This window comes from Sturnus vulgaris, unplaced genomic scaffold (genome assembly GCF_052056855.1).
Source record: "Sturnus vulgaris isolate bStuVul1 unplaced genomic scaffold, bStuVul1.hap1 Scaffold_198, whole genome shotgun sequence".
Taxonomy (NCBI): domain Eukaryota; kingdom Metazoa; phylum Chordata; class Aves; order Passeriformes; family Sturnidae; genus Sturnus; species Sturnus vulgaris.
Window position 1 is genome coordinate 262,705 of NW_028276185.1, and position 285,835 is coordinate 548,539.

Genomic DNA, 285,835 nt, shown 5'->3' on the forward strand with positions numbered 1-285,835 from the left:
CTAATGCTTTTACTTAGGCGTGAACAAAAATTGCAGGAGGTTATTATCCTGAAGTTTTCCACCCTTTGGAATCACTACAAGTGGCAAAGGGATTGTGGGATTAGGCCACCATCTGACCCTTTAGTGTTGCCTCTGGAAAAAGATAATAAAGCTAACGGGGGAAAATCCAAGCGACGTTGCAGTAAGTGTTCAATAAACCAAAGATGCACACATCCTGACAAGATATATAGTATGGAAGCTCAGGAAAAAGAAAAAGAAGAATTGCTTAAAACACCCTCTAAAAGGCAGGAAAGGGGAGGGAGCCTCTATCCCCACTTCGTCCCTTGCATCATCTTCCCTCGGGAGAACAGGAATTAAAGCAGGATTTCCCCCAACTCCCAAAGCATGAGAGCCAACCTGACTGTACCCACCGTCACCCCAGTGACAGTGAGGAGGAAGGGCCCTCCCCACAGGGTCCTGCAGCATCAAGGACCTGAAAACAAATTAGAGAGGCTCCTCTGAAGGAGACAGTAACCTCTGAGGGAACAACAGTGCCAGTTAAAGTTCCCTTTTCTGCATTGGATCTGGATTCCTGGGAAAAGATTGCTAAGAGTTATCAGAGCGATCCAATAGGTGTTGCTAAGAGAATGAAGTTTATGGTTAGACAGCACAGGCCTGGTTGGACTGACCTCCAGCTACTGCTTGATTCTTTAACAGACTCAGAGAAGCAGTTGGCTTTGAAGGTGGCTAAAGATCTGGCCGAGGATGATTGCAGAACAACACAGGAGGATGTTAAGGATTTATTTCCCCTTCAGGATCCAGGCTGGAACCCTAATAGGCCAGAGGAATCAGCACAGCTAACAAAATACCAGGAATTGATAGTGAAGGGGCTGGAAAGAGCAATTCCTAGAACCATGAACTGGTCAGCCCTGTATGCTATTAAACAGGGTCCCTTCTGAATTTCTAGACCCGTTGTGAGAGGCAATGCACCGACACACCACCCTGGATCCTGAATCCACTGACAGAACACAACAGTTGGTAAACTTGTTTTTAGGGCAATCTACAAGTGACATCAGGCTCCAGAAGATCTGGGGCCCAACGAGCTGGGGCTTAGAGACTTTGCTGGACAAGGCGTGGAGAGTTTTCAGCAATCAGGAACAGGGGTGTAAACCAGGCACGAAGAAATAAATATCAATAATACAGGAAGATGTAAAAGGGAAACATGAGCAAGGTGCCCCAAAACAAGGACCACCTCGACCAGGAAAAAAACATTTTGCTAGAAATTTGGACACTGGAAAAACCAGTGTCCAGAACTAAGAAGGGGTGACAAACAGAAAAGAGGTGACCGAAAAAGGGGTGGTGGCTCAGGTAAAGGAGGATTGAAGGGGACCGGAGGGCTCTACCCTAGAGGGGGAATTCATTGATTTTTGTACTTGCCTAAAGCTCCATCTGCACTTTAGGGCAGGGATCTGCTAGAGCAGCTGGAAGCAAAAATAATATTTAAAGATGGGAAAATTAGTTTGGAGGTAGAAGATCAACAATACGTGGAATTGTTAAGCTTAATGCTAGTAACCAGAGAAATTGAAGCTGAAAATGAAGAAGGAATTTATTAAGAAAATAACGGATCAGGTGTTCCCTGGAGTATGGCCCTCTAAAATACCAGGGAGGGCAAAGAATGCTTTACCAGTGCAAATCAGGCTCAAAGAGGGAAAACCATCAGTAAGGGTCAAACAATGTCCTTTGAAAAAGGAAGACAGAGAAGAGATCAGCCTAATCATTGAGAACTTTTTGCAAATAAGAGTATTAAAAAATGTCAATCTGATTTTAATACTCCTATTTTACCCGTGAAAAAGCCTGTATGGATCATACAGGTTTGTACAAGATTTAAGAGCTTTTAATAAGATAACTGAAGATTTGTACCCAGTGGTTGCCAACCCTTACACCTTGTTAACTCGTTTAACACCTGAATTAACCTGGGTTATCCTTTTAGATTTGAAGGATGCTTTCTTTTGCCTCCCTTTCCACAAAGCCTGCCAGAAAATTTTTGCATTTGAATTGGAGAATTCCAAAACTGGACATAAAACTCAGCTCACATGGTGTGTACCACCCCAGGGGTTCAAGAACTCCCCCACCATATTTGGAGAGCAGCTGGCAATGGATTTGGAGTCTTGGGAATCCCCACCAGGAGAAGGACAGCTGCTTCAGTATGTGAAGCATATTGAATGTATGTGTCATCCAGTACGTGGATGAGCTCTCAATAGGCACCCAGACCCAGGAGGCACGTGTGGATTGCACAGTAAGCCTCCTAAACTTTTTGGGCCTGCAGGGGTATCAGGTATCCCAAAAGAAAGCCCAGATGGTGACGCAGACACTTATTTACCTGGGCTATGAAGTGAGTGCAGGAAAAAGGGCCTTGGGGCAAGACCATAAGGAAGCAATATGCCAAACCCTGAAACCCCAGACAGTGAAAGAACTGAGAACCTTTATAGGCATGACAGGGTGGTGCAGACTGTGGATTTATAACTATGGACTGTTAGTTAAAATCCCTGTATGCCTTAATCAGGGAAGGGAGCAGGGATCTTCAGTGGACAACAGAAGCATCACGAGCCTTCAACCAGCTAAAGGGACTCATGTCAGCTCCAGCCCTGGGACTTCAAGATTTTTGGTTTTACTGTATATATTGTTATGTTTTGATGTTTGCTTCATATGCATGGCAAGAGCCACGCATGTTGTTTTTAAAACAAAGAAGGGGAAATTAATATATATTTATATTTATACAAAACATATTTATATTTATACAAAAAAAGTAAATATTTTTAGATAAGGCTCATCAATTGAATTTACAAAGACTAATAAATTCATTAACTTAAGGAGAAGGTATGCATGTGTTTTTATCATCAACAACTTCAAAGTAGTCACCTGTTCATTCAGCCAAACATCAATTGCCTCCAAGAAAATGAAGCCCATTGAGAAGAAGAAGAACCTAATCACCATGCAGCCTTCGTGGCCAGAACAAAACCAGAAGCAGGACTGCCAAGACATGGCTGTGTCTGGAAATTTACAGGCAAATTGCCAACAAAAGCCTTAGGTCATCATCATGGAATAGTGTTCCTACTAACCTTCTTCAGTTATTCCCTGTTCCAGGATCCAAGAGCACATTCAGTGATGTCAAAGATCAACATTTCCAGCTAATGGACTATTTGGACTTTAAAACAATGGTCATTTATTCCCATTTCCCTAGGACACACTGGACATTATTCTTTTGTTTTCTCATGCTGTGAAACCCTGTGTCAATGACATGATAGAATTTGCTAAGTTTTGTTGATTGTAATCTGTCTTTTGTGTATCTTATCCCATATCTAAGAGATAACCAGTGATAACCTTAATGAGATAACACCCTCACAAGAGAGAGCTATTTTATCATCAGAACATATGAGCCTTCTTTGAATTAACAAAAAAGGGTGAGATGTTGCAGTCAGGTAGACAAATTATAAAAGAAAGGTCTCATAAAATCAGGTCTTGCTCTCTGCTAAATTAATAGCTAGCCTGTCACTTCTTCTATGTGCAGCTAAGTTACTTGCTTGTTCCCAGGTGAAAACAATCTTAAGCATGAAAACAATGAACACAACAAGCTATTCTGGTAAGAGAACCATTTGCACCTGCAAGAAATAAGAAATCTGTCGTGCTGGGGCCAAGGACGTTCATTCCCTTCCAGGAGCCCAATGCCCGGCTGGGGCTCCAGGGCAGGGGGTCCTTGAGCAGCTGCCCCAGAACCTCCGCCAGGGTCTCCCAGCGCAGCCGGAGCCGCTCGGCCTGGGGTCCCCAAAGGCCTCAGCGAGCCCCAAGTCCCTGCCAGGAACCCTCAACTCCCTCCAAGCCAGCATCCCCCACAGCCCCTGCAAGTTCGCCCCATGGCACCGGCCGTGGCCGTGTCCCCACATGTCACTGGCCATGTCCCACCATGTCCTCACCCATGGCTGTGTCCCCACCATGTTTCCATCCCTGTCACTGTCCCCCACATCTCCATCCATGCCCGTGTCCCCCCATGTCCCCAGGAATGGCCACATCCCCCTCCATGTCCATGTGTCCCCATGTCACTCTCCATGTCTGTGTCCCCACCATGTCATTGTCCCCCCATGTCCCCACCCATGTCTCAGTTCAGTGTCTTTATTTTTAGACAGTGTTGGATGTTTTAAAGGGATGAAGACAAAGGAAAAGCAAATCAAGGCCAAAAGAAAAGGATTTCTGTGTCTGTGCAAGTAGAGGATCCACGTGCTTGGGAGGGAGGGAAGAACATTTTTGGAGGAGTTTCCACCCCACTGTCTCCAAAATCTTGGTCTTTGCCCCAGTCAATCACCATTTGGCTCCAGAAGATACCCTAGAGTAATAGGAAATCAAAATCCTGGAATCACTGAGGTTAAATGTAGTAGTTTTGGTTTATTAATTTGAATTTTTTTGTTGTGAGAGAGGATTAAGAAGTAGACAAAAAACAGGTTTTACTTTAAATGGTATAAAGAGAAATTTTATTACTAGAAACTATAAGAAAAAACCCTTAGAAGAAAACTTTAGGCTACAGCTTTTTCTTCAATACATTTTTTTTAATACTAAACACGTACAAAAACAACTCAGTCTACCATCTCTAAAATAGTTTTTCACTCATTTACTTGAAAGAGGAGACTTTTTTTCAGTCTATGGAGATTTCTTCATAAGAAAACGGATTCTTCTTGTTTTGATATTACAGTGATTAGCTTCCCAGGAGAATGGAAATCTGATTACTATCTAAAAATCCTTTATACAGACTAACAATTTTTCTCATAACTTTTATTGAGGACTATATTAACTTCTGATGCACAGTTTAAGGATTATAACAGTTTAAACAAAACCTTACTTCATTTTTGAGAATAGAGTTTTTTCCTTTTTGTTTTATTGGGGGGGTCAGCAGGGGTTTTCTTATTATTTAAACCTAGGAGATTACTGCAATTTTAACATTTGTTTACTTTAATATTAATGCTTTTCTTTATATGTACAGTTGGAACAGTCATATTCACTTCAAAATATTTTTACATGTTTTAGAGGAAACAAGAGTTTTTTCTCCATAGTTTAAAAACAAAGAGAAATGTTAGTTCATGACTTTTCTCCATTCTTTATTTCGAAGCTGACTATTCCTTTTGCTTGATTTCGGTGTTTTTATATTGCTTCTGTGCGTATCACTATTTTGGTGGGTTTTTGGTTTTGGTTTTTTGGGGTTTTTTTTGTTGTTTTGTTTGTTTGTTTGGGGGGGGGGTTTGTTTGTTTGTTGTGTTTTTGTGTTTTTTTCTACCATCCAACACTGATCCTCCCATTGGGGATGGAGCTGGAGCAGAGCACGAAGCTCTTCCCACACTCGGGGCACTCACAGGGCTTCCCTTAGTGGAGCCTCTGTTGGTGTCGGGTCAAGTGAGAGCTCTGTGAGAAGCTCTTCCCACACTCAGGACACTCGTAGGGCCTCTCCCCAGTGTGGATGCGCCGGTGGACAGTGAGGATGTCGTTGCGGTTGAATCCCTTCCCGCAGTCGGGGCAGCGGAAGGGCCTCTCCTCTGTGTGAATCCGCTCATGTTTGAGGCAATCGGAGCTGGTGTGAAACCTCTTCCCACACTTGGGACACTCGTAGGGCCTCTCCCCGGTATGGATGTGCTGGTGGTATCTCAGGGCAGAGATCCACCCAAAGCTCTTCCCACATTCCAAGCAGGTGTAGGGCCGTTCCCCTGTGTGGATCACCTGGTGCTCCATCAGATGAGAAATAGTCCTGAAGTTCTTCCCACATTTCCCACACTCATAGGGCCGTTCTCCAGTGTGCATCATCTGGTGCCGGAGCAGCTTGCAGCTCCACCTGAAACCCTTCCCACATTCCAAGCACTCGTGGGGCTTCTCCCCTCCAGGAGGTTTCTCCACCAGCTCTGAGCTCTGCCTGGATCTCCGGCCGCCTTCCCGGCTCAGGGAGGGTCTTTCCTCCTCGCAGCTCCCTGGGCTGGGTTTGCAGCCCCTCCTCCTGAGGGATCTCTGGGGCTTTTCCTCCTCCTCCTCCATCTACCCACGGCATGGGAATGACAAATCCTAGTTTGAGGGGAAAAAAAAAAAAAGAGCACCTTGGGCTGGGGGTTCCTCCTTCCAAAGTTCATCTCAGGAAGTCATTTGGCATCTTGTGTCTATAAGAACCTCCAAAACACCACGATTCAGCACAAAAATTATCCAAACATCAAGACATAGATCAAACACTCCCCAAAAAGGTAGTTTCAGCCCAAATCCCCTCCAAAATATAAAGATTCAGCCCCTGCAAAAAACCAAAGCACCAACATTTAGCCCTATAAAGCTCACAAACACCAAGATTCACCCCTGTGAAAATCATGGATCATCCTCTTCGGTCACTTGCTGCATATGGGGGGAGCAAGGCTCCTGGGGCTGGGGGAGAGGCTACAGATACAGGGAGGAGTGGAACATTGTGCTGCTTCTCATTTCTGACCCTCCTGCGGTGTACCTACTCTTCCTCACACTCCCGCCCATTATTCTTCTTTCTCCTGCACAATCCCACCTGCTCCTCCCATATGCATCATTTGACCATTTGGTTCTTCAACCCTGCTTCTCCTTCCCTTCTCCTGCTGCCCCCAGGCCCAGCACCCACTGCCGGCTCCCTCTTCCCCCCAAACCCACAGCATCCCAGCGCAGGGGCAGCCATGGAGCTGGGGCAGCTCGGGCTGGGGCAGCGCTGGGCTCTCGGCCGCTCCCGCCCGCACTCGCTCCCCACTGCAGCCGCTGCCGCCACCACAGCGCGGGGGGGCCCGGCCTTGGCGCTCCCCCCCTCCCACCTCCCCAAATTCCCCTGCCGGGGGGCGCTGGGGCCCGGGCCGGGCGCAGGTGGCTCCAGGTGGGCAACGCTGGGAGCTGCGGCTCTGCCTGGACACTGCTGCGTCATCACCGCCGCGCGCTCTCATTGGCTCAGCGCTGCCCGAGGGGCGGGGCTGCACCAAGCCGGGACACCCTGCTCCAGGGGGGATGGCCCCAAAACGGGGGACCCCCATGCAAGGAACAACAGCAAAGGGCCTCTACAAACACAGGCTGCGAATCCGCTTGGACACAGGGCCGGGGACGGGGACATAAGGAAGTGACAGCAGAAGCCATCAGGGTCAGAAAATGTTATTAATTGACCACACAGACTGCTGCTCAGCCAAGGTCCTGCTCAATTCATGAACTCCCAGAAGAACAAAGACTTAACAGAGCCATGAATATCACTAGCTATACAAAAGTGGAGTGCATATTAAGACCCAAGCACCCAGGGGCTCTCACATCCTTACACCATCTTCAACCAGGTGCCCTCCTCACACTGACACCATTCAGTCCTTGATGGCAAAGATGCTTTCTGGGGATGCCCACTCACACAGGATGGTAAACTGGATTTTGCCTTTGAGTGGGAACAAGAGATAGAAGGGAAAATGAGAAAGACATGGACGGTCCTTCTGCAGGGATGCACGGGAGCACCAGCCTTATTCGGGCAAAACTTGCAAAAAATATCACAAGAATTTACCCCACCCCCAGGGACTGGGTTAATGCAGGATGAGGATGACTTGCTGCAATCAGGAGGACAAGAAGTGGTAGAAGAAGCCTCTGTGAAATGGCTGAATGTTCAGGCTGAACAGCATTTTTAAATATTTGATTAAAAAAAAAGGGCAAATGGTGGAGAAAAAGGTAAAATATTTGGGACATATTTTGACTGCAGGCTTCTGGTGTATTGACCCAGAGAGAGACCAGGGAAGCTCAGAAATAACCCAGGATTAAAAAGGAGTTGCAAGAAGTATGACGACTAATAGGAAATTGCAGGATCTGGATTGAGGATTCTCTGTTCTAGCCAGAACACTTTGTGACTTTTCAACACCAGATATTCTCAATTCTGTGGTATGGATACAAGAAATGGAACAAAACTTAAGATAATGAAATAAACAAATGATTGATGCTGCAGCCACGGCTCTACCAGACTCAGAAAAAAAATTTGAATTGGATGTGGATGTTAAACAGGGCCATGCCAAAGGAATTCTTCTGCTAAAATGTTTAGCCCAGTGGCCAGAGTGGCCTCATTGTCTGCAGAATTGTGCAGCCACAGCTTTAATGGGACCTGAGGCCCAAAAACTGATGGCAGCAGATCTCCTGTTCTTCAAGTCTGGCACCAAGTGAAAGCTTTGATAACCAAAGGAGCCTCTACATGGATGAGCAGTGCTCGGTGATTACAGAATGAAACTTGTTCAGTGGCACAGGAGGATTTAGAATTGAGGACAGGGCAAGGGTTTAACCCAGGCTCCTGATTGAACAGCCTGCACAGGGGACTGGGAACAAACCCATGACTGCATTCAAGTGACAGAGCTCCAGAGCCAGGCTGGGAGAGATTTAGGAGACATTTCCTGGCCTGAGGGACAAAATGTGTTTATGGATGGGTCTGCAAGGGCAGGAGAAGGGAAAAGAGCTCCAAGACACGCTCTGATGAAGGAAAGGGAATTAGACCAAGCTCAGGTTATCGCCTGCATGGTCAGCTCAACCGGCAGAGCTGGGTGTGCTTGGAAGAGCCTGGCACTGAAATGCCCTGAGCAGGAAGGCTCAAATATCTTCTGGTGACAGCATGGCAGCTAACAGGGTGGCAAACGCAATTCTGACTTCTTCTGTTGAGTCGACTGCTGCTGTACTTGAGACAGAAAACACAGCACTCTCTGATCCTTATGAAAAAGTCCTCTTTATTTTTCTGACTTCTTCTTAAATATCTTTCTTAATGTTCCCAGGTAAGCGCCTGTGATTGGTTCCAAGTTTAGGCTGCTCAGCCCTCTGAGCAATAGCCCCTGCAGCTTAGGACAGAATTGAAGACAGACAAGGATGTAACCCAATGAGTTCCAGCCTATCTCTGCTCTCTGGGGGCCTGTCTATTAGGCCAGGCCACTTCTCTTAGCAGTGGCCAAATTCACTGCCCAGTGTAAGCCAGCTAACACTGTGACACTCTTCAGCAATCACTGGATCGTTTATTAAGGTATTTCTAAAACAACTCCAAGATAAAGGATTGTGGAAAAAACAGACTCTCAGATGGGGAACTCTTTTTACAGCAAAGATCCTTCAGGGGGTTATGGCTGCTTTAGGAATACAATGGGACCTCCACAAGCCCTGGCACCCCCAGAGCTCAGGGCAGGTAGAAAGAAGGAATGGGGAAATAAAGAAACTCCTTTGGAAGCTGGTGATAGAAACCAAGATGCAATGGATACAGCTTTTGCCATTGGCTTGGGCAAGAATAAGAGCAAGACCCAGGGCAGATATTCAATTATCTCCCTTGGAATTGATCTTTGCAATTCATTGCCCTGGTAATTCTCCACCTAGTGCAGGGTGGACATAAGGGATGTATATTTCATGCAGTCTGTGGCCAGAATCCTGTCTCTTGTGAAATCTCTGCCACAGGAAGCTGGGCTGGCACAGAGCCTGCCTTGGCACTTTGCTGTTCACAGCATCCACCCAGGACATCGGGTCCTGCCTAAGGAGTGCAAAGAAGCACCACTGGTGGCCAAGTGCCGTGGCCCATTCCAAGAGTCCCTGAGCACAGAAACAGCCGCCAGCACAGCTCAACACGGGGGGACCCCTCACCCTGGGCTCAGGGGCTCTCAAGCCCCGGAGATTTGGAATTCCCGGCTGCAGGAGCAGCATGGGAGGGCACCACTGACCCTGCACTGAAGGCAACGCAGCAGCAGCCAGGGCTCCACATCGGGCCAAGCCCCTGGGCCTGCCCACAGATCCTCTGCTGAAATCCTCTGCCTGGGCACCCTCCTTTGGCATCTCCACACACTGGGGCCAATCCTTGCTGCCACTGCTGGAGCTTCGCTGCTTTCTGTGCCTGCACTGCCACAGCTGCTGGGGAAGACAACGGCACAATTCCACTCTGCCCCTCAGTTACACTCACACACTGCGCTGCTGGGGATTCCATGGTCGGAAAATATACCAAGTTGAAAAATGTTTTCAAAATTATTTCTCTAGGCAGGTCTGATTTGCATTTGTCTTGGAGAAAGGAATTATTAAGTGTGTTTTTAAAGGGATGTTACACTCAATGAACATGAGTTTATCATCCCAAGAGACTGGGAATAGCCCAAAAGATACCCACAAAGCTAACAAACAACAGTGAACATCAGCAAACATCAAGGAACACCCACCCCAGACACTGCCCCCGGCATACATGGAGGCACCTGGTCTGGAATAGGCTGAGAAGGAAATCCAGGAATGTGGACCTAATTAACATCAGATGAAAAGTAATACGGGGCCAATAGGATACCAGATATTAAGAACTACCCAACTTAGAAGCAATGAACACTAAACCAACGGATTCCAGAGGGTTTAAGACTGTATAAAGTTCAGGAAAAATCTAGTAAAACTCACATGTCATGGAATGATTTTCTCTGCACACTCAGGCACTTATGTGTGGATAAAATGATTTCTGTTGCACATCCTGCCCAGAATCAAGTAATGCCTTGACTCTCTAACACTAAAGATATCAAGTAAAAAGCAGATTGTGGGGGGCCACATGTGAGTCACGCAATGCCTGCTCTGGAAGAGAACCTTTGGTTCCAGGCAGTCAGAAGAGCTTTAGAAACGCAGATTAACACTGCTGGGGACAAGGACCCATTTCTCATTTGTACTACAGCATTAGATAACAAGATCTCCTCGAAATAATAATGAAGCAAACAGATCCAGCTCCTGACCTTCATGACAACCAAACCACGCCAAAGATGAAGGCGACATTTGTGGAAAATTAATTATTCAAACTGCTATTTGCAAACAGATAAAAACCAAAAAGTGGTGAAACAGATAACAAAGGAAAGTAGAAAGTAGCACATATTCCGGTAAAAATGTAGAAAAGTAGGGAATGAGACAAGTTTTTGGGGTTCCATGGGTTAAACGAATGCTGTTCCTCCTCTGATGTGCTGCAGCAACTCTCATCTTTTTACCATGCACGACACCTTGCTGAGTGCAGCTCATTCAGCAGGTGAGCAAGGGGATGCAGGTGGCAGCCAGGCCTCCTGATCCAGAAACGGCTACAAAAGGACAGGGAATGAGGACACTGAGAATAATCCCAAACCAAAGAGGACCCAGGAAAATAAACTAAGCCAATGGTAATTAAAGTTAGTGAAGATAATTACAGAGAAAATGAGAAGAGGGTTTCAACAGAGTAAGATGATTGTGCCTGCAGATAGGGCCAGAGATTTGTATAAAAGGAAGTAATGGGAGAAACCATCGTTTTCAGAAACTGTTACTGATTTCCAGAGACAGCTGCACAGCCAAGATCCCGCACATTGCCTGACCTTCGAGAAGGAGACACACTTAACAAAGCCATGAATATCGGATGTTATACAAAAGGAGAGGTGCACATTAACGAGGACATACAGTAGGCAGATTGGGAAGTCTGAACCTTCAAACTACCTCAGTCGGTGGCGAAAGTGAGACGGGGAATGCAGCCGGGAAAATGAGGATAGAAAGGAGGCTGCGTACTACAACAACTGGAGAGACCGCATGGCAAATGCCGCATGGCCTCTCTCTTTGTTCATCAATAAAGTCACTTTTACAGGACTCCTCTGTCTCCTGCGGGCACACAAACCTCTGGCCACGGGAATTTTCCCGCACAGCCCCGGGCACAGGGCAGACACCTCTGTGCCACCCACAGCAACCGGGACGAGCCAGCGCTGCTCCGGCACCGGCTCCTGCCGAGGCCCCAGCGGGAAGGAGACCGCGGGCAGCCGCTCCCGCAGCGCCCTCAGCCCAGCGCCAACACGGGCCGGCACCGGCACAACCAACCCGCCAGAGCCCCCTGCCGCCCCCGAGGCCCGCAGCGAGCCCCGAGCCCCCGCACAACCGAGCGCGGCTCCCACCTGCGCTGGGGCCGCCTCCGAGCTCCGCCGCCGCCTCCCCGGGCTCCGGCCGCTGCCGCCGCTGCCGGGCCCGCACAGACGCTGCCACAATGGCGCCTTTGCTGCTCTGCCCAATCAGCGCGCGACAACCAGGAGTGACATTGGCACAATCAGCCAATGGCAGCGAGGGCCGGGCTCTGCACACGGCCCAGCCTCGGCCCGCGCTCTCAGGGCCCCCCGGGCTGTGGGAGGGCAAAGGCGGAGATGAGGAACAGCCCTGGAACGGGCCCGGGCCCGAGCCGCCATTGGCCTGGAAACACAAACAAAGTTCTCCGCAGCTCCCGGCACGCCTTTCCCAGCCCTGCGTGTTCGCTGCCTCCGGCTCTGCGGGAAGCCCTGGAGCCTCACTTCTGCTACCCCCTAATTAGGAGCGTCAGTGCATGGCTTTGATTTCCCCCAAAATGGGAAAACTGCCCCAAACCCCAGGGGATGAGTGGACGGGTGAGATTTCTGCAGAAAACTCCAAAAACTCCGAGCAGGATAATGAGAAGTAAAGGGAGACCCTTCAAACCAGCTTTCCACACGCCTCCCTCCTTCCATCTGCGCCTCCTTCCCCGGCAGCGCAGGGTGTGAGAAACGGCTCTTGCTCTTTTAAAACTTTCAGCAATTTCTTAAACCTTAGAAAAATACAGCAAAAGACTGAATTAGGAGAAAGATCAGCACTGGGAGCACAGGACTAAACCCCCACGTGCTCCCCTACGGAATGGATGTTCTGCCTTTTATTCCCCTGGGCCCTCCCAAAGTCTTGTCGCTGAACTCCTTCTCTGCCGTCCATTGCTGGAGACTCCTTTCTTACATCTGCACTGGAGGTCAGGTGTAGGAACAAGCCGGCCCTCCCCAAATGCCCCGACTGCCTGAGTCATGTTGTGACAACAATGCAAGGGGGAGGGGAAAGAGGACTATGGGAGGATATATTACAATAACATCATTATACATCCACAAAACTTATCTTAACATACACACACTGTTCATCCTTTAATTGTGAGAGCCAACCACCGCATTGCTCATCTGTAACAACAGCGACTGCACTGGCCCCCCTAGATCAGAGGGGGATGGAGCCAGAGCCAGTCCACCCGAATCAGTGAGGGCAGAGACTACCCCCTGCCCACCTGGGTACTGCATCAGCCCAATACATATTTACAAAAGGCTATACATATTCAAACACTTAAACAGAGTTTCTCCCCTGTCCTACCTTTTTCAAGCATGTGCAGTTTTCCCAGTCCTCATCATTTGTTACTTTTCAATACATTCAACAGGTGTGAATTCCTTCACTGGTTAAATGTTAACATTACAACAACTCTTCACCAACATTCACAACACAACATTCTCATTAAAAGATCTCTAAACTTTAGGAAAACTTCTTTTACAAAAGTCAACCTTAGAAAACACATAGTATTCACTCTAACAATTGCTAAAACAGTGTAATATATTTATCACAGTGCCTTGAGTTCAGAGCCAGGCTTGGGCTAGGGAGTGTGACTGGGGCTGCCATTGGGCTTAGGACTAAGAACGGTGTTGGCCTTAGGGCAGGAACTGGGGCTGAGTTTGGGAGTTCAAGCTAAAGCTGGCATTGGAGTGTGGGCTGGCACTCAAAGCTGCACTTAGGGCTTGAGACTGCCATTGGGGTTGGGCTTAGAGTTGCAATTGGGGCTGGCTTTGGGCTTAGGGCTAAACGTGGCATTTGGTTTAGGGCTGAGCATTTAGTAGGGGCTGGAATTGGGGCTGGGCTTCGTGGTTAGGGCTTGTGTTTATATTAGAGCTGGAATTGGGGTTAAGGCTAAATGTACCATTTGCCTTAGGCCTGGCCTTGAGATTGAGATGGCAGGAGCTGGGCCTGGGAACTGCTGCCTTTGGAGTTGCATCTCCTCCCCCCCGTGGCCGCTGCTCAGAGCCCAGAAGTGCTCTGAGAACTTGAAGTTCTGGCAGCTGGGTTAGAGCCTACATGGGAGGAGGAGAAGGTTCACCAGAGCCCTTCTCCTGCCGTGCCAGCTCCAGGGCAAGGAGTGCAATGGAAGCCAGCCAATGTCCAAACCCCATCTGCTCTGCCAGTTCCTGTGGGAATGAGCTGCTGCAGAGGGGAAGATTTGGGTGGGAAGGTGGTTCTCTAAGAAGGCCATAACTAAATGCTTGCATGGGGATTTTGGCTTCTGGAGCAGTGGGGTAGGGCTGTTGTTGGTTCCTACCCCTCCATGCCATGATGATGCAAGGGGTGAGGGATGCCATGTGTGCTGTGCACTGGCAGTGATCCTCAAGAAATCCTTCTAATCCTCTCCTTCGAGCTCGTCAAGTTCCTGGAAATGACAGGACAGAAAAAAAAAATTTAAAAATGCTCAGTTTTGTGCCCTCCTGCCCTTGTGGGGTGAGGGGCAGGAGGCAGAGGTCCAGCTTGGTCTCTCTTTGACCTTTCCTTTGAGACAACACTGTCTGCTCCCACCACAAAGGCACAGAGGGTGCTCTTTGTCCCCACCAGTGGGAAGTGGCTCTGCTGAGCCCACTAAGAGTGCTAGAAGATGAGTCTGTGAACGAAACAGTTGAATATTGCCTAGAGGGGGGTAGCAGGCAGTAGATGTGCCACCATTCTCTTTCCAGGACCCCACTGGGAGTATTTGAACTATCGACGATGAGAGAGAGACGGGGACGCTGAATGGAATCCAATTTTTACTGAGCACTACATGTGCTTATATACCATTTACAGGAAGGCTGATAATATTTTCCTGCAATCACATAGACAAATCTTACATAGACAAACTCTCACATAGACAAACTTTACATTTGGACTCAGTAAAATCTTATTTCCCATAACCCAGACTTGATCCAGTCCTCTTGCAGTCAGGTCTCTGTTCGCTCTTGCCAGGCATCCTCGTTGTCAGGCTGCATTTGCTGATTCAATCTGCAGTACTATCAGTCTCATTTGCATTACCCATATCCACATCTCCCCCGTTTCTTTTAACTAAAAATACACTCTTAAGCGATTTGTCGATTTAATTCTTAACACACTGTAAAATACAAGGAATAACTACTACAATGCATAATATGATGCCTAATACATACAAACCTATTTTAACTAAATTCCTAACCCAGCCAGTGAGTCCCCAGTGCCCTAAGAGCCAGTTCAGCCAGTCGTACCCATGATCTACCCGAAGTTTATTGACACCTTCTTTGAGGGCTTGAATGCTGGCATAGATGGGCTGGGAGTGGTCAGAAAGGTTAAGGCAACACATCCCATCGAATTCCTCAGCCACAGGCGGCGGCGGAGCTCGGAGGCGGCCCCAGCGCAGGTGGGAGCCGCGCTCGGTTGTGCGGGGGCTCGGGGCTCGCTGCGGGCCGAGGGGGCGGCAGGGGGCTCTGGCGGGTTGGTTGTGCCGGTGCCGGCCCGTGTTGCCGCTGGGCTGAGGGCGCTGCGGGAGCGGCTGCCCGCGGTCTCCTTCCCGCTGGGGCCTCGGCAGGAGCCGGTGCCGGAGCAGCGCTGGCTCGTCCCGGTTGCTGTGGGTGGCACAGAGGTGTCTGCCCTGTGCCCGGGGCTGTGCGGGAAAATTCCCGTGGCCAGAGGTTTGTGTGCCCGCAGGAGACAGAGGAGTCCTGTAAAAGTGACTTTATTGATGAACAAAGAGAGAGGTCATGCGGCATTTCCCATGCGGTCTCTAAAACGCCGCCTCCTTTTTATCCTCATTTTCCCGGCTGCGTCTCCCTCTCCCTTTCCCCTCTGGCTGAGATACTTGGAAGGTTCAGACTTCCCGATCCTCCTACTGCATGTCCTCGTTAATATGCACCCCTACTACGATATTAATCTTACTGCTTTCAATCCTTCCTTTTCTCATATTCTCAAGAATTGCCTTTACGAACTTTTAATTTCCATTGACTCAATTTATTTTCCTGCGCCCTCTTTGGAGCAAGGTGTCGTGCATGGTAAAAAGCTGAGAGTTACTGCAGCACGTCAGAGGAGGAGCAGCATTCGTTTAAGCCGTGGTCTGCCAGGGAACCACGAAAACGTGTCCCATTCCCATCGTTTCTCCGGAATACGAGCTATTTTCTTATTTCCTTTGCTATCTGTTTAACCACTTTTTGGTTATCATCTGTTTGCAAACAGCCGTTTGCGTCATTTAATTTTCCACAAACTCCTCCTTCTTCTGTAAGTAGACAATCTGATTCCATCCCATGGTGAAATGTCTCGTTCCTCATTTCAGCGGCTTGGTCAGCAGGAAGGTCAGGAGCTGGAGCTGTCTCCTTGGTTATTATTTCAAGGATACTTTTAAACCTAATTATGCCACTCAAATTATGGATGGATTTTCTGTGTCCTGATATGAATTCGTTCGGGATCCCAGGGGCTGGTCCATGGTGTTGTAGCATTTGTTCTGGTGGCCGTTCATCTTTTTCCCTCTTTTGGGTGCTCCCTCCTGCCACGGCTGCATCAATTGACCACTTTTATCTTATGAAATGATAAAATGTTTGGATTCCCAACTCATTTCTCTGGACTAGCAAAAACACCTCATTGCTTTGGGGAGAGGGATGATCCCCCCACACTTTTTTTCATGAAATTTGCTCAATATTCTCCGTTTGCTGTTTCCCTTTGCAGCTTAACCAGTTTCTGTTGCAGTCAGATATCCTCACTATGGGCTCTGCCTTTAGTTGTGCAAATTCCATCTGTGCAAGCAGGCAGAGCTGGGGGTGAGGGGCAGATGGACTCAGGGAAATTCCTCCCCCTGGCAAGAAGGCCCTGGGGCATTGTCCACACTTTTCCAGAGCAATGTTCATTTCCATTTCTAAAACTCCTCTCCTGGCTGCCAGGAACTAGGATTTTCTTCCAGAGCAGCCTTTAGGTGATTCACACGTCCACCCTCACAATCTGCTTTATTTTTCTTTTTTATTTTTTTAACGATTTTTTATTAACAGTTTATGCGTTAAATCCTCACCATTAATACTTTTCTAGGTTTGCAAAATCCGACTTAAAGGTGAGCTTCTAAAGATCCATTCCGAAATTCTCCCGTCATTAAGAGACACCACAAATATATAGAAAAATATTCCAATGCAATCAAGTCTTTTCTGCCTCTTCTCCTAGGAGTAGAAATTGCTTGTCACACCCCTGGCCCAAACCTAACTGACAATCTAAAAGTAGGATTATTATGAAAAATTTTTCTCATGGTGTAATCTTGTCACTGAAACTGCAGGGACAATAAAAAACTCTCCAGCAATATCTTTAGTGTTAGAGAGTTAAGGCATTACTTGATTCTGGTCAGGGTGTGCAACAGAAATAATTTCATGCACACATAGCCCGGGTGTGCAGAGAAAATCATTCCATGAGATGTGAATTTTACGGGATTTTTCCTAAACTTTTTACTGTCCGAACCCATTGAAATCCATTGGTTTAGTGTTTATTGCTTCCAGATTGTGTAGTTGTTAGTGTTTGGTTTCCTATTGCACACGGATTTCTCCTCTTCTGATGTTAATGAGGTCCCACTCCTGGATTTCCTTCTCAGTCTTTTCCAGACCAGGTGTCTCCATCTATGCCGGGGCAGTGTCTGGGGTGGGTGTTCCTTGATGTTTGCTGATGTTTCCTTGATGTTTTGTTGAATGTTGTTATCTTTGTGGGAATCTTTTGGGCTATTCCCAGTCTGTTGAGATGTTAAACTCATCTCTGTTGAGTGGTGCCACATCCCTTAAAAAAAAACTTTTAAAATTTCTTTCCTGAGAGAAAGGCAAACCGAGCCTGACTAGTAAAATGAAATGTAAAAAAAATTTAAATTTGGTATCTTTTCCAGCAATGGAATCGCAGGCAGCCCAGTGTGTGAGTGTAATTGAGAGGCAGAGTCCTGGGTGGATGCTGTGAACAGCAAAGTGCCAAGGCAGGCTCTGTGCCAGCCCAGCTTCCTGTGGCAGAGATTTCACAAGAGACAGGATTCTGGCCACAGACTGCTTGAAATATACATCCCTTATCTCCAGCCCGCACTGGGTGGAGAATTCCCAGGGTAAGGAATTGCAAAGATCGATTCCAAGGGAGATAATTGAATATCTGCCCTGGCTCTGGCCAAAGGTTATAATGGCCGGATGCTTGGCCTTCAGCCAAGGGCACACACTGACTCAGAAAACACTTCCTAAATGCAGCAACATGTTGCATATTCATAGACCTTCATGCATTATTCAGAATTATACTTGTCTGACCTGTAAATCATTCTTTTTCCTTCCCTGGGGTTTTGATGTCCCATAATCCAAGAATGTGAAAAATTTCCTGATTACCTTTTTTAGGATTCTCTGAGTTATTTACATGAACAAAAGCTTTTTACATCAAAATGGTATAGTCCAAAAAATTATATTTATCACTACTGCATATAAGTTCTGTTAATCGCAGAACTAAAACTATATTCATGCAGCAAAGTTTTTCAACATAGAACATTCATTTTAATATTTACAAAAAGCCAGTGATGTAATATAATACGTACTTAAAACACACATACAATTCAAATTCCTTTTCTGAGCCTTGAAGAGCCATAGCTAGGTTGCCAGTTGTTTTGTTATTTTTCATTTTCTCAGCTTTTCTTTCTTTTGTCTTGTCCATACCACAACATTGAAGCTATTGGGGTTTAAAAAGTCATATAATATTCTGGCTAGAACAGGGAATCCTCAATCCAGGTCCTGCAATTCCCTATTAATCCTCAAAATTCTTGCACCTCCTTTTCAGTCCTGGATTACTTCTGAGATTCCCCAGATCCTATCTAGGTCAATACACCACAAACCTTCAGTCAAAATACCTCCCGAATATTTAACATTTTTCTCCACCATTTCCTCTTATATTTCAAATACTGAAAGATTATTTTTAACCTGAACATTTACCAATTCACAGAGGCTTCTTCTACCGCTTCTTGTCCTCCTGATTGCAGCAAGTCATCCACATCCTGCATTAACCCAATCCCTGGGGATGGGGTAAATTCTTGTATTTTCTGCAAGGCTTGCCCCAATAAGGCTGGTGCTTCCGTGCATCCCTGCAGAAGGACCGTCCATGTCTTTTCCCATTTTCCCTTCTACCTCTTGTTCCCACTCAAAGGCAAAATCCAGTTTACCATCCTGTGTCAGTGGGCATCCCCAGAAAGCATCTTTGCCATCAAGGACTGAATGGTGGCAGTGTGAGGAGGGCACCTGGTTGAAGATGGTGTAAGGATGTGAGAGCCCCTGGGTGCTGGGGCCCCATTGGGCCCTGGGGTTCATCCCTCAGGGGCTGTAGAAACTCTGCCATGGCCTTTGCCTTCCCCTTGGCCTTTTCCTCATCCCTTCTTGCATTCCCCTGCTGTGCCTTTGTGACCAAGTGCTCCAGGGGCTTCTTCTGCCCCTCCTGCAGCCCCCTCAGTGCCTGGGGGTGCTCATCCTCTGACAGCTGCTGAGCTTTCTGCTAAATCATTCCTTTCTGCAGTGACCCAAGGAAAATGCTTAAAAGCTCATCTGGATGCTTGCACGTCCAATGCCCATTTCCCAGCTGTTCCTTTGTGCTGCTGCTCCTTGTGCTGTGGCTGCCGTGGCCAGCCCGTATCCCAGAGCCGGTGCCTGTCCTGCCGCAGTGTCCAAACGCGGCCCCCCCGGCGGGCAGGGCCGGCAGCTCCACGGGGCCGGGCAGCGGCCGGGGCGTCCCGCAGCCTCCTGGGGGCCGGGGGCCACTGCCGGGCCTGCAATTGCCGGGGGGTGCTGGGCTCAGGCAGCGCCCGGCGCTGAGCCCCGGCTGCCCCACAGCCCCGGCCCGGCCCCGCAGCTCCCCACAGGCCCCCAGCCCGTGCTCCCGGTGCCGCCCCTCTGCGCCCGCTCCTGCCGCTGCCCAGCACAGAGAAACCCCCTGCAATCCTGACCTCCTTGTGTGCCTGTCCTGGCAACCGGGGATACAAAGGATCTGCAGCAGCTGGCAACTTTGGAGGATAAGAGCCTGCTGAAAAACATCCCCATCCTCAGTATTTTTCTCTTTCTCCTCTTTTCCATCATTCTTTGTCTTCCCACATAGATTCTTTCTGCTGCTTCTTGCCTGAACCATATTCCCTGCACTTCTCATCACACCAACAGCATCCATCCCCTGTTGTCTAAATCCCTTCTGGACTTCCCTTATTGGCCCCCTGGGTGTCCATATCCTTGATTACCTCTGGGAGAATGTGCAAACTCCCTCAACATGCTCCCAAGGGACCCTTCAGAGATATTTTGGAATCATCATCCCTTTGGCCCGGAGCCCTTCCTGGCTTTCCCTTTCTACTCTGCATGGATGCCCTGCCATGTTTAGTCCCCGAAGATCCCACTGTAGTCCCTGCTGAGATTTTCAGTGCTCTCTGGCTGCCGACTCTTCCCAGCCCCCCTGATCTGTCATTCGTCTGTCTCCTGGCCCCAGCGCCCCCCTGGAGGGGAATTTGGGGAGGTGGGAGCGCCAAGGCCGGGCCCCCCCGCGCTGTGGTGGCGGCAGCGGCTGCAGTGGGGAGCGAGTGCGGGCGGGAGCGGCCGAGAGCCCAGCGCTGCCCCAGCCCGAGCTGCCCCAGCTCCATCGCTGCCCCTGCGCTGGGATGCTGTGGGTTTGGGGGGAAGAGGGAGCCGGAAGTGGGTGCTGGGCCTGGGGGCAGCAGGAGAAGGGAAGGAGAAGCAGGGTTGAAGAACAAAATGGTCAAATAATGCATATGGGAGGAGAAGGTGGGATTGTGCAGGAAGTAGAGGAATAATAGAAGGAAAAGGAATGTGAGGGAGAGCAGGAACACAGGAGGAGGAGGAGGAGTAGAAACGGGAAGTAGCACAAGATTCCAAACCTCCCTATATCTACAGAGTCCCTCCAGTCCCAGGGTGTTGGTCCCCCCCTCCCAACATTCAGCAGGTGACTGGAGAGGAGGATCCACGATTTTCAGAGGGGTGAATCTTGGTGTTTCTGAGCTTTTTTGGGCTAAAAGTTGGTTCTTTTTTTTTTTTGCTGGGCCTGAATCCTTACATTTTTCAGGGGGTTTTGGCTGAATCTTGATGTTTGGAGGATTTTGTGCTGAATCTTGATGTTTTGGAGGTTCTTACAGACACAAGATGCACAGTGACTTTGTGAGTTGCACTTGGGCAAGGAGGAACTCCCAGTCCAAGGTGCTATCTTGTCTTGTTCTTTCCCCAAACTAGGATTTTTCATTCCCATTGCGTGGGTAGATGGAGGAGGAAAAGCCCCGGAGATCCCTCACAAGGAGGGGCTGCAAACCCAGCCCAGGGAGCTGCGAGGAGGAAAGACCCTCCCTGAGCCAGGAAGGCGGCCGGAGATCCAGGTAGAGCTCAGAGCTGGTGGAGAAGCCTCCTGGAGGGGAGAAGCCCCACAAGTGCTTGGAATGTGGGAAGGGTTTCAGGCGGAGCTCCAACCTGATCCAGCACCAGAGGACCCATACTGGGGAGAAGCCCTACGAGTGTGGGCAATGTGGGAAGAGCTTCAGCATGATCTCTGGTCTGATGCAGCACCAGAAGATCCACACAGGGGAGAAGCCCTATGAGTGTGGGAAATGTGGGAAAAGTTTCAGGGACAGCAACTACCTAATGCAGCACCAAGTGATCCACACAGGGGAATGGCCCTACACCTGCTTGGAATGTGGGAAGAGCTTTCAGTGGAGCACCAACCTGAGAAGCCACCAGCGCATCCACACTGGAGAGAGGCCCTATGAGTGTCCCAAGTGTGGGAAGAGGTTTCAGAGCAGCTCCAATCTCCTCCTACATGAGCGGATTCACACAGAGGAGAGGCCCTTCCGCTGCCCCGACTGCGGGAAGGGATTCAAACAAAACTCCAATCTCATCAGGCACCGGCGCATCCACACTGGGGAGAGGCCCTACGAGTGTCCTGAGTGTGGGAAGAGCTTCTCCAGGAGCTCTCACTTGACCAAACACCAACGGAGTCACCACTAAGGGAAGCCCTGTGAGTGCCCCGAGTGTGGGAAGAGCTTCGTGTTCTGCCTCAGCTCCATCTCCCATGGGAGCATCGGTGTTGGATGATCCTCAGTGACCCCCGTTGGGCAGAGCCCTGGTGATCCGTGGTCCTGGTGATCTCCGTGGGGTGGGGGAAAGGTGTTGGAGAGATTTCTCTCCCTTTTCCTTGTCCCGCTGTGATGTGGTTGGTAATAAATTCCCTCGCTGTGCCCAGGCTGGCTCTGTTGTTCCCGTGCCGGTGCTCGGGGCGGGATCTCTCCTGTTCCTTCTCTCAACTCCCGGGCCTCTCCTCAGCCAATCAGAGAATGCGATGAAGAAGATTCAGCCAATGAGAGAGAGCAGCTGTGATGACTCACCGGTTGCCGGGCAGACCCGCAGCACCCAGTGTTCCCCACCTGGACCCGCCCTCCCCGCCCAGTCACGATCCCCCCGCGGGGTCCCCTCAAGTCCCTCCCCAGTCCCGCTCCCAAGTAAATGGAACTGGGTAAAACTTGGAAGCTTTATTGGGAGCGCTGGGAGCAGCTTGGCTTGGACAGAGTAACACAGGGTTGGAGGGGACGCACTGCACTCCCAAAATCAGCGTGGGGACGGAGCGTGGGATCCTGGCTGGGTTCGAGGCCACGGGGAGGGGCTGTAGACACTGCTGGCTCAGGAGTTCTGTGGGCAGAGAAAAGGTGGTGACCCCCGGCTGGCGGTCCCTAGGAGGAGCACACACACTGGGGGAGGGGGTACACGACCCCCGGGACCCCCCCTCTCCTTGCACAGTTAGTAGCTGAGCCCCAGTGCCAGGAAGACGAAGCCCAACACAGAGCCCCCATCCCCATCAGCAGTTTACTGTGGGCAGCGTCGGGCGACATCTCTAGGGGACCACAGGGGTCAGGACCAACCAAAACCTCTCATGGACATTCCAAGCCACTCGAAGAATCCTCCCAATCTCCCCCAGCCCACCTAGAGCTCCCTAAAACATTCTCCTAATGTCTTCCCAGCTTCCTTGGGATGCACCAAAGCCCTTCCTGTCCTTCTCAAAATGCCATAACTCCCTCCCATTTGCTCCCCGCTGCCCCAGGACCCCCAAACCTTCTACCAGTCCCTTCACAACCCCAGCAGGACTCACCAAGACCCCTCCAGGTCTATTCCCAGCACAACCAACCTAATTCCAACCCCTGCTTTCCAATTCCTGATCTTTTTCCAGCTCCTCCAGGTTCACTCAAATCCCTCCCAGTTACACCCAGCACCCCCAGACTCCCTTCCAGTGCCCTCCAGGATCCCCGGAACCCCATCCCACCCTCCTAACATCCTTCAAACTCCTCAGCCATTCTAGACCCCCAATCCATTATCCCAGTTTAAACTAGGCTATCTCAAACTCTCTCCCAGTTACCCCAGCACAGCCCAATCCCTCTCCCAGCTCCCCCAGCGCCTCCCCAACTCCCCCCACACTGTGGGGTCCGGGCCGTGCCCCAGTGCCGGCTCAGGGGGTGCTCCAGGCTGACGTGCTCCACCTGGAGCTGGAGCTGACCCCGTGCCGGGCAGGGTTTCCAGCAGCACCAGGAGCTGGTAGAAATCCAGTCCCCATTGGGGACCAGGTCAGTGGCCACCACGTGTCCCGAGAGCTCCTGCTGGCCCTGGAACCAGCTCAGCTGGATGTCGGCAGGGTAGAAATCCATCAGGGAGCAGAGCAGGCAGCCGGAGCTGGGAGCTCGAGGGAACCAGCGAGATGGACACACTGGGAGAGAGTGGGGACACACTGGGATCAGCTGGGGGGGACTGGGAGAGATGGGAGAGGGCTGGTGTGGCACTGAGAGTGACTGGGAATGAAATTGGAGAGAGTAGGGAAACACTGGGAGAGAGTGGAGTGGATTGGGGCAATGGGAGAAAGACTGGAGGTTTGGGATTTGACTGAAAAGGATTTGAGAGGGCACTTGGATAGAGGGGAGAGATTTGGGGAGGCACTGGGATGGCAGTGGGAGAGAGGCTGGAGGTCTGGGAGTGGACTGGGAAAGGAATGTCTGTGGACTAAAAGGAATTGGGAAGGACTCTGGTGACACTGGGAGGGACTGTGAGGACACTGGGAGAGACTGGGATAGACTGGGAGAGCCACCGGAGTCCCTTGGGGTGAGTGGACAGGAGGCCACAGGGATGGGTATCTTAGTTTGAGAGACGATTTTAAAAAGCACACTGGAGTGAGTGCTCTCTTCTCTGCAGGGTTCCAATAATCCCTTTCCACCAATGGGAAATAAATATTAATAGATGAAAGAGGAAAAAACTCCAACAGTTTATTAACAAACAATAAGCCTACAAAGCAAAAAAACCTCCCAGACTCTGGATATTAAATTATCAGACCTTTCCCCACACTCACCAGGGAAAATGACCCAAAATGCCAGAGAAATCCCTGCTCACAACACATTGTACAGGTGGCGCCGCTTCTCCCCCAGGGGAAAAACCAACCAGGGGCTGTCCCGAAGGAGATGAAAGCCCGGGGCTCGCCTGCCCTTGAACTCCTCCCCAGCCGGGCTCCGCGGGCACGGTCCCGGCAGGCGAAGCAGCGGGGCTGAAGCCTCGGGCTGTTTTCTCTCCCGGCTCGGCCCGGCTCGCAGCGGCTTTGGGTTGCAGCGGCGCCGCTCCGCTCCTGCCGGCGCGGAGCCCCCGGGCTGCGACACAGCAGCTGCTCAGTTCGCCTCCAGGCACGGCAAGGCTGCCCCTGCAGCCTCTCCGAGCCAAGAAAAGGGGAAAAAAATCCTTTGTTTGCTTTGGGCAAAACCGCTTCTCAGGCAAACAGAAACCCACGGTGCACAGAGAGAGCCGCGGAAAACCCGAGCAGCGAGGCTTCAAAACGCCCGCGGAATGAACAAGGAGCCTCTCCCCGCCCCGGCCCCGCACACATCCCCTCCCGGGCTGCCGGGGTTTAGATACAATAACCATTCTTTGGGCACAAAGCAGAGGATCATGGAATTACCATGGAATTACCATCACAGTAACCTCTCACTGCAAGAGAATCGTGTACACAATAATCACATGTATCTATCTGTAAAAGCACGTACTGCACTCTGGATACAGCAATGTGCTCTAGGACAGGAGTGGAGAGGCTGAACGGACACCAGGGGAGATGGGGAATGTACGGACACAGCAAACCCTCCAAGGTCTTTAACCTCATTCCCAGCTTTTCCGTGTTTCAAGGGCATTGACTGCTGGATTTCAATGAACTGAGATGTCACCGTGAAAAGCAGAACAGTCTGGAACCAGACACTGCTGCTGGAGTCAAAGTCTGGACTTGTCACATCTCAGATTTCAAAATATATTGAAGAAAAAGCTCCATTACCCACAACCTTCCCCAGCCCATCCCTCCTCACACATAACGAAATACAATGGAATTCTTTCTAAAGGGTAAAAAATAAAGTAAAATGAACATTGAAATAGATAGAAAGTTACATTGAGAAAATGCAAAATAACGAAGTGTGTCTAGAAAAGTCGGCTGTGATTTCTCAGATATTGGGCTCAGTGTCAGCCCAGAGCCGGGCTCTGTCTCCCAGGTGCCCAAGTGCCCGGGCCAGCTCTGAGCAGCCTCTCCCGGCTCTCCAGCCCGGCTTTGCCCCGGCTCTGCCCCGGGCAGGCACTCGGTGTTTCCGTGGTGCCCCTGCCCCGCTCAGCTCCCCGTGCCCTGCAAAGGCGCCGAGGCTGCGCTCGGTGCCCCTGGGTGTCACTGAGCGAGGCACTGACGAGCCCCGGTGCCCGGGCACAGCCCTGAGGGACACCCCTCGTCCCCGGCCTCCCGCGGGACACGGAGCCACTGCCCACAAGGCCCTGGCACGTCCGGCCCGGCCAATTCCTCCTGCCCCGGCCAGCCCGGGCTGCAGCCCCAGGGCTCTGCAGGCCGGGGCTGGGGCTGCCGGCTCCCACCGTGGCCAAAGCCTCCCAGGGCTCTGGCCACGCCAGGGGCTACAAGGCCACGAGGCCGGGGCTGCTCCGGGCCGCTTCCAGGCTGTCCCTCTGCTCTTGGGTGCCGGGGGTGGCCCTTTGTGACACGGGCGTGTGTCAGGGCCCTCGGTGATGCGGGACATTGTGGTGCTGTCATGAATGAGAGCGTTTGAGATCGCTTAAAAATCGGTGACAAGGGCATGAACAAAAGTCAGATTTAATATTAAGCGACAAAATACAACAAGTTTAATGGCAAGATTTACTCTACTGCCTACAGAACAAGTGAGGCACAACAAGGGAAAACAAGCAACAACAAAACCAAACAAAATCCAGGCAACCAAAACAGAAATGAACTGAGAACTCTCTAGGGGAGTGTGGGTGGGTGTGTGCTGTGTTCAGGTGCATGGAACAAAAGAGAGTGCAGGCAAGGATTAAAAGGAACAGCCTAAAAACTAATCTACACTAAGCAGCACTTTAACTTCTCTCTTAATTTGTCACTTAACTTATACCTTAGCCCCAGCAATCCAACAGAGGTACAACAATGAACTAATACCTGACTTATAACTTAACATTAACAATTCAACAAAGCACTAACACTTAACAGCATTTAACCTAACTTATAGCTATAACTTCCATGTTGTACTTAGTAATTTAATGGAAGAACAACACTTAGCTTATGACTTACATTTAAAAACTTAGCAAAACATTTAACACTTACAGCATTAAAGTAAGTTCATAACTATAACTAAACCTTGCTTAGAGGCCTAACTTAGATATCCACAGTACTTCCACATCTAGGAAAGCTGTATTTCTCCCAGATTTGTTATGGCATATGTGCAGGGGCACACACACAGACAGAACAGTCAGTGCAGGCAATTCCCCCGAGAGCTCAGTGAAATCCTCCCTTCAGATGTTTTTGCATCTCCCACTGGCCAAAGGATGGGCCTTGAGCAGTGAGGGTATGGGCCCAGGACACGTCGTGTTTCAGTGATCCTCCAGGCACAGCAAAGCCGAGGGTTTGCTGGCTCTGAGAGGCCCCTCAGAGGGAGACTGCTGGTCACAGCCCACGGTGGCCAAGGAGAGCTCAAAGGTCTCCTTTTGGATTTCTGCTGGCAGGGTCACAAGAGAGTGGGCTCCAGTCATAACCATGTTTCATCCCAGCCTCAGTCTGGGTGGGCACTTTCTCTAGGAGTGGGGGAATGCATCACCACACTGGGATCTCAGGGGTGCCCATGGCCTGAGTGATGCTGGCCCGATGCCAGGCACCCACCAAAGCCATTGACCCTGCCTCTACAGCTGCAAAGGAAGAGAAAGTTAAACCAGGAGCTCCAGGATCAGATTAAGACAGGATAAGCAAAGACACCAAAGAGCAAAATGGGCAACACAGACACAGCGTGGGCACAGCGAGGGAATTTATTCCCAATCAAATCATAGCAACAGAAGGAAAAGAGAGAGAAATCTCTCCAACAACTTCCCCCCACACAATGGGGATCATCAGGACCACGGACCACCAGGGCTCTGCCCAACGGGGGATGGAGCTGGAGCAGACCACGAAGCTCTTCCCACACTCGGGGCACTCACAGGGCTTCCCTTAGTGGTGACTCCATTGGTGTCGGGTCAAGGTTGAGCTCTGTGAGAAGCTCTTCCCACACTCAGGACACTCGTAGGGCCTCTCCCCAGTGTGGATGCGCTGGTGTTGTCTCAGGGCAGAGCTCCACCCAAAGCTCTTCCCACATTCCAAGCAGGTGTAGGGCCGTTCCCTTGTGTGGATCACCTGGTGCTCCATCAGGTGAGAAATCGTTGTGAAGCTCTTCCCACATTTCCCACACTCATAGGGCTTTTCCCCAGTGTGGATCCTTTGGTGCCGGATCAGATGGGACCTGTCTCTGAAGCTCTTCCCACATTCCTCACACTCATAGGGCTTCTCCCCAGTGTGGACCACCTGGTGTCGGATCAGATGGGAGCTCCACCTGAAACCCTTCCCACATTCCAAGCACCTGTGGGGCTTCTCCCCTCCAGGAGGCTTCTCCACCAGCTCTGAGCTCTGCCTGGATCTCCGGCCGCCTTCCCGGCTCAGGGAGGGTCTTTCCTCCTCGCAGCTCCCTGGGCTGGGTTTGCAGCCCCTCCTCCTGAGAGATCTCTGGGGCTTTTCTGCCTCCTCCATCCCTGCACACCTGGGGAATGAAAATTCCTGGTTTGGGGGGAAATAACAAGAAGAGAGCTCCATAAACTGGGTGTTCCTCCTTGCCCAAGTTCATCACTGGAAGTCATTGAGCATCTTGTGTCTGTAATAACCTCACAAACGCCAAGATTCCCATCCAAAATCCTCCAAACTTTAACACACGGATCAAAAACTCCCCAAATATCAAGATTCAGCCAAAATACCCTCCAAAATTGTGCTGGTTTGAAAGCAAAACCAGTGAGAGACTCCAAGTAAGAAATGCAATTTTATAGGAAAAAAGAGAAGAGAATTAAAATACATGCAACAGTAGAAAAGAAAACAATTGACAGAATCAGAATACAACCTGACTCCCCACTAGTTAGGGCGGTGGTAGCAGTCCCGATGAAGTGGTCTTGTTGTAGTAGTGATGCTGTAGAAAGGTCTGGTAGCTCTTGTCCTCTCGAAACAAGTGGGGAAGGGCTGCCTTGGTGTTCCAAATCTCAGATTTTATCTAGGTAGGAAAGGCTTGGCTCCTCCCCCTGGCTGGAGCATCTCCCAATGGGATGATGGAATTTTATCAGTCATGCAGTGGCACTCAATGGCCCATTAACAGAAGATATCTTCCTGGAGGAAGGATGGGTTGTGGAAATGATAAAGAACACTGCCCCACCTGGTTTTAACAGATGGCCCATTAGCAGAGGATATCTCCCACAGAGATAAGGATCCCTGCTCCACCTGTTTTTTTCCATCACTCTTTGTTCTTTTGTTTCTGCCCAGGAGCTCTGACTGGTTACTTCATGTTTGCTGCTGATTTCTTCTCCCTTTTGAAGATGAAAATGGTAAAAGTGTCTTTGACCTGCCTTGCTGGATATTGTGAAGAGGAACAGTCATCTACTGCAAGTGGAAGTGTCACAGGTGGAGCAGAGTTCTGTGAGTGCTGTATCAAACCAGACCTCGTCAGAGCTGCCAGAACAACTGGTCCATGCTGCCCTTCACTGCTCTGCCTGTTCCCCACTGTTTCATGCCAGAGTAATTTAACTGCTGTTAATTGGGTGTGTGTTTCACTCGAGCCAGTCCAGCAGGACCAGCAGAAAGCAGCCCCAGAATGAATGGGGCTCTGCAGAGGAGCCCCAGACTATTCATCAGCCTGCCCGCAGAACTGGCTCCAACTCTGAACCCTTATGACCACACTCTGAAGAAGTGTGCTATTTCTGAGGCACTTATGACTGAGGCACTGCACGTGCTTGTGCAGGGAAGAATCCCAAAGTTCTTTCTTACTTCAGGAAAAACCCTGCAGCAGTGCATACCCAGCATCTGCTATCAGCACATCCTGGCTACACGTACAGGAGAAGCAGCAGCAGCATTGTACACGTGGGTTTGTTAAGCTGAACTCCCCTACACTTTGAACAGTGCTCATCACAAACATATTTAATGGCACACCGATGCCATACATTTCTCCTAAAAGCCTCCCTTGTAACTAAACTTTACTGGAAAGTTAATGCCGAGGATGAACGAGCAACTTCGGTCTCAGTCCGGAGGTGGAGGGGTTCTAAACACTGACTTTCCGAGAGCAGCATCTCTCCTGAAGCGCTTGGGGCCACCCGAGCCGCCGCCGGGAGCGCGGTGCAGAAGCCGGCCCGGACTCAGCCGCAGCGCCGGGCACCGCGCATCGCTGCTCTGCAGGGCGGCCCGCACGTCCTCCAGCAGCTGCCGCAGGCTGCCCTTCTCCTGCTGCAGCTCGGCCATGCGCTCCTCGGCCCGCTCCAGCGCCACCATCTCCTCGCAGCGCTCTCGGGAGCAGGGCCCCGGCGGCCGCCGCTCGGGCTCGGCGGGGGCTGCGCGGGCGGATTTGGCTCTTCTGTGTTCAATCCTCTCTTCTGGTGGTGCCCTGCTGGGCAGGGTGGAGGAAGAACCCCCGGCCCGTGGCTGGAATTGAGTGCAGCGGGCGCCGGAGAACAGCCATGAAACCAGAAACTCATCACGACTCCTCTGACTAAACCCTACAGTCCTCACCCAGCCCCCAGCGTGGCCTTGAAAGACTCTTTATTGTAAATAACTCCGACTGCCCCACCTGGAAAAAATCACAAAACCCTCTGCTGCCCGGGCAAGGTATTAACTCTTTCAATGCCCAGAATAAATCTTTACAGGTAGTTTATTCTCTCTCTCCTAAATATAAAAAAAAAAGTAATACAAGTAATACACACAGAAACAATATACAAACATCAAAATCAAACAAAAAGAAATGTCAAATCCAAAAGAACTGCCTTTTTAAAAATATGGCGAAAAACCTCTTGTTTCCTTTATAACATATAAAAATATTACGAAGTGAATATTACTGTTCTAACTGTAAATATAAAGAAATGCAGTAATATTAAACAAACGTTAAAATTGCTGTAATCTCGTAAGTTTAAATAATCAAGATCCCTCTGATGTTCCCCAGAAAAAAAAGAAAAGCAAAAAACCACTGTACTCAAAAATAAGGTAAGCTTTTCGTAAAACTATTATAATCCTTAAAGTGTGCCTTATAAATTAATAGTCCTTAATGAAAGTTGTGAGAAAAACTGTTAGTGTGAATAAAGGGTTTTAGATAGTAATCAGATTTCCATTCTCTTAATCACTGTAACATCCAAACCACAAGAAAACTGTTTGTTGTGAAGAAATCTCCATAGACTAAAAAAAAGTCTCCTCTTTCAAGTAAATTAGTAAAAAACTATTTTAAAGATGGAAAACTACCTGAGTTGTTTTTCTATGTTTTCAGTATTAAAAAAAAAATGTGTGGAAGAAAAAAACTAGTCTAAAGTTTTATTCTAAGTTTATATTTCTTATAGTTTCTAGCAATAAAATTTCTCTTTTACCATTTAAAGTTAAACCTGGTTTTTGTGTACTTCTTAATCATCTCCCACCACAAAAAAGTTTCAAATGAATAAACCAAAACCACTACATCAAACATCAGTGATTCCAGGATTTTGATTTCCTATTGCCCAGGGGTGTCTTCCGCAGCCAAATGGTGATGGACTGGGACAAAGACCAAGATTTTGGAGACAGTGGGGTGGAAACTCCTCCAAAAATGTTCTTCCCTCCCTCCCAAGCACGTGGATCCTCAGCTCACACAGACATGGAAATAGTTTTCTTTTGGCCTTGATTTGCTTTTCATTACTCTTCATCCCTTTAAAACATCCAACCCTGGGGTAAAAATAAAGACACTGAACTGAGACATGGGTGGGGACATGGGGGGACATTGACAGGGTGGGGACACAGACATGGAGAGTGACATGGGGACACATGGACATGGAGGGGGATGTGGCCATTTGTGGGGACATGGGGGGACACGGGCATGGATGGAGATGTGGGGGACAGTGACAGGGATGGAAACATGGTGGGGACACAGCCATGGGTGAGGACATGGTGGGACATGGCCAGTGACATGTGGGGACACGGCCACGGCCGGTGCCATGGGGGGAACTTGCAGGGGCTGTGGGAGATGCTGGCTTGGAGGGAGTTGAGGGTTCCTGGCAGGGACTTGGGGCTCGCTGAGGCCTTTGGGGACCCCAGGCCGAGCGGCTCCGGCTGCGCTGGGAGACCCTGGCGGAGGTTCTGGGGCAGCTGCTCAAGGACCCCCTGCCCTGGAGCCCCAGCCGGGCATTGGGCTCCTGGAAGGGAATGAACGTCCTTGTCCCCAGCAGGACAGATTTCTTATTTCTTGCAGGTGCAAATGGTTCTCTTACCAGAATAGCTTGTTGTGTTCATTGTTTTCATGCTGAAGATTGTTTTCACATGGGAACAAGCAAGTTACTTAGCTGCACATAGAAGAAGTGACAGGCTAGCTATTAATTTAGCAGAGAGTAAGACCTGATTTTATGAGGCCTTTCTTTTATAATTTATAATACATGACTGCAACATCTCATCCTTTTTTTAATTCAAAGAAGGTTCATATGTTCTGATGTTAAAATAGCTCTCTCTTGTGAGGGTGTTATCTCATTAAGGTTATCACTGGTTATCTGTTAGATATGGGATAAGATACATAAAAGACAGATTACAATCAACAAAACTTAGCAAATTCTATCATGTAATTGACACAGGGTTTCACAACATGAGAAAAAAAAAAGAATAATGTCCAATGTCTCCTAGGGAAATGGGAATAAATGACCATTGTTTTAAAGTCCAAATAGTCCATTAGCTGGAAATGTTGATCTTTGACATCACTGAATGTGCTCTTGGATCCTGGAACAGGGAATAACTGAAGAAGGTTAGTAGGAATGATGATGACACAGGGCTTTTGTTGGCAATTTGCCTGTAAATTTCCAGACACAGCCATGTCTTGGCAGTCCTACTTCTGGTTTTGTTCTGGCCACGAAGGCTGCATGGTGATTAGGTTCTTTTTCTTCTCACTGGGCTGCATTTTCTTGGAGGCAATTGATATTTGGCTGAGTAAACAGGTGACTACTTTGAACTTGTTGATGATAAAAACACATGCATACCTTCTCCTTAAGTTAATGAATTAATTAGACTTTGTCATTGTACCTTCAATTGAAGAGCCTTACATAAAAATATTTTACCTTTTTTTGGTATAAATATTGCAAAAAAAAATTATAAATATATAAATATTTAGGAGCTATTTCTCCCTTCCTTGTTTTAAAAACAGCATGCATGACTCTTGCCATGATCATGAAGGGAAGTTCAAAACAAAACAATACATGTGGTAAAAGCAAAACTTACAGTAATTGGGAATAATTCTGATACAACAATCCCAAACATTTCCGATAACAGATATAATTAATTACACTTGTGAAATTAGATGATTACCGAACATTAAAACATTGTACCATCATCCCAGTGCCTGCAACAGCTGATAAACCTCAAATCAGTGAAGAACTGGATGAGCGTCTGTTGGGGGTTGGTTTTTCCTTTCCTCTCTGCCTGTGGAATTTTTTTCCCATTGACATGCTAAGAAGCACTGATGGTTAGGTCCCAGCACCAGGGAGAGCCTCCCTGGTTTTTTGGGAGTTTCTCTCGGAGGGCGGGGGGAGGGAAAGGGGGAACACGGTGAGATTGGAAGCAGGTAAAGGAGGGTGGGGGCAGTTGCTGGCTCTCGCTCGCTTTTGGCTCTCGGAGCAGAAAGGTCATTGCTACCCCCCCACCATCCCAACGCCGGGAGCTGCCTCTCTGTTTTGGACCCCGCAGCCCTGCTTGGACGCCCTCCTGCTTCAGCTTGCTGTTTTCCCAGCATCCTGCCTCTCCTCCGTCCCTTCCCATCTGGGACACAGCTGCCATCACCCCCAGCCCCTGCAGGTGCCGGGATCGTCACATCTGCCCCGTCCACCGGGAATCTGCCAGCGCTCACTGCCAGCGGTGACGGTGACTGCAGCACAGGGGAAAAGTGCCTGAGGCCCAGAAGGTCTGGAACTGGGTTCCTGTTCTGCTTCTTGTTAATTCCAGAGTTGTTGTTCTGTTTGCCTTCTTAGATATACTAGTAAAGAACTGTCATTCCTGTCCCCATATCTTGGCCTGAGAGCCCCTTAATTTCAAAATTGTACTCATTCAGAGGGAGGGATTTGCTTTCTCCATTTCAAGGGAAGGCCCTGCTTTCCCTAGCACACACCTGTCTTTTATTCAAACCAGGACAGATTTTGGCACCCATGGTGCCACCTCTGGGCATTGAGTGGAAAGGCTGGAAAAGCAATAACAGTTCTTGAGTGACCTGATTTTGTGTTTTAGGTGGCACCATGTTGTCCAGCTTACCCTGGCTCAGGCTGCACGTGGTCACTGCTACATCTGTCCCACTTGCACCCCCTTATCTCAAGACGGGTGCTATCACCAAGGGTACTGTGACTATTACAGAGTTCATTTTGTGGGTTGATAAGGTGAGGAATTCATGGATTTTTAACTCTCTCTGGAAGCTAAGTACATGGATTCAGAGCTATTGCACTCTAACTGTGTGTTTTGGGGGTTACTACAATAATGGTACTTACTGTGAGGAAGTGACAGCAGGGGAAATTTTCTCCCAACCCATCACCCAGTTGTTTAGGTCCACCCCACCTGTTTTCAAGGAGCTCAAATCCACTCTAAATGCTAATGATATCATAGAGTGGCTGGTGTTGCTAATCTGCCTGTTCTGTTTAACATTCAGAGACAAGGGGACATTGACTTGGATAACAACCCCAGGAAATTGGGATGCTGCTGCAGAGCCTGACCCTGTTCCAGAGACTAGGGATGTTACCCAAAGCCTAACCCTGCCTCAGAGCCTGACCTTGCCCCATAGCCCACTTGAGAAAGAAACCACCCAGAGTGGGTAGGGGTTACAGTGAATGAGATGTATGAGATGAGCCAGATGCTGAAGGAGTACCTTTCCCCAGCTGGTGAGAAACCCTCCCCCTGCCTTCAAGAGGGAGAGTCTGATGGTGCAGCAGTGGGACTCACAGACATCTGTCCAGGTTCCAAATGTACTGCAAGAGCACTTGAGCCAGCAATAGTCACCCCTGTGGAAACAAAGAAATCTAAGATGAGAACAAAGCACATAGATGATAAAGATAAGAAAGGAGGACCCTCACAACCAGAGGGGAGACAGAGGTTGAGATCACTGAGTCCCAGTCATATGAGAGTCTCTGTAATCTGTAAAAATACATTGTATGATGGGGCCGTGAGGCTTTTAAAACTTGGTTACTTTGGGTCTGGGACCTTATGGGTACAGGCGTCCAACTGGATGGTATTGAGGCAAGGAATTTGGGATCCTTGACCCAGGACTCAGGTGTGGACCAGGTATTTGTAAGAGAGCCAGGCCTCCTTTCCCTCTGGGAGTGACTTTTAATGAGTGTGAGAGAGAGGTTTGTCCACAGAGAGAGAATGCAGGAGAACCACCATAGAATGCCTTGGAAGACTCTTGAGGAAGGGATCCAAGAGCTGAGAGAAGTGGCAGTGCTGGAGGTGCTCTTTGGGAGGGATGGACAGCATGGCAATGACACTGACAAGGCCAGGTGCACAGGGCAGATGTTGTGGAATCTGACAGACCCGGGGCCATCTCACTACACCACCTTTATTGCAACAATTAATGCTGATAACAACTGAGAGACAGTGGGTTCTGTTGCCAACAAGCTTAGAAATTATGAGAATATGATCAATGGCCCAATGCAGGCTCTTGTCTCTGCTGTGATTAAGGAACTCAAAGAGGATTTTAAAGAGGAGATAAGGGAGGAGATGAGGAAGATCATTGCAGCACCAGTGCGAGTCACAGGCCCCAAAGTCAGAGCCCAATATGCCCCAGCTAGAGAGAGGGTACCCCATGAGCTGACCTGTGGTTCTTTCTGCGTGGCCATGGGGAAGACATGAGAAGGTGAGATGGGAAACCCACTTCTGTCCTGGCAGCACGGGTTTGTCAGCTCAGGGAGGGAAACACAAAGCGAGGGAGCTCTGATAAAGTGAAGGTAGCCTCAGCCTCCCATGACTGAGGTGCCAGGTACTACAGAAGGGAGGATGATCTGTCAGATCCCCCTGAAGGAACCTCCAGCATGTATCATAAAGAAAGAAATAATAACCAGGGCTAGAGGGGCCCTGCCCACCATCTTTTGGATGGTGTGGATCTGATGTCCTGGCACGTCAGAGCCACAGAAATATAGAGTGTTAGTTGATCCTGGTTCACAGTGTACCCTAATGCCATTGGGACATGTGGGGACAGATCCTGTGTCCATTGCCAGGGTGATGGGAGGATTGCAGGAATTGACTCTGCTGGAGGCTGAGGAGAGCCTGACTGGGAAGGAGTGGCAGAAACATCCAATTTTGACCGGCCACTTCCCTGGTGGGCATTGCCCATGGTGTCTCTGCTGCAGCTCTGGCAGCTGTGTCCAGTCCATGGCTCTGAGCCCCTTCTATTTCTTCTCTGGAAAATCACATTCCTGTATCTCCATCTGCTTCTTCTTTTTGTAAGAATCTTCTATTTACAAGGGTCCCCAGCACGTTCTTCTATTTACAAGGACCTCCACAGCTCTCGACTGCTGGCAGCTCTTCCCAGTCACCTTCCCCCACTGGGGTTCCAACTCCACCACTATCCCCACAGCTGGGCTATTGCCTATCACATCGGGGTCACCACTCATTGCAGTTGAGACAGAGCAAAGACAAAAAACTCCGTGTTCGTGCAACAAAAACCAACTTTTATTGAGGGCTGTTCTCCCTATATAGCCTTTGAAGTCTGCACGGTTAGCTCTGCTTGGCTAAATTAGTTGCCACCTGGCTAACTGGCCAGTGGCTGCCCATGTCCCAGATGGCCTAGACCTGCTCCCCAACAGCCCAGACTGCTCAAGTTATATCATTACGGTAGTTATATTATTATTTACATTATAAAATTACAGTCGGGATTAGTTATAACTGTAAGGCCTCCAGGCCAGCTGTTAGCTACTACAGGTTTAGTGCTGGCCAAATCTTCCACTAGAATTATTTACTCATTTCCTGCTGTGAGATAGGATTAGGAGGAAGACAAAGCAGGCTCAAACCTTAAAGAGTATAAAGAAAGGACTGTACTAACAGAACTAAAAGAATTATAAGAATTAGAATAAAACCTTGAGAACACTTCTCCTCCCTCCACACCCTCTTTTCTTTACATTGACAACATACAGGAACAATTCAGCCAGTTTACCATCTCTAAAATAGTCTTTTTCCAGTTCACTTAGGGAGAGGAGTCTCTTTTCGCGTGTTATGGAGACTTCTCCACAAGAGACAATTCTCTCGTGGCTTCAAAGTCACAGTGAATCAGCTGCCCAGGAGAATGGAAATCTCATCACTTTGTAAAAGTCCCTCCCCTCGACCTACAGCTTTCCCCACAATTGTTTTTGAGGGTTCAATCTTTGGCTAATGGGGTACACTTTTAAGGATGAGCTGCTCAGAAGCAAAGGTTCTCTTCATCTGTCTCTGAGATCATCTTCATCTCTGGGAACAGAGTTTCTCTTCTCCTTCCCTGGGGTAAAGGGTCTTCATCACTCTCATCTCTCTCTGTTCAAGCTACATCAATATCTGCTTGTTCAGCATGGATGCTTTTGCTCATGCCTACAATTTGAACACTTCATCCTCCACGTGCTTTTTAAAAAGTTACAGGGAAATAGAGTCTGATGTATCTTTCCCATAGACTTACAAGAGGATTTCAACCCAAGAGTGAGGCATCTCCTCAATCCCTCCCATCTGGGACCTGAATTCTACTTCTCTAACCTTGGGGTCCACATGTTGTTCCTCTACGTGTCTTCACTCTGTCCTGTTCTCTCACTCGAGAGAGAATTGAAGGTCTGCAAGTCTCATCTGTACAGTGAAAGAGATAATATCTTGTTCCAAGGCCTGCAGATAATCATATGATCCCTGCTAGGTGGTGGCCAGAGCTGTTTACAGTGGAGAATTCTGAGGGGCTGTGCCAGGATTTTCAAGGGCCCCAGCCAGAACAGTGTGGCCGCTGTGGCTGCACAGCTTTTTCAGTGGTTTGACAGGTTGTCAGTTCTCAAAACTAATCACTGATTAGATTTTGTCAGACATGGAGGAAGCTCTCAGCAGCTCCTGTGAAAAAAAATCATTTCCGGGGGTGGCTTCTTCACTCCTCACAAAATGTCAAATGTGCAAAACCAGCACAGAGGGACCCCCTTTCTGTTGTGAGGTCTCATGTTGTCACCCTTGGCTCCATGAGGCCCTGTAAAGTCAAAATGGATCCTTCATTCCAGGAGACCCCAAAATGTCATGATGATCTCTGGACACCATAAGGCCCTGAGGCATCACAATGGCCCCTTGGTTCCATAAATCCCCACAGAACCATAGGGGCCTCTGGATTGCATGAGACCCCACAGTGTCACAGAATCCCTTTCTTTCCCTGAAGCCCCAAAATATCACAAAGGATTCTTGGTCCCATGAGGCCCCACAGAACTATAAGGGCCTCTGGATTCCACAAGACTTCAAAGTGTCAGAGTCACTTTCTTTCCCCAAATCCTGAAAGTGTCACAATGGCTTCTTGGATTCAAGAGACTCCACAGTGTCACAGTGTCCCCTCAGTTCCATGAAGTCGCAGAGAATGACAAGGCCTTGTGGGATCACAATGGATCCTTGGTTCCATGAGGACCCGCAGAATCACAGGGGCCTCTGGATTCCACAAGACACTGGAGTGTCACAGCGTCCACACAGTTCCATATGTCTCCTGAGTGTCACAATGGCCCCAGGGTTCCATGTGTCCCCTCAATGTCATAATGGCCCCAGGGTTCCATGTGTCCCCTCAATGTCACAATGGCCCCAGGGTTCCATGTGTCCCCTCAGTGGCACAATGGTCCCACAGTTCCAAGAGGCCCTGAGGTGTCACAATGTCTCACAGTTCCGTGTGTACCCTGAATGTCACAATGTCCCCACAGTTCCATGTGTCCCCTCAGTATCATAAGGGCCCCAGAGTTCCATGTGTCCCCTCAAAGTTACAATATCCCCAAAGTTCCACGTGTCCCTTTAGTGTCACAATGGCCCAGGGTTCCATGTGTCCCTTCGGTATCACCATGGTCCCAAAGTTCCAAGAGACCCTGCCATGTCACAATGGCCCAATGGTTCCATGTGACCCCTCATGTCACAATGGCCTCAGGGTTCCATTCGTCTCCTCAGTATGACACTGGCCTCAGGATTCCATGTTTCCCCTCAGTGACACAATGGCCGCAGGCGTTCATGTGTCCACCAATGTCACAATGGCTCCGCAGTTCCATGTGTCCCCTCAGTGTCACCATGGTCCCACAGTTCCAAGAGCCCCTCCTGTATCACAATGGCCAAATGGTTCCGTGTGTCCCCTCCTGTCACAATGACCTCAGGGTTCCACGCTTCTCCTCAGTGACACAATGTCCCCAGGCTTTCATGTGTCCCCTCAGTGTCACAATATCCGCATGGTTTCATGTGTCCCCTCAGTGTCACTTTGGGCCAGGGTTCCATGTGTGCCCTCAATATCACAATGGTCCCACGGTTCCATGTGTCTCCTGAGTGTCACAATGACCCCGCAGTTCCAGGAGGTGCTGCAGTGTCACAGTGACCCCACGGTTCCATTTGTCCCCTCTGTGTCACAATGGCCCCAGAGTTCTCTGTGTCCTCCCAATGTCACAATGTCCCCACAGTTCCATGTATCTCCTCAACATCACAATGGCCCCAGGGTACCCCGAGTCCCCTCAGAATCACAGTGTCCCCACGGTTCCATGTGACCCCTCAGTGTCACAATGGCATTCATGGTTCCATGTTTTCCCTCAGTGTCACAATGGCCCCAGTGTTCCATGTGTCCCCACAGTGACACAATATCCGCACAGTTCCACGTGTCCCCTCAGTGTTGCAATGGCCCCACACTTCCAGGAGGCTCTGCAGTGGCACAATGGCCTCAGTGTTCCATGTGTCCCCTAGTGAAACAATGGTCTCAGGGTTCCATGTGTCCCCTCAATGTCACAATGGCTCCAAAGTGTCATGTGTGCCCTCAGTGACACAATGGCCCCACAGTTCCACCTGTCCCCTCATTGTCACAGACAAGCAGCACTGGAGTGGGAGCAGCACCACTGGAGGGGTTGCAGCTGCACTGGAACAGGAGCAGTGGCTGTGGAACAACAGGGGAGAAGCTGTGGAACACAAGTCCTGTGAGGAGCAGCTGAGGGAGCTGGGAATGTTTATCCTGGGGAAGAGGAGGCTCAGGGGAGACCTCATCACTCTCTACAACTCCCTGACAGGAGGGTGCAGCCTGGTGGGGGTCGAGCTCTTCTCTTAGGGAACAGGGACAGGACAAGAGGACACAGCCTTAACTGCACCAAAGGAAGGTTTAGCCTGAACATTAGAAAGAATTTATTCACAGAAAAGGTGATTGGGCATTGGAATGGGCTGCCCAGGGAAGTGTTGGATTCACTTGTAAATGGGGTAACTGCACCACCTAATTAGTGCCTTGTCTTCATTTTCTTTTGCTTTTAGTCAGAGACAGGATTAAAAACACAAAGGAGGTGAATTTTCTTGAATTTGGGCTTGGTTGTTTAATGAATCTTAATGTACAGAGAGTTCTGCAACATGTCTAGCCACCAGCTAAAGGCCAGCAAAATGGAGGCGTATCGAGCTAGATACAAGGATTTTAAAGTTAAAAAGTTCAATTAAGAACTAACACCTATATTATTTATACTTTTCACTGAATAACCAAACTCCTGTGACCCACTGTGCAGCATTAACTGTCCAACCAGAATCTACTACCTGAAACCATGAAGAAAGAAGAAGAAGACAGAAAGAGACAACAATTAAAGCCTTCCGTCTTGTTCCATACTGTCCTAGGGTGATGTTATGGTGCTTGTATCTCCAGTCATGTGTTCTATTTATGCTCGGTATTATGTCCTGTGCTTTCAGGACTGAATCTGAAAGTGAAGGTTTATTTTGTCTTGTTATCAGCCGGCTCATCTCCCCCATGGTCTGTGTTTAGGAGAGGCTTGCTCGCTTGCTCACTTTTGCTCCTACTTTTTTTGCTTTTGCCCTTGCTTTTGCTTATTAGTTAGCTCAGCTAGGCAGTCCAATTTTTTCTCTGGACTGTTTTTTTTCTCTCCCTTTCCTGAATACCATCTGAACCTGTTCTGGACGGGGACCTGGGAAACACCAAGGAACACCAGCAGTCTGCATTCTGTCACCTGCAGCAGTCATTCCCCAGCGCCAGAGACTGATAACTGGGCGACCACTCGCAGGAGAGACTCTCTGAGTTTGTCATCCATTCAGAGGGGTGAAAGAGTTTTTTATCATCATGTCTTTTTTTGTGCTGGGGAGTGTTTTGCTTGTTAAATAAACAGGTTTTTTCCCACACCTCTCTGAGAAAATTTTTCCGGTGGTGGGGGGAGGAGTCGTGGGTGTTTGCTTTCTGGGGGCTCCTTCCAAAGGTTTTCCCCCCAAATTTGCCCTAAACCAGGACATATAAATTTTACTATATTCTAAAAACCCCAAATTCCAAACCCTTCACCATGTGAAATCACATATTTTATTCCAATAATACACCTGTGACTCCAACTCTATTATTCAAATTTGGAAGCCTTCTCCAAGGCCTCAAATCAAAAGCAGTGTTCTCCTGGGGGTCAGTATCAGAAAGCACAGAAAGTTCAAAAGTACCAGGTTTCTGGGATCCAACAGTCACCATCCCTGGAAGTGTTTAAGGAAAGACTGGATGTGGCACTCAGTGCCATGGGCTGGTGACAAGGTGCTGTTGGGTCATTGGTTGGACTGGATGATCTCAAAGGTCTTTTCCAACCTCAATTCTGTGATTCCGTGATTCAGTGGAGCATCAATGGAAAATGGGTGGATAAAGAGTGGAACAGGCCTGGCAGCTGTTCTGGGAGCAGTGCTGGAGATGCCGAAGGGAACGGCGGCGGAGCGGGAATGGAGCGGCGCCGGAGATGCCGAAGCTGCGGGACACAGAGCGGCTCCGAGCGCTGTGTCCTGCAGGAGCCAGCCCTGCACACCAGAGCCGAGCCCGTCAGGCTGACCCAGAGCAGGGGGCAGAGGCAGGAATTGCTGCTGGGCCATGGGAGCTGTGGATCGAGTGCATTTAATGGTGACTTGGGGCTTTGATTCTTGTCACTGCAGCCACATTCTGTGGTGCCAGGACCCTTCCAGTTCATCTGAAGTCATGAAATCAGGACAAAAGCAGAACAAAAGGAATCCAACGGCCTTCTCAGCTGCAGGGGAACACATCTTGGTTTAATGATTTCTGATACAGGAGCCAAACTGGGTCAGTTATTGGCCTGTGGTTTTTTTTAATCCAGGAACAATTTGCAAAGTACTGACATTTGGCATTAAAAACGAGCAATATGCCTCATCATCTGAATATTGCATATGGAGTACAGAGCTATTTCTGGTTGTTAATATTGCATTTTGTCTTCTTTTTCTTCCTCTGCCAGAGTTAGAATTAAAAGCTCAAGAGACGGTATGTTGCGTTCGGACTCAGATGTTTATTAATTCTTATCTATATTACAGTGAGTTCTACAGTACTTCTAGCTAACAGGCTAAAAATGGTGATGTATCTCTGTCTTTACAAGGCCTTTTAAGGCCTAACTGTCCAATTAAGAATGAACACCAAAATTATTTTTACTTTTAAACCAATAACCAATCACCTGTGACCTGCAACGAGGAATTGCCTATCCAATTAAACAAGATCCCACCTCGACCCATAAAGAAGAAGGTGAAAAAGAAAGAAACCTCCCTCTTGCCTTCTACATATTACTATATTCTAAAACCCTAAATTCCAAAATTTCCACCATGTGATATTACACACTTTTATTTAAACTTCACACCAGTGATCCCAGTTTTATCATTCAATTTTGGAAGCCTTCTCCACAGCCTCAGGTCAAAAACTGTATTTTCTTGTGGGTCAGTGTCTGTCAGCACAGAAAGTCTAAAACTCTCAGTGTCCAGGGTTCCAACAGTTATGATCAAGAAAACAACTGGAATTATTTTCTTTCCTGCTTTCACTTTTTCTTCCTCTCTCTGGGTTTAAGCCTCCACCACTCCCTGCAGGTCTGCTTTCCATAATCTGCTCCTCGGGAGTTGGGATGTGACAAATGAGCAGTGGGAAGAGGGAGGATAATGGATAATGGACCATTCCTACTGCAAACTCTGCTTTAGTAGCCACTGGATTTCCAGTGTTTAGAAATTCTCATGTTCTAAACTACCTGACCAAATCCCACGTTTCTCACTTTTGCCCTGGCTGAAATCCTTCCTTTGGCCTGATTTAGGAACTCACCCTCAGAAACACCTCATTGCAGACGCTTTTCTGTTGGGTTTGATAAGAGATGACAAGAAAATCAGCAGGAGGGGGAGGGATGAGGGAGAGGGAAGAAACAATTCCTTCCTTCTGTCTTCCTTGTGGAAAGTCTCCTCTAGAGGTTGTGCTGCAGCTGGAGACTTGGCCAGAGGGAAGTGATTGAGCTGAGGCAGCAGAGGCATCTCCTCCCTGGTTTGTAGCCCTGGGGCTGGGAGGGGACACAGGTGCCCCCCTTGCACCCCACAACCCCCTGGAATGGGGGATTCTCCCTGCCTCTGCCAGGTGCTCCTTATCCATGCCTGGCCTGGGTGCTCCTGGTCTGAGCTCCCTCCCATGGTCATTCCTGATGGTGGGGAGTGGGAGGGAGGAGTTCAGTGCCAATCTGGGAGGTGCCAGCAGGGTCAGAGATGTGGGGAGGTGACAGTGACAGAGTGACAGGATGTGCAGATGGACACAGGGACAAGACAACACCTCTGGGGGAAAACTCTTGGAGATTTGGGTGGTTTTTGTTTGTAAAATACACACGGACACAGAGCAAAGCTTTGCTCAAAGGGTTTATTGATTATTCAGGGGAAATGGCCCTGGGCTCAAAGGGTTCAGGGGGTTCCTCCAGGGATGATCATCTCCTCATGCCACCAGAGGGGATCAGGACACCGGTGTCCCCACAGCTTGCAATCCTAAAAATCAAAACCCAGAAGGTGACCTCTGGTGCCCACTGGGAAATGAGAGGGGCCCTGTCCCCACCCCTCTCCCTGCAGGCACGGCTCACCTAGACACCCAGAGAGGCAGCCAGGCGCTTCTGCCGCAGAACAGCCTCCAGCTTCTCAACAAGAGGGGGCTGGGGACAAACACAGCATTAGAGACACACTGGGGGCACTGGGCTGCACTGGGAGGTGGGGAAAAGCACAGGGGTCATTGGGGAAGGGGCCTGTGGGGCGAAATGGGGGGCAGGAGTTGCTGTGCTCCTGCCCAGAAGCCCTGGGGTCCTGCCAAGAGGCACAGCTGGGGCAGGGGCTGCGTCCTGGGTCACCCAGGGGGGTGCTGGGGGAACAGGGATGGGAATGCAATGGGGGCCTGGGAAAGGGGCGCTCTGGGGAGGATCTGTGGGGCAGGGGAGTTGTCTGGGGTGTCAGTTGGGGTTCACTGGGCTGTGCTGGGACAAACTGAGATGGTCTGGGGTGTGGTGGCCATGCAAGGGGAGGGTCTGACACTGCCAGAACTCGTGGTACCCACCAGAGGCGTCTCCAGGATCACGACATCGTCTACATCAATCTGCAGAGAGACCAGGAGACCTCGCTGGGCACTGGGATGGCCCCGGTGCCAGCAAAGGATGGGGGGACACAACTGTCCCCAAATTCCCAGAGGGAATGCCCTCCAATCCCAGCACCCCACTCACCTCCCGCAGATCATCTTGGGTTCCTTCCAGGAGCGCCTGGGAAACAAGAACAAAACTTTAACCTGGATTAGATCCAGTGGGGCTGTGGGGGGACAGGGAGCAGGGTGGAGGTGATGGGGTGGGAATTCAGGGCCTCCAAGGAGATCTGTTTGAGGTGGAGGGAGAGCCAAAGACACTGAACTGGGGTCAATGGAGGGCCCAAGGGACTGGGCTGGGTCTGGGGAAGGGGCTCGGTGTGAGGTACAGGGGAGGAGAAAGGAATTGCAGGGTAGGGACACGGGAATGCAAGGGAGGGGCTGGGTGGGGACAGAAGAACGAGGATGGGTGGGGACAAAAGCGACAGGACCGAGAGAGGATTTGGGAAGGGGGCATGAGTCAGGGCATTGTTGAAGGGGACCCTGCTGCAGTAGCCAGGGAGAAAAGGAAATTATTGCGGGGGGGGGGACATGGAATAAAAGGCTTCGGGAATGGTCAGTGGGAGGCGTTTGAGGACCCAGGAGAAGACACAGAGGAGGGAGCAGGGACTGGAATTCCTCAAGGAACCCAAAGGGTGGGACGGGAGGGGACAAAGGGCAGGGTGTGGGGAGAGCGTTTGGCTGGTGCCTCACCTTGGCCTGTGCCGGGGGGCACAGCAGGATGGAGAAGAGCAGGGCCACGCTGAGCACAGCCACCTTCATCTTCCTCTCGCACTGGGCAGCGCTGGCTGAGGCTGCAGCAGGACAGGAGCACCTTTATCCCTGCCGGGACTCCTCCCTGCGCCCTCCCTGACAGCCCCCAGGCCAAAGCCCGGCTTGGCACAGCCCCCAGCCCTGGCCACAAGCCCAGCCCTGGCACAGAGTCCATCCCGCCTGTGGCACGGATCCAGCCCCGCTCCCCGCATCCCTGCAGCTTCCTGCACGGGGCAGCTGCCCCTGGAGGGGACCGGGCACCCGGGGGGCCGAGGGGGGCAGGCAGGGATCCAAAGGCAGCTGGGGACCCTGTGGGGACACCCCCACTCCAACACAATCCATCCTCCAACAGCCCCCAGCCCCACACCCCCCATCTCCTGGTACCCCTCCTCTCCAAGGGTTTTTCCTTCCAGACACCCCAGAGCTGACCCCAGCCACTCACCCTGTGGGTCTGAGCAGAATTGCCACTGTTCATCCTCCTGCCCCACGGGGAAACAGGAGATGGACTGACCCCTCTTCTTGGGACAATGAGACTCCAGAACCTCAGAAAATTGGGATATGATAGGACAGAGGTGCCATGAACCTGGGAAATAGCCAGGTGATTTGGATCTCCAGGCACTGGAGACACTGGAGAGAACTGGGAAATGATGATCACCTCAAGACAAGGCTGAAGCTTGAGGAATTGCTCAGGTGTGGCACTTCCCACATCCACACCACCCCATTATTTCCCTTTCCCTGCATGACCCAAACTGGTCCCATCTTCAGCCCCAGGGTGGAGTCCAGGTGGGAATATCCCCTGCCCTGGGGCTGATCCTCATCCTGTCACACCTGCAGCCAATAAACCCTCCCAGAGCTCCTTGGTCCTGCTCTGCACAGCTGCCACTCATGGGGGGTGCCAGCGACCCCATCCCCAACAAGGCTCCCACTCCAGCTCTGTCCCTGCCTGGGACTTGCCCACAGCTCCCCAAGGCCCTTGTCCCCACACAGGGTCTCTGCAATGCCCTGGCCTTGTGCCCAGACCAGCACTGGCCCTGAGCAGGATGTGCCCATCCCAAGGAACATGGGGAAGTTGGCACTTCTCCTAGAGCAGCCATTGGGAGCTAATTGGACAAACAGAGGTGCCCAGTCAGGGGAGGGATCTTGGTCCTGTCAGAATCTCTGATAAGCCCTGTTTACCCAGGGCCTGAAGCACCAGGAAGACATTCAGACATCTTGGGCATCCAAGAAGTGAAAATCCCCTGAGAAGTGGTTCCTGAGCCTGTCCATGGCTGTGATTCCCCCGCTGCCTGTTTTATCCCAGAGCTTTCCCCGTGGGACAGCCCAGAGCTGACCCCATCCCAAAACCTGCTGGATCCGAGCAGAATTGCCCCTATTCCTGCTGTGGCACTTTGAGGAAACAGCACTGGGCACTGAGTCCTCTTCCTGGGACATCAGGAATTGGGGAAAACAGGAATGTGGGAAAACTTGAAGCCAAGGGTTGGCGGGTGATTGGGATCTGCAGTCACTGGAGACCCTGGGAACACTGGGCAATGCTGATCACCTGAAGACAAGGCTGAGGCTTGGGCAATGCCTCAGGTGTGCTTGTTCCCACAGCCAGACCACTCCATTTCCCTTTTCCTGCATGCCCCAAACCAGTCCCATTTCCAGCCCCAGAGCAGAGTCCAGACAGGAATGTCCCCTGCCCTGGGGCTGAGCCTGTCCCACCCAGAGCACCTGGGTCCTGCTCTGCACAGCTGCCACACACGGGGAGTGCCAGGGACCCCATCCCAACCAGGCTCCCATTCCAGCTCTGTCCCTCACTGGGACTTGGCTGCAGCTCCCCAAGGCCCTTGTCCCCACACAGGGTCTCTGCAATGCCCTGATCCAAGGCCAGCAGTGGCCCAGAGCAGGATGTGCCCATCCCCAGGGATATGGGGAGTGGGTGTTTGTCCCCAGGCACCACTGGGATCTAATTGGGCAAACAGAGGGGCCCAGTCAGGGGAGGGATGTTGGTCCTGTCAGAATCTCTGATAAGCCCTGTTTACCCAGGGCCTGAGGCACCAGGAAGCCATTCAGACATCTTGGACATCCAAGAAGTGAAAAATCCGCTGAGAAGTGATTCCTGAGAGCTGTCCCTGGCTGTGATTCCTGTTTGACATTCCAGGACATTAGTGAAGGTTTGTTGGTTCCTAGGAGGTGCCTTGGAGTCCTGAAAGGTCACAATGGGGTCTCCCCACAGCCTTTTCTTCTCCAGGCTGAACAGCCCCAGCTCTCTCTGCCTCTCTCTGTCACAGAGGTGCTCCAGCCCTCAGAGTGTCTTGGTGTCCTCCTCTGGAACAGCTCCATGAGTTCTGAGTCTTTCCTGTGCTGAGAATCCTCTTGCAAATTGTTTATACAGAAGACACCATTGATAGGAGAGGGGAAACTCATTTGTCCTGAAAGGCTGCCACAAGTGTAGGGACAAACTGTAGGGACAGTTTCTGGAGGGCTGAGACACAGCCCCCAGAGAGGAAGGGACATTCCCACGGGGTTCCCTGGAAATGGGGGATCACTCCACCCGCACTGGGAACCTCCGTGTGTGTCCAGCTCATTGTCCCCAGGCTGTTGGCACATGGTCAGTGGCCGTCCAATGCCATCCCTCTGACTGGCACTGATCTCCAATGCAGCATGGAACTCTCCTTGCCAAAGTTCCCAAATTAGGACCCTGCAGACACTTCCTGAATTCCTCTCCAAGGTGATTAGTAACTTTGGTGATTAGGAATAGTGGTCAGCACACCAATGATGTCACAGCACTTGTCCATCTGGTCAAGAATCCCCCACAGGGACACACTGCTCCCTCATCCATGGGGCATAAAGCAACAAAACTCCAGAGGAAAATCTTCCCCCATGGGCATTGTGGCTCCTTGGGCAAGTTCCAGGTCAAACAGTCAAGGCAGTGGCCTGAAATGTTTTCCCAGCTGGCCCACAACACATCTCTGATGGAGCCACAGGACAGAGAAAGCAGAAGCCTTCACTAATGCCCTGGAATGTCAAACTGGACTCATATCCATGGATAGCCCTCAAGAAACACTTCTCAGGGGATTTTTCATTTCTTGGATGTCCAAGATGTCTCAATGTCTTCCTGGTGCCTCAGGCCCTGGGTAAACAGGGCTTATCAGAGATGCTGGCTGGGGACCAAGATCCCTCCCCTGACTGGGCTCCTCTGTTTGCCCAATTAGATCCCAGTGGTGCCTGGGGACAAACACCCACTCCCCATATCCCTGGGGATGGGCACATCCTGCTCTGGGCCACTGCTGGCCTTGGATCAGGGCATTGCAGAGACCCTGTGTGGGGACAAGGGCCTTGGGGAGCTGCAGCCAAGTCCCAGTGAGGGACAGAGCTGAAATGGGAGCCTGGTTGGGATGGGGTCCCTGGCACTCCCCGTGTGTGGCAGCTGTGCAGAGCAGGACCCAGGTGCTCTGGGTGGGACAGGCTCAGCCCCAGGGCAGGGGACATTCCTGTCTGGACTCTGCTCTGGGGCTGGAAATGGGACTGGTTTGGGGCATGCAGGAAAAGGGAAATGGAGTGGTCTGGCTGTGGGAACAAGGACACCTGAGGCATTGCCCAAGCCTCAGCCTTGTCTTCAGGTGATCAGCATTGCCCAGTGTTCCCAGGGTCTCCAGTGACTGCAGATCCCAATCACCCGCCAACCCTTGGCTTCAAGTTTTCCCACATTCCTGTTTTCCCCAATTCCTGATGTCCCAGGAAGAGGAGTCAGTGCCCACTGCTGTTTCTTCAAAGTGCCACAGCAGGAATAGGGGCAATTCTGCTCGGATCCAAGAGGTTTTGGGATGGGGTCAGCTCTGGGCTGTCCCAAAGGGAAAGCTCAGAGAGAAAACAGGCAGCGGGGGAATCACAGCCATGGACAGGCTCAGGAACCACTTCTCAGGGGATTTTCACTTCTTGGATGCCCAAGATGTCTGAATGTCTTCCTGGTGCTTCAGGCCCTGGGTAAACAGGGCTTATCAGAGATTCTGACAGGACCAACATCCCTCCCCTGACTGGGCACCTCTGTTTGTCCAATTAGCTCCCAATGGCTGCTCTAGGAGAAGTGCCAACTTCCCCATATTCCTTGGGATGGGCACATCCTGCTCAGGGCCAGTGCTGGCCTGGGCACAAGGCCAGGGCATTGCAGAGACCCTGTGTGGGGACAAGGGCCTTGGGGAGCTGTGGGCAAGTCCCAGGCAGGGACAGAGCTGGAGTGGGAGCTTTGTTGGGGATGGGGTCGCTGGCACCCCCCATGAGTGGCAGCTGTGCAGAGCAGGACCAAGGAGCTCTGGGAGGGTTTATTGGCTGCAGGTGTGACAGGATGAGGATCAGACCCAGGGCAGGGGATATTCCCACCTGGACTCCACCCTGGGGCTGAAGATGGGACCAGTTTGGGTCATGCAGGGAATGGGAAATAATGGGTGGTGTGGATATGGGAAGTGCCACACCTGAGCAATTCCTCAAGCTTCAGCCTTGTCTTGAGGTGATCATCATTTCCCAGTTCTCTCCAGTGTCTCCAGTGCCTGGAGATCCAAATCACCTGGCTATTTCCCAGGTACATGAGACCTCTGTCCTATCATATCCCAATTTTCTGAGGTTCTGGTGTCTCGTTGTCCCAAGAAGAGGGGGTCAGTCCATCTCCTGTTTCCCCGTGGGGCAGGAGGGGGAACAGTGACGATTCTGCTCAGACCCACAGGGTGAGTGGCTGGGGTCAGCTCTGGGGTGTCTGGAAGGAAAAACCCTTGGAGAGGAGGGGTCCCGGGAGATGGGGGGTGTGGGGCTGGGGGCTGTTGGAGGATGGATTGTGTTGGAGTGGGGGTGTCCCCACAGGGTCCCCAGCTGCCTTTGGATCCCTGCCTGCCCCCCTCGGCCCCCCGGGTGCCCGGTCCCCTCCAGGGGCAGCTGCCCCGTGCAGGAAGCTGCAGGGATGCGGGGAGCGGGGCTGGATCCGTGCCACAGCCGGGATGGACTCTGTGCCAGGGCTGGGCTTGTGGCCAGGGCTGGGGGCTGTGCCAAGCCGGGCTTTGGCCTGGGGGCTGTCAGGGAGGGCGCAGGGAGGAGTCCCGGCAGAGATAAAGGTGCTCGTGCCCTGCTGCAGCCTCAGCCAGCGCTGCCCAGTGCGAGAGGAAGATGAAGGTGGCTGTGCTCAGCGTGGCCCTGCTCTTCTCCATCCTGCTGTGCCCCCCGGCACAGGCCAAGGTGAGGCACCAGACAAACGCTGTCCCCACACCCTGCCCTTTGTCCCCTCCCGTCCCACCCTTTGGATTCCTTGAGGAATTCCGTCCCTGCTCCCTCCTCTGTGTCTTCTCCAGGGTCCTCAAACGCCTCCCATTGACCATTCCCGAAGCCTTTTCTTCCATGTCCCCCCCCCCGCAATAATTTCCTTTTCTCCCTGGCTACTGCAGCAGGGTCCCCTTCAACAATGCCCTGACTCATGCCCCCTTCCCAAATCCTCACTCGGTCCTGTCGCTTTTGTCCCCACCCATCCTCGTTCTTCTGTCCCCACCCAGCCCCTCCCTTGCATTCCCATGTCCCTACCCTGCAATTCCTTTCTCCTCCCCTGTACCTCACACCGAGCCCCTTCCCCAGACCCAGCCCAGTCCCTTGATCCCTCCATTGACCCCAGTTCAGTGTCTTTGGCTCTCCCCCCACCTCAAACAGATCTCCTTGGAGGCCCTGAATTCCCACCCCATCACCTCCACCCTGCTCCCTGTCCCCCCACAGCCCCACTGGATCTAATCCAGGTTAAACTTTTGTTCTTGTTTCCCAGGCGCTCCTGGAAGGAACCCAAGATGATCTGCGGGAGGTGAGTGGGGTGCTGGGATTGGAGGGCATTCCCTCTGGGAATTTGGGGACAGTTGTGTCCCCCCATCCTTTGCTGGCACCGGGGCCATCCCAGTTCCCAGCGAGGTCTCCTGGTCTCTCTGCAGATTGATGTAGACGATGTCGCGATCCTGGAGACGCCCCTGGTGGGTACCACGAGTTCTGGCAGTGTCAGACCCTCCCCTTGCATGGCCACCACACCCCAGACCATCCCAGTTTGTCCCAGCACAGCCCAGTGCACCCCTACTGACATCCCAGACAACTCCCCTGCTCCACAGATCCCCCCCAGAGCGCCCCTTTCCCAGGCCCCCATTGCATTCCCATCCCTGTTCCCCCAGCACCCCCCTGGGTGACCCAGGACGCAGCCCCTGCCCCAGCTGTGCCTCTTGGCAGGACCCCAGGGCTTCTGGCCAGGAGCACAGCAGCTCCTACCCCCCATTTCCCCCCACAGGCCCCTTCCCCAATGACCCCTGTTCTTTTCCCCACCTCCCAGTGCAGCCCAGTGCCCCCAGTGTGTCTCTAATGCTGTGTTTGTCCCCAGCCCCCTCTTGTTGAGAAGCTGGAGGCTGTTCTGAGGCTGAAGCGCCTGGCTGCCTCTCTGGGTGTCTAGGTGAGCCGTGCCTGCAGGGAGAGGGGTGGGGACAGGGCCCCTCTCATTTCCCAGTGGGCACCAGAGGTCACCTTCTGGGTTTTGATTTTTAGGATTGCAAGCTGTGGGGACACCGGTGTCCTGATCCCCTCTGGTGGCATGAGGAGATGATCATCCCTGGAGGAACCTCCTGAACCCTTTGAGCCCAGGGCCATTTCCCCTGAATAATCAATAAACCCTTTGAGCAAAGCTTTGCTCTGTGTCCGTGTGTATTTTACAAACAAAAACCGCCCAAATCTCCAAGAGGTTTCCCCCAGAGGTGTTGTCTTGTCCCTGTGTCCATCTGCACATCCTGTCACTCTGTCACTGTCACCTCCCCACATCTCTGACCCTGCTGGCACCTCCCAGATTGGCACTGAACTCCTCCCTCCCACTCCCCACCATCAGGAATGACCATGGGAGGGAGCTCAGTCCAGGAGCACCCAGGCCAGGCATGGATAAGGAGCACCTGGCAGAGGCAGGGAGAATCCCCCATTCCAGGGGGTTGTGGGGTGCAAGGGGGGCACCTGTGTCCCCTCCCAGCCCCAGGGCTACAAACCAGGGAGGAGATGCCTCTGCTGCCTCAGCTCAATCACTTCCCTCTGGCCAAGTCTCCAGCTGCAGCACAACCTCTAGAGGAGACTTTCCACAAGGAAGACACAAGGAAGGAATTGTTTCTTCCCTCTCCCTCATCCCTCCCCCTCGTGCTGATTTTCTTGTCATCTCTTATCAAACCCAACAGAAAAGCGTCTGCAATGAGGTGTTTCTGAAGGTTGGTTCATAAACAAGGCCAAAGGAAGGATTTCAGCCAGGGCAAAAGAGAGAAACATGGGATTTGGTCAGGTAGTTTAAAACATGAGAATTTCTAAACACTGGAAATCCAGAGGCTGCTAATGCAGATTTTGCAGTTGGAATGGTCCATTATCCATTATCCTCCCTCTTTCCACTGCTCATTTGTCACATCCCAACTCCAGAGGAGCAGATTATGGAAAGCAGACCTGCAGGGAGTGGTGGAGGCTTAAACCCAGAGAGAGGAAGAAAGTGTGAAACCAGGAGAGAAAATAATTCCAGTTGTTTTCTTGATCATAACTGTTGGAACCCTGGACAATGAGAGTTTTAGACTTTCTGTGCTGACAGATACTGACCCACAAGAAAATACAGTTTTTGACCTGAGACTGTGGCGAAGGCTTCCAAAATTGAATGACAGAACTGGGATCACTGGTGTGAAGTTTAAATAAAAGTGTGTAATATCACATGGTGGAAATTTTGGAATTTAGGGTTTTAGAATATAGTCATATGTAGAAGGCAAATTGGAGGTTTCTTTCTTCTTCACCTTCTTCTTCATGGGTCTAGGTAGGGTCTTGTTTATTTGGATAGGAAATTCCACATTGCAGGTCACGGGTGATTGGTTAATGGGTTAAACGTAAAAATAATATAGGTGTTCATTCTTAATTGGACAGTTAGGCCTTAAAAGGCCTTGTAAAGACAGAGATACATCACCATTTTTAGCTTGTTAGCTAGACGTGCTGTAGAATTCACTGTAATTTAGATAAAAATGAATAAACATCTGAGTCCGAACACAACATACCGTCTCTTGAGCTTTTAATTCTAACTCTGGCAGAAGAGAAAAAAGAAGATAAAATGCAATATAAACAACCAGAAATAACTCTCTACTCTGTGTGCATTATCCAGATGATGAGGCATGTTTCTCGTTTTTAACGCCAAATGCCATTACTTTGGAAATTGTTCCTGGATTACAACAAACCACAGACCAATAGCTGACCCAGTTTGGCTCCTATATCAGAAATCATTAAACCAAGATGTGTTTCCCTGCAGCTGAGAAGGTCGTTTGATTCCTTTTGTTCTGCTTTTGTCCTGAGTTCGTGACTTCAGATGAACTGGAAGGGTCCTGGCACCACAAAATGTGGCTGCAGTGACAAGAATCAAAGCCCCAAGTCACCATTAAATGCACTCGATCCGCACCTCCCATGGCCCAGCAGCAATTCCTGCCCCTGCCCCCTGCTCTGGGTCAGCCTGACGGGCTCGGCTCTGGTGTGCAGGGCTGGCTCCTGCAGGACACAGCGCTCGGAGCCGCTCTGTGTCCCGCAGCTTCGGCATCTCCGGCGCCGCTCCATTCCCGCTCCGCCGCCGTTCCCTTCGGCATCTCCAGCACTGCTCCCAGAACAGCTGCCAGGCCTGTTCCACTCTTTATCCACCCATTTGCCATTGATGCTCCATTGAATCACGGAATCACAGAACTGAGGTTGGAAAAGACCTTTGAGATCATCCAGTCCAACCAATGACCCAACACCACCTTGTCATCAGCCCATGGCACTGAGTGCCACATCCAGTCTTTCCTTAAACACTTCCAGGGATGGTGACTGTTGGATCCCAGAGACCTGGAAGTTTTGAAGTTATGGTACTTTCTGACACTGACCCTCAGGAAAACACTGCTTTTGACTTGAGGCCTTGGAAAAGGCTTCCAAATTTGAATAATAGAGTTGCAGTCATGGGTTTGCTATTGGAATTAAAATGTGTGATTTCACATGGGGGAGGTTTGGAATTTTGGGTTTTTAGAATATAGTAAGAAGTATGGAACAAGATGGAAAGTTTTAAGCGTTGTCTCTTTCTGTCTTCTTCTTCCTCCTTCATGGTTTCAGGTAGTAGTTTCTGGTTGGACAGTTAATGCTGCACAGTGGGTCACAGGAGTTTGGTTATTTAGTGAAAAGTATAAATAATATAGGTGTTAGTTCTTTATTGAACTTTTTAACTTTAAAAAACCTTGTAACTAGCTATGTACGCCTCCATTTTGCTGGCTTTTAGCTGGTGGCTAGTCTTGTTGCAGAATTCTCTGTACTTTAAATAAGATTTATTAAACAACCAAGCCCAAACTTGAGAAAATTCACCTCCTTCGTATTATTAATCCCGACTCTGAGTAAAAACAAAAGAAAATGAAGACATGGTACTAATTAGGTGGTGCAGTTACCCCATTTACAAGTGACTCCATCACTTCCCTGGGCAGCCCATTCCAATGCCCAATCACCTTTTCTGTGAATACATTTTTTCTAATGTTCAGGATAAACCTTCCTTTGGTGCAGTTAAGGCTGTGTCCTCTTGTCCTGTCCCTGTTCCCTAAGAGAAGAGCTCGACCCCCACCAGGCTGCACCCTCCTGTCAGGGAGTTGTAGAGAGTGATGAGGTCTCCCCTGAGCCTCCTCTTCCCCAGGATAAACATTCCCAGCTCCCTCAGCTGCTCCTCACAGGACTTGTGTTCCACAGCTTCTCCCCTGTTGTTCCACAGCCACTGCTCCTGTTCCAGTGCAGCTGCAACCCCTCCAGTGGTGCTGCTCCCACTGCAGTGCTGCTCGTCTGTGACAATGAGGGGACAGGTGGGACTGTGGGGCCATTGTGTCACTGAGGGCACACATGACACTTTGGGGCCATTGTGACATTGAGGGGACATATGGAACCCTGAGGCCATTGTCTCACTGAGGGGACACATGGAACACTGCGGGCACTGTGCCACTGCAGAGCCTCCTGGAAGCGTGGGGCCATTGCAACACTGAGGGGACACGTGGAACTGTGCGGATATTGTGTCACTGTGGGGACACATGAAAGCCTGGGGCCATTGTGACACTGAGGGGTCACATGGAACCGTGGGGACACTGTGATTCTGAGGGGATTCATGGAACCCTGGGGCCACTGTGACATTGAGGAGACACATGGAACTGTAGGGACATTGTGACATTGGGGGGACGCAGGGAACTCTGGGGCCATTGTGACACAGAGGGGACATATGGAACAATGAGACAATTGTGACATTGAGGGGACTCATGGATCCCTGGGGCCACTGTGACACTTAAGGGATGCATGGAACCATGGGGCCATTGTGACACTCAGGGGTCCCATGGAACCGTGGGGCCACGGTGACACTCCAGTGTCTTGTGGAATCCAGAGGCCCCTGTGATTCTGTGGGGCCTCATGGAACCAAGGATCCATTGTGATCCCACAAGGCCTTGTCGTTCTCCACGACTTCATGGAACTGAGGGGACACTGTGACACTGTGGAGTCTCGTGAATCCAAGAATCCATTGTGACACTTTCGGGATTTGGGGAAAGAAAGTGACTCTGTGACACTTGGGCGTCTTGTGGAATCCAGAGGCCCCTATGGTTCTGTGGGGATTTTTGGAACCAAGGGGCCATTGTGATGCCTCAGGGCCTTATGGTGTCCAGAGATCATTGTGACATTGTGGGGTCTCCTGGAATGAAGGATCCATTTTTAACTTTTCAGGGTCCCATGGAGCCAAGAGTGACAACATGAGACCTCACAACAGAAAGGGGGGACCCTCTGTGCTGGTTTTGCACATTTGACATTTTGTGAGAAGGGAAGAAGTCACCCCCGGAAATGATTTTTTTTTACAGGAGATGCTAAGAGCTTCCTCCATGTCTGACAAAATCTAATCAGTGATTAGTTTTGAGAACTGACAACCTGTTAAACCACTGAAAAAGCTGTGCAGCCAGAGCAGACACACTGTCCTGGCTGGGCCCCTTAAAAATCCTGGCACAGCCCCCCAGAATTCTCCACTGTAAACAGCTCTGGCCACCACCAGCAGGGATCATATGATTATCTGCAGGCCTTGGAACAAGATATTATCTCTTTCACTGTACAGATGAGACTTGCAGACCTTCAATTCTCTCTCGAGTGAGAGAACAGGACAGAGTGAAGACACGTAGAGGAACAACATGTGGACCCCAAGATTAGAGAAGTAGAATTTAGGTCCCAGATGGGAGGGATTGAGGAGATGCCTGACTCTTGGGCTGAAATCCTCTTGTAAGTCTATGGGAAAGATAAAGTTGATATGTCAGACTCTATTTCCCTGTAACTTTTTGAAAAACACAAGGAGGATGAAGTGTTCAAATTATAGACATGAGCAAAAGCATCCATGCTGAACCAGCAGATATTGAAGTAGCTTGAACAGAGAGAGATGAGAGTGATGAAGACCCTTTACCCCAGGGAAGAAGAAGAGAACCTCTGTTCCCAGGGATGAAGATGATCTCAGAGACAGATGAAGAGAACCTTTGCTTCTGAGCAGCTCAACCTTAAAAGTGTACCCCACTAGCCAAAGATTGAGCCCTCAAAAACAATTGTGGGGAAAGCTGTAGGTCGAGGGGAGGGACTTTTACACAGTGATGAGATTTCCATTCTCCTGGGCAGCTGATGCACTGTGACTTTGAAGCCACGAGAGAATTGTCTCTTGTGGAGAAGTCTCCATAACATGACAAGAGAGACTCCTCTCCCTAAGTGAACTGGAAAAAGACCATTTTAGAGATGGTAAACTGGCTGAATTGTTCCTGCATGTTGTCAGTGTAAAGAAAAGAGGGTGTGGAGGGAGAAGTGTTCTGAAGGTTTTATTCTGATTCTTATAATTCTTTTAGTTCTGTTAGTACAGTCCTTTCTTTATACCCTTTAAGGTTTGAGCCGGCTTTGCCTTCCTCCTAATCCTATCTCACAGCAGGAAATGAGTAAATAATTCTAGTGGAAGATTTGGCCAGCACTAAACCTGTAGTAGCTAACAGCTGGCCTGGAGGCCTTCCAGTTATAACTAATCCCAATTGTAATTTTATAATGTAAATAATTCTATAACTACCATAAGGATATAACTTGAGCAGTCTGGGCTGTTGGGGAGCAGGTCTAGGCCATCTGGGACATGGGCAGCCATTGGCCAGTTAGCCAGGTGACAACTAATTTAGCCAAGCAGAGCTAACCATGCAGACTTCAAAGGCCATATAGGGAGAACAGCCCTCAATAAAAGTTGTTTTTTGTTGCATGAACACGGAGTTTTTTGTCATCGCTTCTGTCTCAACTGCAATGAGTGGTGACCCCGATGTGATAGGCAATAGCCCAGGTGTGGGGATGGTGGTGGAGTTGGAACCCCAGTGGGGGAAGGTGACTGGGAAGAGCTGCCAGCAGTCGAGAGCTGTGGAGGTCCAGACCTTGTTAATAGAAGAACCTGCTGGGGACCCTTGTAAATAGAAGATTCTTTAAAAAAGAAGAAGCAGACGGAGATACAGGAATGTGATTTTCCAGAGAAGAAAGAGAAGGGGCTCAGAGCCATGGACAGGACACAGCTGCAAGAGCTGCAGCAGAGACACCATGGGCAACGCCCACCAGGGAAGTGGCCGGTCAAAATTGGATGTTTCTGCCACTCCTTCCCAGTCAGGCTCACCTCAGCCTCCAGCAGAGTCAATTCCTGCAATCCTCCCGTCACCCCAGGAATTGACACAGGATCTGTCCCCACATGTCCCAATGGCATTAGGGTACACTGTGCACCAGGATCAACTAACACTCTATATTTCTGTGGCTCTGATGTGCCAGGCCATCAGATCCACACCATCCAAAAGACCCGGTTTTCCTGTGCCTCTCCCTGGCTAGAGGCAGGGCCCCTATAGCCCTGGTTATTATTTCTTTCCTGAGGATACATGCTGGAGATTCCTTCAAGGGGATCTGACAGATCATCCTCCCTTCTGTAATACCCTGCACCTCAGTCATGGGAGGCTGAGGCTACCTTCACTTTATCAGAGCTCCTTCAGTTTGTGTTTCCCTTACTGAGCTGATGCACCCGTGCTGCCAGGACAGAAGTGAGTTTCCCATCCCACCTGCTCATGTCTTCCCCATGGTCACGCAGAAAGAACCACAGGCAGCTCATGAGGTGTACCCTCTCTCTAGCTGGGGGACATTGGGCTCTGACTTTGAGGCCTATGACTCGCACTGGTGCTGCACTGATCTTCCTCATCTCCTCTTTAAACTCTTCTTTGTGTTCCTTAATCACAGCAGAGACACGAGCCTGCATCGGCCATTGATCATATTCTCCTAATTTCTAAGTTTGTTGGTGACAGCACCCACTGTTTCTCGGCTGCTGTCAGCACTAACCATTGCAATAAAGGTGGTGTATTGAGATGGCCCCAGGTTTGCCAGATTCCACAACATCTGCCCTGTGCACCTGACCTTGTCAGGGTCATTGTCATGCTGTCCATCCCTCCCAAAGAGCACCTCCAGCACTGTCACTTCTCTCAGCTGTTGGATCCCTTCCTCAAGGGTCTTCCAACGCATTCTATGATGGTGCTCCTGCATTCTGTCTCTTGACAAACCTCTCTTACACTCATTAAAAGCCACTCCCAGAGGGAAAGGGGCCATTTTGGGCACCAAAAATCTGTCCTGGTTTGAAAAAGGACAGGTGTGTGCTGGAGAAGAGCAGGGCCTTCCTTCGAAATGGAGCTAATAAATCCCTCCCTCTGAATTAGTATAATTTTGGAATTATGGAGATTTCAGGCAAAAATACGGGGATAGGAATAACAGTTCTTTATTAGTATGTATATATATATATATTTAAAAGGTAAACAAAACAACAACAACTAAGTAATTAACAACAAATAGAAGACGGGAACCCAGTAATAGTTTTTCTGGTTGTGGACACCTTTCCCCTCTGCTGCAGTTTCTGTCCCAGTTTGGCAGTCAGTGCCAGCCGGCTCCCGGTGGGCAGGGGCAGATGCGGTGATCCCGTGTGGCTGCAGGAGTGCTGGGGGTGATGGCGGATGTGACCTGGGTGGGAAGGGCGGAGGAGAGACTCTGCTCATGGATCCTTGGAGGCAGTGTCAGTCCCAGTGCTCCAATAGGTTGTGTGGAGGTGGCAGAGCGTCCAAGCAGGAGGGTGCAGGGTCCCACAGCCGAGGAAAGGCAGCTCCCGGCGTTGGGATGGCAGGGCGAGGTTTTCCAGTGGCCATCCATCTCCGAGCCAAACGAGCGAGAGAGCGAGCAGCTGCACACACCTCTCCTTTACCTGCCCCTGATCTCGCAGTGTTCTCCCTCTTCCCTCCCCATCCCCCCTGCCCTACGAGAGAAACTCCAAAAAGGGTCAGGGAGTCTCCCCTATCACTAGCCATCTTAGCATGTCAATGGGAAAAAATTCCAGACAGCGAGGCGAGGGAAAAAAAAGTAAATAAAAACAACCCCCAAGAGAAACTTAAACCAAACTTTACTGAAACAAGCCCGCATTGGCTGCCTGTCACTGCGGTTTCACTGTTCCCGTGTCCCTTTACCCAGTCAGCTCTCTGATCATGTGGTGTCCACGCATCTCCCCAGCCCATCAGTGCCTCACACACGAGGTGACCACCAAGCCACTCTCCGGCCATCTGACCCGCAGCTGAGCCCTTCCCAGAGTGCCCGCACCCGCAGGGAGCGCAGGGCTGGATTTGGCCGCCACAGAGTTGGTGACCCTCGTGAGATCCTCGGTGCATTTAGTTCCTACAGGAGTGTGGGCACCGCTGGGAAATGATCTGCATGCCTTGTTAATTGGATGTTCTTCCACCGCTAGCCTGGGGCAGGATCTCTCCCGGTCCTCCTCTCAACTCCCGGGCCTCTCCTCAGCCAATCAGAGAAGGCACCAAAATAATTGAGCCAATCAGAGCGCGCGGCGCTGATGACTCCTCAGGCAGTCCCAGAGCGCCCAGAGCTCCTCACCTGGACTCCACCCGCGCCCCGCCCCCAGTGCCTCTTGCTAGGAGAATTTGGGGAGGGGGAGTATCGTGTATTATCTTCTTTTTTATTCTTCCAGAGTCAGGATTAAATGCTCGAGAGACGGAATTTCGTGTTCGGACTCAGATATTTATTAATTCTTATCAATATTACAGTGAGTTCTACAGCACTTCTAGCTAACAGGCTAAAAATGGACACGTATCTCTCTCTACAAGGCCTTTTAAGGGCCAATCTGTCCAATTAAGAACAGACAGCTAAATTCTTTTTACTCTTAACCCAACAACCAATCAGCTGTGACCTGAAATGGGGAATTATCTATCCAATTACAAAAGTACCACCTAGACCCGTGAAGAAGGTGAAGAAGAAAGAATCCGCCACCCTGAAATCTCTATCTTGCTTTATATACATATATATTAATATATTCTAAAACCCCAAGCCCTAAATTTGCCACCATGGGCCATTACACACTTCTATTCAAACTACACACCAGTGATCCCAGTTCTATCACTCAATTTTGGAATCCTTTTTCACGGCCTCAGGTCAAAAGCAGTGTTTTCCTGGGGTTCAATGCCTGTCAGCAGAGAAAGCCCAAACCCCTCAGTTTCCAGGGTTCCAACAGGGGGAGGTGTCAGACCCTGCCCGGCGCTGGCCATGGGGCGTGTGGGGCAGCTGGGGCCCTACTGGTGCCACTGGGAGCCCCCCGGGCTGGGGGCGCGGAGCTCTCGGGTGAGCGAGAGGGGCGGGAAGGGAAGTGGTGGGAACGGTGGGGAGAGAAAGGGAAATGGGGAGATGGGACCCCCAAACAGATGTTGGGGAGGGCTGGTGACTGGGGAATGTTGGGAAAGGGGGAGGAAAATACAGAGAAGAGCAGAAAAGAGGAACTGGGACAGCAGGAAGAAGGGTCCCATGGCGGCCGTGGGGCACTGGGGGTGCGGAGTCGGGGTTGCCCCGGAGCTCTTGGCTACTGTGGGCTGCTGGGGGGCTGATGGGGGGACACCCCCGGACCTGTGTCCTGCACACACAGCGCTGTTCCAGGAGATGGTTCAGTCCGAGTGTCACTTCATTCACGGCACCGACCGGCTGAGGTTCGTGGAGAGGAACATCTCCAACCGGGAGCAGTTCCTGCACTTGGGCAGCGATGTGGGGCTGCACGTGGGGACACTTCCTTTGGGGACAAGGCTGCCAGGCACTGGAACAGCGACCCGCAATGGATGGAGTCCAGACGGGCTGCGGTGGACAGGCACTGCCGGCACAACTACGAGTTGTCCAGCCCGTTCCTCGTGGAGCGCAGAGGTGAGCGTGGGGCAGAGCGTGTCCCCTCGGGCCCTGCCCTGGGAATGACCCTGGAGCCCTTCAAAACCTCCCTGGGAATCACCCGAGACACGTCAGCCCTTCTTGTGCCCATCCCCGGGGCCTCCTGCCCCTCACCCCAAGCGACTCCGGTGGCTCTCCCAGTCCATCCCAGTCTCTCCTGCTGTCCTCACAGTTCCTCCCCGTGTCACCAGAGTATCTCCCATTTCCCCTCAGTCCCCAGCCATTCCATTCCCTGTCCACTCCCAGAGCAGAAAAATCTCTCCAACCCCTTCCCCCCACCCAACACGGATCACCAGGGCTCTGCCCAACGGGGGTCACTGGGGATCAGCCAACACCGATCCTCCCATGGGGGATGGAGCTGGAGCAGAGCACGAAGCTCTTCCCACACTCGGGGCACTCACAGGGCTTCCCTTAGTGGTGCCTCCGTTGGTGTTGGGTCAAGTGAAAGCTCTGTGAGAAGCTCTTCCCACACTTGGGACACTCGTAGGGCCTCTCCCCAGTGTGGATGCGCCGGTGGACAGCGAGGTTGTCGTTGCGGTTGAATCCCTTCCCGCAGTCGGGGCAGCGGAAGGGCCTCTCCTCTGTGTGAATCCGCTCATGGATGAGGCAATCGGAGCTGGTGTGAAACCTCTTCCCACACTTGGGACACTCGTAGGGCCTCTCCCCTGTGTGGATGCGTCGGTGTTTCTTCAGGTAGGACATCCACCCAAAGCTCATGCCACATTCCAAGCATGTGTAGGGCCGTTCCCCTGTGTGGACCACCTGGTGCCGCATCAGATCAAAAATCGTCCTGAAGCCCTTCCCACATTTCCCACACTCGTAGGGCTTTTCCCCAGTGTGGATCATCTGGTGCCGGATCAGGTGGGAGCTGCAGCTGAAACCCTTCCCACATTCCAAGCACTTGTGGGGCTTCTCCCCTCCAGGAGGCTTCTCCACCAGCTCTGAGCTCCGCTTGGATCTCCGGCCGCCTTCCCGGCTCAGGGAGGGTCTTTCCTCCTCGCAGCTCCCTGGGCTGGGTTTGCAGCCCCTCCTTGAGAGAGATCTCTGGGGTTTTTCTGCCTCCATCTACTGACGCCTTAGGAATGAAAAATCCTGGTTTGCGGAAAAAACAAGAGGATAGAGTCTTGGGCTGGGCGCTCCTCCATCCCCAAGTGCAACTCAGGAAGACATTGGGCATCTTGTGTCTGTAAGAATCTCCAAAATACCAAGATACAGCCTAAAAATGTTACAAACATCATGACACAGATCAAAAACCCCCCAAATAGCAAGATGCAGACAAAACTCTGTCCAAAATACTAAGGTTCAGCCCCTGAAAAAAACTAAAGCACCAAAATTTACCCAGCTAAAGCTCAGAAACACCAATATTCACCCCTCTAAAAAGTGTGGAACCCCAATGCTGCATGGGGGGGGGCAACGCTCATGGGACTGGGGGAGAGGCTGCAGATACAGGGAGGGGTGGAACCTTGTGGTGTTTACTGTTCCTACGAATCCTCCTCTGGTGTCCCTGCTCTTCCTCACACTCCTCTTCCTCCCATTATTCCTCTTTCTCCTGCACAATCCCACCTGCTCCTCCCACATACATCGTTTGATCCTTTTCTTCTTCAACCCTGCTTCTCCTTCCATTCTCCTGCTGCCCCCAGGCCCAGCACCCACTGCCGGCTCCCTCTTCCCCCCAAACCCACAGCATCCCAGCGCAGGGGCAGCCATGGAGCTGGGGCAGCTCGGCCTGGGGCAGCGCTGGGCTCTCGGCCGCTCCCGCCCGCACTCGCTCCCCACTGCAGCCGCTGCCGCCACCACAGCGCGGGGGGGCCCGGCCTTGGCGCTCCCCCCCTCCCACCTCCCCAAATTCCCCTGCCGGGGGGCGCTGGGGCCCGGGCCGGGCGCAGGTGGCTCCAGGTGGGCAACGCTGGGAGCTGCGGCTCTGCCTGGACACTGCTGCGTCATCACCGCCGCGCGCTCTCATTGGCTCAGCGCTGCCCGAGGGGCGGGGCTGCACCAAGCCGGGACACCCTGCTCCAGGGGGGATGGCCCCAAAACGGGGGACCCCCATGCAAGGAACAACAGCAAAGGGCCTCTACAAACACATGCTGCGATTCCGCTTGGACACAGGGCCAGAGACGTGGACATAAGGAAGTGACAGCAGAAGCCACCAGGGTCAGAAAATGTTATTAATTGACCACACAGACTGCTGCTCAGCCAAGGTCCTGCTCAATTCATGAACTCCCAGAGGAAGAACAAACACTTAATAGAGTCCTGGCCATCGTTAGATATGTGTGGTGCATATAAAGAGGTGGATGCAGTGAGTGCCTTGGGAAGTCTCTACCCCTTAAGTACTTCAGCCAATATGGAAAGGGAGAGGGAGATGAGGCTGGTAAAATTAGGATGAAAAGGAGGCTGTGTCCTCCAACAATTTCAGAAGCCCCATGGGAAATGGCCAGTGCTCTCTTCCATTTTTTATGAATTAAATTACTTTTACAAGACTCCTCTGTCTTCCTAGCAGACAGAAACCTCTGGTGATGTGAATTTTTCCACACACCTTGGGGCTCGGCACGAATTCCTTCCCCCGTCCGGGGCGGGAGCAGTGAGTGGAGCTGAAGGTGCCTCACCCAGTTTGGGTGATCGGCTCCCTTGAGTGGCAGTGGCACCGGGCATGGATTGGGTACCCGAGAGTGACCAGGAGACAGACGAGTGACAGATCAGGGGGGCTGGGAAGAGTCGGCAGCCAGAGAGCACTGAAAATCTCAGCGGGGACTACAGTGGGATCTTCGGGGACTAAACATGGCAGGGCACCCATGGAGGGTAGAAAGGGAAAGCCACGAAGGAATCCCGGAACAAGGGATGATGATGTCAAAATATCTCTGAAGGGCTCCTTGGGAGCATGTGGAGGGAGTTTGCACATTCTCCCAGAGGTAATCAAGGACATGGACACCTAGGGAGTCAATAAGGGAAGTCCAGAAGGGATTTAGACAACAGGGGATGGATGGTGTTGGTGTGCTAGGAAGGGATTGGGTGAAGGGGAGTGTGCAGGAATATGGTTCAGGCAAGAAGAAGCAGGAGCAATCTATGTGGGAAGAAAAAGGATGATGACAAAGACGAAGAAGAGAAGAATACTGAGGATGGGGATGTTTTTCAACAGGCTCTCATCCTCCAAAGTTGCCAGCTGCTGCAGATCCTTTGTATCCCCGGTTGCCAGGACAGGCACACAAGGAGGTCAGGATTGCAGGGGGTTTCTCTGTGCTGGGCAGCGGCAGGAGCGGGCGCAGAGGGGCGGCACCGGGAGCACGGGCTGGGGGCCTGTGGGGAGCTGCGGGGCCGGGCCGGGGCTGTGGGGCAGCCGGGGCTCAGCGCCGGGCGCTGCCTGAGCCCAGCACCCCCCGGCAATTGCAGGCCCGGCAGTGGCCCCCGGCCCCCAGGAGGCTGCGGGACGCCCCGGCCGCTGCCCGGCCCCGTGGAGCTGCCGGCCCTGCCCGCCGGGGGGGCCGCGTTTGGACACTGCGGCAGGACAGGCACCGGCTCTGGGATACGGGCTGGCCACGGCAGCCACAGCACAAGGAGCAGCAGGACAAAGGAACAGCTGGGAAATGGGCATTGGACGTGCAAGCACCGAGAGGAGCTTTTAAGCATTTTCCTTGGGTCACTGCAGAAAGGAATGATTTAGCAGAAAGCTCAGCAGCTGTCAGAGGATGAGCACCCCCAGGCACTGAGGGGGCTGCAGGAGGGGCAGAAGAAGCCCCTGGAGCACTTGGTCACAAAGGCACAGCAGGGGAATGCAAGAAGGGAGGAGGAAAAGGCCAAGGCGAAGGCAAAGGCCATGCCAGAGTTTCTACAGCCCCTGAGGGATGAACCCCAGGGCCAAAGGGGCTGTGTTTTTCCAGGGAAAATGGAAAAGACATGGACGGTCCTTCTGCAGGGATGCACGGAAGCACCAGCCTTATTGGGGCAAGCCTTGCAGAAAATATCACAAGAATTTACCCCACCCCCAGGGATTGGGTTAATGCAGAATGTGGATTACTTGCTCCAATCAGGAAGAAAAGAAGCCTCTAGAAATAATATTTGAGTATTTGAAAAAAAAAGAGCAAATGCCAGAGAAAATTTGGGACATATTTTGACTGAAGTTTGCTGGTGTCTTGACCTAGAGAGGGTCTGGGGAATGCCAGAAGTAATCCAGGACTGAAAAGGAGGTACAAGAATTCTGAGCATTAAGAGGAAATTGCAGGACCTGGATTGAGGATTGTCTGTTCTACCCATAACATTGTATCACTTTTTAAACCCCAATCACCTCAATGTTGTGGTATGGACATAAGAAAAGGAATAAAATCTGAGAAAATGAAAAATAACAAAATGATTGGTGCCCCACCTATGGCTCTTCAAGACTCAGGAAAGAAATCTGAATCCTACGTGTGTTATAAGTACATATTATATTATTGGCGTTTAGCAAGTATTAAAATGAGTGTTATATGTTGGAAAACATTGCTGCATGAACATAGTTTCTTTTAGTACTGCGATTAAAAGAACTTAGAAATAGTAGTGATAAATATATTTTTTTGGACTACAACATTTTGATGTAAAAAGCTTTTTTTCATGTAACTAACTCAGAGAATGGTAAAAATGATAATCAGGAAATTCTTCACATTCATGGATTATGGGACACTAAAACCCCAGGGAAGGCAAAAATAATGATTTACAGGTTGGAGGGGAATGATTCTGAATAATGCATGAAGGTCTATGAATATGCAACATGTTGCTGCATTTAGGAAGTGTTTTCTGAGTCAGTGTGTGCCCTTGGCTGAAGGCCAAGCATCCGGCCATTATAACCTTTGGCCACAGCCAGGGCAGATATTCAATTATCTCCCTTGGAATTGATCTTTGCAATTCCTTACCCTGGGAATTCTCCACCTAGGGCGGGCTGGAGATAAGGGATGTATATTTCAAGCAGTCTGTGGCCAGAATCCTGTCTCTTGTGAAATCTCTGCCACAGGAAGCTGGGCTGGCACAGAGCCTGCCTTGGCACTTTGCTGTTCACAGCATCCACCCAGGACTCTGCCTCTCAATTACACTCACACACTGGGCTGCCTGCGATTCCATTGCTGGAAAATGTACCAAATTTAAATTTATTTAATATTCCATTTTACTAGTCAGGCTCGGTTTGCCTTTCTCTCAGGAAAGAAATTTTAAAAGGTTTTTTTAAGGGATGTTGCACCACTTAAAAGAGATGAGTTTAACATCTCAACAGACTGGGAATAGCCCAAAAGATTCCCACAAAGATAACAACATTCAACAAAACATCAATGAAACACCAGCAAACATCAAGGAACACCCACCCCTGACACTGCCCCTGGCATAGATGGAGATACCTGGTCTGGAAAAGACTGAGAAGGAAATCCAGGATTGGGACCTCATTAACATCACAGGAGGAGAAATCCAGGTCCAATAGGAAACCAAACACTAAGAACTACACAACTTAGAAGCAATGAACATTAAACCAATGGATTTCAATGGGTTCAGACTGTAAAATTTCAGGAAAAATCTAGTAAAATTCACATCTCATGGAATGAATTTCTCTGCACACCCGGGCTATGTGTGGATGAAATTTTTTCTGTTGCACATCCTGACCAGGATCAAGTAATGCCTTAACTCTCCAACACTAAAGATATTGTTGGAGAGTTTTTTATTGTCCCTGCAGTTTCAGTGACAAGATTACACCATGAGAAAAAATTTTCACATTAATCCTACTTTTAGATTGTCAGTTAGGTTTGGGCCAGGCGTGTGACAAGCAATTTTTACTCCTAGGAGAAGAGGTAGAAAAGACTTGATTGCATTGGAATATTTTTCTATATATTTGTGGTGGCTCTTAATGACAGCAGAATTTCAGAATGGATCTTTAGAAGCTCACCTTTAAGTTGCATTTTGCAAACCTAGAAGAGCACAAATGGTGAGGCTTTAACGCATAAACTGTTAATAAAAAATCGTTAAAAAAAATAAAAAAAGAAAAATAAAGCAGGTTGTGAGGGTGGACGTGAGAATCACCTAAAGGCTGCTCTGGAAGAAAATCCTAGTTCCAGGCAGCCAGGAGAGGAGTTTTAGAAATGCAAATTAACATTGCTCTGGAGAAGTGTGGACAATGCCCAAGGGCCTTCTTGCCAGGGGGAGGAATTTCCCTGAGTCCATCTGCCCCTCACCCCCAGCTCTGCCTGCTTGCACAGATGGAATTTGCACAACTAAAGGCAGAGCCCATAGTGAGGATATCGGACTGCAACAGAAACTGGTTAAGCTGCAAAGGGAAACAGCAAACGGAGAATATTGAGCAAATTTCATGAAAAAAATTGGGGGGGGGATCATGCCTCTCCCCAAAGCAATGAGGTGTTTTTGCAGAGAAATGAGTTGGGAATCCAAACATTTTATCATTTCATAAGATAAAAGTGGTCAATTGATGCAGCCGTGGGAGGAGGGAGCACCCAAAAAAGGGAAAAAGATGAACGGCCACCAGAACAAATCCTACAACACCATGGACCAGCCCCTGGGAGCCCTAACGAGTTCATATCAGGACACAGAAAACCCATCCATAATTTGAGTGGCATAATTAGGTTAAAAAGTATCCTTGAAATAATAACCAAGCAGACAGCTCCAGCTCCTGACCTTCCTGCTGACCAAGCCGCTGAAATGAGGAACGAGACATTTCACCATGGGATGGAATCAGATTATCTACTTAGAGAAGAAGGAGGAGTTTGTGGAAAATTAAATGATGCAAACGGCTGTTTGCAAACAGATGATAACCGAAAAGTGGTGAAACAGATAACAAAGGAAATAGGAAAGTAGCTCATGTACCAGTGCAAACAGGGAAAGGATGGGAATGGGACACCTTTTCGTGGTTCCCTGGCAGACCATGGCTTAAACGAATGCTGCTGCTCCTCTGACGTGCTGCAGCAACTCTCAGCTTTTTACCATGCAAGACACCTTGCGCCAAACAGGATGCAGGAAAAGAGATTGAATCAATGGAAATTAAAAGTTTGAAAAGGGAATTCTTGAGAAAATAAGAAAATGAGGAATTGAAAGCAGTAAGATTAATACCGTGGTAGGAGTGCATATTAAGAGGGACATGCAGTAGGTGGATCGGGAAGTCTGAACCTTTCAAGTACCTCAGCAAGAGGGGAATGGGAGAGGGAGACGCAGACGGGAAAACGAGGATAAAAAGGAGGCGGCGTTTTAGAGACCGCATGGCAAATGTCGCATGGCCTCTCTCTTTGTTCATCAATAAATTCACTTTTACAGGACTCCTCTGTCTCCTTTGGGCACACAAACCTCTGGCCACGGGAATTTTCCCGCACAGCCCCGGGCACAGGGCAGACACCTCTGTCCCACCCACAGCAACCGGGACGAGCCAGCGCTGCTCCGGCACCGGCTCCTGCCGAGGCCCCAGCGGGAAGGAGACCGCGGGCAGCCGCTCCCGCAGCGCCCTCAGCCCAGCGCCAACACGGGCCGGCACCGGCACAACCAACCCGCCAGAGCCCCCTGCCGCCCCCTCGGCCCGCAGCGAGCCCCGAGCCCCCGCACAACCGAGCGCGGCTCCCACCTGCGCTGGGGCTGCCTCCGAGCTCCGCCGCCGCCTGTGGCTGAGGAATTCGATGGGATGTGTTGCCTTAACCTTTCTGACCACTCCCAGCCCATCTATGCCAGCATTCAAGCCCTCAAAGAAGGTGTGAATAAACTTCGGGTAGATCATGGGTACGACTGGCTGAACTGGCTCTTAGGGCACTGGGGACTCACTGGCTGGGTTAGGAATTTAGTTAAAATAGGTTTGTATGTATTAGGCATCATATTATGCATTGTAGTAGTTATTCCTTGTATTTTACAGTGTGTTAAGAATTTAATTGACAAATCGGTGAAGAGTGTATTTTTAGTTAAAAGAAACGGGGGAGATGTGGATATGGGTAATGCAAATGAGACTGATAATACTGCAGATTTAATCAGCAAATGCAGCCTGACAACGAGGATGCCTGGCAAGAGCAAACAGAGATCTGACTGCAAGAGGACTGGATCAAGTCTGGGTTATGGGAAATAAGATTTTACTAAGTCCAAATGTAAAGTTTGTCTATGTGAGAGTTTCTCTATGTAAGGTTTCTCTATGTGATTGCAGTAAAATATTACCAGCCTTCCTGTAAATGGTATATAAGCACATGTAGTGCTCAGTAAAAATTGGATTTTGATCACCATTCAGTGTCCCCGTCTCTCTCTCATCGTCGATAGTTCAAGTACTCCCAGTGGGATCCTGGAAAGAGAATGGTGACACATCTACTGCCTGCTACCCCCCTCTAGGCAATATTCAACTGTTTAGTTCACAGACTCATCTTCCAGCACTCTTAGTGGGGTCAGCAGAGCCACTTCCCACTGGTGGGGGCAAAGAGCACCCTCTGTGCCTTTGTGGTGGGAGCAGACAGTGTTGTCTCAAAGGAAAGGTCAGAGAGAGACCAAGCTGGACCTCTGCCTCCTGCCCCTCACCCTACAGGGGAAGAAGGGCACAAAACTGAGCAACTTTTTATTTTTTTTTCTGTCCTGTCATTTCCAGGAGCTTGACTAGCTCGAAGGAGAGGATTAGAAGGATTTCTTGAGGATCACTGCCAGGGCACAGCACACATGGCATCCCTCACCCCTTACATCATCATGGGATGGAGGGGTAGGAACCAACAACAGCCCTACCCCACTGCTCCAGAAGCCAAAATCCCCATGCAAGCATTTAGTTATGGCCTTCTTAGAGAACCACATTCCCACCCAAATCTTCCCCTCTGCAGCAGCTCATTCCCACAGGAACTGGCAGAGCAGATGGGCTTTGGACATTGGCTGGCTTCCATTGCACTCCTTGCCCTGGAGCTGGCACGGCAGGAGAAGGGCTCTGGTGAACCTTCTCCTCCTCCCATGTAGGCTCTAACCCAGCTGCCACAACTTCAAGTTCTCAGAGCACTTCTGGGCTCTGAGCAGCGGCCACGGGAGGAGGAGATGCAACTCCAAAGGCAGCAGTTCCCAGGCCCAGCTCCTGCCATCCCAGTGGGGCTGTTCGGTGGTTCAGGAGAGGAAGGGAAGGGCAAGTGCAGGTGGCAGTAGCTCATTTCCGACTGAAAGAGAGAAAGGTAATTTATTCACTTGGAAATCTCTGCATTCAAGCTCTGATCTTTACCTGAAAGAGAAGTAGCGTCTGCTCGTGTTAAATTTAGGTGAAGAACAACTGTTACACTTGATATGGTAAGCAATTAAATTATCTGGGGGAAAGTGTACAGCAAAAATTAGCATTCACAGTGAGACAGAAAACAGCAGGAGTTGGCAAAAAGGAAGAGGAAAAGAAAGCACACCCCAAGCCAGTGTTTCACCCAAATCCAGGATTTTCTGTTTGTAAGGAGTGGGGTCCCCCCAGGTCCCTCCCCAATCCCGCCCCCCAATAAACGGGAGTGGTGTGAACTGGGAAGCTTTATTGGGAACACTGGAGCAGCTGTGCTTGGGCAGAATGACAGCGGGGCTGGGTGTGGGACACACGACTCCTCTAAAATCAGTGTGGGGATGTGTTGGAGTCACTAAGTCAAGAGTTTCTCTGAATCCTTCAGAGAGAGATCAGAGTGCAGGGATTGAATTAAAGTCTTGAGATGGATTGAAATATGTTAAGACTCTCACACATAAAGCAGAGGTGAAGGTTTAGGTTGTAGCACGAGGGAGCAATAAGTAAGTAAATGGAAAAAGTTTTAAGTGCTTTTAGTGAGTAAAAGGTCTTAGATGCCAGAGAAGTAGTACATGTTCTAATGAAGGTTGAAAGACATGCTAGTGTTTCCTCCGAGGCTCCAAGAACCTGGCTTCAGACATAATAGAGTTAGAGTTAAGAATATTGCTTGCATTTTTCAGTTAGAACAAGATAGGCCATGTACATAGTTTATATGTAGCCTGGCGTGCAAAGAAACTAGAATTCTAATAGGTTAAGAAGCAGTGGTCTGAGTTTGTGTCTTAGCTAGCTGGAAAGTCTCTATAAAAGAACATGCTTTAGGGAGAGCTGGTGCTCTATGCCATGGCTTTATGCCATTGCATTTTGCCACTTGCATTTTGCCATTGCCACTTGCTTTATGCCATTGCTTTTGCCATTGCATTTAATGCCATCTGCTTTTTGCCATTGCTTTGCTTTGTTTTTGCCTTTGAGACTGATGTGCTTCTGCAATAAACAGCTTTATAGTAACGATTAGCTGCTTGGCACATGAAAGAAAATAACCCGACAGTTGGGTGCCTGAGAGCACCTGGAGGTTCAAAACCTCACAGTCCTCGAGTTCTGTGAGGACTAAGAAGAGAGAGAGCGCAGATGGGCAGGTCTGTCAGCAGGCGGGTTCCCCTGGGCTGCCCCTCGCCAGGCCTGGGTTGAGCCGGGACCAGCTGAGCCGAGCTCCCCAGGCCCGTGCTGTGCCTGCCCTGCCCGTGTGGAAGCGCCTGCAGCCATCAATAACCATCGATCCCGGCTGCGGCGGGCACTGCGGGCGCTGCGCCGCCTCTGCCGCTGCCCCTGCCTGGCTCCACTGCCCCAGCAGGAGGGCTGGAAAAGGAGTGACAACAAGAAAAAAATAAAATGAAAGAAAAATAATAATAAGAAGAATTAGAATAAGAATAGGAAAAATAATAGGAATTAAGAATAAGGAGAAAAACCCAAAAGTAATAAAAATAAGACTATAAAAGTAAGAACAAGACTATAAGAATATAAGAATAAGAAATAGATGTAGAAATAGGAGAACAAGTAGAAGAAGCCCATAAGAAGAAATAGTTATAGTAAAAATTATAATAGGAAGAAGAATAATAAAAATCCTAAGTTGAAGAAGAAATAGTGGTAGCAGTAAATGTAATAATCATTATAAGTATAGACAGAAGAAAAAGAAGAAAAAGAGGAGGAATGGGAAGAAGAAGAAAGAGAGGAGGAGGAGGAGGAGGAAGAAGAAGTAATAGATGTAGTATTAAATAATAGAAGTTGTAGTAAATAGTTATAATAAAAATAAAGTTATGATGATAATAATGATTTGTATTAATGTTATCAAGTTAAAATACACATCTACACATCTTCTAGAGTCAAAGCATAGTTTGTGTTGGGAAGGACCTCAAAAATCCTCTACTGAATAAAGAGGCTGAGACCACCCCAGCCCAGCCCTCCTTCACCTGACTGCAGCTTTGGCCTGGGACTTGAGCGGCCTAACAGCACCTGAGGTACCATCAAGGTGACACCATTGGTCAATTACCTCTGGTCTAGGGACAAGGACACGAGACTGAGGCAGGAGAATGTATCCAAAGCAAGGCAAAGCCAGCAGCTGTCCTGAAAATCAGCTTGGGCCAGGCTGGGGCTGGGGGAGGCCGTAGCCCACAGGCTCATCTGCTGAGGCCACGTTTGCACACACTGCCCACAGCCAGCCAGGGAGGAGGAGAGTTCTGGGGCTGTGGGGGAACCTCTGCCCACAGGCACTGAACACCCATCCTCCCTCACACAAACTGGCTCTGCTGGAAAATCCCCAGCCCGGGAAGGCCACATCCACGGCACATTGCCGTGAGGGGCAGCTGAGGAGGGGCCAGAATCCATCCAAGAGCCCCAAAGCGCTGCCCAGACTCACTGCTGAGGCCTTGCAGCAGAGCACTGCTCCTGATGCAAAGGGATGCAGCAGAGCCAGAGGCTGCTGCCAGAGCCTGTGTCAGACTTGTCCCTGCCAGGGGAGGAACCTGGGCCTTCCCACCTGCCCCCAGTGTGTATGGACCCCCTGAACTCCGTGTTTGTGGGGGACCCTGAGCACCAAGAAGACAGAGATGTAGAGCATCCACAGGACGCTACTGGGATCCATCTCCAAGGGGTCTGTAGATGCTCTCCATCAGAGAGCAGAATTCCATTGGGATCCACAGAGTGGTGCGGTGCTACATATAAACTATGTACATGGCCTGTCTTGTTCTAACTGAAAAATGTAAGCAATATTCTTAACTCTAACTCTATTATGTCTGAAGCGAGGTTCTTGGAGCCTCGAAGGAAACACTAGCATGTCTTTCAACCTTCACTAGAACATGTACTACTTCTCTGGCGTCTAAGACCTTTTACTCACTAAAAGCACTTAAAACTTATTCCATTTACTTACTTATTGCTCCCTCGTGCTACAACCTAAACCTTCACCTCTGCTTTATGTGTGAGAGGCTTAACACATTTCAATCCATCTCAAGACTTCAATTCAATCCCTGCACTCTGATTTCTCTCTGAAGGATTCAGAGAAACTCTTGACTTAATGACTCTAACACATCCCCACATTGATTTTAGAGGAGTCGTGTGTCCCACACCCAGCCCCGCTGTCATTCAGGCCAAGCACAGCTGCTCCAGTGTTCCCAGTAAAACTTCCCAGTTCACCCCAGTCCCGTTTATTGGGGGGCGGGACGGGGGGGGGACCTGGGGGGACCCCACTCCTTACAAACAGAAAATCCTGGATTTGGGTGAAACACTGTCTTGGGGTGTGCTTTCTTGTCCTCCTCCCTTTTGCCAACTCCTGCTGTTTTCTGTCTCTCTGTGAATGCTAATTTTTGCTGTACATTTTCCCTCAGATAATTGAACTGCTTACCATATCAAGTGTAACAGTTGTTCTTCACCCAAATTTAACACGAGCAGGCGCTACTTCTCTTTCAGTTTAGGATCAGAGCTTGAATGCAGTGATTTCAAAGTGAATAAATTACCTTTCTCTCTTTCAGTCGGAAATGAGCTACTGCCACCTGCACTTGCCCTTCCCTTCCTCTCCTGAACCTCTGAACAGCCCCACTGGGATGGCAGGAGCTGGGCCTGGGAACTGCTGCCTTTGGAGTTGCATCTCCTCCTCCCGTGGCCGCTGCTCAGAGCCCAGAAGTGCTCTGAGAACTTGAAGTTGTGGCAGCTGGGTTAGAGCCTACATGGGAGGAGGAGAAGGTTCACCAGAGCCCTTCTCCTGCCGTGCCAGCTCCAGGGCAAGGAGTGCAATGGAAGCCAGCCAATGTCCAAAGCCCATCTGCTCTGCCAGTTCCTGTGGGAATGAGCTGCTGCAGAGGGGAAGATTTGGGTGGGAATGTGGTTCTCTAAGAAGGCCATAAATAAATGATTGCATGGGGGTTTTGGCTTCTGGAGCAGTGGGGTAGGGCTGTTGTTGGTTCCTACCCCTCCATCCCATGATGATGTAAGGGGTGAGGGATGCCATGTGTGCTGTGCCCTGGCAGTGATCCTCAAGAAATCCTTCTAATTCTCTCCTTCGAGCTAGTCAAGCTCCTGGAAATGACAAGACAGATAAAAAAGGTTCTCAGTTTTGTGCCCTTCTTCCCCTGTAGGGTGAGGGGCAGGAGGCAGAGGTCCAGCTTGGTCTCTCTCTGACCTTTCCTTTGAGACAACACTGTCTGCTCCCACCACAAAGGCACAGAGGGTGCTCTTTGCCCCCACCAGTGGGAAGTGGCTCTGCTGAGCCCACTGAGAGTGCTGGAAGATGAGTCTGTGAACGAAATAGTTGAATATTGCCTAGAGGGGGTAGCAGGCAGTAGATGTGCCACCATTCTCTTTCCAGGACCCCACTGGGAGTACTTGAACTATCGACGATGAGAGAGAGATGGGGACACTGAATGGTGATCAAAATCCAGTTTTTACTGAGCACTACATGTGCTTATATACCATTTAAAGGAAGGCTGGTAATATTTTCCTGCAATCACATAGACAAACCTTACATAGACAAACTTTACATTTGGACTCAGTAAAATCTTATTTCCCATAACCCAGACTTGATCCAGTCCTCTTGCAGTCAGATCTCTGTTTGCTCTTGCCAGGCATCCTCGTTGTCAGGCTGCATTTGCTGATTCAATCTGCAGTACTATCAGTCTCATTTGCATTACCCATATCCACACCTCCCCCGTTTCTTTTAACTAAAAATACACTCTTCACCGATTTGTCAATTAAATTCTTAACACACTGTAAAATACAAGGAATAACTACTACAATGCATAATATGATGCCTAATACATACAAACCTATTTTAACTAAATTCCTGACCCATCCAGTGAGTCCGCAGTGCCCTAAGAGCCAGTTCAGCCAGTCGTACCCATGATCTACCCGAAGTTTATTCCCACCTTCTTTCAGGGCTTGAATGCTGGCATAGATGGGCTGGGAGTGGTCAGAAAGGTTAAGGCAACACATCCCATCGAATTCCTCAGCCACAGGCGGCGGCGGAGCTCGGAGGCGGCCCCAGCGCAGGTGGGAGCCGCGCTCGGTTGTGCGGGGGCTCGGGGCTCGCTGCGGGCCGAGGGGGCGGCAGGGGGCTCTGGCGGGTTGGTTGTGCCGGTGCCGGCCCGTGTTGGCGCTGGGCTGAGGGCGCTGCGGGAGCGGCTGCCCGCGGTCTCCTTCCCGCTGGGGCCTCGGCAGGAGCCGGTGCCGGAGCAGCGCTGGCTCGTCCCGGTTGCTGTGGGTGGCACAGAGGTGTCTGCCCTGTGCCCGGGGCTGTGCGGGAAAATTCCGGTGGCCGGAGGTTTGTGTGCCCGCAGGAGACAGAGGAGTCCTGTAAGAGTGACTTTATTGATGAACAAAGAGAGAGGCCATGCGGCATTTGCCATGCGGTCTCTAAAGCGCAGCCTCGTTTTTATCCTCATTTTCCCGTCTGCATCTCCCTGTCCCTTTCCCCACTGGCTGAGGTACTTGGAAGGTTCAGACTTCCCGATCCACCTACTGCATGTCCCTCTTAATATTCACTCCTACTACGATATTAATCTTACTGCTTTCAATCCCTCCTTTTCTCATTTTCTCAAGAATTGCCTTTACAAACTTTTAATTTCCATTGACTCAATTTCTTTTCCCGCATCCTCTTTGGCGCAAGGTGTCGTGCATGGTAAAAAGCTGAGAGTTGCTGCAGCACGTCAGAGGAGGAGCAGCATTCGTTTAAGCCATGGTCTGCCAGGGAACCACGAAAACGTGTCCCATTCCCATCCTTTCTCCGGAATACGAGATATTTTCATATTTCCTTTGCTATCTGTTTCACCACTTTTCGGTTATCATCTGTTTGCAAACAGCCGTTTGCGTCATTTAATTTTCCACAAACTCCTCCTTCTTCTGTAAGTAGATAATCTGATTCCATCCCATGGTGAAATGTCTCGTTCCTCATTTCAGCGGCTTGGTCAGCAGGAAGGTCAGGAGCTGGAGCTGTCTGCTTGGTTATTATTTCAAGGATACTTTTTAACCTAATTATGCCACTCAAATTATGGATGGGTTTTCTGTGTCCTGATATGAATTCGTTAGGGATCCCAGGGGTTGGTCCATGGTGTTGTAGGATTTGTTCTGGTGGCCGTTCATCTTTTTCCCTTTTTGGGGTGCTCCCTCCTGCCACGGCTGCATCAATTGACCACTATTATCTTATGAAATTACAAAATGTTTGGATTCCCAACTCATTTCTCTGGACTAGCAAAAACACCTCATTGCTTTGGGGAGAGGGATGATCCCCCCCCACACACTTTTTTCATGAAATTTGCTCAATATTCTCCGTTTGCTGTTTCCCTTTGCAGCTTCACCAATTTCTGTTGCAGTCAGATATCCTCACTCTGGGCTCTGCCTTTAGTTGTGCAAATTCCATCTGTGCAAGCAGGCAGAGCTGGGGGTGAGGGGCAGATGGACTCAGGGAAATTCCTCCCCCTGGCAAGAAGGCCCTTGGGCATTGTCCACACTTTTCCAGAGCAATGTTAATTTTCATTTCTAAAACTCCTCTCCTGGCTGCCTGGAACTAAGATTTTCTTCCAGAGCAGCCCTTAGGTGATTCACACGTCCACCCTCACAATCTGCTTTATTTTTCTTTTTTTTTTTAAACTATTTTTTATTAACTATTTATGTGTTAAAGCCTTACGATTAATACTCTTCTAAGTTTGCAAAATGCAACTTAAAGGTGAGCATTGAAAAACCCATTCCGAAATTCTGCCATCATTAAGAGTCAGCCACAAATATAGAGAAAAATATTCCAGTGCAAGCAAGTCTTTTCTACATCTTCTCCTAGGAGTAAAAATTGCTTGTCACACCCCTGGTCCAAACCTAACTGATAAAATAAAAGTAGGATTACTATGACAAATTTTTCTAATGGTGTAATCTTGTCACTGAAACTGCAGGAAAAACAAAAACTCTCCAACAATATCTTAATGTTAGAGAGTCAAGCCATTACTTGATCCTGGTCAGGATGTGCAACAGAAATAATTTCATCCACACATAGCCCGGGTGTGCAGAGAAAATCATTCCATGAGATGTAAATTTTACGGGATTTTTCCTAACCTTTTTACTGTCCGAACCCGGAGAAATCCATTGGTTTAGTGTTCATTGCTTCAAAGTTGTGTAGTTCTTAGTGTTTGGTTTCCTATTGCACACGGATTTCTCCTCTTCTGATGTTAATTAGATCCGCATTCCTGGATTTCCTTCTCAGTCTTTTCCAGACCAGGTGTCTCCATCTCGGCCAGGGGCAGTGTCTGGGTGTTCCTTGATGGTTGCTGATGTTTCATTGATGTTCCTTGATGTTTATTATCTTTGTGGATGTCTTTTGGGCTATTCCCAGTCTGTTGAGATGTTAAACTCATCTCTGTTGAGTGGTCTGACAGTCCATAAAAAATACCTTTTAAAATTTCTTTCCTAAGACAAAGGCAAACCGAACCTGACTAGTAAAATGGAATATTAAATAAATTTAGAGTTGGTGTATTTTGCAACAATGGAATCGCAGGCAGCCCAGTGTGTGAGTGTAATTGAGAGGCAGAGTCCTGGGTGGATGCTGTGAACAGCAAAGTGCCAAGGCAGGCTCTGTGCCAGCCCAGCTTCCTGTGGCAGAGATTTCACAAGAGACAGGATTCTGGCCACAGACTGCTTGAAATATACATCCCTTATCTCCAGCCCGCACTAGGTGGAGAATTCCCAGGGTAAGGAATTGCAAAGATCAATTCCAAGGGAGAGAATTGAATATCTGCCCTGGCTCTGGCCAAAGGTTATAATGGCCGGATGCTTGGCCTTCAGCCAAGGGCACACACTGACTCAGAAAACACTTCCTAAATGCAGCAACATGTTGCATATTCATAGACCTTCATGCATTATTCAGAATCATTCTCCCCCAACCTGTAAATCATTATTTTTCCTTCCCTGGAGTTCTGGTGTCCCATAATCCAAGAATCTGAATAATTTTCTGATTATCTTTTTTACGATTCTCTGAGTTAATTACATGAACAAAAGCTTTTTACATCAAAATATTATAGTCCAAAACATATATTTATCACTACTGCTTATAAGTTCTGTTAATCGCAGAACTAAAACTATATTCATACAGCAAAGTTTTCCAACATACAGCATTCATTTAATTATTTGAAAAAGCCAATAATGTAATATAATACGTACTTGAAACACACATACAATTCAAATTTCTTTTCTGAGACTTCAAGAGCCATAGTTAGGCCACCCGTGGTTTTTTTATTTTTCATTTTCTCAGCTTTTGTTTCTTTTCTCTTGTCCATAGCAAAACATTGAAGCTATTGGGCTTTAAAAAGTCATACAATATTCTGGCTAGAACAGGGAATCCCCAATCCAGATCCTGCAATATCCTATTAATCCTCAGAATTCTAGCACGTCCTTTTCAATCCTGGATTACTTCTGAGATTCCCCAGATACTCTCTGGGTCAATACACCACAAACCTTCATTCAAAGTATGTCCCGAATATTTAACTCTTTTCTCCACCATTTCCTCTTTTTGTTTTTCAAATACTCAAAGATGCTTTTTAGCCTGAACATTCAGCCATTTCACAGAGGCTTCTTCTACCACTTCTTGTCCTCCTGATTGCAGCAAGTCATCCACATCCTGCATTAACCCAGTCCCTGGGGGTGGGGTAAATTCTTGTGATATTTTCTGCAAGGCTTGCCCCAATAAGGCTGGTGCTTCCGTGCATCCCTGCAGAAGGACCGTCCATGTCTTTTCCATTTTCCCTTCTACCTCTTGTTCCCACTCAAGGGCAAAATCCAGTTTACCATCCTGTGTGAGTGGGCATCCCCAGAAAGCATCTTTGCCATCAAGGACTGAGTGGTGTCAGTGTGAGAAGGGCACCTGGTTGAAGATGGTGTAAGGATGTGAGAGCCCCTGGGTGCTGGGGCCCCCTTGGGCCCTGGGGTTCATCCCTCAGGGGCTGTAGAAACTCTGGCATGGCCTTTGCCTTCGCCTTGGCCTTTTCCTCCTCCCTTCTTGCATTCCCCTGCTGTGCCTTTGTGACCAAGTGCTCCAGGGGCTTCTTCTGCCCCTCCTGCAGCCCCCTCAGTGCCTGGGGGTGCTCATCCTCTGACAGCTGCTGAGCTTTCTGCTAAATCATTCCTTTCTGCAGTGACCCAAGGAAAATGCTTAAAAGCTGATCTGGATGCTTGCACGTCCAATGCCCATTTCCCAGCTGTTCCTTTGTCCTGCTGCTCCTTGTGCTGTGGCTGCCGTGGCCAGCCCGTATCCCAGAGCCGGTGCCTGTCCTGCCGCAGTGTCCAAACGCGGCCCCCCCGGCGGGCAGGGCCGGCAGCTCCACGGGGCCGGGCAGCGGCCGGGGCGTCCCGCAGCCTCCTGGGGGCCGGGGGCCACTGCCGGGCCTGCAATTGCCGGGGGGTGCTGGGCTCAGGCAGCGCCCGGCGCTGAGCCCCGGCTGCCCCACAGCCCCGGCCCGGCCCCGCAGCTCCCCACAGGCCCCCAGCCCGTGCTCCCGGTGCCGCCCCTCTGCGCCCGCTCCTGCCGCTGCCCAGCACAGAGAAACCCCCTGCAATCCTGACCTCCGTGTGTGCCTGTCCTGGCAACCGGGGATACAAAGGATCTGCATCAGCTGGCAACTTCTGAGGATAAGAGCCTGCTGAAAAACATCCCCATCCTCAGAATTTTTCTCTTCCTCGTCTTTGTCATCATCCATTTTCTTGTCTTCCCCCACCGATTCCTCCTGCTGCTTCTTGCCTGAACCATATTCCTGCACACTCCCCTTCACCCAGTCCCTTCCCAGCACACCAACACCATCCATCCCCCTGTTGTCTAAATCTCTTCTGGACTTCTCTTAATGCCTCCCTGAGTGTCCATGTCCTTGATTACCTCTGGGAGAACGGGCAAACTCCATCAACATGTTCCCGAGGGACCCTTCAGAGATATTTTGGGATCATCATCACTTTTTCCGGGATCCCTTCGTGGCTTTCCCTTTCTACCCTGCATGGGTGCCCTGCCATGTTTAGTCCCCGAAGATGCCACTGTAGTCACTGCTGAGATTTTCAGTGCTCTCTGGCTGCCGACTCTTCCCAGCCCCCCTGATCTGTCACTCGTCTGTCTCCTGGCCCCAGCGCCCCCCTGGATGGGAATTTGGGGAGGTGGGAGGGGGGGAGCGCCAAGGCCGGGCCCCCCCGCGCTGTGGTGGCGGCAGCGGCTGCAGTGGGGAGCGAGTGCGGGCGGGAGCGGCCGAGAGCCCAGCGCTGCCCCAGCCCGAGCTGCCCCAGCTCCATCGCTGCCCCTGCGCTGGGATGCTGTGGGTTTGGGGGGAAGAGGGAGCCGGCAGTGGGTGCTGGGCCTGGGGGCAGCAGGAGGAGGGAGGGACAAGCAGAGTTGAAGAACAAAATGGTCAAATAGTCCACATGGGAGGATAAGTTGGTATTGTGCGGGAGAAGGTAGAAAAGTAAGCGGAAGAGGAATGGGAGGAAAAGCAGAGACACAGGAGGAGCAGAAATGGGAAGCAGCACAAGATTCCAAACCTACAGCGTCCCTCCAGTCCCAGCGCGTTGCCCCCCCCCTCCACATTCAGCAGGTGACTGGAGAGGGGGATCCACCATTTTCAGAGGGGTGAACCTTGTTGTTTCTGAGCTTTATTGGGCTAAGACGTGGTGTTTGTTTTTTTGCTGAATCTTTATATTTTGCAGGGGGTTTTGGCTGAATCTTGCTTTTTGGGGAGTTTTTGATCTGTGTCTTGATATTTGGAGGATTTTTGTGATCAGTCTGGGTGTTTGGGAGGTCCTTACAAACACAGGATGCCCAGTGTCTTCCTCAGCTGCACATCGGTTGGAAGAACCTCTAGCTCAAGGCAGTCCCCTCTTGTTTTTTCCCCAAACCAGGATTCTTCATTCCCATGGGGTGGGCAGATGGTGGAGGAGGAAAATTCCCGGCGATCCCTCTGGAGGAGGGGCTGCAAACCCAGCCCAGTGAGCTGTGAGGAGGAAAGACCCTCCCTGAGCCAGGAAGGCGGCCGGAGATCCAGGCAGAGCTCAGAGCTGGTGGAGAAGTCTCCTGGAAGGCAGAAGCCCCACAAGTGCTTGGAATGTGGGAAGGGTTTCAGCTACAGCTCTCATCTGATCCGGCACCAGATGATCCACACTGGGGAAAAGCCCTACGAGTGTGGGGAATGTGGGAAGAGCTTCAGAGACATCTCTGGTCTAATGCAGCACCAGGTGATCCACACAGGAGAACGGCCCTACACCTGCTTGGAATGTAGGAAGAGCTTTGGACACATCTCCAACCTGAGATACCACCAGCGCATCCACACTGGAGAGAGGCCCTATGAGTGTCCCAAGTGTGGGAAGAGGTTTCAGAGAAGCTCCAATCTCCTCCTACATGAGCGGATTCACACAGAGGAGAGGCCCTTCCGCTGCCCCGACTGCAGGAAGGGCTTCAGGCACAACTCCCATCTCATGAGGCACCGGCGCATCCACACTGGGGAGAGGCCCTACGAGTGTCCTGAGTGTGGGAAGAGCTTCTCCAGGAGCTCCGACTTGACCCAACACCAACGGAGGCTCCACTAAGGGAAGCCCTGTGAGTGTCCCGAGTGTGGGAAGAGCTTCGTGCTCTGCTCCAGCTCCATCCCCCATGGGAGGATCGGTGTTGGATGATCCCCAGTGACCCCCGTTGGGCAGAGCCCTGGTGATCTGTGTTCCTGGTGATCCCACTGGGTGGGGGCAAGTGTTTGGAGAGATTTCTCTTTTTTTTCCTTCTCTTACTATGATTTGATTGGGAATAAATTCCCTCGCTGTGCCCAGGCTGGGTCTGTTACACCCGTTTTGCTGTTTTGTGTGTTTGCTCTCCCTGTCTTAATCTGATCCTGGTGCTCCTGGTTCAACTTTCTCTTCCCTTGCAGCTGGAGGGGAAGGGTCAGAGTGGCTTTGGTGTGTGCCTGGCATCGGGCCAGCATCACCCAGGCCATGGGCACCCCTGGGATCCCAGTGTGGGGATGCATTCCCCCACTCCTAGAGAAAGTGCCAACCCAATCTGTGGCTGGGATGAAACATGGTTATGACTGGAGCCCACTCTCTTGCGACCGTCTCAACAGAAATCCAAAAGGAGACCTTTGATCTCTCCTGGGCCACCGTGGGCTGTGACCAGCAGTCTCCCTCTGAGTGGCCTCAGAGCCAGCAAACCCTCGGCTTTGCTGTGCCTGGAGGATCGCTGAAACACGACGTGTCCTGGGCCCATACCCTCACTGCTCAAGGCCCCATCCTTTGGCCAGTGGGAGATGCAAAAACATCTGAAAGGAGGATTTCACTGAGCTCCGAGGAGAATTTTTCACAGGTACCTTGTTTGCACTGACTGTTCTGTCTGTGTGTGTGCCCCTGCACATATGCTATAGCAAATCTGGGAGAAATACAGCTTTCCTAGATGTGGAAGTACTGTGGATATCTAAGTTAGGCCTCTAAGCAAGGTTTAGTTATAGTTATGAACTTAAATGCTGTAAGTGTTAAATGTTTTGCTAAGTTTTTAAATGTAAGTCCTAAGCTAAGTGTTGTTTTTCCATTAAATTACGAAGTACAACATGGAAGTTATAGCTATAAGTTAGGTTAAATGCTGTTAAGTGTTACTGCTCTGTTGAATTGTTAATGTTAAGTTATAAGCTAAGTCAGGTATTAGTTCATTGTTGTACCTCTGTTGGATTGCTGGGGCTAAGGTATAAGTTAAGTGACAAATTAAGAGAGAAGTTAAAGTGCTGCTTAGTGTAGATTAGTTTTTAGGCTGTTCCTTTTAATCCTTGCCTGCACTCTCTTTTGTTCCATGCACCTAAGTACAGCACACACCCACCCACACTCCCCTAGAGAGTTCTCAGTTCATTTCTGTTTTGGTTGCCTGGTTTTTGTTTGGTTTTGTTGTTGCTTGTTTTACCTTGTTGTGCCTCAGCTGTTCTGTAGGCAGTACAGTGAATCTTGCCATCAAACTTGTTGTATTTTGTCGCTCAATATTAAATCTGACTTTTGTTCATGCCCTTGTCACCAATTTTTAAGCGATCTTAAATACTCTCATTGATGATGAGTGGATAAATGGATTTCAATGGATTTCAATCTCATTCATGACAGCACCACAATGTCCCGCATCATCGAGGGCCCTGACACACGCCCGTGTCACAAAGGGCCACCCCCGGCACCCAAGAGCAGAGGGACAGCCTGGAAGCGGCCCGGAGCAGCCCCGGCCTCGTGGCCTTGTAGCCCCTGGCGTGGCCAGAGCCCTGGGAGGCTTTGGCCACGGTGGGAGCCGGCAGCCCCAGCCCCGGCCTGCAGAGCCCTGGGGCTGCAGCCCGGGCTGGCCGGGGCAGGAGGAATTGGCCGGGCCGGACGTGCCAGGGCCTTGTGGGCAGTGGCTCCGTGTCCCGCGGGAGGCCGGGGACGAGGGGTGTCCCTCAGGGCTGTGCCCGGGCACCGGGGCTCGTCAGTGCCTCGCTCAGTGACACCCAGGGGCACCGAGCGCAGCCTCGGCGCCTTTGCAGGGCACGGGGAGCTGAGCGGGGCAGGGGCACCACGGAAACACCGAGTGCCTGCCCGGGGCAGAGCCGGGGCAAAGCCGGGCTGGAGAGCCGGGAGAGGCTGCTCAGAGCTGGCCCGGGCACTTGGGCACCTGGGAGACAGAGCCCGGCTCTGGGCTGACACTGAGTCCAATATCTGAGAAATCACAGCCGGCTTTTTTAAACACAATTCGTTATTTTCTGTTTTCTCAACATGACTTTTTATCAGGAACATTTCCAATATTCATTTTACTTTACTTTTTACTCTTTAGAAAGAATTCCATTGTTTTTTGTTATGTGTGAGGAGGGATGTGCTGGGAAAGGTTGCAGGTAATGGCGTTTCTTATTCAATATATTTTCACATCTGAGATGTGACAAGTCCAGACTTTGACTCCAGCAGCAGTGCCTGGTTCCAGACTGCTCTGCTTTTCACAGTGACATTTCAGTTCATTCAAATCCAGCAGTCAAAGCCCTTGAAACATGAAAAAGCTGGGAATCAGGTTAAAGACCTTGGAGGGTTTGCTGTGTCCGTACATTCCCCATCTCCCCTGGTGTCCGTTCAGCCTCTCCACTCCTGTCCTAGAGCGCATTGCTGGATCCAGAGTTCAGTACGTGCTTTTATAGATAGATAGATACATGTGATTATTGTGTACACGATTCTCTTGGTGTGAGTTATTGTGATGGTAATTCCATGATCCTCTGCTTTGTGCCCAAAGAATGGTTATTGTATCTAAACCCCGGCAGCCCGGGAGGGGATGTGTGCGGGGCCGGGGCGGGGAGAGGCTCCTTGTTCATTCCGCGGGCGTTTTGAAGCCTCGCTGCTCGGGTTTTCCGCGGCTCTCTCTGTGCACCGTGGGTTTTTGCTCGGCTCGAAACCCCCCGGTCCAAGCCTGGATAGTCTGACCAGTGGTTTCCCTGGGAAACGGATCTAACGACTTTTATGGAGAGAGACAGCTTTGATCCGATTGTTTGGAAAAAGAACTTTAATGAGGTGAATACAACAAACAGGAAGGCGTGCACTGTACTGGGAATGAACTCGAAAAAAGCAGGGTCCAGGGTAGGGTCGGATATTTATACACTTTGGTGCAGGGAGGGATAAAGGCAGGGTCTGAGGGAGCGATCCAATGGGAAAGAGCAGTTAACAATACTATAATTCCTGCAGCGAAAAGTAAGCAATAGGAACAACGAGATCTGAGAACTTTCTAGTAACAGTCTACACAACTGAACAGGGGAAGGTTGGGAGGCTTATACAACCTGGTTACTTTGGGTCTGAGGCCCTATGGGTGCAGGTGTGGAACTGGATGGTACTGAGGCAAGGAATTTGGGACCTTTGACCCAGGACTCAGATCCCTTTCCCTCTGGGAGCGACTTTTAATGAGTGTAAGAGAGATGTTTGTCCACAGAGAGAGAATGCACTGGAGCACCCTTGAGGAAGGGATCCAACAGCTGAGAGAAGTGGCAGTGCTGGAGGTGCTCTTTGGAAGGGATGGACAGCATGACAATGACCCTGACAAGGCCAGGTGCACAGGGCAGATGCTGTGGGATCTGGCAAACCTAGAGCCATTTCACTATAGCACCTTCATTGCAACAATTAATGCCGGTAACAGCCGAGAAACAGTGGATTCTGTCACCAACAAGATTAGGAGCTACAAGAGTATGATCAATGGCCTGATGCAGGCTCATGTCTGTGCTGTGATTAAGAGCCTCCAAGAGGAGATGAGGGAGGAGGTGAGGAGGAACAGTTTCCCATATGGCACTTGTGCAAGTCACAGGCCCCAAAGTCAGAACCCAACATCCCCCAGCTAGAGAGAGTATACACCCCACAAGCTGCCTGTGGTTCTTTCTGCGTGGCCATGGGGAAGACATGAGAAGGTGGGATGGGAAACCCACTTCTGTCCTGGCAGCACAGGTGTGTCAACTCAAGGAGGAAAACACTAACTGAGGGAGCTCCACTAAAGTGAAGGTAGTCTCAACCTCCCGTGACCGAGGTGTTGGGTAATACAGAAGGGAGGATGATCTGTCGGATCCGCTTGATGGAACCTCTGGTATGTATGCCCAGGAAGGAAATAATAACCAGGGCTAGAGGGGCCTTGCCTCTAGCCAGGGAGAGGCACAGGAAAACTGGGTCTTTTGAGTGGTGTGGATCTGATGTCCTGGCACATCAGAGCCACAGAAATATAGAGTGTTAGTTGATCCTGGTGCACAGTGTACCCTAATGCCATTGGGACATGTGGGGACAGATGCTGAGTCCATTGCCAGGGTGATGGGAGGATTGCAGGAATTGACTCTGCTGGAGGCTGAGATGAGGCTGACTGGGAAGGAGTGGCAGAAACATCCAATTTTGACTGGCCACTTCACCGGTGGACGTTGCCCAAGGTGTCTCTGCTGCGGCTCTTGCAGCTGTGTCCAGTCCATGGCTCTGATCCCCTTCTATTTCTTCTCTGGAAAATCACATTCCTGTATCTCCATCTGCTTCTTCTTTTTGTAAGAATCTTCTATTTACAAGGGTCCCCAGCACGTTCTTCTATTTACAAGGTCTGGACCTCCACAGCTCTCGACTGCTGGCAGCTCTTCCCAGTCACCTTCCCCCACTGGGGTTCCAACTCCACCACTATCCCCACAGCCAGGCTATTGCCTATCCCATCGGGGTCACCACTCATTGCAGTTGAGACAGAAGCAATGACAAAAACCTCTGTGCTTGTGCAACAAAAACCAACTTTTATTGAGGGCTGTTCTCCCTATATAGCCTTTGAAGTCTGCATGGTTAGCTCTGCTTGGCTAAATTAGTTGCCACCTGGCTAAATGGCCAATGGCTGCCCGTGTCCCAGATGGCCTAGACCTGCTCCCCAACAGCCCAGACTGCTCAAGTTATATCATTACAGTAGTTATAGAATTATTTACATTATAAAATTATAATTCGGATTAGTTATAACTGGAAGGCCTCCAGGCCAGCTGTTAGCTACTACAGGTTTAGTGCTGGCCAAATCTTCCACTAGAATTATTTACTCATTTCCTGCTGTGAGATAAGATTAGGAGGAAGGCAAAGCAGGCTCAAACTTTAAAGGGTATAAAAGAAAGAACTTTATTAACAGAACTAAAAGAATTATAAGAATCAGAATAAAACCTTCAGAACACTCCTCCCTCCACACCCTCTTTTCTTTACACTGACAACCTGCAGGAACAATTCAGCCAGTTTACCATCTCTAAAATACTCTTTTTCCAGTTCACTTAGGGAGAGGAGTCTCTCTTTTGTCATGCTATGGAGACTTCTCCACAAGAGACAATTCTCTCGTGGCTTCAAAGTCACAGTGCATCAGCTGCCCAGGAGAATGGAAATCTCATCCCTGTGTAAGAGTCCCTCCCCTCGACCTACAGCTTTCCCCACAATTGTTTTTGAGGGCTCAATCTTTGGCTAATGGGGCACACTTTTAAGGATGAGCTGTTCAGAAGCAAAGGTTCTCTTCATCTGTCTCTGAGATCATCTTCATCTCTGGGAACAGAGGTTCTCTTCTTCTTCCCTGGGGTAAAGGGTCTTCATCACTCTCATCTCTCTCTGTTCGAGCTACTTCAATATCTGCTTGTTCAGCATGGATGCTTTTGCTCATGCCTACAATTTGAACACTTCATCCTCCACGTGCTTTTCAAAAAGTTACAGGGAAATAGAGTCTGATGTATCTTCCCCATAGACTTACAAGAGGATTTCAGCCCAAGAGTGAGGCATCTCCTCAATCCCTCCCATCTGGGACCTGAATTCTACTTCTCTAACCTTGGGGTCCACATGTTGTTCCTCTACGTGTCTTCACTCTGGCCTGTTGTCTCACTCGAGAGAGAATTGAAGGTCTGCAAGACTCACCTGTACAGTGAAAGAGATAATATCTTGTTCCAAGGCCTGCAGATAATCATATGATCCCTGCTAGGTGGTGGCCAGAGCTGTTTACAGTGGAGAATTCTGAGGGGCTGTGCCAGGATTTTTAAGGGGCCCAGCCAGGACAGTGTGGCTGCTCTGGCAGCACAGCTTTTTCAGTGGTTTAACAGGTTGTCAGTTCTCAAAACTAATCACTGATTAGATTTTGTCAGACATGGAGGAAGCTCTTAGCAGCTTCTGTCAAAAAAAATCATTTCTGCGGTGACTTCTTCCCTCCTCACAAAATGTCAAATGTGCAAAACCAGCACAGAGGGACCCCCTTTCTGTTGTGAGGTCTCGTGTTGTCACCCTTGGCTCCATGAGGCCCTGTAAAGTCAAAATGGATCCTTCATTCCAGGAGACCCCAAAATGTCATGATAATCTCTGGACGCCATAAGGCCCTGAGGCATCACAATGGCCCCTTGGTTCCAAAAATCCCCGCAGAACCACAGGGGCCTCTGGATTCCATGAGACCCCACAATGTCACAGGATCCCTTTCTTTCCCTGAAGCCACAAAATATCACAAAGGATTCTTGGTCCCATGAGGCCCCGCAGAATTAGAAGGGCCTCTGGATTCCAAAAGACTCCAAAGTGTCAGAATCACTTTATTTCCCCAAATCCTGAAAGTGTCACAGTGGATTCTTGGATTCAAGAGACTCCACAGTGTCACAGCGTCCCCTCAGTTCCATGAAGTCACAGAGAATGACAAGGCCTTGTGGGATCACAATGGATCCTTGGTTCCATGAGGACCCGCAGAATCACAGGGGCCTCTGGATTCCACAAGACACTGGAGTGTCACAGTGTCCACACAGTTCCATATGTCTCCTGAGTGTCACAATGGCCCCAGGGTTCCATGTGTCCCCTCAATGTCATAATGGCTCCAGGGTTCCATGTGTCCCCTCAATGTCACAAAGTCCACACGGTTCCATGTGTCCCTTAAGTGTCACAGTGGCCTCAGGGATCCATAAGTCCCCTCAATGTCACAATTGCCTCATTGTCCCATGTGTCTCCTCAGTGGCACAATGGTCCCACACTTCCAAAAGGCCCTGAGGTATCACAATATCTCACAGTTCCATGTGTACCCTGTATATCATAATGGCCCCATGGTTCCATGTCTCCCCTCAGCGTCACAAGGGCCCCACAGTTCCACGTGTCCCATTAGTGTCACAATGGCCCAGGGTTCCATGTATCCGCTCAGTATCACCATGGTCCCACGGTTCAAAGAGACCCTGCCATGTCACAATGGCCCAATGGTTCCATGTGTCCCTTCCTGTCACAATGGCCTCAGGGTTCCATTTGTTTTCTCAGTATGACACTGGCCTCAGGATTCCATGTTCCCCCTCAGTGACACAATGGTCCCAGGCTTTCATGTGTCCACCAGTGTCACAATGGCCCCACGGATCTGGGAGGTCCTGCAGTTTCACAATGGCCCCACGGTTCCATGTGTCCCCTCAGTGTCATCATGGTCCAACAGTTCCAAGAGCCCCTCCTGTATCACAATGGTCAAATGGTTGTATGTGTCCCCTCATGTCACAATGGCCTCAGGGTTCCATGTTTCCCCTCAGTGACACAATGGCCCCAGGCTTTCATGTGTCCCCTCAGTGTCACAATATCCGCACGGTTTCATGTGTCCCTGAGTGTCAAATTTGCCCCAGGGTTCCATGTGTGCCCTCAATGTCACAATAGCCCCACGGTTCCATGTGTCTCCTGAGTGTCCCAATGGCCCCACAGTTCCAAGAGTCCCTGCAGTGTCACAATGGCCCCACGGTTCCAGGAGGCCCTGAGGTGTCGCAGTGACCCCACGGTTCCATATGTCCCCTCTGTGTCACAATGGCCCCAGAGTTCCCGGTGTCCCCCTAATGTCACAATGTCCCCACAGTTCCATGTATCTCCTCAATGTCACAATGGCTCAAGGGTTCCATGAATCCCCTCAGAATTACAGTGTCCCCACAGTTCCATGTGTCCTCTCAGTGTCACCATGGTCCCATGCTCCAAGAGACCCTGCCATGTCACAATGGCCCAACAGTTCCATGTTTCCCCTCATGTCACAATGGCCTCAGGTTTTCATGTGTCACAATGGCATCATGGTTCCATGTTTCCCCTCAGTGACACAACGGCCCCAGGCTTTCATGTGTCCTCACAGTGACACAATATCCACACAGTACCACGTGTCCCCTCAGTGTTGCAATGGCCCCACTCTTCCAGGAGGCTCTGCCGTGGCACAGTGGCCCCAGAGTTCCATGTCCCCTCATGTCACAATGGCATCAGGGTTCCATATGTCCCCTCAATGTCACAATGGCCCCAAAGTGTCATGTGTGTCCTCAATGTCACAATGGCCCCAGGATTCCGTTTGTCTCATCAGTGACACAATGGTCCCACAGTTCCACCTGTCCCCTCATTGTCACAGACAAGCAGCACTGGAGTGGGAGCAGCACCACTGGAGGGGTTGCAGCTGCACTGGAACAGGAGCAGTGGCTGTGGAACAACAGGGGAGAAGCTGTGGAACACAAGTCCTGTGAGGAGCAGCTGAGGGAGCTGGGAATGTTTATCCTGGGGAAGAGGAGGCTCAGGGGAGACCTCATCACTCTCTACAACTCCCTGACAGGAGGGTGCAGCCTGGTGGGGGTCGGGGTCTTCTCGTAGGGAACAGGGACAGGACAAGAGGACACAGCCTTAACTGCACCAAAGGAAGGTTTATCCTGAACATTAGAAAGAATTTATTCACAGAAAAGATGATGGGCATTGGAATGGGCTGCCCAGGGAAGTGATGGAGTCACTTGTAAATGGGGTAACTGCACCACCTAATTAGTGCCTTGTCTTCATTTTCTTTTGTTTTTACTCAGAGTCAGGATTAAAAACACGAAGGAGGTGAATTTTCTCGAGTTTGGGCTTGGTTGTTTAATAAATTTATTTAAAGTACAGAGAGTTCTGCAACATGTCTAGCCACCAGCTAAAAGCCAGCAAAATGGAGGCGTATCAAGCTAGTTACAAGGTTTTTCAAATTTAAAAAGTTCAATAAAGAACTAACACCTATGTTATTTATACTTTTCACTCAATAACCAAACTCCTGTGACCCACTGTGCAGCATTAACTGTCCAAACAGAAAGTACAACCTGAAACCATGAAGAAGAAGGAAGAAGAAGACAGAAAGAGACAACACTTAAAACCTTCCATCTTTGTTCCATACTCCTTACTATATTCTAAAAACCCCAAATTCCAAACCCTTCACCATGTGAAATCACACACTTTCATTCCAATAGCAAACCCATGACTCCAACTCTATCATTCAAATTTGGAAGCCTTCTCCAAGGCCTCAAGTCAAAAGCAGTGTTTTCCTGAGGGTCAGTATCAGAAAGTACAAAAAGTTCAAAAGTCCCAGGTTTCTGGGATCCAACAGTCACCATCCCTGGAAGTGTTTAAGGAAAGACTGGATGTGGCACTCAGTGCCATGGGCTGGTGACAAGGTGGTGTTGGGTCATTGGTTGGACTGGATGATCTCAAAGGTCTTTTCCAACCTCAATTCTGTGATTCCGTGATTCAATGGAGCATCAATGGAAAATGGGTGGATAAAGAGTGGAACAGGCCTGGCAGCTGTTCTGGGAGCAGTGCTGGAGATGCCGAAGGGAACGGCGGCGGAGCGGGAATGGAGCGGCGCCGGAGATGCCGAAGCTGCGGGACACAGAGCGGCTCCGAGCGCTGTGTCCTGCAGGAGCCAGCCCTGCACACCAGAGCCGAGCCCGTCAGGCTGACCCAGAGCAGGGGGCAGAGGCAGGAATTGCTGCTGGGCCATGGGAGCTGTGGATCGAGTGCATTTAATGGTGACTTGGGGGTTTGAGTCTTGTCACTGCAGCCACATTCTGTGGTGCCAGGACCCTTCCAGTTCATCTGAAGTCATGAAATCAGGACAAAAGCAGAACAAAAGGAATCAAACGGCCTTCTCTACTGCAGGGAAACACATCTTGGTTTAATGATTTCTGATACAGGAGCCAAACTGGGTTAGCTATTGGCCTGTGGTTTGTTCTAATCCAGGAAAAAATTCCTAAGTACTGACATTTGGCATTAAAAATTAACAACGTGCCTCATCATCTGAATATTGCACACAGAGTGCAGAGCTATTTGTGGTTGTTATTATCGTGTTTTCTCTTCTTTTTTCTCCTCTGCCAGAGTCAGGATTAAAAGCTTGAGAGACAGTATTTCGTGTTTTGACTCCGATGTTTGTTCTTATCTATATTACAGTGAGTTCTACAGCACTCCTAGCTAACAAGCTAAAAATGGTGATGTATCTCTATCTTTATAAGGCCTTTTAATGCCTAACTGTCCAGTTAGAACACACATCTAAATTATTTTTACTTTTAACCCAATAACCAATCACCTGTGACCTGCAATGCGGAATTTCCAATCCAATTAAACAAGATCCCACCTAGACCCATGAGAAGAAGGTGAAGAAGAAAGAAACCTCCTCCCTAAAATCTCCATCTTGCCTTCTACATATTACTATATTCTAAAACCCAAAATTCAAAAATTTCCACCATGTGATATTAGACACTTTTATTTAAACTTCATACCAGTGATGCCAGTTCTATCATTCAATTTCGGAAGCCTTCTCCAAAGCCTCAGATCAAAACCTGTATTTTCTTGTGGGTCAGTATCTGTCAGCAAAGAAAGTCTAAAACTCTCGGTGTCCAGGATTCCAACAGTTATGATCAAGGAAACAACTGGAATTATTTTCTCTCCTGGTTTCACCCTTTCTTCCTCTCTCTGGGTTTAAGCCTCCTCCACTCCCTGCAGGTCTGCTTTCCGTAATCTGCTCCTCGGGAGTTGGGATGTGACAAATGAGCAGTGGGAAGAGGGAGGATAATGGATAATGGACCATTCCAACTGCAAACTCTGCTTTAGTAGCCTCTGGATTTCCAGTGTTTAGAAATTGTCATGTTTTAAACTACCTGACCAAATCCCACTTTTCTCACTTTTGCCCTGGCTGAAATCCTTCCTTTGGCCTTGTTTAGGAACTCACCCTCAGAAACACCTCATTGCAGACGCTTTTCTGTTGGTTTTGATAAGAGATGACAAGAAAATCAGCACGAGGGGGAGGGATGAGGGAGAGGGAAAAAACAATTCCTTCCGTCTTCCTTGTGGAAAGTCTCCTCTAGAGGTTGTGCTGCAGCTGGAGACTTGGCCAGAGGGAAGTGATTGAGCTGAGGCAGCAGAGGCATCTCCTCCCTGGTTTGTAGCCCTGGGGCTGGGAGGGGACACAGGTGCCCCCCTTGCACTCCACAACCCCCTGGAATGGGGGATTCTCCCTGCCTCTGCCAGGTGCTCCTTATCCATGCCTGGCCTGGGTGCTCCTGGTCTGAGCTCCCTCCCATGGTCATTCCTGATGGTGGGGAGTGGGAGGGAGGAGTTCAGTGCCAATCTGGGAGGTGCCAGCAGGGTCAGAGATGTGGGGAGGTGACAGTGACAGAGTGACAGGATGTGCAGATGGACACATGGACAAGACAACACCTCTGGGGGAAACCTCTTGGAGATTTGGGCGGTTTTTGTTTGTAAAATACACACGGACACAGAGCAAAGCTTTGCTCAAAGTGTTTATTGATTATTCAGGGGGAATGGCCCAGGGCTCAAAGGGTTCAGCGGGTTCCTCCAGGGATGATCATCTCCTCATGCCACCAGAGGGGATCAGGACACCGGTGTCCCCACAGCTTGCAATCCTAAAAATCAAAACCCAGAAGGTGACCTCTGGTGCCCACTGGGAAATGAGAGGGGCCCTGTCCCCACCCCTCTCCCTGCAGGCACGGCTCACCTAGACACCCAGAGAGGCAGCCAGGCGCTTCTGCCGCAGAACAGCCTCCAGCTTCTCAACAAGAGGGGGCTGGGGACAAACACAGCATTAGAGACACACTGGGGGCACTGGGCTGCACTGGGAGGTGGGGAAAGAACAGGGGTCATTGGGGAAGGGGCCTGTGCGGGGAAATGGGGGGCAGGAGCTGCTGTGCTCCTGGCCAGAAGCCCTGGGGTCCTGCCAAGAGGCACAGCTGGGGCAGGGGCTGCATCCTGGGTCACCCAGGGGGGTGCTGGGGGAACAGGGATGGGAATGCAATGGGGGCCTGGGAAAGGGGCGCTCTGGGGAGGATCTGTGGGGCAGGGGAGTTGTCTGGGGTGTCAGTAGGGGTTCACTGGGCTGTGCTGGGACAAACTGAGATGGTCTGGGGTGTGGTGGCCATGCAAGGGGAGGGTCTGACACTGCCAGAACTCGTGGTACCCACCAGAGGCGTCTCCAGGATCACGACATCGTCTACATCAATCTGCAGAGAGACCAGGAGACCTCGCTGGGAACTGGGATGGACCCGGTGCCAGCAAAGGATGGGAGGACACAACTGCCCCCAAATTCCCAGAGGGAATGCCCTCCAATCCCAGCACCCCACTCACCTCCCGCAGATCATCTTGGGTTCCTTCCAGGAGCGCCTGGGAATCAAGAACAAAAGTTTGGCCTGGATTAGATCCAGTGGGGCTGTGGGGGGACAGGGAGCAGGGTGGAGGTGATGGGGTGGGAATTCAGGGCCTCCAAGGAGATCTGTTTGAGGTGGGGGGAGACCCAAAGACACTGAACTGGGGTCAATGGAGGGATCAAGGGACTGGGCTGGGTCTGGGGAAGGGGCTCGGTGTGAGGTACAGGGGAGGAGAAAGGAATTGCAGGGTAGGGACATGGGAATGCAAGGGAGGGGCTGGGTGGGGACAGAAGAACGAGGATGGGTGGGGACAAAAGCGACAGGACCGAGTGAGGATTTGGGAAGGGTGGGGGGTGACTCGGGGAACTGTTGAAGGGGAACCCGCTGCAGTGACCAGGAAGAAAGGCAAAGGATTCACGGGAGGAGACATGGAAGGAAAGGCCTCGGGAATGGTCAGTGGGAGGCGTTTGGGGACCCTGGAGAGGACACAGAGGAGGAAGCAGGGACGGAATTCCTGAAGAAACCGAAAGGGTGGGATGGGAGGGGACAAAGGGCAGGGTGTGGGGACAGCGTTTGTCTGGTGCCTCACCTTGGCCTGTGCCGGGGGGCACAGCAGGATGGAGAAGAGCAGGGCCACGCTGAGCACAGCCACCTTCATCTTCCTCTCGCACTGGGCAGTGCTGGCTGAGGCTGCAGCAGGGCAGGAGCACCTTTATCCCTGCCGGGACTCCTCCCTGCGCCCTCCCTGACAGCCCCCAGGCCAAAGCCCGGCTTGGCACAGCCCCCAGCCCTGGCACAGAGTCCATCCCGGCTGGGGCACGGATCCAGCTCCACTCCCCGCATCCCTGCAGCTTCCTGCACGGGGCAGCTGCCCCTGGAGGGGACCGGGCACCCGGGGGGCCGAGGGGGGCAGGCAGGGATCCAAAGGCAGCTGGGGACCCTGTGGGGACACCCCCACTGCAACACAATCCATCCTCCAACAGCCCCCAGCCCCACACCCCCCATCTCCCGGGACCCCTCCTCTCCAAGGGTTTTTCCTTCCAGACACCCCAGAGCTGACCCCAGCCACTCACCCAGTGGGTCTGAGCAGAATTGCCACTGTTCATCCTCCTGCCCCACGGAGAAACAGGAGATGGACTGACCCCCTCTTCTTGGGACAACGAGACTCCGGAATATTGGAAAATTGGGATATGATAGGACAGAGGTGTCATGAACCTGGGAAATAGCCAGGTGATTTGAATCTCCAGGCACTGGAGACACTGGAGAGAACTGGGAAATGATCACCTCAAGACAAGGCTGAAGCTTGAGGAATTGCTCAGGTGTGGCACTTCCCACATCCACACCACCCATTATTTCCACAGCTCTGGGCTGTCCCACGGGGAAAGCTCTGGGAGAAAACAGGCAGCGGGGGAATCACAGCCATGGACAGCTCTCAGGAACCACTTCTCAGGGGATTTTCACTTCTTGGATGCCCAAGATGTCTGAATGTCTTCCTGGTGCTTCAGGCCCTGGGTAAACAGGGCTTATCAGAGATTCTGACAGGACCAACATCCCTCCCCTGACTGGGCACCTCTGTTTGTCCAATTAGATCCCAATGGCTGCTCTAGGAGAAGTGCCAACTTCCCCATATTCCTTGGGATGGGCACATCCTGCTCAGGGCCAGTGCTGGCCTGGGCACAAGGCCAGGGCATTGCAGAGAACCTGTATGGGGACAAGGGCCTTGGGGAGCTGTGGGCAAGTCCCAGGCAGGGACAGAGCTGGAGTGGGAGCTTTGTTGGGGATGGGGTCGCTGGCCCCGGCTGCCTGCTCTGCTCCCTGATGGGTTTCTACCCTGCCGACATCCAGCTGAGCTGGTTCCAGGGCCAGCAGGAGCTCTCGGGACACGTGGTGGCCACCGACCTGGTCCCCAACAGAGACTGGATTTCTACCAGCTCCTGGTGCTGCTGGAAAACCCCCCCGGCACGGGGTCAGCTCCAGCTCCAGGTGGAGCACGTCAGCCTGGAGCACCCCCTGAGCCGGCACTGGGGCACGGCCCGGACCCCACAGCGGGGGGGAGTGAGGGAGGTATTGGGGGGACTGGTAGGGGAATTGAGGTGTGCTGGGAGTAACTGGGAGAGAGTTTAAGATAGCCTGGTTTAAACTGGGAGTAAGGCTGGGGGTTCTAGAATGGCTGAGGAGTCTGAAGGATGTTGGGGAGGGTGGGATGGGGTTCCGGGGGTCCTGGTGGGCACTGGGAGGGAGTCTGGGGATGCTGGGTGTAACTGGGAGGGATTTGAGTGAGCCTGGAGGGGATGGAAGATCAGGAATGGAAAAGCAGGGGTTGGAATGAGGTTGGTCGTGCTGGAAAGAGACTGGGAGGAGATTTTAAGGGGTCCTACGTGGGCTGGAGGCAATTGGGAGGGTGCTTAGAGGGGTTTCGGGTATCTGTGACAGGTCTGGGGGGGTTCTGACCCTTGTGAACCCAAAGAGATGTTGCCAGACACCGTCGACACCAAGGTGCTGATTGGGATTGGGGACTCCGTGCTGGGCTTCATCTTCCTGGCACTGGAGTTCGGCTTCTACCTGTGCCAGAAGGTGAGAGGGGGTCCTAACGAGTCGTGGGCCCCCTCCTCCAGAGCCTGTGTGCTCCCCCTGGGGAACCCTGGCTCAGTGTTACCCCCTTTTCTCTGCCCACAAAGCTCCTGTCCCAGCAGCCGCTGCAGACCCTGCTGTCACCATCCGCTATTAATGCGGAGTGGGGGTCGTGATGGTTCTTTTGATCTCAAAGGTGCAAACAGGCAAAATGCAGGGGACAAAATCAGTTTATTCAACAGCAGAAAATCAGTTTATTCAACAACAGCAATGCATTTCATCAAATGCCAACAATTGAGTTACGGTAAAGGGGAGAGGTATAGGAAACAAAGTATAGGGAAAGGGGAAGGAAAGGAAGGGATGGGAGAATAGCTACCAACAGATGAGACGGGCGTCCTCGTGGGTCATCCGATAGACGAGTCTTCGTCCGTGGGGAGATCTCAGGGGTCTTCTCCAGGGGGTCTTCATCAGTGGAGAGATCTCAAAGGGTCTTTCCCAGAGGGTCGCTCTTTTATAGCCCTTCTCCAAAGCGAGTGGCCTCTGGCCAAGAGGTGGGAAGTTTTATGGACCATTGTGTGGTGCTGCAGGAGACAAGTACGGACAAGCAGTCCTCAGTTGGTACAACACAGTCTCTGGTTGGTGCCACGACAGCACCAGTGTCCAGTGAACACAATACACCAGCACACAGTCATGAGCATCCACCTTGGCCCGGCCAGTAAACCATTGTCCAGAGTCAGCCTGGGTGGGGTCCTCGAGGTCTCCTTGCGACGGTCGGGAGGCAAAATCGAGGGGAATTTCGGACCGACCCTTACACCTGCCCAGGTGGGGAACACTGGGTGCTGTGAGTCTGCCCGGCAACCGGTGAGTCATCACAGCTGCTCTCTCTCATTGGCTGAATCTTCTTCATCGCATTCTCTGATTGGCTGAGGACAGCCCCGGGAGTTGAGAGAAGGAACAGGAGAGATCCCGCCCCGAGCACCGGCACGGGAACAACAGAGCCAGCCTGGGCACAGCGAGGGAATTTATTATAACCAAATCACAGCAGCACAAGGAGAAGGGAAAGAAATCTCTCCAACCCCTTTCCCCTATCCAACAGGGATCACCAGAGCTCTGCCCAACGGGGGTCACTGGGGATCATCCAACACCGATCCTCCCATGGGGGATGGACCTGGAGCAGAGCACGAAGCTCTTCCCACACTCGGGTCACTCACAGGGCTTCCCTTAGTGGTGACTCCGTTGGTGTTGGGTCAAGGTTGAGCTCCTGGAGAAGCTCTTCCCACACTCAGGACACTCCTAGGGCCTCTCCCCAGTGTGGATGCGCCGGTGGACAGTGAGGGTGGAGTTCTGCTTGAATCCCTTCCCGCAGTCAGGGCAGGAGAATGGCCTCTCCTCTGTGTGAATCCGCTCATGTACGAGGAGATTAAAGGTGGTCTGAAACCTCTTCCCACACTTGGGACACTTGTAGGGCCTCTCCCCAGTGTGGATGCGCCGGTGGAGAGTGAGGGTGGAGTTGCGGTTGAATCTCTTTCCGCAGTCGGGGCAGCGGAAGGGCCTCTCATCTGTGTGAATCCGCTCATGTCTGACGAGAGTGGAGCTTCTCTGAAACCTCTTCCCACACTTGAGACACTCGTAGGGCCTCTCCCCAGTGTGGGTGCGCCGGTGGTTTATCAGGCTGGAGCTCCACCCAAAGCTCTTCCCACATTCCAAGCAGCTGTAGGGCCCTTCCCCTGTGTGGATCACCTGGTGCCGGATCAGGCTGGAGCTGTAGTTGAAACTCTTCCCACATTGCCCACACTGGTAGGGCTTTTCCCCAGTGTGGATCACCTGGTGCCGGATCAGGCTGGAGCTGTCGGTGAAGCTCTTCCCACATTCCCCACACTCGTAGGGCCCTTCCTCTGTGTGGATCATCTGGTGCCGGATCAGGCAGAAGCTGTCTCTGAATCCCTTCCCACATTCCCCACACTCGTAAGGCTTTTCCCCAGTGTGGATCATCTGGTGCTGGCGCAGGTTGGAGCTGTTCCTGAAGCTCTTCCCACAATCCCCACACTCATAGGGCTTTTCCCCAGTGTGGACTCTCTGGTGCCGGATCAGGCTGGAGCTGTTGATGAATCCCTTCCCACATTTCCCACACTCATAGGGCTTTTCGCCAGTGTGGATCCTCTGGTGCTGGATCAGCTGGGAGCTGTACCTGAAACCCTTCCCACATTCCGAGCACTCGTGGGGCTTCTCCCCTCCAGGAGGCTTCTCCACCAGCTCTGAGCTCTGCCTGGATCTCCGGCCGCCTTCCCGGCTCAGGGAGGGTCTTTCCTCCTCACAGCTCCCTGGGCTGGGTTTGCAGCCCCTCCTCAAGAGGGATCTCCGGGGCTTTTCCTCCTCCATCTGCCAATGCCTTGGGAATGACAAATCCTGGTTTGGGGAAAAAACAAGAGAAGAGTGTGTTGGGCTGGGTGTTCCTCCTTGTCCAAGTGCAACTCAGGAACTCATTGGGCATCTTGTGTCTGTAAGAACCTCCAAAACACCAAGATTCAAACCAAAAATCCTCCAAACATCATGACGCAGATCAAAACCCCCACAAACACCAAGATTTAGCCAAAACCCTCTCCAAAATAGAAAGATTCAACTGCTGCAAAAAACCAAAGCACCAACATTTAGCCAAATAAAGCTCAGAAATACCAAGATTAACCCATGTGAAAATCATGGATCCCCCTCTCCGGTCACCTGCTGCATGCGATGGGGACAATGCTCCTGAGGCCTGGGGAGAGGCTGCAGATACAGGGAGGGGGGAACCTTGTGCTCCTTCCTGTTTCTTCTCTTCCTACTCCTGTGTCCCTACTCTTCCTCCTATTATTCCTCTTTCTCCTGCACAATCCCACCTGCTCCTCCCACGTGCATCCATGGCTGCTTTAGGAATACAATGGGACCTTCACAAGCCCTTGCACCCCCAGAGCTCAGGTCAGGTTGAAAGAACAAACAGGAAATAAAGAAACACCTTTGGAAGCTGGTGATAGAAGCCAAGATGCCATGGCTACGGCTTTTGCCATTGGCTTTGGCCAGAAAAAGTGCCAGATCCAGGGCAGATATTCCATTATCTCCCTTGGAATTGGTGTGTGAAATTTTTTACCCTGGTAATTCTCCATCTAGTGGAGAATAATCCTACTTTTGTGTTGTCAGTTAGGTTTGGGCCAAGGATGTGACAAGCAATTTTTACTCCTTGGAGAAGAAGTAGGAAAATCTTGATTGCATTGGAAATTTTTGTGTATATTTTTGAATGGCTCTTAATGATGGCAACATTTCCATATGGGTTTTTCCATGTTCACGTTTAGGGTGGATTTTGCAATACCAGAAAAGCTTTAAAGGTGATGCTTCAATGCATAAACATTTAAGAAATATTGTTAAAAAGGAAAAAAAAATGGCAAAAAATAATGCAGATTGTGGGGGGTGCACTTGTGGATCACCCAATGACTGCTCTGGAATAGAAGCATTGGATCCAGGCACAGCCAGGAGAGGAGCTTTAGAAATGCAAATTAACACAGCTAGGGCAAATTGTGCACCATGTACCAGGGTCTTGTTGCCTGGGAGAGGAATTTCGCTGATTTCCTCTGCCCCTCACCCCAAGCTCTGCCTGCTTGCACAGATGGAATTTGCACAACTAAAGGCATAGCCCATAGTGAGGATATCTGACTGCAACAGAAATTGGTTAAGCCGCAAAGAGAAACAGCAAAGGAAAACGTTGTGAAAACTTCATGAAAAATGTGGGACGGGGGAATAATCCCTCTCCCCAGTCCAACATGTGCTGTCACTGTTCAGAGAAATCAGTTGGGAATCCAAGTATTTGATGATTATTTAGAGAAAAGTGGTCAATTGATGCAGCCCTGGCTGGAGGGAGCACCCAAAAATGGGAAAAAGATGAACGGCCACCAGAACAAATCCTACAACACCACGGACCAGCCCCTGGAAGCCCTAATGATTTCGTACCAGGAGACAAAAAAAATCCATCCATAATTTGAGTGGCATAATTAGGTTAAAAACTGTCCTCGAAATAATAACTAAACAGACAGCTCTAGCTCCTGACTTTACTGCCCACCAATCCAAGGAAATGAAGAATGAGACATGTCACCATGGGATAGAATCAGATTATCTATTAAAAGAAGGAGAGGAGTTTGTGGAAAATTAAATGATTGAAACTGCTATTTGCAAACAGATGATAACCAAAAAGTGGTGAAACAGATAACAAAGGAAAGAAGAAAACAGCTCATATTCCAATCCAAATGTAGAAAGGCTAAGAATGGGACACGTTTCTGTGGTTCCCTGGCAGACCATGGGTTAAACGAATGCTGTTCCTCCTCTGATGTGCTGCAGCAACTCTCAGCTTTTTACCATGCACTGAGTGCAGCTCATTCAGCAGGTGAGCAAGGGGACGCAGGTGGCAGCCAGGCCTCCTGATCCAGAAACGGCTACAAAAGGACAGGGAATGAGGTCACTGAGAATAATCCCAAAATCAAAGAGGATCCAGGAAAAGAGACTAAGTCAATGGTAATAAAGTTAGTAAAGATAATTACTGAGAAAATGAGAAGAGGGTTTGAACAGAGTAAGATGAATGTGCCTGGAGACAGGGCCAGGAATTTGTACAAAAGGAAGTAACAAGACAAACCATCATTTTCAGAAAATTAATTGGTACGGACAACTGCTCAGCCAAGATCCTTCTCAATTCCTGAACTTCGAGAAGGAGAAACACTTAACAGAGCCGGGAATATCGGATGTTATACAAAAGGAGGGGTGCATATTAACGAGGGCATGAAGTAGGCGGATCGCGAAGTCTGAACCTTCCAAGTACCTCAGGCAGTGGGGAAAGGGAGAGGGAGATCCGGCCGGGAAAATGAGGATAAAAAGGCGGCTGCGTTTTAGAGACCGCATGGCAAATGCCGCATGGCCTCTCCCCTTGTTCATGAATAAAGTGACTTTTACAGGACTCCTCTGTCTCTTTTGTGCACACAAACCTCTCGCCACGTGAATTATCCCGTAGAGCCCCAGAGACAAGGGCAGCTACCTCTGTGCTACCCACAGCAACCGGGACGAGCCAGCGCTGCTCCGGCATCGGCTCCTGCCGAGGCTGCAGGTGGGTCTGGGCTCCATCCCGGACTCACCCCCAGCTCCCAGCGCCCTCAGCTCCCGCTCACCCCGAGCTCCCGGCGGTTCAGGGCAGCAGCGGTTCCTTGGCCTCCTGCCCGCTCCTCAGGCGAGGTTTCCGAGAAATGGCGGAGCTCGGGCAAAGGGAGCAGAGTCCGTGCCGCGTGCAGAGCCCGCCCCTCGCGGCGATTGGCTGATTCCGCTGTCACTCCTCGAATTCGCGCGCTGATTGGGCAGAGCCGGGGAGAGCCCGGCCCCGGGGCCGCCGCCACCAGGAGACAAAGAGCGAGCGAGGGGGACGGGGCTTGTGTGACTTAGAGCAAAGGATAAATCCATCTCAAACAAAAGATGTTCTTAACAAGCAAAAAGATTTTCACAGACAAACAAGAAAGCTGGTGTGGCAAGTAGAGAAAAGATCTCAGAATTTTCCAATGCAAGAAAACTGAAAAAGTACTTCGAGCTTAAAGTGTGTCATACTAACCTTTGGTGATTGGACAATAGTAACATGAATATGGTAATGTTAGTAGTAAGGATAGGCTATAGGTAACAGTAAAGGATGCTCTGTAATGGAAAGTATAGAATGCACTGTAACCAGAACTAGAGAAGCTTCAGACGAACCTACAGCTGTGGCTGAAAAGGCTCCACGACCTGTGAATTGCGGTATCATCTGGATACAAAAAACAGCATTTTAAAGAGCCGTCTGGAGCCCCACATAGCTCGTTTTGGCTCTTACAGACGGGCACACACAGACACACAGACACACAGACACACAGACACACACACACACACCCCCACCCCAGCACATCCGTGCTACACACACACCCACCTAGGCACAGTCTCCACTAATGCTCACCTGCCCACAGGCACAAGACCTGTTGTCCTTAGAGAGCTCGTGCACACGAATACGTGCAGTGTCATTGACACACGGATGTCCCACACAGAGCCGTGCTCACCCTTGCGGAGCTGTGCACACCTACAAGCACAGAGCTGTGCACAGACTCCACACACGTGTACACAGCAGTGCACAGATGTGAACAGTGCTGTGCACACCCGCACACATGGACACTGTGCAAAGCAGGACGGGCACTCTTACATCTGGACACGCTAGAAAATATCCGTGTGTGCAGCTGTGCACACTGACACACGTGCGCACTTCGGTGTCTGTGTGTGCACACAGAGCTCTGCACACTGGCACACGTGTGCACTGAACTTTTCTAGAGCCCTCCTGGCCCCGACCCCCCTGTGGGTCTCTCTGTGGGATCATAACACGGTGGGGATGGGGACAGGAGAGGGGAGTATGGGTGGGACATTGTGGCAGAGTTCATGCCTACAATTAGTTAAAATATGTCCCTAGAAGTTCCTCTTACTTCCCCAACCCTCCCCCACACTCGAATATAGGACCTGCATTCCTGCAGACAGCACAAGGCGACACAGAACCCTGTCTTTGGGAACAATTTCTTGGTTATTTCCCTCTGGCGAGGCTCCGGGTCGGGACAATGGGATGGTTCCTCTCCTCTGATGGCCTTAGGGGCAACCAGCCCTGTTCCTTTCTTCATCTCACTCTCTGCAGAGCTCTGCCCACCATCATTCGCCTTTAATGAAGAAACAAAAGACAACCTAGAAATCTCCCTCCCAGTGCAAACAACACGCAGAGAATGTGTGCTGGAAAGAGAACACCCGTGGTGAACAGTGAGCTTGTTCTGCACAAACAGGAAAGGCCAGGCCAGTGCCCACATGAGTCGAGTCACATCCAGTGCTTGCCACCCTCCCATGCAATATTCAACCTCTCAGCCTCACAGACCTCTGTTCTAGTACTCCCAGTGGGGTCCTGGAAAGAGAATGGTGGCACATCTACTGCCTGCTACGCCCCTCTAGGCAATATTCAACTGTTTAGTTCACAGACTCATCTTCTAGCACTCTTAGTGGGGTCAGCAGAGCCACTTCCCACTGGTGGGGGCAAAGAGCACCCTCTGTGCCTTTGTGGTGGGAGCAGACAGTGTTGCCTCAAAGAAAAGGTCAAAGAGAGACCAAGCTGGACCTCTGCCTCCTGCCCCTCACCCCACAAGGGCAGGAGGACACAAAACTGAACACTTTTTTTTTGGACCCATCTTTTCCAGAAGCTTGACTAGTTTGAAAGAGAGGATTCATAAGATTTCTTGAGGATCACTGCCAGTGCACAGCACACATGGCATCCCTCACCCCTTACATCATCATGGGATGGAGGGGTAGGAACCAACAACAGCCCTACCCCACTGCTCCAGAAGCCAAAACCCCCATGCAAGCATTTAGTTATGGCCTTCTTAGAGAACCACATTCCCACGTAAGAGCCCTCCCGCACAGCCGGGCTGGTTCTCCACCCTCGGCCGCGCTGTCCGCGCCACCTCTGGGCTGGCGAACGCCGGGAGTTGCTGGGCTGGGTTTGATGGCCCCGCTCAGCGCTTTCGGCCGCTGCTCACGCCGCACCCTCGCGATTTTCTCTGGCAATCAATGCATATTGGCCAGGAAAATCCAGAAAGCAAAAAATGGAGACCAAGGGCATTCTAGAAGGGGTTTCCTGCAGCCAGACACACAGCAGCAATTTCCAGGAGCTGTCACTTGCTAGTCCACGGCTTTAAGGATGCTGTGGTGGTGCTACAGGAGAAGACCCTTGGTGTTGTGCTGGAACAGGTTCCTGCAGAAGAAAAGGTGATGTTCCTATGTGCAGGGAACTCTGTGGTATCAGCAGTGGAGGAGCAGGGTGAGGAAGATCTCCAGCCTTGGGATATTTCTGCAAGAGCCTTCACCCCTGCCAGAGCCTGGGTGAGAGCAGCCAGAGTGCAGAGGGAGGCAGCCCTTTGGACAGGCGTCCCTGCTTCCTCAGAGCCACGGCTATGAGACAAACAGCCTCATCCCTGACCATGCAGATGGGCAGGAAATGCCTGGAAGTAAAAAGGGGGGCCCAGACTTCTCCAAGAAGCTGTTCCCAGAGGCAAGTGTCCCAGCAGGAAGTGTCCTGGAGCCACTTGTGTTCAGCCTACAGTCAGTTCCCAGAACGCTGTCCCTGTTCCAGTGGGGAACCCCCCACGCTTTGCAGTGGGAAAGATTCACATGAAACCAAGGAGGCTCTTGCATCTGCAGGAAGCTTCTCCCCTCTACTAGTGAGATGGCCTCTGACTACCAGGAATGTGTTTACAGATTAAGATCTGATCTTCTTCAGAGCATTAGTGTTAAATATATTAGGATTTTCTCGGAGGAGACTTGTCAGAATGTTCCCACTGTTTTGGATTTGACTGGTGTGATAATTGACAAAAGATTCGTGTTAATCACAAAAGCATTGGGGTTTGTATAAACCAGAATACCAAGCTCTGAAGTGAAGCATGGACACTAGATAATGGAAATTATATGATAAAATAATTCTGTTTAAAATCACCTTGTTATGTTATATTATGTTGTATTATGTTACAGTATATAATATGTTATGTTATGTTTTCCAAATAACTTGTATCAGCTACCACCTTGCAAAATCAGACTTCCCAAAAAGCCCTTCCTGCCTTTGTCTAATCAATGCTGCTTATCTCAAGGACCAGACACCCAGAACTTCTCTGGTGGTTATCTACAAGGACCAGATGGCTATCTGTGACTGATTATCACCCAAAGGCTTTGTGAATTTGTGTAAGGATGTTTATTCGACCACCACTGCTTATGACAACAAAAAAACCAAAAATTATTGATTACAACGAGAACCCACAGTATAAGAAGAGGCTGCAAACTAAGGTTGGGTGGAGCGTGGAGTGGGCGGTGATCCCTCACGTTCCCCAGCGCGATGCTCGCTCTTTCTATATCAAATAAAGCAATCTAAATTTTGCTGAATATCGAGACGTTTGTCTGTCATTTGTAACAGCTTTAATAAATCTCTGAAATTTTTAAAAAAGTGGGCATTGTTTCTCACACCCTGCACTGCTGGGGTAGGAGGGAGGGGTGAGGGAAAGCTGGTTTGAAGGGTCTTCATTTATTCTCATTATCCTGCTCTGAGTTTTTGGAGGTTTCTGCCAGACATCTCTCCCCTCCCCCACTCATCCCCTGGGGTTTGGGGCAGTTTTCCCATTTTGGAGGAAATCAAAGCCATGCACTGACCCTCCTAATTAGGGGGTAGGAGAAGTGAAGCTCCACGGCTTCCCGCTGAGCCGGAGCCAGCGAACACGCAGGGCTGGGAAAGGCGTGCCGAGAGCTGCGGAGAACTTTGTTTGTGTTTCCAGGCCAATGGCGGCTCGGGCCCGGGCCCGTTCCAGGGCTGTTCCTCATCTCCGCCTTTGCCCTCCCACAGCCCGGGGGGCCCTGAGAGCGCGGGCCGAGGCTGGGCCGTGTGCAGAGCCCGGCCCTCGCTGCCATTGGCTGATTGTGCCAATGTCACTCCTGGTTGTCGCGCGCTGATTGGGCAGAGCAGCAAAGGCGCCATTGTGGCAGCGGCCGGAGCCCGGGGAGGCGGCGGCGAAGCTCGGAGGCGGCCCCAGCGCAGGTGGGAGCCGCGCTCGGTTGTGCGGGGGCTCGGGGCTCGCTGCGGGCCTCGGGGGCGGCAGGGGGCTCTGGCGGGTTGGTTGTGCCGGTGCCGGCCCGTGTTGGCGCTGGGCTGAGGGCGCTGCGGGAGCGGCTGCCCGCGGTCTCCTTCCCGCTGGGGCCTCGGCAGGAGCCGGTGCCGGAGCAGCGCTGGCTCGTCCCGGTTGCTGTGGGTGGCACAGAGGTGTCTGCCCTGTGCCCGGGGCTGTGCGGGAAAATTCCCGTGGCCAGAGGTTTGTGTGCCCAAAGGAGACAGAGGAGTCCTGTAAAAGTGACTTTATTCCTGAATAAAGAGAGAGGCCATGCGGCATTTGCCATGCGGTCTCTAAAACGCCGCCTCCTTTTTAACCTCATTTTCCCTTCTGCATCTCCCTCTCCCCTTCCCCACTGGCTGAGTTACTTGGAAGGTTCAGACTTCCCGATCCACCTACTGCATGTCCCTCTTAATATGCACTCCTACTACGATATTAATCTTACTGCTTGCAATCCCTCATTTTCTTGTTTTCTCAAGAATTGCCTTTACAAACTTTTAATTTCCATTGACTCAATTTCTTTTCCTGCGTCCTCTTTGGATGAGCAGCATTCGTTTAAGCCGTGGTCTGCCAGGGAACCACGGAAACGTGTCCCATTCCCATCCTTTCTCCGGAATACGAGCTATTTTCTTATTTCCTTCGTTATCTGTTTCACCACTTTTCAGTTCTCATCTATTTTCGAACAGCAGTTTGAGTCATGTAATTTTGTGTAAACTCCTCCTCCTTCTGTTAATAGATAATCTGATCCTATCCCATGGTGAAATGTCTCCTTCCTTATTTCAGTGGATTGGTCGTCAGGAAGGTCAGGAGCTGGAGCTGTGTGGTTGGTTATTATTTCCAGGATTCTTTTTATCCTAATTATGACACTCAAATTATGGATGGATTTTCCGTGTCCTGATATGAATTCGTTAGGGTTCCCAGGGGCTGGTCCATGGTGTTGTAGGATTGGCTCTGGTGTCTGTTCATCTTTTTTGCGTTTTTGGGTGCTCCCTCCATGCAGGGCTGCATCAATTGACCACTTTTCTCTAATTAAATCACCACATACTTGGATTTCCGACTCATTTCCCTGAACTTGTGGCACCAAAAACACCCCAGTGCCCCAATACACCCTATATAACCTGGACAGTGACAGCACAGGTTGGAGCAGGGAGAGGGATGATTCCCCCCCACTGTTTTTAGTAAAGCTTTCCCAACATTCTCCGTTTACTGTTTCCCTTTGCAGCTTAACCAATTTCTGTTGCAGTCAGATATCCTCACTGTGGGCTCTGCCTTTAGTTGTGCAAATTCCATCTGTGCAAGCAGGCAGAGCTTGGGGTGAGAGACAGAGACAATCACCGAAATTCCTCCCCCAGGCATGAAGATCATCCTGGTTCATTGTGCACACATTGCCCTAGCAGTGTTAATTTGCATTTCTAAAGATCCTCTCCTGGCTCTGCCTGGATCCAATGCTTTTATTCCAGAGCAGCCATTAGGTTATCCACAAGTGCACCCCCACAATCTGGTTTTTTTTTCTTTTCTCTTTTTTTTTTAACAATTTTGTACTAACTGTTTATGTGTTGAAGCCTCACCATTAATACTCTTCTAGTTTTGCAAAATGCAACATAAAGGTGAGCATCGAAAAACCCATTCTGAATTTTTGCCCTCATTAAGAGCCACCCACAAATATACACAAAGAAATTCCAATGCAATCTAGATTTTTCTACTTCTTCTCCTAGGAGTAAAAATTGATTCTCACACGACTGGTCCAAACCCAACTCAGAATATAAAAGTAGGATTACTATGAAAAATTTTTCTAATGGTGTAATCTTGTCACTGAAACTGCAGAAAAACAAAAAATCTCCAACAATACCTTTAATGTTAGAGAGTCAAGGCATTACTTGATCCTGGTCAGGATGTGCAACAGAAAAAATTTCATCCACATATAGCCCGGGTATGCAGAGAAAATAATTCCATGAGACGTGCATTTTACGGGATTTTTCCTAAACTTTTTACAGTCTGAACCCATTGAAATCCATTGGTTTAGTGTTCATTGCTTCTAAGTTGTGTAGTTCTTAGTATTTGGTTTCTATTGCAAATGGATTTCTCCTCTTCTGATGTTAATTAGATCCACATTCCTGGATTTCCTTCTCTTTTCCAGACCAGGTGTCTCCATCTACGCCAGGGGCAGTGTCTGGGGTGGGTGTTCCTTGATGTTTGCTGATGTTTCGTTGATGTTTTGTTGAATGTTGTTATCTTTGTGGGAATCTTTTGGGCTATTCCCAGTCTGTTGAGATGTTAAACTCATCTCTGTTGAGTGGTGCAACATCCCTTAAAAAAAAAACTTTTAAAATTTCTTTCCTGAGAGAAAGGCAAACCGAGCCTGACTATTAAAATGGCATATTAAATAAATTTAAATTTGGTATACTTTCCAACAATGGAATCCGGACAGCCCAGTGTGTGAGTGTAATTGAGAGGCAGAGTCCTGGGTGGATGCTGTGAACAGCAAAGTGCCAAGGCAGGCTCTGTGCCAGCCCAGCTTCCTGTGGCAGAGATTTCACAAGAGACAGGATTCTGGCCACAGACTGCTTGAAATATACATCCCTTATCTCCAGCCCGCACTAGGTGGAGAATTCCCAGGGTAAGGAATTGCAAAGATCAATTCCAAGGGAGATAATTGAATATCTGCCCTGGCTCTGGCCAAAGGTTATAATGGCCGGATGCTTGGCCTTCAGCCAAGGGCACACACCGACTCAGAAAACACTTCCTAAATGCAGCAACATGTTGCATATTCCTAGACCTTCATGCATTATTCAGAATCATTCTCCTCTGACCTGTAAATCATTATTTTTTCCTTTCCTGGGGTTTTGGTGTCCCATAATTCCAAGAATGTGAAGAATTTCCTGATTATCTTTATTGCCATTCTCCAAGTTTGTTACATGAACATAAGATTATGACATTATACTGGAACAAAAATATATTTATCACACAACTAAATATAACTTTTGTTTATTTATGTATATTTATTTGTATTTATAAGTTTTGTTAATTGCAGAACTAAGAGAAACTATGTTCATACAACAGTATTTTCCAGCATATGGCATTCATTTTAATATTTGCAAAAACTCAATAATATAATGTACACTTATAACACACATAGAATTCAAATTTCTTTTTCTCAGTCTAGAGGAGACATAGCTGGTGGTCCAATCATTTTGTTATTTTTCATTTTCTCAGGTTTTTTTCCTTTTCTCCTGTCCATACCACAATACTGAGGATATTTGAGTTTAAAATTCATACAATGTTGTGGCTAGAGCAGAGAATCTTCAATCGAGGTTCTCCAATTTCCTATTAATCCTCAGAATTCTTGCACCTGCTTTTTAGTCCTGGATTACTTCCGAGATTCCCTGGTCCCTCTCTTGGCCAATACACCACAAACCCTCAGTCAAAATATGTCCCAAATATTTAACCCTTTTCTCCAGCATTTCCTCTTTTATTTCAAATAGACAAAAATGCTTTTTAGCCTGAACATTCAGCCATTTCACAGAGGCTTCTTCTACCACTTCTTGTCCTCCTGATTGCAGCAAGTCATCCCCATCCTGCATTAACCCAATCCCTGGGGATGGGGTAAATTCTTGTGATATTTTCTGCAAGGCTTGCCCCAAAAAGGCTGGTGCTTCCGTGCATCCCTGCAGAAGGACCGTCCATGTCTTTTCCATTTTCCCTTCTACCTCTTGTTCCCACTCAAAGGCAAAATCCAGTTTACCATCCTGTGTGAGTGGGCATCCCCAGAAAGCATCTTTGCCATCAAGTCCTGAATGGTGTCAGTGTGAGGAGGGCACCTGGTTGAAGATGGTGTAAGGATGTGAGAGCCCCTGGGTGCTGGGGCCCCCTTGGGCCCTGGGGTTCATCCCTCAGGGGCTGTAGAAACTCTGCCATGGCCTTTGCCTTCCCCTTGGCCTTTTCCTCATCCCTTCTTGCATTCCCCTGCTGTGTCTTTGTGACCAAGTGCTCCAGGGGCTTCTTCTGCCCCTCCTGCAGCCCCCTCAGTGCCTGGGGGTGCTCATCCTCTGACAGCTGCTGAGCTTTCTGCTAAATCCTTCGTTTCTCCAGTGACCCAAACAGAATGCTTAAAAGCTAATCTGGATCCTTGCACGTCCAATCGCCATTTCCCAGCTGTTCCTTTGTGCTGCTGCTCCTTGTGCTGTGGCTGCCGTGGCCAGCCCGTATCCCAGAGCCGGTGCCTGTCCTGCCGCAGTGTCCAAACGCGGCCCCCCCGGCGGGCAGGGCCGGCAGCTCCACGGGGCCGGGCAGCGGCCGGGGCGTCCCGCAGCCTCCTGGGGGCCGGGGGCCACTGCCGGGCCTGCAATTGCCGGGGGGTGCTGGGCTCAGGCAGCGCCCGGCGCTGAGCCCCGGCTGCCCCACAGCCCCGGCCCGGCCCCGCAGCTCCCCACAGGCCCCCAGCCCGTGCTCCCGGTGCCGCCCCTCTGCGCCCGCTCCTGCCGCTGCCCAGCACAGAGAAACCCCCTGCAATCCTGACCTCCTTGTGTGCCTGTCCTGGCAACCGGGGATACAAAGGATCTGCATCAGCTGGCAACTTCTGAGGATAAGAGCCTGCTGAAAAACATCCCCATCCTCAGTATTTTTCTCTTCCTCCTCTTTTCCATCACCCTTTTTCTTCCCACATATATTTCTCCTGCTGCTTCTTGCCTGAACCATATTCCTGTACACTCCCCTTCACCCAGTCCCTTCCCAGCACACCAACACCATCCATCCCCTGTTGTCTAAATCCCTTCTGGACTTCCCTTATTGCCCCTCTGTGTGTCCATGTCCTTGATTACCTCTGGGAGAATGTGCAAACTCCCTCAAAATGCTCCCCAGGGACCCTTCAGAGATATTTTGGGATCATCATCCCTTTTGCCGGGATCCCTTCCTGGCCTTCCCTTTCTTCCCTCCATGGGTGCCCTGCCATGTTTAGTCCCCCAAGCTGCCACTGTAGTCACTGCTGAGATTTTCAGTGCTCTCTGGCTGCCGACTCTTCCCAGCCCCCCTGATCTGTCACTCGTCTGTCTCCTGGCCCCAGCGCCCCCCTAGAGGGGAATTTGGGGAGGTGGGAGGGGGGGAGCGCCAAGGCCGGGCCCCCCCGCGCTGTGGTGGCGGCAGCGGCTGCAGTGGGGAGCGAGTGCGGGCGGGAGCGGCCGAGAGCCCAGCGCTGCCCCAGGCCGAGCTGCCCCAGCTCCATCGCTGCCCCTGCGCTGGGATGCTGTGGGTTTGGGGGGAAGAGGGAGCCGGCAGTGGGTGCTGGGCCTGGGGGCAGCAGGAGGAGGGAGGGACAAGCAGAGTTGAAGAACAAAATGATCAAACGATGCATATAGGAGGAGAAGGTGGGATTGTGCAGGAGAAGGAGGAATAGTAGGAGGAAGAGGAATGTGAGGAAAAGCAGAGACACAGGAAGAGCAGAAATGGGAAGCAGCACAAGATTCCAAACCTACAGCGTCCCTCCAGTCCCAGCGTGTTGGCCCCCCCCTCCACATTCAGCAGGTGACTGGAGAGGGGGATCCACCATTTTCAGAGGGGTGAACCTTGTTGTTTCTGAGCTTTATTGGGCTAAGACGTCGTGCTTTGTTTTTTTGCTGGGCCTGAATCTTTGTATTTTGCAGGGGGTTTGGCTGAGTCTTGCTTTTTTGGGAGTTTTTGATCTATGTCTTGATATTTGGAGGATTTTTGTGATCAGTCTGGGTGTTTGGGAAGTCCTTACAAACACAGGATGCCCAGTGTCTTCCTCAGCTGCACATCGGTTGGAAGAACCGCTAGCTCAAGGCAGTCCCCTCTTGTTTTTTCCCCAAACCAGGATTCTTCATTCCCATGGGGTGGGCAGATGGCGGAGGAGGAAAATTTCCTGGGATCCCTCAGGAGGAGGGGCTGCAAACCCAGCCTAGTGAGCTGTGAGGAGGAAAGACCCTCCCTGAGCCGGGAAGGCGGCCGGAGATCCAGGCAGAGCTCAGAGCTGGTGGAGAAGCCTCCTGGAGGGGAGAAGCCCCACAAGTGCTTGGAATGTGGGAAGGGTTTCAGCTACAGCTCCCATCTGATCCAGCACCAGATGATCCACACTGGGGAAAAGCCCTATGAGTGTGAGGAATGTGGGAAGGGATTCAGAGACAGCTTCCATCTGATCCGGCACCAGATGATCCACACTGGGGAAAAGCCCTACGAGTGTGGGAAATGTGGGAAGAGCTTCAGAGACATCTCTGGTCTAATGCAGCACCAGGTGATCCACACAGGAGAACGGCCCTACACCTGCTTGGAATGTGGGAAGAGCTTTGGACACATCTCCAACCTGAGATACCACCAGCGCATCCACACTGGGGAGAGGCTCTACAAGTGTCCCAAGTGTGGGAAGAGGTTTCAGAGAAGCTCCAATCTCCTCGTACATGAGCGGATTCACACAGAGGAGAGGCCCTTCCGCTGCCCCGACTGCGGGAAGGGATTCAGGCACAACTCCCATCTCATGAGGCACCGGCGCATCCACACTGGGGAGAGGCCCTACGAGTGTCCTGAGTGTGGGAAGAGCTTCTCCAGGAGCTCTCACTTGACCAAACACCAACGGAGTCACCACTAAGGGAAGCCCTGTGAGTGCCCTGAGTGTGGGAAGAGCTTCGTGCTCTGCTCCAGCTCCATCCCCCATGGGAGGATCGGTGTTGGATGATCCCCAGTGACCCCCGTTGGGCAGAGCCCTGGTGATCCATGGTCCTGGTGATCCGTGTTGGGAAGACACCTGGCTGGGGGGGCTGTGCATCATCCTGTCTCCCTGTGGGCACCTGGATGAATGCAGGGACAGGAACGTCCATCGGGATGGAAACCAACATTGGGAATTCCTTGGGGAGAGTGAATTTGTTGATGTTCAACCCGAGAAAATCTTCTGTTTTCAGTCCTGTCTTGGTGGTCTTTTCCATCCCCAGAGATTCCAGGATTTTGATTTTGATTTTTGATTTTTTGATTGTCCAAGGGTGTTTTCCACAGAAAAATGGTGATGAACTGGGGCAAAGACCAAGATTTTGGAGACAGTGGGGTGGAAACACCTCCAAAAGCATTCTTCCCTCACTCCTTCCCTGTTGGATTCTCAGCCAGCATGGACACAGAAATCCTTTTATTTTGGGCTGGATTTGCTTTTCATTTCTCTTCATCTCTTTAAAACATCCAATCTTGGGATAAAAATAAAGACACAGAACTGAGACTTGGGTAGGGAGAAAGACACGGTAGTACACAGACATGGAGAGTGACATGGGGACACATGGACATGGACGGTGATGTGGCCATTCCTGGGGACATGGGGGGACACAGGCATGGATGGAGATGTGGGGGACAGTGACAGGGATGGAAACATGGTGGGGACACAGCCATGGGTGAGGACATGGTGGGACATGGCCAGTGACATGTGGGGACACGGCCACGGCCGGTGCCATGGGGGGAACTTGCAGGGGCTGTGGGGGATGCTGGCTTGGAGGGAGTTGAGGGTTCCTGGCAGGGACTTGGGGCTCGCTGAGGCCTTTGGGGACCCCAGGCCGAGCGGCTCCGGCTGCGCTGGGAGACCCTGGCGGAGGTTCTGGGGCAGCTGCTCAAGGACCCCCTGCCCTGGAGCCCCAGCCGGGCATTGGGCTCCTGGAAGGGAATGAACGTCCTTGTCCCCAGCAGGGAAATCCCAGCACCCCCAGGGTGTCAGGGGCAGCTGAGAGGCCACAACAGGGAGAGGAAAGCCAGACAGAGCTGTTCTCCAAAACTACACCCCAAAAATCCCAAAATTCAGGGATTCCTTCCAGAAAGAAGCTTTCAAGAGGTGCCTGAATTGAGGGAAAGGGGAATGGGACCCCAAATGTAGCAGGAGGGGCCTGAAGGCATTAAAAACAAGCATGGAGGATGGGAGTGTTTGACTGGGGGGCAGTGGGGAAGGGGTGGGTGAGCAGGGGAAAAGAAGGGGAACCTTTGTATAGTTGGGCAGGGGGATGGGACCCACAAATTGCATTGGGAGGGGTCCCAGTCCTTGTCCTTTCTAGTCCTGCTTCCTCTCCATCCCTTCTCCCAGTCCTTCCTGAACCCTCCTCCTCCGCCTCCATCTGTTTCATGCTCGCCCGGGGCCTAGTGCTCATCCTTGCCCCCCCGTTTTCCCAACATCATCCTATCCCATGGTAGGAGCTGGGATGGAGCCAGGGCAGGTCGGGCTGGGGCAGCGCTGGGCTCTTGGCTCAGCCTGGGCGCCCCCCATGTGCCCCCTCCCCAAATTCCCCTGTTTGTTTATTGGGGTCCTGGCACCTTTGGGGTTGGGGTGGTGCCGTGTTGTGTTTCAGGGTCCTCCCAAGGTCCCCCAGAGCGGGGTGACAAGGGGGGGACACGACCATTCCTGGAAGTCCCCATTCCCAATCCATGCCAGGGCCTGTTCTGCCCCCTCCCCAACCATGACTCCCCCTGTGAGGTCCCTCCAAGTCCTTCCCCAATAAACAGGACCAGGCAAACTGGGAAGCTTTATTGGGAATACTGGGAGCAGCTGTTCGGGGGTAGAGTGACACCGGGCTGGGGGTCCCCGGGGGGAGCACACACGTTCACCCGAGTCCCGCTGGCCCCAGACAGGTGAGCTCCCAGCAGCACCAGTAGCACCAGTAGGGCCCCAGCTCCCCCGACACGCCCCATGCCCAGCGCCGGGCGGTGCCGCCAGCCCCAAAGCAGCCGCGCTGTGCCCTGGGGGGTCCCCGCGGCCCCGCCCCACGCGGCACTGGGAGCACCAGTCCGGACCAGTTGGAAGCGTGGGCGGGCGGCACCAGAACCCACGGAAGTGAGTCCACCACAAGGCGTTTAGAACCCCCGAAATTGGTCGAAATCATCAGGATTCTCCCAAAAAGGAGGTCACATCTGCCCATAAACTAACCGGGAAATCCCCCAAAGCTGTTCATAACCCTCTAAAACTGGTGGAAAGCAGCAGGATCTTCCCTAATATCAACTTCTGTGCTCGTTACACCTGGGGAGAAGAAACTCGAGAGAAATTCTCTCTGTGAGAACTCCCTCTGGGAGTTGATGGGACCAATTGGAGGCTGGTTTGGTTATTGACAGCCTGAACAACCAATTGGAGAAAGTTAGTTCGCTCGGTGAGCACACATTTTGAAGGCGGTAACCCGGGAAAAAACTCTCATTTATTTCCGGTGGCTGAGCAGGTAACAACGGCCCAGCCCGGGCTCCCTCCCATGTGGGGGGAGCTCGGGAGGCCGCTGGGCCCCGTTTGCAAACCAGGGAACCCGATGGCCGGGGGAGGAAAGGCTCATTGATGAGACCTTAGCCCGGCTTCCTCCCCTACGAGCCCGCGGCTCTGGGGGGGCCCGGCTCCTGCTGCTGGCTCGGAGCAGCTTTGGAGGGGCCGAGCCCGCCCAGCCCCCGCACGGCCTGGGGGAGGCAGCCGGGCCCTGTCTGGAAGCAGGGGTGGCCATGGGCAGTGCGGGGCTGCAGCAAGCTCCAGAAAAGCTGATTAACATCTCAGCCGCCCCCCACACCCAGCGCCGTGACTTCTGTGTGAAACTTTAACTCTTTAGTGCTCAGGTAAGATTTTGCAGACCTCCGGCTTTCCTTTGAATATGAGAGGGGAAAAAGGAGATGCTCCAAAGTCAGTGAAGCAAGAGCTAAGTTTCTTTAGATGGAAGGAGAATGAGGAGATGCTGTGAAGATGGCTGAAAAATCCTTTTGTAAGATTGTAGGAATGAACTGATGTACTGAATATTCCTATAAACCATGGAGAAAGACATGGGGAGGTTGGAGATGTTCCATTTGATCGATTGTTAATCAAAATGCATCTGTGTTGAGAATCCTTCACCCCGAGGAGAAAAGGGGATCTCTTTTTCTGGAGATAGAGCATGAACAGAGAGAAAGAGAGATAAAGAAAATGTTTGGTTTGGAACAGTTAATTCTTAAAACTAAATACCCCATGAGTTTAATGGCCCATAAGCACAGCTTTGGGAAACGACTTTGCAAGTTTTTTCCAGGGCAGATGCAAATCATGAAAGTGAAGCCACGAGAGGACTTTTTTTTCCCTTCTTTTGGTGAAGTCCCTATGGCCTGACAAGAGGAAACTTCTCTCTCCAAAGTGAACTGAAAAGGACTATTTAAGCTGGGAACTGACTGAAGTAGTTTTTTGTATGTTTGTTTTGTTGTTATGAAGGTTGGGAGAGGGAAGGAAGGAGTGCTCTAGAGATCTTATTATGAATTTGCTTTTCATTCTCTTTCTTTGTGTAGTTAATAAAGGTTTTTATACCCTTTTTAAGTTTCAGTCCTGCCTTGCTCTTTTGCTCCTGGTTGTGTCTCACAACCGAAAAATGAGTATATTTAAATTGGCAAGTCAAAACTATAACAATGGAGGAGAGTGTCAGCAGCTGCAGCTAAGGGCTCGTGTCCTATCAGAGTCTCTAACGATGGCACCAACGCTGCTGCCTTGGGACAGCCGACTCTGGAAGGCGAGTGTGCCCTCGAGCAGAGCCGCTGAGGTCAGTCAGGGGGACAGGCTGCAGCTGAAGCTGCCAAGCGTTGCTGTGATTCTGGCAAGTCAAGAGAAAACCATGGTGACCACTTTGCCTTACACCCTTTGCCAAGCCACGAAAAATTGTGCACATAGCATCCCCTCTTTTGGCATCTTGTCTGGTGTGGATGTCTTCCTGAGGAGGTACAAGCCTTCTGGATGCTGCTGTTCCTGTGCACACTCTGGTCATTTTTCTCTGGTGTCCAGAACCACGTTGACCCGGGCTGATCGCCAGCGCTGCCACTTCCCACTGCTCCTCGCCTGCAGCAGCCAGTGGCCGTGCTCCAGCAGAGCCTCCTTGTCCCTCCTTGTCCCTCCTTCTCCCTGGCAAAAGCAGACTGGGCACCTCGGGGCTGTCCCCACCGTCCTGCTGAGGCCAGGCCTCGAGGGCTTCTGCCACGGGCACCAGAGACGCGTCGGGAAAGCGCCAGAGCAGCCGGCTGGCAGGAAGAAGGTGGCTGTCTGGGGGCTGCTTATGGCCTCTGCCACCCAGTTCCTCAGGGCTTCCCACCAACCCATCCACACAAGTCCTCCTGGCCCATCACAGCCTCCCGCCACCCAGCGCCACACACATCCCCCTCACGCCTTCCCACTGCCTTCTCCGGGCAGGCCTTGGCAGCACCGCAGCCCTTCATGGCCTCCCACTGTCCCGTGCCCTCCACGCCTCCCCCAGGCCTGCCTGGCTGCTGAAGGAGCTCCAGAGGAGCTGCATCAAGAGGCCTCAGCAATCCAGCCAGCAACACACGGGCAGGACACAGATGGTGCTTCCAGGCTGGGAGAGGGGTGCTGGCCATCTCCAGGGACCGGTCTCTCAGGGATCCCCGCCGCAGCTCCAGCCTCTGCCCGCCCGCTCTGTCAGAAGCCTTAAGGCTTCCACAGAACCACCAAAGGCCAAGGGCCTTTTGGCCACTTTCCCTTCCACTCCGCACACTTGGCCAACTTGGCGAGCACAAGCACCCTTTTTGCCCTCTTCCCCATTGGCCTGAAGACTCGGGGCACCAAAAGAAAGCTCCTGGACCTCTGTGTATGAAAACAGCAATTTACTAATCCTACAATGGGGTGAAAGAACGTCCTTGAAGTGCAGAGGTGTTCCCTGCAGGCTCAGGTGGCCCCAGCAGACGCAGCCTCCCGGATCAGTTCTCCATGGTGCTCACACAGGACAACCAGCCCCTGCGACACAGGGAAGGCCGTGACTTCCAGAGCCGGCGGAATCCATCTCGCATCTGCTGGAGTCGGGAGGAGGGAATGCTCTGTACAGCTCTGTTGATGTACAGAGTCTGAAGAGCCAGGCATGAGATGGCAGGGCTGGTGTCATCTGTCATGTCCTGAAGAGCTGGAAGAGAGAGGAACAGAGCCACAGTCAGAGCCTGCATCTGCAGGGACCTGGGGAGACCCTCCTGCCCCATCCCTCCCACACGGCAGCTCTTGCAATAGCCAGAAGGAAGCAGGAGACAGCAAGGATCAGCTGGAAGGCGCTGGCCACGAATGTCCCTCCCGCAGGCCCCTGGAAGGTCTCTGTGCTCTGCCCACGCCGCCCCTCGTGCGCGCAGGGAGCAGAGCCCTCCCAGCCGGGGCAGGGAACGCAGCTGCCAGCGCCAGCCCCCGCTGACAGCCCGCTGGCCTCACTCACCCCTGCACATGAGCTGCAACTCTCGCAGCTGCTCTCTCAGGAACCGCCCGGCCATCCCTGCCAACACAGAGCCTGTCACGGCCCCAGCCGCACAGCTGCCCCGCAGCGGCGCTGCCAGCCCTGCGGCCACAGCAGCGCCTTCCCCTGCAGGGCTCAGGCCCGGCCCTCGCCGCATCCTGACGCCCAAGGACACGGCTGCGAGAGGGCGGCAGCGGCGCCGAGGGCAGGCGGGGCTCCAGAGCCCCGGCCCGGATGGCGCTGCCGGGGCAGCAGGCGGGGCTGGGGCCGAGCTGCGGCGGGGCGGGGAGGGAGCCGGGCTTGTGGCTCACCAAGAAACCTGAGGGCCGCCTCTCGCAGGGGCTCCTGTGGGCTCCGCAGGTACGGCAGCGCCTGGCGCAGCAGCTCGGCCGCTCGGCTCCTGTCCTGTGCCAGCTGGAGAGAGCGGCAGGGCACGGAGGGAAGGGTTGGCGCGGGCTCTGTCCCTTGGCCCCGGCCTGGCCTGCCCGCACAGCCCTGAGCGGGGCAGAGGGCCCGGCAAGGCGCGGGCTTGATGGAGCTCGGGGCTCCATCAGCTCCGGCCCTGGGGCCAGAGGAGCCTGGAGAAGAGCCCGCGTGGGCAGCCCAGGGAAGGGAGCAGCGTTCTTACCAAGCACTCGCCAAACCTCCACATCTGATCCGCCATCAGCAGGTGCTCAAGATCGCTCCTCTTCAGGAAGCTTAGTGCAGAAAGCAGCGTTTCACAAGAGGCCTGCAGAGCAGCAGAGACCCAGAGATGGCACCGCAGCCCAGGGCACAGGAGCTGCCTCCCTGTGCCAAGGCCAGGAGGAGGCTGGAGCCCATGAGGTGCCCGGGTGCAGGGAGACAGCTGAGCCCCCTGCCAGGAGGACAGCAGCGCCCAGGAGTCCTCACCTCTGCCACACGCATGTTCTCATCGTGGCAGTTGAAGAAGAGTGGCAGCAGGCTCTTGCTCACAAGCATCTTGAGGGGCTTTTTACCCTTGGCCGCTACCAACCTCATCACCTCTTGGAAGAGGCGAATGGAGAGCAGCTGCACATGGCGGTTGTCCTGTTGGAAAGGAAGCAAAAGCCCTCCACATCAGCTGCTCCAGACCCCTCTGTGCACAGGCCCAAAAATCCATGGGGCCCCACACTTGGGGACAGCACCCAGTGGCCGTGGCTGGGGGCACAGAGCCTTACGTTGTCCAGCAGTGGCCAGAGCGCGCCAGCCAGCCGCAGGGCGATGGGGCTGGGTATTGCAAGGTGTCTGTGCGAGAGCAGAAAGCTGAGCACCGCGACGGTCATCTCAACGATGTCTTCATCTGCATCCCGCAACAGGTCCGCAAGGCTTTCTGTCAGGCTGTACATTCTAATGCTCTGCATGGAAGACAAGGCAGGGCAAGCCCACGCTGCTGCTGCTGCTGCTGTGGAGCCCAGAGGCCGAAGGGCTGTCCTGAAGCACTCGGGCAGCTGAACAGCAACGCAGGAGAGCTGGGAGCAGCTGCCACAGCTCCCAAAGCCCAGCCAAGCCCAAGGGGCTGCTTTCCCCAGCCCCACGCTGCCAGCACAGCTTCAGCCGCTGCTGTCTTCTCACCATCGAGGGGTCCTTGCTGAGCTGCACGAGGCCTCTGAGCACCAGGCGACGCATCTCCCTGGACGTGCTCTGCAGGCGCCTTGCCATGATCTCCAGGAGGCTGTCACCCCATTCCCTGATGTCCAGGAGGTCCAGGACCTGAAAGGCACAAAGCAGTGACCGGGGTGCCCAGCTGGCAGGAGCTCAGAACTGCACAGGCCTGAGCCAAGGCAGCAGCACAGGGCACGGGCACCGTCCCAGGCAGCTGCGGCTGTGAGAGGGCAGAGAGGTGGGAGGCAGCTCAGCTGTGCTGCCCATGGGGCTCACCTCCACAAGGAATGCCATGGCGGGCAGCTGCCAGTCTGAAATGTCTTGGCTGAGGAGCTCCAAGAGGCAGGAGATGAAGCTGCAACACCAGATCATGGAGACACAGCGCATCTCCCTGGTGGGGGGGAAAAGGCATCATTGCCCCTGAGCCGGGAGGGCAAAGCTCTCCCAGGAGTGACCCACGGAGCTCTGGTCTTTTCCCAAGCACCCCGTGGGAGCTTTGGGAGGCGGCTGTTCCCGGGCACCCTCCTGTGCCAGCCTTTTCCAGTCTGCTCGTCCGTCTCTTTGTGACAAAACCCTCTCACCCCTGCCCATGGGAACTGTGTGGGGCACCCTGGGCACAAGTGCCTGGGGCAGCAGGGAGAAGGGGGTCTCACCTGGCCAGGAGTCCCACTGCATAGTGGTGGGTGTCAGTACAGAGCAGCGTGTCCCAGCCAGCCTTGCCTTCCATGGCTACCACAACACACTCACACTGCACTCGGCAGAGCAGGACCTTCAGGGTCTGCACTGCAAACCTGTGTGCAGAGCAAAGCCCAGGTGATGCTGGCAGCCCTGGCTCCTGCCTTGGAAGGGATGGGGAGACTGGGAGGACTGGGATGGAGCACCTTTGGGGGTTGGTGGCAAGGCCCAGTTGCTCCTGGCACCCCTTCCAGAAGGTATCAACCTCCTCTGGTGTATCCAGTGCGCTGATGTAAACTTGGAAGAGCAGACACAGAAAGAGACGGGGAAAATACTCCAACACTATAGGTGGGCACCAGGTCAGGTTGAAGACCCTCCACAGTGTCACGGTTGCCTGCAAAAAATGAACCACCCAGAGACAACACTCAGTGCCAAGGCATCCGTGTGGCAGGGCCCGAGCATGCCAGGGAGAGGCTGGGGGAGACACCGCAGGGTCACCCAGCCTGGTGCCCCTGAACCTTGCCTCTAAGGCAGGTTTCAGCGCAGTGCCTGAGGCAGAGAGGTGCAGCTGGGGGGAGGACAGAGAGCTAGCTGCTGGAGAGGTGGCCTAGGGGCAAGCCAAGGTCAGTTGCAGGAACTCACAGCCAGGGCAAAGACTCCTGTGCTGTCCCCATCGGAGGTGTACACACTGTCCACTGGCCAGGCGTTCAGCACATTGAGGAGTATCTGCAGCGCCGGCTCCGCAGTCCCAGTGGAGGACATGATCACTCCCCACATGGCCGTAGCAGCTCTGTGGGGTCAGAGCTCTGTGTCAGGGGGGTCTGGGCCACAGCACTGTGGCCTGGGCTGCTGCAGGGGCCCGCGCTGGCCGTCAGCCCTGCCTCTGCCCACCGGCCCTCGCTGGCAGCACCCAGCCAGCCCACGGGGGTGCAGGCATCTTGAGGGGCAGGGAGGGAGCGTGGCAGCACGCTCAGGGGCTGACATGGCAGCACTGGCAAACGGAGGAGCCAGAGGCTCCTGGAACTGTCCCCCTGTCTGGCAGTCACCAGGGACAGGCTCTACAGGGTAACGGGCCGGGGAACCCTAAACCCTCAAGGCAGGTGGGGCTGCCGTACCTGTCACCCGATGGGGCCCAGCGCAAGAGAGTCATCAGCACATCGCAGGGGTATTCCCTGGTCAGCTCCAGAAGGGCCTTGTCCAGCCTGTGCCCAGCAGACTCATTGGCCGTGAGCCACTTGTGGATGTACCTCACCATGGCTGGCACCTGCAGAAGGCCCGGGGAGACTTGGACACTGCCCGAGCAGCAGGTTCCCCAGCTTCCCTTGAGAAGTGCTGCCCTTCCCACCCTATTGGGCTGGGCCTCAAAGACTGAAGGAACCCAGCAGAGCTGGCTTGAGGCACCACACAATTCCTGGGGTGATCAAGCCCTGGCCACAGGCTGCTTACTTGCTTTGGATTGGAGACACCCTTCTCCACAAGCAAATCCAGCATGGCAGCCCCGGTCTCAGCAGTGAAGAGGGGAAAGTTTGCCAAGAGCCCAGTGCCCACACCGGTGGTCTCTTCCCACCAAATGCACATGATGAATTCATAGATCATCTGCAGGAGAAGGGCAGGAAGAGAGGGAGAATCCATGGAGTGCTCCAAGCACGGTGCTGGGCTGAGCAGTGACAGCAGGCCCAGCCCAGGTGGGGATGGCTGCAGTACCTGCGCTGTTCTGCGGAAGCGGCCACGGGCAGGGTCCTGCTCTTGTGTCGGGTCCATGGCGGCACCTGGCAAAAAGCGAGCGCAGCCAGGGCTGAGGGGCTGTGGGAGAGGCCGGAGAACACAGGCCAGCCCTGCATTCCCAGGCAGGGACAGCCCTGGGATGCTCCAGGGATGGGGTGTGGCTGCCAGGGGGTTCAGCCCCAGCCCCTCTTCTGTCCTATCCATGGGCATGTTGGATGGGATGGGATGGGATGGGATGGGATGGGATGGGATGGGATGGGATGGGATGGGATGGGATGGGATGGGATGGGATGGGGCCAAGCTGGCTGCAGGCACCAGCCCTGTGGCCCAGCTCTGCTACTCACCCTCCTGCAGCAGCTGGATCTGCTCCAGCTCTTCAGGCTGCTGTGCTGAGGGAGCTGCAGCCTCCTCCTCCTCCTTCACCCAGGCCAGCTTGGGCACTCTGGGTGGTGTCTGCTCCATGTCACTGTTTGGAGTTAGGACTGCTTGCAGGAGAGATGTCTCAGAAAAACTCCAGATGAGCAAGTGCTGCAGTTGTGCCTTGTAGGCAGCTGCAACAGAGAAGCCTTGGGAAGGCTACAGGACACCGTGTCCTGCAGTCTGTCCTCGAGGCCACCTGCAGAGGAAACGCTTTGGAAAAGCTCCGGGTCAGTAGGGAACAAGCTGGCTGTGTGGGGGCTCCTCACAGCACCGCTCTCTCCGTCCTGTCCCGACGAGTGCACCGAGCACTGTGGTGTGGCCGTGTCACCGCCAGCACTTATGTCACGATGTGTCACAAAGGGTCACCCTTGTACGCTCTGTCCCTTTCCTATTGCACGGTGACCACGGTGCACTGTGTCACAAAGAGCCCTAGGACACACCTCCACGTGCCCTGGGGACACCCCCACCCTCCCCCCAAAGTGGCCCAGCTTGCAAGGAAGACGTTCCCCCAAGGTTCGAGGACAGCCCAACAGGAATTTTAGGAATGGCTCAAACAACAAGCAGATGCTCCTCTGCTCTGCCTGCTCAGGGCAGCAGAAGGAGCCCCCACGGTTGCCAACGCAGCTGCAGCAGGAAGGGCATCGGGGCCTTCCACAGCAGCTGCCGGGGCCTCTCTGGGACAAGACCCGGTGCTGGGTGGCCGTCACACACACAGGAGTGTGACACGGACACAGACACGGGACGTAAGGCCCAGGGCACGAATGCTGCTCTGAGTCCTGGGAGCAGTGAAATCAGCAGGTGTGGCAGAGTCCCTGCCAAAGGAGACCTGCCGCCCCCAAGGCCTGCCAATGCTGGTGCCTGCTCCTGCCACAGAGACCTGTGTCCCCTGGGGACTTCTCTGCCAGAGGACAGCCAAAGCCCACGTGCATTGGTGTGTGTGCTCCTTCCTGCAGGCGGCTGTTGGCAGGAGCACCTGGTGGCAACACTTGGTCTCTGTCAGAAGCTGTTACTCCTTCCTGGAATGATTTTTGCTTGGAAGTGATTATGTGCAGTGTCCACGCATCTCCCCAGCCCATCACTGCCTCACACACGAGGTGACCACCAAGCCACTCTCCGGCCATCTGACCCGCAGCTGAGCCCTTCCCAGAGTGCCCGCACCCGCAGGGAGCGCAGGGCTGGATTTGGCCGCCAGAGAGTTGGTGACCCTCGTGAGATGCTCGGTGCATTTAGTTCCTACAGGAGTGTGGGGACCGCTGGGAAATGATCTGCATGCCTTGTTAATTGGATGTTCTTCCACCGCTAGCCTGGGGCAGGATCTCTCCCGGTCCTCCTCTCAACTCCCGGGCCTCTCCTCAGCCAATCAGAGAAGGCACCAAAATAATTGAGCCAATCAGAGCGCGCGGCGCTGATGACTCCTCAGGCAGTCCCAGAGCGCCCAGAGCTCCTCACCTGGACTCCACCCGCGCCCCGCCCCCAGCGCCCCCCGACAGGAGAATTTGGGGAGGGTGGTATCGCGTTTAATCTTATTTTTTATTCTTCCAGAATCAGGATTAAATGCTGGAGAGACGGAATTTCATGTTCCGACTCAGATATTTATTAATTCTTATCAATATTACAGTGAGTTCTACAGCACTTCTAGCTAACAGGCTAAAAATGGACACGTATCTCTCTCTACAAGGCCTTTTAAGGGCCAATCTGTCCAATTAAGAACAGACAGCTAAATTCTTTTTACTCTTAACCCAACAACCAATCACCTGTGATCTGCAATGTGGAATTTTTTATCCAATTACAATTATCACCTAGACCCGTGAAGAAGGTGAAAAAGAAAGAAAACTCCACCCTAAATCATCCATCTTGTTTTATAAGTATTGATATATTCTAAAACCACAAATATTAAATTTTCCACCATGGGACATTACACACTTCTATTCAAACTACACACCAGTGATTTCAGTTCTATCACACAGTTCTGGAAAGCTTCTTCATGGCCTCTAGTAAAAAGCAGTGTTTTCCTGGAAGTCAGTGCCTGTCAGCACAGAAAGCCCAAACCCCTCAGTTTCCATCCAGGGTTTCAACAGGGGGGAGGTGTCAGACCCTGCCCGGCGCTGGCCATGGGGCGTGTGGGGCAGCTGGGGCCCTACTGGTGCCACTGGGAGCCCCCCGGGCTGGGGGCGCAGAGCTCTCGGGTGAGCGGGAGGGGCGGGAAGGGAAGTGGTGGGAACAGTGGGGAGAGAAAGGGAAATGGGGAGATGGGACCCCCAAACAGATGTTGGGGAGGGCTGGTGATTGGGGAATGTTGGGAAATGGGGAGGAAAATACAGAGAAGCCTGGAAAAGAGGAACTGGAACTGCGGGAAGAAGGGTCCCATGACGGCTGTGGGGCACTGGGGGTGCAAGGTCGGGGTTGCCCCGGAGCTCTTGACGACTGTGGGCTGCTGGGGGACTGCTGGGGGGACACCCCCGGACCTGTGTCCTGCACACACAGCGCTGTTCCAGGAGATGGTTCAGTCCGAGTGTCACTTCATTCACGGCACCGACCGGCTGAGGTTCGTGGAGAGGAACATCTCCAAGCGGGAGCAGTTCCTGCACTTGGGCAGCGATGTGGGGCTGCACGTGGGGACACCTTTGGGGACAAGGCTGCCAGGCACTGGAACAGCGACCCGCAATGGATGGAGTACAGACGGGCTGCGGTGGACAGGCACTGCCGGCACAACTACGAGTTGTCCAGCCCGTTCCTCGTGGAGCGCAGAGGTGAGCGTGGGGCAGAGCGTGTCCCCTCGGGCCCTGCCCTGGGAATGACCTTGGAGCCCCTCAAAACCTCCCTGGGAATCACCCGAGACACGTCAGCCCTTCTTGTGCCCATCCCCGGGGCCTCCTGCCCCCTCAGCCCAAGTGACTCCAGTGGCTCTTCCAGTCCATCCCAGTCTCTCCCAGTGTCCTCACAGTCCCTCCCAGTGTCACCAGAGTCCCTCCCAATTCCTCTCAGTCCACAGCCATTCCATTCCCTGTCCACTCCCAGTATTTCTAATTCCAATCCGGGACCTCCACCCTCTCTCCCAGTGCCTTCCCAGTCCCTTCCAGTCTGTTCCAAGACCTTTTCAGTCCAATTCCAGACCGCTACCCTCTCTCCCATTATCCCAATCCACTCCACTCTCTCCCAGTGTTCCCCCACTCTCTCCAATTTCATTCCCAGTCCTTCAAAGTGCCACACCAGCCCTCCTTCACCTCTCCCAGTTCCCACCAGCTTATCCCAGTGTTCCCACTCTCTCCCAGCGCCACCCAGTGTGTCCATCTCACTGCGGCGCTCGAGCTCCCAGCCCGGCCCCGGCTGCCTGCTCTGCTCCCTGATGGATTTCTACCCTGCCCACATCCAGCTGAGCTGGTTCCAGGGCCCGCAGGAGCTCTCGGGACACGTGGTGGCCACCGACCTGGTCCCCAATGGGGACTGGATTTCTACCAGCTCCTGGTGCTGCTGGAAACCCCCCCCGGCACGGGGTCAGCTCCAGCTCCAGGTGGAGCACGTCAGCCTGGAGCACCCCCTGAGCCGGCACTGGGGCACGGCCCGGACTCCACAGTGTGGGGGGAGTGGGGAGGCATTGGGGGGTCTGGGAGGGGATTGAGGTGTGCTGGGAGTAACAGGGAGAGAGTTTGAGATAGCCTGGTTTAAACTGGGAGTAAGGCTGGGGGTTCTAGAATGGCCGAGGAGTCTGAAGGATGTTGAGGAGGGTGGGATGGGGTTCCGGGGATCCTGGTGGGCACTGGGAGGGAGTCTGGGGATGCTGGGTGTAACTGGGAGGGATTTGAGTTTGTCTGGAGGGGATGGAGGATCAGGGATGGAAAAGCAGGGGTTGGAATGAGGTTGGTCGAGCTGGAAAGAGACTGGGAGGAGATTTTAAGGGATCCTGCGTGGGCTGGAGGCAATTGGGAGGGTGCTTAGAGGGGTTTCGGGTATCTGTGACAGGTCTGGGGGGGTTCTGACACTTGTGAACCCCCAGAGATGTTGCCAGACACCATTGACACCAAGGTGCTGATGGGAATTGGGGGCTCCGTGCTGGGCTTCATCTTCCTGGCACTGGAGTTCGGCTTCTACCTGTGCAAGAAGGTGAGAGGGGGTCCTAACGAGTCGTGTGCCCCCTCCTCCAGAGCCTGTGTGCTCCCCCTGGGGAACCCTGGCTCAGTGTTACCCCCTTTTCTCTGCCCACAAAGCTCCTGTCCCAGCAGCCGCTGCAGACCCTGCCCAGGTGGGGAACACTGGGTGCTGCGGGTCTGCCCGGCAACCGGTGAGTCATCACAGCTGCTCCCTCTGATTGGCTGAATCGTCTTCATCGCATTCTCTGATTGGTTGAGGACAGGCCCGGGAGTTGAGAGAAGGAACAGGAGAGATCCCGCCCCGAGCACCGGCACGGGAACAACAGAGCCAGCCTGGGCACAGCGAGGGAATTTATTACCAACCAAATCACAGCGGGACAAGGAAAAGAGAGAGAAATCTCTTCAACTCCTTCCCCCCACCCAACAGGGATCACCGGGACCAAGGATCACCAGGGCTCTGCCCAGTGGGAGTCACTGGGGATCATCCAACACCGATCCTCCCATGGGGGATGGAGCTGGAGCAGAGCCCAGACCCACACTCGGGGCACTCACAGGGCTTCCCTTAGTGGTGACTCCGTTGGTGTTGGGTCAAGGCTGAACTCCTGGAGAAGCTCTTCCCACACTCAGGACACTCGTAGGGCCTCTCCCCAGTGTGGATGCGCCGGTGGGCAGTGAGATGGGAGATTTGCTTGAATCCCTTCCCGCAGTCGGGGCAGCAGAAGGGCCTCTCCTCTGTGTGAATCCGCTTATGTCTGAGGAGATGGGAGCTGGTCTGAAACCTCTTCCCACACTTTGGACACTCGTAGGGCCTCTCCCCAGTGTGGATGCGCTGGTGTCTTCTCAGGTCAGAGCTCCATCCAAAGCTCTCCCGACATTCCAAGCAGGTGTAGGGCCGTTCCCCTGTGTGGATAACCTGGTGCTGCATCAGATAAGAAAAAGTGCTGAAGCTCTTCCTGCATTCCCCACACTCATAGGGCTTTTCCCTAGTGTGGATCCTCTGGTGTAGGATCAGCTGGGACCTGTAGCTGAAACTCTTCCCACATTGTAAGCATTTGTGGGGCTTCTCCTCTCCAGGAGGCTTCTCCACCAGCTCTGAGCTCCATCTGGATCTCCAGCAGCCTTCCCGTCTCAGGGAGGGTCTTTTTCCCTCGCAGCTCCCTGGGCTGGATTTGCCACCCAGCTTCCTGTGGGATCCCTGGGACTTTTCCTCCTCCTCCATCCATCCACACCTTGGGAATGACAAATCCTGGTTTGGAGGGAAACACAAGAGAGCACGTTGGGTTGAGGGTTCCTCCTTCCAAAGTGCAACTCAGGAAGTCATTGGGCATATTGTGTCTATAAGAACCCCCAAAACACAATGATTCAGCACAAAAATTATTGAAACATCAAGACACAGATCAAAAACTCCCCAAAAAGCAAGTTTCAGCCCAAATCCCCTGCAAAATATAAAGATTCAGCCCCTGCAGAAAATCAAAGCACCAACATTTAATCCAATAAAGCTCACAAACACCAAGATTCACCCCTGTGAAAATCATGCATGGTCCTCTTCAGTCACCTGCTGCATGTGGGGAGACAACGCTCCTGGGGCTGGGGCAGAGGCTGCAGATAAAGGAAGAGGTGGAATCTTGTGGTGTTTACTGATTCTGCTTCTCCTCCTCCTGTGTCCCTACTCCTTCTCACGCTCCTGTTCGTCCTACTATTCGTCCTCCTCCCGCACAATGCCACCTTCTCCTCCCATGTGCAGTATTTGACCACTTGGTTCTTCAACTCTGCTTCTCCTTCCCTTCTCCTGCTGCCCCCAGGCCCAGCACCCACTGCCGGCTCCCTCTTCCCCCCAAACCCACAGCATCCCAGCGCAGGGGCAGCGATGGAGCTGGGGCAGCTCGGGCTGGGGCAGCGCTGGGCTCTCGGCCGCTCCCGCCCGCACTCGCTCCCCACTGCAGCCGCTGCCGCCACCACAGCGCGGGGGGGGCCCGGCCTTGGCGCTCCCCCCCTCCCCCCTCCCCCCTCCCCAAATTCCCCTGCCGGGGGGCGCTGGGGCCAGGAGACAGACGAGTGACAGATCAGGGGGGCTGGGAAGAGTCGGCAGCCAGAGAGCACTGAAAATCTCAGCAGTGACTACAGTGGCATCTTCGGGGACTAAACATGGCAGGGCACCCGTGGAGGGTAGAAAGGGAAAGCCAGGAAGGGCTCCTGGCCAAAGGGCTGATGATCCCAAAATATCTCTGAAGGCTCCCTTGGGAGCATGTTGAGGAAGTTTGCACATTCTCCCAGAGGTAATCAAGGACATGGACACCCACGGGGGGCAATAAGGGAAGTCTAGAAGGGATTTAGACAACAGGGGATGGATTGTGTTGGTGTGCTGGGAAGGGATTGGGTGAAGGGGAGGAATATGGTTCAGGAAAGAAGAAACAGGAGGAATCTATGTGGGAAGAAAAAGAATGATGGAAAAGAGGAGGAAGAGAAATATAGTGAGGATGGGGATGTTTTCCAGCAGGCTCTTTTCCTCCAAAGTTGCCAGCTGATGCAGATCCTTTGTATCCCCGGTTGCCAGGACAGGCACACAAGGAGGTCAGGATTGCAGGGGGTTTCTCTGTGCTGGGCAGCGGCAGGAGCGGGCGCAGAGGGGCGGCACCGGGAGCACGGGCTGGGGGCCTGTGGGGAGCTGCGGGGCCGGGCCGGGGCTGTGGGGCAGCCGGGGCTGAGCGCCGGGCGCTGCCTGAGCCCAGCACCCCCCGGCAATTGCAGGCCCGGCAGTGGCCCCCGGCCCCCAGGAGGCTGCGGGACGCCCCGGCCGCTGCCCGGCCCCGTGGAGCTGCCGGCCCTGCCCGCCGGGGGGGCCGCGTTTGGACACTGCGGCAGGACAGGCACCGGCTCTGGGATACGGGCTGGCCACGGCAGCCACAGCACAAGGAGCAGCAGGACAAAGGAACAGCTGGGAAATGGGCATTGGACGGGCAAGCATCCAGATTAGCTTTTAAGCATTTTCCTTGGGTCACTGCAGAAAGGAATGATTTAGCAGAAAGCTCAGCAGCTGTCAGAGGATGAGCACCCCCAGGCACTGAGGGGGCTGCAGGAGGGGCAGAAGAAGCCCCTGGAGCACTTGGTCACAAAGGCACAGCAGGGGAATGCAAGAACTGATGAGGAAAAGGCCAAGGGGAAGGCAAAGGCCATGGCAGAGTTTCTACAGCCCCTGAGGGATGAACCCCAGGGCCCAGGGGGGCCCCAGCACCCAGGGGCTTTCACATCCTTACACCATCTTCAACCAGGTGCCCTCCTCACACTGACACCATTCAGGAATTGATGGCAAAGATGCTTTCCAGGGAAGCCCACTCACTGAAGATAGTAAACTGTATTTTGCCTTTGAGTGGGAACAAGAGGTAGAAGGGAAAATGGAAAAGACATGGACGGTCCTTCTGCAGGGATGCAGGGAAGCACCAGCCTTATTGGGGCAAGCCTTGCAGAAAATATCACAAGAATTTACCCCACCCACCCCCAGGGATTGGGTTAATGCAGGATGTGGATGACTTGCTGCAATCAGGAGGACAAGAAGTTGTAGAAGAAGCCTCTGTGAAATGGCTGAATGTTCAGCCTAAAAATAATCTTTCAGTATTTGAAAAAAAAAAAGAGCAAATGCTAGAGAAAAGAGTTAAATATTTGTGAGATATTTTGTCTGAAGGTTTGTGGTATCTTGAACTAGAGGGGGTCAGGGGAGTCTCAGAAGTAATCCAGGACTGTAAAGGACGTGCAAGAATACTGAGCATTAATAGGAAACTGCAGGACCTGAATTGAGAGTTCTCTGTTCTACCCATAACATTGTATCACTTTCTAAACCCCAATAGCCTCAAGGTTGGGGTATGGACAGAAGAAATGGAACAAAAGCTGAGAAAATGAAAACTAACAAAATGATTGGTGCCACAGCTATGACTATTCCAGACTCAGGAAAGAAATTGGGATTCTACGTGTGTTATAAGTACATATTATATTATTGTCTTTTTGCAAATATTAAAATGAATGCTATCTCTTGGAAAACTTTGCTGTATGAACATAGTTTATTTTAGCTCTGCGATTAACAGAACTTAGAAATAGTTGTGGTAAATATATTTTTTGTAATTACAACATTTTGATGTAAAAAGCTTTTGTTCATGTAACTAACTCAGAGAATGGTAAAAAAGATAATCAGGAAGTTCTTTACATTCCTGGATTATGGGACACCAGAATCCCAGGAAGGAAAAAATAATGATTTACAGGTTGGAGGGGAATGATTCTGAATAATGCATGAAGGTCTAGGAATATGCAACATGTTGCTGCATTTAGGAAGTGTTTTCTGAGTCAGTGTGTGCCCTTGGTTGAAGGCCAAGCATCCGGCCATTATAACCTTTGGCCAGAGCCAGGGCAGATATTCAATTATCTCCCTTGGAATGGATCTTTGCAATTCCTTACCCTGGGAATTCTCCACCTAGTGCGGGCTGGAGATAAGGGATGTATATTTCAAGCAGTCTGTGGCCAGAATCCTGTCTCTTGTGAAATCTCTGCCACAGGAAGCTGGGCTGGCACAGAGCCTGCCTTGGCACTTTGCTGTTCACAGCATCCACCCAGGACTCTGCCTCTCAATTACACTCACACACTGGGCTGCCTGCGATTCCATTGTTGGAAAGTATACCAAATTTAAAATTTTTTACATTCCATTTTACTAGTCAGGCTCGGTTTGCCTTTCTCTCAGGAAAGAAATTTTAAAAGGTTTTTTTAAGGGATGTGGCACCACTCAAGAGAGATGAGTTTAACATCTCAACAGACTGGGAATAGCCCAAAAGATTCCCACAAAGATAACAACATTCAACAAAACATCAACGAAACATCAGCAAACATCAAGGAACACCCACCCCAGACACTGCCCCAGGCCCAGATGGAGACACCTGGTCTGGAAAAGACTGAGAAGGAAATCCAGGAATGCGGATCTAATTAACATCAGAAGAGGAGAAATCCGTGTGCAATAGGAAACCAAACACTAAGAACTACACAACCTGCAAGCAATGAACACTAAACCAATGGATTTCAATGGGTTCGGACAGTAAAAAGTTAAGGGAAAATCTAGTAAAATTCACATCTCATGGAATGATTTTCTCTGCACACCCGGGCTATGTGTGGATGAAATTACTTCTGTTGCACATCCTGACCAGAATTAACTACTGCCTTAACTCTCTAACACTAAAGATATTGTTGGAGAGATTTTTATTGTCCCTGCAGTTTCAGTGACAAGATTACACCATGAGAAAAATTTTTCATAATAATCCTACTTTTATATTGTTAGTTAGGTTTGGGCCAGGAGTGTGACAAGCAATTTTTACTCCTAGGAGAAGAGGCAGAAAAGACTTGATTGCATTGGAATATTTTTCTATATATTTGTGGAGGCTCTTAATGACGGCAGAATATCAGAATGGATCTTTAGAAGCTCACTTTTAAGTTGCATTTTGCAAACCTAGAAGAGTATTAATGCTGAGGCTTTAACGCATAAACTGTTAATAAAAATCGTTAAAAAAAAATAAAAAGAAAAATAAATCAGATTGTGAGGGTGGACGTGTGAATCACCTAAAGGCTGCTCTGGAAGAAAATCCTAGTTCCAGGCAGCCAGGAGAGGAGTTTTAGAAATGCAAATTAACATTGCTCTGGAGAAGTGTGGACAATGCCCAAGGGCCTTCTTGCCAGGGGGAGGAATTTCCCTGAGTCCATCTGCCCCTCACCCCCAGCTCTGCCTGCTTGCACAGATGGAATTTGCACAACTAAAGGCAGAGCCCATAGTGAGGATATCTGACTGCAACAGAAATTGGTTAAGCTGCAAAGGGAAACAGCAAACGGAGAATATTGAGCAAATTTCATGAAAAAAAGTGTGTGTGGGGGGATCATCCCTCTCCCCAAAGCAATGAGGTGTTTTTGCTAGTCCAGAGAAATCAGTTGGGAATCCAAACATTTTATCATTTCATAAGCTAAAAGTGGTCAATTGATGCAGCCGTGGCAGGAGGGAGCACCCAAAAAAGGGAAAAAGATGAACGGCCACCAGAACAAATGCTACAACACCATGGACCAGCCCCTGGGATCCCTAACGAATTCATACCAGGACACAGAAAATCCATCCATAATTTGAGTGGCATAATTAGGTTAAAAAGTATCCTTGAAATAATAACCAAGCAGACAGCTCCAGCTCCTGACCTTCCTGCTGACCAAGCCGCTGAAATGAGGAACGAGACATTTCACCATGGGATGGAATCAGATTATCTACTTACAGAAGAAGGAGGAGTTTGTGGAAAATTAAATGACTCAAACTGCTGTTTGCAAATAGATGATAACCGAAAAGTGGTGAAACAGATAGCAAAGGAAATAAGAAAATATCTCGTATTCTGGAGAAAGGATGGGAATGGGACACGTTTCCGTGGTTCCCTGGCAGATCGTGGCTTAAACGAATGCTGCTCCTCCTCTGACGTGCTGCAGCAACTCTCATCTTTTTACCATGCACGACACCTTGCGCCAAAGAGGATGCAGGAAAAGAGATTGAGTCAATGGAAATTAAAAGTTTGAAAAGGCAATTCTTGAGAAAATGAGAAAAGGAGGGATTGAAAGCAGTAAGATTAATATCGTAGTAGGAGTGCATATTAACGAGGACATGCAGTAGGCGGATCGGGAAGTCTGGACCTTCCAAGTATCTCAGCCAGAGGGGAAAGGGACAGGGAGACGCAGACGGGAAAATGAGGATAAAAAGGAGGCTGCGTTTTAGAGACCGCATGGCAAATGCCGCATGGCCTCTCTCTTTGTTCATCAATAAAGTCACTTTTACAGGACTCCTCTGTCTCCTTTGGGCACACAAACCTCTGGCCACGGGAATTTTCCCGCACAGCCCCGGGCACAGGGCAGACACCTCTGTGCCACCCACAGCAACCGGGACGAGCCAGCGCTGCTCCGGCACCGGCTGCTGCCGAGGCCCCAGCGGGAAGGAAACCGCGGGCAGCCGCTCCCGCAGCGCCCTCAGCCCAGCGCCAACACGGGCCGGCACCGGCACAACCAACCCGCCAGAGCCCCCTGCCGCCCCCTCGGCCCGCAGCGAGCCCCGAGCCCCCGCACAACCGAGCGCGGCTCCCACCTGCGCTGGGGCCGCCTCCGAGCTCCGCCGCCGCCTGTGGCTGAGGAATTCGATGGGATGTGTTGCCTTAACCTTTCTGACCACTCCCAGCCCATCTATGCCAGCATTCAAGCCCTCAAAGAAGGTGTGAATAAACTTCGGGTAGATCATGGGTACGACTGGCTGAACTGGCTCTTAGGGCACTGGGGACTCACTGGCTGGGTCAGGAATTTAGTTCAAATAGGTTTGTATGTATTAGGCATCATATTATGCCTTGTAGTAGTTATTCCTTGTATTTTACAGTGTGTTAAGAATTTAATAGACAAATCGCTTAAGAGTGTATTTTTAGTTAAAAGAAACGGGGGAGGTGTGGATATGGGTAATGCAAATGAGACTGAGAGTACTGCAGATTTAATCAGCAAATGCAGCCTGACAACGAGGATGCCTGGCAAGAGCAAACAGAGATCTGACTGCAAGAGGACTGGATCAAGTCTGGGTTATGGGAAATAAGATTTTACTAAGTCCAAATGTAAAGTTTGTCTATGTGAGAGTTTGTCTATGTAAGGTTTGTCTATGTGATTGCAGTAAAATATTACCAGCCTTCCTGTAAATGGTATATAAGCACATGTAGTGCTCAGTAAAAATTGGATTTTGATCACCATTCAGTGTCCCCGTCTCTCTCTCATCGTCGATAGTTCAAGTACTCCCAGTGGGCTCCTGGAAAGAGAATGGTGGCACATCTACTGCCTGCTACCCCCCTCTAGGCAATATTCAACTGTTTCGTTCACAGACTCATCTTCCAGCACTCTTAGTGGGCTCAGCAGAGCCACTTCCCACTGGTGGGGGCAAAGAGCACCCTCTGTGCCTTTGTGGTGGGAGCAGACAGTGTTGTCTCAAAGGAAAGGTCAGAGAGAGACCAAGCTGGACCTCTGCCTCCTGTCCCTCACCCCACAAGGGCAGGAGGGCACAAAACTGAGCACTTTTAAAATTTTTTTTCTGTCCTGTCATTTCCAGGAGCTTGACTAGGTCGAAGGAGAGGATTCGAAGGATTTCATGAGGATCACTGCCAGTGCACAGCACACATGGCATCCCTCACCCATTACATCATCATGGGATGGAGGGGTAGGAACCAACAACAGCCCTACCCCACTGCTCCAGAAGCCAAAATCCCCATGCAAGCATTTAGTTATGGCCTTCTTAGAGAACCACATTGAGAGGAATGTTGAATTTTTTCTTTACAAATGAGCTGTGGATCTGCTTGTAGATAAGGCTAGCACTGAGAGATAAAAGAAACAATGGGATGGATTCCACTGATTGATGAATGGAAAAAGATATTTGCCTTTACAAACAAACTGTAGGGCTGCTGATAAATGAAATTGGATATTGAAAGATGAAAGAAGCAACGGGGGAGAAAACTATGAATTCTGTAAGAATTAAAAATTAAAAGGGAGGGTTATACATTAGAGGGGAATTTCAGGTATCAGGCGTTCCGGGAAGTCTGTGCCTCTCAAGTACCTCAGCCAATGGGGAAAGAGAGAGGGAAATGCGGCCGGGAAAATAGGATAAAAAGGAGGCTGCGTCCTCCAAAAATTTGAGAGATCCCAGGGGAATGTCCCATGGCCTCTCCCTTTATTCCAATAAAGTCTCCTTTTTGGACATAAACCTCTGGTGTTTGTGGATTAATTTTCCTGACAGAAAGCACTTTGGGATTCTTACCTGCACAAGCACGTGCAGTGCCTCAGTCATAAGTGCCTCAGAAATATCAGAAGTGTGTCTTCTTCAGAGTGTGGTCACAAGGGTTCAGAGTTGGAGCCAGTTCTGCGGGCAGGCTGATGAATAGTCTGGGGCTCCTCTGCAGAGCCCCATTCATTCTGGGGCTGCTTTCTGCTGGTTCTGCTGGACTGGCTCGAGTGAAACACACACCCAATTAACAGCAGTTAAATTACTCTGGCATGAAACAGTGGGGAACAGGCAGAGCAGTGAAGGGCAGCATGGACCAGTTGTTCTGGCAGGTCTGACGAGGTCTGGTTTGATACAGCACTCACAGAACTCTGCTCCACCTGTGACACTTCCACTTGCAGTAGATGACTGTTCCTCTTCACAATATCCAGCAAGGCAGGTCAAAGACACTTTTACCATTTTCATCTTCAAAAGGAAGAAATCAGCAGCAAACATTAAGTAACTAGGCGGAGGTCCTGGGAAGAAACAAAAGAACAAAGAGTGGTGGAAAAAACAGGTGGAGCAGTGATCCTTATCTGTGTGGGAGATATCCTCTGCTAATGGGCCATCTGGCAAAACCAGGTGGGGCAGTGTTCTTTATCTTTTCCACAACCCATCCTTCCTCCAGGAAGATATCTTCTGTTAATGGGCCATTGAGTGCCACTGCATGACTGATAAAATTCCATCATCCCATTGGGAGATGCTCCAGCCAGGGGGAGGAGCCAAGCCTTTCCTACCTGGATAAAATCTGAGATTTGGAACACCAAGGCAGCCCTTCCCCACTGGTTTCCAGAGGACAAGAGCTACCAGACCTTTCTACAGCATCACTGCTTCAAGAAGACCACTTCATCGGGACTGCTACCACCACCCTAAGTAGTGGGGAGTCAGGTTGTATTCTGATTCTGTCAGTTGTTTTCTTTTCTACTGTTGCATGTATTTTAATTCTCTTCTCTTTTTTCCTATAAAATTGTATTTCTGACTTGGAGTCTCTCACTGGTTTTGCTTTCAAACCAGCACAATTTTGCAGGGTATTTTGGCTGAATCTTGATATTTGGGGGGTTTTTAATCTGTGTGTTAAAGTTTGGAGGATTTTGGATAGGAATCTTGGTGTTTGGGAGGTTATTACAGACACAAGATGCTGAATGACTTCCAGTGATGAACTTGGTCAAGGAGGAGCACACAGTTTGTGGAGCTGTCTTCTTGTTATTTCCCCCTAAACCAGGAATTTTCATTCCCCAGGTGTGCGCAGATGGAGGAGGCAGAAAAGCCCCAGAGATCTCTCAGGAGGAGGGGCTGCAAACCCAGCCCAGGGAGCTGCGAGGAGGAAAGACCCTCCCTGAGCCGGGAAGGCGGCCGGAGATCCAGGCAGAGCTCAGAGCTGGTGGAGAAGTCTCCTGGAGGGGAGAAGTCCCACAAGTGCTTGGAATGTGGGAAGGGTTTCAGGTGGAGCTCCCATCTGATCCGACACCAGGTGGTCCACACTGGGGAGAAGCCCTATGAGTGTGGACAATGTGGGAAGAGCTTCAGAGACAGGTCCCATCTGATCCGGCACCAAAGGATCCACACTGGGGAAAAGCCCTACGAGTGTGGAAATGTGGGAAGAGCTTCACAACGATTTCTCACCTGATGGAGCACCAGGTGATCCACACAAGGGAATGGCCCTACACCTGCTTGGAATGTGGGAAGAGCTTTGGGTGGAGCTCCAACCTGAGACAACACCAGCGCATCCACACCGGGGAGAGGCCCTACGAGTGTCCCCAGTGTGGGAAGAGGTTTCAGACCAGCTCCAATCTCCTCGTCCATGAGCGGATTCACACAGAGGAGAGGCCCTTCCGCTGCCCCGACTGCGGGAAGGGATTCAAGCACAACTCCACCCTCACTGCCCACCGGCGCATCCACACTGGGGAGAGGCCCTACGAGTGTCCTGAGTGTGGGAAGAGCTTCTCACACAGCTCAGCCTTGACCCAACACCAACGGAGTCACCAATAAGGGAAGCCCTGTGAGTGCCCAGGTGTGGGAAGAGCTTCGTGCTCTGCTCCAGCTCCATCCCCCATGGGAGGATCGGTGTTGGATGATCCTCAGTGACCCCCGTTGGGCACAGCCCTGGTGATCCATGGTCCCCAGTGATCCACGTTGGGTGGGGGGAAGTTGTTGGAGAGATTTCTCTCTCTTTTCCTTCTTTTGTTATGATTTGATTGTTAATAAATTCCCTCGCTGTGCCCAGGCTGTGTCTGTGACGCCCGTTTTGCTGTTTGTTGTGTTTGCTCGTCGTATCTTAATCTGATCCTGGAGCTCCTGGTTAAACTTTCTCTTCCCTTGCAGCTGGAGAGGCAGGGTCAGTGGGTTTGGTGGGTGCCTGGCATAGGGCCAGTGTCACCCAGGCCATGGGCACCCCTGAGATCCCAGTGTGGGGATGCATTCCCCCACTCCTAGAGAAAGTGCCAACCCAAACTGAGGCCAGGATGAAACATGGTTATGACTGGAGCCCACTCTCTTGTGACCCTCTCAACAGAAATCCAAAAGGAGACCTTTGAGCTCTCCTGGGCCACCGTGGGCTGTGACCAGCAGTCTCCCTCTGAGGGGCCTCTCAGAGCCAGCAAACCCTCGGCTTTGCTGTGCCTGGAGGATCGCTGAAACACGACGTGTCCTGGGCCCATACCCTCACTGCTCAAGGCCCCATCCTTCGGCCAGTGGGAGAGGCAAAAACATCTGAAGTGAGGATTTCACTGAGCTCTGGGGGGAATTTTTCACAGGTACCTTGTTTGCACTGACTCTTCCTGTCTGTGTGTGTGCCCCTGCACATTTGCTATAGCAAATCTGGGAGAAATACAGCTTTCCTAGATGAGGAAGTAGTGTGGATATCTAAGTTAGGCCTGTAAGCAAGGTTTAGTTATAGTTATGAACTTACTTAAATGCTGTAATTGTTAAATGTTTTGCTAAGTTTTTAAATGTAAGTCATAAGCTAAGTGTTGTTTTTCCCTTAAATTACTAAGTACAACATGGAAGTTATAGCTATAAGTTAGGTTAAATGCTGTTAAGTGTTAGTGCTCTGTTGAATTGTTAACGTTAAGTTATAAGCTAAGTCAGGTACTAGTTCATTGTTGTACCTCTGTTGGATTGCTGGGGCTAAGCTATAAGTTAAGTGACAAATTAAGGAAGCAGTTAAAGTACTGCTTAGCATTGATTAGTTTTTAGGCCATGTTCCTTTTAATCCTTGCCTGCACTCTCTTTTGTCCCATGCACCTGAACACAGCACACACCCACTCACACTCCCCTAGGGAGTTCACACTTCATTTCTGTTTTGGTTGCCTGGATTTTGTTTGGTTTTCTTGTTGCTTGTTTTCCCTTGTTGTGCCTTAGCTGTTCTGTAGGCAGTAGAGTGAATCTTGCCAACGAACTTGTTGTATTTTGTCGCTCAATATTAAATCTGACTTTTGTTCATGCCCTTGTCACCGATTTTTAAGCGATCTCAAACGCTCTCATTCATGACAGCACCACAATGTCCCGCATCACCGAGGGCCCTGACACACGCCCGTGTCACAAAGGGCCACCCCCGGCACCCAAGAGCAGAGGGACAGCCTGGAAGCGGCCCGGAGCAGCCCCGGCCTCGTGGCCTTGTAGCCCCTGGCGTGGCCAGAGCCCTGGGAGGCTTTGGCCACGGTGGGAGCCGGCAGCCCCAGCCCCGGCCTGCAGAGCCCTGGGGCTGCAGCCCGGGCTGGCCGGGGCAGGAGGAATTGGCCGGGCCGGACGTGCCAGGGCCTTGTGGGCAGTGGCTCCGTGTCCCGCGGGAGGCCGGGGACGAGGGGTGTCCCTCAGGGCTGTGCCCGGGCACCGGGGCTCGTCAGTGCCTCGCTCAGTGACACCCAGGGGCACCGAGCGCAGCCTCGGCGCCTTTGCAGGGCACGGGGAGCTGAGCGGGGCAGGGGCACCACGGAAACACCGAGTGCCTGCCCGGGGCAGAGCCGGGGCAAAGCCGGGCTGGAGAGCCGGGAGAGGCTGCTCAGAGCTGGCCCGGGCACTTGGGCACCTGGGAGACAGAGCCCGGCTCGGAGCTGACACTGAGTCCAACACCTGAGAAATCACAGCCGGCTTTTCTAGACACACTTCATTATTTTGTATTTTCTCAACGTGACTTTTTATCAGGGAACATTTTCAATGTTCATTTTACTTTATTTTTTAGCCTATAGAAATAATTCCGTTGTATTTTGTAATGTGCGAAGAGGTATGTGCTGGGAAAGGTTGTGGGTACTGGAGTTTTTTATTCAATGTATTTTCAAATCTGAGATGTGACAAGTCCAGACTTTAACTCCAGCAGCAGTTCCAAACTCCAGTTCTGGTTCCAGACTGCTCTGCTTTTCACAGTGACATCTCAGTTCATTCAAATCCAGCAGTCAAAGCCCTGGAAGCACGGAAAAGCTGGGAATGAGGTTGAAGCCCTTGGAGGCTTTGCTGTGTCCGTACATTCCCCATCTCCCCTGGTGTCCGTTCAGCCGCTCCACTCCTGTCCTAGAGCACATTGCTGTACCCAGAGTTCAGTACGTGCTTTTACAGATAGATACATGTGATTATTGTGTACACGATTCTCTTGCAGTGAGTTACTGTGATGGTAATTCCATCATCCTCTGCTTTGTGCCCAAAGAATGGTTATTGTATCTAAACCCCGGCAGCCCGGGAGGGGATGTGTGCGGGGCCGGGGCGGGGAGAGGCTCCTTGTTCATTCCGCGGGCGTTTTGAAGCCTCGCTGCTCGGGTTTTCCGCGGCTCTCTCTGTGCACCGTGGGTTTCTGTTTGGCTGAAAAGCGTTTTTGGCACAGACAAACAATGGAATTTTTGGTTTTTCTCGGCTCGGAGAGGCTGCAGGGGCAGCCCGAGGCTTCAGCCCCGCTGCTTCGCCTGCCGGGACCGTGCCCGCGGAGCCCGGCTGGGGAGGAGTTCAAGGGCAGGCGAGCCCCGGGCTTTCCTCTCCTTCGGGACAGCCCCTGGTTGGTTTTTCCCCTGGGGGAGAAGCGGCGCCACCTGTACAATGTGTTGTGAGCAGGGATTTCTCTGGCATTTTGGGTCATTTTCCCTGGTGAGTGTGGGGAAAGGTCTGATAATTTAATATCCAGAGTCTGGGAGGTTTTTTTGCTTTGTAGGCTTATTGTTTGTTAATAAACTGTTGGAGTTTTTTCCTCTTTCATCTATTAATATTTATTTCCCATTGGTGGAAAGGGATTATTGGAACCCTGCAGAGAAGAGAGCACTCACTCCAGTGTGCTTTTTAAAATCGTCTCTCAAACTAAGATACCCATCCCTGTGGCCTCCTGTCCACTCACCCCAAGGGACTCCGGTGGCTCTCCCAGTCTATCCCAGTCTCTCCCAGTGTCCTCACAGTCCCTCCCAGTGTCACCAGAGTCCTTCCCAATTCCTTTTAGTCCACAGACATTCCTTTCCCAGTCCACTCCCAGACCTCCAGCCTCTCTCCCACTGCCATCCCAGTGCCTCCCCAAATCTCTCCCCTCTATCCAAGTGCCCTCTCAAATCCTTTTCAGTCAAATCCCAAACCTCCAGTCTTTCTCCCATTGCCCCAATCCACTCCACTCTCTCCCAGTGTTTCCCTACTCTCTCCAATTTCATTCCCAGTCACTCTCAGTGCCACACCAGCCCTCTCCCATCTCTCCCAGTCCCCCCCAGCTTATCCCAGTGTGTCCCCACTCTCTCCCAGTGTGTCCATCTCGCTGCTTCCCTCGAGCTCCCAGCTCCGGCTGCCTGCTCTGCTCCCTGATGGATTTCTACCCTGCCGACATCCAGCTGAGCTGGTTCCAGGGCCAGCAGGAGCTCTCGGGACACGTGGTGGCCACTGACCTGGTCCCCAATGGGGACTGGATTTCTACCAGCTCCTGGTGCTGCTGGAAACCCTGCCCGGCACGGGGTCAGCTCCAGCTCCAGGTGGAGCACGTCAGCCTGGAGCACCCCCTGAGCCGGCACTGGGGCACGGCCCGGACCCCACAGTGTGGGGGGAGTTGGGGAGGCGCTGGGGGAGCTGGAAGAGGGATTGGGCTGTGCTGGGGTAACTGGGAGAGAGTTTGAGATAGCCTGGTTTAAACTGGGAGAATGGATTGGGTGTCTAGAGTGGCTGAGGAGTTTGAAGGATGTTAGGAGGGTGGGATGGGGTTCCGGGGATCCTGGAGGGCACTGGGAGGGAGTCTGGGGGTGCTGGGTGTAACTGGGAGGGATTTGAGTGAACCTGGAGGAGCTGGAAAAAGATCAGGAATTGGAAAGCAGGGGTTGGAATTAGGTTGGTTGTGCTGGGAATAGACCTGGAGGGGTCTTGGTGAGTCCTGGTGGGGTTGTGAAGGGACTGGTAGAAGGTTTGGGGGTCCTGGGGCAGCGGGGAGCAAATGGGAGGGAGTTATGGCATTTTGAGAAGGACAGGAAGGGCTTTGGTGCATCCCAAGGAAGCTGGGAAGACATTAGGAGAATGTTTTAGGGAGCTCTAGGTGGGCTGGGGGAGATTGGGAGGATTCTTCGAGTGGCTTGGAATGTCCATGAGAGGTTTTGGTTGGTCCTGACCCCTGTGGTCCCCTAGAGATGTCGCCCGACGCTGCCCACAGTAAAGTGCTGATGGGGATGGGGGGCTCTGTGTTGGGCTTCGTCTTCGTGGCACTGGGGCTCAGCTACTAACTGTGCAAGAAGGAGAGGGGGGGTCCCGGGGGTCGTGTTCCCCCTCCCCCAGTGTGTGTGCTCCTCCTAGGGACCGCCAGCCGGGGGTCACCACCTTTTCTCTGCCCACAGAACTCCTGAGCCAGCAGTGTCTACAGCCCCTCCCCGTGGCCTCGGACCCAGCCAGGATCCCACGCTCCGTCCCCACGCTGATTTTGGGAGTGCAGTGCGTCCCCTCCAACCCTGTGTTACTCTGTCCAAGCCAAGCTGCTCCCAGCGCTCCCAATAAAGCTTCCAAGTTTTACCCAGTTCCATTTACTTGGGAGCGGGACTGGGGAGGGACTTGGGGGGACCCCGCGGGGGGATCGTGACTGGGCGGGGAGGGTGGGGTCCAGGTGGGGAACACTGGGTGCTGCGGGTCTGCCCGGCAACCGGTGAGTCATCACAGCTGCTCTCTCTCATTGGCTGAATCTTCTTCATCGCATTCTCTGATTGGCTGAGGAGAGGCCCGGGAGTTGAGAGAAGGAACAGGAGAGATCCCGCCCCGAGCACCGGCACGGGAACAACAGAGCCAGCCTGGGCACAGCGAGGGAATTTATTACCAACCACATCACAGCGGGACAAGGAAAAGGGAGAGAAATCTCTCCAACACCTTTCCCCCACCCCACGGAGATCACCAGGACCACGGATCACCAGGGCTCTGCCCAACGGGGGTCACTGGGGATCATCCAACACCGATGCTCCCATGGGAGATGGAGCTGGAGCAGAACACGAAGCTCTTCCCACACTCGGGGCACTCACAGGGCTTCCCTTAGTGGTGACTCCGTTGGTGTTTGGTCAAGTGAGAGCTCCTGGAGAAGCTCTTCCCACACTCAGGACACTCGTAGGGCCTCTCCCCAGTGTGGATGCGCCGGTGCCTGATGAGATTGGAGTTTTGTTTGAATCCCTTCCCGCAGTCGGGGCAGCGGAAGGGCCTCTCCTCTGTGTGAATCCGCTCATGTAGGAGGAGATTGGAGCTGCTCTGAAACCTCTTCCCACACTTGGGACACTCATAGGGCCTCTCTCCAGTGTGGATGCGCTGGTGGCTTCTCAGGTTGGTGCTCCACTGAAAGCTCTTCCCACATTCCAAGCAGGTGTAGGGCCATTCCCCTGTGTGGATCACTTGGTGCTGCATCAGACCAGAGATCATGCTGAAGCTCTTCCCACATTCCCCACACTCGTAGGGCTTCTCCCCAGTATGGGTCCTCTGGTGCTGGATCAGGTTGGAGCTCCGCCTGAAACCCTTCCCACATTCCAAGCACTTGTGGGGCTTCTCCCCTCCAGGAGGCTTCTCCACCAGCTCTGAGCTCTACCTGGATCTCCAGCCGCCTTCCTGGCTCAGGGAGGGTCTTTCCTCCTCGCAGCTCCCTGGGCTGGGTTTGCAGCCCCTCCTTGTGAGGGATCTCCGGGGCTTTTCCTCCTCCATCTACCCACGCAATGGGAATGAAAAATCCTAGTTTGGGGAAAGAACAAGACAAGATAGCACCTTGGACTGGGAGTTCCTCCTTGCCCAAGTGCAACTCACAAAGTCACTGTGCATCTTGTGTCTGTAAGAACCTCCAAAACATCAAGATTCAGCACAAAATCCTCCAAACATCAAGATTCAGCCAAAACCCCCTGAAAAATGTAAGGATTCAGGCCCAGCAAAAAAAAAAAAGAACCAACTTTTAGCCCAAAAAAGCTCAGAAACACCAAGATTCACCCCTCTGAAAATCGTGGATCCTCCTCTCCAGTCACCTGCTGAATGTTGGGAGGGGGGGACCAACACCCTGGGACTGGAGGGACTCTGTAGATATAGGGAGGTTTGGAATCTTGTGCTACTTCCCGTTTCTACTCCTCCTCCTCCTCCTGTGTTCCTGCTCTCCCTCACATTCCTTTTCCTTCTATTATTCCTCTACTTCCTGCACAATCCCACCTTCTCCTCCCATATGCATTATTTGACCATTTTGTTCTTCAACCCTGCTTCTCCTTCCCTTCTCCTGCTGCCCCCAGGCCCAGCACCCACTGCCGGCTCCCTCTTCCCCCCAAACCCACAGCATCCCAGCGCAGGGGCAGCGATGGAGCTGGGGCAGCTCGGGCTGGGGCAGCGCTGGGCTCTCGGCCGCTCCCGCCCGCACTCGCTCCCCACTGCAGCCGCTGCCGCCACCACAGCGCGGGGGGGCCCGGCCTTGGCGCTCCCCCCCTCCCACCTCCCCAAATTCCCCTGCCGGGGGGCGCTGGGGCCAGGAGACAGACGAGTGACAGATCAGGGGGGCTGGGAAGAGTCGGCAGCCAGAGAGCACTGAAAATCTCAGCAGTGACTACAGTGGGATCTTCGGGGACTAAACATGGCAGGGCACCCATGCAGGGTAGAAAGGGAAAGCCAGGAAGGGCTCCGGGCCAAAGGGATGATGATTCCAAAATATCTCTGAAGGGTCCCTTGGGAGCATGTTGAGGGAGTTTGCACATTCTCCCAGAGGTAATCAAGGACATGGACACCCAGGGGGCCAATAAGGGAAGTCCAGAAGGGATTTAGACAACAGGGGATGGATGCTGTTGGTGTGATGAGAAGTGCAGGGAATATGGTTCAGGCAAGAAGCAGCAGAAAGAATCTATGTGGGAAGACAAAGAATGATGGAAAAGAGGAGAAAGAGAAAAATACTGAGGATGGGGATGTTTTCCAGCAGGCTCTTATCCTCAGAAGTTGCCAGCTGCTGCAGATCCTTTGTATCCCCGGTTGCCAGGACAGGCACACAAGGAGGTCAGGATTGCAGGGGGTTTCTCTGTGCTGGGCAGCGGCAGGAGCGGGCGCAGAGGGGCGGCACCGGGAGCACGGGCTGGGGGCCTGTGGGGAGCTGCGGGGCCGGGCCGGGGCTGTGGGGCAGCCGGGGCTCAGCGCCGGGCGCTGCCTGAGCCCAGCACCCCCCGGCAATTGCAGGCCCGGCAGTGGCCCCCGGCCCCCAGGAGGCTGCGGGACGCCCCGGCCGCTGCCCGGCCCCGTGGAGCTGCCGGCCCTGCCCGCCGGGGGGGCCGCGTTTGGACACTGCGGCAGGACAGGCACCGGCTCTGGGATACGGGCTGGCCACGGCAGCCACAGCACAAGGAGCAGCAGCACAAAGGAACAGCTGGGAAATGGGGATCGGACATGCAAGGATCCAGATTAGCTTTTAAGCATTTTCCTTGGGTCACTGCAGAAAGGAATGATTTAGCAGAAAGCTCAGCAGCTGTCAGAGGATGAGCACCCCCAGGCACTGAGGGGGCTGCAGGAGGGGCAGAAGAAGCCCCTGGAGCACTTGGTCACAAAGGCACAGCAGGGGAATGCAAGAAGGGATGAGGAAAAGGCCAAGGGGAAGGCAAAGGCCATGGCAGAGTTTCTACAGCCCCTGAGGGATGAACCCCAGGGCCCAATGGGGCCCCAGCACCCAGGGGCTCTCACATCCTTACACCATCTTGATCCAGGTGCCCTCCTCACACTGACACCATTCAGTCCTTGATGGCAAAGATGCTTTCTGGGGATGCCCACTGACACAGGATGGTAAACTGGATTTTGCCTTTGAGTGGGAACAAGAGGTAGAAGGGAAAATGGGAAAAGACATGGACGGTCCTTCTGCAGGGATGCACGGAAGCACCAGCCTTATTGGGGCAAGCCTTGCAGAAAATACAAGAATTTACCCCATCCCCAGGGATTGGGTTAATGCAGGATGTGGATGACTTGCTGCAATCAGGAGGACAAGAAGCGGTAGAAGAAGCCTCTGTGAATTGGTAAATGTTCAGGTTAAAAATAATCTTTCAGTATTTGAAATATAAGAGGAAATGGTGGAGAAAAATGTTAAATATTCGGGAGGTATTTTGACTGAAGGTTTGTGGTGTATTGACCTAGATAGGATCTGGGGAATCTCAGAAGTAATCCAGGACTGAAAAGGAGGTGCAAGAATTTTGAGGATTAATAGGGAATTGCAGGACCTGGATTGAGGATTCCCTGTTCTAGCCAGAATATTATATGACTTTTTAAACCCCAATAGCTTCAATGTTGTGGTATGGACAAGACAAAAGAAAGAAAAGCTGAGAAAATGAAAAATAACAAAACCTAGCTATGGCTCTTCAAGGCTCAGAAAAGGAATTTGAATTGTATGTGTGTTTTAAGTACGTATTATATTACATCACTGGCTTTTTGTAAATATTAAAATGAATGTTCTATGTTGAAAAACTTTGCTGCATGAATATAGTTTTAGTTCTGCGATTAACAGAACTTATATGCAGTAGTGATAAATATAATTTTTTGGACTATACCATTTTGATGTAAAAAGCTTTTGTTCATGTAAATAACTCAGAGAATCCTAAAAAAGGTAATCAGGAAATTTTTCACATTCTTGGATTATGGGACACCAAAACCCCAGGGAAGGAAAAAGAATGATTTACAGGTCAGACGAGTATAATTCTGAATAATGCATGAAGGTCTATGAATATGCAACATGTTGCTGCATTTAGGAAGTGTTTTCTGAGTCAGTGTGTGCCCTTGGCTGAAGGCCAAGCATCCGGCCATTATAACCTTTGGCCAGAGCCAGGGCAGATATTCAATTATCTCCCTTGGAATCGATCTTTGCAATTCCTTACCCTGGGAATTCTCCACCCAGTGCGGGCTGGAGATAAGGGATGTGTATTTCAAGCAGTCTGTGGCCAGAATCCTGTCTCTTGTGAAATCTCTGCCACAGGAAGCTGGGCTGGCACAGAGCCTGCCTTGGCACTTTGCTGTTCACAGCATCCACCCAGGACTCTGCCTCTCAATTACACTCACACACTGGGCTGCCTGCGATTCCACTGTTGGAAAGTCTACCAAATTTAAATTAATTTAATATTCCATTTTACTAGTCAGGCTCGGTTTGCCTTTCTCTCAGGAAAGAAATTTTAAAAGGTTTTTTTTAAGGGATGTTGCACCACTCAACAGAGATGAGTTTAACATCTCAACAGACTGGGAATAGCCCAAAAGATTCCCACAAAGATAACAACATTCAACAAAACATCAAGGAAACATCAGCAAACATCAAGGAACACCCACCCCAGACACTGCCCCGGCATAGATGGAGACACCTGGTCTGGAAAAGACTGAGAAGGAAATCCAGGAGTGGGACCTCATTAACATCAGAAGAGGAGAAATCCGTGTGCAATAGGAAACCAAACACTAACAACTACACAATCTGGAAGCAATAAACACTAAACCAATGGATTTCAATGGGTTCGGACAGTAAAAAGTTTAGGAAAAATCCCGTAAAATTCACATCTCATGGAATGATTTTCTCTGCACACCCGGGCTATGTGTGCAAGAAATTATTTCTGTTGCACACCCTGACCAGAATCAAGTAATGCCTTAACTCTCTAACACTAAAGATATTGCTGGAGAGTTTTTTATTGTCCCTGCAGTTTCAGTGACAAGATTACACCATGAGAAAAATTTTTCATAATAATCCTACTTTTAGATTGTCAGTTAGGTTTGGGCCAGGGGTGTGACAAGCAATTTTTACTCCTAGGAGAAGAGGCAGAAAAGACTTGATTGCATTGGAATATTTTTCTATATATTTGTGGTGTCTCTTAATGACGGGAGAATTTCGGAATGGATCTTTAGAAGCTCACCTTTAAGTCGGATTTTGCAAACCTAGAAAAGTATTAATGGTGAGGCTTTAACGCATAAACTGTTAATAAAAAATCGTTAAAAAAATAAAAAAGAAAAATAAAGCAGATTGTGAGGGTGGACGTGTGAATCACCTAAAGGCTGCTCTGGAAGAAAATCCTAGTTCCTGGCAGCCAGGAGAGGAGTTTTAGAAATGGAAATGAACATTGCTCTGGAAAAGTGTGGACAATGCCCCAGGGCCTTCTTGCCAGGGGGAGGAATTTCCCTGAGTCCATCTGCCCCTCACCCCCAGCTCTGCCTGCTTGCACAGATGGAATTTGCACAACTAAAGGCAGAGCCCAGAGTGAGGATATCTGACTGCAACAGAAACTGGTTAAGCTGCAAAGGGAAACAGCAAACGGAGAATATTGAGCAAATTTCATGAAAAAAAGTGTGGGGGGATCATCCCTCTCCCCAAAGCAATGAGGTGTTTTTGCTAGTCCAGAGAAATGAGTTGGGAATCCAAACATTTTATCATTTCATAAGATAAAAGTGGTCAATTGATGCAGCCGTGGCAGGAGGGAGCACCCAAAAGAGGGAAAAAGATGAACGGCCACCAGAACAAATGCTACAACACCATGGACCAGCCCCTGGGATCCCGAACGAATTCATATCAGGACACAGAAAATCCATCCATAATTTGAGTGGCATAATTAGGTTTAAAAGTATCCTTGAAATAATAACCAAGGAGACAGCTCCAGCTCCTGACCTTCCTACTGACCAAGCCGCTGAAATGAGGAACGAGACATTTCACCATGGGATGGGATCAGATTATCTACTTACAGAAGAAGGAGGAGTTTGTGGAAAATTAAATGACGCAAACGGCTGTTTGCAAACAGATGATAACCAAAAAGTGGTGAAACAGATAGCAAAGGAAATAAGAAAATAGCTCGTATTCTGGAGAAAGGATGGGAATGGGACACGTTTTCGTGGTTCCCTGGCAGACCACGGCTTAAACGAATGCTGCTCCTCCTCTGAGGTGCTGCAGTAACTCTCAGCTTTTTACCATGCACGACACCTTGCTCCAAAGAGGGCGCAGGAAAATAAATTGAGTCAATGGAAATTAAAAGTTCGTAAAGGCAATTCTTGAGAATATGAGAGAAGGAAGGATTGAAAGCAGTAAGATTAATATCGTAGTAGGGGTGCATATTAACGAGGACATGCAGTAGGCGGATCGGGAAGTCTGAACCTTCCAAGTACCTCAGCCAGAGGGGAAAGGGACAGGGAGATGCAGACGGGAAAATGAGGATAAAAAGGAGGCTGCGTTTTAGAGACCGCATGGCAAATGCCGCATGACCTCTCTCTTTGTTCATCAATAAAGTCACTTTTACAGGACTCCTCTGTCTCCTGCGGGCACACAAACCTCTGGCCACGGGAATTTTCCCGCACAGCCCCGGGCACAGGGCAGACACCTCTGTGCCACCCACAGCAACCGGGACGAGCCAGCGCTGCTCCGGCACCGGCTCCTGCCGAGGCCCCAGCGGGAAGGAGACCGCGGGCAGCCGCTCCCGCAGCGCCCTCAGCCCAGCGCCAACACGGGCCGGCACCGGCACAACCAACCCGCCAGAGCCCCCTGCCGCCCCCTCGGCCCGCAGCGAGCCCCGAGCCCCCGCACAACCGAGCGCGGCTCCCACCTGCGCTGGGGCCGCCTCCGAGCTCCGCCGCCGCCTGTGGCTGAGGAATTCGATGGGATGTGTTGCCTTAACCTTTCTGACCACTCCCAGCCCATCTATGCCAGCATTCAAGCCCTGAAAGAAGGTGTGAATAAACTTCTGGTAGATCATGGGTACGACTGGCTGAACTGGCTCTTAGGGCACTGGGGACTCACTGGCTGGGTTAGGAATTTAGTTAAAATAGGTTTGTATGTATTAGGCATCATATTATGCATTGTAGTAGTTATTCCTTGTATTTTACAGTGTGTTAAGAATTTAATTGACAAATCGCTTAAGAGTGTATTTTTAGTTAAAAGAAACGGGGGAGGTGTGGATATGGGTAATGCAAATGAGACTGATAGTACTGCAGATTGAATCAGCAAATGCAGCCTGACAACGAGGATGCCTGGCAAGAGCAAACAGAGACCTGACTGCAAGAGGACTGGATCAAGTCTGGGTTATGGGAAATAAGATTTTACTAAGTCCAAATGTAAAGTTTGTCTATGTGAGAGTTTGTCTATGTAAGGTTTGTCTATGTGATTGCAGTAAAATATTACCAGCCTTCCTGTAAATGGAATATAAGCACATGTAGTGCTCAGTAAAAACTGGATTTTGATCACCATTCAGTGTTCCCGTCTCTCTCTCATCGTCGATAGTTCAAGTACTCCCAGTGGAGTCCTGGAAAGAGAATGGTGGCACATCTACTGCCTGCTACCCCCCTCTAGGCAATATTCAACTGTTTAGTTCACAGACTCATCTTCCAGCACTCTTAGTGGGGTCAGCAGAGCCACTTCCCACTGGTGGGGGCAAAGAGCACCCTCTGTGCCTTTGTGGTGGGAGCAGACAGTGTTGTCTCAAAGGAAAGGTCAAAGAGAGACCAAGCTGGACCTCTGCCTCCTGCCCCTCACCACACAGGGGAAGAAGGGCACAAAACTGAGCACCTTTTTATTTTTTTTTCTGTCCTGTCATTTCCAGGAGCTTGACGAGCTCGAAGGAGAGGATTCGAAGGATTTCTTGAGGATCACTGCCAGTGCACAGCACACATGGCATCCCTCACCCCTTACATCATCATGGGATGAAGGGGTAGGAACCAACAACAGCCCTACCCCACTGCTCCAGAAGCCAAAACCCCCATGCAAGCATTTAGTTATGGCCTTCTTAGAGAACCACATTCCCACCCAAATCTTCCCCTCTGCAGCAGCTCATTCCCACAGGAACTGGCAGAGCAGATGGGCTTTGGACATTGGCTGGCTTCCATTGCACTCCTTGCCCTGGAGCTGGCACGGCAGGAGAAGGGCTCTGGTGAACCTTCTCCTCCTCCCATGTAGGCTCTAACCCAGCTGCCAGAACTTCCAGTTCTCAGAGCACTTCTGGGCTCTGAGCAGCGGCCACGGGAGGAGGAGATGCAACTCCAAAGGCAGCAGTTCCCAGGCCCAGCTCCTGCCATCCCAGTGGGGCTGTTCGGTGGTTTAGGAGAGGAAGGGAAGGGCAAGTGCAGGTGGCAGTAGCTCATTTCAGACTGAAAGAGGGAAAGGTAATTTATTCACTTTGAAATCACTGCATTCAGGCTCTGATCTTAACCTGAAAGGGAAGTAGCACCTTCTTGTGTCTAATTTGGGTGAAGAACAACTGTTACATTTGATATGGTAAGCCGTTCAATTATCAGAGGGAAAGTGTACAGCAAAATTAGTGTTCACAGAGAGAGAGAAAAGTCAGGACGTAGCAAAAGAGAGGAGGAAAAGAAAGCACACCCCAAGCCAGTGTTTTTCCCAAATCCAGGGTTTTCTGTTTGTAGGGAATGGGGTGCAGAGTATCTTTCCCTTGAGATTGAGGACTGAGAGGCCAGAGATGGAAAGGTTGTTCAGTGAGAAATCCCCTCTCCCTGATCTGTACAAGAGCTGTTCTTTAGCTTTTACATGGATGTTTAAAACCTGACATATCCATTCCTCATGTGACTCATCCCACGACCAGTAAACATAGCTGGAGTTAATTACTCTCTTAGTCTATTCTGTTACACAACTCTGTATCATCTTAAGTTCTTTGGTGATGGAGTCATATTTCCACCGGGCTAGTTTTCTTCCCAGGGGGCTATTTAAGGGTATATCTGTTGACATATTTCCATTTCTTTTTCCCCTGTTGAATTTGTGCCTTGCTCTTAGTCCCATTCTTCCCACCAATCACCGGTTCTCACAACAAAAGCCGCCTTCCCGACAGACAATTACAGGTCCTTGAAAGCAAAGCTGGACTACCAGGAATGTTTTTACAGATCAAGATCTGATTTCTTAGGAGCATTAGTGTTAAATAAATGAGGATTTTCTCAAGAACTGTCTGAATGTTCCCACTGTTCTGGATTTGACTGGGCTTCCTTTCTTCCCAGAAAGTGGCACAGGGATGGGATTGGATGCAGGATGGGAATGCTGTGTATGACAGGGAGAGAATTTGGTTGTGGCTAAGCAAGGCTTGCCCTCCTCAAGGACTCTGCAGGGTCCTAGAAGCCACTCAATATCCCATGCTCTGCCATCGAGGAGGTGACAAAGAGCCCGGAGGGAGCCTGTCCAGGACAGCCGAAGGGACTGGACAGAGGGATATTCTCGGTGCTGGGAGCACCTGGATGTTGGACCAGCCAGCTCCTGCTGCCTTTTGGTGGTGCCTGAGCAGGGCTGTGACGATGCCAGGGACATCCTGCAGTGACATCTCCCCTGTCCGTCTGGGCGTGCGCTCGGTCCCAAAGCTCACCCTGATCCTGATCTCAATCTCACTCCATGTTGAGACACACTCACTCTCCTGGATTTAATCTCATCCCAGTGCCAGACTCGTGCAGCCCCAGAGCCAATCTCAAGGCCAGGCCTAAGGCAAATGGCACATTTAGCCTTAACCCCAATTCCAGCTCTAATATAAACCCAAGCCCTAACCGCAAAGCCCAGCCCCAATTCCAGCCCCTACCAAATGCTCAGCCCTAAACCAAATGCCACGTTTAGCCCTAAGCCGAAAGCCAGCCCCAATAGCAACTCTAAGCCCAACTCCAATGGCAGTCTCAAGCCCTAAGTGCAGCTTTGAGTGCCAGCCCACACTCCAATGCCAGCTTCATCTTGAATTCCCAACCTCAGCCCCAGTTCCTGCCCTAAGGCCAACACCATTCATAGTCCTAAGTCCAATGGCAGCCCCAGTCACACTCCCTAGCCCAAGCCCGGCTCTAATCTCAAGACCACTGTGATAAATATATTACACTGTCGGCTTTAGCAATTGTTAGTGTGAATACTATGTGTTTTCTAGGGTTGACTTTTGTAAAAGAAGTTTTCCTAAAGTTTAGAGATCTTTTAATGCGAATGTTGTGTTGTGAATGTTGGTGAAGAGTTGTTGTAATGTTAAGATTTAACCAGTGAAGGAATTCACACCTGTTGAATGTATTGAAAAGTAACAAATGATGAGGACTGGGAAAACTGCAAATGCTTGAAAAAGGTAGGACAGGGGACAAACTCTGTTTAAGTGTTTGAATATGTATAGCCTTTTGTAAATATGTATTAGGCTGATGCAATACCCAGGTGGGCAGGGGGTAGTCTCTGTCCTCACCAATTCGGGGGGACTGGCACTGGCTCCATCCCCCTCTGATCTAGGGGGGCCAGTGCAGTCGCTGTTGTTACAGATGAGCAATGTGGTGGTTGGCTCTCACAATTAAAGGATGAACAGTGTGTGTATGTTAAGATAAGTTTTGTGGATGTATAATGATGTTATTGTAATATATCCTCCCATAGTCCTCTTTCCCCTCCCCCTTGCATTGTTGTCACGACATGGCTCAGGCAGTCGGGGCATTTGGGGAGGGCCGGCTTGTTCCTACACCTGACCTCCAGTGCAGATGTAAGAAAGGAGTCTCCAGCAATGGACGGCAGGGAAGGAGTTCGGCGACAAGACTTTGGGAGGGCCCAGGGGCATAAAAGGCAGAACATCCATTCTGTAGGTGAGCACGAGGGGGTTTAGTCCTGTGCTCCCAGTGCTGATTTTTCTCCTAATTCACTCTTTTGCTGTATTTTTCTAAGGTTTAAGAAATTGCTGAAAGTTTTAAAAGAGCAAGCGATGTTTCTCCCACCCTGCACTGCCGAGGTAGAAGGTGCAGCTGGAAGGAGAGGGGCGTGTGGAAAGCTGGTTTGAAGGGTCTCCATTTACTTCTCATTATCTTGCTCTGAGTTTTTGGAGTTTTCTGACAGAAATCTCTCCCTCCAGTCATCCCCTGGGGTTTGGGGCAGTTTTCCCATTTTGGGGGAAATCAAAGCTGAGAGGAATGTTGAATTTGTCTTTACAAATGAGTTGTGGATCAGCCTGTAGATAAGGCTAGCACTGAGAGATAAAAGAAACAATGGGATGGATTCCACTGATTGATGAATGGAAAGAGATATTTGCCTTTACAAACAAACTGTGAGGCTGCTGATAAATGAAATTGGATATCGAAAGATGAAAGAAGCAACGGGGGGAAAACTATGAAATCTATAAGAATTAAAAATTGAACGGGAGGGTTATACATTAGAGGGGAATTTCAGGTATCAGGCGTTCCGGGAAGTCTGTGCCTCTCAAGTACCTCAGCCAATGGGGAAAGAGAGAGGGAAATGCGGCCGGGAAAACAGGATAAAAAGGAGGCTGCGTCCTCCAAAAAGTTGAGAGATCCCAGGGGAATGTCCCATGGCCTCTCCCTTTATTCGAATAAAGCAAAAAGGACTCCTCTGTCTCCTTTTTGGACATAAACCTCTGGTGTTTGTGGATTAATTTTCCTGACAGAAAGAACTTGGGGATTCTTACCTGCACAAGCACGTGCAGTGTCTCAGTCATAAGTGCCTCAGAAATAGCAGAAGTGTGTCTTCTTCAGAGTGTGGTCACAAGGGTTCAGAGTTGGAGCCAGTTCTGCGGGCAGGCTGATGAATAGTCTGGGGCTCCTCTGCAGAGCCCCATTCATTCTGGGGCTGCTTTCTGCTGGTTCTGCTGGACTGGCTCGAGTGAAACACACACCCAATTAACAGCAGTTAAATTACTCTGGCATGAAACAGTGGGGAACAGGCAGAGCAGTGAAGGGCAGCATGGACCAGTTGTTCTGGCAGGTCTGACGAGGTCTGGTTTGATACAGCACTCACAGAACTCTGCTCCACCTGTGACACTTCCACTTGCAGTAGATGACTGTTCCTCTTCACAATATTCAGCAAGGCAGGTCAAAGACACTTTTACCATTTTCATCTTCAAAAGGGAGATGAAATCAGTAGCAAACATGAATTCACCAGTCAGAGGTCCAGGGAAGAAACAAAAGAATAAAGAGTGGTGGAAAAAAACAGGTGGAGCAGGGATCCTTATCTCTGTGGGAGATATCCTCTGCTAATGGGCCATCTGTTAAAACCAGGTGGGGCAGTGTTCTTTATCTTTTCCACAACCCATCCTTCCTCCAGGAAGATATCTTCTGTTAATGGGCCATTGAGTGCCACTGCATGACTGATAAAATTCCATCATCCCATTGGGAGATGCTCCAGCCAGGGGGAGGAGCCAAGCCTTTCCTACCTAGATAAAATCTGACATTGGGAACACCAAGGCAGCCCTTACCCACTGGTTTCCAGAGGACAAGAGCTATCAGACCTTTCTACAGCATCACTACTACAACAAGACCACTTCATCGGGACTGCTACCACCACCCTAACTAGCGGGGAGTCAGGTTGTATTCTGATTCTGTCAGTTGTTTTCTTTTCGACTATTGCATGTATTTTATTTCTCTTCTCTTTTTTCCTATCAAATTTTATTTCTGACTTGGAGTCTCTCACTGGTTTTGCTTTCAACCCAGCACAATTTTGGGGGGGATTTTTGCTGAATCTATATATTTGGGGTGGTTTTGATCTGTGTCTTAAAGTCGGGAGGATTTTGAGTGGGAATCTTGGTGTTTGGGAGGTTATTACAGACATAAGATCCTCAATGACTTCCAGAGATGAACTTGGGCAAGGAGGAACACCCAGTTTATGGAGCTCTCTTCTTGTTATTTCCCCCTAAACCAGGAATTTTCATTCCTCAGGTGTGCGGGGATGGAGGAGGCAGAAAAGCCCCGGAGATCTCTCACGAGGAGGGGCTGCAAACCCAGCCCAGGGAGCTGCGAGGAGGAAAGACCCTCCCTGAGCCGGGAAGGCGGCCGGAGATCCAGGCAGAGCTCAGAGCTGGTGGAGAAGCCTCCTGGAGGGGAGAAGCCCAACCAGTGCTTGGAATGTGGGAAGGGTTTCAGCTACAGCTCCCAGCTGATCCTACACCAGAGGGTCCATACTGGGGAGAAGCCCTATGAGTGTGGAAAATGCAGGAAAAATTTCAGCACTATTTCTGATCTGATGAAGCACCAGGTGATCCACACAGGGGAACGGCCCTACACCTGCTCGGAATGTGGGAAGAGCTTTGGGTGGAGCTCTGCCCTGAGACAACACCAGCGCATCCACACCGGGGAGAGGCCCTACGAGTGTCCCAAGTGTGGGAAGAGGTTTCACACCAGCTCCAATCTCCTCCTACATGAGCGGATTCACACAGATGAGAGGCCCTTCCGCTGCCACGACTGCGGGAAGGGATTCAAGCACAACTCCACCCTCATCAGGGACCGGCGCATCCACACTGGGGAGAGGCCCTACGAGTGTCCTGAGTGTGGGAAGAGCTTCTCACAGAGCTCTCACTTGACCCGACACCAACGGAGTCACCACTAAGGGAATCCCTGTGAGTGCTCTGAGTGTGGGAAGAGCTTCATGCTCTGCTCCAGCTCCATTCTCCATGGGAGGATTTGTGTTGGATGATTCCCAGTGACCCCCATTTGGTGAGGGTGAAGGGGTTTGAGAGATTTCTTTCCCTTCTTCTTGTCCTGCCGTGATTTGGTTGGTAATAAATTTCCTCTCTGTGCCCAGGCAGGGTCTGTGATGCACATTTTGCTGTTTGGTATGGGATGCTTCCCCTTTTTACACCATCCCAGGAACTCTGGGTTAAACTTTCTCCCCACTGTTGCAGCTGGAGAGGCAGGATCAGAGTGGCTTTGGTGGGTGCCTGGCATCGGGCCAGCATCACTCAGGCCATGGGCACCCCTGAGATCCCAGTGTGGTGATGCATTCCCCCACTCCTAGAGAAAGTGCTGACCCAAACTGAGGCCAGGATGAAACATGGTTATGACTGGAGCCCACTCTCTTGTGACCCTGTCAGCAGAAATCCAAAAGGAGACCTTTGAGCTCTCCTGGGCCACCGTGTGCTGTGACCAGCAGTCTCCCTCTGAGGGGCCTCTCAGAGCCAGCAAATCCTCGGCTTTGCTGTGCCTGGAGGATCGCTGAAACACGACGTGTCCTGGGCCCATACCCTCACTGCTCAAGGCCCATCCTTCGGCCAGTGGGAGATGCAAAAACATCTGAAAGGAGGATTTCACTGAGCTCTGGGGGGAATTGCCTGCACTGACTGTTCCTGTCTGTGTGTGTGCCCCTGCACATATGCTATAGCAAATCTGGGAGAAATACAGCTTTCCTAGATGTGGAAGTACCTTGGATATCTAAGTTAGGCCTGTAAGCAAGGTTCAGTTATAGTTATGAACATACTTAAATGCTGTTAAATGCTAAGTGTTTTGCTAAGTTCTTAAATGTAAGTCATAAGTGTTGTTATTGTATTAAGTTGCTAAGTACAACTTGGAAGTTACAGCTGTAAGTTAGGTTAAATGCTGTTAAGTGTTATTGCTCTGTGGAATTGTTAATGTTAAGTTCTAAGTTAAGTTAGGTATAAGTTTGGTGTTCTTCGTCTGTTGATTTGCTAGGCCTAAGGTATAAGTTAAGTTACAAATTAAGGTAGAAGTTCAAATGTTTTTAGGCCGTGTTCCTTTTAATCCCTGCATTCACCTAAACACAGCACACACCCACCCACACTCCCCTAGAGAGTTCCCAGTTAATTTCTGTTCTGATTGCATGGATTTTATTTGGTGTTGTTCTTGCCTTGTTGTGCCTCACCTGTCCTGTAGGCAGTGGAGTGAATCTTGCCAACAAACTTATTGTAATTTGTTGCTTAATATTAAATCTGACTTCTGTTCATGCCCTTGTCACCGATTTTTAAGCGATCTCAAACGCTCTCATTCATGACAGCACCACAATGTCCCGCATCACCGAGGGCCCTGACACACGCCCGTGTCACAAAGGGCCACCCCCGGCACCCAAGAGCAGAGGGACAGCCTGGAAGCGGCCCGGAGCAGCCCCGGCCTCGTGGCCTTGTAGCCCCTGGCGTGGCCAGAGCCCTGGGAGGCTTTGGGGTCCCGACTTTGGTGTCCCAGGGGTTCCCCGTCTCCAGGCTCATCCCTTCTCCAGGCTCCCCTCACTCCCGGCTCTCGGGGTCCCCCCTCTCCAGGCCCCCATTCCAGGCTCCGGCACTCCCGGGGCTCTCCCCTTTTCGCTTTCCCCCCTCAAGGCTGCTCCCCTCGCCCTGCCAGTCCCGGGCGATCGCCACGGGGCTCCGGGGACCTCCATCCCCCACCCACCGCCGGGGCTCTGTCTGCAGCCGCCACCCAGACATCCCCAAAAAAACACCCGGGGACCCCGCAGGATCCCCCCAAAGGGGATTTCGGGACAGCTTTGGAGCCCTGCAAGATGCAAACACCGCTCTGCCCGCCGCGTCCCGAAAAGAAGAAACAGGGAGAACTAAAGATACTTCGGGTGAGCTCCAAATATCCCTCCCCCTTTCAAAAAAACCCTGCCAGGACCGCCCAAGATATTGGGGGCGAGGTCCCCCTCCCGGGTCACCTATGTCAGGAAAATTAATCCACAAACACCCGAGGTTTATGTCCAAAAAGGAGACAGAGGAGTCCTTTTTGCTTTATTCGAATAAAGAGAGAGGCCATGGGACATTCGCCTGGGATCTCTCAAATTTTTGGAGGACGCAGCCTCCTTTTTATCCTATTTTCCCGGCCGCATTTCCCTCTCTCTTTCCCCATTGGCTGAGGTACTTGAGAGGCACAGACTTCCCGGAACGCCTGATACCTGAAATTCCCCTCTAATGTATAAACTTCCCTTTTAATTTTTAATTCTTATAGAATTCATAGTTTCCCCCCCCGTTGCTTCTTTCATCTTTCGATATCCAATTTCATTTATCAGCAGCCCTACAGTTTGTTTGTAAAGGCAAATATCTCTTTCCATTCATCAATCAGTGGAATCCATCCCATTGTTTCTTTTATCTCTCAGTGCTAGCCTTATCTACAGGCTGATCCACAGCTCATTTGTAAAGACAAATTCAACATTCCTCTCAATCCCTCCTCTTTTATTGTTTAATAATTGTCTTTACAAACTTTAGCTCTCATTGACTTAATTTCTTGTTCCTGAGTTGTTTTTGGTTTTGTAATTATTTCGAGTGACATCAATTTCTGTCCTTTTGTAACCATCTCTGGATCAGTGGGCGTGGCTATTACCTGCATGCCTTTGATCACATGTTGAATAAGTTGTACTAAGCAAGGGATCATGCCTAGCAAAAAGATTAGAGTTGCTACAGCACGTAAGAGGAAAAAAAGCAGTTGTTTAACTTATAGTCCACCAGGTAGCCAAGAAAACATGTCCTATTCCCATCTTTTTCATCTTTGGACAGGTACATGAGCTAATTTTTTAAATTCATTTTGCAATTTGTTTCACCACTTTTCCATTGTCATCTACTTGTCTATTTAGGTAATAAGTGTCTTTTTCAGAAGAATGAAGCCGCCATGGACTTCCTTCTTCATCCCAAAATCCTGTTCCATTACAGACTTTACTCAGGGTGTTAATCTACTATTTAGGTTTTACTGGGCTGGCCACCCATGGCCCGTTTTCAGATTCTCCTGGACCTCCACAGACCCAACAATTGCTAAGGTTAAAGGTTTTTGCTACTTCTTCTCCTAAGGTCAAAAAATCATTTTCCCATTCTTGGCTCCAACCTAACTGATAATATAAAGGGAACATTATTAAGAGAAACATTCTGATTGTGTAATCTAATTTCCTAACTTAATTTTTACTTTCACGTTGTCTTCCACACCACCTGTGGCGAGTGAAGGCACAGAAACAGCTTAACATAAAGAAAACAATGACAGCAAGGGTTGGCCCCCAGTGCCTGGAGATCTGAGAGGAGGGATGCCCACACAGACTATTTCAGCAGGCACTCTGTGGGTGGGCACACGAGGCTTCCCCCGATGTCGACGCCCTGGCTGCTGCTCCAGTCCCCTCCTGCCGAGTGTCAGTCGCGGCTTCCCGTCCTTCTCCTCCAGCTGAGATGTCCAAACCTCTGGGGCTGCAGAGACCTTGGCCCGAGTGTGATGGGTCCAGCCGTGTTCAGCTGTCTTGACGGCTGTGTCTGTGCTCAGCAACACCTGGAAAGGTCCACGCCACTTGGCCACCAGTGGTGCTTCTTCCCACTCCTTAACCAGGACCCAGTGTCCCGGTTGGATGTTGTGAACAGCAAAGTCCAAAGGCAGGGTCTGTGCCAGCTGAGCTTCCTGTCGAAGAGATTTCACAAGAGACAGTATCCAGCCACATATTGTTTCAAATTCACATCACTTATCTCTATCCCCCCACTAGGCTGAGAATTACAAGGGTAAGGAATTCCAAACATCAATTCAAAGGGAGATAATTGAATATCTCCCCTGGGTCTGGCTCTTATTCTTTTTAAAGCCAGGGGCAGGAGCCGTCCTAAATATTCTACTTCTTGTTCTGTGAATTGCAATTTAGCTTTGCATACATTCAAACCCTGCTGTCCTAAAAAGTTTAAAAGCCATATAGTCCCATTTCTAGTAGATTTATGGTCTTTTTCTGCTATTAATAGATCATCTACATATTGTAACCATTTCATCCCTTCTGGTAGCTCAAAAGATTGCATTAAATCTTCTAGGGCTTGTCCAAAGAGATTGGGGGATTCTGTAAAGCCCTGAGGCAATACTGTCCAACGCAGTTGTTGTTTCCTGCCTGTATCAGGATCTTCCCATTCAAAGGCAAAGCAATCTCTGCTACTTTCCTCTAACGGGCATGCCCTGAAGGCATCTTTTAGATCTATTACACTATACCAAGTGTAGTCAGGGGACAACTGGTTTAAGAGAGTGTAAGGGTTTGCTACTACAGGAAATTTGGTAACAGTTCGCTGATTTATAGCCCTCAAATCCTGTACCAATCTGTAATTCCCGTCTGTCTTTCTGACAGGCAGAATAGGAGTATTATGTGGGGACATACATGGTTCCAAAGCCCCCTGTTGCAAAAGGTTTTCTATGAGAGGCTTAAGGCCCCGTCTCCCTTCCAGTGATATTGGATATTGATGAACTCGGATAGGCAAATCGGGATCAGTGATTTTCACTTTGATAGGTTTCATTTTTAACTTCCCTATTTCTCCAGGGGTGTACCACACCTCAGGACATATTTGCTCGTCGTCCTTTTGGGTTAAAGCAAAAATTTTAAACTGCTCTTGGGATACTTCAGTTTTCAAATCCAATGCTGTTATTAAATCCCTCCCCAATAAATTATTTTCTGCCTCTGGCAGTAACAGCAGATCTTTTAATTCAATTTTGTTCCGGGTCTCAATTTGCACATTTTTAATAATAGGGACCTGAAATGGTTCACCTTTTGCTCCAACCACGAGTGCTGTTTCTCTACTAGGTTTACAGCCTTTTGGTAGGTGTTTAATTGTGGATTTTTTGGTTTCTGTATCTACTGAAATTCCACCTCCTCTCCCTGGGGACCGATCCTTAATTTTATCAAGGGCTCTTTGGATGGTATGGTCCCCAGTACATACAGCCTCTGACATCCCTATTTGTCTTCCTGGAACTTTTTTTTTTTTCATCCTGTATCCGTTCTTTACAATTTTTCTTTATATGACCTTTCTTGTTACAGTAAAAGCAGGTTCGCCTTGGTGAATTATTTCCTGCTTCATTTCCTTGTTTCGGTGGGGGTTTTCGTGGTTTCCCTCCCCCTTTTTGCTGGGTTTCTTTCTGTGTTTCACGAACTGCAGCTATAAAGATTTTAGCTTTTGCTTTCTGCTTCTCTTAGCAATTCTTGTAACCCCCGATCTTGCCAATCGTCTAACTTTTCTAATTTCTTTCTAATATCTCCCCATATTCGAGCAATAAATTGGGTTTTGAGGAGTGCCTGGCCCACTTGTGTGTCAGGGTCTATCCCGGAGTACATTTGGAGATCTTTCCTCAGCCGCTCCAACCAGTCAGTCGGGGATTCGTCCTTTTTTTGTTATTCACTAAAGGCTTTATTAATATGTTGTCCTTTAGGAACTGATTCTCGGATACCTTTAACGAGTGTCCATCTTGAGTCCACCATATTCTGGTGATGGACATCATTTTGATTATCCCAGTTAGGATTATTTAATGGCCATTTCTGGTCTCCCCTAGGTCCAATCTGATGCTCCCGGTCCCATACCCTCATTCCAGCCTGTCTGATCATTTCCCGTTCTTCCGTGGTGAATAGGATACTTAATATAGATTGTAATTCCATCCAAGTATACATACTTGGTCCGAGGAATTGATCTAGTCTCTCTGACACCCCTATAGGATCTTCTAATAGTTTTCCCATTTCTTTTTTAAAGATCCTCACTTCCCCTGTGTTCAAGGGAACATTTACAAATCTAATTAATCCAGCCTGTTGTCCTGCTAATGGCACTTCCCTCAGGGGGTAAAGGCGAGCCTTTGTGTCGTTATCTCCCTCCTCTCTGGTGATACCATCTCTGCTGGTATTCCTTTGACTGGAGCGAGTTCTTAGAGCTATGGGAGTACCAGGAGGAGAAGTGGGTGCGTGGGGGGGTCTCCTGTATTTTCTGTATTATACGGAAGTGGGAGATTATCCAGGGGTTCCCAGGTAACCTTCTTTTTATTTTCATCCTCTTTTTCTTTTAGGGTATATATCAAGGATGGCTTGGACTGTTTTGCCCACAGGGCAGCATACTCACATTCCTCTCTGTTAAATGGTTCTTTATGAGCCACATATGTGTTTAATGCCCGACAAATCCAACCCTCAAATGATCCGAGCATGGGCCAGTATAGGTTATCTTTACGGATAATTTCTTTGGTCCATTCCACCATGCAATATTGAATCAATTTTTCTTTACTTTTTCCTCTGTATATCGTCTGTGTGTCCCAACATTTTAATATTACTCCCAAAGGGCTGTCTGGTGCTATTTCTGGCAACCTACTTGTCTTGTATTTATTTTCCCGGTCTCTTTGTGGACCAAATGAACTTGAACCTCTTCGTGGGTCCCTGGGACTCAGAATCTTACTCTCTCTTTGTCCTGTTTTTACCTCAAGGGACTGTCTTGAGGTGTTTGTGCTCCCCGATGTGTTCTGCCCGAACCCCTGCCTCTCCTTGGGTCAGGATGGACTGGAACCCGCCTCTACCTGGGCTGGGATGGGAAAAGCAGCTTTTCCCTTCTCCCTCCGTGACTGGTGTGTTGCCATCTGCTTTTCTTTTCCTCCCCCTCCCCGGGTCCCGCCTCTGCCTGGACTAGGATGGGAAGGACCCAGCCTCTACCTGGGCTAGGACAAGAAAAGCAGTCTCTCCCTTTGTGCTCACTCGCTTCGTCCGGTCACCGGCCAGGTCCCTCGCGGGATGCTGGAAACGCGGATAGAAGGACTCCACTCTCGCTTCGCAGCAAAGGCCACGTCTCATTCAGGAAAGCACACAGTCATCCCCACCAAACCACACAGATACTCACAGTCCGATGCTCCTGTCTGGCTCTTCGTGCACGAGAATTCCAGGTGATTTTGCCGCGGTCTTCCGGGGAGATTTTCCTTGCTCAGTCTCTATGGTGCGGGACGTCGATGGGTCCCGAGAATCACTGACGAACCGGGGCCACAGCAGTGGGGCGCCTCCCCGAAATCGCAGCGCCTCTCAGGGCTCCAAGGACGTCCCGGGTTTCGGCACCAAATTGTTATAAATGAGAGACAAAAGTCTCGATATTCAGCAAAATTTAGATTGCTTTATTTGATATAGAAAGAGCAAGCAGCGCGCTGGGGAACGTGAAGGGTCACCGCCCACTCCACGCTCCACCCAACCTTGGTTTGGAGCCTCTTCTTATACTGTAGTTCTTCTTTGTAACCAATAATTTTGGGTTTTTGTTGTCATAAGCACTGGTGCTTGAATAAACATCTTTAAACAAAGCCTTTGGGTGATAATCAGTCACAGATAGCCATCTGGTCCTGGTAGATAAGCACCAGAGAAGTTCTGGGAGTCTGGTCCTTGAGATAGGCAGTATTCATTAGAAGAAGGCCAGAAGGGCTTTTTGGGAAGTCTGATTTTGCAAGCTGGTAGCTGATACAACTTATTTGGAAATATAACATAACATATTATAATGTAACATAATACAACATAATATAACATAACAAGGTGATTTTTAACAGAATGATTTTATCATATAATTTCCTTTATCTAGTGTCCATGCTTCACTTCAGAGCTTAGTATACTGGTTTATACAAACCCCAATGCTTTTGTGTTTAACACGAATCCTTTATCAATTATCACACAAAGAAAAACCTTTTAAGTTCCGCTTTTGATAACTTAAGAGTGTTCACAACTTGGTAATAAATGTCCTTTTGAGGAGGGCTGAACTTAGCACTACTGATCAAATTGCCCATCCTCAAAACTCCAATCTCCCACCCAGCAGTAAAAGAAAAAACTAAAGGAAGAAGACCCCGGTATTTCTTAACTCACTCTTTTCTTCGGGCTAACCAAAGCCCACTGGGTCAACAGAAAAGCTGCTGGGGAGGCCGTCGGGCCGGCGATTGGTCTCCAGAGATGTTCCACAGAAGGTCCCAGTCACCCCTCAGACGGCTTCCAGTAGAACGCGGAGAGCTGTGCTCGGGGAGCTGGCCGTCCCGAAAAGCAGCTTGTGTCCTGCAGTTGGTGCTGCAGGAGACGCTTCTCCAGGAACTCTTTCGCGGAGGTCCCGGTCTTTGGGCTCCGGTTATCGCGGCGGCACCGGCGGGAAGGAGCCGGTGGGCGAGGGGCAAGCGCTGGTGCCGAGACCTTCCAGAGAAGGGTCTTTAGAAAGACGGCCTGGGGGTTACAGGCACGTTCCCGCTCTCGGGACGAGAGGGATTTCAGCTCTCTTGTGTGAGCCCCGCTTCTGCCGACGGTGGAGAGAGGGACGGGAGCCACGTGTGGTGATCCAAGGTGGAGTTTATTCCTTCTCGAAGGGTCCAGGGACGAAATGGCTCGAAGGGGCAGAGGGAACGGGGACACTGGGGTGGTGCCATGGGTGATGCTGGGATGGCACTGGGGACGCTGGGAGGGGACGTTGGGATGGGGACATTAGGAAGGGACTGGTGACACTGGGGTGGTGACACCGGGATGGCACTGGGGGCACTGGGACAGGACCAGTGACACTGGATTGGTGACACTGGGACAGAACTGGTGGCACTGGGATGGAACTCGGGACACTGGGATGGTGACACTGAGCTGGCACTGGGAGCACTGGACTAGTGGCACTGAGACAGGACTGGTGGCACTGGGCTGGTGACACTGGTATGGGTCAATGACGGGGTGGCACTGGGCTGGCACGGGGACACAACTGGGAGAACTGGGACAAGAACACTGGGACAGGATGGGGGACACTGGGATGGCACTGGGGACACTGGGCTGGTGATGACATTGGTATGGGGACACTGGGGATGTGGTACTGGGACAGGACTGGTAGCACTGGGATAGGACTAGGGACACTGGGCTGGAACTGGGTTAGTGACACCAGGCTGGTGGCACTTGGGTGGTGACAGACAGAACTGGTGGCACTGGGTTGGTGACACTGGTATGGTGACAATGGGGCGGTGGCACTGGGACACAACTGGGAGCACTGAGACAAAAACACTGGAACAGGATGGGGGACACTGGGCTGGCATTGGGAGGGAACTGGTTTGGTGACATTAAGATGGTGACATTGGTATGGGGACAATGGGGTGGTGGCACTGGGAAGGAACTACAGACACTGGTATTGAACTGGGAGCACTGGGATGGTGACACTGGGACACAACTGGTGGCACTGGGATGGAACTGGTTGCACTGGGACACAACTAGGAGCACTGGGACAGGGACGCTGGGACAGGATGGGGGACACTGGGATGGGACTGGAGACACTGGGAGGGAACTGGGAGCACTGGGATGGTGATATTGGTATGGTGGCAGTGGGGCAGTGACACTGGGCTGGCACTGGGACCACTGGGAAGGAACTGGGAACACTGGGCTGGTGACACTGAGACAGGACTGGGGACACTGGGATGGGAGTGGCTTGGTGGCACTGGGTTGGTGACACTGGGCTGGTGACAGTGGAATAGAACTGGTGGCACTGGGATGGAACTGGGGACAGTGGGTTGGTGACACCTTGGTAGCCCTGGTGCCACTGGGCTGGTGCCACTGGGACAGGGCTGAGGACACTGGGATGGCCCTGGGTTGAGGACATGGGGCTGGTGGCGCTGGGATTGAATGGGTGACACTGGGGTGGTGACACTGGGGCAGCCCTGGGGACACGTGGCTGGTGGCTCAGGGGTGTCCCTGGTGCCACTGCTCAGGTGCCACTGTGCTGGTTGCCCTGCTGCCGTGTCCCTGGTGCCACCTGTGCGGTGTCCCCATGTCCCTGCAGTGTCTCTGGACTCGGTGCGCTCTGCCCTGGGGGTGGCCGAGGACAGTCACCTGCTGCTGGCCCTGGGCACGGTGTCTGTGTCCTGCCAGGTGACCCTGCAGGCCTCAGCAACATCGTGGTGACACCTGGCCAGCAGTGCCCATGAACACCGGGCCATGGCCCAGCACCTGCGTGACCATGCCCAGTGGGTGGCGAAGGCCAGGGCCAGTGGCGAGGCCACTGCGGCCACCAGCAAGGTCATCACAATGTCCAGGGGCGGCTGGACACGGTGACATGGCACCTGGGGTACTTGGTGAATGCTGTTAACCGGAACTTGGTGGTGACACGTAGGGGACACGGCGACAGGGGTTCCCCAGAGCTGGCCGGGCCCTCGGGGACATCGTGGTGGCCTTGGGGACATTGGTGGAGGGACACAAGGAGGTGATGCAAAAGCTGGAGGCGGCCGGGGATGCAGGCACAGGGTGGGGACATGGAAGTGGCACTGTCACCCCGAGGGACACTGGGGACCTTGGTGTCCTTGCCTTGGAGACATCGGGGCCACCCTGAGGTCGCCTGTCCTGTTTTGGGTCACTACAATGTCCCTGCAGTGTCCCCACGTGACCACAGTTTGTCCCCCTGAATCGTTAAAAACCAGGATAATCACGGACAAAGGCGCTGTAACTAATTAAAGTTACAAAGTGGTGTGTTTATTCACTGGCACGGGAGTCACCTCCCAAAGGCGTGACCGCCCCGAACAAGGTTCTTTGCCCTCTATTTATTGCCCAAGATCTTACATACAATACATGTGCATAACCCCAGCACCTCCCATCCCCACCCCATATTAAAATGAGCCCATTCGTCCTTCAGGCGTGCGCAGTTCTTCTCTTGAATTGGGTCGGTGCTCTCGAAATGGGTCAGTGGTCTTGATGGATGAACTCAGGAAAGTCTTCATCAGGTCTCCGTGACCTCCTGGAACAATCCAAGGCCTTGTCCTTTGTGACTAACGGTTTATTATTTTACCTTTTTCAATACATAAATTCATAATAGCAGATAATTATACCAATTAGCTCTAGCCTAAGCATCTAGTAATTATTAACTTAGCATTTACCTACCTAACTTACATCTTGGTCATGGAAACCACTTTTACCCTTAGCAAAAATCTTAACTTTTTAAAACCATGATTCACCCCTTTCTGTCTCTCTCTCTTTAACTCTCATTCTATCACAAAACTGAGTAGTTCGCCCTCAATAAAGTGCAATTTTTTTAGAGCAACCTGATTTGTCCTTCTGTTCTTGTCTTTTGTACCTCTGAGATCAAAATGAAGCATCACGACTCCCCCCTCTACTAACAGTGGATCGGGACACCTTCCCGCCCCTCCCGCTCACCCGAGAGCTCCGTGCCCCCAGCCCGGGGGGCTCCCAGTGGCACCAGTAGGGCCCCAGCTGCCCCACACGCCCCATGGCCAGCGCCGGGCAGGGTCTGACACCTCCCCCTCCCCAAATTCTCCTGGCGGGGGGCGCTGGGGGCGGGGCGCGGGTGGAGTCCAGGTGAGGAGCTCTGGGCGCTCTGGGACTGCCTGAGGAGTCATCAGCGCCGCGCGCTCTGATTGGCTCAATTATTTTGGCGCTTTCTCTGATTGGCTGATGAGAAGCCTGGGAGTTGAGAGAAGCAATGGGAGAGATCCCACCCCGAGCACCTGCATGGGAACAACAGACCCAGCCTGGGCACAGCAACGGAATTTATTACAATCAAATCACAGCAGCACAAGGAGAAGGGAAAGGAATATCTCCAACCTCTTCCCCCACCCAATGGGGATCACCAGGACCACGGATCACCAGGGTTCTGCCCAACGGGGGTCACTGGGGATCATCCAACACCGATCCTCCCATGGGGGATGGAGCTGGAGCAGAGCACGAAGCTCTTCCCACACTCGGGGCACTCACAGGGCTTCCATTAGTGGTGACTCCGTTGGTGTCGGGTCAAGTTAGAGCTCTGTGAGAAGCTCTTCCCACACTCAGGACACTCGTAGGGCCTCTCCCCAGTGTGGATGCGCCGGTGCTTGATGAGGGTGGAGTTGAGATTGAATCCCTTCCCGCAGTCGGGGCAGCGGAAGGGCCTCTCCTCTGTGTGAATCCGCTCATGTAGGAGGAGATTGGAGCTGGTCTGAAACCTCTTCCCACATTTGGGACACTCGTAGGGCCTCTCCCCAGTGTGGATGCGCTGGTGTTTTCTCAGGGCAGAGCTCCAGCCAAAGCTCATCCCACATTCCAAGCAGGTGTAGGGCCGTTCCCCTGTGTGGATCACCTGGTGCCACATCAGGTGAGAGATCCTTGTGAAGCCCTTCCCACATTTCCCACACTCGTAGGGCTTTTCCCCAGTGTGGATCCTCTGGTGCCGGATAAGACGGGACCTGTCTCTGAAGCTCTTCCCACATTCCCCACACTCGTACGGCTTCTCCCCAGTGTGCATCCTCTGGTGCTGGATCAGATCAGAGCTCCACCTGAAACTCTTCTCACATTGCAAGCACTTGTGGGGCTTCTCCCCTCCAGGAGGCTTCTCCACCAGCTCTGAGCTCTGCCTGGATCTCCGGCCGCCTTCCCAGCTCAGGGAGGGTCTTTCCTCCTCGCAGCTCCCTGGGCTGGGTTTGAAGCCCCTCCTCCTGAGAGATCTCCAGGGCTTTTCTGCCTCCATCCCCGCACACCTGAGGAATGAAAATTCCTGGTTTAGAGGGAAATAACAAGAAGAGAGCTCCATAAACTGGGTGTTCCTCCTTGCCCAAGTTCATCTCTGGAAGTCATTGAGGATCTTATGTCTGTAATAACCTCCCAAACACCAAGACTCCCACCCAAAATCCTCCAAACTTTAACACACGGATCAAAAACTCCCCAAATATCAAGCTTCAGCCAAAATCCCCTCCAAAACTGTTCTGGTTTGAAAGCAAAACCAGTGAGAGACTCCAAATCTGAAATACAATTTTAGAGGGAAAAAGAGAAGAGAAATAAAATACATGCAATAGTACAAAAGAAAACAACTGACAGAATCAGAATACAACCTGACTCCCCACTAGTTAGGGTGGTGGTAGCAGTCCAGATGAAGTGGTCTTGTTGTAGTAGTGATGCTGTAGAAAGGTCTGGTAGCTCTTGTCCTCTGGAAACCAGTGGGTAAGGGCTGCCTTGGTGCTCCAAATCTCAGATTTTATCTAGGTAGGAAAGGCTTGGCTCCTCCCCCTGGCTGGAGCATCTCCCAATGGGATGATGGAATTTTATCAGTCATGCAGTGGCACTCAATGGCCCATTAACAAAAGATATCTTCCTGGAGGAAGGATGGGTTGTGGAAAAGATAAAGAACACTGCCCCACCTGGTTTTAACAGATGGCCCATTAGCAGAGGATATCTCCCACAGAGATAAGGATCACTGTTCCACCTGTTTTTTTCCACTACTCTTTGTTCTTTTGTTTATTCCCTGGACCTCTGACCGGTTACTTCATGTTTGCTGCTGATTTCCTCTCCCTTTTGAAGATGAAAATGGTAAAAGTGTCTTTGACCTGCCTTGCTGGATATTGTGAAGAGGAACAGTCATCTACTGCAAGTGGAAGTGTCACGGGTGGAGCAGAGTTCTGTGAGTGCTGCATCAAACCAGACCTCGTCAGACCTGCCAGAACAACTGGTCCATGCTGCCCTTCACTGCTCTGCCTGTTCCCCACTGTTTCATGCCAGAGTAATTTAACTGCTGTTAATTGGGTGTGTGTTTCACTCGAGCCAGTCCAGCAGAACCAGCAGAAAGCAGCCCCAGAATGAATGGGGCTCTGCAGAGGAGCCCCAGACTATTCATCAGCCTGCCCGCAGAACTGGCTCCAACTCTGAACCCTTGTGACCACACTCTGAAGAAGACACACTTCTGATATTTCTGAGGCACTTATGACTGAGTCACTGCACGTGCTTGTGCAGGTAAAAATCCCAAAGTTCTTTCTTACTTCAGGAAAAACCCTGCAGCAGTGCATACCCAGCATCTGCTATCAGCACATCCTGGCTGCACGTGCAGGAGAAGCAGCAGCAGCATTGTACACGTGGGTTTGTTAAGCTGAACTCCCCTACACTTTGAACAGTGCTCATCACAAACATATTTAATGGCACACCGATGCCATACATTTCTCCTAAAAGCCTCCCTTATAACTAAACTTTGCTAGAAAGTTAACGCCGAGAATGAACGAGCAACTTCGGTCTCAGTCCGGAGGTGGAGGTGTTCTAAACACTGACTTTCCGAGAGCAGCATCTCTCCTGAAGCGCTCGGGGCCACCCGAGCCGCCGCCGGGAGCGCGGTGCAGAAGCCGGCCCGGACTCAGCCGCAGCGCCGGGCACCGCGCATCGCTGCTCTGCAGGGCGGCCCGCACGTCCTCCAGCAGCTGCCGCAGGCTGCCCTTCTCCTGCTGCAGCTCGGCCATGCGCTCCTCGGCCCGCTCCAGCGCCACCATCTCCTCGCAGCGCTCTCGGGAGCAGGGCCCCGGCGGCCGCCGCTCGGGCTCGGCGGGGGCTGCGCGGGCGGATGTGGCTCTCGATGTGCTCGCCCTCCCGGCCCAGCGGCAGCCGCGGCCCCGCGCGGGTGCTGAAGCGGCCGCAGAGCCGCGCGTGGAGCTGGCGGAAGGTGAGCTCGGCCCAGAGCCCGTCCCACAGCCCCGCGCACTCCTCGGGCTCCGCCGCCTCCTCCGGCCCCAGCGCCCGGCACAGCGTGCGGGACTCCTCGCCGGGGATGCGGCCCGGCCCGGCGCAGTCCCGCTGCTGGAAGATCTCCTGCAGGGACTGCTCCGGGCCGCTGGCCAGCACGACCATCTCGTTCTCCACGCCGCGCTCCAGCCCGTAGCGGTGGGCGAGGGCGCTGAGCAGCCACTGCGTGCGCCGGGCCGGCCGCCCGGAGGGGTCCCAGCCCTCAGGCGGCTCCATCGCGCCCGCCCGGCCCGCGGCGCTGCCCGAGCATCCTGAGCGCCGCCCGCCCGAGCGCTCGGCCCCGGCCCCGGCACGGAGCGCCCGGCTCGCCCCGCACGGAGCCGCGTCCGCCTTTGTCCAGCAGGAGCAGGGACTCGGGCAAAGCGGGCAGGTGCCGCCCTGCTCCCTTTGTCTGCCAAGCCTGAGCCCCAAGTGTGGTTCTTATTTCTTAGCTGATTTCTCCCTGGTTTCTCTCTAACACAAGCAAGACAATAGCATCGCACAATCCAGTTTGACAAGTAAGGCTGGTGAACGTGTGAGTGCTTCCACTAATTAAAAAACTCGATGTGCTTGAATGTCGACCTTCTGTTCGCTCAGGCTCCTGACCTCTGTAAATGCGGTGACTTCCTGGTGATGGTGTGTGGATGTTAAGAGGTCTGTGTTAGAGATGAGTATGCGTTAAACTTGTTGAAACGAGGTGCCCAAAGCAGTGATTTTGGTGTCTCTTTGGCTGGGCAGTAGGACCGGCGTTGTTGAACGCAGGCAGCAGCACGACCAGGGCTCCTCCAGCAGCAGGGACACGCCAGGAGCCAGAGGGGACCGTGGCACCAGAGGGGACCGTGGAACCAGCCGTGCCCGAGGCCTGAACAGGCTGCCAAAGTCAGGTGGTGCTGACAGGCTGCGTTAACAGCCCAGGCAAGGCGTGGTGAGGAGCCAGGGCTGGGGACCACCCAAGGAGTCCTGTCAAGAGCAAATCGTTCTAATATTCTCTCTAGGATAAAAAAGGAGCAAACCAGTCCAGCTGACATGTGAGGAAAACGAATTCAAGTTGTTTAAAACACTGCTTAATATAGGGTTGGGTTTCTTTTGGGTGAACTGATGCTAATAAATATTTGCTCCCATATGGTGGGGTTTCTCTGCAAATAGGCCTTGATAAGAAATTTCTGACCACCTTTAGTTTTGCTCTTTTTTAAGTTGAGCACCTGAGTAGCTTTGTTGAGGAATGGAGAATTGTTTGTAGCTCAGTATTTTCTCAGGAGGAGCCTTAAATTTCAGCACAGGAGGAAGGAAAGGCAAAGGTTTGAAAGCCTTCCCCTGCTGAAGTGACACACTTTGAGAGGAGTCTGTGACGAGAAGTCCCCTCAGGCACTGCCAGGGCTGTTTGCCTCCTCTGCAGCTCAGTATTCTGGGAGTTCTACAAGTCTCAGCTGCCACTGTATTTTCCCCTGAATATTTTTTGTCGTGCAGTACACAGGGAGAATATTTTGTGCTAGATTCTCCTCTGGGCTGAGAGGAATGTTGAATTTGTCTTTACAAATGAGCTCTGGATCTGCCTGTAGATAAGGCTAGCACTGAGAGATAAAAGAAACAATGGGATGGATTCGACTGATTGATGAATGGAAAGAGATATTTGCCTTTCCAAACAAACTGTAAGGCTCCTGATAAATGAAATTGGATATCAAAAGATGAAAGAAGCAACGGGGGGAAAACTATGAATTCTATAAAAATTAAAAATGAAAAGGGAAGGTTATACATTAGAGGGGAATTTCAGGTATTGAGCTTTACGGGAAGTCTGTGCCTCTCAAGTACTTCAGCCAATGGGGAAAGAGAGAGGGAAATGCGGCCGGGAAAATAGGATAAAAAGGAGGCTGCGTCCTCCAAAAATTTGAGAGATCCCAGGGGAATGTCCCATGGCCTCTCCCTTTATTCGAATAAAGCAAAAAGGACTCCTCTGTCTCCTTTTTGGACATAAACCTGTGGTGTTTGTGGATTAATTTTCCTGACAATTTTGGGGGCTCGTCCGGGATCTTTCCACCGTCCGGGGCGGCGAGTGGAGCTGAAGGCGCCTCACCCAGTTTGGGTGATCAGCTCCCCTTGGTGCCGGCCGGTACCGGGTGATCCATTGGGTTCCCGAGACTGTCCAGGAGACAGACGAGTGGCGGACCAGGGGGGTCCGTGAAGAGTCCGCAGGGAAGGACCACTGAAAACAAAGGAGCAAACCTGGGAGGGCACCCATGGAGGGTAGCACAGGTAAAACGGGGCACCCAGAGAGGGTTGGAAAGGTGAAGCCGCGAAGGGGCCCCGGCAAAAGGGATGACGATCCCATAATACCCCCGGAGAGTCCCTTGGGGAGAATGCTGAGGTCTTGGGAGAGATTGTATATTCACCCAGACATAACTATGGAAATGATGGTAAAATATTGTTATTTTGTGTGGCCAGAGTATAAGTTGGCAAGGGGACTTATATGGCCACCTTATGGAACAGAGAAAATTCATTTGTGTTGAATTTTGTGAAGGTACTTAGAGGAGAATTGGAAAGGATGGATTGAAAGGGAATGTGGATTAATATGGGTCAGACAAGAAACAAGAGAAATATATGTGTTAAGAAAAAAGAGGAGGAAGAGGAAAGTGGTGAGGATTGGGATGTTTTTCAGCTCCTTCTCCCGTCTTGTCCTCCAGTGTTGCTAGCTGACCCAGGGTCAGCTGCAGGTCGTCTGTATCCTCAACTTTCAGAGCAAGGGGATCAGGGAAATGTTATTCCTACAGCCCCACCTGAGAAGGGTGATGGTGTAGGGGGAGGGGAGCAGCATGTTGTATCACCCCCCAGAACTAGAATTTGAACTCAGTTTAGGGCATCAGAAGCCCCCCAAGAGACAGGGGTACACCAGATGCCACTCTGTCAAGTTCCTTTGGGGGGTCAAGGGGGAGGATTTGGGTTTGTAATTGTACCACTCACTACCCAGGATATAAGAGGGTTAAAAAAAAATATATTTATATGTTGCCATAGGGGTGGGGGAAAAGATAGAGAAATATTTGGGAAATGCGGATTATACGTGAAAGGATTGGGATTTTCCTTTGGGAATTTTGTTTGGGTCATCAGAGAAACGAATGATTTTGCAGAAAGCTCGGCAGCTGTGGGAGGATGAACACCCACAAGCAGCAGGGGGGGCTGGACCCAATGCACCTACGGTGGGTGATGCCATCCCCCAGGCAGACCCCCAGTGGGACCCAAATAACCAGGCCAGTCTGGCTCACCGTGATTGCCGTGCTTATTTGATCAGGGCAATCAAGTCTGCGGCTCCCAGAACTAACAACATAGCTAAGGCTCTGTCGTTAGAACAGGAGAAACAGGAAAGCCCCTCTCATTGGTTGGAGAGGATTAGGGATGCCTTGAGGAAGCACAGGGGGATGGATCCTGAAGGGCCAGCCTTCAACACATTGCTTAAGGTACAATTTGTTACTAAAGCCTGGCCTGATATAAGGAAAGGAGTACAAAAAGATGAAGAGTGACAAAATAAGTCTCTAGAGGAATTGGTTAGAAAAACACAGCAGATATATGTAAGAAGGGATGAGGAAAAGGCAGAGGCTAAAGCAAAGATGATGGCAGAGTTTTTGCAGCCCCGGAGGAATAAACCACAGGGTCCAAGGGGTCCCCAGGGACAGAGGGGACGGGGTCAGCCACAAGGAAGGGGCAGAGGGATTCCCTCCTCGGCAGGGGACAGCCGACCCAAACAGCGGCTGGGGAAGAACCAGTGTGCTGTCTGCAGGGCAGAAGGGCATTGGAAAAACGAGTGTCCGCAGAAACAACTGGACCCTCAGGAGGAGGAAGTCCAGAGGATAATGGAAATGGATTGTTAGGGGTGTCAGGGGCTCCTATTATACCAAAGACCCACCACTCAGGAGCCCTTGATAACTTTTAAGGTGGGTCCGGATCGAGAGGAGGTGTGTTTTCTGGTAGACACAGGGGCTTCTCCGTCCACCTTCAATTTTATACCTAAAGGGGGAAAACTGTCAAAAAGATCCTTGGTTATTCAAGGAGTAAGTGGGAAGGATGAGCGAGTGCATTTTATTCAACCACTGTTAATGAATGTGGGGGACAGATTTGAACTGCATGAATTCTTGTTTGTTCCTAATTGTGATTGTAATTTACTGGGAAGAGATTTGATGGCTAGAATGGGAATGCAAATTAGCATTGTAAAAAAGTGACACGGAGTCCGAAACTGTGATATCTTTGTGTAAAATGTCTGAGAAGGCTTATGCTGAAATAAATCAGGAAGTATGGGCAGCCCCAGGGACAAATTGGTTAATGCCCCAGTCTTAGCTCTTCCAGATGCAGAAAAAAAAAAAATTCAACTATATGTGGATGTCAAACAGGGTCATGCTAAAGGAATTTTGGTGCAAGAGCATGGGGGAACACGGAGGCCTGTTGCCTGTTTTTCTAAGTTGTTAGACCCGGTGGCCAGAGGCTGGCTCCATTGTCTGCAGAACTGTGCAGCCACAGCTCTGATGGTGGCTGAGGCCCGAAAGCTGACAAGGGGAGGGGATCTCATTGTTAAAGTCCCACATCAGATTAAAGCTTTGTTAACTGAGAGAGCCTCTAAGTGGATGACGAGTGCTCGATTATTACAGTATGAATCTTGTTTAATGGAACAGGAGGATTTAGAATTTAAAGGCAGGAAATTTTTAATCCAGCCTCTTATTTAAATGGCCCTGGAGAAAAGGGGGGCCAGAAAGAAATCCATGATTGTATCCAGGTTATAGACCTCCAGACACGGGCTAGGGAAGATCTACGGGATATTCCCTGGCCTGAGGGAAAGAATGTGTTCATTGATGGGTCCTCCAAGGTGGTAGAAGGGAAACGATTTACAGGATACTCTATCGTGAATGGGAAGCAATTAAAGGAAGGGGGGAGGTTACCACACACCTGATCAGCTCAGACAGCAGAGCTGTACGGGCTTGTGAGAGCCTGTGAATTATACCAGGACAAGACAGTAAACATATTTACTGATTCTAAATATGCATATGGGGTAATACATGCATTTAGAAAACTATGGGAAGAAAGAGGTTTATTAAGCTGCAGAGGAAAGACATTAGCTCACGAGAACTTAATCTCTCGCCTATTGGAGGCAGTGAATTTACCAAAAAAGGTGGCGATAATCCACATTAAGGGGCATCAGGCAGGATGGTCAGAGGAGGCAATAGGAAACCGACTGGCTGATGAAGAAGCTCGCAAAGCTGCATTGTTGCCAGAAGTCTCTAAGATCCTGCCTATGCTCCCAGTAACTGCACCGCTGCCAGAGAAACTCTCTTTTCCACCAGAGGAACTTGAAATAATTAAAAAGAGTGGGGCAGAGAAAAGAGAAAATAATTGGTTTACAAAGGATGGTAAGCAGTGGATACCAAAAGCTCTAGCCTTACAATTGTTAAAACAGCTTCATGAAGGGAGTCATTGGGGCTCCCGAGGACTGGCAGAAGCCTTCCTCAAAATGAACGCTGCTGTTGGTCTCTTTAGCCTGGCAAAGCGAGCCACTGAAGGCTGTTTGACTTGTGCTAAAACCAACAACAAAGTTACAAAGAAACTGGCCAGGGGAGGGAGGCGTTGGGCAGTACGTCCCTTCCAGAGATGCCGGGTGGATTTTACTGAAATGCCTCGAGTGGCAAGATTTAAATATCTTCTGGTAATAGTATGTCAATTAACCGGGTGGCCAGAAGCATTTCCAACTGTGTCAGCAACTACAGGATCAGTTGTTAAAATATTTTTGGAACAAAAAAAATTCCAAGATAAGGGATGGTGGAAGCGATAGATTCAGATAAGGAAACTCATTTTACAGGAAAAATTCTTCAAGAAGTTATGACTGCTTTAGGAATACGGTGGAACCTCCATACCCCCTGGCACCCACAGAGTTCGGGTCAGGTTGAGAGGATGAATGGAGAAATAAAGAAACATCTCCTGAAGCTGGTAATAGAAACTAAGATGCCGTAGGTACGGCTCCTGCCCCTGGCTTTAGCAAGGATAAGAGCCAGACCCAAGGAAGATATTCAATTATCTCCCTTTGAATTGATCTTTGGAATTCCTTACCCTTGTAATTCTCAGCCGAGTGGGGGGATAGAGATAAGTGATGTGTATTTAAAACAATATGTGGCTCGGATAGTGTCTCTTGTGAAATCTCTTCGACAGGAAGCTCAGCTGGCACAGACCCTGCCTTTGGACTTTTGCTGTTCACAACATCCAACCGGGAGACTGGGTCCTGGTTAAGGAGTGGGAAGAAGCACCACTGGTGGCGAAGTGGCGTGGACCTTTCCAGGTGTTGCTGAGCACAGGAATAGCCGTCAAAACAGCTGAACACGGCTGGGCCCATCACACTCGGGCCAAGGTCTCTGCAGCCCCAGAGATTTGGACATCTCAGCTGGAGGAGAAGGACGGGAAGCCGCGACTGACACTCGGCAGGAGGGGACTGGAGCAGCAGCCAGGGCGTCGACATCGGGGGAAGCCTCGTGTGCCCACCCACAGAGTGCCTGCTGAAATAGTCTGTGTGGGCATCCCTCCTCTCAGATCTCCAGGCACTGGGGGCCAACCCTTGCTGTCATTGTTTTCTTTATGTTAAGCCGTTTCTGTGCCTTCACTCGCCACAAGTGGTGTGAAAGACAACGTGAAAGTAAAAATTAAGTTAGGAAATTAGATTACACAATCAGAATGTTTCTCTTAATAATGTTCCCTTTATATTATCAGTTAGGTTAGGGCCAAGAATGGGAAAATAATTTTTTGACCTTAGGAGAAGAAGTAGCAAAAACCTTTAACCTTAGCAATTGTTGGGTCTGTGCAGGTCCAGGAGAATCTGAAAACGGGCCATGGGTGGCCAGCCCAGTAAAACCTAAATAGTAGATTAGCACCCTGAGTGAGGTCCGTAATGGAACAGGATTTTGGGATGAGGAAGGAAGTCCATGGCTGCTTCATTCTTCTGAAAAAGACACTTATTGCCTAAAATAAGGCAAATAGATGACAATGGAAAAGTGGTGAAACAAATTGCAAAATGAATTAAAAAAATTAGCTCATGTGCCAGTCCAAAGATGAAAAGGATGGGAATGGGACATGTTTTCTTGGCTACCTGGTGGACTATAAGTTAAACAACTGCTTTTTTTCCTGTTATGTGCTGTAGCAACTCTAATCTTTCTACCATGCATGATCCCTTGCTTAGTACAACTTATTCAACATGTGATCAAAGGGATGCAGGTAATAGCCACGCCTACTGATCCAGAGATGGTTACAAAAGGACAGAAATTGATGTCACTCCAAATAATTACAAAACCAAAAAAGACTCAGGAACAAGAAATTAAGTCAATGAGAGCTAAAGTGTGTAAAGACAATTATTAAAAAATAAAAGAGGAGGGGTTGAGAGGAATGTTGAATTTGTCCTTTACAAATGAGCTGTGGATCTGCCTGTAGATAAGGCTAGCACTGAGAGATAAAAGAAACAATGGGATGGATTCCACTGATTGATGAATGGAAAGAGATATTTGCCTTTACAAACAAACTGTAGGGCTGCTGATAAATCAAATTGGATATTGAAAGATGAAAGAAGCAACGGGGGGAAACTATGAATTCTATAAGAATTAAAAATTAAAAGGAAGGGTTATACATTAGAGGGGAACTTCAGGTATCAGGCGTTCTGGGAAGTCTGTGCCTCTCAAGTACCTCAGCCAAAGGGGAAAGAGAGAGGGAAATGCGGCCGGGAAAATAGGATAAAAAGGAGGCTGCGTCCTCCAAAAATTTGAGAGATCCCAAGGGAGTCCCATGGCCTCTCCCTTTATTTGAATAAATCAAAAAGGACTCCTCTGTCTCCTTTTTGGACATAAACCTCTGGTGTTTGTGGATTAATTTTCCTGACAGAAAGAACTTTGGGATTCTTACCTGCACAAGCACGTGCAGTGCCTCAGTCATAAGTGCCTCAGAAATATCAGAAGTGTGTCTTCTTCAGAGTGTGGTCACAAGGGTTCAGAGTTGGAGCCAGTTCTGCGGGCAGGCTGATGAATAGTCTGGGGCTCCTCTGCAGAGCCCCATTCATTCTGGGGCTGCTTTCTGCTGGTTCTGCTGGACTGGCTCGAGTGAAACACACACCCAATTAACAGCAGTTAAATTACTGTGGCATGAAACAGTGGGGAACAGGCAGAGCAGTGAAGGGCAGCATGGACCAGTTGTTCTGGCAGGTCTGACGAGGTCTGGTTTGATACAGCACTCACAGAACTCTGCTCCACCTGTGACACTTCCACTTGCAGTAGATGACTGTTCCTCTTCACAATATCCAGCAAGGCAGGTCAAAGACACTTTTACCATTTTCATCTTCAAAAGGAAGAAGAAATCAGCAGCAAACATGAAGTAACAAGTCAGAGGTCCCAGGAAGAAACAAAAGAACAAAGAGTGGTGGAAAAAAACAGGTGGAGCAATGATCCTTATCTCTGTGGGAGATATCCTCTGCTAATGGGCCATCTGGTAAAACCAGGTAGGGCAATGTTCTTTATCTTTTCCACAACCCATCCTTCCTCCAGGAAGATATCTTCTGTTAATGGGCCATTGAGTGCCACTGCATGACTGATAAAATTCCATCATCCCATTGGGAGATGCTCCAGCCAGGGGGAGGAGCCAAGCCTTTCCTACCTAGAGAAAATCTGAGATTTGGAACACCAAGGCAGCCCTTACCCACTGGTTTCCAGAGGACAAGAGCTACCAGACCTTTCTACAGCATCACTACTACAACAAGACCACTTCATCTGGACTGCTACCACCACCCTAACTAGCGGGGTGTCAGGTTGTATTCTGATTCTGTCAGTTGTTTTCTTTTCTACTATTTCATGTATTATTTTTCTCTTATCTTTTTTCCTATAAAATTGTATTTCTGACTTGGAGACTTTCACTGGTTTTGCTTTCAAACCAGCACAATTTTGGAGGGGATTTTGGCTGAATCTATATATTTGGGGTGTTTTTGATCCGTGTCTTAAAGTTTGGAGGATTTTGGGTGGGAATCTTGGTGTTTGGGAGGTTATTACAGACACAAGATGCTCAATGACTTCCAGAGATGAACTTGGGCAAGGAGGAACACCCAGTTTATGGAGCTCTCTTCTTGTTATTTCCCCCTAAACCAGGAATTTTCATTCCTCAGGTGTGCAGGGATGGAGGAGGCAGAAAAGCCCCGGAGATCTCTCACGAGGAGGGGCTGCAAACCCAGCCCAGGGAGCTGCGAGGAGGAAAGACCCTCCCTGAGCCGGGGAGGCGGCCGGAGATCCAGGCAGAGCTCAGAGCTGGTGGAGAAGCCTCCTGGAGGGGAGAAGCCCCACAAGTGCTTGGAATGTGGGAAGAGTTTCAGCTACAGGTCCCAGCTGATCCTACACCAGAGGATCCACACTGGGGAGAAGCCCTACCAGTGTGGGGAATGTGGGAAGGGCTTCAGCAACAGCTCCAACCTGATCCAGCACCAGGTGATCCACACTGGGGAACGGCCCTACAGCTGCTCGGAATGTGGGAAGAGCTTTGGATGGAGCTCTGACCTGAGAAAACACCAGCGCATCCACACCGGGGAGAGGCCCTATGAGTGTCCCAAGTGTGGGAAGAGGTTTCAGACCAGCTCCAATCTCCTCCTACATGAGCGGATTCACACAGAGGAGAGGCCCTTCCGCTGCCCCGACTGCGGGAAGGGATTCAACCGCAACTTCACCCTCATCAGGCACCGGCGCATCCACACTGGGGAGAGGCCCTACGAGTGTCCTGAGTGTGGGAAGAGCTTCTCACAGAGGTGCAACTTGACCCAACACCAACGGAGTCACCACTGAGGGAAGCCCTGTGAGTGCCCGAGTGTGGGAAGAGCTTTGTGATCTGTTCCAGCTCCATCCCCCATGGGAGGATCGGTGTTGGATGATCCCCAGTGACCCCCGTTGGGCAGAGCCCTGGTGATCTGTGTTCCTGGTTATCCCCGTTGGGTGAGGGGGAAGGGGCTTGAGAGATTTCTGTCTCTTTTCCTTCTATTGCTATGATTTGGTTGGTAATAAATTCCCTTGCTGAGCCCAGGCTATGTCTGTGACATCCGTTTTGCTGTTTGCTGTGTTTGCTCGTCCTGTCTTAATCTGCTCCTGGAGCTACTGGTTAAACTTTCTCTTCCCTTGCAGCTCGAGGGGTAGGGTCAGAGTGGCTCTGGTAGGTGCCTGGCATCGGGCCAGTGTCACCTTGTCTTGGTTTGAAAGACAGGTATTTTCTAAGGAAAGGCAAGAACCCCTTTCTGACACCTGTGTCCACTGGGACACGAGAGGGACCTTGTTCCCACCCCTCTCTTTGCAGGGACCTGCAGCAGGAGAAGGGATTTGGAGCCCCGAATACACCTGGGACTGGACTTGGCTCCTGACATCCATGGGGCTCCCAGAGCCCCTCACCCTGGAATATCCCAAAACCTCCCAGAGCCCTTGCTGCTCCACAGGGACACTGGGTGTCCCTAGAGCCCCCCAGTGCAAGGGAAGCCTTGGGGACAGCTCTGTCCACCGAACCCCAGCACATGGATCAGGGACAGCCCCCTCCATGTCCCTCTGACTTTCCCAAGCTCTGCCCACCCCACAGGGCTCAAGAATCTGCCCTGGTCCCCGAGGATCTTTTGTGGGGCTGGAATCCCCCAAGATTTCTCACCAGGGCATCCAGAGGGGCAGCCGGGCATCCCTCCCGCAGAAGCTCCACCTGCTCAGCCACGAGGGGCTGGGGAGAAAGGGGGGGTTAGAGCCACACTGGGGGATACTGGGGCTGGTTGGGAGATACTGGGGCAGGCTGGGGTGTACTGGGGCACAGTGGGGTGTGCTGGGGTGCACTGGGGGTGATGACCAGGACAGGGGAAGCTCTGGGCCCAGCAGAACTGCGGGTACCCACCTCAGACCTCTTCACTCGTTGGACGCCGTTCTTCTTCTGCAGAGAGATGGGGAGATGTCACTGGTCACCGGGGTGTCCCCAGTCCCAGCAAGGCACGGGGGGACCCAACTGGCCCCCAGTTCCCACACTGGTGCCCCAATTCCAGGACTTACCGCAATGCATCCACCTGCAGCTCCTCCTATGACTACCTGCAGATGGAGAGCAAAGGTTTAGTCTGGAATGGTCCTTGTGGGAATTCAAGAGTCACAGGTGTCCCCACGCCCTGTGGCTGTCCCCAGTCTGAGGGGGAAAATCCCTTCTGCTCCCCCCAGTCCCACTCCAGGCAGTTTCACCCGATCCCTGTTCCTGCAGGGACCACGGTGGGGATGGAGACGAGGAGAGCGAGGGGAACTTGGGGCTTCCAAGGAGGAGGGGATGGAGTGGGATGTGAGGGCCCCAAAGACACTGAACTGGGGGAACTTTGGGGACCCAGGGGATGGGGCTGGGGGAGTGGAAGGGATGGGAATGGGGGAATGCAGGTGGGGAGGCAGGAATTCCAGTGGGGGGACATGGGGGCTGAAGTGGGAGGTGGGTGGGACAGGGGAAAGCAGGGGCAGAGGACCAAAATTGTTGGGTTTGGGAGGGGCTTTGGGAGTCCAGGAGGGGGATTTGGGGATACTGTCATGGAGAATGAGAAAGGGAAGGGAGTGGAGGGAAAGAGGAGAGGAAGTGGACTGGGCATGGGGATCTTTGGAGTGCCTGGGGTGCACTGAGATGGGTGGGAATACAATGGGGACCCAGGGGAAGGGGCAGCCTTGGGAAGCTCTGGGGTGTACAGGCACGCACTGGGGTGCACTGGGATGGCCTGGAGGGTCATGGCCATGAGAGGGGAGGCTCTGGTTCAGCAGAAGAATTCAGGATACTCACATCGCCAACAGCAATGGCACCACCTCACTGTGGAGAGAACATGAGATGTCACTGGGGTGTCCCCAGTCCTAGTAAAGATTGGGGGAGACCAAACTTCCCCCCAGTTCCTGTTGCGTTCCCTAGATACATTGTAAATGGTACATTCCGTGACCCCTGCTGTGCCCTGTATCTTGGTCCCTCTCCCCTCCCGGCCACACAGAGCTGGCTGGGATCCAATTTCTCCCCGCCCCCCCTTTCCAGACCCTAGAAAAGGTCAGGACCCACTGACCTTGCTCTCTTATCCCGCATCTCTCTCTTCCCCCGTGCTCTTTCTCTTTTTCCCCCCACTCTCTTCCCCCGTGCTTTTTCTCTTCCCCTGTTCTCTTTCCCCCCCCCCACGCTTTTACCCTGTCCTTCCCCCTCTTTTCTCTCTCTTCCCCTGCTCTTTTCCCTTCCCTTTTCACCCACAACCCACGAGAAATAAACCTATAACTTTATCAGGGGAAAGAGCCTCTTTTAATATCTTATCTATGTCTCTGTGGCTAAGGCCCAGAGGAATATCACCCTAACACCTGAGCTAGACCGGAGGAGGGTGAAAGACTCTGTATTAGGCCGAGGAAAAAGCCGTTACAGTTGGCGCTCCACGTGCGTGGTTTCTTTAAAGCACCCACGTTTCGCTGTGATCCCTAATTTCGGGATTCGACCAGCATAGGAGCTGATCAACTAGCTAAAATTTCTTTAAGCTGCATTTTGTGCAGTTCGAAGACTTTTCAGCACGAACCGGCAGCCTGTCGGTCCCAGACAGGTCGGTTCAGGACGTGGATCCACTACCGTGTACACAGACGTCTCTGCCTGCAAGAGAAAAGGTGAGTTAAGCGTCCCTTTCCGGCGGGTAGTTCCCGGAGCTCCGCGGGGGGTCTCACCGGTGGCATTTTGCTGGCCCGGAGCCGTTCTCCGGAGGACAGGCGGTGTGGGCATGTTTGCAGCGTGCGCGCAGCTTGGAAGCCCTCGGCCACGTGGTGCGGCGCGGGGGATGGGGGGGGGCTGGACGCGGCCACCCCAGGCGCAGCAGGCAGGCAGCTTTGATCGGTTTCAAAGGTGCGGCACAGGGAGGTTTTTTTGCGTTTTTACGGTTTTTACGGGTGTTTGCGGCGCGGGGGCGGTCCCTACAGCGGCGCGGGCGCCACACATAGGTTTTGCTGACAAAAAACGGCGAAATTAACATCGGTTCCGCATCTAGTAAAGTCTGAAAACCGTAGTGTACCTAGCATGTCTTAACAACTAACTCCTTTCCTGTGTTTTAACTGTAGTGGGGTAGATATAGTGCAAATTGCTAACACTATGGGGATACAGCAATCTGCCTTACAAAAGAGTATAACAAAACAACTCAAAGAAATACTAAGTTCAGGAAATGTTTTAATATCTAATAAAAAACTAGCCCGTTTTGCCAGCTGGCTGTCTGTTGAAATATCGGACCTTGAATTGCAAAATATAAATTCGATTTCATTTTGGGATGAAATAGGGGATTTATTAACTTTAAAAGTAGAAAATGGAGATAAAACTGCCTCTGTATTCCTTCTGATATTCTTACAAATTCGGAAAGTTTTAATTCAGACAGAAAACAACAGACAGCAGCAGCAAAATGATTCAAACTCACCTTCCCTTTCCAAAAATCCCTATAACCATAACCTGGAAAGCACCCCAGGGTCTCCCTTGGGAATGCAGCATGCTCAGCACGGCTGTAACTGTGCTGAAACCCCAAATCCTCCCCAGTATCCCGGTTCTGACGATTTTTCTAAAATTATCAGCTCTCCTTCCTTGTCCCCTTCCCCTCCAGGCCACGAACACGTGGCCGTATCTGGACAGGTCAGGATCGGGGTCCCAGATAGCATTGGACATGCGGTCCAGGGAGTGGGGGGGGGGGCGATATGGTGTCAGCCACGTGTCTCCTCCTTCATCCCGCAACCCCCTTTACCCTCTGGTCCCAGCCCCTAAGCCTGTCCCCTCCCATAACTCATCCCTGCCCTCGGCTCCACCGCCCCCTCCCCCCTCCAAGACCCTGTCCTGCCTGGTACCTGGCGACCCCGCCCACAGGTGTTGCAACCCTGGATTCCACCACCCCTCCCCCTCTCCGGTTTCACATTCCTTCCCTCCAAGCTGCTGCGGGGTGGGGGAGGGCAATGTAGCCCCTGCTGGCTTCAGTGCCGGTGGCGGTGGGGGTGGGGAGGGATCAGCTCACAGCCCCTGGGGGATGGATGGTGCTCCCGTGGTGGGGGGGGTGGGCGGCCTCCGGGGCCGGGTGGGGGGGGGGTGCCTAAACCTGAAAGTCAGCACCAGGAGAAAGAGTATGTACCATCAGTTGCTCCTGTAGTTTATCTTGGTAAGAGAAACGGAAAAAGAAGTTATCAACCTTTGTCCTACCAAGATAAAAAAGAAATTTGTAAAGTACAAAGAGAATTTGGTAGGAATAGTGAAATCTTTAAAGGCATGATGAGAGCCACTTTTAATTCAAACGAACTGGTTCCATATGATATCAAAGAGCTTTTCCGGTGTCTGTTAACTCCTTCCGAATATGATCTATGGGAAAGCCTGTGGAAAAGATCTTTAAAAGTGCTTTTACAAGAGCTTTTAAAAAGCTCAGATAATGCAAAGGATGCTGATAATAATGATATGACATATGAACACCTATGTGGGGAGAAAGATTGGCATTGCCCTGAAAATCAAACCAGAGTACTATCTAAGTCTGTCCTAGATAAAATATGCAATGCTGCAGAAAAAGCCTTTAATCAATTACCAAGAGTAGATACTAAAGGCAGTTATATTAACATTAAACAGTTTACTTCTGAGAGTTTCTTACAGTTTGTGGACCGCCTTCGTATGCAAGTAGAAAGACAAGTGTCTGATCCAGTATTACAAGCTGAATTAATTAAAGAAATGGCTCAGAGGAATGCTAATGAAACCTGCCGTAGGGTTATCCTTGGCCTTCCCCTGGAGCCAGCACCTAGCTTAGCACAGATGATTGAAGCCTGCGCCAGAAAAGCAGAACTGTTCAGTGGACACAAAAGAAATCCAGGACTGGCACACCCAAGGACCATGGCAGCTGTAACACCAGAAGCCAAGAAGCAACCAATGACACCAGAGCAACTGCAGCACATCATCTGCTTCCAGTGCAAGCAGCCAGGACACTTCGCCAGGGACTGTCCACACAACCAGAAACAGAAGAAAACCAACAAACAAAAAAACTAACTTTACAGCGCGTACCCGCCATTAACACCATAGCGCGCTCGGCTATAAATACTGCGGGCTCCACACTCGCAAAAGACTCTCTCTTAATAAACAAAAAGGGGGAGGATGGGATAGAGGGTGTGGGGATGTATGTCAATGAAAATATCAAAGGTTCAGTTAACAAGGTTTGGAAGCCACTAGGCCGTTTTAGGCTTGTGACTACCAGAGGTTTTCATTTCAGGTCACCTGATTGGACAGTCATAACAGTGGACTTACCTAACAGTACACAGGACGTGATGTTAAACCACATGAAACTGAACAGTGAGTACTTTGTTGTCGGTGACACAGCACACACACCCCTAGAGATTGAGGTGGTTCCCATGACCATCAAGGGAAGCATAACTGGCCTCATTCTCTTGGCACGATGTCCTCTACCACCATATTACCTGGCTGAGGGACAAATCCTTGCCCAGGCCATTCCTGTTCCACAGGAGGTCCCAGTAGATGGAAAATCACCTGAAGTCTACTGGGCAGAAGTGGTGGGTGAGGACAAGCCCTCTCTGGCGTGCAACCTAACCTGTGGATCAGATCACCTCCATGTGGAGGGGGTACTGGACACGGGTGCTGATGTGACTATCATACCCGAAAGGATGTGGCCGTCACATTGGGAACTTCAGCCTGTGGCAGGCAGAATCCAGGGTGTAGGAGGAATCAAATTGGCAAAAATATCAAAAAGCATCGTACAAATTGAGGGGCCGGATGGAAAATTGGCTAGCATCCGTCCATTTGTTACAGATTATAAATGCCCTCTATGGGGGAGAGACACCATGTCCCAGTGGGGGGTGAAATTGATTATTCCTAAAACTCCTCAGGATTTTTAGAAGCGGCCACTGTGAGGCACCCTACCCAAAAGTTGAAATGGCTAGATGATACCCCAAAGTGGGTAGCACAGTGGCCGATGAGTAAGGAGAAGCTCAGGGCGCTTGAGGAGCTTGTGGAGGAACAATTGGCTAAAGGCCACATAGAAGAGACCACAAGTGCGTGGAATTTCCCGATTTTTGTGGTAAAGAAACCAGGGAAAGACAAGTGGAGGCTGCTCCACGACCTCCGGGAAATAAACAAAGTAATTGAAGACATGGGGTCTCTCCAACCTGGAATGCCTTCTCCAACAATGCTTCCCAGAGATTGGCAATTGGCTGTTCTAGACATCAAGGATTGCTTCTTCCATATTCCCCTACACCCAGAGGATGCCCCACGGTTTGCCTTCTCGGTTCCTACCATCAATCGAGAGGCCCCAATGAAGCACTACCACTGGAGAGTTTTGCCCCAGGGATTAAAATGTAGTCCCTCCATCTGCCAGTGGTATGTGGCCTCATTGCTGTCCCAGGTGCGTGCCCAGAGAGGGGAGGCCATCATCCTTCATTACATGGATGATGTGCTAGTGTGTGCACCCGATAACTCTCTACTCCAGGACACACTTGACCTAGTGGTTAAAGTTTTAACCTCTGCTGGATTTTAATTGCAGGAGGACAAAGTCCAAAGGATGCCACCTTGGAAGTACCTGGGCCTGGAAATCACTGCATGGACCATTGTTCCGCAGAAATTGGAAATTAATTGTAATCCAAAAACCTTAGCAGATCTCCATTCCCTGTGGGTCATTGAATTGAGTTAGGCCTTGGCTAGGCCTCACTAATGAGGACCTAGAACCTCTCTTCAATTTATTGAAAGGGGAGAGAGAGCTGCTTTCTCCCAGGGAACTGACCCCAGAGGCAAAGACTGCAATCGAAAAGGTACAAAAGACCTTAGGAGAGAGGCAAGCTCACCGTTACCAGCCCGAGCTGCCCTTCAAATTCATTGTCCTAGGAAAACTGCCACACTTACACGGGTTAATATTCCAATGGATCAAGGAGCAGAGAGAGTCACTCTTAATCATAGAGTGGGTCTTCCTCTCCCACCAGAGATCCAAAACTATCACTAAGCCACAAGAGTTAATAGCACAACTGATTCGGAAAGCAAGGATCAGACTGTATGAACTAGCTGGTTGTGACTTCACATGTATTCACCTCCCTGTTAAACTGTCTGAGGAGGGAAAGAACTCTCCTGACAAATTGACTAAAGAGATGTTTGAGCATTTGCTCCAGAGCAATGCCAGTCTCCAATTAGCCCTGGACAGCTACAGAGGACAAATATCAGTCCATGCCCCATCTCACAAGCTGTTTAATGAGGAATTCCACCTCATTCCTCGTGAGAAGAGGAGTCGGAGACCACTCAAAGCTCTCACAGTGTTCACGGATGCATCTGGGGCATCCCACAAGTCGGTGATGACTTGGAGAGATCCTCAGACTCAGCATTGGGAAGCTGATGTTGAGTTTGTGGAAGGGTCACCCCAGGTAGCTGAACTGGCAGCAGTCGTGAGAGCCTTTGAAAAGTTCTCAGAGCCAATAAACTTGGTGACAGACTCAGCCTACGTAGCGGAGATAGTGTCCAGGGCAGAGCAGGCAGTGCTCAGAGACATCGAAAATGAGCAGCTTTTCAGGTTGCTTTCCAAACTAATTTATTTGATTTCTCATAGAAAACACCCGTTCTATGTTGTGCATGTGAGATCACACACAGATTTGCCAGGCGAAATTGCAGAAGGGAACCGTCAGGCAGACTCCCTTGCAACCCCAGCAGAACAAGCAACCCCAGCAGAACCAGCACACCTTCCTGACATCTTCCAACAGGCAAAGCTGAGCCACTAGCAGTATCACCAGAATACACCAGGTCTAATGCGTCAGTTCCAGCTAACACGGAGTCAGGCTCGAGCCATTGTGGCCACCTGTCCCAACTGTCAGCTGCACACCATGCCCTCAATAGGCATGGGGGTAAACCCCCGAGGTCTTGGCAGTTGTGAGGTATGGCAAACAGACATCACACACATTCCTAGTTTTGGTCGCCTCAAATATGTGCATGTAAGCATTGACACATATTCAGGCGCAGTCTATGCCTCTGCCCATGCAGGAGAAAGGGCTATGCATGCTAAACAACACCTAGTGCAAGCCTTTTCAGTATTGGGGATCCCTAAGGAAATCAAAACTGATCAGGGCGCAGCGTATAAGTCCAAGGAGTTCCTGGAATTCGTCCAGCAGTGGGGAGTGGAACATAAAACTGGCACCTCCCACTCCCCCACAGGCCAAGGTATAGTGGAGCGAGCCAATCAGACACTCAAACAGGTTTTGGCTAAACAGAGCAGTTCAACTGTGTGGATGTCTCCACAGCAGAAGCTCTGCAAAGCCATGTTTACTATCAATTTCCTAAATTGTTCATTTGAAAACATGAGTCCACCTGTGGTACGTCACTTTAACAGTAGTAAACAATTCAAGTTATCCCAGCATCCTCCAGTTTTGATTAGGGACCCAGAAACCTGGGAAATCAAAGGTCCCTATGAGCTTGTTACCTGGGGGCGTGGCTATGCATGTGTATCCACTCCCTCAGGCCCTGACATCCTGCTCCGACTGAGGAGAACGAGGAGCAGGTAGCAGTGGCTTCAAAAAGAAGACGCCGCCGGAAAAAAGGAAAAGAAATCCTCATAGAAGGTGGCATTCCGGCAGATAGAGACTTTTAATAGGTTTTATAATGTTTGTTTTTCCTTCTAGAGAAAACCTTCTCTTCTCTCAGTCCCGTGATGAACCCCATCCAAGCTGTCTTCCTGCTAACACTGAACAGTCTAGCAGCTGCATGGATCGTCCCTCAGCCACGTCAGAACACCTGGGTGACCCTGGCACAGACGCTCCAACAAGAAAATAGATTTTCTCTTGCTACTACACGGACATGAGTGCCAGGAATTTGAAGGACTTTACTGTATGGACCTGACCTCGAAAGCTCCTAACATCCATGCTGCCCTCCGAAACATGAACAACTTGATCGGACAAGTGAAGCAAGAATCTGAAGATTGGTTCAATGGACTGTTCAAAGGCTGGGGACTCAGAGGGTGGTGGACATCTATAGTCAAAACAATTATGTTAATTTTTGTTATTCTTTTCCTTGTAATAATGGCATTCGGGATCCTACGTCACTTGGTTTTCAAGGCTATTCATAGTCTCATTCCCTCTACCTCAGTAGTCAATCACATAGAAATGAAGGACTTGAAACAATCTAACCCTCCCGCCAGCTACAAGTGGTGGGCAAAATCGTAATTTGAATGATACCAATATCCTTCTTTCAACTTTGTTAAACAAAAAACGGGGAGATGTTGCGTTTCCTAGATACATTGTAAATGGTACATTCCATGACCCCTGCTGTGCCCTGTATCTTGGTCCCTCTCCCCTCCTGGCCACACAGAGCTGGCTGGGATCCAATTTCTCCCCGCCCCCCCTTTCCAGACCCTAGAAAAGGTCAGGACCCACTGACCTTGCTCTCTTATCCCGCATCTCTCTCTTCCCCCGTGCTCTTTCTCTTTTTCCCCCCACTCTCTTCCCCCGTGCTTTTTCTCTTCCCCTGTTCTCTTTTCCCCCCCCCCACGCTTTTACCCTGTCCTTCCCCCTCTTTTCTCTCTCTTCCCTCACTCTTTTCCCTTCCCTTTTCACTCACTACCCACGAGAAATAAACCTATAACTTTATTAGGGGAAAGAGCCTCTTTTGATATCTTATCTATGTCTCTGTGGCTAGGGCCCAGGGGAATTTCACCCTAACACCTGAGCTAGACCGGAGGAAGGGTGAAAGACCCTGTTTTGGGCCGAGAAAAAGCCTTACAGAGAAGTGTTCTGAAGGTTTTATTCTGATTCTTGTAATTCTTTTAGTTCTGTTAATAAAGTTCTTTCTTTATACCCTTTAAAGCTTGAGCCGGCTTTGCCTTCCTCCTAATCCTATCTCACATCAGGAAATGAGTAAATAATTCTAGTGGAAGATTTGGCCAGCACTAAACCTGTAGTAGCTAACAGCTGGCCTGGAGGCCTTCCAGTTATAACTAATCCCGATTGTAATTTTATAATGTAAATAATAATATAACTACTGTAATGATATAACTTGAGCAGTCTGAGCTGTTGGGGAGCAGGTCTAGGCCATTTGGGACATGGGCAGCCACTGGCCACTTAGCAAGGTGACAACTAATTTAGCCAAGCTGAGCTAACCGTGCAGACTTCAAAGGCTATATAGGGAGAACAGCCCTCAATAAAAGTTGGTTTTTGTTGCACAAACATGGAGTTTTTTGTCTTTGCTCTGTCTCAACTGCAATGAGTGGTGACCCCGATGTGATAGGCAATAGCCCGGCTGTGGGGATAGTGGTGGAGTTGGAACCCCAGTGGGGGAAGGTGACTGGGAAGAGCTGCCAGCAGTCGAGAGCTGTGGAGGTCCAGACCTTGTAAATAGAAGAACCTGCTGGGGACCCTTGTAAATAGAAGATTCTTACAAAAAGACGAAGCAGATGGAGATACAGGAATGTGATTTTCCAGAGAAGAAAGAGAAGGGGCCCAGAGCCATGGACTGGACAAAGCAGCAAGAGCTGCAGCAGAGACACCATGGGCAACGTCCACCAGGGAAGTGGCTGGTCAAATTTGGATGTTTCTGCCACTCCTTCCCAGTCAGGCTCACCTCAGCCTCCAGCAGAGTCAATTCCTGCAATCACCGCAGCAATGGACTCAGGATCTGTCCCCACATGTCCCAATGGCATTAGGGTACTCTGTGCATCAGGATCAACTAACACTCTGTATTTCTGTGGCTCTGACGTGCCAGGACATTGGATCCACACCATCCAAAAGACCCGGTTTTCCCGTCCCTCTCTCTGGCTAGAGGCAGGGCCCCTCTAGCCCTGGTTATTTTTTCTTTCCTGGGGATACATGCTGGAGGTTCCATCAAGGGGATCTGACACATCATCCTCCCTTCTGTAATACCCTGCACCTCGGTCATGGGAGGCTGAGGCTACCTTCACTTTATCAGAGCTCCCTCAGTTTGTGTTTCCCCCCCTGAGCTGATGCACCCGTGCTGCCAGGACAGAAGTGGGTTTCCCATCCCACCTTCTCATGTCTTCCCCATGGCCACGCAGAAAGAAACACAGGTCAGCTCGTGGGGTGTACCCTCTCCCTAGCTGGGGGACATTGGGCTCTGACTTTGGGGCCTGTGACTCGCACTGGTGCTGCACTGATCTTCCTCATCTCTTCCCTCATCTCCTCTTTAAACTTCTCTTTGTGTTCCTTAATCACAGCAGAGACACGAGCCTGCATCGGCCATTGATCATATTCTCCTAATTTCTAAGTTTGTTGGTGACAGAACCCACTGTTTCTCGGCTGCTTTCAGCATTAACCATTGCAATAAAGGTGGTGTATTGAGATGGCCCCAGGTCTGCCAGGTTCCACAACATCTGCCCTGTGCACCTGACCTTGTCAGGGTCATTGTCATGCTGTCCATCCCTCCCAAAGAGCACCTCCAGCACTGCCACTTCTCTCAGCTCTTGGATCCCTTCCTCAAGGGTCTTCCAGCACATTCTATGATGGTGCTCCTGCATTCTCTCTCTGTGGACAAACCTCTCTCTCACACTCATTAAAAGCCACTCCCATAGGGAAAGGGGCCATGTTGGGTGCCAAAAATCTGTCCTGGTTTGAAAAAGGGCAGGTGTGTGCTGGAGAAAAGCAGGGCCTTCCCTCGAAATTGAGCTAATAAATCCCTCCCTCTGAATTAGTATACTTTTGGAATTATGGGGCTTTCAGGCAAACATATGGGAATAGGAATAAGAGTTCTTTACTAGTATATATACATATATATAACAAGGCAAACAAAACAACAACAGCTAAGTAATTAACAACAAATAGAAGACGGGAACCCAGTAACAGTTTTTCTGGTTGTGGACACCTTTCCCCTCTGCTGCAGTTTCTGTCCAAGTTGGCAGTCAGTGCCAGCCAGCTCCCGGTGGGCAGGGGCAGATGCGGTGATCCCGTGTGGCTGCAGGAGTGCTGGGGGTGATGGCGGCTGTGTCCTGGGTGGGAAGGGTGGAGGAAAGACTCTGCTCATGGATCCTTGGAGGCAGTGTCAGTCCCAGTGCTCCAATAGGTTGTGTGGAGGTGGCAGGCTGAAGTGGGAGAGTGTCCGACCAGGAGAGTGCGAGGTCCCACAGCCAAGCTCCCGGCGTTGGGATGGCAGGGCGAGGTTTTCCAGTGGCCGTCCTTCTCCGAGCCAAACGAGCGAGAGAGCGAGCAGCTGCACACACCTCTCCTTTACCTGCCCCTGATTTTGCAGTGTTCTCCCTCTTCCCTCCCCATCCCCCCTGCCCTACGAGAGAAACTCCAAAAAGGGTCAGGGAGTCTCCCCCTATCACTAGCCATCTTAGCATGTCAATGGGAAAAAATTCCAGAGAACTAGGCGGGGGAAAAAAAAAAAATAAAAACAACCCCCAAGAGAAACTTAACCCAAACTTTAGTGAAACAAGCCCGCATTGGCTGCCTGTCACTGCGGTGTCGCTGTTGATGTGTCCCTTTACCCAGTCAGCTCTCTGATCATGTGGTGTCCACACATCTCCCCAGCCCATCACTGCCTCACACACGAGGTGACCACCAAGCCACTCTCCGGCCATCTGACCCGCAGCTGAGCCCTTCCCAGAGTGCCCGCACCCGCAGGGAGCGCAGGGCTGGATTTGGCCGCCAGAGAGTTGGTGACCCTCGTGAGATCCTCGGTGCATTTAGTTCCTACAGGAGTGTGGGCACCGCTGGGAAATGATCTGCATGCCTTGTTAATTGGATGTTCTTCCACCGCTAGCCTGGGGCAGGATCTCTCCCGGCCCTCCTCTCAACTCCCGGGCCTCTCCTCAGCCAATCAGAGAAGGCACCAAAATAATTGAGCCAATCAGAGCGCGCGGCGCTGATGACTCCTCAGGCAGTCCCAGAGCGCCCAGAGCTCCTCACCTGGACTCCACCCGCGCCCCGCCCCCAGCGCCCCCCGCCAGGAGAATTTGAGGTGGGGGCTATCACGTTTAATCTTCTTTTTTGTTTTTCTAGAGTCGAGATTAAATGCTCGAGAGACGGTATTTCGTGTTCGGACTCAGATGTTTATTAATTCTTATCTATATTACAGTGAGTTCAATAGCACTTCTAGCCAACAGGCTAAAAATGGCGACGTATCTCTCTCTACAAGGCCTTTTAAGGGCCAATGAGACCAATTAAAAAAAGACACCATAATAGCCCAAGAACCAATCACCCATGACCTGCAATGTGGAATTTTCTATCTAATTACAAAAGTACCACCTATACCCGTGAAGAAAGTGAAGAAGAAAGAAACCTCCACCCTAAAATCTCCATCTTGTTTAATATATATTACTACATTCTAAAATCACAAATTTTAATTTTCCACTATGTGACACTGCACATTTCTATTCCAACAACACACCAGTGATCCCAGTTCTATCACTCAGTTCAGGAAACCTTCTTCACAGCCTCAGGTCAAAAGCAGCATTTTCCTGGGGGTCAGTGCCTGTCAGCACAGAAAGCCCAAACCTCTCAGTTTCCAGGGATCCAACAGGGGGGAGGTGTCAGACCCTGCCCGGCGCTGGCCATGGGGCGTGTGGGGCAGCTGGGGCCCTACTGGTGCCACTGGGAGCCCCCCGGGCTGGGGGCACGGAGCTCTCGGGTGAGTGGGAGGGGCAGGAAGTGGTGGGATGGTGGGAACAGTGGGGAGAGAAAAAGAAATGGGGAGGTGGGATCCCCAAACAGATGTTGGGGGGGGCTGGTGACTGGGGAATGTTGGGAAAGGGGGAGGAAAATACAGAGAAGGGTGGGACTGCAGGATGAAGGGTCCCATGGCAGCCGTGGGGCACTGGGGGTGCGGAGTCCGGGTTGCCCCGGAGCTCTTGGCTACTGTGGGCTGCTGGGGGGCTGCTGGGGGGACACCCCCGGACCTGTGTCCTGCACACACAGCGCTGTTCCAGGAGATGGTTTAGTCCCAGTGTCACTTCATTCACGGCACCGACCGGCTGAGGTTCGTGGAGAGGAACATCTCCAACCGGGAGCAGTTCCTGCACTTGGGCAGCGATGTGGGGCTGCACGTGGGGACACCTCCTTTGGGGACAAGGCTGCCAGGCACTGGAACAGCGACCCGCAATGGATGGAGTACAGACGGGCTGCGGTGGACAGGCACTGCCGGCACAACTACGAGTTGTCCAGCCCGTTCCTCGTGGAGTGCAGAGGTGAGCGTGGGGCAGAGCGTGTCCCCTCGGACCCTGCCCTGGGAATGACCCTGGAGCCCCTCAAAACCTCCCTGGGAATCACCCGAGACACGTCAGCCCTTCTTGTGCCCATCCCCGGGGCCTCCTGCCCCCTCACCCCAAGTGACTCCAGTGGCTCTCCCACTCCATCCCAGTCTCTTCCAGTGTCCTCACGGTCCCTCCCAGTGTCACCAGAGTCCCTCCCAATTCCTCTCAGTCCCCAGCCATTCCATTCCCAGTCCACTCCCAGACCTCCACCCTCTCTCCCATTGCCCCAATCCAATCCACTCTCTCCCAGTGTTCCTCCACTCTCTCCAGTTTCATTCCCAGTCCCTCTCAGTGCCACACCAGCCATCTCCTGTTGGGGACCTGGTCCTGGTGGCCACCACATGCCCTGAGAGCTCCTGCTGGCCCTGGAACCACCTCACCTGGATCTCAGCAGTGTAGAAATCCATGGAGCAGAGCAGGCAGCTGGGGCCGGGCTGGGAGCTCGAGGGCCACCGTGAGACGGACACACTGGGGGACACTGGGAGAGAGTGGGGACACACTAGGATCAGCTGGGGGGAACAGGGAGGGATTTGAGTGAGCCTGGAGGGGATGGAGAAAGATCTGGAGCTGGAAATCAAGGGTTGGAATTAGGTTGGCTGTGATGGGAAGAGACTGGGAGGAGTTCTGGTGAGTCCTGGTGAGACCGGGTAGGGACTGGGAGAGGGTTTGGGGGTCCTGAGGTGGTGGGGGGCAACTGAGAGGGGGTTATGGGATGCTGAGATGGAAAGCAGGAGCGTTGGTGGGTCCTGGAGAGGCTGGGAAGATATTGGGAGGAGGATTTAAGGAGTCCTGGGTGGGTTAGAGGTGACTGGGAGGGTGATTGGAGTAGCTTGGGGTGTCTGTGAGAGATTTTGGGAGGTCTTGACGCCTGTGGACCCCCAGAGATGCCGCCGGACACCGCCAGCAGCAAGGTGCTGATGGGGATCGGGGGCTCCGTGTTGGGTTTCGTCTTCCTGGAGCTGGGGCTCGGCTTCTACCTGTGCAAGAAGGGTGGGGGGAGGGTCCCGGGGTCGCGTTCCGACCCCGGAGCGTGTGCGCTCCCCATGGGGCCCCCAGTCAGGTGCTACCCCCTTTTCTCTGCCCACAGAACTCCTGACCCAGCATGGGCAGACCCTGCCCATGGCCTCGGGTGAGGCAGGGACCCCCCGCTCGGTCCCCACGCTGATTTAGGGGGGATCGTGTGTTCCCCCCGCCCTGCTGTCACTCTGTCCCAGCCTGGCTGCTCCCAGTGTTCCCAGTAAAGTTTCCCAGTTCGCCCCGTCCCGTTTATTGTGGGGCGGGACTGGGAGAGGACTTGGGGGACCCCGCGGGGGGATCGTGACTGGGGGGGAGGGTGGGGTCCAGGTGGGGAACACTGGGTGCTGCGGGTCTGCCCGGCAACCGGTGAGTCATCAGAGCTGCTATCTCTGATTGGCTGAATCTTCTCCATTGCATTCTCTGATTGGCTGAGAACAGGCCAGGGAGTTGAGAGAAGGAACAGGAGAGATCCCGCCCCGAGCACCGGCACGGGAACAACAGAGCCAGCCTGGGCACAGCGAGGGAATATATTACCAACCAAATCACAGCGGCACAAGGAAAAAAAATCTCTCCAACCCCTTCCCCTTATCCAACGGGGATAACCAGAAACACGGATCACCAGGGCTCTGCCCAACGGGGGTCACTGGGGATCATCCAACACTGATCCTCCCATGGGGGATGGAGCTGGAGCAGAGCACGAAGCTCTTCCCACACTCGAGACACTCACAGGGCTTCCCTTAGTGGAGACTCCGTTGGTGTTGGGTCAAGTTACACCTCTGTGAGAAGCTCTTCCCACACTCAGGACACTCGTAGGGCCTCTCCCCAGTGTGGATGCGCCGGTGGACAGTGAGGTTGCCATTTTGCTTGAAGCCCTTCCCGCAGTCGGGGCAGCGGAAGGGCCTCTCCTCTGTGTGAATCCGCTCATGTAGGAGGAGATTGGAACTGGTCTGAAACCTCTTCCCACACTTGGGACACTCGTAGGGCCTCTCCCCGGTGTGGATGCGCTGGTGTTGTCTCAGGTTGGAGCTGTTGCCAAAGCTCTTTCCACATTCCAAGCAGGTGTAGGGCCGTTCCCCTGTGTGGATCATCTGGTGCCAGAGCAGGCTGGAGCTGTCTCTGAAGCTCTTCCCACATTTCCCACACTCATAGGGCTTTTCCCCAGTGTGGATCATCTGGTGCCGGATCAGGTTGGAGCTCCAGCTGAAACCCTTCCCACATTCCAAGCACTTGTGGGGCTTCTCCCCTCCAGGAGGCTTCTCCACCAGCTCTGAGCTCTGCCTGGATCTCCGGCCGCCTCCCCGGCTCAGGGAGGGTCTTTCCTCCTCGCAGCTCCCTGGGCTGGGTTTGCAGCCCCTCCTCCTGAGGGATCTCCGCGGCTTTTCTGCCTCCTCCATCCCCGCACACCTGAGGAATGACAAATCCTGGTTTAGGGGGAAATAACAAGAAGAGAGCTCCATAAACAGGGTGTTTCTCCTTGCCCAAGTTCATCTCTGGAAGTCATTGAGCATCTTGTGTCTGTAATAACCTCCCAAACACCAAGATTCCTGCCCCAAATCCTCCAGACTTTAACACACAGATCAAAACCTCCCCAAATAACAAGCTTCAGCCAAAATCCCCCCCAAAATTGTGCTGATTCGAAAGCAAAACCAGTGAAAGTCTCCAAGTCAGAAATACAATTTTATAGGAAAAGAGATAAATTCATGCAATAGTACAAAAGAAAACAACTGACAGAATCAGAATACAACCTGACACCCCGCTAGTTAGGGTGGTGGTAGCAGTCCAGATGAAGTGGTCTTGTTGTAGTAGTGATGCTGTAGAAAGGTCTGGTAGCTCTTGTCCTCTGGAAACCAGTGGGTAAGGGCTGCCTTGGTGCTCCAAATCTCAGATTTTATCTAGGTAGGAAAGGCTTGGCTCCTCCCCCTGGCTGGAGCATCTCCCAATGGGATGATGGAATTTTATCAGTCATGCAGTGGCACTCAATGGCCCATTAACAGAAGATATCTTCCTGGAGGAAGGATGGGTTGTGGAAAAGATAAAGAACACTGCCCTACCTGGTTTTAACAGATGGCCCATTAGCAGAGGATCTCTCCCACAGAGATAAGGATCACTGTTCCACCTGTTTTTTTCCACTACTCTTTGTTCTTTTGTTTATTCCCTGGACCTCTGACCGGTTACTTCATGTTTGCTGCTGATTTCTTCTCCCTTTTGAAGATGAAAATGGTAAAAGTGTCTTTGACCTGCCTTGCTGGATATTGTGAAGAGGAAGAGTCATCTACTGCAAGTGGAAGTGTCACAGGTGGAGCAGAGTTCTGTGAGTGCTGTATCAAACCAGACCTCGTCAGACCTGCCAGAACAACTGGTCATTCTGCCCTTCACTGCTCTGCCTGTTCCCCACTGTTTCATGCCAGAGTAATTTAACTGCTGTTAATTGGGTGTGTGTTTCACTTGAGCCAGTCCAGCAGAACCAGCAGAAAGCAGCCCCAGAATGAATGGGGCTCTGCAGAGGAGCCCCAGACTATTCATCAGCCTGCCCGCAGAACTGGCTCCAACTCTGAACCCTTGTGACCACACTCTGAAGAAGACACACTTCTGATATTTCTGAGGCACTTATGACTGAGGCACTGCACGTGCTTGTGCAGGGAAGGATCCCAAAGCTCTTTCATACTTCAGGAAAAACCCTGCAGCAGTGCATACCCAGCATCTGCTATCAGCACATCCTGGCTGTGCAGGAGAAGCAGCAGCAGCATTGTGCACGTGGGTTTGTTAAGCTGAACTCCCCTACACTTTGAACAGTGCTCATCACAAATATATTTAATGGCACACCGGTGCCATACATTTCTCCTAAAAGCCTCCCTTGTAACTAAACTTTACTGGAAAGTTAATGCCGAGGATGAAGGAGCAACTTCGGTCTCAGTGCGGAGGTGGAGGGGTTCTAAACACTGACTTTCCGAGAGCAGCATCTCTCCTGAAGCGCTCGGGGCCACCCGAGCCGCCGCCGGGAGCGCGGTGCAGAAGCCGGCCCGGACTCAGCCGCAGCGCCGGGCACCGCGCATCGCTGCTCTGCAGGGCGGCCCGCACGTCCTCCAGCAGCTGCCGCAGGCTGCCCTTATCCTGCTGCAGCTCGGCCATGCGCTCCTCGGCCCGCTCCAGCGCCACCATCTCCTCGCAGCGCTCTCGGGAGCAGGGCCCCGGCGGCCGCCGCTCGGGCTCGGCGGGGGCTGCGCGGGCGGATGTGGCTCTCGATGTGCTCGCCCTCCCGGCCCAGCGGCAGCCGCGGCCCCGCGCGGGTGCTGAAGTGGCCGCGGAGCCGCGCGTGGAGCTGGCGGAAGGTGAGCTCGGCCCAGAGCCCGTCCCACAGCCCCGCGCACTCCTCGGGCTCCGCCGCCTCCTCCGGCGCCAGCGCCCGGCACAGCGTGCGGGACTCCTCGCCGGGGATGCGGCCCGGCCCGGCGCAGTCCCGCTGCTGGAAGATCTCCTGCAGGGACTGCTCCGGGCCGCTGGCCAGCACGACCATCTCGTTCTCCACGCCGCGCTCCAGCCCGTAGCGGTGGGCGAGGGCGCTGAGCAGCCACTGCGTGCGCCGGGCCGGACGCCCGGAGGGGTCCCAGCCCTCAGGCGGCTCCATCGCGCCCGCCCGGCCCGCGGCGCTGCCCGAGCATCCTGAGCGCCGCCCGCCCGAGCGCTCGGCCCCGGCCCCGGCACGGAGCGCCCGGCTCGCCCCGCACGGAGCCGCGTCCGCCTTTGTCCGGCAGGAGCAGGGACTCGGGCAAAGCGGGCAGGTGCCGCCCTGCTCCCTTTGTCTGCCAAGCCCGAGCCCCAAGTGTGGTTCTCATTTCTTAGCTGATTTCTCCCTGGTTTCTCTCTGACACAAGCAAGACAATAGCATCGCACAATCCAGTTTGACAAGTAAGGCTTGTGAACGAGTGAGCGCTTCCACTAAATTAAAAACCCAATGTGTGTAGCCGTGGAATGGGGTTTTAACCCTTTAAGTGCGGCGGAAATAAGATGCACAGCTACATGGTCATCTTTCATGACAGGAAGAAAGAGACAAGTTTATTCAGAAATACACTCGATTTATAGCATGACTCGTAATTCCCAGAGTAGAGAAAAGGTGATTGGTTCAGAGAGAAGACACCCCATTCCCAGGGCCTGGTCACACATCACAACAGCTGTTCTATCTTTGTTACTAATTCCTTTTTATTTTGACCAAATTATCAGCCTGGGAGAAATTCTCCCTAGCCTTGAGCTGGACCAGCTTATCAGCTGGGAACAGAGCTGAAAAGCTCCAGCCTGGAATATTTTTCAGGCTGTAATTTTCTTACTTTCTCAATATGTGTCCCACAAATGTGCTTGAACGTCGACCTTCTGTTCTCTCAGGCTTCCTCACCTCTGTAGATGAGGTGACTTCCAGGTGTTGGTGTGTGAGTGTTAAGAGGTCTGTGTTAGAGATGAGTAAGTGTTCAACTCGTTCAAACGAGCTGCCCAAAGCAGTGATTTTGGTCTCTCTTTGCCTGGGGAGCAGGACCGGGGTTGTTGAACGCAGGCAGCAGCACGAGCAGGGCTCCTCCAGCAGCAGGGACACGCCAGGAGCCAGAGGGGACCGTGGCACCAGAGGGGACCGTGGCACCAGCCGTGCCCGAGGCCTGAACAGGCTGCCAAAGTCAGGTGGTGCTGACAGGCTGCGTTAACAGCCCAGGTAAGGCGTGGTGAGGAGCCAGGGCTGGGGACCACCCAAGGAGTCCTGTCAAGAGCAAATCATTCTAATATTCTCTCTAGGACAAAAAAGGAACAAACCAGTCCAGTTGATATGTGAGGAAAAAGAATTCAAGTTCGTTTCAAACGCTGCTTAATACAGGGTTGGGTTTCTTTTGAGTGAACTGGTGTCAATAAATATTCGGTCCCATATGATGGGGTTTCTCTGCAAATAGGCCTTGATGGGAAATTTCTGAATACCTTTTGTTTTGCTCTTTCTTAAGTTGAGCACCTGAGTAGCTTTGTTGAGGAATGGAGAACTATTTGTAGGTCAGTATTTTCTCAGGAGGAGCCTTAAATTTTATCACAGGAGGAAGGAAAGGCAAAGGTTTGAAAGCCTTCCCCTGCTGAAGTGACACACTTTGAGAGGAGTCTGTGAGGAGAAGTCCCCTCAGGCACTGCCAGGGCTGTTTGCCTCCTCTGCAGGCTCAGTATTCTGGGAGTTCCACAAGCCTCAGCTGCCACTGTATTTTCCCCTGAATATTTTTTGTCGTGCAGTACACAGGGAGAATATTTTGTGCTAGATTCTCCTCTGGGCTGAGAGGAATGTTGAATTTGTCTTTAAAAATGAGCTCTGGATCTGCCTGTAGATAAGGCTAGCACTGAGAGATAAAAGAAACAATGGGATGGATTCCACTGATTGATGAATGGAAAAAGATGTTTGCCTTTACAAATAAACTGTAGGGCTGCTGATAAATCAAATTGGATATCAAAAGATGAAAGAAGCAAGGGGGGAGGGGAAACTATGAATTATATAAAAAATAAAAAGGAAAGGGGAGGGTTATACATTAGAGGGGAATTTCAGGTATCAGGCGTTCCGGGAAGTCTGTGCCTCTCAAGTACCTCAGCCAATGGGGAAAGAGAGAGGGAAATGCGGCCGGGAAAATAGGATAAAAAGGAGGCTGCGTCCTCCAAAAATTTGAGAGATCCCAGGGGAATGTCCCATGGCCTCTCCCTTTATTCGAATAAAGCAAAAAGGACTCCTCTGTCTCCTTTTTGGACATAAACCTCTGGTGTTTGTGGATTAATTTTCCTGACAATTTTGGGGGCTCGTCCGGGATCTTTCCACCGTCCGGGGCAGCGAGTGGAGCTGAAGGCGCCTCACCCAGTTTGGGTGATCAGCTCCCCTTGGTGCCGGCCGGTACCGGGCGATCCATTGGGTTCCCGAGACTGTCCAGGAGACAGACGAGTGGCGGACCAGGGGGGTCCGTGAAGAGTCCACAGGGAAGGACCACTGAAAATCTCACCGGTGAGTAAAATGGGATCTTCGGGGAGCAAACCTGGGAGGGCACCCATGGAGGGTAGCACAGGTACACCTGAGAGGGCATCCATGGAGGGTAGCACAGGTAAAACGGGGCACCCAGAGAGGGTTGGAAAGGTGAAGCCGGGAAGGAGCCCCGGAAAAAGGGATGATGATCCCATAATACCCCCGGAGAGTCCCTTGGGGTGAATACTGAGGTCTTGGGAGAGATTGTATATTCACCCAGAAGTAACTATGGAAATAATGGTAAAATATTGTTATTTTGTGTGGCCAGAGTATAAGTTGGCAAGGGGACTTATATGGCCACCTCATGGAACAGATAAAATTCATTTGTGTTGAATTTTGTGAAGGTACATAGAGGAGAATTGGAAAGGATGGATTGAAAGGGAATGTGGATTAATATGGGTCAGACAAGAAACAAGAGAAATGTATATGTTAAGAAAAAAGAGGAGGAAGAGGAAAGTGGTGAGGATTGGGATGTTTTTCAGCTCCTTCCCCCGTCTTGTCCTCCAGTGTTGCTAGCTGACCCAGGGCCAGTTGCAGGTCGTCTGTATCCTCAACTTTCAGAGCAAGGGGATCAGGGAAATGTTGTTCCCACAGCCCCACCTGAGAAGGATAATGGTGTAGGGGGAGGGGAGCAGCATGTTGTATCACCCCCCAGAACTAGAAGAGGAACTCAGTTTAGGGCATCAGAAGCCCCCCAAGAGACAGGGGTGCACCAGATGCCACTCTGTCAAGTTCCTTTGGGGGGTCAAGGGGGAGGATTTGGGTTTGTAATTGTACCACTCACTACCCAGGATATAAGAGGGTTGTAAAAAGAATTGCCCCCATTTTTGGATGATCCCATAGGGGTGGGGGAAAAGATAGAGGAATATTTGGGAAATGCGGATTATACATGGAAGGATTGGGATTTTCTTTTGGGAATTTTGTTTGGGTCATCAGAGAAATGAATGATTTTGCAGAAAGCTCGGCAGCTGTGGGAGGATGAACACCCACAAGCAGCAGGGGGGGCTGGACCCAATGCAGCTACGGTGGGTGATGCCATCCCCCAGGCAGACCCCCAGTGGGACCCAAATAACCAGGCCAGTCTGGCTCACCGTGATTGCCGTGCTTATTTGATCAGGGCAATCAAGTCAGTGGCTCCCAGAACGAACAACATAGCTAAGGCTCTGTCGTTAGAACAGGAGAAACAGGAAAGCCCTCATTGGTTGGAGAGGATTAGGGATGCCTTGAGGAAGCACGGGGGGATGGATCCTGAAGGGCCAGCCTTCAACACATTGCTTAAGGTACAATTTGTTACTAAGGCCTGGCCTGATATAAGGAAAGGGGTACAGAAAGATGAAAAGTGGCAGAATAAGCCTCTAGAGGAATTGCTTAGAAAAACACAGCAGATATATATAAGAAGGGATGAGGAAAAGGCAGAAGCTAAAGCAAGGATGATGGCATAGTTTTTGTAGCCCCGGAGGAATAAACTGCAGGGTCCAAGGTGTCCCCAGCGACAGAGGGGACGGGGTCGGCCACAAGGAAGTGGCAGAGGGATTCCCTCCTCGGCAGGGGACAGCCGACCCAAACAGCGGCTGGGGAAGAGCCAGTGTGCTGTCTGCAGGGCAGAAGGGCATTGGAAAAACGAGTGTCCGCAGAAACAACTGGACCCTGAGGAGGAGGAAGTCCAGAGGATAATGGAAATGGATTGTTAGGGGTGTCAGGGGCTCCTATTATACCAAGGACCCACCACTCAGGAGCCCTTGATAACTTTTAAGGTGGGTCCGGATCGAGAGGAGTTGTGTTTTCTGGTAGACACGGGGGCCTCTCCAACCACCTTAAATTTTATACCTAAAGGGGGGGAAATTGCCAAAAAGATCCTTGGTTATTCAAGGAGTAAGCGGGAAGGATGAGCGAGTGCATTTTATTCAACCACTGTTAATAGATGTGGGGGACAGATTTGAACTGCATTAATTCTTGTTTGTTCCTAATTGTGATTGTAATTTACTGGGAAGAGATTTGATGGCTAGAATGGGAATGCAAATTAGCATTGTAAAAAAGTGACACGGAGTCCGAAACTGTGATATCTTTGTGTAAAATGTCTGAGAAGGCTTATGCTGAAATAAATCAGGAAGTATGGGCAGCCCCAGGGGCAAATTGGTTAATGCCCCAGTCTTAGCTCTTCCAGATGCAGAAAAAGAATTTCAGCTATATGTGGATGTCAAACAGGGTCATGCTAAAGGAATTTTGGTACAAGAGCATGGGGGAACACGGAGGCCTGTTGCCTGTTTTTCTAAGTTGTTAGACCCGGTGCCAGAGGCGGCCCCATTGTCTGCAGAACTGTGCAGCCACAGCTCTGATGGTGGCTGAGGCCCGAAAGCTGACAAGGGGAGGGCATCTCATTGTTAAAGTCCCACATCAGATTAAAGCTTTGTTAACTGAGAGAGCCTCTAAGTGGATGACGAGTGCTCGATTATTACAGTATGAATCTTGTTTAATGGAACAGGAGGATTTAGAATTTAAAGGTGGGGAAATTTTTAATCCAGCCTCTTATTTAAATGGCCCTGGAGAAAAGGGGGGCCAGGAAGAAATCCATGATTGTATCCAGGTTATAGACCTCCAGACACAGGCTAGGGAAGATTTACGGGATATTCCCTGGCCTGAGGGAGAGAATGTGTTCATTGATGGGTCCTCCAAGGTGGTAGGAGGGAAACGATTTACAGGATACTCTATCGTGAATGGGAAGCAATTAAAGGAAGGGGGGAGGTTACCACACACCTGGTCAGCTCAGACAGCAGAGCTGTACGGGCTTGTGAGAGCCTGTGAATTATACCAGGACAAGACAGTAAATATATTTGCTTATTCTAAATATGCATATGGGGTGATACATGCATTTGGAAAACGATGGGAAGAAAGAGGTTTATTAAGCTGCAGAGGAAAGACATTAGCTCACGAGAACATAATCTCTCGCCTATTGGAGGCAGTGAATTTACTAAAAAAGGTGGCAATATTCCATACTAAGGGGCATCAGGCAGGATGGTCGGAAGAGGCAATAGGAAACCGACTGGCTGATGAAGAAGCTCGCAAAGCTGCATTGTTGCCAGAAGTCTCTAAGATCCTGCCTTTGCTCCCAGTAACTGCACTGCTGCCAGAGAAACTCTCTTTTCCACCAGAAGAAATTGAAATAGTTAAAAAGAGTGGAGCAGAGGAAAGAGAAAATAATTGGTTTACAAAGGATGGTAAGCAGTGGATACCAAAAGCTCTAGCCTTACAATTGTTAAAACAACTTCATGAAGGGAGTCATTGGGGCTCCCGAGGACTGGCAGAAGCCTTCCTCAAAATGAACGCTGCTGTTGGTCTCTTTAGCCTGGCAAAGCGAGCCACTGAAGGCTGTTTGACTTGTGCTAAAACCAACAACAAAGTTACAAAGAAACTGGCCAGGGGAGGGAGGCGTTGGGCAGTACGTCCCTTCCAGAGATGCCAGGTAGATTTTACTGAAATGCCTCGAGTGGCAAGATTTAAATATCTTCTGGTAATAGTATGTCAATTAACGGGGTAGCCAGAAGCATTTCCAACTGTGTCAGCAACTACAGGATCAGTTGTTAAAATATTTTTGGAACAAATAATTCCAAGATATGGGATGGTGGAAGCAATAGATTCAGATAGGGGAACTCATTTTACAGGAAAAATTCTTCAAGGAGTTATGACTGCTTTAGGGATACAGTGGAACCTCCATACCCCCTGGCACCCACAGAGTTCGGGTCAGGTTGAGAGGATAAATGGAGAAATAAAGAAACATCTCCTGAAGCTGGTGATAGAAACTAAAATGCCGTGGGTACGGCTCCTGCCCCTGGCTTTAACAAGAATAAGAGCCAGACCCAGGGGAGATATTCAATTATCTCCCTTTGAATTGATGTTTGGAATTCCTTACCCTTGTAATTCTCAGCCGAGTGCGGGGATAGAGATAAGTGATGTGTATTTGAAACAATATGTGGCTGGATACTGTCTCTGGTGAAATCTCTTCGACAGGAAGCTCAGCTGGCACAGACCCTGCCTTTGGACTTTGCTGTTCACAACATCCAACCGGGACACTGGGTCCTGGTTAAGGAGTGGGAAGAAGCACCACTGGTGGCCAAGTGGCGTGGACCTTTCCAGGTGTTGCTGAGCACAGACACAGCCGTCAAGACAGCTGAACACGGCTGGACCCATCACACTCGGGCCAAGGTCTCTGCAGCCCCAGAGATTTGGACATCTCAGCTGGAGGAGAAGGACGGGAAGCCGCGACTGACACTCGGCAGGAGGGGACTGGAGCAGCAGCCAGGGCGTCGACATCGGGGGAAGCCTCGTGTGCCCACCCACAGAGTGCCTGCTGAAATAGTCTGTGTGGGCATCCCTCCTCTCAGATCTCCAGGCACTGGGGGCCAACCCTTGCTGTCATTGTTTTCTTTATGTTGAGCTCTTTCTGTGCCTTCACTCGCCACAAGTGGTGTGAAAGACAACGTGAAAGTAAAAATTAAGTTAGGAAATTAGATTACACAATCAGAATGTTTCTCTTAATAATGTTACCTTTATATTATCAGTTAGGTTGGAGCCAAAAATGGGAAAATAATTGTTTTTACCTTAGGAGAAAAAGTAGCAAAAACCTTTATGGGAATGGGACATGTTTTCTTGGCTACCTGGTGGACTATAAGTTAAACAATTGCTTTTTCCCTCTTATGTGCTGTAGCAACTCTAATCTTTTTTGGCAAGCATGATCCCTTGCTTAGTACAACTTATTCAACATGTGATCAAAGGGATGCAGGTAATAGCCACGCCTACTGATCCAGAGATGGTTACAAAAGGACAGAAATTGATGTCACTCCAAATAATTACAAAACCAAAAAGGACTCAGGAACAAAAAATTAAGTCAATGAGAGCTAAAGTTTGTAAAGACAATTACTAAAAAATAAAAGAGGAGGGATTGAGAGGAATGTTGAATTTGTCTTTACAAATGAGCTGTGGATCAGCCTGTAGATAAGGCTAGCACTGAGAGATAAAAGAAACAATGGGATGGATTCCACTGATTGATGAATGGAAAGAGATATTTGCCTTTACAAACAAACTGTAGGGCTGCTGATAAATGAAATTGGATATCGAAAGATGAAAGAAGCAACGGGGGGGAAAACTATGAATTCTGTAAGAATTAAAAATGAAAAGGGAAGGTTATACATTAGAGAGGAATTTCAGGTATCAGGCGTTCCGGGAAGTCTGGGTTGGTTTTTCCCCTGGGGAAGAAGTCGGCGGCTGTACCGTGTGTTGTGAGCGGGGATTTCTCTGGAATATTGGGTCTTTTGTCCCAGGTGTCTGTGTGGGATAAGATTTGACAATTTAATATCTAGCAGTTATTTACTTTTTTCCCCCTTGGCCTGTGGGCTTTCTGGTTGTTAATAAACTGTTGGAGTTTTTTCCACTTTCATGTATTAATATTAATTTCGTGTTGGCGGAAAGGGATTATTGGAACCCTGTAGAGGAGATGACACTCAGTCCAGGGTGTCCTCTTAAAAACCATCTCTCAAACTGAGACACCCTACAAGAGCTTAGAACATGAAATGAGCTCCACCCAGAGCTCCCAGTTGATGTGGCACCAGGAGATCCAAACTAGGAAATATCCCTGCTGGTGCTTGGAAGGAGGGAAGAGCTTCAGCAAGACCCCCCACAGCATCAAGGACCACAGGATCCACACTGGGGAGAGGCCCTACGTGTGTGGGGAGTGTGGGAAGAGCTTCTCACCGAGATCAGCCTTGACCCAACACCAGCATAGAGACAACTAAGGGAAGCCCTGTGAGTGTCCCGAGTGTGGGAAGAGCTTCGTGCTCTGCTCCAGCTCCATCCCCATGGGAGGATCGGTGTTGGATGATCCCCAGTGACCCCCGTTGGGCAGAGCCCTGGTGATCCCTGTTCGGTGGGGGGAAGGGGCTGGAGAGATTTCTTTGCCCTCTCCCTGTCCCGCTGTGATTTGGTTGATAATAAATTCCCTCGCTGTGCCCAGGCTGGCTCTGTTGTTCCCGTGCCGGTGCTCGGGGCGGGATCTCTCCTGTTCCTTCTCTCACTCCCGGGCCTCTCCTCAGCCAATCAGAGAATGCGATGAAGAAGATTCAGCCAATCAGAGAGAGCAGCTGTGATGACTCACCGGTTGCCGGGCAGACCCGCAGCACCCAGTGTTCCCCACCTGGACCCCACCCTCCCCCCCAGTCACGATCCCCCCGCGGGGTCCCCCCAGGTCCCGCCCCCAAGTCAATGGAACTGGGTATAACTGGGAAGCTTTATTGGGAGCGCTGGGAGCAGCTTGGCTTGGACAGAGTAACACAGGGTTGGAGGGGACACACTCCCCTCCCAAAATCAGCGAGGGGACAGAGCGTGGTATCCTGGCTGGGTCCGAGGCCACGGGGAGGGGCTGTAGACACTGCTGGCTCAGGAGCTCTGTGGGCAGAGAAAAGGTGGTGACCCCCGGCTGGCGGTCCCTAGGAGGAGCACACACACTGGGGGAGGGGGAACACGACCCCCGGGACCCCCCCTCTCCTTGCACAGTTAGTAGCTGAGCCCCAGTGCCACGAAGACGAAGCCCAACACAGAGCCCCCATCCCCATCAGCACTTTACTGTGGGCAGCGTCCGGCGACATCTCTAGGGGACCACAGGGGTCAGGACCAACCAAAACCTCTCATGGACATTCCAAGCCACTCGAAGAATCCTCCCAGTCTCCCCCAGCCCACCTAGAGCTCCTTAAAACATTCTCCTAATGTCTTCCCAGCTTCCTTGGGATCCACCAAAGCCCTTCCTGTCCCTCTCAAAATGGCATAACTCCCTCCCATTTGCTCCCCTCTGCCCCAGGACCCCCAAACCTTCTACCAGTCCCTTCACAGCCCCACCAGGATTCACCAAGACCCCTCCCAGTCTCTTCCCAGCACAACCAACCTCATTCCATCCCCTGCTTTCCAATTCCTGATCTTTTTCCAGCTCCTCCAGGTTCACTCAAATCCCTCCCAGTTACACCCAGCACCCCCAGACTCCCTTCCAGTGCCCTCCAGGATCCCCGGAACCCCATCCCACCCTCCTAACATCCTTCAAACTCCTCAGCCATTCTAGACCCCCAATCCATTATCCCAGTTTAAACTAGGCTATCTCAAACTCTCTCCCAGTTACCCCAGCACAGCCCAATCCCTCTCCCAGCTCCCCCAGCGCCTCCCCAACTCCCCCCACACTGTGGGGTCCGGGCCGTGCCCCAGTGCCGGCTCAGGGGGTGCTCCAGGCTGACGTGCTCCACCTGGAGCTGGAGCTGACCCCGTGCCGGTGGGAATTTCCAGCAGCACCAGGAGCTGGTAGAAATCCAGTCCCCATTGGGGACTAGGTCGGTGGCCACCACGTGTCCCGAGAGCTCCTGCTGGCCCTGGAACCAGCTCAGCTGGATGTCGGCAGGGTAGAAATCCATCAGGGAGCAGAGCAGGCAGCCGGGGCTGGGAGCTCGAGGGAACCAGCGAGATGGACACACTGGGAGGGAGTGGGGACACACTGGGATCAGCTGGGGGGGACTGGGAGATATAGGAGAGGGCTGGTGTGGCACTGAGAGTGACTGGGAATGAAATTGGAGAGAGTAGGGGAACACTGGGAGAGAGTGGAGTGGATTGGGGCAATGGGAGAAAGACTGGAGGTTTGGGATTTGACTGAAAAGGATTTGAGAGGGCACTTGGATAGAGGGGAGAGATTTGGGGAGGCACTGGGATGGCAGTGGGAGAGAGGCTGGAGGTCTGGGAGTGGACTGGGAATGGAATGTCTGTGGACTAAAAGGAATTGGGAAGGACTCTGGTGACACTGGGAGGGACTGTGAGGACACTGGGAGAGACTGGGATGGACTGGGAGAGCCACTGGAGTCCCTTGGGGTGAGTGGACAGGAGGCCACAGGGCTGGGTATCTTAGTTTGAGAGACGATTTTAAAAAGCACACTGGAGTGAGTGCTGTCTTCTCTGCAGGGTTCCAATAGTCCCTTTCCACCAATGGGAAATAAATATTAATAGATGAAAGTGGAAAAAACTCCAACAGTTTATTAACAAACAATAAGCCTACAAAGCAAAAAAACCTCCCAGACTTCTGGATATTAAATTATCAGACCTTTCCCCACACTCACCAGGGAAAATGACCCAAAATGCCAGAGAAATCCCTGCTCACAACACATTGTACAGGTGGCGCCGCTTCTCCCGCAGGGGAAAAACCAACCAGGGGCTGTCCCGAAGGAGAGGAAATCCCGGGGCTCGCCTGCCCTTGAACTCCTCCCCAGCCGGGCTCCGCGGGCACGGTCCCGGCAGGCGAAGCAGCGGGGCTGAAGCCTCGGGCTGTTTTCTCTCCCGGCTCGGCCCGGCTCGCAGCGGCTTTGGGCTGCAGCGGCGCCGCTCCGCTCCTGCCGGCGCGGAGCCCCCGGGCTGCGACACAGCAGCTGCTCAGTTCGCCTCCAGGCACGGCAAGGCTTCCCCTGCATCCTCTCCCAGCCAAGAAAAGGGGAAAAATCCTTTGTTTGCTTGGGGCAAAACCGCTTCTCAGGCAAACAGAAACCCACGGTGCACAGAGAGAGCCGCGGAAAACCCGAGCAGCGAGGCTTCAAAACGCCCGCGGAATGAACAAGGAGCCTCTCCCCGCCCCGGCCCCGCACACATCCCCCCCCCGGGCTGCCGGGGTTTAGATACAATAACCATTCTTTGGGCACAAAGCAGAGGATCATGGAATTACCATCACAGTAACTCACTGCAAGAGAATCGTGTATAAAATAATCACATGTAAATATCTATCTGTAAAAGCACGTACTGAACTCTGGATACAGCAATGTGCTCTAGGACAGGAGTGGAGAGGCTGAACGGACACCAGGGGAGATGGGGAATGTACGGACACAGCAAACCCTCCAAGGGCTTCAACCTCATTCCCAGCTTTTCCGTGTTTCAAGGGCTTTGACTGCTGGAATTGAATGAACTGAGATGTCACTGTGAAAAGCAGAGCAGTCTGGAACCAGACACTGCTGCTGGAGTCAAAGTCTGGACTTGTCACATCTCAGATTTGAAAATATATTGAATAAAAAACGCCATTACCTGCAACCTTTCCCAGACCATCCATCCTCACACATAATGAAATACAATAGAATTCTTTCTAAAGAGTAAAAAAAAAAGGTAAAATGAACATTGAAAATGTTCCCGGATAAAAAGTCAAATTGAGAAAATACAAAATAATGAAGGGTGTCTAGAAAAGCCGGCTGTAATTTCTCAGGTATTGGGCTCAGTGTCAGCCCAGAGCCGGGCTCTGTCTCCCAGGTGCCCAAGTGCCCGGGCCAGCTCTGAGCAGCCTCTCCCGGCTCTCCAGCCCGGCTTTGCCCCGGCTCTGCCCCGGGCAGGCACTCGGTGTTTCCGTGGTGCCCCTGCCCCGCTCAGCTCCCCGTGCCCTGCAAAGGCGCCGAGGCTGCGCTCGGTGCCCCTGGGTGTCACTGAGCGAGGCACTGACGAGCCCCGGTGCCCGGGCACAGCCCTGAGGGACACCCCTCGTCCCCGGCCTCCCGCGGGACACGGAGCCACTGCCCACAAGGCCCTGGCACGTCCGGCCCGGCCAATTCCTCCTGCCCCGGCCAGCCCGGGCTGCAGCCCCAGGGCTCTGCAGGCCGGGGCTGGGGCTGCCGGCTCCCACCGTGGCCAAAGCCTCCCAGGGCTCTGGCCACGCCAGGGGCTACAAGGCCACGAGGCCGGGGCTGCTCCGGGCCGCTTCCAGGCTGTCCCTCTGCTCTTGGGTGCCGGGGGTGGCCCTTTGTGACACGGGCGTGTGTCAGGGCCCTCGGTGATGCGGGACATTGTGGTGCTGTCATGAATGAGATTGAAATCCATTGAAATCCATTTATCCATTCATCATTAATGAGAGTATTTAAGATCGCTTAAAAATTGGTGACAAGGGCATGAACAAAAGTCAGATTTAATATTAAATGACAAAGCACATGTTTGTTGGCAAGATTCACTCTACTGCCTACAGGACAGCTGAGGCACAACAAGGGAAAACAAGCAACAACAAAACCAAAAAATTCCAGGCAACCAAAACAGAAATGAACTGAGAACTCTCTAGGGGAGTGTGGGTGGGTGTGTGCTGTGTTTAGGTGCATGGGACAAAAGAGAGTGCAGGCAAGGATTAAAACGAACACGGCCTAATAACTAATCAATGCTAAGCAATACTTTAACTTCTCCCTTAACTTATACCTTAGCCCCAGCAATTCAACAGAGGTACAACAACGAAATAATACCTAACTTAACTTATAACTTAACGTTAACAATTCAACAGAGCAGTAACACTTAACAGCATTTAACCTAACTTATAGTTATAACTTCCATGTTGTACTTAGTAATTTAATGGAAAAACAACAATTAGCTTATGACTTACATTTTAAAACTTATCAAAACATTTAACACTTACAGCATTTAAGTAAGTTCATAACTATAACTGAACCTTGCTAAGAGGCCTAACTTAGATATCCAAGGTATTTCCACATCTAGGAAAGCTGTATTTCTCCCAGATTTGCTATAGTATATGTGCAGGGGCACACACACAGACAGAACAGTCAGTGGAAACAAGGTACCTGTGAAAAATTCCCCTCAGAGCTCAGTGAAATCCTCCCTTCAGATGTTTTTGCATCTCCCACTGACCAAAGGATGGGGCCTTGAGCAGTGAGGGTATGGGCCCAGGACACGTCGTGTTTCAGCGATCCTCCAGGCACAGCAAAGCCGAGGGTTTGCTGGCTCTGAGAGGCCCCTCAGAGGGAGACTGCTGCTCACAGCACACGGTGGCCCAGGAGAGCTCAAAGGTCTCCTTTTGGATTTCTGCTGGCAGGGTCACAAGAGAGTGGGCTCCAGTCATAACCATGTTTCATCCTGGCCTCAGTTTGGGTCAGCACTTTCTCTAGGAGTGGGGGAATGCATCACCACACTGGGATCTCAGGGGTGCCCATGGCCTGGGTGACGCTGGCCCGATGCCAGGCACCCACCAAAGCCACTCTGATCCTGCTCCTCCAGCTGCAAGGGAAGAGAAAGTTTAACCAGGAACTCCAGGATCAGATTAAGATGGGACGAGCAAACACAACAAACAGCAAAACGGGTGTCACAGACCCAGCCTGGGCACAGCGAGGAAATTTATTCCCAATCAAATCATAGCAACAGAAGGAAAAGAGAGAGAAATCTCTCCAAGCACTTCCCCCACCCAGTGGGGTCACCAGGAACACAGATCACCAGGGCTCTGCCCAACGGGGGTCACTGGGGATCATCCAACACCGATCCTCCCATGGGGGATGGAGCTGGAGCAGAGCACGAAGCTCTTCCCACACTCGGGGCACTCACAGGGCTTCCCTCAGTGGTGACTCCGTTGGTGTCGGGTCAAGTTAGAGCTCTGTGAGAAGCTCTTCCCACACTCAGGACACTCGTAGGGCCTCTCCCCAGTGTGGATGAGACGGTGCCTGATGAGGGTGGAGTTGTGCTTGAATCCCTTCCCGCAGTCGGGGCAGCGGAAGGGCCTCTCCTCTGTGTGAATCCGCTCATGTTGGAGGAGAGTGGAGCTTCTCTGAAACCTCTTCCCACACTTGGGACACTCGTAGGGCCTCTCTCCAGTGTGGATGCGCTGGTGGCTTCTCAGGTGAGAACTCAAGCCAAAGCTCTTCCCACATTCCAAGCAGCTGTAGGGCCGTTCCCCTGTGTGAACCACCTGGTGTCGGATCAGTGTGGAGCTGTCGCTGAATCTCTTCCCACATTCCCCACACTCGTAGGGCTTCTCCCCAGTGTGGGTCCTCTGGTGCCAGATCAGCTTGCAGCTCCACCTGAAACCCTTCCCACATTCCAAGCACTTGTGGGGCTTCTCCCCTCCAGGAGGCTTCTCCACCAGCTCTGAGCTCTGCCTGGATCTCCGGCCGCCTTCCCGGCTCAGGGAGGGTCTTTCCTCCTCGCAGCTCCCTGGGCTGGGTTTGCAGCCACTCCTAGTGAGGGATCTCCCAGGCTTTTCCTCCTCCTCCATTAGCCCACACCTTCGGAATGACAGTTCCTGGTTTAAGGAAAAGAACAAGATAAGAGGTACTTGGGCTGGGGGCTTCTCCTTTCCCAAGATCATCTCAGGAAGTCACTGAGCATCTTGTGTCTGTGTGTAAGAACCTCCAAAACACCAAGATTCATCCCTGTGAAAATCGTGGAACCCTCTCCCCTGTCACCTGCTGCATGTGGGGGGAACAACTCTCCTGGGGCTGGAGGGGAGGCTGCACATACAGGGAATGGTGGAACCTTGTGCTGCTTCCCGTTTCTTCTCATCCTCCTCCTCTGTTTTGACCAAATTTCCTCACAATCCTCTTCCTCCTACTATTCCTCCTCCTGAACAATCCCACCTTCTTCTCCCACGTGCAGTATTTGACCATTTTGTTGTTCAACCCTGCTTCTCCTTCCCTTCTCCTGCTGCCCCCAGGCCCAGCACCCACTGCCGGCTCCCTCTTCCCCCCAAACCCACAGCATCCCAGCGCAGGGGCAGCGATGGAGCTGGGGCAGCTCGGGCTGGGGCAGCGCTGGGCTCTCGGCCGCTCCCGCCCGCACTCGCTCCCCACTGCAGCCGCTGCCGCCACCACAGCGCGGGGGGGCCCGGCCTTGGCGCTCCCCCCCTCCCACCTCCCAAAATTCCCCTGCCGGGGGGCGCTGGGGCCAGGAGACAGACGAGTGACAGATCAGGGGGGCTGGGAAGAGTCGGCAGCCAGAGAGCACTGAAAATCTCAGCAGTGACTACAGTGGCATCTTCGGGGACTAAACATGGCAGGGCACCCATGGAGGGTAGAAAGGGAAAGCCAGGAAGGGATCCCGGGAAAAGGGCTGATGATTCCAAAATATCTCTGAAGCGTCCCTTGGGAACATGTTGAGGGAATTTGCCCATTCTCCCAGAGGTAAACAAGGACATGGACACACAGGGAGGCATTAAAGAAAGTCGAGAAGGGATATAGGCAATAGGGGATGGAAGGTGTCGGTGTGCTAGGAAGGGATTGGGTGAAGGGGAGTGTGCGGGAATATGGTTCAGGCAAGAAGCAGCAGGAGGAATCTATGTGGAGGAGAAAAAGAATGAAGGGAAAGAGGAGGAAGAAAAAAATACTAAGGATGGGGATGTTTTCCAGCAGGCTCTTAGCCTTAAGAGTTGCCAGCTGATGCAGATCCTTTGTATCCCCGGTTGCCAGGACAGGCACACAAGGAGGTCAGGATTGCAGGGGGTTTCTCTGTGCTGGGCAGCGGCAGGAGCGGGCGCAGAGGGGCGGCACCGGGAGCACGGGCTGGGGGCCTGTGGGGAGCTGCGGGGCCGGGCCGGGGCTGTGGGGCAGCCGGGGCTCAGCGCCGGGCGCTGCCTGAGCCCAGCACCCCCCGGCAATTGCAGGCCCGGCAGTGGCCCCCGGCCCCCAGGAGGCTGCGGGACGCCCCGGCCGCTGCCCGGCCCCGTGGAGCTGCCGGCCCTGCCCGCCGGGGGGGCCGCGTTTGGACACTGCGGCAGGACAGGCACCGGCTCTGGGATACGGGCTGGCCACGGCAGCCACAGCACAAGGAGCAGCAGGACAAAGGAACAGCTGGGAAATGGCGATTGGACGTGCAAGCATCCAGATTAGCTTTTAAGCATTCTGTTTGGGTCACTGGAGAAACGAAGGATTTAGCAGAAAGCTCAGCAGCTGTCAGAGGATGAGCACCCCCAGGCACTGAGGGGGCTGCAGGAGGGGCAGAAGAAGCCCCTGGAGCACTTGGTCACAAAGGCACAGCAGGGGAATGCAAGAAGGGATGAGGAAAAGGCCAAGGGGAAGGCAAAGGCCATGGCAGAGTTTCTACAGCCCCTGAGGGATGAACCCCAGGGCCCAAGGGGGCCCCAGCACCCAGGGGCTCTCACATCCTTACACCATCTTCAACCAGGTGCCCTCCTCACACTGACACCATTCAGTCCTTGATGGCAAAGATGCTTTCTGGGGATGCCCACTTACACAGGATGGTAAACTGGATTTTGCCTTTGAGTGGGAACAAGAGGTAGAAGGGAAAATGGAAAAGACATGGACCGTCCTTCTGCAGGGATGCACGGAAGCACCAGCCTTATTGGGACAAATCTTGCAGAAAATATCACAAGAATTTACCCCACCCCCAGGGACTGGGTTAATGCAGGATGTGGATGACTTGCTGCAATCAGGAGGACAAGAAGTGGTAGAAGAAGCCTCTGTGAAATGGCTGAATGTTCAGGCTAAAAACCATCTTTGATTATTTGAAAAAACAGCGCAAATGGTGGAGAAAAAAGTAAAAGATTTCAGACATATTTTGACTCAAGGTTTGTGGTGTATTAACCCAGGGAGGGACCAGGGAATCTCAGAAGCAATATTACCCAGCACTAAAATGGAACTGGGACAATTCTGAGGATTAACAGGGATTTGCAGAACCTGCACTGAGGATTCTCTGTTCCAGCAAGAATATTGTACGACTTTTTAACCCCAGACAGCCCTAGTATTATGGTATGGACATAAGAAAAAGAACAAAACTTGAGAAAATGAAAAAACAAAGTGATTGACGCCACAGCCATGGCTCTACCCGAGTCAGAAAAGAAATTGGAATGGGATGTGGATGTTACATAGGGCCATGCCAAAGGAATTTGGAATTCCCGGCTGCAGGAGCAGCATGGGAGGGCACCACTGACCCTGCACTGAAGGCAACGCAGCAGCAGCCAGGGCTCCACATCGGGCCAAGCCCCTGGGCCTGCCCACAGATCCTCTGCTGAAATCCTCTGCCTGGGCACCCTCCTTTGGCATCTCCACACACTGGGGCCAATCCTTGCTGCCACTGCTGGAGCTTCGCTGCTTTCTGTGCCTGCACTGCCACAGCTGCTGGGGAAGACAACGGCACAATTCCACTCTGCCCCTCAGTTACACTCACACACTGGGCTGCCGGGCATTCCATGGTCAGAAAATATAGCAAGCTAAAATTATTAAAAATCTATTTCTATACTCAGGCTTCATGTGCTTTGCATTGGGGAAACTAATTTTAAAGAGATTTCTAAGGAATGTTCCTCCACTCAACAGAGATGAGTTTAACATCTCAATAGACTGGGAATAGCCCAAAAGATACTCACAAAGATAACGACCATTAAGGCCATCAGCAAACATCAAGGAACACCCACCCCAGACACTGCCCCTGGCATAGTTGGAGATGCCTGGTCTGCAAAAGGCTGAGAAGGAAATCCAGGAGTGCGGACCTAATTAATATAGAGGGGAAGAAATTCGGGTCCGATAGGAAATTAAATAGTAACAACTACACAACTTGGAAGCAATGAACATTAAACCAATGGATTTCTATGGGTTCAAACTGTAAAAAGTTAAGGGAAAATCTAGTAAAACTCACGTGTCATGGAATGATTTTCTCTGCACACCCGGGCTATTTGTGGATGAAATGATTTCTGCTACACATCCTGGCCAGAATCAAGTAATGCCTTGATTCTCTAACAGTAGAAATGGTGTTGAAGAGTTTTGGGTCCTCCCGCAGTTTTGGTGACAAGATTACATCATTAGAATGTTTTTTCTTAATAATCCTACTTTTATATTTTCCATTAAGATTGGGCCAAGGGTGTGAGAACCTCATTTCAGTGTTAGGGGAATAAGCAGAAAAAATCTTTATTCCTTTGGGGATTTTTTGGTTATGTTTATGAGTGGCTGTTAGTGATGGCAAAATTTTGGTATGGAATTTGTAATGTTCACTGTTCACCTTTAGGCTGCATTTGGCAAAACCAAAAGCCCTGTATAATTTAATAGAATATTGTTTTAAAAAGAGAATAAAAAAGAAAAGCAGCGGGAGGGGGGAGGAGAGAGAGGAGGGAGAGAATATGTGAGTCACCTGATGGGCTTTCAAGAGGTGCTTGAATTGGGGAAAAGGGGGTTGGATCCCCAGAGGTAGCAGGAGGGACCTGGAGCTGTCCTCTTTGAAACTACACCCCAAAAATACTGAAAATCAGGGATTCCTCCCAGGAAAAAGCTGCCAGGAGCTGTCCAAAAGGAGTGAAAGCGGGGGTTGGGAACCCGAGATTGAGCAGGAGAGGCCTGGAACCCCCAAAAGCAAGCACGGGGCAGGGAGTTTGATGTTGGAGTGATGATTGGGAATGGGCCAAAGAATGGGGGAAAAGAGGGAGCTGGGACGCCCAAAGATTGGGGGAGGGGGCTGGGAAACCCACATTGAGTCGTGAGGGGTCAGTAGATTTGGGGAATGATGAGAAAGAGGGGGAGAGGGGAGGGAAAGGTGGAGTTGGGATGGAAGAAAGGTGGTTCCCTGTCCCTCAGCACTCGATCCCTGGAGCGATTATCTGCGGATTGGATGGGGGGGCAGATCCGCACTGGAGGGGCCCCCTGCCCATCCCAGTGTGTCCATCTCGCTGCTTCCCTCGAGCTCCCAGCCCGGCCCCGGCTGCCTGCTCTGCTCCCTGATGGATTTCTACCCTGCCGACATCCAGCTGAGCTGGTTCCAGGGCCAGCAGGAGCTCTCGGGACACGTGGTGGCCACCGACCTGGTCTCCATTGGGGACTGGATTTCTACCAGCTCCTGGTGCTGCTGGAAACCCCCCGGCACGGGGTCAGCTCCAGCTCCAGGTGGAGCACGTCAGCCTGGAGCACCCCCTGAGCCGGCACTGGGGCACGGCCCGGACCCCACAGCGCCGGGAGGGGCTGGCAGGACACGGAGGGGATTGGGGGCCCTGGGCTTAACGTGGACACCCTCCCTGGGAACCCTCTTCCCCCTGTCCCATCTCCCTTTATACCCCCTCTCCCACCCCTTTCCCACCAGTCCCTTTCCCGCCCCGCTCACCCGAGAGAGCTCCTCGCCGGCAGCCGAGAGATGGAGGAGAAGGAGCAGGAGAAGGAGGAGGAGGAGCAGGAGGAAGAGGAGGGGTAGAGGAGGAGCAAGAAGAGGAGGAGGAGCAGCGAGAGGCGGCAGCCCGTGCGTCCATCGCTCTCTGGATGTGCAGCCCCTTCGCGCCCGCAGTATCGGCCCCCCCGTATTGTGTAGGTGACCGGGGAGGGGGACCTCGCCCCGAATATCTTGGGCGGTCCTGGCAGGGGTTTTTTGAGAGGGGGAGGGATATTTGGAGCTCACCCGAAGTATCTTTGGGTCTCCCTGTTTCTTTTTTTCGGGAGGCGGCGGGCGGAGCGATGTTTGTATCTTGCAGGGCTCCAAAGCTGTCCCGAAATCCCCTTTTGGGGGATCCTGTGGGGTCCCCGGGTGGTTTTTTTGGGGATGTCTGGGTGGTGGCTGCAGACAGAGCCCCGGCGGTGGGTGGGGGATGGAGGTCCCCGGAGCCCCGTGGCGATGTCCCGGGACTGGCAGGGCGAGGGGAGCAGCCTTGAGGGGGGGAAAGCGAAAAGGGGAGAGCCCCGGGAGTGCCGGAGCCTGAAATGGGGGCCTGGAGAGGGGGGACCCCGAGAGCCGGGAGTGAGGGGAGTCTGGAGAAGGGGCAGCCCGGAGAAGGGATGAGCCTGGAGACGGGGAGCCCCTAGGACACCAAAGTGGGGACCCCAGAGAGGGGGGACCCCTGTGAGCCCTGGCAGGCCGGAGCAGGGAGTCAGGGGAGGAGGCGCCCCTGGGAGCCCAGAACGCTCGGCATCCCTTAGTGCCACCCAGAGAGGGGCACCCATGGGACCCTCAGCAGCCCAGAGAAGAGGGAACCCCAGAATCCCAAAGTGGGGAGATCAAAGAGGGGGGATCCCTGGGATTCCCGGGAAGCCTGGAGCAGGTGGACACCCTGCAGAGGGGGGAACTCCAAATATATGCAGGATCCACGGCATTCAGGACAAGGGGGACCCCCAGAACCTCATAGTGGGGACCCCTGTCTTGGGGTGACTGTATGATGCCTGTACCCACAAATCGTCTGTTCTTTTGGTGTTGGATATTGAATTCAGTTTTAAGACTGGTTCCAGGAGTTTAGGGTGGGAAAGAAGAAGTGCAGAGTTTGTTATCAGAGACTGCACAGGCTCCCCCACATTCCTGCTCACAGACTGTGTTGTCTGCAGTGGACAGCCAGAGAGAGCTCTCTTTTTTTGCTTTTGGTTAATTTTTCTGGCTAGCTGAGGCAGAGAATCTCCCTGGACTGTGTGTTTTGGGTTTTTTTCCTTTTTCCTGGAACTGTTTGAACCTGCTCTGGACTGAAAACCCAGAAGGGCACCGGGAGCTCACACCTGTGGCCCACCAGGCCTGGCCTGGGCCGTGGCATTTCCCAGCACAGGAGGGACTGAGAACAGACTGAGTGAGCCGGGCAGCCCAGGGAAAGAACTCTTCTAAATCTGTCATCTCTTGGGAACAGCGAGGGGTTTTGCTGTTTGGTTTTGTTCATTTTTGTGCTGGGAGGTGTATTGCCTGTTGAATAAACAGTTTTTTCCTTTTCTACTTCTCTCCGAGGGAGTATTTATTCCCGAGACAATTGGGGGAGGGACGGCTTGAATCTCTTTCCCAGAGGGACTCCATTTAGAGGTTTCCTCCCAAGTTTGCCCTAAACCAGGACAAATACTTCTTTGGCGCCCAACGCGTTGCAAGAAAGTGGAAAAGAAAACCTGATCTGATTGCATTTTGGTTGTACTTACTCTGTATTGGGGTAAAGCAGTCAGTAACCATGTTTTTTGAATTCATAATGTCTGTCAGGGTGAAGGCCTTTATGTGTCTCGGGTCCCTAGACTTTTTTGAGGTTTTAATACCTTTTTGGTCCCTAGGCTTATTTTCTTATCTGGAGATGTCTCCAGTAGTGTCCCTCATATGCAGTTTTTTCAGTAGAGGAGCACAAATTAGAATAGCTGTTGTGCTGGGCTCAGTGATAATGATTTATAGAAAGTTTATAAAGCTACTGAAGTTTGTTCCAGATATTTATGGTTCATGGTTTCTTCATCCAACCCTGCATCCCATTTCCAATAGCCTGTTTTGGGAGTTCATTAGTAATTGCATCTAGTTTGTTAGAGGAGGAGCAGGGGATGAGGCTTTTTGGCCTTTCCTTCTTCTCCTTTGAATCTGTTAAGTCATTTTTTGAGGATGTTCACTTTCCCCTGAATGTCAAGGATACCACTGTCCTGGTATTTCATCTGGTAAGCTTCCTCTGCACAGTCTGCAGCCTCTCTAGAATGAGGGCTGAGGTGTCCAGAGGAGCTGATGGGACCCCTGACCCAGGAGTAGGCCCGGGCATGGAAAATTCTGAGTGGGATGGGGAATGGGAGAGAATGGGCAGAACCCTGAAGAAATTTTCTGATCCCCCAGCCTGGGAATTTTCACGTGAACAAATTCAGAACCCAGATGAAGTGGGGAAATATCTGGAATAGAAGGTCCATGATGATTCTAACGAGAAAAAGATCATTGCAGTAAGCTGGGCCCTAGCATATGCTTATTGCACACTGCTAGATACTGTAGGGCAGCAGAGAGAGGCAGGGGGGCAGGGAGATAAATCAGCCAATACCCCAGTCACTCAGGCTGTAGCTAAACCAGACAGTGAGCCTAAGCCACTGGCAGTTGCTGTGGGGAGGAAGCACAGCAGCAAAACTGATCGGCCAGTGGGTGATGATGATCCAGGGGAAGGATCCTCAAAGTGAGCTCCTGGTACAAAATCAGAAGTCAGAGCAACTGAGACAGGATCAGAAGCCAATATTGAGTCCTTATCCCTGAAAGACCTTCGTGGCCTGAGAAAGGATCACACCTGATGACCTGATGAATCTATAATTAGCTGGCTGGTCTGTCTTTGGGATGCTGCAGGCGAGGCCACAATTCTGGATGGCACTGAAGCCAGGAATTTGGGGTCCCTGTCACATGATCCCGTTATTGACCAAGGAATGGTGAGGGGGGCTAATCCTCAGAGTCTCTGGGCACGGGTCCTGGGAAGTGTGGCATAAAGATATCTGTGTGCAGATGATCTCTGTATGCAGCAAACCCAGTGGGAGACCATAGAACAAGGGGTTCAACGCTTGAGAGAAATGGCAGTGGCAGAGATTGTTTTTTCAGATGACCTAACAACTAGGAATCCGGACTTGGTACCATGTACATCTGTGATGTGGCGAAAACTTGTACGACTTGGGCCACAAGAATACGCTTCTGCTTTAGCAATAATGAAGCTGGAGGAAAGGGAGGAGACCGTGCTCGATATGGAGAAGAAGCTCCGAGCATATGCAGATGCCGTGCATGGCCCAACACATGCCAGAATCTCAGCTGTGGAAACACTTCTACAGAAATGAGAAGATAAGATAGAGGAGAACCACAGGAAACTCAGGGAGGAGATGAAAGAGGGATTTCTCCAAATCTTGGCTGTACAGATCAAAAGTTCTGGCCCCAAACGTAAACGTTCCCCAGATGGGGAGAGAAGACCCTTCTCACGAGCTGAGCTGGATTCTGGAGAAAACATGAAGAAGAGGGATGGAAAATCTACTGTTGCTCTGGTAAAACTGGTTCTTGAATTGCAGGACAGTGAGATGCAGAGAGGGATTTCCACAAAAAAAGGTGGAACTTCACCAAACTTCACCAAAAAGGAAGCAGCTCCAGTTGCCGGTAGTCAAACTGCCAGGTATGATGATGATGATGACGACACGTCCAATCCCCTTGAAGGAACTTCCAAGACATAGCTCAGGAAAGAAGAATAACCAGGCTTAGAGGGGCCCTGCCTCTAGCCAGGTAGAGGCTGGGGAAATCCAGGTTTTTTGGACTGTGTGGATTCGTTGGCCTGGCACATCAGAACCACGAAAATATGAGGCCTTGGTCAACCCTGGCTCACAGTGCACATTGATTCCATCAAGGCAAGTGGGGGCAGAATCTGTTTCTATCACAAATGAGAGCATGTGCCAAAGTCAATAGTCTGGGTTTAAAGAAGAGTAAATGAGAGGCAGAGAGAATGACAAAGAGAGAAAAATAGAAATGGAATAGAGGTGGGGGATGAGAAAGAGAGTGACAGAGACAGATTAAGTAGAAAACCTCACCACTCTGTGGATCCCAATGGCGTCCTGTGGATGCTCTATATCTCTGTCTTCTTGGTGCTCAGGGTCCCCCACAAACACGGAGTTCAGGGGGTCCATACACACTTGGGGCAGGTGGGAAGGCCCAGGTTCCTCCCCTGGCAGGGACAAGTCTGACACAGGCTCTGGCAGCAGCCTCTGGCTCTGCTGCATCCCTTTGCATCAGGAGCAGTGCTCTGCTGCAAGGCCTCAGCAGTGAGTCTGGGCAGCGCTTTGGGGCTCTTGGATGGATTCTGGCACCTCCTCAGCTGCCCCTCACGGCAATGTGCCGTGGATGTGGCCTTCCCGGGGTGGGGATTTTCCAGCGGAGCCAGTTTGTGTGAGGGAGGATGGGTGTTCAGTGCCTGTGGGCAGAGGTTCCCCCACAGCCCCAGAACTCTCCTCCTCCCTGGCTGGCTGTGGGCAGTGTGTGCAAACGTGGCCTCAGCAGATGAGCCTGTGGGCTACGGCCTCCCCCAGCCCCAGCCTGGCCCAAGCTGATTTTCAGGACAGCTGCTGGCTTTGCCTTGCTTTGGATACATTCTCCTGCCTCAGTCTCGTGTCCTTGTCCCTAGACCAGAGGCAATTGATCAATGGTGTCACCTTGATGGTACCTCAGGTGCTGTTAGGCCGCTCAAGTCCCAGGCCAAAGCTGCAGTCAGGTGAAGGAGGGCTGGGCTGGGGTGGTCTCAGCCTCTTTATTCAGTTTAGCCATAATGTGCAAATCTCCTTCCTGGCAGCGTTTAAGCCATTCCCCATAACATTTCAGTGTGTGACAGCGCTGCTGTGCCCAGAGCCCTGTGAGGCCCAGTGGCCCAGGAGAGACCCCCCCGAGCCCCACAGTGCCAGGCCTGGCTTTGCAGGCTGGGCTGTGCGGGGCCAGAGGAATTGGCCGGATGGACGCAGGCAGGGAGTTGTGGTCAGCGGCTCCATGGGCGGCTGCAGGCCGGGGATGAGGGGTGTCCCTCAGGGAGGGCTCTGCCTCGGCCCCGGGGGGGCCCAATGCGAGGGCGAGGGGCTGGGGGGGCATGGGGGCGTTCGATCAATGGGGAGGGCCCGGGGAGTGCTGAGAAGGGGGTGGTGAGTGGGAGGGAGGGAGGGGTCCCATGGATTTGGGGGGAGTCTTGATGAGTGTGGGGGGAGTCCCATGGATTTTGGGGTCCTGGTGACGGGGAGGGAGCGGTGAGTGGGGGGGGTCCCATGGATGGGGGAGGGGCGGTGAGTGAGGGGGGGGTCCTGGCGCCCTGGGGTGGTCCCAAGTATTCGGGGGGGTCCCAGCGCTTTGGGGCGGTCGGTGAACGGGGGGGCAGTGAATAGGGGGAGCCCCGGTAAATTGGGGGGGTCCCTGATGATAACCAGAGGAGGAGAGGGGGGAAAGGAGCGAGCCCCAAGGGACGCCCCCCGATGCTGGGGACACCCCAGTGCCCCCCCAGCGCACGGCCCCCCCATTCCCGCTCCTGTTCCCGGGGGAAGTCAAAGGGGAGGGGCGGAATCCCCGGGATGGGCAGGGGGGGCACAAAGGGGGGTCCGGGCCCTGTGCACCGGAGGGTGGTCAGTACACGAGGGGGGTTCCAGTCCCGGTGCCCGAGGGGGCGTCCCGGTGCCCGGTGATTCGTGAGGGGGTGTCCGGTGATTCCTGGGGAGGTCTCCGGTGGTCCTGGTGCATGACGGGGGGGTCCCGGTGACTCATGGAGGGGTCTCCGGTGATCTCGGTGCCCGAGGCTGGCGATGTTTGAGGGGGGGTCCGGCGGTCCCGGTGCACGATGAGGGGGTGTCACTGCTCGATGGTGGGGGGGAGTCCCGGTGCACGGTGACGGTGCTGATTGATGGGGGAGGTCCTCTGGTGGTCCCGGTGCCCGGTGATTGATGGAGGGGGTCTCCGGCGATTCCTCGGGAAAGGGGGGGCGGTCCGGTGATGCCGGTGCACGAGGAGGGGAGAGAGGAAACTCGAGGGTCCTGAGGGGGTCCCGGTGCACGAGGACGGTTAAATTCGGGGGTCCTGGTGCTCGGAGGGGGGGTCTGGTGTGTGACACAGAGAAAGACCCCGGTGACACTGGGGACCCTGGCACGGGGCTGGTGACACTCAGGGGCTCCGGGTGGCACAGAGACTCTGCCCAAATTCTCTGGCACGAGGTCCTGGTGGCACGAGGGGCTCTCGGTGATACGAGGAGCTGGTGGCACTCCAGGGGCTCCTGGTGGCACAAAGAGCTGAGGGCACTTGAGGAGCTCTTGGTGACACAGGGCTCTCGGTGTCACTCGCAGGGCTCTCGGTGATACGAAGATCCCCCAGATTCCTCTGGGTGACACAAAGAGCTCCCCAAACTGGTCTGGGTGACAGGAGGAGACGGTGGCACGAGAGGAGCCCTATGCACGAGGATCCGTCGCACGAGGACCCCCAAAATTCCTCGAGCGAATCTCCCCGAAATCCTCGCGCGGGACCCCCCACTCAGCGCGAGCCCAACCACCCCCCCCCCCCTCCTGCTCCTCACCCCGGGGGTCTCCGGGTGATCCCGCCCCAGGTCCTCCCCTTTCCCCCTTTTGCCCCAGGACTGGGAAGGTCGGAGGGACTGAAGGGGGGGTTCAGGTGCGGGTTTTTTCGGGGGGCTCCCGGCGGCCCCCGGGGCGGGATCAGTGCTCAGCAGCGGGGCCGCGCCGCTCGCACCCGTTGGCCGAGATCGGGGGGGGCGGGGGCGGCCCGGGGACCCCCCTGAACCCCCAAATCACACCCGGTCTGCTGCTTTAGTCCTGTGCTCCCAGTGCTGATTTTTCTCCTTATTCAGTCTTTTGGTGTATTTTTATACTAAAGTTTAATAACCTATGAGACCTTAAAAAACCCCAAAAACAAAAGCGTCGTTTGTCATAAAACCTTTATTATATCTTGTTAAGGTTTCAGAAACCACTAACATTTTAAAAAGTGAGAGTCGTTTCTGCACTGCCGGGGTAGGAGGTGCAGCTGGAAGGAGGGAGGGGTGGCGGAAAGCTGGTTTAAAGGGTCTTCATTTATTCTTATTATACTGCTCTGAGTTTATCGAGTTTTCTGCCAGAAATCTCTCCCCTCTCCCACTCCTCCATAGGGGTTTGGGGCACTTTTCTATTTTTGTGGGGGAAAGCAAAGCCATGCACCGACGCTCCTAATTAGGGGTAAGGAGAAATGAGGTTCCAGGGCTTCCCGCTGAGGCGGAGCCAGTGAACACGCAGGGCTGGGAAAGGCGTGCCGGGAGCTGCGGAGAACTTTGTTTGTGTTTCCAGGCCAATGGCGGCTCGGGCCCGGGCCCGTTCCAGGGCTGTTCCTCATCTCCGCCTTTGCCCTCCCACAGCCCGGGGGGCCCTGAGAGCGCGGGCCGAGGCTGGGCCGTGTGCAGAGCCCGGCCCTCGCTGCCATTGGCTGATTGTGGCAATGTCACTCCTGGTTGTCGCGCGCTGATTGGGCAGAGCAGCAAAGGCGCCATTGTGGCAGCGTCTGTGCGGGCCCGGCAGCGGCGGCAGCGGCCGGAGCCCGGGGAGGCGGCGGCGGAGCTCGGAGGCGGCCCCAGCGCAGGTGGGAGCCGCGCTCGGTTGTGCGGGGGCTCGGGGCTCGCTGCGGGCCGAGGGGGCGGCAGGGGGCTCTGGCGGGTTGGTTGTGCCGGTGCCGGCCCGTGTTGGCGCTGGGCTGAGGGCGCTGCGGGAGCGGCTGCCCGCGGTCTCCTTCCCGCTGGGGCCTCGGCAGGAGCCGGTGCCGGAGCAGCGCTGGCTCGTCCCGGTTGCTGTGGGTGGCACAGAGGTGTCTGCCCTGTGCCCGGGGCTGTGCGGGAAAATTCCCGTGGCCAGAGGTTTGTGTGCCCAAAGGAGACAGAGGAGTCCTGTAAAAGTGACTTTATTGATGAACAAAGACAGAGGCCATGCGGCATTTGCCATGCGGTCTCTAAAACGCCGCCTCCTTTTATCCTCATTTTCCCGCCCCCATCTCCGTCCCCACTGGCTGAGGTACTTGGAAGGTTCAGACTTCCCAATCCACCTACTGCATGTCCTCGTTAATATGCACCCCTACTACGATATTAATCTTACTGCTTTCAATCCCTCCTTTTCTCATTTTCTCAAGAATTGCCTTTACAAACTTTTAATTTCCAGTGACTCAGTCTCTTTTCCTGCATCCTCTTTGGCGCAAGGTGTCGTGCATGGTAAAAAGCTGAGAGTTGCTGCAGCACGTCAGAGGAGGAGCAGCATTCGTTTAAGCCATGGTCTGCCAGGGAACCACGAAAACGTGTCCCATTCCCATCCTTTCCCTCTTTGCACTGGTACATGAGCTACTTTCTTATTTCCTTTGTTATCTGTTTTACCACTTTTCGGTTATTATCTATTTGCAAACAGCAATTTGAATGATTTAATTTTCCACAAACTCCGCCTCTTTCTGTTAATAGACAATCTGATCCCATCCCATGGTGAAATGTCTCTTTCCTCATCTGAGTGGATTGTTTGGCAGGAAGGTCAGGAGCTGGAGCTGTGTGGTTGGTTATTATTTAGAGGAAGCTTTTTATTCTAATTCTGCCAATCAAATTATGGATGGATTTTCTGTGTCCTGATATGAATTCTTTAGGGATCCCAGGGGTTGGTCCATGGTGTTGTAGGATTGGCTCTGGTGGCCATTCATCTTTTTTGGGTGCTCCCTCCATCCAGGGGTGCATCAATTGACCGTTTTTATCTTATTAAATCATCAAATGTTTGGATTCCCAACTGATTTCTCTGGACTAGCAAAAACACCCCAGTGCACTAATACACCCTATATAACCTAGACAGTGACAGCACGTGTTGGAAAAGTTTAGTAAAGTTTTCCCAACATTCTCCGTTTGCTGTTTCCCTTTGCAGCTTAACCAATTTCTGTTGCAGTCAGATATCCTCACTATGGGCTCTGCCTTTAGTTGTGCAAATTCCATCTGTGCAAGCAGGCAGAGCTGGGGGTGAGGGGCAGAGACAATCAGCCCAATTCCTTCCCCAGGCAAGAAGATCATCCTGGTTCATTGTGCACACATTGCCCTATCATTGTTAATTTGCATTTCTAAAGCTCCTCTCCTGGCTGCCTGGATCCAATGCTTCTTTTCCAGAGCAGCCCTTAGGTGATTCACACGTGCACCCCTATAGTCTGCTTTTTTTTCTTTTCTTGTTTCTGTTAACAATTTTGTATTAACTGTTTATGTGTTTAAGCCCTCACCATTACTACTGTTCTAGTTTTGCAAAATGCATCCGAAACTTGAGCATAGAAAAACCCATTCTGAAATTCTGCCATCATTAATAGCCACTCACAAATATGTACAAAAATATTCCAGTGAAATGAAGCTTTTTCAGCTTCTTCTCCTAAGAGTAAAAATTGTTTGTCACACCCCTGGCCCAAACCTAACTGACAATATTAAAGTAGGATTATTATGAAAAATTTTTCTCATGGTGTAATCTTGTCACTGAAACTGCAGGGACAATAAAAATCTCTCCAACAATATCTTTAGTTTTAAAGAGAGTTAAGGCATTACTTGATTCTGGTCAGGATGTGCAACAGAAATCATTTCATCCACACATAGCCCGAGTGTGCGGAGAAAATCATTCCATGAGATGTGAATTTTACTAGATTTTTCCTGAAATTTTACAGTCTGAACACATGGAAATCCATTGTTTTAGTGTTTATTGCTTCCAGGTTGTGTAGTTCTTAGTTTTTGGTTTCCTATTGGACCTGGATTTCTCCTCCTGTGATGTTAATGAGGTCCCACTCCTGGATTTCCTTCTCAGTCTTTTCCAGACCAGGTGTCTCCATCTGGGCCAGGGGCAGTGTCTGGGGTGGGTGTTCCTTGATGTTTGCTGATGTTTCATTGATGTTTTGTTGAATGTTGTTATCTTTGTGGGAATTTTTTGGGCTATTCCCAGTCTGTTGAGATGTTAAACTCATCTCTCTTGAGTGGTCTAACATTCCTTAGAAAAAACCTTTTAAAATTTCTTTCCTGAGAGAAAGCCTCACTAGTAAAATGGAATGTAAAAAAAATTTAAATTTGGTATACTTTTCAACAATGGAATCGCAGGCAGCCCAGTGTGTGAGTGTAATTGAGAGGCAGAGTCCTGGGTGGATGCTGTGAACAGCAAAGTGCCAAGGCAGGCTCTGTGCCAGCCCAGCTTCCTGTGGCAGAGATTTCACAAGAGACAGGATTCTGGCCACAGACTGCTTGAAATATACATCCCTTATCTCCAGCCCGCACTAGGTGGAGAATTCCCAGGGAAAGGAATTGCAAAGATCAATTCCAAGGGAGATAATTGAATATCTGCCCTGGCTCTGGCCAAAGGTTATAATGGCCGGATGCTTGGCCTTCAGCCAAGGGCACACACTGACTCAGAAAACACTTCCTAAATGCAGCAACATGTTGCATATTCATAGACCTTCATGCATTAGTCAGAATCACTCTCCTCTGACCTGTACATCATTCTTTTTCCTTCCCTGGGCTTCTGGTGTCCCATAATCCAAGAATGTGAAGAATTTCCTGATTATCTTTTTTACCATTCTCTGAGTTAGTTACATGAACAAAAGCTTTTTACATCAAAATGTTATAGTCCAAAAAAATATATTTATTACTACTACTTATAAGTTCTGTGAATCGCAGAACTAAAACTATATTCATACAGCAAAGTTTTCCAACATAGAACATTCATTTTAATATTTACAAAAAGCCAATAACATAATATAATACGTACTTAAAACACAATAAAATTCAGATTTCTTTTCTGAGGCTTGAAGAGCCATAGCTAGGTCACCAGTTGTTTTGTTATTTTTCATTTTCTCGGCTTTTGTTTCTTTTCTCTTGTCCATACCACAACATTGAAGCTATTGGGATTTAAAAAGTCATACAATATTCTGGCTAGAACAGGGAATCTTCAATCCAGGTCCTGCAGTTTCCTATTAATGCTCAGGATTCTTGCACCTCCTTTTCAGTCGTGGATTACTTCTGAGATTCCCCAGATCCTCTCTGGGTCGATACACCACAAACCTTCATTCAAAATACATCCCGAATATTTAACACTTTTCTCCACCATTTCCTCTTTTATTTCAAATACTCCAAGATGCTTTTTAGCCTGAACATTCAGCCATTTCACAGAGGCTTCTTCTACGACTTCTTGTCCTCCTGATTGCAGCAAGTCATCCACATCCTGCATTAACCCAATCCCTGGGGTGGGGTAAATTCTTGTGATATTTTCTGCAAGGCTTGCCCCAATAAGGCTGTTCCTTCCCTGCATCCCTGCAGAAGGACCGTCCATGTCTTTTCCATTTTCCCTTCTACCTCTTGCTCCCACTCCAAGGCAAAATCCAGTTTACCATCCTGTGTAAGTGGGCATCCCCAGAAAGCATCTTTGCCATCAAGGACTGAATGGTGGCAGTGTGAGGAGGGCACCTGGTTCAAGATGGTGTAAGGATGTGAGAGCCCCTGGGTGCTGGGGCCCCCTTGGGCCCTGGGGTTCATCCCTCAGGGGCTGTAGAAACTCTGCCATGGCCTTTGCCTTTCCCTTGGCCTTTTCCTCATCCCTTCTTGCATTCCCCTGCTGTGCCTTTGTGACCAAGTGCTCCAGGGGCTTCTTCTGCCCCTCCTGCAGCCCCCTCAGTGCCTGGGGGTGCTCATCCTCTGACAGCTGCTGAGCTTTCTGCTAAATCATTCCTTTCTGCACTGACCCAAGGAAAACGCTTAAAAGCTCATCTCGATCCTTGCACGTCCAATCCCCATTTCCCAGCTGTTCCTTCGTGCTGCTCCTTGTGCTGTGGCTGCCGTGGCCAGCCCGTATCCCAGAGCCGGTGCCTGTCCTGCCGCAGTGTCCAAACGCGGCCCCCCCGGCGGGCAGGGCCGGCAGCTCCACGGGGCCGGGCAGCGGCCGGGGCGTCCCGCAGCCTCCTGGGGGCCGGGGGCCACTGCCGGGCCTGCAATTGCCGGGGGGTGCTGGGCTCAGGCAGCGCCCGGCGCTGAGCCCCGGCTGCCCCACAGCCCCGGCCCGGCCCCGCAGCTCCCCACAGGCCCCCAGCCCGTGCTCCCGGTGCCGCCCCTCTGCGCCCGCTCCTGCCGCTGCCCAGCACAGAGAAACCCCCTGCAATCCTGACCTCCTTGTGTGCCTGTCCTGGCAACCGGGGATACAAAGGATCTGCATCAGCTGGCAACTTGTGAGGATAAGAGCCTGCTGGAAAACATCCCCATCCTCAGTATTTTTCTCCTCTGTTCCATTATCCTTTTTCTCCTCCACATAGATTCCTCCTTTTGCTTCTTGCCTGAACCATACTCCTTCCTGCACACTCTCCCCTTCACCCAGTCCCTTCCCAGCACACCAACACCATTTATCCCCTGTTGTCTAAATCCCTTATGGACTTCCCTTATTGCCCCTCTGGGTGTCCATGTCCTTGATTACCTCTGGGGAATGTGCAAACTCCCTCCACATGCTCCCAAGGGACCCTTCAGAGATATTTTGGGATCATCATCCCTTTTTCCGGGATCCCTTCCTGGCTTTCCCTTCCTACCTTCCATGGGTGCTCTGCCATGTTTAGTCCCCGAAGATCCCACTGTAGTCCCTGCTGAGATTTTCAGTGCTCTCTGGCTGCCGACTCTTCCCAGCCCCCCTGATCTGTCACTCGTCTGTCTCCTGGCCCCAGCGCCCCCCGGCAGGGGAATTTGGGGAGGTGGGAGGGGGGGAGCGCCAAGGCCGGGCCCCCCCGCGCTGTGGTGGCGGCAGCGGCTGCAGTGGGGAGCGAGTGCGGGCGGGAGCGGCCGAGAGCCCAGCGCTGCCCCAGCCCGAGCTGCCCCAGCTCCATCGCTGCCCCTGCGCTGGGATGCTGTGGGTTTGGGGGGAAGAGGGAGCCGGCAGTGGGTGCTGGGCCTGGGGGCAGCAGGAGAAGGGAAGGAGAAGCAGGGTTGAAGAACCAAATGGTCAAACGATGCCCGAGGGAGGAGAAGGTGGCATTGTGCAGGAGGTCGAAGAAGAATAGGAGGGAGAGGAATGTGAGGAAGAGCAGGTTTACAGGAGGAGAAGGAGAAGTTGAAACGGGAAGTAGCACAAGATTCCAAACCTCCCTGTATCTACAGCGTCCCTCCAGTCACAGGGCATTGCCCCCCACCCCACACACGCATTCAGCAGGTGACTGGAGTGGAGGATCCACGATTTTCAGAGGGGTGAACCTTGGTGTTTCTGAGCTTTTTTAGCCTAAAAGTTGATTCTTTGTTTTTTTTGCTGGGCCTGAATCCTTATATTTTGCAGGGAGTTTTGGCTGAGTCTTGATGTTTGGAGAGTTTTTGATCTTTGTCATGATGTTTGGAGATTTTGTGCTGAATCTTGATGTTTTGGAGGTTCTTACAGACACAAGATGCACAGTGACTTCGTGATTTGCACTTTGGCAAGGAGGAACTCCCAGTCCTAAGAGCTGTCTTCTCTTGTTCTTTCCTCAAACCAGGATTTTTCATTCCCAAGGCATTGGCAGATGGAGGACGAGGAAAAGCCCCGGAGATCCCTCTCGAGGAGGGACTGCAAACCCAGCCCCGGGAGCTGCAAGGAGCAAAGACCCTCCCTGAGCCGGGAAGGCGGCTGGAGATCCAGGCAGAGCTCAGAGCTGGTGGAGAAGCCTCATGGAGTGGAGAAGCCCCACGAGTGCTCGGAATGTGGGAAGGGATTCAGGTGGAGCTCCCACCTGATCCGGCACCAGAGGATCCACACTGGAGAACGGCCCTATGAGTGTGGGAAATGCAGGAAGAGCTTCAGGACTATTTCTCATCTGATGCAGCACCAGGTGATCCACACAGGAGAACGGCCCTACACCTGCTTGGAATGTGGGAAGAGCTTTGGGTGGATGTCCTACCTGAAGGAACACCGGCGCATCCACGCTGGGGAGAGGCCCTACGAGTGTCCCCAGTGTGGGAAGAGGTTTCAGACCAGCTCCAATCTCCTCCGACATGAGCGGATTCACACAGAGGAGAGGCCCTTCCGCTGCCCCGACTGCGGGAAGGGATTCAAACAAAACTCCACCCTCACTGTCCACCGGCGCATCCACACTGGGGAGAGGCCCTACGAGTGTCCTGAATGTGGGAAGAGCTTCTCACAGAGCTCAACCTTGACCAAACACCAACGGAGTCTCCACTAAGGGAAGCCCTGTGAGTGCCCCGAGTGTGGGAAGAGCTTCGTGCTCTGCTCCAGCTCCATCCCCCATGGGAGGATCGGTGTTGGATGATCCCCAGTGACCCCCGTTGGGCAGAGCCCTGGTGATCCGTGGTCCTGGTGATCCGTGTTGGGAAGACACGTGGCTGGGGGGGCTCTGCATCATCCTGTCTCCCTGTGGGCACCTGGATGAATGCTGGGGCAGGAACGTCCATTGGGACCCAAACTGACAAACTCCTTAGGGAGAGTGGATTTGTTGACTTTTAACCCCAGAAAATCTTCTGTGTTCAATCCTATCTTCTGGTGGTGCCCTGCTGGGCAGGGTGGAGGAAGAACCCCAGCCCTTGGCTGGAATTGAGTGCAGTGGGCGCTGGAGAACAGCCATGAAACCAGAAACTCATCATGGCTCCTCTGACTAAACCCTACAGTCCTCACCCAGCCCCCAGCGTGGCCTTGAAAGACTCTTTATCCTAAATAACTCCGACTGCCCCACCTGGGAAAAATCACAAATCCCTCTGCTGCCTGGGCAAGGTATTAACTCTTTCAATGCCCAGAATAAAACTTTAGAGATACTTTATTTTCGCTCCTAAATTGAAAAAAACAACAACAACAACAAAGACAAAATAGTAATACACACAGAAACAATATAAAAACACCAAAATAAAACAAAAAGAAAAGTCAAATCCTAAATAAAGAAAGGAGAAAACTCATGAACTAAAATTTCTCTTTTTTTAAACTATGGACAAAATACTTTTGTTTCTATATAACACATACAAATATTATGAAGTGAATATGACTGTTTGTTGGAGGTTGGGTGTTCCCCTTTTTCTCTCTGTGGAATTTTCCCCATTGTTATGCTAAGAAGCTGTGGCTACCCCCTGGCTCAGACGGCTGGTTTTCCCTCGAGGGGAGGGGGAGGGAAGAGGGGGAAACACCGCGATGTGCAGGCAGCAGGTAAAGGAGAGGTTTGGGAGTCGCTCTCTCTCTCTCGCTCGTGGAGTCGGAGGAAAGACGCCGGTGCTGCTGCCGCCACCCCCTCGCCATCCCAGCGCCGGGAGCCGCGTTCTCTGCTGTGGGACACCGCACTGCTCCCTTTCCCGCTTTCGGTCTCCCAGCTCCGGACACCCTGCTGGGCACCGTGACCGACACCGTGAGCAGAGAAGTCTCTGCCCATCCCTCTCCCACCCGGGACGAGGCCGCAGCCATTGCCCCGGTCCTCCCGCAGCTGCGGGGACGGGACCTGCCCACAGCCCCGGTAACTGCAGGGCAAGGAGAGGGTGTCTGCGGCCAAAAAAGGGCTAGAACTGAGTTATTGTTCTCTTGGCTGTTAATTTCATAGCTGTTGTTTTTGTTTGTCTTGTTAGATATATTAGTAAAGAACTGTTATTCCTACCCCCCATATTTTTACCTGAGAGCCCCTTGATTTCAAAATTATAGTCAAGTGAAGGGAGGGGGGTTTATACTCTCCATTTCAAAGAGAGGCTGCTGTCTCTTTTGGCAAATACCTGTCTTCCAAACCAAGACAGATTTGGGCCTGAGAGCATTGAGAGGAGGGTGAAAAAGGAATAACAGTTCTCTTGAGTTACCTAAGTTTTGTGGTAGGTGACACCATGCTGTCCAGCTTACCCTGGTTTGGGCTCCATGTGGTCACTGCTATATCTCTCCCATTTGCAAGCCCTTTTTTGAACATGGGTCTTATCACTGAGGTTCCTGTGGCTATTATCCAGTTCATTCTGTGGGTTGATCAGCAGAGAAATTCATGGATTTTTAACTTTCTCTGGAAGACAGCCACGTGGATTCAGAGCTATTGCACTCTGAGTGTGTAGTTTTGGGGTTTACTTCAATAATGGTACTTACTGTGAATAAGTCTCAGCAGGGAAAATGTACTCCCAACCCATCACCCAGTTTTTTAAGTCCTCTCCACCAGTTTTGAAGGAGTTGAGATCCACTCTAAATGCTAATGATATCATACAGTGGTTGGTGTTGCTGATATGCCTGTTCTATTTAGCAGTCAGAGACAGGGGACATTGATTTGGATAACAACCCTGATACCTACCCCAGGAAATCGAGCTGCTGCCCCAGAGCCTGACCCTGCCCCACAGCCCACTTCAGAAATGAAACCACCCAGAGTGGGTAGGGGAAGGAGATGAGCCAGATGCTGAAGGAGTACCTTTCCCCAGCTGGTGAGAAACTCCCCCTGCCTTCAAGAGGGAGAGTCTGATGGTGCAGCAGTGGAACCCACAGACATTACATCTGTCCAGGTTCCAAGTGAACTGCAAGGGCACTCACAGCCAGCAATAGTCACCCCTGTAGAAACTAGAAAATCTAAGATGAAAACAAGGCACCTAGTTAATAAGGATAAGAAAGGAGGGCCCGCACAACCAGCAGGGGAGCCAGAGGTTGAGATCATCACCAAGTCCCTGTCATACAAAAGTCTCCATACTCTGCAAAAAGACATTGAGTGACGAGGCCGTGAGGCTTTTACCACCTGGTTACTGCAGGTCTGGGACCTTATGGGTACAGGTGTGCAACTGGATGGTCCTGAGGCAAGGAATTTGGGACCCTTGACCCAGGACTCAGGTGTGGACCAGGTATTTGTAAGGGAGCCAGGGCCCCTTTCCCTCTGGGAGTGGCTTTTAATGAGTGTGAGAGAGAGGTTTGTCCACAGAGAGAGAATGCAGGAGCACCATCATAGAATGCCTTGGAATACCCTTGAGGAAGGGATCCAAGAGCTGAGAGAAGTGGCAGTGCTGGAGGTGCTCTTTGGGAGGGATGGACAGCATGACAATGACCCTGACAAGGTCAGGTGCACAGGGCAGATGTTGTGGAATCTGGCAAACCTGGGGCCATCTCAATACACCACCTTTATTGCAACAATTAATGCTGATAATAACAGAGACAGTGGGTACACTCTGAGTATTTCATTGATAACTTACATCTTGCACTTCATGACAGTAAATTGTGTTAATCAGACTCTGTCATATCACGAGTTCCTGGAACACATTTTCAAGCCCTTCCAGCTGTAGCCCAAGGGAAGCTGTTTCTGTCTTGCATCACAAAATTGGCAGATGTTTTGCAAAGACAGCCCTTTAAAAAGGACTTGTTACGTGCATTAACATCCAAGGAGTTGCTTTCAAAGACAGACAAAAACCATGATCAAACAGAAACCAACCAAACAACATATTAAAAACAAGTACTTTATTTTTAGCTCTTGCTTTTAATATTTTCCAAGCTGGCCTCCTCTTCCACTGCAGTGTTTTTCTTTGAACAGAAAAACACCTTTGCCAGAGGATGTGACTTAACAAGGCAAACAGAACTTACACACAATGGATATATTAAAGCTAAACATGCAGAGTCCCATTTCACAATCATCATCATTTATTTTCTGTTTATTTTGTTTTCAGAAGGGTGGGAACTGTATCTCAGATCCCTTGGCTAGTTTGGTGCCATAGCCACTGATTACCTGTCCTTTCTAATTTTCTGTCCTTTCTGTAGTTCCTCTGCCCATTTGTTGCTCTTTGATCGCTGCCTCCTTCACTTGATTTTTATATTTTTCTGGATTTGTGGGCGATTTTGTATGGGTTTTGATTTTTTCTTGCTGGTTGTTTTGTTTGCCTGTTTTGTTGGGTCACAGTTTTGGTTTTGTTATTTGGTTGGGGTTTTTTTCCAGTTAACAGTAGGAATCAGCTTGTGATTTGGATTGTCAAGTTTTGAAGACAGGTGTTGCACATAAAGGTTGTTTTTGTTTTTAAAGTCATCTCACACACAGCTCTGCAAGCCCCTGTGAGTTTGAGGACTGTAAGCTCTAACAAATTGTGCATGAATAGGAAACTTGTAGTTCCTATCTGCATTACACACAGCAAAATGTAAAGTGTTTGGAATGGAATCAATTCTAACCTTTTTTTTTTTTCCTGCCATGCCATAAATTGTGTCAGATTCATCAATGAACTCGGTTCTTCCAGGATGGAGTGTGCAAGGATAATCCCTTAGCTCCTGTGTGGAGCTGGTGTGCACCAGGCCAGACACAGCACTGTCACCCATAGCCAGCCTCTGTCTGCACAGAGAGCAGGGAGCTGCAGCTCTGAGGAACTCAGGGCTTGGTGAGCAAACACACCAAACCCCTCATTTAGATCAGTTCCTTTACTGGACTATTTGTTGCTATGTATTTAGTATATATTTATTTATAGTATATGCTGCTGGTATATTTTTAGATCCCCTCCCAAAGCTGAAAAAAAAGAACCCTGGCAGTTTGCTTTAGCTGTGAAGTCAAGAGACTCATTTCAACAGGTTCCAGCTTTGCTCCTTGTTTGAATTCAAAGCAAGCAAAAACCTCTTCTGTTGGTCACATCAAACCAGCATAAGTCTGTGAAAGACAGAAGAGTGTAAAAATTAGTTCATTTTCTAGTACTTACAGTCTTCTAATTCAGCCATGGGATAATTATGCCATAATTCACTAGATCAAATAACTGGGAAAAGCAATAGAAAAGAAATTTTTTTAAAGCTAGGTTTAAAAAAAGTGGATTAATTTCATAAACAAAACCATGTAGTAAAAATACAGTAATTTAAACTTCTCAAAGCCCTTTGATAATGGAGCCCTGCACCCCAGTCATGTGCAGTGCAGCCTCAGCTGTCCCTTTGAACCCAGAGCTGCCAAGGATCAGGGCTGGGATGAGCCTTCACCCAAAAGTGAATCCAAAATCAGTCGAGAACAGGGCTCACACACAGAGCAAAGTCTCAAGGCCAAGGCCAAACCTCCATCGGGTTGGATTTGTTTAAACACTGAATTGTAGAAAATTTGCTCATCCTGTAACATCATTATTACCATGAAACTTTACATGAGCTGCTAAATAACCACATTCCCATCCTGAAATGCATTCCCAAATATTGTTGTGAACTTGCTCTGCCTCTGCCGCTGCTCCTGGGGCTGCTCTTGGCCACGCAGCCTCAGTGGGAGCCAGCACTGGCTGCAGCCCCAGCGGGCTCCCCAGGACAAGGCCCAGCAATTAAGAGGCCAATTAAAGCACTGGGCAGCAGCAGAACCCTTATCAGAGTTATTTGGACAACAGGGACTTGCCACAGCTCCACAGCAGCATGACCATGAGCCAGGCTACCAATGCAATGAGCAGAGTTTTAATAAAACTGCAGAGAAAAATCAGCAACTTACCGTCCTATCTGATAGAACTTCCGAATGCCAAAATAGCAGCAGAGCAGGACAAGTGGCACAGTGAACATTGTCACTACTGTGCCGATCATGCAGGACCAGCGCACATCCTGGGGGCAGACAATTCTTGGAAGGCGCTCTGGATCCTGAGCATCTATTCCTGTTTCAGGGATAACATCTGTGGGAGCAATGGGGAGTGTGAGCCCGTGCTGGGCTCCACTGCTGAGCTGGCAGCTCGCTGCATACGGCCAGGACGTTCTCTGTTTGCCCCAGAGCTGGGGCCTGCAGGCACCTTGGCACCCCTTGGCACAGGCTGTGCCACCCAACAAAGCCCAGGAGGCCGGGAGGAGAGCCCGGGGCCAGCGCAGCTGCTTGGGCAGTCGCTGCTTCCAGGGAGCCGCGCCCAACCCATCCCTGAGCAGCCACTGCCAGCCCCGACCCTCCCTGCCCCGTGACAGCTCCCCCAGCCCAAGGGGACAGAGCCAGGCCCTGTCAGGACACACTGGAGCCCTGCTCTCCCCCTCTGCCCTTTCCCCACCATGGTCACCCCTTGCAGCCCCTCCCAGGTTTCGGGCGGTGTCTCCCACGGAGGGATCCCAGCAGGATTGCTCAGCCTGGCTGAGCCTGGCACAGCAATCACCTTCTGTGGCTCTGCCTGGCATCTCCTCCCTTTGTGTACCAGGGGGTGGCACGGAGCCATTGCTTCCTCCAGGAAGCGCTGCCTTCACCAAGGCCTTTTGGTCCACCTCTGGAGAAAGGAAGAGGCACAGCTGGATCAGATGGAACCATTCCCCATTGGGGAGGGGGCATCTCCAGTAAGTAATATTTGTCCAAGACATGGGTAAGGATCAGGAAAAGGCCCAGGCTCTTGGGGTTGCCACGGGGCCCTCCCTCCTCCGAACAGCCACCCCTCCTGATCTAGCCTGAGACCAGGAAATTTCAGGGATCTCAGGGTGTGCATGGCCTGTGGGACACTTTGGGCTCCCTGTCAGATGATGCCAAAGGCCTTCCTGCAGAGGCTGGGGAGAAGCTGGAGCCAGGCCAGGCTGGGAAACAGCCCTGCAGGCTGTGACAGCAGCAGTGGGACAGCGAGGCTGCCATGGATCCCTTCCTGCTGTGCCGGGCTCGGCGTGTCCAGATGTGCAGAGAAAGCCCCCGGCTGCTGAGTGTCAGGAGAAGGCTGAGGGAAATGCACCCACCACGGCGTCTCTGCAGATCACTCAGCATCTGGTCCAGAAGTTTGGATGCTTCCACGGATTTCTTGTCTCCTACACCTTGGTTCTTCCATCTAGGAGGACCTGAATGGAAAGTAGTTCCATTTCTCTTCAGGCTGCAGTGGCAGTGAGTGCAGAGAGTGCTCCAAGGCACTTCCCCAGCTCTGCCTTCCACTCAGGAGCAGGGGCAGAGGGAGCACATGCCTGCAGTGGCCCCACACTGGGATGGAAGGAGCCCCTTGTGGGGCAGTCAGGGGAGAAAGGACTCCCTGGAGCTGCCAGCAGCTCTGAACCCAGCCCCGGCCAGGGCCAGGGCTTGGCAGTGGCAGCGGGAGCAGCTCAGACTGCCTGGGGCCGGCAAAGGAGCCACACAAGGCACAGCCCCGGGGCACAGCCCTGGGCCCTTCCCTTCCCTCTCTGCTCTTCTCCGTGGCTGCACAGAGCACATGGAAGGAGACACTGGCATTGCACACGGGAAGAGGATTGACAGCTAAATGCTGCTTCCTCCCACTGACAGCGATCCTGTGGGATCAGTCAGGGCTCCAGAAGGGAGCAGGGCAAGGTTTCCAGAATGCCTCCACCCTGAGATTATGGAAAGGGAAACATGACAAGAATGAGCTCTTGCCACAGTGACAGAGATTATTTTGTCAGGAAAGGCACACTGAGAACTTGCCTCCACCATGCTCTAGAATCTTCATCCTGTCATTCACCAGTTTTTCAAAATAATCCATCTCAGGATCCCAGCCTAGAAGGAAGCACAGATGAGAACCATTTCCATGGTGTTCTGGAATCCCCTTCTGCCTTAGGGAACTGGGCACTGCAAGGCGGTCGGTTAAGGCTGTGGGAGCCAGATGTGAATGGACATGGCCAAAGCTGCAGAGGGGCCTGGGGAGCTCTGGGCTGGCTCTGGTCACTCTGCACACTCTTTCCATGCCCTGTTCAACATCCCTGGAGGGGAAACCGGAACAGCCCAGGGCCTCTGCAGGCTCTCTCCCTCCCACAGAAGAAAACCTCCCTAAAGCCCTATGGAAAACCATCCCCAACGCTCCCTGGGGAGAAGGGAGCGCTGTCCCAGGAAAGGGGAGCCAGGCCCCCAGCTCACCTGCTCCCTGTGCTCTCCACGGAGCTGCCTGGGCAGCCCTGGCAGGCAGGGCCAGTGCCAGGAGGAGCAGGAGGAAGAGGCGCAGAGCAAGGGCCATGGTGCCTTGCCCTGTGCCAGTCCCGCAGCTCTTGCTGCCCCCGCTGTCCTGACACCGCTGTCCCAATGTCAGCACCACTGCCGCCGCCGCCGCTGCTGCCGCAGCAGTTGTGCTCAAGGCCTGACTGCTCGGTGCCTGTGGTGCTGTGCAACCACGGGGCTCTGGCACCTCTGGGACCTCAGAGCCTGCTGTGACCTCATGGCCAGGGTGGAATTTTGTGGGGAGTGGGATCTATGTTCTTTGGGAGGGAGCTCATCCTGCCCAGCAGCTCTGTCCAAGGGCTGTGACACAGTCCCAGCCCAGCTGATCTCACAGCCTGGGGGATGAAGGGATGGAGAGCAGCTCTGCCGAGAAGGGCTTGTGGGTGCTGCTAGATGAGAGGCTGGACATGAGCCAGCAATGACACATCCAAAGGAGTGAATGTTGAAGGAGGTGATTCCACCCCTCTGGTCTGATGAGACCCCACCTGGAGTACTGCATCCAGCTCTGGGTCCCAACACAGGAAGGACATGGTCCTGTTGGAGCTAGTCCAGAGGAGGCACAAAATGATCTGAGGGCTGGAGCCTCTCTGCTTTGGAAACAGGCTGGGAAGCTGGGGGTGTTCATCCTGGAAGAGAGAAGGCTCCAGGGAGACCTGATTGCTGCCTTTCAGTACTTTAAGGGGGCTTGTAAAAAAGATGGGACAGAATTTTTAGTGGGGTCTGCCTTCTCTGGGCAGGCCTTGGCAGCACCGCAGCCCTTCATGGCCTCCCACTGTCCCGTGCCCTCCACGCCTCCCCCAGGCCTGCCTGGCTGCTGAAGGAGCTCCAGAGGAGCCGCATCAAGAGGCACCTCAGAGCCCTCAGCAATCCAGCCAGCAACACACGGGCAGGACACAGATGGCGCTTCCAGGCTGGCAGAGGGGTGCTGGCCATCTCCAGGGACCGGTCTCTCAGGGATCCCCGCCCGCTCTGTCAGAAGCCTTAAGGCTTCCACAGAACCACCAAAGGCCAAGGGCCTTTTGGCCACTTTCCCTTCCACACCGCACGCTTGGCCAACTTGGCGAGCACAAGCACCCTTTTTGCCCTCTTCCCCATGGGCCTGAAGACTCTGGGCACCAAAAGAAAGCTCCTGGACCTCTGTGTATGACAACAGCAATTTACTAATCCTACAGTGGAGTGAAAGAAAGTGCTTGCAGAGCAGAGGTGTTCCCTGCAGGCTCAGGTGGCCCCAGCAGACGCAGCCTCCCGGATCAGTTCTCCATGGTGCTCATGCAGGACAACCAGCCCCTGAGACACAGGGAAGGCCGTGACTTCCAGAGGCGGCGGAATCCATCTCGCATCTGCTGGAGTCGGGAGGAGGGAAGGCTCTGTACAACTCTGTTGATGTACAGAGTCTGAAGAGCCAGGCATGAGATGGCAGGGCTGGTGTCATCTGTCATGTCCTGAAGGGCTGGAAGAGAGAGGAACAGAGCCACAGTCAGAGCCTGCATCTGCAGGGACCTGGGGAGACCCTCCTGCCCCATCCCTCCCACACGGCAGCTCTTGCCATGGCCTGGAGGAAGCAGGAGACAGCAAGGATCAGCTGGAAGGCGCTGGCCACGAATGTCCCTCCCGCAGGCCCCTGGAAGGTCTCTGTGCTCTGCCCACGCCGCCCCTCGTGCGCGCAGGGAGCAGAGCCCTCCCAGCCGGGGCAGGGAACGCAGCTGCCAGCGCCAGCCCCCGCTGACAGCCCGCTGGCCTCACTCACCCCTGCACATGAGCTGCAACTCTCGCTGCTGCTCTCTCAGGAACCGCCCGGCCATCCCTGCCAACACAGAGCCTGTCACGGCCCCAGCCGCACAGCTGCCCCGCAGCGGCGCTGCCAGCCCTGCGGCCACAGCAGCGCCTTCCCCTGCAGGGCTCAGGCCCGGCCCTCGCCGCATCCTGACGCCCAAGGACACGGCTGCGAGAGGGCGGCAGCGGCGCCGAGGGCAGGCGGGGCTCCAGAGCCCCGGCCCGGATGGCGCTGCCGGGGCAGCAGGCGGGGCTGGGGCCGAGCTGCGGCGGGGCGGGGAGGGAGCCGGGCTTGTGGCTCACCAAGAAACCTGAGGGCCGCCTCTCGCAGGGGCTCCTGTGGGCTCCGCAGGTACGGCAGCGCCTGGCGCAGCAGCTCGGCCGCTCGGCTCCTGTCCTGTGCCAGCTGGAGAGAGCGGCAGGGCACGGAGGGAAGGGTTGGCGCGGGCTCTGTCCCTTGGCCCCGGCCTGCCCTGCCCGCACAGCCCTGAGCGGGGCAGAGGGCCCGGCAAGGCGCGGGCTTGATGGAGCTCGGGGCTCCATCAGCTCCTGGCCTGGGGCCAGAGGAGCCTGGAGAAGAGCCCGCGTGGGCAGCCCAGGGAAGGGAGCAGCGTTCTTACCAAGCACTCGCCAAACCTCCACATCTGATCCGCCATCAGCAGGTGCTCAAGATCTCTCCTCTTCAGGAAGCTTAGTGCTGAAAGCAGCGTTTCACAAGAGGCCTGCAGAGCAGCAGAGACCCAGAGATGGCACCGCAGCCCAGGGCACAGGAGCTGCCTCCCTGTGCCAAGGCCAGGAGGAGGCTGGAGCCCATGAGGTGGTGCAGGAGGGTGCAGGGAGACAGCTGAGCCCCCTGCCAGGAGGACAGCAGCGCCCAGGAGTCCTCACCTCTGCCACACGCATGTTCTCATCGTGGCAGTTGAAGAAGAGTGGCAGCAGGCTCTTGCTCACAAGCATCTTGAGGGGCTTTTTACCCTTGGCCGCTACCAACCTCATCACCTCTTGGAAGAGGCGAATGGAGAGCAGCTGCACATGGCGGTTGTCCTGTTGGAAAGGAAGCAAAAGCCCTCCTCATCAGCTGCTCCAGGCCCCTCTGTGCACAGCCCCAAAAATCCATGGGGCCCCACACTTGGGGGCAGCACCCAGTGGCCGTGGCTGGGGGCACAGAGCCTTACGTTGTCCAGCAGTGGCCAGAGCGCGCCAGCCAGCCGCAGGGCGATGGGGCTGGGTATTGCGAGGTGTCTGTGCGAGAGCAGAAAGCTGAGCACCGCGACGGTCATCTCAACGATGTCTTCATCTGCATCCCGCAACAGGTCCGCAAGGCTTTCTGTCAGGCTGTACATTCTAATGCTCTGCACGGAAGACAAGGCAGGGCAAGCCCACGCTGCTGCTGCCGTGGAGCCCAGGGGCCGAAGGCCTGTCCTGAAGCACTCGGGCAGCTGAACAGCAACGCAGGAGAGCTGGGAGCAGCTGCCACAGCTCCCAAAGCCCAGCCAAGCCCAAGGGGCTGCTTTCCCCAGCCCCACGCTGCCAGCACAGCTTCAGCCACTGCTGTCTTCTCACCATCGAGGGGTCCTTGCTGAGCTGCACGAGGCCTCTGAGCACCAGGCGACGCATCTCCCAGGACGTGCTCTGCAGGCGCCTTGCCATGATCTCCAGGAGGCTGTCATCCCATTCATTGATGTCCAGGAAGTCCAGGACCTGAAAGGCACAAAGCAGTGACCGGGGTGCCCAGCTGGCAGGAGCTCAGAACTGCACAGGGCTGAGCCAAGGCAGCAGCACAGGGCACGGGCACCGTCCCAGGCAGCTGCGGCTGTGAGAGGGCAGAGAGGTGGGAGGCAGCTCAGCTGTGCTGCCCATGGGGCTCACCTCCACAAGGAACGCCATGGCGGGCAGCTGCCAGTCTGAAATGTCTTGGCTGAGGAGCTCCAAGAGGCAGGAGATGAAGCTGCAACACCAGATCATGGAGACACAGCGCATCTCCCTGGTGGGGGGGAAAAGGCATCATTGCCCCTGAGCCGGGAGGGCAAAGCTCTCCCAGGAGTGACCCACGGAGCTCTGGTCTTTTCCCAAGCACCCCGTGGGTGCTTTGGGAGGCGGCTGTTCCCGGGCCCCTTCCTCTGCCAGCCTTTTCCAGTCTGCTCGTCCGTCTCTTTGTGACAAAGCCCTCTCACCCATGCCCATGGGAACTGTGTGGGGCACCCTGGGCACAAGTGCCGGGGGCAGCAGGGAGAAGGGGGTCTCACCTGGCCAGGAGTCCCACTGCATAGTGGTGGGTGTCAGTACAGAGCAGCGTGTCCCAGCCAGCCTTGCCTTCCATGGCTACCACAACACGCTCACAGTGCACTCGGCAGAGCAGGACCTTCAGGGTCTGCACTGCAAACCTGTGTGCAGAGCAAAGCCCAGGTCATGCTGGCAGCCCTGGCTCCTGCCTTGGAAGGGATGGGGAGACTGGGAGGACTGGGATGGAGCACCTTTGGGGGTTGGTGGCAAGGCCCAGTTGCTCCTGGCACCCCTTCCAGAAGGTATCAACCTCCTCTGGCGTATCCAGTGCGCTGATGTAAACTTGGAAGAGCAGACACAGAAAGAGACGGGGAAAATACTCCAACACTATAGGTGGGCACCAGGTCAGGTTGAAGACCCTCCACAGTGTCACGGTTGCCTGCAAAAAATGAACCACCCAGAGACAACACTCAGTGCCAAGACATCCGTGTGGCAGGGCCCGAGCATGCCAGGGAGAGGCCGGGGGAGACACCTCGGGGTCACCCAGCCTGGTGCCCCTGAACCTTGCCCCTAAGGCAGGTTTCAGCGCAGTGCCTGAGGCAGAGAGATGCAGCTGGGGGGAGGACAGAGAGCTAGCTGCTGGAGAGGTGGCCTAGGGGCAAGCCAAGGTCAGTTGCAGGAACTCACAGCCAGGGCAAAGACTCCTGTGCTGTCCCCATCGGAGGTGTACACACTGTCCACTGGCCAGGCGTTCAGCACATTGAGGAGTATCTGCAGCGCCGGCTCCGCAGTCCCAGTGGAGGACATGATCACTCCCCACATGGCCGTAGCAGCTCTGTGGGGTCAGAGCTCTGTGTCAGGGGGGTCTGGGCCACAGCACTGTGGCCTGGGCTGCTGCAGGGGCCCGCGCTGGCCGTCAGCCCTGCCTCTGCCCACCGGCCCTCGCTGGCAGCACCCAGCCAGCCCACGGGGGTGCAGGCATCTTGAGGGGCAGGGAGGGAGCGTGGCAGCACGCTCAGGGGCTGACATGGCAGCACTGGCAAACGGAGGAGCCAGAGGCTCCTGGGACTGTCCCCCTGTCTGGCAGTCACCAGGGACAGGCTCTACAGGGTAACGGGCCGGGGAACCCTAAACCCTCAAGGCAGGTGGGGCTGCCGTACCTGTCACCCGATGGGGCCCAGCGCAAGAGAGTCATCAGCACATCGCAGGGGTATTCCCTGGTCAGCTCCAGAAGGGCCTTGTCCAGCCTGTGCCCAGCAGACTCATTGGCCGTGAGCCACTTGTGGATGTACCTCACCATGGCTGGCACCTGCAGAAGGCCCGGGGTGACTTGGACACCTGCCTGAGCAGCAGGTTCCCCAGCTTCCCCTGAGAAGTGCTGCCCTTCCCACCCTATTGGTCTGGGCCTCAAAGACTGAAGGAACCCAGCAGAGCTGGCTTGAGGCGCCACACAATTCCTGGCCACAGGCTGCTTACTTGCTTTGGATTGGAGACACCCTTCTCCACAAGCAAATCCAGCATGGCAGCCCCGGTCTCAGCAGTGAAGAGGGGAAAGTTTGCCAAGAGCCCAGTGCCCACACCGGTGGTCTCTTCCCGCCAAATGCACATGATGAATTCATAGATCATCTGCAGGAGAAGGGCAGGAAGAGAGGGAGAATCCATGGAGTGCTCCAAGCACGGTGCTGGGCTGAGCAGTGACAGCAGGCCCAGCCCAGGTGGGGATGGCTGCAGTACCTGCGCTGTTCTGTGGAAGCGGCCACGGGCAGGGTCCTGCTCTTGTGTCGGGTCCATGGCGGCACCTGGCAAAGAGCGAGCGCAGCCAGGGCTGAGGGGCTGTGGGAGAGGCCGGAGAACACAGGCCAGCCCTGCATTCCCAGGCAGGGACAGCCCTGGGATGCTCCAGGGATGGGGGGTGGCTGCCAGGGGGTTCAGCCCCAGCCCCTCTTCTGTCCTATCCATGGGCATGTTGATGGGATGGGATGGGATGGGATGGGATGGGATGGGATGGGATGGGATGGGATGGGATGGGATGGGATGGGGCTAAGCTGGCTGCAGGCACCAGCCCTGTGGCCCAGCTCTGCTACTCACCCTCCTGCAGCAGCTGGATCTTCTCCAGCTCTTCAGGCTGCTGTGCTGTGGGAGCTGCAGCCTCCTCCTCCTCCTTCACCCAGGCCAGCTTGGGCACTCTGGGTGGTGTCTGCTCCATGTCACTGTTTGGAGTTGGGACTGCTTGCAGGAGAGATGTCTCGGAAAAGCTCCAGATGGGCAAGTGCTGCAGTTGTGCCTTGTAGGCAGCTGCAACAGAGAAGCCTTGGGAAGGCTACAGGACACCGTGTCCTGCAGTCTGTCCTCGAGGCCACCTGCAGAGGAAACGCTTTGGAAAAGCTCCGGGTCAGTAAGGAACAAGCTGGCTGTGTGGGGGCTCCTCACAGCACCGCTCTCTCCGTCCTGTCCCGACGAGTGCACCGAGCACTGTGGTGTGGCCGTGTCACCGCCAGCACCTATGTCACGACGTGTCACAAAGGGTCACCCTTGTACGTTCTGTCCCTTTCCTATTGCACGGTGACCACGGTGCACTGTGTCACAAAGAGCCCTAGGACACACCTCCACGTGCCCTGGGGACACTCCCACCCCCCAAAGTGGCCCAGCTTGCAAGGAAGACGTTCCCCCAAGGTTCGAGGGCAGCCCAACAGGAATTTTAGGAATGGCTCAAACAACAAGCAGGTGCTCCTCTGCTCTGCCTGCTCAGGGCAGCAGAAGGAGCCCCCACGGTTGCCGATGCAGCTGCAGCAGGAAGGGCATCGGGGTCTTCCACAGCAGCTGCCGGGGCCTCTCTGGGACAAGACCCGGTGCTGGGTGGCCGTCACACACACAGGAGTGTGACACGGACACGGGACGTATGGCCCAGGGCACGAATGCTGCTCTGAGCCCTGGGAGCAGTGAAATCAGCAGGTGTGGCAGAGTCCCTGCCAAAGGAGACCTGCCGCCCCCAAGGCCTGCCAATGCTGGTGCCTGCTCCTGCCACAGAGACCTGTGTCCCCTGGGGACTTCTCTGCCAGAGGACAGCCAAAGCCCCCGTGCATTGGTGTGTGTGCTCCTTTCTGCAGGCGGCTGTTGGCAGGAGCACCTGGTGGCAACACTTGGTCTCTGTCAGAAGCTGTTACTCCTTCCTGGAATGATTTTTGCTTGGAAGTGATTATGTGCAGTGTCCACGCATCTCCCCAGCCCATCACTGCCTCACACACGAGGTGACCACCAAGCCACTCTCCGGCCATCTGACCCGCAGCTGAGCCCTTCCCAGAGTGCCCGCACCCGCAGGGAGCGCAGGGCTGGATTTGGCCGCCAGAGAGTTGGTGACCCTCGTGAGATCCTCGGTGCATTTAGTTCCTACAGGAGTGTGGGCACCGCTGGGAAATGATCTGCATGCCTTGTTAATTGGATGTTCTTCCACCGCTAGCCTGGGGCAGGATCTCTCCCGGTCCTCCTCTCAACTCCCGGGCCTCTCCTCAGCCAATCAGAGAAGGCACCAAAATAATTGAGCCAATCAGAGCGCGCGGCGCTGATGACTCCTCAGGCAGTCCCAGAGCGCCCAGAGCTCCTCACCTGGACTCCACCCGCGCCCCGCCCCCAGCGCCCCCCGCCAGGAGAATTTGGGGAGGGGGCTATCGCGTTTTATCTTTTATTCTTCCAGAGTCAGGATTAAATGCTCGAGAGACGGAATTTCGTGTTTGGACTCAGATATTTATTAATTCTTATCTATATTACAGTGAGTTCTACAGCACTTCTAGCTAACAGGCTAAAAATGGACACGTATCTCTCTCTACAAGGCCTTTTAAGGGCCAATCTGTCCAATTAAGAACAGACACCTAAATTCTTTTTACTTTTAACCCAACAACCAATCACCTCTGACCTGCAATGTGGAATATTCTATCCAATTACAAAAGCACCACCAAGACCCGTGAAGAAGGTGAAAAAGAAAGAAAACTCCACCCTAAAACCTCCATCTTGTTTTATATGTATTAATATAGTCTAAAACCACAAATTCTAAATTTTCCACCATGGGACATTACACACTTCTATTCAAACTACACACCAGTGATCCCAGTTCTATCACACAATTCTGGAAAGCTTCTTCACAGCCTCAGGTCAAAAGCAGTGTTTTCCTGGAGGTCAATGCCTGTCAGCAGAGAAAGCCCAAACCCCTCAGTTTCCAGGGTTCCAGCAGGGGGGAGGTGTCAGACCCTGCCCAGTGCTGGCCATGGGGCGTGTGGCGGGGGCCCGGAGCTCTTGGCTACTGTGGGCTTCTATGGTGCTGCTGGGGGGCTACCCCAGACCTGTGTCCTGCACACACAGCGCTGTTCCAGGAGATGGTTTAGTCCGAGTGTCACTTCATTCACGGCACCGAGCGGCTGAGGTTCATGAAGAGGAACATCTCCAACCGGGAGCAGTTCCTGCACTTGGGCAGCGATGTGGGGCTGCACGTGGGGACACCTCCTTTGGGGACAAGGCTGCCAGGCACTGGAACAGCGACCCGCAATGGATGGAGTACAGACGGGCTGCGGTGGACAGGCACTGCCGGCACAACTACGAGTTGTCCAGCCCGTTCCTCGTGGAGCGCAGAGGTGAGCGTGGGGCAGAGCGTGTCCCCTCGGGCCCTGCCCTGGGAATGACCCTGGAGCCCCTCAGAACCTGCCTGGGAATCACCCGAGACACGTCAGCCCTTCTTGTGCCCATCCCCGGGGCTTCCTGCCCCCTCATCCCAAGTGACTCCAGTGGCTCTCCCAATTCCTCTCAGTCCACAGCCATTCCATTCCCAGTCCACTCCCAGTCCTTCTAACTCCACTCCCAAACCTCCATCCTCTCTCCCAGTGCCCTCCCAGTGCCCTTCGAAATCTCTCCCTTCTCCTCCAATGACCCCCCAGTTCCTCCCAGTCCTTTCCAAGTCCTTTTCATTCCAATCCCAAACCTCCACTCTCTCTCCCATTGCCCCAATCCAATCCACTCTCTCCCAGTGTTCCCCCACTCTCTCCAATTTCATTCCCAGTCCCTCTCCACACCAGCCCTCTTGTGTTGGGGACCTGGTCCTGGTGGCCACCACATGCCCTGAGAGCTCCTGCTGGCCCTAGAACCACCTCACCTGGATCTCAGCAGGGTAGAAATCCATGGAGCAGAGAAGGCAGCTGGGGCCGGGCTGGGAGCTCGAGGGCCACAGTGAGATGGACACACTGGGGGGCACTGGGACAGAGTAGGGACACACTGGGATCAGCTGGGGGGAACAGGGTGGGGTTTGAGTGAACCTGGAGGGGATAGAGAAAGATCTGGATCTGGAAAGCAAGGGTTGGAATAAGGTTGGCTGTGATGGGAAGAGACTGGGAGGAGTCCTGGTGAGTCCTGGTGAGACTGGGTAGGGACTGGGAGAAGGTTTGGGGGTCCTGGGCTGGTGGGGGGCAACTGAGAGGGGGTTATGGGATCCTGAGAGGGACAGGAGGAGCGTTGGTGGGTCCTGGGGAGGCCGGGAAGAGATTGGGAGGAGGATTCAAGGAGTCCTGGGTGGGCTAGAGGTGACTGGGAGAGTGATTGGAGTAGCTTGGGGTGTCTGTGAGAGATTTTGGGAGGTCTTGACTCCTGTGGACGCCCAGAGATGCCGCCAGACACCGCCCGCAGCAAGGTGCTGATGGGGATCGGGGGCTCCGTGTTGGGTTTCATCTTCCTGGCGTTGGGGCTCGGCTTCTACCTGTGCAAGAAGGTGGGGGGGGGGGGGGGTCCCGGGGTGCATATCCCCCCTCCCCAATAAAGCTTCCCAGTTAGACCCAGTTTCGTTTATTGTGGGGCGGGACTGGGGAGGGACCTGGGGGGACCCCGGGGGGGGATCGTGACTGGGGGCGAGGGTGGGGTCCAGGTGGGGAACACTGGGTGCTGCGGGTCTGCCCGGCAACCGGTGAGTCATCACAGATGCTCTCTCTGATTGGCTGAATCTTCTTCATCGCATTCTCTGATTGGCTGAGGAGAGGCCCGGGAGTTGAGAGAAGGAACAGGAGAGATCCCGCCCCGAGCACCGGCACGGGAACAACAGAGGCAGCCTGGGCACAGCGAGGGAATTTATTACCAACCAAATCACAGCAGCACAAGGAGAAAGGAGAGAAATTTCTTCAACGCCTTCCCCCCACCCCACGGAGATCACCAGGACCACGGATCACCAGGGCTCTGCCCAACGGGGGTCACTGGGGATCATCCAACACTGATCCTCCCATGGGGGATGGAGCTGGAGCAGAGCACGAAGCTCTTCCCACACTCGGGACACTCAAAGGGCTTCCCTTAGTGGTGACTCCGTTGGTGTCGGGTCAAGGTACAGCTCTGTGAGAAGCTCTTCCCACACTCAGTACACTCGTAGGGCCTCTCCCCAGTGTGGATGCGCTGGTGGACTGTGAGGTTGCCATTCTGCTTGAAGCCCTTCCCGCAGTCGGGGCAGCGGAATGGCCTTTCTTCTGCGTGTATCTTCTCATGCAGGAGGAGACTGGATCTGGTCTGAAACCTCTTCCCACACTCAGGACACTCATACGGCCTCTCCCCAGTGTGGATGCGCTGGTGGTCCTTCAGGGAGGAGCTCCACCGAAAGCTCTTCCCACATTCCCCACACTCATAGGGCCGTTCCCCAGTGTGGATCACCCGATGCCGGATCAGGCCAGAGCTGTCGCTGAAACTCTTCCCACATATCCCACACTCATAGGGCTTTTCCCCAGTGTGGATTCTCTGGTGTTGGATCAGTTTGGAGCTATCTCTGAATCCCTTCCCGCACTCCCCACACTCGTAGGGCTTTTCCCCAGTGTGGATCACCTGGTGCCGGATCAGTTTGGAGCTGTAGCTGAAACCCTTCCCACATTCCAAGCACTTGTGGGGCTTCTCCGCTCCATGAGGCTTCTCCACCAGCTCTGAGCTCTGCCTGGATCTCCGGCCGCCTTCCCGGCTCAGGGAGGGTCTTTCTTCCTCGCGGCTCCCTGGGCTGGGTTTGCAGCCCCTCCTCATGAGGGATCTCTGGGACTTGTTCTCCTTCTCCATGCGCCCACGCCTTTGGAATGAAAAATCGTGGTTTGAGAGGAAAAAAAAGAGGAGAGTGCTTTAGGTTGGGGGTTCCTCCTTACCCAAGTTCATCTCTGAAAGGTATTGGGCATCTTGTATGTGTAAGAACCTCCAGAACATCCAGCTTCAACCCAAAACTCCTTTAAACACCAAAACCCAGTTAAATAATCCCCCAAACATCAAGGTTCTGCAAACATCCCCTCCAAAGATAAAGATTCAGTCCCTGTAAAAAACCAAAACAGTAATTTTTAGCCAAATACAGATCAGCAACACCAAGATTCACCCCTGTGAAAATCGTGGATGCCCTCCCCAGTCACCGGCTGCATGTGGGGAGACAACGCGCCGGGGGCTGGGGGAGGCTGCAGATAAAGGAAGGGCTGGAACCTTGTGGTGTTTACTGATTCTGCTCCTCCTCCTCCTGTGTCCCTACTCTTTCTCACATCCCTGTTCCTCCTACTATTCCTCTTCCTCCCGCAGAATCCCACCTTCTCCTCCCACGTATATCTTTTGACCATTTGGTTCTTCAAGCCTGCTTCTCCTTCCCTTCTCCTGCTGCCCCCAGGCCCAGCACCCACTGCCGGCTCCCTCTTCCCCCCAAACCCACAGCATCCCAGCGCAGGGGCAGCGATGGAGCTGGGGCAGCTCGGGCTGGGGCAGCGCTGGGCTCTCGGCCGCTCCCGCCCGCACTCGCTCCCCACTGCAGCCGCTGCCGCCACCACAGCGCGGGGGGGCCCGGCCTTGGCGCTCCCCCCCTCCCACCTCCCCAAATTCCCCTGCCGGGGGGCGCTGGGGCCAGGAGACAGACGAGTGACAGATCAGGGGGGCTGGGAAGAGTCGGCAGCCAGAGAGCACTGAAAATCTCAGCAGTGACTACAGTGGGATCTTCGGGGACTAAACATGGCAGGGCACCCGTGGAGGGTAGAAAGGAAAAGCCAGGAAGGGCTCCTGGCCAAAGTGATGATGATCCCAAAATATCTCTGAAGGGTCCCTTGGCAGCATGTGGAGGGAGTTTGCACATTCTTCCAGAGGTAATCACGGACATGGACACCCAGGGGGGCAATAAGGGAAGTCCAGAAGGGATTTAGACAACAGGGGATGGATGCTGTTGGTGTGCTGGGAAGGGATTGGGTGAAGGGGAGTGTGCAGGAATATGGTTCAGTCAAGATGAAGCAGGAGCACTCTATCTGGGAAAAAAAAAATGAAGGACGGTAAAGAGGAGGAAGAGAAAAATACTGAGGATGGGGATGTTTTTCAGCAGGATTTGATCCTCAAAAGTTGCCAGCTGCTGCAGATCCTTTGTATCCCCGGTTGCCAGGACAGGCACACAAGGAGGTCAGGATTGCAGGGGGTTTCTCTGTGCTGGGCAGCGGCAGGAGCGGGCGCAGAGGGGCGGCACCGGGAGCACGGGCTGGGGGCCTGTGAGGAGCTGCGGGGCCGGGCCGGGGCTGTGGGGCAGCCGGGGCTCAGCGCCGGGCGCTGCCTGAGCCCAGCACCCCCCGGCAATTGCAGGCCCGGCAGTGGCCCCCGGCCCCCAGGAGGCTGCGGGACGCCCCGGCCGCTGCCCGGCCCCGTGGAGCTGCCGGCCCTGCCCGCCGGGGGGGCCGCGTTTGGACACTGCGGCAGGACAGGCACCGGCTCTGGGATACGGGCTGGCCACGGCAGCCACAGCACAAGGAGCAGCAGCACAAAGGAACAGCTGGGAAATGGGCATTGGACGTGCAAGCATCCAGATTAGCTTTTTAGCATTTTCCTTGGGTCAGTGCAGAAAGGAATGATTTAGCAGAAAGCTCAGCAGCTGTCAGAGGATGAGCACCCCCAGGCACTGAGGGGGCTGCAGGAGGGGCAGAAGAAGCCCCTGGAGCACTTGGTCACAAAGGCACAGCAGGGGAATGCAAGAAGGGATGAGGAAAAGGCCAAGGGGAAGGCAAAGGCCATGGCAGAGTTTCTACAGCCCCTGAGGGATGAACCCCAGGGCCCAAGGGGGCCCCAGCTCCCAGGGGCTCTCACATCCTTACACCATCTTCAACCAGGTGCCCTCCTCACACTGACACCATTCAGTCCTTGATGGCAAAGATGCTTTCTGGGGATGCCCACTCACACAGGATGGTAAACTGGATTTTGCCTTTGAGTGGGAACAAGAGGTAGAAGGGAAAATGGAAAAGACATGGACGGTCCTTCTGCAGGGATGCACGGAAGCACCAGCCTTATTGGGGCAAATCTTGCAGAAAATATCACAGGAATTTACCCCACCCCAGGGATTGGGTTAATGCAGGATGTGGATGACTTTCCCCAATCAGGAGGACAAGAAGTGGCAGAAGAAGCCTCTGTGAAATGGCTGAATGTTCAGGCTAAAAAATATTTTTTATTATTTGAAAAAACAGCGCAAATGGTGGAGAAAAAAGTAAAATATTTCAGACATATTTTGACTCAAGGTTTGTGGTGTATTAACCCAGGGAGGGACCAGGGAATCTCAGAAGCAATATTACCCAGCACTAAAAAGCAGCTGGGAACATTCTGAGGATTAACAGGGATTTGCAGAACCTGCATTGAGGATTCTCTGTTCCATCCAGAACATTGTACGACTTTTTAACCCCAGACAGCCCTAGTATTATGGTATGGACATAAGAAAAAGAACAAAACTTGAGAAAATTAAAAAAGAAAGGGATGGACGCCACAGCCATGGCTCTACCAGAGTCAGAAAAGAAATTGGAATGGGATGTGGATGTTAAACAGGGCCATGCCAAAGGAATTTGGAATTCCCGGCTGCAGGAGCAGCATGGGAGGGCACCACTGACCCTGCACTGAAGGCAACGCAGCAGCAGCCAGGGCTCCACATCGGGCCAAGCCCCTGGGCCTGCCCACAGATCCTCTGCTGAAATCCTCTGCCTGGGCACCCTCCTTTGGCATCTCCACACACTGGGGCCAATCCTTGCTGCCACTGCTGGAGCTTCGCTGCTTTCTGTGCCTGCACTGCCACAGCTGCTGGGGAAGACAACGGCACAATTCCACTCTGCCCCTCAGTTACACTCACACACTGGGCTGACGGGGATTCCATGGTCAGAAAATATACCGAGTGTAATTTTAAAAATCTATTTCTCTACTCAGGCTTCATGTGCCTTTGCATTGGGGAAACGAATTTTAAAGAGATTTCTAAGGAATTTTCCACTACTAAACAGAGATGAGTTTAACATCTCAACAGACTGGGAATAGCCCAAAAGATACTCACAAAGATAACGACCATTAAGGCCCATCAGCAAACATCAAGGAACACCCACCCCAGACACTGCCCCTGGCATAGTTGGAGATGCCTGGTCTGCAAAAGGATGATAAGGAAATCCAGGAGTGCGGACTTAATTAATATAGAGGGGAAGAAATCCAGGGCCGATAGGAAATTAATACTCAGAACTACACAACTTGGAAGCAATGAACATAAAACCAATGGATTTCTATAGGTTTTGGTCTGTGAAAAGTTAAGGGAAAATCCTGTAAAACTCACATCTCTTGGAATGATTTCCTCTGCACACCCGGGCTATGTATGGCTGAAATTATTTCTGTTGCACATCCTGGCCAGAATCAAGTAATGCCTTGATTCTCTAACAGTAGAAATGGTGTTGAAGAGTTTTGGGTCCTCCTGCAGTTTTGGTGACAAGATTACACCATTAGAATGTTTTTTCTTAATAATCCTACTTTTATATTTTCAGTTAAGATTGGGCCAAGGGTGTGAGAACCACATTTTAGTGTTCAGGGAATAAGCAGAAAAAATCTTTATTCCTTTTGGGATTTTTTGTGTATGTTTATGAGTGGCTGTTAGTGATGGCAACAATTTGGTATGGAATTTGTAATGTTCACTGTTCTCCTTTAGGCTGCATTTGGCATAACCAGAAGCCCTGTAATATTTAATAGAATATTGTTTTAAAAAGAGAATAAAAAAGAAAAGCAGCGGGAGGGGGGAGGGGAGAGAGGAAGGAGAGAATATGTGAGTCACCTGATGGGCTGTGATGAAAAGAAGATTCATTCCAGGCAGAGCCAGGAGAGGAACTTTAGAAATGCAAATTAACTCTGCTGAGACAAAGCGCAGACAATTTACCAAACTCTTCATGCCTGGGGGAGGAATTGGGCTGATTCCCTCTGCCCCTCACCCCAAGCTCTGCCTGCTCGCACAGATGGAATTTGCACAGCTAAAGGCAGAGCCCATAGTGAGGATATCTGACTGTAACAGAAATTGGTTAAGCTGCAAAGGGAAACAACAAACGGAGAATGTTGGGAAAACATCATGAAAAACAGCGGGGGGGAATCATCCCTCTCCTCACTCCAACCTGTGCTGTCACTGTCCAGGTTATTTAGGGTGTATTGGGGCACTGGGGTGTTTTTGGTGCCACAAGTTCAAGCAAATGAGTTGGAAATCCAGGTATGCGGTGATTTAATTAATGTGCTCAATTGGTGCAGCCCTGGCTGAAGGGAGCACACCAAAAATGGAGAAAAGATGAACAGGCACCAGAACAAATCCTACACCAGCATGGACCAGCCCCTGGGAGCCCTAACGAATTCATATCAGGAGACAGAGAAGTCATTTATCATTTCAATGGCATAATTAGATTACACAATGTCCTCAAAATAACACCCAACCAGACAGCTCCAGCTCCTGATCTTCTTACAGACCAATCTATTCAGATGAGGAATGCAACGTTTCCCCATGGGATGGAATCAGATTATCCACTAACAGAAAGAGGAGGAATTTGTGGAAAATCAAATTACTCAAACTGCTGTTCCCAAACAGAACACAAAGGAAAAGTGGTGAAACACAAAACAAAGAAAGTGAGAAAGTAGCTCATATTCCGGTCCAAATGTGCAAAGGATGGGAATGGGACACGTTTCCGTGGTTCCCTGGCAGACCACGGGTTAAACAAATGTTGTTTGTCCTTTTATGAGCTACAGCAACTCTCATCTTTTTACCATGGGCCGTGGGGGTGTCAGGAAAATTAATCCACAAACACCAGAGGTTTATGTCCAAAAAGGAGACAGAGGAGTCCTTTTTGCTTTATTCGAATAAAGGGAGAGGCCATGGGACATTCCCCTGGGATCTCTCAAATTTTCGGAGGACGCAGCCTCCTTTTTATCCTATTTTCCCGGCCGCATTTCCCTCTCTCTTTCCCCTTTGGCTGAGGTATTTGAGAGGCACAGACTTCCCGGAACGCCTGATACCTGAAATTCCCCTCTAATGTATAACCCTCCCTTTTCCTTTTTATTTTTTATATAATTCATAGTTTCCCCTCCCCCCTTGCTTCTTTCATCTTTTGATATCCAATTTGATTTATCAGCAGCCCTACAGTTTGTTTGTAAAGGCAAATATCTTTTTCCATTCATCAATCAGTGGAATCCATCCCATTGTTTCTTTTATCTCTCAGTGCTAGCCTTATCTACAGGCAGATCCAGAGCTCATTTGTAAAGACAAATTCAACATTCCTCTCAGCCCAGAGGAGAATCTAGCACAAAATATTCTCCCTGTGTACTGCACGACAAAAATATTCAGGGGAAAATACAGTGGCATCTGAGGCTTGTGGAACTCCCAGAATACTGAACCTGCAGAGGAGGCAAACAGCCCTGGCAGTGCCTGAGGGGACTTCTCCTCACAGACTCCTCTCAAAGTGTGTCACTTCAGCAGGGGAAGGCTTTCAAACCTTTGCCTTTCCTTCCTCCTGTGATAAAATTTAAGGCTCCTCCTGAGAAAATACTGACCTACAAATAGTTCTCCATTCCTCAACAAAGCTACTCAGGTGCTCAACTTAAGAAAGAGCAAAACAAAAGGTATTCAGTAATTTCCCATCAAGGCCTATTTGCAGAGAAACCCCATCATATGGGACCGAATATTTATTAACACCAGTTCACTCAAAAGAAACCCAACCCTGTATTAAGCAGCGTTTTAAACGAACTTGAATTCTTTTTCCTCACATATCAACTGGACTGGTTTGTTCCTTTTTTGTCCTAGAGAGAATATTAGAATGATTTGCTCTTGACAGGACTCCTTGGGTGGCCCCCAGCCCTGGCTCCTCACCACGCCTTACCTGGGCTGTTAACGCAGCCTGTCAGCACCACCAGACTTTGGCAGCCTGTTCAGGCCTCGGGCACGGCTGGTGCCACGGTCCCCTCTGGTGCCACGGTCCCCTCTGGCTCCTGGCGTGTCCCTGCTGCTGGAGGAGCCCTGCTCGTGCTGCTGCCTGCGTTCAACAACCCCGGTCCTGCTCCCCAGGCAAAGAGAGACCAAAATCACTGCTTTGGGCAGCTCGTTTGAACGAGTTGAACACTTACTCATCTCTAACACAGACCTCTTAACACCCACACACCAACACCTGGAAGTCACCTCATCTACAGAGGTGAGGAAGCCTGAGCGAACAGAAGGTCGACGTTCAAGCACATTTGTGGGACACATATTGAGAAAGTAAGAAAATTACAGCCTGAATAATATTCCAGGCTGGAGCTTTTCAGCTCTGTTCCCAGCCGATAAGCTGGTCCAGCTCAAGGCTAGGGAGAATTTCTCCCAGGCTGATAATTTGGGCAAAATAAAAAGGAATTAGTAACAAAGATAGAACAGCTGTTGTGATGTGTGACCAGGCCCTGGGAATGGGGTGTCTTCTCTCTGAACCAATCACCTTTTCTCTACTCTGGGAATTACGAGTCATGCTATAAACCGAGTGTATTTCTGAATAAACTTGTCTCTTTCTTCCTGTCATGAAAGATGACCATGTAGCTGTGCATCTTATTTCCGCCGCACTTAAAGGGTTAAAACCCGATTCCACGGCTACACACATTGGGTTTTTAATTTAGTGGAAGCGCTCACTCGTTCACAAGCCTTACTTGTCAAACTGGATTGTGCGATGCTATTGTCTTGCTTGTGTCAGAGAGAAAGCAGGGAGAAATTAGCTAAGAAATAAGAACCACACTTGGGGCTCGGGCTTGGCAGACAAAGGGAGCAGGGCGGCACCTGCCCGCTTTGCCCGAGTCCCTGCTCCTGCCGGACAAAGGCGGACGCGGCTCCGTGCGGGGCGAGCCGGGCGCTCCGTGCCGGGGCCGGGGCCGAGCGCTCGGGCGGGCGGCGCTCAGGATGCTCGGGCAGCGCCGCGGGCCGGGCGGGCGCGATGGAGCCGCCTGAGGGCTGGGACCCCTCCGGGCGGCCGGCCCGGCGCACGCAGTGGCTGCTCAGCGCCCTCGCCCACCGCTACGGGCTGGAGCGCGGCGTGGAGAACGAGATGGTCGTGCTGGCCAGCGGCCCGGAGCAGTCCCTGCACGAGATCTTCCAGCAGCGGGACTGCGCCGGGCCGGGCCGCATCCCCGGCGAGGAGTCCCGCACGCTGTGCCGGGCGCTGGCGCCGGAGGAGGCGGCGGAGCCCGAGGAGTGCGCGGGGCTGTGGGACGGGCTCTGGGCCGAGCTCACCTTCCGCCAGCTCCACGCGCGGCTCTGCGGCCACTTCAGCACCCGCGCGGGGCCGCGGCTGCCGCTGGGCCGGGAGGGCGAGCACATCGAGAGCCAAATCCGCCCGCGCAGCCCCCGCCGAGCCCGAGCGGCGGCCGCCGGGGCCCTGCTCCCGAGAGCGCTGCGAGGAGATGGTGGCGCTGGAGCGGGCCGAGGAGCGCATGGCCGAGCTGCAGCAGGAGAAGGGCAGCCTGCGGCAGCTGCTGGAGGACGTGCGGGCCGCCCTGCAGAGCAGCGATGCGCGGTGCCCGGCGCTGCGGCTGAGTCCGGGCCGGCTTCTGCACCGCGCTCCCGGCGGCGCCTCGGGTGGCCCCGAGCGCTTCAGGAGAGATGCTGCTCTCGGAAAGTCAGTGTTTAGAACCCCTCCACCTCCGGACTGAGACCGAAGTTGCTCGTTCATCCTCGGCGTTAACTTTCCAGCAAAGTTTAGTTACAAGGGAGGCTTTTAGGAGAAATGTATGGCATCGGTGTGCCATTAAATATGTTTGTGATGAGCACTGTTCAAAGTGTAGGGGAGTTCAGCTTAACAAACCCACGTGTACAATGCTGCTGCTGCTTCTCCTGCACGTGCAGCCAGGATGTGCTGATAGCAGATGCTGGGTATGCACTGCTGCAGGGTTTTTCCTGAAGTAAGAAAGAACTTTGGGATTCTTCCCTGCACAAGCACGTGCAGTGCCTCAGTCATAAGTGCCTCAGAAATATCAGAAGTGTGTCTTCTTCAGAGTGTGGTCACAAGGGTTCAGAGTTGGAGCCAGTTCTGCGGGCAGGCTGATGAATAGTCTGGGGCTCCTCTGCAGAGCCCCATTCATTCTGGGGCTGCTTTCTGCTGGTTCTGCTGGACTGGCTCAAGTGAAACACACACCCAATTAACAGCAGTTAAATTACTGTGGCATGAAACAGTGGGGAACAGGCAGAGCAGTGAAGGGCAGCATGGACCAGTTGTTCTGGCAGGTCTGACGAGGTCTGGTTTGATACAGCACTCACAGAACTCTGCTCCACCCGTGACACTTCCACTTGCAGTAGATGACTCTTCCTCTTCACAATATCCAGCAAGGCAGGTCAAAGACACTTTTACCATTTTCATCTTCAAAAGGGAGAAGAAATCAGCAGCAAACATGAAGTAACCGGTCAGAGGTCCAGGGAATAAACAAAAGAACAAAGAGTAGTGGAAAAAAACAGGTGGAACAGTGATCCTTATCTCTGTGGGAGAGATCCTCTGCTAATGGGCCATCTGTTAAAACCAGGTGGGGCAGTGTTCCTTATCTTTTCCACAACCCATCCTTCCTCCAGGAAGATATCTTCTGTTAATGGGCCATTGAGTGCCACTGCATGACTGATAAAATTCCATCATCCCATTGGGAGATGCTCCAGCCAGGGGGAGGAGCCAAGCCTTTCCTACCTAGATAAAATCTGAGATTTGGAGCACCAAGGCAGCCCTTACCCACTGGTTTCCAGAGGACAAGAGCTACCAGAACTTTCTACAGCATCACTACTACAACAAGACCACTTCATCGGGACTGCTACCACCACCCTAACTAGTGGGGAGTCAGGTTGTATTCTGATTCTGTCAGTTGTTTTCTTTTGTACTATTGCATGTATTTTATTTCTCTTCTCTTTTTCCCTCTAAAATTGTATTTCAGATTTGGAGTCTCTCACTGGTTTTGCTTTCAAACCAGAACAGTTTTGGAGGGGATTTTGGCTGAAGCTTGATATTTGGGGAGTTTTTGATCCGTGTGTTAAAGTTTGGAGGATTTTGGGTGGGAGTCTTGGTGTTTGGGAGGTTATTAGGGACACAAGATGCTCAATGACTTCCAGAGATGAACTTGGGCAAGGAGGAACACCCAGTTTATGGAGCTCTCTTCTTGTTATTTCCCTCTAAACCAGGAATTTTCATTCCCCAGGTGTGCGGGGATGGAGGAGGCAGAAAAGCCCTGGAGATCTCTCAGGAGGAGGGGCTGCAAACCCAGCCCAGGGAGCTGCGAGGAGTAAAGACCCTCCCTGAGACAGGAAGGCGGCCGGAGATCCAGGCAGAGCTCAGAGCTGGTGGAGAAGCCTTCTGGAGGGGAGAAGCCCCACAAGTGCTTGCAATGTGAGAAGAGTTTCAGGTGGAGCTCTGATCTGATCCAGCACCAGAGGATGCACACTGTGGAGAAGCCCTACGAGTGTGGGGAATGTGGGAAGAGCTTCAGAGACAGGTCCCGTCTTATCCGGCACCAGAGGATCCAAACTGGGGAAAAGCCCTACGAGTGTGGGAAATGTGGGAAGGGCTTCACAAGGATCTCTCACCTGATGTGGCACCAGGTGATCCACACAGGGGAACGGCCCTACACCTGCTTGGAATGTGGGATGAGCTTTGGCTGGAGCTCTGCCCTGAGAAAACACCAGCGCATCCACACCGGGGAGAGGCCCTACGAGTGTCCCAAATGTGGGAAGAGGTTTCAGACCAGCTCCAATCTCCTCCTACACGAGTGGATTCACACAGAGGAGAGGCCCTTCCGCTGCCCCGACTGCGGGAAGGGATTCAATCTCAACTCCACCCTCATCAAGCACCGGCGCATCCACACTGGGGAGAGGCCCTACGAGTGTCCTGAGTGTGGGAAGAGCTTCTCACAGAGCTCTAACTTGACCCGACACCAACGGAGTCACCACTAATGGAAGCCCTGTGAGTGCCCCGAGTGTGGGAAGAGCTTCGTGCTCTGCTCCAGCTCCATCCCCCATGGGAGGATCGGTGTTGGATGATCCCCAGTGACCCCCATTGGGCAGAACCCTGGTGATCCGTGGTCCTGGTGATCCCCATTGGGTGGGGGAAGAGGTTGGAGATATTCCTTTCCCTTCTCCTTGTGCTGCTGTGATTTGATTGTAATAAATTCCGTTGCTGTGCCCAGGCTGGGTCTGTTGTTCCCATGCAGGTGCTCGGGGTGGGATCTCTCCCATTGCTTCTCTCAACTCCCAGGCTTCTCATCAGCCAATCAGAGAAGGCACCAAAATAATTGAGCCAATCAGAGCGCGTGGCGCTGGTGACTCCTCAGGCAGTCCCAGAGCGCCTAGAGCTCCTCACCTGGACTCCACCCGCGCCCCGCCCCCAGCGCCCCCCGCCAGGAGAATTTGGGGAAGGGGAGGTGTCAGAGCCTGCCCGGCGCTGGCCATGGGGTGTGTGGGGCAGCTGGGGCCCTACTGGTGCCACTGGGAGCCCCCCGGGCTGGGGGCACGGAGCTCTCGGGTGAGCGGGAGGGGCGGGAAGGTGTCCCGATCCACTGTTAGTAGAGGGGGGAGTCATGATGCTTCATTTTGATCTCAGAGGTACAAAAGACAAGAACAGAAGGACAAATCAGGTTGCTCTAAAAAAATTGCACTTTATTGAGGGTGAACTACTCAGTTTTGTGATAGAATGAGAGTTAAAGAGAGAGAGACAGAAAGGGGTGAATCATGGTTTTAAAAAGTTAAGATTTTTGCTAAGGCTAAAAGTGGTTTCCATGACCAAGATGTAAGTTAGGTAGGTAAATGCTAAGTTGATAATTACTAGATGCTTAGGCTAGAGCTAATTGGTATAATTATCTGCTATTATGAATTTATGTATTGAAAAAGGTAAAATAATAAACCATTAGTCACAAAGGACAAGGCCTTGGATTGTTCCAGGAGGTCACAGAGACCTGATGAAGACTCTCCTGACTTCATCCATCAAGACCACTGACCCATTTCGAGACCACCTACCCAATTCAAGAGAAGAACTGCGCACACGTGAAGGACGAATGGGCTCATTTTAATATGGGGTGGGGATGGGAGGTGCTGGGGTTATGCACATGTATTGTATGTAAGATCTTGGGCAATAAATAGAGAGCAAAGAACCTTGTTCGGGGCGGTAACGCCTTTGGGAGGTGACTCCCGTGCCGGTGAATAAACACACCACTTTGTAACTTTAATTAGTTACAGCGCCTTTGTCCGTGATTATTCCGGTTTTTAACGATTCAGGGGGACAAACTGCAGTCCCGTGGGGACACTGCAGGGACATTGTAGTGACCTAAAACAGGACAGGCGACCTCAGGGTGGCCCTGATGTCCCCAAGGCAAGGACACCAAGGTCCCCAGTGTCCCTCGGGGTGACAGTGTCACTTCCATGTCCCCACCCTGTCCCTGCATCCCGGGCCGCCTCCAGCTTTCGCATCACCTCCTTGTGTCCCTCCAGCATTGTCCCCAAGGCCACCACGATGTCCCCAAGGGCCCGGCCAGTTCTGGGGAACCCCTGTCGCCGTGTCCCCCACGTGTCACCACCAAGTCCCGGTTAACAGCATTCACCAAGGTCCCCAGGTGCCATGTCACCGTGTCCAGCCGCCCCTGGACATTTTGGTCTTCTTGCTGGTGGCCGCGGTGGCCTCAGTGCTGGCCCTGGCCATCGCCACCCGCTGGGCGCGGTCGCGCAGGTGCTGGGCCATGGCCCGGTGCTCACAGGTGGTGGTGGCCAGGTGTCACCACGATGTCGCCAAGGGCCACCTGGCAGGACATGGCCACCGTGCCCAGGGCCAGCAGCAGGTGACTGTCCTCGGCCACCCCCAGAGCAGCGTGCGCCGAGTCCAGGGACACTGCGGGGGCATGGGGACACCGCACAGGTGGCACCGGGGACACGGCAGCAGGGCAACCAGCACAGTGGCACCTGAGCAGTGGCACTGGGGACACCTCAGAGCCACCAGCCCAGTGTCCCCAGGGCTGCCCCAGTGTCACCATCCCAGTGTCACCTGTTCAGTCCCAGTGCCACCAGCCCAGTGTGACCAAGCCAGTGTCATCCCAGTGTCCTCAGACCTGTCCCTGTGGCACCAGCCCAGTGGCACCAGGGCTACCCAGATGTCACCAACCCAGTGCCACCAAGCCACTCCCATCCCAGTGTCCCCAGTCCTGTCCCAGTGTCACCAGCTCAGTGCTCCCAGTTCCTTCCCAGTGCTCCCAGTGCCAGCCCAGTGTCACTGCCCCATTGCCACCATACCAATTTCACCATCCCAGTGCTCCCAGTTCCCTCCCAGTGTCTCCAGTCCCATCCTAATGTCCCCCATCCTGTCCCAGTGTCCCTGTCCCAGTGCTCCTAGTTGTGTCCCAGTGCCACCAGTTGTGTCCCAGTGTCACCACCCCATTGTCCCCATACCAATGTCACCATCTCAATGTCCCCCGTGTCAGCCCAGTGCCACCAGCCCAATGTCACCAATCCAGTTCCTTCCCAGTGCTCCCAGTGCCAGCCCAGTGTCCCCCATCCTGTCCCAGTGTTCTTGTCTCAGTGCTACCAGTTTTGTTCCAGTGTCACCGCCCCATTGTCACCATACCAGTGTCACCAAGCCAGTGCCACCAGTTCTGTCACCACCCAAGTGCCACCAGCCTGGTGTCACTAACGCAGTTACAGCCCAGTGTCCCCAGTCCTATCCCAGTGCCACCAGTCCTGTCCCAGTACCACATCCCCAGTGTCCCCATACCAATGTCATCACCAGCCCAGTGTCCCCAGTGCCAGCCCAGTGTCCCCCATCCTGTCCCAGTGTTCTTGTCCCAGTTCTCCCAGTTGTGTCTCCGTGCCAGCCCAGTGCCACCCCGTCATTGACCCATACCAGTGTCATCGGCCCAGTGCCACTAGCCCAGTGTTCCCAGTGCCAGCTCAGTGTCACCATCCCAGTGTCCCCAGTTCCATCCCAGTGTCACCACCCCAGTGTCACCAGTCCCTTCCTAATGTCCCCATCCCAATGTCCCCTCCCAGTGTTCCCAGTTCCATCCCAGCGTCCCCAGTGCCATCTCAGCGTCACCAGTGCCACCCATGGCACCACCCCCGTGTCCCCAGTTCAGTCTCAGTGTCCTCAGTCCTGTCCCAGTGTCACCAGCCCAGTGCTCCCAGTTCCATTCCTGTGTCCCTGTCCCATCCCAGTATCCCCCATCCTGTCCCAGTGTCCCTGTCCCAGTGCACCCAGTTGTGTCACAGTGCCACCAGTTCCATCCCAGTCCCATCCCAGTGTCACCAACTCATTGTCCCCAAAACAATGTCACTATCTCAATGTCACCAAACCAGTTCCCTCCCAGTGCTCCCAGTGCCAGCCCAGTGTCCCCATCCTGGGACAGGGGAAGGTCTCTACTGGTCCAAACTGGTCTGTACAGGTCTGTACTGGCCCATACTGCTCTAAACTAGTCCATACTGCTCTATACTGGTCCCTACTGCTCTGTACTGGTTTATACTGCTCTATACTGGTTTATACAGGGTTTTACTCACACACAGCACCATCAGCCCCATGGCCAGCCCATGCCCAGCCTGGAGCTCAGCTCACCCAAACTGGTCTGTACTGGTCTGTACTGCTCTATACTGGTTTATACTGGTCCATACTGGTTTATAGTGGTCTATATGGGATTTTACTGGTCTGTACTGGTTTATACTGGTTTTTACTGACACACAGTATCATCAGCCCTATGGCCAGGCTGTGCCTGGCCCAGAGCCCAGTTCACCCAAACTAGTCTATACTGGTCCATACTGGTTTATACTGGTCTATACCGGTTTATACTGGTCCATACTGGTTTTTACTCACACACAGCAGCGCACAGCACCATCAGCCCCACGGCCAGCCTGTGCCCAGCCCATAGCCAGCTCTGGCACTGCTGTGCCCCTTCCTCCTCCTGCTCCAACATCATCATCACTGCTGCCTCAGCCAGGACCCCTTGGTGCCGCAGCTCCTGCTCGTCCTCGTCCCCCAGGGTCCCCCGGGCCACTGCCGGGGCCACCTCGGCCTTTCTGGAGTCCTTTAGCTCTTCCAGGGCCACTTGGGCCTGATACAGCGTGACCTTGCCTTCAGCCAGTGCCGCGGGGACGGTGCTCGGTGTCCTCAAGGCCTTGGCCAGGGCCACCAGGGCCACCAGGGCCACCAGGGCTCGGCGCCACATGGTATCCGCCTGGCCCAGCTCGGGGGGGAGGGCAGGGGGGACAGCTGGGGACAGGAAATGGGGGTTAGGGGGTGGGGGAGGAGTTGGGGAGTTCTGGGGAGGGTTTGGGTGGGGTGTGGGTGGTTCCAAGTGAGAATTCTCAAGGATTTGGGGTTTCCCAGATGAGGCTCAAGGGGGTTTTGGAGTTCCCAGGTACCCAAATGAGATTTTTGGGGGGGATCCCAGGTGAGCATTCCCAAGGATTTGGGGTTTCCCATGTGAGAATTTCCAAGGATTTGGGGTTTCCCAGGTGAGGGTCCAGGGGAAGTTTTGGGGTTCTCAGTATGATAATTGATAAAAGATTTGTGTTAATCACAAAAGCATTGGGGTTTCTATAAACCAGAATACTAAGCTCTGAAGCGAAGCATGGACACTAGATAAAGGAAATTATATGATTAAATCATTCTGTTTAAAATCACCTTGTTATGGTATATTATGTTGTAGTATGTTACATTATGTTATGTTTTCCAAATAAGTTGTATCGGCTACCAGCTTGCAAAGTCAGCCTTCCCAATAGCCCTTCCTGCCTTTGTCTAATCAATACTGCTGATCTCAAGGACCAGACTTCCAGAACTTCTCTGGTGGATATCTACAAGGACCAGATGGCTATCTGTGACTGATTATTACCCAGAGGCTTTGTGAATTTGTGTAAGGATGTTTATTCAACCACCACTGCTTATAACAACAAAAAACCAAAATTTATTGATTACAACGAGAACCCACAGTATAAGAAGAGGCTGCAAACCAAGGTTGGGTGGAGCGTGGAGTGGGCGGTGACCCCTCACGTTCCCCAGCGCGCTGCTTGCTCTTTCTATATGAAATAAAGCAATCTAAATTTTGCTGAATATCGAGACTTTTGTCTCTCATTTATAACAATTTGGTGCCGAAACCCGGGACGTCCTTGGAGCCCTGAGAGGCACTGCGATTTCGGGGAGGCGCCCCACTGCTGTGGCCCCGGTTCGTCAGTGATTCTCGGGACCCATCGACGTCCCGCACCATAGAGACTGAGCAAGGAAAATCTCCCCGGAAGACCGCGGCAAAATCACCTGGAATTCTCGTGCACGAAGAGCCAGACAGGAGCATCGGACTGTGAGTATCTGTGTGGTTTGGTGGGGATGACTGTGTACTTGCCTGAATGAGACGTGGCCTTTGCTGCGAAGCGAGAGTGGAGTCCTTCTATCCGCGTTTCCAGCATCCCGCGAGGGACCTGGCCGGTGACCGGACGAAGCGAGTGAGCACAAAGGGAGAGACTGCTTTTCTTGTCCTAGCCCAGGTAGAGGCTGGGTCCTTCCCATCCTAGTCCTGGAAGAGGCGGGACCCGGGGAGAGGGGGAAGGGGGAGGAAAAGAAAAGCAGATGGCAACCCACCAGTCACGGAGGGAGAAGGGAAAAGCTGCTTTTCCCATCCCAGCCTAGGTAGAGGCGGGTTCCAGTCCATCCTGACCCAAGGAGAGGCAGGGGTTTGGGCGGAACACATCGGGGAGCACAAACACCTCAAGACAGTCCCTTGAGGTAAAAATGGGACAAAGAGGGAGTAAGATTCTGAGTCCCAAGGACCCACGAAGAGGTTCAAGTTCATTTGGTCCACAAGGAGACCGGGAAAATAAAGACAAGACAAGTAGGTTGCCAGAAATACCACCAGGCAGCCCTTTGGGAGTAATATTAAGATGTTGGGACACAGGGGCGGTATACAGAGGAAAAAGTAAAGAAAAATTGATTCAATATTGCATGGTGGAATGGACCAAAGAAATAATCCATAAAGATATCCTATACTGGCCCATGTTCGGATCATTTGAGGGTTGGATTTGTCGGGCATTAAACACATATGTGGCTTGTAAAGAAACATTTAACAGAGAGGAATGTGATTATGCTGCCCTGTGGGCAAAACAGTCCAAGCCATCCTTGATATATACTTGATAAGAAAAAGAGGATGAGGATAAAAAAAAAGGTTACCTGGGAACCCCTCGATAATCTCCCACCTCCGTATAATACAGAAAATACAGGAGACCCCCCCCACGCACCCACTTCTCCTCCTGGTACTCCCATAGCTCTAAGAACTCGCTCCAGTCAAAGGAATACCAGGAGAGATGGTATCACCAGAGAGGAGGGAGATAACGACACAAAGGCTCGCCTTTACCCCCTGAGGGAAGTGCCATTAGCAGGACAACAGGCTGGATTAATTGGATTTGTAAATGTTCCCTTGAACACAGGGGAAGTGAGAAACTTTAAAAAAGAAATGGGAAAACTATTAGAAGATCCTATAGGGGTATCAGAGAGACTAGATCAATTCCTCGGACCAAGTATGTATACTTGGATGGAATTACAATCTATATTAAGTATCCTATTCACCACGGAGGAACGGGAAATGATCAGACAGGCTGGAATGAGGGTATGGGACCGGGAGCATCAGATTGGACCTAGGGGAGACCAGAAATGGCCATTAAATAATCCTAACTGGGATAATCAAAATGATGTCCATCGCCAGAATATGATGGACTTAAGATGGATACTCGTTAAAGGTGTCCGAGAATCAGTTCCTAAAGGACAAAATATTAATAAAGCCTTTAGTGAACAAAAACAAAAAAAAAAGGACGAATCCCCAACTGAGTGGTTGGAGCGGCTGAGGAAAGATCTCCAAATGTACTCCGGGATAGACCCTGACACACAAGTGGGTCAGGCACTCCTCAAAACCCAATTTGTTGCTCGATCATGGGGAGATATTAGAAAGAAATTAGAAAAGTTAGACAATTGGCAAGATCGGGGGTTACAAGAATTGCTAAGAGAAGCAAAAAGCAAAAGCTAAAATCTTTATAGCTGCAGTTGGTGAAACACAGAAAGAAACCCAGCAGAAAGGGGGAGGGAAACCACGGAAACCCCCACCAAAACAAGGAAATGAAGCAGGAAATAATTCACCAAGGCGAACCTGCTTTTACTGTAACAAGAAAGGTCAAATAAGGAAAAATTGTAAGGAACAGATACAGGATGAAAAAAAAAAGTTCCAGGAAGATGAATAGGGGTGTCAGGGGCTGTATGTATTAGGGACCATACCATCTAAAGAGCCCTTGATAAAATTAAGGATCGGTCCCCAGGGAGAGGAGGTGGAATTTTAGTAGATACAGAAACCGAAAAATCCACAATTAAACACCTACCAAAAGGCTGTAAACCTAGTAGAGAGTGGTTGGAGCAAAAGATGAACCATTTCGGGTCCCTATTATTAAAAATGTGCAAATTGAGACCCAGAACAAAATTGAATTAAAAGATCTGCTGTTACAGCCAGAGGCAGAAAATAATTTATTGGGGAGGGATTTAATAATAGCATAGGATTTGAAAATTGAAGTATCCCAAGGGCAGCTTAAAATTTTTGCTTTAACCCAAAAGGATGAGGAGCAAATATGTCCTGAGGTGTGGTACACCCCTGGGGAAATAGGGAAGTTAAAAATGAAACCTATCAAAGTGAAAATCACTGATCCCGATTTGCCAATCCGAGTTTGTCAATATCCAATATCACTGGAAGGGAGACGGGGCCTTAAGCCTCTCATAGAAAACGTTTTGCAACAAGGGGCTTTGGAACCATGTATGTCCCCACATAATACTCCTATTCTGCCTGTCAGAAAGACAGACGGGAATTACAGATTGGTACAGGATTTGAGAGCTATAAATCAGCGAACTGTTACCAAATTTCCTGTAGTAGCAAACCCTTACACTCTCTTAAAGGATTTGTCCCCTGACTACACTTGGTATAGTGTAATAGATCTAAAAGATGCCTTCTGGGCATGCCCATTAGAGGAAAGTAGCAGAGATTGCTTTGCCTTTGAATGGGAATATCCTGATAAGGGCAGGAAACAACAACTGCGTTGGACAGTATTGCCTCAGGGCTTTACAGAATCTCCCAATCTCTTTGGACAAGCCCTAAAAGAATTAATGCAATCTTTTGAGTCACCAGACCTTACAATATTGTTACAATATGTAGATGATCTATTAATAGCAGGAAAAGACGAGAAATCTACTAGAAATGGGACTATAAAACTTTTAAACTTTTTGGGACAATAGGGATTGAAGGTATCCAAAGCCAAATTACAGTTCACAGAACCAGAAGTAAAATATTTGGGACATTGGCTAAGTAAAGGGAAAAAGAAATTGGATCCTAATAGAATCTCTGGAATATTAAGTCTGGGACCTCCAAAAACTAAAAAAGAAGTGAGGAAAATTTTGGGATTGCTGGGATATTGTCGCCAATGGATAAAGGGATTTAGTGAGAAAGTAAAATTTCTATATGAAAAACTTACCACTAATCGCCTAAAATGGACAGAAGAGGATGATAAAAGTTTTGAAAAGGTCAAACATGCTTTAATTCAAGCCCCTGTACTCAGTCTCCCAGACTTGGAGAGACCATTTCAGTTATTTGTAAACACCTCTGATCAAACAGCATATGGGGTACTCACCCAGGAATGGGCAGGCAGTCGAAAGCCAGTGGGATTTTATTCTAAACTGCTCGACCCTGTCAGTCGGGGTTGGCCCACATGCCTCCAGGCCCCAGTGGCCACAGCACTTTTAATTGAAGAAGCCCGAAAAATTACCTTTGGGGCTGCCCTAGTGGTCCACACTCCTCATAACGTAAGGGGAATTCTGAATCAAAAAGCTGAGAAATGGTTAACTGATGCCCGAATATTAAAATATGAAGCTATTCTAATCACTTCCCCAGATTTGGAGCTAAAAACAACAACTCCTCAATTCCTGTACTGGGAACCAGGAGAAAATTTAGAATGTGATTGTGAAGACATTAGTCCTCAGGAAAAACAAACAATAAAGAAATTAAGGGCAGAACAGCATGAGAATTAATAGGTTTTACCAAATGGCAGGGAAATTTTACTCAAAACCCAGGCCAGTCAAATTATTGAGCAATTACATCAACGAATTCATTGGGGAGCCATGGTGCTAGCAGACACATTTTTAAAATCTTTTGGATGCATTAACATTTTTGATATTGCAAAGCAGAGCAGCCAGAGTTGTTTGACTTGTCAGAAAAGTAATAAAAAAGGTATGTGACAAGGTCCGTCAGGAGGACAGAAATCTGCTTACAGACCCCTTGAAAGAACAGAAATAGATTTTACAGAATTCCCAAAAATAGGAAGGTGGAAATATTTACTAGTAATAGTAGACCAATTAATCCACTGGGTAGAGGCATACCCTGCAGCTAGAGCCACATCACAAGTGGTAGCCAAAATATTGTTGGAACACATAATCCCAAGGTATGGCCTGGTTCGAGCAATAGACTCAGAGCAGGGGACGCACTTTACATCAAAGGTGCTGCAGTCACTGACCCCGGCACTGGGCATCAGCTGGGAGTATCACACACCTTGGCACCCTCAGAGTTCTGGCAGGGTTGAAAGGATGAATCAAACATTAAAACAACAGCTGTCAAAATTAATGATTGAGACTAAAATGCCATGGACAAAGTGCCTCCCACTAGCCCTGTCTAATATAGGAACAATGCCAAATTCAAAAACAGGGATTTCACCATATGAAATGCTGTATGGTATGCCTGACCCTAAAGGAGTACACCTTGATCCGACCTTAGTTCAGGACCCTTCTCTTCAGAATTACATAACAACAATCAGCAAAAGCTTGGAAGAATTAAGAGAGAAGGGGATTTTAGCTCAAACTGTCGCTCTAGGATTTGCCATACATAAAATTAAGCCAGGACAACATGTGTTAATTAAAGTATGGAAAGAAGAAAATCTAGATCCAAAATGGGAAGGACCGTATTTAGTTCTGTTAACGACTGAAACAGCTGTGAGGACAGCTGGAAAGGGATGGACACATGTGAGTAGAGTCTGCAGGTTGGGCAGTGACATCTGAGCCTGGAGACCTCAAAGGGCGAATTCAGAGCTCTCGATGTCGGCACCGGATCAATTTGTCTCGAAGGTCTCCCAGTCAGGACTGAAAGTCACCTGTCCTGAAGCCAGGTGTGATTGTAACCTGTTCATCAAAAAGAGGTGTCCATATTGTACTGAGCTGTGGTGGTCTCATCCCTATGGTGGATATCTCCCATTCACATTATGTGTCATATGTAGAAGAAAGGAACAGAAGAAAACTGTTAAGGTGCTAAATACCCTATCAGCACGTGGAGAAATCGAAATTGATGATCATAACTGGTGGGAGTTATTTGAGAATGGAACAAGAGGAAAAAAGAAAGCCAGAGCAGAGGTATTGGCAAAAGAGTGTCAGAAGGGTTGTGTATACCGAGCTGTCACTGCTGTACCTTGTACTGGAATGTTAAAGCTAAAAGCTGGGACAAAATTAAGAAACACTACCAAAAGAGAAAGCAAAGTGGGAGAGCCCAGGACATATTCCCTGCTGCCGAGAAGATGAAACAAACCTCGGCTACTGGCAGCAACCCCGTAGGCCTTGAGGGAGGCAGAGGGATGAAAATGGTCATGGGAGTCATCCTATTGCTAATGATGATAAAAGGAAATAATGCTGATGCTTGTTCCAAGTGTCACCAGACAATTGGGTACGGGGATGCACGGTATCCACCCTTGCCTTCCACACACACATCAATTCGGCCTGCTGTAATAAACACATTATGCACTATTATGGAAAGAAGTGGCCACCAATTTGGGAAAAGGAGGGTGGGCTCCATCGGCATACCAAAGTTGCCCAGTAGGAGAGACACAGCTCTGCTTCACAAAAGAAGGTATGTGGGGATATTCAAATCAGGGAGGAGTGCAAGATCACTACAAGGAGGAATTGATTAAAAAAAAAAATAACTAAAATGTTCAAGGGAAAAAGGACAAACCATGGGGGAAGTTTTAACTTCTATGAGAGAATAAAACAAAAACTCAGCGAACGGGACTTACCCACCTTGGGAAAAAATTTATTTGTAGAATTAATGAAAGAAATTACTACTGAACTTAACTCACTGTTGGATCTGTAGAGGAATGCAGATGACTGAACAATGGCCATGGAGGGGGGGAAGGATTAAGGCCAAAACAGTTGTTACAGTGGAATGAAACAGAAATATCGAGGGGGGGAGTGTGGGAAGTTTAATAATTCTGAATGCTGATTAGAAATTGATGATAATGGTGAAGCAATTACTAAAATTACAGAAAAAAATAAAACGAATAGCCCATGTACCTGTACAAACCTGGAACTCTATGCTTAATAATAATTGGTGAAATAACCTGTTGGGGGGAGCTTGGTGGAAAAAATTAAGGTTTATATTAACATGTGCATTATTAGGAGTACTGTTCATCCCTTGTCTTGTTCCATGCTTCATTCAACTAATCCAGTCGGTGATTCAAGGAATGCAAGTTGCTACAATACCAAGAGACCCTGAGAAGGCAACAAAATTAATGGCAGTACATGAATTAAATCTAGTACAAGAGGTACTGACAAAATTTGAAACCAGAACGCGAATCAATGGGATAAAAAAAGAGAAGTGGGGAAATTGTGACAATTGATAAAAGATTCGTGTTAATCACAAAAGCATTGGGGTTTGTATAAACCAGAATACTAAGCTCTGAAATGAAGCATGGACACTAGATAAAGGAAATTATATGATAAAATAATTCTGTTTAAAATCATCTTGTTGTTATATTACGTTGTATTATCTTACATCACAATATGTCATGTTATGTTTTTCAAATAAGTTGTATCGGCTATCAGCTTGCAAAATCGGACTTCCCAAAAAGCCCTTCCTGCCTTTGTCTAATCAATACTGCCTATCCCAAAAACCGGACTCCCAGAACTTCTCTGGTGCTTATCTAGAAGGACCGGATGGCTATCTGTGACTGATTATCACCCTTTTTGTGAATTTGTGTACAACGAGAAACCACAGTATAAGAAGAGGCTGCAAACCAAGGTCGGGTGGAGCGTGGAGTGGGCGGTGACCCCTCACGTTCCCCAGCGCGCTGCTTGCTCTTTCTATATCAAATAAAGCAATCTAAATTTTGCTGAATATCGAGACTTTTGTCTCTCATTTATAACAGGGTTCACCTTTTCCTCCTCCATGTGTAACGTCGTCTGGAGCACAGAGATCCCAGGAGCTGCTTCCTCCTGAGCCAGTGGCACTCCTGGCACTGGGCAGCGCAGGGCCCTGTGCCCCGTATATACCCCTGCAGGGCGGGGCTGTGCCATGTCACCAGGACAACAGAATGGCCAACAGCACCCAGGAACCCGATAGAACGGCCCTGTGTCACAAAGGGCCCAGCCCAGCAGCCCTTCAGCAGCCCAAGCCCCTGGAAGTGTCATGGAGCAGGTGCCCAGCAGGTGCTGGCTTTGCAGGCTGGGCTGTGCGGGGCCAGAGGAATTGGCCGGATGGACGCAGGCAGGGAGTTGTGGTCAGCGGCTCCATGGGCGGCTGCAGGCCGGGGATGAGGGGTGTCCCTCAGGGAGGGCTCTGCCTCGGCCCCGGGGGGGCCCAATGCGAGGGCGAGGGGCTGGGGGGGCCATGGGGGCGTTCGATCAATGGGGAGGGCCCGGGGAGTGCTGAGAAGGGGGTGGTGAGTGGGGGGGACGGAGGGGTCCCATGGATTTGGGGGGAGTCTTGATGAGTGTGGGGGGAGTCCCATGGATTTTGGGGTCCTGGTGACGGGGGGAGAGCGGTGAGTGGGGGGGGTCCCATGGATGGGGGAGGGGCGGTGAGTGAGGGGGGGTCCTGGCGCCCTGGGGTGGTCCCAAGTATCCGGGGGGGTCCCAGCGCTTTGGGGCGGTCGGTGAACGGGGGGGCAGTGAATAGGGGGAGCCCCGGTAAATTGGGGGGGTCCCTGGTGATAACCGGAGCAGGAAGTGGGGGGAAAGGAGCGAGCCCCAAGGGACGCCCCCCGCTGCTGGGGACACCCCGGTGCCCCCCCCAGCGCACGCCCCCCCCCCCCCATTCCCGCTCCTGTTCCCGGGGGAAGTCAAAGGGGAGGGGCGGAATCCCCGGGATGGGCAGGGGGGGCACAAAGGGGGGTCCGGGCCCTGTGCACCGGAGGGTGGTCGGTACACGAGGGGGGGGTCCAGTCCCGGTGCCCGAGGGGGCGTCCCGGTGCCCGGTGATTCGTGAGGGGGTGTCCGGTGATTCCTGGGGAGGTCTCCGGTGGTCCTGGTGCATGACGGGGGGGTCCCGGTGACTCATGGAGGGGTCTCCGGTGATCTCGGTGCCCGAGGCTGGCGATGTTTGGGGGGGTGTCCGGCGGTCCCGGTGCACGATGAGGGGGTGTCACTGCTCGATGGGTGGGGGGAGTCCCGGTGCACGGTGACGGTGCTGATTGATGGGGGAGGTCCTCTGGTGGTCCTGGTGCCCGGTGATTGATGGAGGGGGTCTCCGGCGATTCCTCGGGAAAGGGGGGGCGGTCCGGTGATGCCGGTGCACGAGGAGGGGAGAGAGGAAACTCGAGGGTCCTGAGGGGGTCCCGGTGCACGAGGACGGTTAAATTCGGGGGTCCTGGTGCTCGGAGGGGGGGGGTCGGTTCCTGGTGTGTGACACAGAGAGAGACCCCGGTGACACTGGGGACCCTGGCACGGGGCTGGTGACACTCAGGGGCTCCGGGTGGCACAGAGACTCTCCCCAAATTCTCTGCCACGAGGTCCTGGTGGCACGAGGGGCTCTCGGTGATACGAGGAGCTGGTGGCACTCCAGGGGCTCCTGGTGGCATAAGGAGCTGGGGGCACTTGAGGGGCTCTTGGTGACACAGGGCTCTCGGTGTCACTCGCAGGGCTCTCGGTGACACAAGGAATCCCCCCGTTCCTCCTGGTGGCAATCGAGGAGCTTTTGGTGACACTCGCGGGGCTCTCAGTGACACGAGGAGCCCCAAAATTCCTCTGGGTGACACAAAGAGCTCCCCAAACTGGTCTGGGTGACACCAGGAGACGGTGGCAGGAGAGGAGCCCTTTGCACGAGGATCCGTCGCACGAGGATCCCCAAAATTCCTCGAGCGAACCCCCCGAAATCCTCACGCGGGACCCCCCACTCAGCGCGAGCCCAACCCCCCGCCCCCCCTCCTGCTCCTCACCCCGGGGGTCTCCGGGTGATCCCGCCCCAGGTCCTCCCCTTTCCCCCTTTTCCCCCAGGACTGGGAAGGTTGGAGGGACTGAAGGGGGGGTGCAGGTGTGGGGTTTTTTCGGGGGGGTCCCGGCGGCCCCCGGGGCGGGGTCAGTGCTCAGCAGCGGGGCCGCGCCGCTCGCACCCGTTGGCCGAGATCGGGGGGGGGGGGGGCGTGGGTGGCCCGGGGACCCCGCTGGGCCCCCAAATCACACCCGGGTCTGCTGCTTTAGTCCTGTGCTCCCAGCGCTGATTTTTCTCCTAATTCAGTCTTTTGGTGTATTTTTTTTTGCTAAGGTTTAATAAACCTTTATAAATTTACAAAGTGAGCGTCGTTTCTCACACCCTGCACTGCCGAGGTAGGAGGTGCAGCTGGAAGGAGGGGGGCGAGTGGAAAGCTGGTTTGAAGGGTCTTCATTTACTTCTCATTATCCTGCTCTGAGTTTTTGGAGTTTTCTGCCAGAAATCTCTCCCCTCTCCCACTCATCCACAGGGGTTTGGGGCAGTTTTCCCTTTTTGGGGGAAATTAAAGCCAAGCACAGACGCTCCTAAATAGGGGGAGCGGCAGCGAAGCTCCAGGGCTTCCCGCTGAGCCGGAGGCAGCGAACACGCAGGGCTGGGAAAGGCGTGCCGGGAGCTGCGGAGAACTTTGTTTGTGTTTCCAGGCCAATGGCGGCTCGGGCCCGGGCCCGTTCCAGGGCTGTTCCTCATCTCCGCCTTTGCCCTCCCACAGCCCGGGGGGCCCTGAGAGCGCGGGCCGAGGCTGGGCCGTGTGCAGAGCCCGGCCCTCGCTGCCATTGGCTGATTGTGGCAATGTCACTCCTGGTTGTCGCGCGCTGATTGGGCAGAGCAGCAAAGGCGCCATTGTGGCAGCGTCTGTGCGGGCCCGGCAGCGGCGGCAGCGGCCGGAGCCCGGGGAGGCGGCGGCGGAGCTCGGAGGCGGCCCCAGCGCAGGTGGGAGCCGCGCTCGGTTGTGCGGGGGCTCGGGGCTCGCTGCGGGCCGAGGGGGCGGCAGGGGGCTCTGGCGGGTTGGTTGTGCCGGTGCCGGCCCGTGTTGGCGCTGGGCTGAGGGCGCTGCGGGAGCGGCTGCCCGCGGTCTCCTTCCCGCTGGGGCCTCGGCAGGAGCCGGTGCCGGAGCAGCGCTGGCTCGTCCCGGTTGCTGTGGGTGGCACAGAGGTGTCTGCCCTGTGCCCGGGGCTGTGCGGGAAAATTCCCGTGGCCAGAGGTTTGTGTGCCGGCAGGAGACAGAGGAGTCCTGTAAAAGTGACTTTATTGATGAACAAAGAGAGAGGCCATGCGGCATTTGCCATGCGGTCTTTATAAAGCGCCGCCTCCTTTTTATCCTCATTTTCTCGTCTGCATCTCCCTCTCCTATTCCCCTCTCGCTGAGGAACTTGGAAGGTTCAGACTTCCCGATCCACCTGCGGCATGTCCCCTTTAATATGCACTCCTACTACGATATTAATCTTACTGCTTTCAATCCCTCCTTTTCTCGTTTTCTTAAAAATTGTCTTTACAAACTTTTAATTTCCATTGACTCAATGTCTTTTCCCGCATCCTCTTTGGCCCAAGGTGTCTTGCATGGTAAAAAGCTGAGAGTTGCTGTAGCACGTCAGAGGAGGAGCAGCATTCGTTTAAGCCATGGTCTTCCAGGGAACCACGAAAACGTGTCCCATTCCCATCCTTTCTCCGGAATACGAGATATTTTCTTATTTCCTTTGTTATCTGTTTCACCACTTTTCGGTTATCATCCATTTGCCAACAGCAGTTTGAGTCATGTAATTTTCCACAAACTCCTTCTCCTTCTGTGAATAGATAACCTGATCCCATCCCATGGGGAAACGTTGCATTCCTCATCTGAGTGGATTGATCGGGAAGAAGGTCAGGAGCTGGAGCTGTGTGGTTGGTTATTATTTCAAGGACACTTTTTAACCTAATTATGCCCCTCAAATTACGGATGGATTTTCTGTGTCCTGATATAAATCCGTTAGGGATCCCAGGGGCTGGTCCATGGTGTTGTAGCATTTGTTCTGGTGTCTGTTCATCTTCTTCCCATTTTTGGGTGCTCCTTCCATCCAGGGCTGCATCAATTGACCACTTTTCTCTAATTAAATCATCAAATGTTTGGATTCCCAAGTGATTTCTCTGGACTAGCAAAAACACCTCAGTGCTCTGGGGAGAGGGATGATTTCCCCCACACACTTTTTTTTTCATGACGTTTTCCCAACATTCATCGTTTGCTGTTTCCCTTTGCAGCTTAACCAATTTCTGTTGCAGTCGGATATCCTCACTATGGGCTCTGCCTTTAGTTGTGCAAATTCCATCTGTGCAAGCAGGCAGAGCTTGGGGTGAGGGGCAGAGGGAATCAGCCGAATTCCTCCCCCAGGCAAGAAGATCCTGGGGCATTGTCCACACTTTGCCTCAGGTAATTTGCATTTCTAAAGCTCCCCCTCACGGCTGCCAGGAACCGATTCTTCTCTTCCAGAGCTGCCGTTTGCTGATTCACATGTGCACCCCCACAACCTGCTTGTTTTGTTTTGTTTTGCTTTGCTTTTTTTCTAAACGATTTTGTATTAACTGGTTATGCATTAAAGTCTCACCATTAATACTCTTCTAGTTTTGCCAGATGCAACCTAAAGATTCGCATCCAAAAATCCATTCTGACATTCTGCCATCATTAAGAGCCTCCTGTAAATATGTACAAAAATATTCCAATGCAATCAAGTTTTTTCTGCTTTTCCTGGGAGTAAAATCTGTCACAACCCTGGCCCAATCCTAACTGATAATATAAATGTAGGATTATTATGAAATGTTTTTCTAATGGAGTAATCTTGTCAGTTAAACTGCAGGAAAAACAAAACTCTCCAATAATATCTTTAGTGTTAGAGAGTCAAGGTTTTACTTGATTCTGGTCGGGGTGTGCAACAGAAATCATTTCATCCACACATAGCCCGGATGTGCCAAGAAAATCATTCCATGACACGTGAGTTTTACTAGATTTTCATAAAGTTTTTACAGCCGGAACCCATAGAAATCCACTCGTCTATTCCTCATTACATCAAAGTTGTCTGGTTCTTAGTATTTTGTTTCTTAGCAGACCCGGATTTCTCCTCTTGTGATGTTAATTAGGTCCGAACTCTTGGATTTCCTTCTCAGCCTTTTCCAGACCAGGAGTCTCCATCTATGCTCTATGCCGGGGGCAGTGTCTGGGGTGGGTGTTCTTTGATATTTGCTGATGTTTCGTTGAGGTTTTGTTGATGGGCATTCTCTTTGTGGGTATCTTTTGGGCTCTTCCCAGTCTGTTGACATGTTAAACTCATCCCTATTGACTGGTGTAACACCCCTTAAAAAGTTCTTTAAAATTTCTTTCCCCAGTGCAAAGGCAAAACAAGCCTGAGTTGAGAAATAACTTTTAAAAATTTAAACAAGGTATATTTTCCAACAGTGGAATCCCGGGCAGGCCAGTGTGTGAGTGTAACTGAGAGGCAGAGTGGAATTCTGCCATTGTCTTCCCCAGCAGCTGTGGCAGTGCAGGCACTCTTTTGGTTATCAAAACTTTAATTTGATGCAAGACTTGACCAACAGGAGATCCTCCTTCCAGCACTTTTTGGGCCTCAGGTCCCATTAAAGCTGTGGCTGCACAATTCTGCAGACAATGAGGCCACTCTGGCCACTGGGTTAAACATTTTAGCATGAGAATTCCTTTGGCATGGCCCTGTTTAGCATTCTCATACAATTCAAATTCTTTTTCCCTTTGTGGTAGGGCCAGGGCAGGAGGCTCAGTTAATCTACTTTTTAACACTTGAAAATTCTGCTTTCCTCCTGGTGTCCATCCCTCAAGTTTCTTGACTGGCAAGATAGGAATGTCTTAGGAATAAATCCCTGGCTCCAAAAGCCCTGCCTTTAGCAGGGACTCAATAAGAGGCTGTAAGCCCTTCCTTCCCTCCCTTGGAATAGGGTATTGCTTTCAGACTCCACTTGTCCTGGTTACTTCAAAGAGCTTTGGAGAGGCTCCATATCTAATTTCCCTATTTTCCTGGAGCTGCCCACACTTCTGATTTCACTTCAGCATAGGCCTTGCCAGACATTTGACACAAAGGCACAACAGAACTTGACTCTGTATCACCTTTTCCAATATCAATTTGCATTCCCAATTTAGCCATCAATCCCTTCCCAGTAAATTACAATCACAATTAGGAGGAAATAAAAATTCCTAAATTACAAACCCATCCCCCACAGCTGCTAACAGCGGTTGAATAAAACACACCAGCTCACCTTTCCCCTTTCTCCCCTGAATAATTTTTGGCGATTTGTCGCCTTAAATCTAAGATTGGGAGTGGATGGAGAGGTCTCTGTGTCCATCAGGAAAGGCCTCCTCTCGATCCAGATCCACCCTGAATGTTCTCAAGGGCCCCAGTGCTCTGTGTCCCTGGTGTAATGGGAGCTGTGACACCCCTGACAATGTATGTCCATCAAGGGCTGGACTTGCTCCTCCTGAGGGTGCTCCTGTATCTGCTTCCAGTGTCCTTCTGCCCTGCACATGGAACCCTGATTCCTTCCCAGGGACTGTTTGGGTTGGCTCTCCCCTGCCGAGGAGGGCAATGCCTCTGCCAGGACCTTGTGGCCGACCCCGTCCCCTGGGTGCTGGGGCCCCCTTGGGCCCTGGGGTTCATCCCTCAGGGGCTGTAGAAACTCTGCCATGGCCTTTGCCTTCCCCTTGGCCTTTTCCTCCTCCCTTCTTGCATTCCCCTGCTGTGCCTTTGTGACCAAGTGCTCCAGGGGCTTCTTCTGCCCCTCCTGCAGCCCCCTCAGTGCCTGGGGGTGCTCATCCTCTGACAGCTGCTGAGCTTTCTGCTAAATCATTCCTTTCTGCACTGACCCAAGGAAAATGCTAAAAAGCTAATCTGGATGCTTGCACGTCCAATGCCCATTTCCCAGCTGTTCCTTTGTGCTGCTGCTCCTTGTGCTGTGGCTGCCGTGGCCAGCCCGTATCCCAGAGCCGGTGCCTGTCCTGCCGCAGTGTCCAAACGCGGCCCCCCCGGCGGGCAGGGCCGGCAGCTCCACGGGGCCGGGCAGCGGCCGGGGCGTCCCGCAGCCTCCTGGGGGCCGGGGGCCACTGCCGGGCCTGCAATTGCCGGGGGGTGCTGGGCTCAGGCAGCGCCCGGCGCTGAGCCCCGGCTGCCCCACAGCCCCGGCCCGGCCCCGCAGCTCCTCACAGGCCCCCAGCCCGTGCTCCCGGTGCCGCCCCTCTGCGCCCGCTCCTGCCGCTGCCCAGCACAGAGAAACCCCCTGCAATCCTGACCTCCTTGTGTGCCTGTCCTGGCAACCGGGGATACAAAGGATCTGCAGCAGCTGGCAACTCTTGAGGATGTGTGTGCTGAAAAACATCCCCGTCCTCAGAATTTTTCTCTTCCTCCTCTTTACCGTCCTTCATTTTTTTTTTCCCAGATAGAGTGCTCCTGCTGCATCTTGCCTGAACCATATTCCTGCACACTTCTCTTCACCCAATCCCTTCCCAGCACACCAACAGCATCCATCCCCTGTTGTCTAAATCCCTTCTCGACTTCCCTTATTGCCCCCCTGGGTGTCCATGTCCGTGATTACCTCTGGGAGAATGTGCAAACTCCCTCAACATGCTCCCAAGGGACCCTTCAGAGATATTTTGGGATCATCATCCCTTTGGCCAGGAGCCCTTCCTGGCTTTCCCTTTCTACCATTCACGGGTGCCCTGCCATGTTTAGTCCCCGAAGATCCCACTGTAGTCCCTGCTGAGATTTTCAGTGCTCTCTGGCTGCTGACTCTTCCCAGACCCCCTGATCTGTCACTCGTCTGTCTCCTGGCCCCAGCGCCCCCCGGCAGGGGAATTTGGGGAGGTGGGAGGGGGGGAGCGCCAAGGCCGGGCCCCCCCGCGCTGTGGTGGCGGCAGCGGCTGCAGTGGGGAGCGAGTGCGGGCGGGAGCGGCCGAGAGCCCAGCGCTGCCCCAGCCCGAGCTGCCCCAGCTCCATCGCTGCCCCTGCGCTGGGATGCTGTGGGTTTGGGGGGAAGAGGGAGCCGGCAGTGGGTGCTGGGCCTGGGGGCAGCAGGAGAAGCGAAGGAGAAGCAGGGTTGAACAAAATGGTCAAATGCTGCACGTGGGAGGAGCAGGTGGGATTGTGCAGGAGAAAGAGGAATAATGGGAGGAAGAGGAGTGTGAGGAAGTGTAGGGACACCAGAGGAGGAACAGAAATGGGAAGCAGCACAATGTTCCACTCGTCCCTGTATCTGCAGCCTCTGCCCCAACCCCAGCAGCGTTCCTCCCCCAACATGCAGCAGGTCACAGAGGAGGACCATCCATGATTTTCACATGACTGAATCTTGGTGTTTGTGAGCTTTATTGGCCTAAATGTTGGTGCTTTGATTTTTTGCAGGGGCTCAATCCTTATATTTTGGAAGGAATTTTGCCTGAAACTTACTTTCTGGGGAGTTTTTTATCTGTGTCTTGATGTTTGGATAATTTTTGTGCTGAATCGTTGTGTTTTGGAGGTTCTTATAGACACAAGATGCCCAATGTCTTCCTGTGTTGCACTTTGAAAGCCCAAGGTGCTCTCTTGTGTTTTCCTCCAAACCAGGATTTGTCATTCCCAAGGCGTGGGTGGATGGAGGAGGAGGAAAAGTCCCAGGGATCCCACAGGAAGAGGGGCTGCAAACCCAGCCCAGGGAGCTGCGAGGAGGAAAGACCCTCCCTGAGCCGGGAAGGCGGCCGGAGATCCAGGCAGAGCTCAGAGCTGGTGGAGAAGCCTCCTGGAGGGGAGAAGCCCCACAAGTGCTTGGAATGTGGGAAGGGTTTCAGCTACAGGTGCAGGCTGATCCAGCACCAGATGATCCACACTGGGGAGAAGCCCTATGAGTGTGGGAAATGCAGGAAGAGCTTCAGGACTATTTCAACTCTGATGAAGCACCAGGTGATCCACACAGGGGAACGGCCCTACACCTGCTTGGAATGTGGGAAGAGCTTTGGGTGGATCTCTGCCCTGAGAAGCCACCAGCACATCCATACCGGGGAGAGGCCCTACGAGTGTCCCAAGTGTGGGAAGAGGTTTCAGACCAGCTCCCATGTCCTCAGACATGAGCGGATTCACACAGAGGAGAGGCCCTTCCGCTGCCCCGACTGCGGGAAGGGATTCAATCTCAACTCCACCCTCATCAGGCACCGGCACATCCACACTGGGGAGAGGCCCTACGAGTGTCCTGAGTGTGGGAAGAGCTTCTCACAGAGCTCTCACTTGACCTGACACCAACGGAGGCGCCACTAAGAGAAGCTCTGTGAGTGCCCCGAGTGTGGGAAGAGCTTCGTGCTCTGCTCCAGCTCCATCCCCCATGGGAGGATCGGTGTTGGATGATCGAAAAAAACCCAAAAACACAAAACCGAAACAAACAGAAAAACCCAAAAAACAAACAAAAATAAACCCAACAAATCAAAAGAAAACAAACAAACAAAAAACCCAATGAAACAAACAAAAAAACCCCACCCTAATAGTGATACACACAGAAACAATACAAAAACACTGAAATCAAACAAAAAGAAACGTTAAATTCAAAATAAAGAAAGGAGAAAAGTCATGAACTAACATTTCTCTCTTTTTAAACTATGGAGAAAAAACCCTTGTTTCCTCTAAAACATGTAAAAGTATTTTGAAGTGAATATGACTGTTCTAACTGTACATATAAAGAAAAGCATTAATATTAAAGTAAACAAATGTAAAAATTGCAGTAATCTCCTAGGTTTTAGTAATAGAAAACCCCTGCTCTCCCCCCCAAAAAAAGAAAAAGGAAAAAACTCTATTTTAAAAAATAAAGTAAGTTTTTTTTCAACTGTTATAATCCTTAAACTGTGCATCAGAAGTTAATATAGTCCTCAAGAAAAGTTATGAGAAAAACTGTTAGTCTGTATAAAGGATTTTTAGATAGTAATCAGATTTCCATTCTCCTGGGAAGCTAATCACTGTAACATCAAAACAAAAAGAATCCGTTTTCTTGTGGAGGAATCTCCATAGACTGAAAAAAAGTCTCCTCTTTCAAGTAAATGAGTAAAAAACTATTTTAGAGATGGTAGACTGAGTTGTTTTTGTACGTTTTTAGTATTAAAAAAAATGTATGGAAGAAAAAGCAGTAGACTAAAGTTTTCTTCTAAGGGTTTTTTTCATATGGTTTCTAGTAATAAAATTTCTCTTTATACCATTTAAAGTAAAAGCTGTTTTTTGTCTACTTCTTAATCCTCTCTCACAACAAAAAATTTCAAATTAATAAACCAAAACTACTACATTTAACCTCAGTGATTCCAGGATTTTGATTTCCTATTACTCTAGGGTGTCTTCTGCAGCCAAATGGTGATGGACTGGGGCAAAGACCAAGATTTTGGAGACAGTGGGGTGGAAACTCCTCCAAAAATGTTCTTCCCTCCCTCCCTCCCAAGCACGTGGATCCTCAGCTGGCACAGACACAGAAATTCTTTTATTTTGGCCTTGATTTGCTTTTCATTTCTCTTCATCCCTTTAAAACATCCAACACGGGGTAAAAATAAAGACACTGAACTGAGACATGGGTGGGGACATGGGGGGACATTGACAGGGTGGGGACACAGACATGGAGAGTGACATGGGGACACATGGACATGGAGGGGGACGTGGCCATTCGTGGGGACATGGCGGGACACGGGCATGGATGGAGATGTGGGGGACAGTGACAGGGATGGAAACATGGTGGGGACACAGCCATGGGTGAGGACATGGTGGGACATGGCCAGTGACATGTGGGGACACGGCCACGGCCGGTGCCATGGGGGGAACTTGCAGGGGCTGTGGGGGATGCTGGCTTGGAGGGAGTTGAGGGTTCCTGGCAGGGACTTGGGGCTCGCTGAGGCCTTTGGGGACCCCAGGCCGAGCGGCTCCGGCTGCGCTGGGAGACCCTGGCGGAGGTTCTGGGGCAGCTGCTCAAGGACCCCCTGCCCTGGAGCCCCAGCCGGGCATTGGGCTCCTGGAAGGGAATGAACGTCCTTGTCCCCAGCACGACAGATTTCTTATTTCTTGCAGGTGCAAATGGTTCTCTTACCAGAATAGCTTGTTGTGTTAATTGTTGCCATGCTGAAGATTCTTTTCACCTGGGAACAATCAAGTAACTTAGCTGCACATAGAAGAAATGACAGGCTAGCTATTAATTTAGCAGAGAGCAAGACCTGATTTTATGAGGCCTTTCTTTTATAGTTTGTGTACCTGACTGCAACATCTCACCCTTTTTTATTAATTCAAAGAAGGCTCATATGTTCTGAT

The 285,835-nt window shown here is 51.8% G+C and overlaps 3 protein-coding genes and 1 pseudogene across 3 annotated transcripts; 2 read left to right on the top strand and 2 right to left on the bottom strand.

Moving 5' to 3' along the window:
* The first annotated feature begins 384 nt into the window (after window positions 1-384).
* LOC148217867 (uncharacterized) lies at window positions 385-114,780 on the top strand (annotated as a pseudogene).
* LOC148217868 (uncharacterized) lies at window positions 61,412-101,905 on the bottom strand. The gene is given in 4 exon segments (XM_088158400.1): window positions 61,412-61,917; window positions 92,267-92,275; window positions 97,891-99,064; window positions 101,836-101,905. Coding segments are annotated over 3 exon segments (1,662 nt in total). The 5' UTR covers window positions 99,038-99,064; window positions 101,836-101,905.
* A 15,565-nt stretch (window positions 114,781-130,345) lies between the features above and the next one.
* On the top strand, window positions 130,346-235,437 carry LOC148217869 (uncharacterized). The gene is made up of 6 exons (XM_088158319.1): window positions 130,346-130,378; window positions 137,335-137,457; window positions 156,052-156,245; window positions 180,464-180,709; window positions 233,078-233,392; window positions 235,404-235,437. Exons 1-6 carry the CDS (start codon window positions 130,346-130,348, stop codon window positions 235,435-235,437), a joined length of 945 nt encoding a protein of 314 aa, XP_088014445.1.
* Window positions 235,438-251,342: 15,905 nt separating this feature from the next.
* Window positions 251,343-264,001, bottom strand: LOC148217870 (uncharacterized). The gene is made up of 3 exons (XM_088158320.1): window positions 263,889-264,001; window positions 251,862-252,093; window positions 251,343-251,777 (listed from the first exon to the last, which is right to left on the bottom strand). The coding sequence occupies exons 1-3, from the start codon at window positions 263,999-264,001 to the stop codon at window positions 251,343-251,345; spliced, it is 780 nt and encodes a 259-aa protein (XP_088014446.1).
* Between the last annotated feature and the right edge of the window lie 21,834 nt (window positions 264,002-285,835).

Coding starts and splice junctions, on each gene's coding strand:
- LOC148217870 (XM_088158320.1), bottom strand. CDS start 264,001: ATGGCCCAGCACCTGCGCGACCGCGCCCAGCGGGTGGCGATGGCCAGG. Junction 252,094..263,888: donor TCCAGGGGCGGCTGGACACG/GTGACATGGCAC, acceptor TTCATTCCAAAG/GCGTGGGCGCATGGAGAAGG. Junction 251,778..251,861: donor CCAAACTGATCCGGCACCAG/GTGATCCACACT, acceptor ATCCAACACCAG/AGAATCCACACTGGGGAAAA.
- LOC148217869 (XM_088158319.1), top strand. CDS start 130,346: ATGCTTTCCAGGGAAGCCCACTCACTGAAGATA. Junction 130,379..137,334: donor AAGCCCACTCACTGAAGATA/GTAAACTGTATT, acceptor ATCCGACACCAG/GTGGTCCACACTGGGGAGAA. Junction 137,458..156,051: donor AGCCCTACGAGTGTGGAAAT/GTGGGAAGAGCT, acceptor AAGCCCAACCAG/TGCTTGGAATGTGGGAAGGG.